General features: G+C 45.3%; 1 protein-coding gene and 1 long non-coding RNA gene across 2 annotated transcripts; one reads left to right on the top strand and one right to left on the bottom strand.

The window, feature by feature from the left end:
* Window positions 1–83,712: 83,712 nt before the first annotated feature.
* pcdh11 (protocadherin 11) lies at window positions 83,713–212,380 on the top strand. The gene is made up of 6 exons (XM_076046338.1): window positions 83,713–84,252; window positions 89,914–92,421; window positions 133,037–133,096; window positions 154,105–154,140; window positions 163,201–163,399; window positions 210,436–212,380. Exons 1-6 carry the CDS (start codon window positions 83,713–83,715, stop codon window positions 210,915–210,917), a joined length of 3,825 nt encoding a protein of 1,274 aa, XP_075902453.1. The 3' UTR covers window positions 210,918–212,380.
* Window positions 212,381–240,563: 28,183 nt separating this feature from the next.
* Window positions 240,564–242,755, bottom strand: LOC142901832 (uncharacterized). The gene is made up of 2 exons (XR_012929003.1): window positions 240,941–242,755; window positions 240,564–240,851 (listed from the first exon to the last, which is right to left on the bottom strand). It is a non-coding gene; the product is annotated as an uncharacterized LOC142901832 (long non-coding RNA).
* Between the last annotated feature and the right edge of the window lie 45,603 nt (window positions 242,756–288,358).

Below are 288,358 nucleotides of genomic sequence, written 5' to 3'. Positions count from 1 at the left end.
TTTTCTTTTGCTTCTTCCCACGTCTGCGCCTTCCAAAAAAAACGTCTCTCTCTTTTGTGGAGGCATTTGTCGTACCTCGTGGTGCAGGGCAGTTCAGGGTGAGCCTGTGTGAATGCTCCACTTGTTTGTGTTCTCTGTCCTGTCCTGTCCTCTGTCTCGGCCTTTCCCCCTCTCTGTTCTTTACGGCCCTGTCCAGGTGTTCCACATCCTCCCTCATCACGAGGCACACGGCCAGGAAGGGTTTAAAGGCTCCCAGCACCAGCAGGCAGAAATGCCTTTCAGACTTTTTCTGCATAATTTTTCTTCCCCCTTCGATCTTTGGGTAATTTTAACTGTTTACTGAATATGAATAATTGTTGTTTGTATAGGAGCTGGCGACTTGTCCAGGGTGTACCCTGCCTTCGCCCTAAGACAGCTGGGATAGGCTCCAGCAGACCCCCGTGACCCTGAATAGGAATAAGCGGGTATAGAAGATGAATGAATGAATGAATGAATGAATGAATGAATGAATGTTGTTTGTATAATGTACGGCATGGTTTGGGGGCATCGTTGGTGCTATTCTTATTTTCCTCGTTTATCCAGTAATGGAAATGTGTTTGTTTTTTTCTGTTATTTGGGGGGTCATCCATTCATTTTCTGATATGTTGATGTCTTTGTCCAGCGTGAAGTTTGTGTAAAGTTCCAAGTTGTATGATCTGAAGTCTTTCGTCTTCTTCTTCCACTGCAGCAGCAGCAGCAGCTTCACCTTCAATCACACATACCCAGAGGAAAGAAACTTTAAAGAAACACATAAAAGTCACTGTCACGCTGACAAGTTTTTTTGAGCACTGTGTGAAATTAAGCTGCCTGTCTGATGAATCAGATGTCTCCTGTGGCTGCTCCATCATCGCACACAATTTACAGCATGTCGGGCGCCGCGTCTTCGTTTAACGTAATAATATGCAAGGGATTAAACTAGACGGCTGTTTTCCAGAGTTGCTTTCAAGATGCCATGCTTTTTATTGCCCATTCAACCTCAAACTTCGGACCTCTCTGCTCTTGACCTCCCAACTGTTGGTTAATAAAATCCAAGTGACTCAAAGGCCCAGCTCTACACCTCCAAGTGCTGGGAAAGTGGACATTTTGACAAACTTTTTTTTTTTGTCTGCCGATAAGGATGATTCAAGGTTACTTTATGACTTCAAAAAAAAAAAAATGAAAAGAGTGAAATTATCCCCAGCAACAGGATCCGACCGATCGAACGAGCCTGAACAAAAGGAGTGAAAGTGTGCAAGGTGGTATTTAGAGTTTCAGTCATGTGTTACATCACACCTGCTGCATTGTGCAAGTAGACGGCACATCTGACTGCGATGATCAGTGTGGGAGTACATTTGTCACCCACGAAACCCGGTTGCATAACTTTTATAACAAGTGAAGACGTCCTTAATAAACTAATCGTTACCTGAAAGTTTTTTTAGAAGTTGCGCAAACGATGCGGTTTGAGGACACGGTTGTGTGGAGAACGTTCTGGCTTTTCAGCTTATTCCGCCTCTATTCACACAGGTAGAATGCATCGGCTCTGTCTCATTTACAGTTTCTCTGCTTTAAAATCACAGTGTCGCAATGTTCTCACAATGTAATGTCTTGTAACAAGGAGAAGGACACGGGGTTTGCAAGGTAAAAATGAGACGGTATGGGAATCAAGGTGAATAAAGCAGAAATTGAAGAATATCTCAGGTTGGCTCTGGACAGGGAGCTTAGGCGTAGTTGGGCTGAAAATACAGTCACATAGTCTCGGCTAAATAAATAGATTCAACGCAAGTGCACTTGAATATCTGCGCCATTCCTCGCATCACATCGCATCACATGCACCCAGCGCACTGCTTGCGGCAGGGCTATTGAGGCCACTCCCTCTACGTGCATTCTTCAGTCACGTGCACGGATGATCTGAAGAAGATCTGGAGCGTCAAGGCCCTGCTTTTGAGACCAAAGAAACACAAGATTGCTGCGGCCACACATCTGATGTGCGGTGTCAATGTTTGACTTGAAGACATTCAATGAGAATGCCTTTATACTATGAAAAGAAGCTAGCTAGCATTGTGTCATGTTTTGATGAGGGCCTTTATTCAACATCCAATGAAATTAAGTATTTGGTCATTTTCTGTCAGTTCTAAGAATTAAACTATAAATGTGTGCGTTTTTTTTATTGTATCATCTTGCATGAAGAAAGAGTTTGTAATTATTTATGCATATGATACAGTGAGTTTAAATCACCTGGCTTCCCAGTAAAATTCCTATAATTCCCATGGAAAGTGTTTCAGTTGGAAATATTTCCAAAACTCTGCAGCCTAACTTCTCATGGAAAGCTTCAAGAATTTTTTTTTTTTAGCTCCTTTACAACCTTGCCCTGAACACCTACATAGTGAGCTGGCAGACCTGATGAAAGACTGTGTAACTGCCGCCGATCCGGAAAGGACAGGTGTGGTCTCACAAGAGGGCGAAGGGCAGGCAACCAAAGACCCAGCCAGGCAACAGTGCCAATGGTCGGGGTGGGGGCGCCAGCGGGGCCTATTCAAGTCATCGAACCGCATGGGTGGTTCTGAAAGCAGCACCTTAAGGTAGAAAACCGACATATAGCGTTGCTTTAATGTCGCACAACCGCAGAATCTCTCACCGCCAAACACGAGTCGTGATGCAAATCTAAACAAATTCAGCTCGGGATATACATTACCCAGAGTCCCCGGCGAGAGCAAGCCTGGCAGCTTCTGAAGTGGGAAGCGAATCTTTGAGGAGAACACAGCCTCCCGTATTCATTCCGCTCCGGGGCACAACGGCGAGCCGGTGCGGCCTCGCATCTGAAGTGACAATCCTGACAGAATAAAAAGTAACGGCAAAACCCTAAACAGTGCGCAGCCGATCTGACAAACATTTAGATGCTATCTCCCAGTTACAGCGGTGCTGGTGGTGGGAGGGGAAGAAAGAAGGAGAAGAAGGAGGAGGAGGGGAAAAAAAAACGCTTCCGCTCCCACCGCACCAGTGTAGCCAGTGGCAACACCAGCCAGACATGTAATCCCTTTGGACAAGAGAACACCTCATCAAACACGGGCTCGGAATCAAAGTAATTGACAAAAAAAATAATGAATAGGGCAGCGAGGAGAAGCGGGCACGTTTAGAATCGGGGTAAAGGCCTCAACCGCTTGTGCCGCCCAAGTCAACAACAAAGTTAGGGTGGTCAAAGTAAAAAAACAAAACAAAACAAAAAAAACACACACATATATATATATATATATATATATATATATATATATATATATATATATATATACATATATATATACATATATATATATATATATCCATTCGCACATTTTCCAATAAAAGTATCGAAACAATGTTGTTGCTGCCTTGGTCGACGTGTTTGTTCACAGACTCGTTTTATGGTGTTTATTGGTGTAAACAACCAAGAGCTGGGGCTGAAACAGCTTCACACATACATCCCTTATTTATACTCGGCTTGTTAGCCGTCTCCTAGCGTGCACTTCGAAGAGACAATTGGCTAAACTGCTTTTCCTTTGTCTCCCTTCCGTCCCCTCTGGGCGAGACACGGTTTCCGGCAGTGGACTTCATCATATCGACGGCCCAGTTTTGCCGATGCGATGATGTCCAGGACGTTGCGGAGATCATTCTTGTGCTGCGGCCTTGATCCTGGTTGCATATCCATTTTCATGTCTGAACCCCCCCCCGGCCCCTCAAACCACGGCAGTGTGTCAGAAAGGATGAACCAAAACTTTAATGAGGTCAAGCACGCAGCCAAGACAGGGATTCTAAGGGGGCTCACCCCCCTGGAGACATTCCGCCTATTTAAAAGCAATTTTCTGCCATTTTTACAATAGATTTGCATATTTTAAGCTCGCCACCGCCTCAGAAATTGAGTTATTGTGCAAAAAAACCTTTTTTTCTCTCCCATCACACCGGTGGTTGGAGGTTCTGTTGGTGGCTTAAAAAATTCCCCTAATTCCTGTTGGCACCTCTCTCTGCGTATGTTCTCATCGTGGATTCAGGCACTTCACAAGGTGTGCGCCAGGTTTCTGACAAAAATATGCTACATTGGCAGGCTAAATACAGTTTGCTACGCCCAACACCAGGAAGTGGAATCCTCCTGGGAGCCGAGTGAAAGAACATGAAGATAGTCCCCGGGAGGAAAAACCCCTTGAAGCGGTATTTCTTCAGCAGAGTGACATTTCCAGCTAATGGTTTCCTTCAGACTTAATTCGATCAACATAAACGGCAGCTTTAAATACAAATCAAACTTGAATTCAACCTTTGTCTTACCAGGAAACTGGATTAAAAGACACTCTTATAAAAGAAATAGTGGTGACCTGGCAAAAGGGAAATGCAGACAGTATTTTTCGCAATAGTGGGACAACCAGTGCGAGATCAACATCTTGCGGCTTCAATGGAAGTTATGCACCTGACTGGCAGAAGAAGAATTGTCATTTTCTGATGTAGATAAATGATATTAAATGATATAACTTCTGTTTGCAACAAGAGCAAATGTGCAAAGAAAACTGATTTATTATGAGTGTTATTTGGCTTCATGGCAAACGGCTTACGACCACAGCAATAACCACACTTCACCAACTTTTTTGAAATATATATATTTTTTTCTGCTTTAAAACTACGTTATCCACATTTGTATGGCTTCTCTATTGTGTAAATTGACGGTGGTAATTGCACAGCAAATACACTTGTCTGTCTTCACAAGGTTCACAGGTGGTATAACTCTGGTTAAACCACAAAACACAGAGACGTCCTCGTGTGCTTAATTAGCAGTGGGTGAACTTTTTCCACTGGGTCTCGAGGAGATGCGATGTCACGCTACTTGATCCAAACACATGACAAACTCCCTGACAACCGCCTTGTCAGGGAGCCAGAAAGTTTAGGTGCAAAATCTGTTAGGCCCATTTTAAAAAGGTCTGATAATGACCAAACCAATCAGCGCCCTAAGAGCATAGCAAGCAGCACTTATGGGCAGGGCAAAGACAGAAGGAAGCCTCAGCAGTTTTAATGTGGATCCCAGAGCCATCCTTTGAGTTCCACCTCATCAACGCGTCACCTGGAGCTGCGGCACTCAACAAAACACGGCAAGGTTCATTGTGGTTGGATGTGCAGACGGCACGATTCAGGGACGTTCCACTTGTTTGTGGTGAAAAGCACTGTGGAGTCTGACAAGGTCTGCCGCTACCGCCAGCCCGTGTCTGCCTCCCTCTGTGGCACAGCGGAGTTGATGCCGACTCTCCGAGAAATGCTCGGCCAACACTGTCGCCTCATTTGCCTCAATTTACCCCGGAAACGGGTAGATGGGCTCCGATCAATGAGAGGTGTGCAGGAAAAACATAAGTAATAGTGTTTTCCACATCAAAAAAGAGGCCAAATGAAAGCCGTCAAGCAGCCATTGGTCAAATCAGGTTGGCAGAAGTAGAATAGCTCATCAATATTGCGCGGCCTCATCTTGTTCCCATAATACGATATTAATTCCAAAGTGGACAGATGGCGCCATTCGCATGTCTCGCAGCACTCTTAGGGATCAGGCAACAATTTTGCACTTCACTGCAACCGTCTCATAAGAAGGTCAGCCATTAATTTATGCGCCACTTTAAAAGCCTTTTCATGTATTATGAAATTAATTTTAGAAAAGGGAGGCTCGCACGGGCTCCACACTCGTCACCCCCGACCAGCCACGGCCAAATTACCATATTTACCAGTTTCACACCGGGAAACAGGGGGAAACAATCGGGCCGTTTAGCATCAGGATCCGACTTCATTCTCCTCGGCACACAAGGCGGCCGTGCCTGGGAATTAAAGGAAGAAAAAAAAAAAAAACACCACATTGACCTTGACTTGTCCTTTCAGCTCCGTGTGGCAGCACCTATGTGGGAGAAATGATGAGGACTTGAGCTCATTGTCATCAGAGGGAAATGTTTAGGGGATCGTTCACATCTCTGACTTAATGACCCGTACTGAAATCTTATGAGAGTCACTTTTGTGGCATAAAAATTGCTGGACAAAGCCGTAAAACCAATGACCTGTTTTGTTACTTAATGAGCAGCTCGGCTGTGAAAAAAAGGTTGAAGCGCTCTAATTTCTTGGCCCCGCCCCTGGAGTATAAACTTTTGTTGTGTGGCAAAAAAAAAAAAAAAAACGTAAATACGTAGCCCTGTTATTTAGTATTTTTTTTTTTCCCCCCCGTTTAATTGCAAGCCACTTAATTGGCGTTTAAGGCCGGACAATTGCACAAATCTTCAAGTAATACGGCCGACAGTCCCATTATCAATTCCCCTGTTATAAAAGCCATATGCAAGGTGGGATATTGTGCCGGTCATTGTGGTCCGGCGCTGCGAGTGTCTTCCATAATATTGTACCTGCTAATCTCAGCGGGGTATTAAAAATGGGAATGATTGGTATGCAGCCTTAATGTGGGAGAGTTAAGAGTTAGGGGTGAGGGGGAGAGGAGGCAGGAAGGAGAAGAGAAGAGAAGAGGAAGATATAAAACCAACCAGGGGAAAAATTAATATGAGGCAAGGTAGTGGAACTGATAGTGTTCTATAATGTGCCGTCCGCGAGATTGGAGGGAGAAGAGAGAGCGGCAAATATTAGGCGATGAAAGTTGGTAGATTGTTTGGAAGCTTTTCTTTGAGCACAACAGAAGACTTGGCCCAGGGAATCCTATATTCTGGGGAGGCTTTGCAGATATTCGCCGTGCTGTTTTCTGAAAACACCATAAACACAATGAATTAGTTTTTCCTCCCACCATTTCTTGCTCAGTTTCCACACTTAAAAAAAGGAAAAAAAAAAAAAAAGAAGAGGAATAGATTAAGGCCCACAATGAAGCCGTACGTCCAGGTGAGAAGTAATTACGCATTCCGCCCCATCCCTGCAAATCCATAATCGTTAACATCTGCGCTGGCTTACTTTATCGAACTATTTCGCCCATGTATTGTCCACTTATCCTCGTTAACTCCACTTTGGCCAGCTCAGCACGGATCGAAGGAGAGACGGAAATAATAAAATGAGGCAGAGGCGCGGAGCGAGAGGAGCCGCGTCGCCAAACATTTGCAAAGTGAAACAATTCAATCCTGTTGCTGGGTTTCAGGCGCCGTGACGCCGCAGCGGCAACTTACCTGCATTTTTATTTTTTTTACTCCTCTCAGGTAAGTCTTTATTTGTTTTTGAATGTTTAATTTCTATCAATAGATTTGCTGTCCACTTGCGTAACGTCTTGAAATAATATCTATAATTGCTCCTTTATTGATCGGACGAGGACAAGATAGCAGCTGCACACGTGGGTGCTGGGAATAGTTGATAGCTGATATTAAAAGCTCATTAGGAGTCACATTGACCTTGTCCCTGTTACAATGCTAAAGCTCCTGGACTGATGTGCATGTACGCCTGTGCCGATTTATGAGTATTTGTGCTGGCTGCATAAACAAACCCAGCGAGTTCCTCGACATTGGTGTCAGCTACGCAGTGTGAAATGCAACCGGAGGGCAGGCGAGACATCTTTTTTTTTTTTTTTTCTTTCTTTGTTTTGACTGAAGAAGTAGTTTAAAGAACTCAGCGTGTTTAGTTTTGGGATTTTTCCATTTGGGGCTGCCGTGCACTTTTAATTATCCCCCCAAATCCTCAGCAGACCTTCAGATAACAGCGTTTCTAGCTCCTGTGTTTGAAGCCTCCTGCAGAAACACTCTAGCTTCCAGCTAAAACTGATACAGTGAGGGACCCTCCACACAAGACTAAAACACACTGATCTGTGTGTTCTCCACTCCTCCGTGACATCACAACGTGCTGCCCTCCATATTGATGCAGTCTAGTGCAACAATTCTGAAAAAAAAAAAAAAGAAGTAAAGAACGAACTTTCCTCAATTCAGGCCCGAGCCTCCCATTGCTGTTCGAAACACAGGTGAAGGGAATTGTGCATTAACTCGAACGTGACTTGAAAGTCGACGTCCGCTCTTCCTGTAAATGTGACGGCGAGCACTTTGTGTGTGTGTGTTTTTTTTTATTGAAAAGGTAGGACGAGAAAAAAAAAAATCACCTTGCACGCTTGTATTTACCTTGAAACACGTTTATTTTTTTCCCGCACAAAGCAGCTGCAGCGACGGCGCGAAGGTCACAGCACCGCCGAGTGCTGCACATACACGTGTTAGCGTGTCTGTATTTGTTTCCGAGGCTGCTCTGCGTCACGCCAACAGTCAGCATTGGCAGCCCTCTTTGTTTGCCTGTGACCTTGACCGGCCAGTTTGATTGTCTCATCCTTTAAAGGCGCAGTTGCACAACGGGAAAGTAAACGTGGGGGCAGGCGGGGGGTAAGTGACCGTAACTTCGTCACAACAAATCAAAAGCGCAGAACGCATTCATCTCCTTTCGCCGCCTGATCTCAAATCAAATGATCTCGGCTGCGCTCACAAATAATTCAGAGGTGTTTTGTTTGTCTTTTTTTTCCCCCTTGTGTTTCCTTGGTATCGCGCCTCGGAATAGCAATCTAGTAATAAAACTTTAAAAATACAGGGATCTGACCTTTGGGAAGTACAGAGTACAGAGATACTTTGATGTTACACTACTTTGATGTGGGTGCAACGATGAGCGTCAGAACGCACAAACAAACGGCTGTAGCTCGGCCTGCTGTTCTGTTAATGTTCCGCCATGACAGCTGCTCCTTCTCTCAAAGATATATTTTTTTTCCAGGTTATCGAGGTTAACATTGCACCTATACTTTCACCTGCCATTTTTTAGTTAATAGCCAATCCACGTTGTGTGTTGGTGTTTCACAAACTGCTGCTCGTCTTTGGGGGATGTTCCACAACGTCACCGACATCCCCGGGGTTCAAAGAAAATGACCTGAAAACGAAGAAAATATCCAAGGAGCAGCAGCAGCTCAAGGGTCAGAGGTCAGAATGTTCAACGGGAACTTTTGCATTTACTTTGTTCACTCTTCAAATTGTCTCTGTTCTGCTTCAGCTTTTCTCATCTCGGACACGCCAGGGCTATTTTATTTTTTTGGGGAGCTGTGCTGGGCTCCACTTGGAGAAATTGATCTCTTCTCATGTGGAAACTCGGGAATCCAGTGGTCGTCCCTTTGTGGGTCACAAACCTGACATGCATTGTGGGAGATGAAGTTTGTGGTCAATGCGGCATAGGCTTTTATTTCGAGACAACGATTCCACTTTCCAGCACTCTGACTTTGACGTGAGTGGCGTAATACACTTTTTCTCTGCCAGGCAAAAGTTCACCTCGGTTCATCTCGGAAGATATTTTTTAGCCGGCGTGCACCTCCGCGCTTCTCAAATTACCTCTCGAAATACAGACAAACAGGCTTTGACATAAACAAGTGCATGCATTCACATTTCAGGGACCGTCAACGACCCCCACTTCTCCCTCCTCCTCTGGCAGGTGACCACAGCCATAACTGGAATATTATTTACCGGGTGGCAATGCCGGAGTTAATGTTGCAAAAATTTCCTTTCTCCACTCGGATTCCGGCTCTAATGAGGCTTTGCTGATACAGCGCTGATGGCTCAGCGCCTCTGGAAGAATGTCAGACACCGTCCTCTACATTCCGGTGTGCCGTCATCGCCGTCATTTAGCATTTCCGTCACATTGCGCCGGAGAAAGCGGCGACCGTGGCGAAGAGGGAGCGAAAGGAGCCGATGAGAAATGGGCCTCGCAATGCGGAAATTGGCTCAAAGTGCGCTCGGCCGGCCTGAGAGCCAGAGTGCGGGCCGGAATCGGCCCCTTCCGAGCTCTCTGCACCGGCCAGTCCATTGATTTTAATGTCACTTCAGTGATCAGAGTGGCCGCTAGCCGCTAGCCGCATTGCATACCATCAAAAGCCATGTTGAAATACCGCTGTGGCTGAGAAAGTCGCTTCCCTGTTTTTTACGTGCTTTTAAGGAGCTTCTGATCCACCGTCCACTTTCAGACACATGGCAGGAAGTGGCAGAGTAAAAGCAAAGACACAATCTCAGGTCGCCTAACTCAGTGTTTTTCAACTACTGTGCCAGGTCACACTAGCGTAAAAAATATCATTCCATTGTGGAGTGACTGTGCTTAAAAATGAATGTGAGCCTATTTTCCTGCCTCGATTCTTCCCATGACATCAGCTATGTGAGCATCTAAATAGGCCCAGATTTCACACTGAAGAGACTATATAGTCACTATTAGGCTAAAACGTGTCATTTTATAATATTTTCGGTTGGTAGTTTGTCATGATTTACATTTTTTCAATGTAAGAAATCTGCCGTGGCTCAAAAGACGGTTGAAAAACACTGGCATAACTCATGGAAATGCCTCTACTTGTTCAGCTGGGTCCGTCGTCATCGTCAGCGACAACCTCCGAGTCCGTCGGGAGGGTCGGCGAAGACGCAGAGTGACATCGCAAATGAATGAGGAAAAAATAAATAAATAAGGACGTTTCCTGGCGAGAAGTTCGATCGGGAGAGAGTTTTTCTCTTCCCGCTGCACATTTAGGCGCGCTCTCCATCGCGCCTTCCTCGTCCCTGATTAACTGTGACATTTCATTTTTCTATTCGCCCGCCTCTCATCAAATCCTTCTGAGGACGGCAGGCGTCTCTGTGCTTAAATCCTAATCCTGCCTGCGCGTGTGGCGCAGGAAGTTCAAAGACAGACGGCTCCCGTCGCCGCGTGTGAGATTTTTTTTTCTTCCAACAGTGAATTGTCATTTTTGAGCAAGGGGAAGGGGTAGGGGGGCTGTTTTTCAAACTATGTTACAAAATAAAACTAGAATCAAGTGTTTACAGAATTCATCCAATCCCCCGGCCAGTGATTGATGGAAACAATTATATGAAAGAAAGAAAAAAATCCTGCCTGTATATCCCAGTTTAAAAATGATAAGTTTGCAAATCTATTAGAGCCATATTGAATTCAAAAAGTCATGAAATTTGCACAGGATTTAATTATGAAGAGGTCTGATCCGCCACTGATAAAAAAACGGCCCGATTACGTGCTCTATTAATCTGGATTTTTTTTCTCTCCCCTCCAGAACATCCCAGATTGTGCCGCTGCCTCTCCTCTCGCCGCCTTTGATGGCTGTTTGCGCCGCGACGCAGACAGGAAGCGTTCAAATAAAGCAACTTAACGCCATTTCCCCGAGGCTCCGGCAACTTTTACCTGCTGGGATCTGTCAGAAGCATTTAAGATGTTAGCTTTAGCGCTTCATAGAGAATTATGCATGGGAGTTTTTTATTTTATTTTATTTTTCCCCCCCTCTCCAACAGCGCGGGCTTAACATCACACGGACCCTAAAACATCCATGTTAAATAGTCGTCAAGATTAACACTGCCAAACATGTTTACATATATCGCCCGAGGAGCGTCGGCGTTATTGGGTCCATGCGACTTGATGTTGCTCTGATGAAAAAAAAAACGGTCAAATCTTTCATCTTTCCTCAAAAAAATCCCTTCTTTTTCATGTTGTCCTGATGGAGGGGGCATGGATGGGGGGATGCTTGTTGCCAACGAGAGCGGTTTCTGCCTTGAGACGACTTCTCGTGTTGAAGTTTGGGAGGTTTTATACTCGGAGATCATTTTTTTTCTCCCTTCCTTCAGACAGGTTTAATTTATATTCTTGTAATAAAGTTTAAAACCCATAAAAAACCATAACTGTCAGCAAGGATGTGTGTGTGTGTGTGCATGCATGTGTGTGTGTGTGTGTGTGTGTGTGTGTTTGTGTGATGTTCACACATCCCCCTGAAAACGACCCCCCCCCCCGCCTCATATCCCCAAAAGCCATCATCAGAACTGTTTGTGAGCTGCATTGTCTTTGTCATTAGTCATAGATTTCTATAAATATTCAATCAGCTTGACAAGCAGCCAAACAACAAGTTAAAAAGAAATAAATAATAACTAAAAATTCTCACCAGAGAAGCTCCATTATTTATTCCTCTGGCCTCTTATAATTTTATATTTATTTTTTTAGTTATTATTATTATTCGGAAATCACTCCTCTCTCATTTTGTTTCATGTCGTGCCTGCCTGAAACCTCCCCCGACCTCCCCTCCAACACCCCCCCTAGCCCCCTTCCCCCTTTGCAAAACAGCAGCAACCGCTCATGAATTTAGTCATAATCGGCTGCATTGTGCTGCGCTTCTGAACGCCGATGCTGCAGCCGCAAAGCTGACGGCAACCATCAGATGTATACAGAGAGATATTTGGTTTACTGGGACGCTGGAAACAGCGGCTCTCTATTAATATTTGACATGCAGATGGGGGAAAAAAACAAGTAAAAGAAGAAAATCACAAGGGCTCGGTTGAAATTTTCTATCACAACAGATTTCTTTCTTTCTTTTTTTTTTGCGTTGGAAAGTGGATCTCGACGTGTCTTTCAGGAATGACGGGCTGGCAGGCGCCGGTTGGGCTCCTGGATTTGGTGTTTGCGGCCTGTGAGACCGCAGGTTGGCGCCCTTGGATTTGTCAACAGACGTTCAAGCGCTGCAATCTTAACATTTGACGGATGCAATGTTAAGATTCTCATTTTTAACTTGTGCTGTAAACTGGGACTGAACAACAAGTGCCGCGGCTGGTCAAGGGCAACTTAAAAGTGCAGACACGCTGACTGCTGTTTTTTTTTTTTTAACCAAGCAAGAAAATACATAAACACTCGAACGAAAGTAAGTGTATGAAAAGTGTTTGTTTTTTTTTCCTCGGCTGAACAGCTGACAACGAGGAACGAGGAAAACTGATTCACATTTCACCAACGTTAAACATTTTCTTCTAGCAGTGCGAGTCCCTGAAACACGGCCGCAGTTTGACGTACGTCTTTTGTCCTCTGCGGGAAACAGCGACCGTGCCAGTATTTGCCCTTGTGTCCCGTGTGAGATCTGTTCCGGAATCAGCCGGGTACAAACCACAGCCCATTGTGTCAGCGTGATGTGCAGCCTCGCAGGTCATTAGTTCCTGACCGTGTCGTCGCTCTTATTCAAAAAACCATGTTCCTTCCATCACTCAGCCCATTTAAGCTCCATTTTCAAGAGTAATTTTTTTTTTTCTTTTTCTTTTTTTTTTGGGGGGGAGGAGGGTGATGAATTGGCGCCAATAGTGGCACTTCAATCAGGGCTGGTTTTCTGTAATACGTCGGGAAATGAAAAGGGGGACAAAATGATATGGAAATAAATCACATTTTTCTACTTGATCAAAACCACAGTCCGAGCCACGGCTCTCTGCCTTGAGTCAATTACTCATTACACACAGCTATTGACCTTTCTTCTAACAGGAAGTTCAGTGAATATCTGCGCGCGGATTGTAATTGACAAGATGTCTCTTTTAATAGAAAAATGCCCACGTTTCCTCACAAGTTAATTATAAATTCAATGGCGCGCCCAACAGCCTCAACCGCTGGGAAAGGTTAGCCAAGACATTTGTACCTGCCAGGCTGCACATACATGAGCACTTAATTCATTTCTGACGGGGTGGCCCATTAACACGGGCACCTCGATGCCATTTAATACTTGGCGGTGTCACAATTTGAAAATCCCAGAGTCAAATACAAAAGATAATTCTGCGCAGGTGGCACGGAAATAGACACACTCAAGTGATTTGGACGCGCCGGGGCTAAGTGAGCCCGTCAGCTGAGATCGTGCCGTACAGGAAGTGAGGGAGGTGTAATCACGGAGCTGTAAGTTCTTTTCTTTTTTTTTTTTTTTCTTTTGATTTGAACGCAGTCTCGTGTTACGGGGCAGTTCAGAGGAGGCAGCGCATCAATCAGCAGCCGGAGGGAGGGAAAAAAAGGAAACATGACAAGTTCCCGCAATCACGCATATACACCACACACGCAAATCTGCCCTTTTGTTTGCCCTCCTCTGAACTCTGCTCATCATCTACGGAGCTCCGCAGCAGGTTCAATTGTGTGCAAACTCCCTGGAAAGAAGCTCATTTTTTATTATCTGTCAGAAGCCTTTCGCACATCCTGACACCTAAACTCCAGGGGTGTCTGGATATTTCTTAGAAACACCCCCCTGCACCCCACCACCCCATCCCCATCGCATCAGACAGCTGTAAAGTGAGGCTGATGGGAAAGACAAGGAGGTGATGGTTCGGGCATGGCTGCGTCAAAACACACACACATACACACACAGCGGACAAAGGCAGTGGCGAAGAACAGTTACGCACCCCGGTATGGATTTAACGATTCTGACAGGCAAATAACTATTGTCTGGCCTTGTTTCCATCCGTCTGTTTTCTCTCAGCGTATATCCTGGTGCACTCATGGTCGCCGTGCTGCTGCAGCCAATCCCGGCTGTCTCGGGACGGAGGCGGAGTTACATCCTGGACAGGTGTGTAACTGTGCCTGTCTCTGTGGAACTGTAGGAGGAAGCCTGGAGAGAAGAAAATCCCTCCACCCGGGAATCGAACCCGCAACCTTCTAGCTGTGGGGCGAAATCAGTGCGAAATCACTGCTTCGCTTTGTTGACACAGCTTCCATCATAACTACATATAAGAGATGTTTTGGTTTTTTTTAAGTTTGTCAGAAGTACAAATGAAAGTGACGCATGAACACAATGTGAACAGAGAAATCAAATCAGGCGGTGGCCGGGGCTAAATTATTCTGACCTTGTCAGTAGGTGGCGCGGTGAGTAACAATGTCGCAACTCGGCTGGAGTACAATGTAGACGAGGTAGTGGTTACAAAGTGGGCAGGAGACAGGCGGTCGCCATGGCGACATCCAATTTGGCAAATTGAAGTTGGCGTTGGTGAGACTCTTTCATGAATGAGTCCATGGAATGTTTTGGTCTCCGCCGCTGCTGCCGCCACTGCTGCTGCTGCTGCTGCTGTTGCTGTTGTTGCTGTTGTTGTTGTTGCCAGCAGAGTTCTGGCGCGTGGGACTGAGGAAATGACGAGACTCTTCACATCACATTCAGTAGGTCACAACTTCATCAACAAATGCGATTCTGCCTCCCACTTTTGCGCATTTGCTCTTTTCTTTGCTTCAGCAACAGCCAAATCAAGCGTGAAAACAAACAACAAAGTAAAAAAAAAAAAAAATTTCCCCCCCAAAAATCTGATGAAACACAAAAAGTGTATAGAAATGAGAAATTAACAAATCAATCAAAAGCAGTGTCCCAAAACTCCTTCTCTGTGTAGCGAAAAGTGAAAAAATGTTTCCTGACCCTGGTTGGTTACATTCAGCATGGACGACAGATACATACAAGCCACATTAGGAAATGAAAACATGAACCATCTGTTTTCTTTTTCTTTTTTTGAACCTCTTCAACAGGAGCGGTGCTGTCATTCTTCATCATTTTTCTTCGGGGGACCTGCTTTGACGCGGCGGAGCCTTTATGGCAAATGCTCCAGCAGACGTGAATTGGCCTGTAAAAGCGTTGGGCCGCCTTTTGCTTTCCACACTGTAAAATCCCATTCTGCCTTATCAGAAATCCCGCTGATAGATATCCTTGTCAACCTGCAGCTATAATTCATCCATGCGATGTGAGCAGTGCTCCCGTCGCTTTTTTTTTTTTTCTTTTCCTTTTTCTTTCTTTTTTTTCCCCACGTCACGGCACAATGTGGTGGTTTACCTTTCAGGCGATAATTTTGATATCTGGAGAAAATTCTGGCTGCCACATGAATCAAAGGGAGAGGGAAAAGTGTAATTCATTTTGGTTTTGATAGCTGCATTTGTGACACAGATAGAGGCGAGACAGCGCGGGCCAGCGGCTATCTCTGTTTGTATATATATATATATATATATATATATATATATGTACATATATATATATATATATATATATATATATATGTTTTATATATGGGGGAAAAAAAACACCTTTTATGACATATTAACACACTTCAACCCTCCCACTAAACCTATAGACCTGGATAAAAATAACCCATGATGCAACGCTGCACTTAGAACCGCGGCTTTCATAGCGAGGTCAAGCAGACCCGTGGGACTCTGCAGGGTTCCAGGTGGTCTAAAACAAACCAATGGGAACCAAATTAATCTTCGCTTTAACGCCGGTTTGACTCACCGCTTTGGTCCGGGGTGTTTTTATTGCACAATTTTTTTATGTCCGAAAAAAACATCCCGGCCCCAGACCGTCAACATCGAATTCAGGAGCAGAGTCTAATTTCGACGGGAGATGTGAAAACGTTTCAAGTCCACGACCACCCTGAGTTCTGCTTCTCCTGGTCCAAAAGGTTACGGGGGCTCGACGGAGGAACAAAAACATTCGGCTGATTGGAAATGCGAATCCTGAACCCCGCTGTTCTGCACTGATGAAAAGACTGGAGTTCAGAAGAGGGGGAGGAAAAAAAAAAAACCCACAGGAGTTCATGCATCAATCATGCCACGCATCAGGCCATGGCACGGAGATGTGTGGTCTGCTTTGTGCCCACCCCTCCACCCCCGTGGCACATATTTGGACACTTGATAAAAGAGAAGCCGTGACTCTGTGCCACAGTATTGCAAACACCTCTGCCTGTGAGGAGCGTCCATGGGAAGAAGTTTGTTTTTGTGTTTTTTTTAAGAAAAAGAAAATACCAGGATTGGGCTTCTCTTTGGCAGCGACCAGGTTGGCCGTCGTCAGGAACGAGCAGATCATCAGAGTGTGTCAGATGTTTTAGAGATAAAGCCAGAGGGGCCAGGCTGAGATGCTTTAGACACGTCCACTGGAGGGACAGTGAATATATCGGTAGAAGGACGTCAAGGTTGGAGGGTCGGCAGGCAGGAGGTCTAGAAGGGGACCAAAGAAAGAGGAGATTTCAGGAACGAGGCCGTGAAGTTAGTAGGTGTGAGAAGAAGAAGAAGAAGAAGAAGAAGAAGAAGAAGAAGAAGAAAAAGAAGAAGAAGACGACTCGAGCAATAGAGAGGCTTGTATTAGCACCCTCAACCAACAGGGATGTCCAGGTCTTTAGCACAGCAGATGGTGGATGTTTGCGTCAAAGTAAAATTATTTGAGAGTTTTGACAAGAAAAGTCAGAGTCGTTGTCACCCACTTCAACTGCACAGCAGCTGGTTCGGCATCTATTTTAGGATGCCTGACTGATCCAAAGGGTTTGCTTCCCGATCCTTGTTCATGTCATCTAATTTCATATAATGTGACTGGCCATGCAAATAATTCACTGATGTCGGTGTATGCCGCTGTGCTCCATGATTAAAAGTATGGAAAAAGATAATTTGCCAAGTTTCAACGTTAATTACCAAGTTGTTATTCATTAGTGGACCTATAGGGGGCGTGGCAGAGAGCTAATCCAACGTTTCATAGTCCACTTCAGCAATAATTGAATCTTAATTGTCTGCTTACGAGGCGACACCACAGCCTGTTACGAAAGCGCAAGAACAACCGATCCTCTCTCACTGTGCCACGTTTTTCTTCCTTGTCAATTACCACCAATCACACATATATTAGTTTTGAATTGAAAAATGTAGAAAATACAAAATGCATCCATTCTATTTTTCAGCGCTCAACTTGAGATTAAAAAAACAACCCCGTGGGTCCTCCAAAATAATTTAGCCAAGCACAGCACGAGGTAGCTTCCCATGTAACTATTAATATTCTGAAAGTGAAGATTGGCTTGTTTGGCGGCAGGTCTTGTCCGCTCGTGAGTGAAGTTGGCACTGGCAGTGATCGACCGAGAGAATAATAAAAGCATGTAAATGTACACTGTCTTGTAAACGCGTGCGCCATGTGTAGTTCCGGTGACGGAGACGCAAGCAAAAGGATTTTACATCCCGGGGAAAATGTTTTTCTCGGGACGTTTGATGAGTTTCAGCGGGCGGCTACCTGTCGGCAGAGCGAGGAGCTGGCCGACAGGTTTAAAACGACGCACACCTGCCAAGTAAACTCGACAACAGCCAGGTTTGGAGCAGATTGGGGAGACAACGCGGCATTTTTTGGTTTTCAAGTTTTTTTTTTAGTTTTCCTCTTTTTTTTTGTTTTTTGTTTTAGGTCTCGCCAGAGAAATCAAACTTTTGTTTTGCTCCGCGCTCAGGGAAAACTCTGGAACGGCATCTCCGGGGAAGTTGCGGAAACCTCCCCGCACACTTTTCCCTCTTCATTACCCGACCAGCTGCTGTTCCTAATGAGCCCGAAGCCAGTCCCTCACTTGCTTATTTCCACGAGTGTCGAGCAACTACTGACACACATTATCAGCCGGCCATCAAATTAGCCGCTGTTGCATGTTCCCCTTCTTCTTTTTTTTTTTTCCTCCTTCCTGATGCCCCATTACAACTCTTTTACTCGATTTCAATTTTTTTACGGTTCGAGGGTATTTCACCTGTTGTTGTCGCTCCGTCTTCTCGTTGCCGCTCTCTGCGGTTGCGAGGGGCGAACTCTCGAAGGGCGGATAAAGGTTGGAGCGATACATCTGAACTATCTGTCATATCGCGCCGAGATGGAAATCGCAGGCAGTCGGCGGGTCTGCGGCGACACAAAGGGCACGTCCTCATCTGTACGACTTGGAAGTTTGCAGCGGGAGCGCCGACAGCCGAGCCCATTTATCCCCGGAGTCGTCGCCGCCGCCGCCGCCCTCACCGTCACTGGAGTCTTGGAAATAATCAGCGTCGGCCTCTGACAAGGTGCTGCAGGTGTAGATTAGCTCCCACTCAGATTAGTGTCTCATGAATCCTCGCAGATAAAGTGCGCGTCGCGACGCCAAGCGAGTGGAACTGCTCGTGGCGCGGCAGCGGAGAATTACTCCCCTGATGTATCGCATTAATATGTGATAAACAACCTTGCATTAGATTACAATAAATAATTCACTGCCCTTCAGAGGATGTGATATGTGCCTTCGCAGATTATTTACAGCTTTGAAATTATTCTTTTAATCTCGTGCAGCAGGGCTGCCAAGGTGAACCTGGAGTAAATAATGCATGGCAAAAAGTTTATTTCCTCCGTATATTCTCTTTTTTGTGTCGGGCTGTGATTTCTGTTGTTTTTCTCTTAAAAAGAGAGACTGGAGAATGTTGGATGGAGCGCACTTCTTTCTGTTTTTACTTGTCTGCATGTGTGTGTTTGTGGGCTTTGTTTTCTGGTTTCTTCTTGTTGTTTTTTTTTCTCCCAATCAAGTTTGTGATAATTTGAGGGCTATTTAGTATTCTTCGGAGGAACGCTGCCAGGTTCACGCCTGGTCCAAATGTAAGCAGCAGAGAGTAGAAAGCAGAATACAGAAGACTCCCTCAAAGGGAAACTTTTGACAGCATATACTAGAAGGTGATAGCTGAGCTTCCTGCTGCGCCGCGTTGCAACACAGGAACAAAAGCAAAAAAATATCACCAAAATATTCCACTACCCCCAATGTCGGTGCACGAATTGCAATCAGAAGATAATCGCAGTAAAACAGGAGAAGAATGAAGTTTGGAGAAAAGAAATGCGATTGCTACCAGTTGGGTTTTAATTCATTAATTTAATTTGAATAAATTCATTTATTTGTAAATTCATATTTATACAGGGCACAGGATATTGTAATTTTCCCATTAAGAGCACCGTCTCTCTCACAACAAGGTCTTTTATCCCCCTGCTGTTTCAGCAGTGCCTCCATCAATTCATCAATGTTTTGTAAAACTGAAAGTAATGTTGATAACAATGATGGAACTAATGATATCGATGCCGTTGTCTTCCTGATTACAGGGGGCCCGGTGAAAAAAACAAAACAAAAAAACAGCTGCTGCTTAGCAACATCTCCTCATCTCACGGCTCCCCCTGCAGATATCATGAGCCGCGTTTTTCATCGTTATCTGAGAGCGTGTTAGCGAAACTCAGCTAATTGAGTCATTATTGTCATTTGCATTTGTAGGTCAGGCTCAGCAACCTGAGCAGAGAGTGCCACGTGGGGGGAAGAGAGAGAGAGAGAAAAAAAAAAAAAAGACCCTGACTGCACAGCCGCGTAATGAAAGACAGTCAGTCAGTCGATTAAATGTGTGACACCATGTTCAAATGTCCCCATTGCAGTCTAAATGGAAACGATAAAGACTCGACTTTCAGAAAGAAAAAAAGCGTCAGGAGGTCAACAGATCATTTCACGCCAAGTGTTTTTGTTGCGGCTGGTTGTGACTCTCGGATCGCTGTTGACAACAAATAACAAAATCTAATTAAGCTAGTAATCGATGTGCTCACGTTAAATCAAATCCCTGACGCAAGAGAAATTGTTTACCGCCCGAGACGGCGGCGTTTTCCTTCCCAGCCATGATCATCAGGGGCCGACTGGTCTCCCGTGTTTTGACAACAACCCAAATGTTTACCACCACGCTGTGTTAACCCTCAACATGTATTGAGCTGCAGCAATTTCACGTTTTTTTTTTACATGCATGCACGGTGTGAACGTTTCTGCCTGGACTTCCTCCAGGAAATGTTTTAATGTGTTCAAGTGCCCTTTGAGCACACAATCACGCGCTGCTTAAAATGTCCAGTTGCTCGTGAACACAAACAGCCAATCAGCCAACCGCAGTGCAGCAACTCAGTGCATTTAGGTACGTGGTGAAAAGGACTTGGTGCGAGCATCAGAGAGCAAAAAGGGGACTAAAGTGACTTCACGACATCGGTCCCAAATAGAGAAAACATCCAGTGTGCGGCAGCAATTGTGTGGAGGAAAACGCCTTGTCGGTGTCCGGAGTCAGAGGTCAGAATGGGGAGACTGATTGGAAACCGTAGAGAGTCAATGGGAAGGTATGCAACCACTGGTCTCTGATCGAGTGAGGAGTTCCTAATAAAGTGGCCTGAGAGTGTTTTTGAACCTCTCGCCTGCTTTACCTTCTGCACCTGCTGCCTGCAGTCATTTCCCCGCTACGGCCATATGTTGCTAGATTGGCATGTTACCTTAATCATTGTAATTTTTCACCATGACTGCAGCCTCAAACTATACAAATAAATAGATCATGGATTCCAGTTATATTTGTACATTTCTATCATTTCTTTCTGGTAGCTGAGAGCAAAACAGCCAATGAAAACAATTTCCGTGTGTCAGTCAGAATCATTTTTGTAACCGCTGAAGCTAATAACCCAATGCAAACGGTAAATACAAACAATGGATCATTGAATTTTTTTTTTCTTCCTGCACCAGACTTTTGACGTTCATCATAAAACCAACAGCCTCCAATTTGACTGACAGCTAATATCAAGCTGAGGCTCCAGGGCCGCCGCAGCCTTGGGCCAGCCCGCAGTTCCCACATCACCCGCCCCTTGAATCTGAAAGGCAAAGCACCTTTACTGTCGTCACTTTTGTCTGTTTTTTTTTTTCTTCCTGTTGTCGCGCAGCCACCGCGGTTGTTTGGCGCCTTAAGCTACTGGATTTTAACTTGAGGAAACAGTGCTGCCACGTTTCAACCCTTTTCAGATGGAGGGATTAGAGTGTTAACGCCTGAGGATTACAGCCGATGCTCCGTCAGCACTTCCCTGTGTGTAGTCGTTTTGCGTGCGCATTACGAGTGTCGCCTCCCTCCTTCCAGGAATCAACACGGCGGCAACAGAGGTTTTTATTGTTTTATTTCCTTAGATTTGCGAAGGCAAAGAACGACGGAGCCTTGCTTCCAGGGCAGCGTTCTGTTGCTCCTGCGAGACATCAAGTGTGCGATTGTCATTTCAAATCATCTTTTTAGAGGTTTATTATTATGTGTGTGTATATATATATATATATATATATATATATATATATATATATATATATATATGTATATATATTTTTTTTTTTATACAGTTTCAGTTACAGTTTTAGGCATGTTTTTTCTCTTTGGAATAAAAAATAAGAAGCGATTGTAGTGTCAAACTTTGTTTCCATACTTCCACTTTCTAGGCTCCTCTTAACTTTTGCTTATTGAATAATTCTTTTTCACTCAGTCACTCATCACTCTCTCATTGGCCTTGGAGCCACGTGCTTCTTATTGGGCTACATTCACTCCTCAAACGGTGTCACTGGTCTCACAGTGGAGCGGGAATGTGGACCTTCACCCTCCTCATCCTCCACCCTGATGCACCTCAAGTTAGCTGAGCAGGACTTGGACACCTGCAACCGTGTGCGTCTGCCAGTGCACAGTCTGCTGATTATGTTAAAAAAAAAAAAAAAAAAAAAAAAAAGTGATGACAAAACATGCACTTGATTAATAGCCGATAAGTGGATTGACTCCAGGGTAATGAGGAGAGTAGCTACTGCAGGACTGCACATCATGATTTATTTCTTCATCCTCCCTTCTGCTGTGTTTACCAAGTTCACAGCCTGATCCCGCCCATCCCGTCATGTTACGGAAGGCAAGGAACTGAAGTCATCCTCTGGAAGGACCCATTCACACCAGCGCTGATTTGAACCGCATGAGTTTTAATGCAGTCTGTTGGTTTGAATGCAGGTGCGAGTCTTCATGCATCTTTTGTTGTTTTTTTTCCTGTGTTGCCGAGTGGAGGAGTTAGAAACGTCAGCGTAACGTGTCACTGGAGACAAAGGTGGATTTACGATCTACAGGGATGCCTCCTATGTTGTTCAGCTAACATTGTTTGACCGTACAGATCACGCACAGGCCACTAGCGTCTAGCGGCAAGATGTACGGAAACTATCAGTAGGCGTTATGCACACTGTAGGAGAAATTGCAGGGGATTCGCCTGCATCGTTCAACCGACGGACTGACCTAGAAGTGAACAAGGTTCTGTGCACACAACTTTTGCTTACAATTCAAGGATTCAAGGAAACTTTATTGTCATACCATTTTGCAACAGCGCGAAATTAGGACTCCCAGAGTAGGCCTGGATAAATTAAAAATAAAAGTACAGTACAGAAAGGCCGACTATCAGGTGCATGTTTTGCAGCGATGCAAGTTATGCAGTGGCTCCCACACTGCAAAACTTGCTCTGAGTTTGTGCAGCGTTAAGTGTTTCCATTTGCACCTCACACAGTCATGCAGATTTAAAATGCATGAAGAACACAGTGCCTTTGAATGAGGTCCAGGTTTTTGCCGCCCTGTGGTGCCGTCACTTTCTCGTTGTTTCAAGTCAGCAGAGTGCCACCAACGCCGACTGACAGCGCATCATTAGGACCAACCGTGGACGTGAATGCATTTGCGGACAAAGGTTATAAATGCTTTTGGAAAACAGGAATTAACGTCCTGGCTTTGCACCAGACATCTTTGCTGATTGGTTAAGTTTGTGTGACTTTTTTTCTTCTTCTCTTTTTTTTTCGACGCCAAACCATTACAATTAAGCACCGCTCAGTCTGACAAACGATCAATAAAACAACAACATGGTGCTCCGCAGCTATATCGCTGACAATCCAATCACGATGACCAATGGAAGCAACACAACCCTCAAATTTTGTTTTGGTGGTTTTAACGGACCTTGTGGAGCCATTTTGTGCGTGTGTGTGTGTTTGTGCGTGCGCGTAGACCTATTTCTCCCACTTGGAGGGGAAACAGGAAACACAATATCCCAGCGGATCAGTTTTTGTGCAGCCAGCACACACTTTGAATTTGCAAATAGAAAATGACGTAAAAGCTAACAAACGTTTGCAACTTGTAGATGATTTACTTTGCTATTCTACTTTTGCTAGTGTGGCTACTCGCCTATTCACCTATAAAATAATTGATGGACGTCCACATGAAGCTTCTACCGTGATACCAAGAGACCAAATTGCTTCTGTTTCAGTCAATCGCCATACATCTGATCGCCCTAACACAGGAAAAATAAACACACAAACCATTTGTAAATCTTAAATATCATCAATATTGGTAGAATTGATATATAGATGAAAACTGGTTGGGAAGTTTGAAGTTACGGTTTTGATTAACAACAAGTAAGACTCGTGACTACAGTCATTTAACCACACAATACATCATGATTCTGAGAATCTGGGACAAACTGAGAACTGGGTTTTTTATTTGAAAAATAAAAAGTGTGAGTGGATAAGTGAAAAAACACAACAACCTAGAAACCTCAGACAAAACTGTTGCAGAGAGCAGCAGCAACACCTGGGACAAAAATAAATAAATAAATAAACTCTTAGAATAAAATGGAAGATAATCTTCCCTTTGTAGTCCTCGCTTATTAAATGTTATAGTTAACCAATGTATGGTTTTTCTTTGGTTTGACTAGGAAATAAGCAGAAGCTTTAGCTATGAACAGTCACATTTGGACTTTGACACAAACATACGCATGTACATGCTGCAGCCTGTTAGCCTAGTCTGCTATTGATGGAACAATTACGCACACCCGGCTTTGATATGTCATTCATTAACCACTGTTGTCAAGCATACACATCCTTTGGCAACACTAATTAATTACTAACCTCTCGTATTCACCCCTGCGTAGTCGCGTGTCTCGTTCATCCACTCATATATATTTTTTTTTTTCCTGAACGTAACGGCGTACACATTCCCAATGAGGGGATCATGTTGCCACTGTGAGCCGGTGGGAAGCTTATATGAATGTTAATTCGGTGCTCGGCGCATAATGGAAGGTTATTCTCTCAAGTCAAAGGTTGCACGTACGATGAGGCTCAGACAAGAGGGGGAATATTCAGCCTGAAACGCGCTGCGTTCTCCAGCAGATTGTGGATTTTTTTTGTTCTTGCTGTTGTGTTTTTCCGCGAGCTGCGAGGCGCGTCTCCTTTGCGGTAAAGTTGCCTTTGACTCGGAGGAATGGGGTTTGACAATTTTGTGAACTGACTCGCGCAATGCAGCAGCAGCAGCCGCCGCCAGACAAGGCCTCGAAATCTCCACAAGACAATTTGCTTGCCTTATAAAGAGTAGAATGGTCACATCTCCAAGGGCTTGACTCTTCACCGTAACCCCTCCCACCAGTGCCAAAAAACTGATGACACAGTAATCTACGGGGAAACTCCGGAGCTCAGCATTTTTCGCTGCGCCGCTGGAATTTGACGGTAGCTTTTCACGGCGTGACAATGCAGCGCTGAGGCGTCAAGGATCCGTAGAGGCGGCAGAGAGGGTCTATCTCATCCATCCTGGTTGCATGAGGGCGTCTTTTGTCATTCGAGCTCCTCTTTCAAATGTCATTTCAAGACAGAGCGACCAATCAATTACCTACTGTGGTCTTCAATTATCGAATCATTTTGTTGCTGTTTATTAACATTTCATCAGTGTTTTCCTCAATAAGTCAGAGGTCTTTCAGTAAAAAGTAAACTTATTGTGATTGTATTTTTTCATAGAAGGGGGGGTCTTGACTTTATTACTTCTCACATAAAAAAGATTTAAAGTTAGATTAAATCATTAGCGTTGGCAGTAACAGTTATATTCTCTACAATATTATTTGCTTGTGTCGGTATTTTTTTATCGTCTACCGATTTCTTCCCCCTGGAGGATTTGGTCCATGGCCATACTTAGTTGGAATACTTAGTTGAACTCTGACTTAAACGATTCTTAAATTTGTTCCTCCTTGTCTTTTTCAGCATTTATAGATTTCATTTTTCTCTCTCTTACAGAGCTTCCACTCTGGCCCTTATTCTTTTTCAATCCGTGCCGACATTGAGCCGCTGCTACTGATTTAAATCACAGAATTTCCCTGCTGAATTACACAAAGGAGGATCAATGTTTGACGCATGCTAAAGTGAAATTTTCCCGTCTCTCCTTCACAGTTGCTGCCAGGATAAGACGACTGACGGCAATATTCATACAATTTCCAAGTACAAACACGGCTAAGCTGCTAAGCTGATGATTGGTGTGGGAACACAGTATGTAAGCAAATGACTTTGAGGGGCAGGGGAAGGGGTCCCGCTGATTTCTCAATTATACTTTCTCCTCGGGCTGGGAAAAGTCAAAAAGATAAATAAATAAATAAAATAAACTGCGTCATTTATAGTCAGCTGGGCGGGACCAAACGCCTACCCCGAGGTATCGTCTAGGGAAAGGGTGAAGTCGAAGCGACTTGGAGGAAAACCGAGGTCACGCAAAATAATTAAGGTGGCGACAACTGAACACAACGGCAATTCGCTGTAGAGGAGACGGTGAAGCTTTAGTGGTGCACAGACAGCATGACATGCAGATCTGATGCTGATGACCTTGACATCAACGTTGGTATTAGTATCATACCGGCAGGAACGGATCAATGCTCGATATAAAGAGAATAACCATGTATTGCAGCCTCTTGACTCAGCAGATGGGGGCAACATTGAGGGTTTTGCTCTGCAGGTGATAGCAGAGGAAGAAAAAAGTCTGGAATTATCATTAAAATGACTGAAAACACACAGAAGTGTTACTTTTACAGGTCTCAAGTATCGGTATTGATATCAGAATCCACTTGTTTGATAATTAGGCGTACTTGGTATTGAATAAAAAATGTGACACACTACTGTCACACGTGCACACTGTGTTTTCAGTAGCTTCTGCAATGCACGTCGTGGGACTAGATCCATAAATCAGATGCCTCCAAACGCCACGTAGGCGCGAGCGAGCAGCTGTTAAAAACTAAAACAACACACTTTAAACTTGTCCCGCTTTTCTCTTCTTTCTTTTTTTTCTCTTTCCCTTTTTCATTGCTGTTGTTTTCATCAGGCTTCTCAAGCGGCGCCGCCATATGTGCTGGGAGCAGACCTGCGAAAATTTGAACTAATGTTTTAAACATGCTACGCACACTGTAATAAACATCGGCATTTGCATTCACACCGCAGTGATAAGTAGGTTACCCCGGAATAGGAATGCATCCTCTGCGGCGCACCATTGTTGTTAAATACTTAATGGTGCTGCCAGTATCTTCAAGGAGCACCTGTCCCGTTGTTTTGTTAGGCTGATTAGAGTGTGGAAGAGCTGCGGGGAGAGGGAATCAATAGGGAGCGGCGCGTTAAGTCAACTCCGCGTGAGCGCACTTCCGCGCGCCATATTTGTTTCTGCGCGGGGAAAAAATGGCCCCGTGAGTGCGTTTTCAGCCATTATCTCATCAGGAGCCTAAGACAAAGAAAGACGCTATCTGGCTGAGTGATTATGCAGCCCGCGGATCTCCATCCACGGCAATATTAACTCAATCCCAGCGCCTTACCTGCATGGAGATTTTTTTTTGTTTGTTTGTTTTAAAAAAAGGCTGTTCTGCCTGTGTCCTGTGACACTCGCCGCTGTGTCGAACCTGCACGCCACCCAGCTGAGTTATTATCGCGACTGCAAGGAAGCGCTCGCGCTCTCAGCGGTGCATTTGCGTGGACGGAGCCAACCGCTGAGCCCGTTGACTCACTCCACTGAACTCACTCAGACAGTCATCACGTCACGATGTCTGGATATGCACGGACTGAATTGCGAACGTTGGGAACGTATCATTATTAATAGTATTATTATTTTTGCTGCGATTGCATTAATGGGGAACGTTACTCAAAAATGTTTCATCATGTTCTAATTGTCACGTCCGTTTTTTTTGTAAATCAGCTTCGGTTTTTGTCGTCTTTTACATGCACAATTTCCACACTCCTTGGGTCATTTGCCACGTAAACAAGATTTCCCTAATCAGGACATTAAATGCAAACAGTTCCAGTACAACACATTACCACACAGTGCATGAGCTTTGGTGTGAAAATAAATAGTCATACATTTTTCAGGACTTATAACATATCCACTTCACTAGTTACGCTAGCAGGCCATTAAATACGCTTAATTCCGAGAAAACACACAGAGAAATGTTCAGGACCTTATGTACTTAGTCACAGTAGAGGTTAAAAAACAAACGTGGGCAGAAAATCCAGCCTGTTGTTCATGGTTTTTGTCACAGTAAGAGGTAGTTCTGCTGTCATGTGAAAAGGTCTGGTGCCGTTCAGCGGCTGCACAGACTGCGGGACATGTCAAAGAATAACCATATAAAGTAAAAAAGATAAAGGAAACAAGAACCTTCCTCTTGTTGCTGGAATTAGATGGTTGTGGTGACTTCCGAGACGGATGCTACATCTGCGAGATGGACACTCCCATTATTTTCAATTTGTTGGAGAGAAGGAGAAGAAGCGTAATAGTCAAGTGCAATCTAACGCGAGGTGCGGCGGAAACTCGGCGGTGAGAAATAGCACTTTAGGTTTTTCATTATATTGCCGTCTAACTCTACTTTGTTTTCTACGAAAGAATGGCGAGATTTTCACTGATATTCGCTGTATCGCTCTCATAACCAACCACATATTCATACTTTCAGTTTTCTGCTTCAGTCAATGTGACGCCTTTTGTTATGTATTGAGCTGCAGCATGAGCCCAGACTGTACCTATTACTGCATTAAACTGTGAGCAGCCTCAAGGACTGCTGAAGCACGACACCTTCCACCGCATAAATAATGACTGAGGTGCAATAAACTGCATTTTGGAATGACACGTCAAACTTCCACAGTTATTTTTGTGGAAAGAAAACACGTAATTGCCTAGGGTTTTCATTCCGACGTAGTGATCTGATATACAGATCCCCACCACTTTATTAGGTACACTGTTGTCATGCCTGGTGAATGCATGTTTTGATCGTAAGCACTGGGTTTTTTTTGCACTGTTGGGCAAGACACTGAACCCTAAATTGCTGCCAATGGAGCTGGCAGTGCCTTGCATGGCAGCAGCCACCCATTGCTGAATGAGTGTGTCAGTGAATGAGAGGCCATTGTAAAGCACTTTGGGGGACTGTGAAGGTGCTGGAAAGCACTATATAAGTGCAGTCCATTTACCATTTACCATTGTGATAGATTTGTTTTTTTTATTAAGATCTAACTTGTAAGTGAGACAGTTTTCAAGAATATTGAAGCCAGATTGAAAAGTGGCTTGAACTTCAAATAGGTCATATTGTGACGTATAGATGAGAGTATCATCTGCGTACAGTTAAGACATTAACATCACCTTCCTGATACTCACTTTGAACTTTCAGCCAGTCAAGTTCCTCATATCTTAATGCCTACTTGCGTACATATTTGTGTTACTGAGTATACAGCTCACTTGCTACTATTAAGGTATAACCCACAATTAATGTTCTTAATTTATTCATACGTAAGGTGTCTGTATAGAAAATACACAGAACCAAGGCAAAGCCCAGCGGCGTCCACAACAAAAAACCTTTGCGTCTTTGTAATTGTTGTGTTTTAACAGCCGCCGCAAAAGTTTGGACGTCACATGCACAAAGTCGCCCAAACGGAATCTTTTTCCTTACATGTCGCCTCGCATTAATCCCCCCCCCCCAAAAAAAAGGCTTTCATCTCAACTCCAGCCATGTGTAGAGACACATGTTTGTAGCATCGTTAACAGATCAAAATATCAGTCAAGTGTACGAGACGTGCCGAGCGCGGCGACGCACAAATCAAAGACTTGGCGGAAAGTACCTGTCATTCTCCCCCTGTGAAGGGTGTGGGAGTTCTCTCCTTCCCCGCCGAGCCCTCGTCTATTTTCAGTGATGTCGTTTCCAAGCCAGCAATCACATAATTAAGGCCCTTCATCATATTTATTCATCCTCAAAGGTTCCTGACAGCCTACAACTGTTTCCCACCCCCACTGCTAAACCTTAGACAAATACGTGCACCCTCGGCAGTATTGTGATGATTTGATGCATGCTGTTTGCGGCTGGATTCTCATTAGAACAAAATAACTCGCTTCAGCCGCATTTTGACATCCTAATGAAGAGATGAATGGTGTTTTTTTTTTTTGTTGTTGTTTTCTTTATTATTAATTACTTGTGTTATTTCAAGCGACGCCCTATAAAATTGAGCAGGTTGCTGGGCCAGGTTGTCAGAGTTCAACCTCAGCAGTCAAAACCTGTTTCAGTGTTTTCAGCCCCGCACTCGACGAGCTGGAAAAAGGGCCTCAAAAGGAAACGAAGAAGTCATCATTAATGTATAATTCCTGCATCCCAACAGAGTAATACGCTATCATTGTGCCTGTTATTAAAAGTTTATAAGTCTGCATCTCTGGCCACTTTAAGAGCTTTAATGAATTATTTAGGGGGCTCGGAGGAGAAATGTAAAGCCAAGCGGATCATCTTCGCTCCTCACTGTTGTATGGTGTCCATCTGAGGCCCTTCTGCATGTGAAATATTAAACCTAGTTTATGATAAATTCTGAGAGGGTCCCCCGCAGTAGCAGCAGCAGCAGCAGCAGCAGCCTGCTGAAATCTGTGCATCTTTTATGTCTGAGTGCTGTGAAAACCAAAGGATGGCAGTATGTGAGAATGTCTTTCCATTTCAGGGTCAAGCTCAGGAAGTTTTATTGAAGTGAAATGACAGCATGAAATTTTCTTTTATATATAAGTTGAATGTGTTTAGAATTATTTTCTTTTTATGGTGCATATGGATATGAAATACGTGAACACTCACTGCCATTTCTTTCACACACACCACTCACTATATAGTGAGGAGCTGCGCATGGTTGATTTTTCTGCAAGATCCATATCGGCCTTTTTACATGCCGCCGCTTAAGTGGCAACAGAACAGAACAATAACACGGTCGTAGATGTTGGATCGAAGCCGCGAAAGCCGCCTCAGCTCTGTTTCAGTGCGGCACTTCAATCATCTGTGAAGCCATCAGAGGGAAGGCCTCATTTATACAAGCAAATGTAAACAAATTAAAACCCAAAGAGCAAGTTTGATATAATTAATCTGCACAGATCAGAGGGAAAAGAAAAAGCTGCAGAGGCGGCGCTAATGACTGCTGGCTAAGTGACGAGATAGATATGCAAAGTTTAAGAATGGGAGCGGGTTCACTTCCAGTTTTCCAGTCCAGTGTGCCGCCGCTCTGGCAGCTAGGCAGGCTGCCAGTGCAAATTCATGAGGGTTGTTGTGTCATTAACAAACAAGCCCCACACAGCTCCATTCTTTGCCTCCTACAATTTAAAACACAAGACGGGGGCGCGTGCCAATGGCAGCAGAGGGATTCCTGCCAGATGCAGCACAATGAGGGAAGTGCTAGTGATGAACTTCAAAGAAACAGCTGGGATCATCTGTCTATATATCTATCTATCTATCTATCTATCTATCTATCTCTATCTGGTATTTTTGTCTCAGGCTTTGGTCATCATACTTTTTTATTTCTCAAGCTTTTCACAACGCAAAGCAGAAGTACAGGAAGCCGTAATGGGTCACGTGACCATCGGTTGACCCACTGGACTGGAGTTCATTAAGTTGTCATCTAGACTGGGTCTCCAAATTGATTGAGTGCTTTATTTGTTTCTTGCTTTTTTTTTTACTATGAAAGGAACAAACCAGAGATTTGTACACAAATAGTTTCTCATGAAAAGTTTCTGAGTCGTCAAGATCATTCTAGAAGCAAAGATTTGAGATTGTCTTCTAGTCTACTGAGGTTGTCTTTATTACAGATAGTAAAAAAAAAAAAAAATGTTATCTGTGCGTAAATCAATTGAGTGTAATTAAATGTCACCTAAGTTGGTGCTGAGCTGTCTCCTGAAACTGCATTTTGAAAAGTCAATAGGGAAACTTTGGTATATATATATATATATATATTTTGAAAACTCAATAGGAAAACTTTGGTATATATATATATATATATATATATATATATATATATATATATATATATACATATGTATATATATACACACACACAATTTTCAATTTTATCAAATAAGCAAAAACAGCCACACAAAAGACTTAAAACTCGAAAGAAACAACAAACAAAACAAAGTCTGCTGTCTGAAATAAGTTGTGCTCACCTCGTGTGCCGGCTCAGTGTTAGCCGTGATGATGACTGACATTCACATAAGCGCACAAGTCAGGCCCCTTCCTGAGCATCAGGCTTAATTAGATGTGTGCACTCGAGGTGAGGAATGAAGTTGTGTTTAAGAGTGAGACTGTTAGCGGGTGGCTCCGGGATCCCCGGCCCCCTCGGCCATTACCTGAGGGACTCCCCTCCTAAGACACAGGAGGTGAAAAAGTCTATTGATTGTCCTCAGGAGGATCATAGCAGGCTGCCTGCTGCACTGGACATCTTGTTGAGGCTCAGTGGCTCACGGTGAAAATGAATTGGCCAACCCTGCACTTGAGTGGGAATTTCAGAATAGGACCACGGCAACCTAACAAGCCAATCACAAGAGCCAATTAGGGCCGAGGCTTTGCTTTGGGGATACAGAGATTTCTGGGCTCGGGGAAGTGATTCCAGCCATGGCCCTGGCGCATAACCTGGAGGAGAAATCCACTGTTGTATTGCAGGAGAGCAAACTGGCTGGAGATCAATCTCACCAGCGGACCGAATCAGATTTCCCCCTTGGTCCAGTGTGCATGGGCTGAATGCAACATTACTTTTCCTAACGTAGTGTTTTGACAACTTTCCAAGGCTCGTCAATTGGGTGTTCACCATGCGTGTTCTTGGATTCATAGTTGGTGTGCTTCCCTTTTTTTATTTTTATTTTTTTCAGAGTGTTGTATGGAAGGGTATGGAAAAAAAAACAAAGAGACAAAACCTAAAGCTGCGTGGCTTTTCAAGCCGCGATTTCAATTCATGCTGGTCTCATGTTTATTTTTATCCCACTAATTTTCCACTCACCGCATCATAACATTTGGCCAAATTCTGTGAGGTTTTGTGCATTTTCCCTCAAGCACCGAGTTATATATTTTGAACAGTTTCTCAAGGGTTTTAACCAGTCACTTCTGCAAGCGCCTGGCCTTGTGAATATATGTGACATCTTCTCAGGGACCTTGCATCTCTTCACCTTGGATGCCTGAAGCAAAAAAAGTGAGGAGACTGAAAGAGTAGTTTTGCAAGTGTTTGTGTGTGTGCGCGCGTGTGTGTGTGTGTGTGCGTGCGTGCGTGCATGTGATTGTATCAGGGCATTGTGGGGACCTTTGCAAGTTTTTAACATTTTTGAAAAATGATGATTTGGCCTCTCCTCACACCTCTATCAGTAACTCTTAGGTTGAAGGCTTAAATGCTGAGGCAAGTTATGAATGACAGTTTGACAAAAAAAAGAAAAAAAAAGAAAATTAATTGGTACAACTGTCCTCTTGTGTTTACGTGTCCGCAAGTGTTGGATAAATATAATGAAGAGTCTTAAAGTGCAATAAACTCCGAAAGAGACCACAATAAATTAAAAAATCCATAATTGAAAAATGTCAATATCTGAATTACAGCTAAAAATAATACAGATTGAAAGGGAAAGCTGTAAACCTCAACACCTACATGTCAGCAAGGTAAAATGTACAACCTTACTTCAATTAACTTATTTTGCCGTTAATAGAGGTGTGTGTATAAATCTGTACTTAAACTGTGCTCACAAGTGTGTTGCGATTTGAAATTCAGCAAAACTCTTATACTTGCACTTGGTTTACAAACTTAAAAGGCCCCAACGTTTTTGTTTTGCTTTGCTTTTTGTTTTTTTCTTGTTGCTGTCTGGCTGAATGTCCTCCAAATATCTCAAAGACTGTTGCAGTCTGTTGTATCTTGTTGGCTGCATTACTGGGAACCTGCTGTGAAGGTTTCATTGCTGAGTTGCTGCAATTTGTTTCAGTCTCTCGCTAGATAGGCAACTGAAGCCCATTTTGTGCAGAAGCAGCGGAGTGGTTTCTCCACTGTTACTTGAGTCCGAGCAAACAATGCTATTTAAACAGATTTCCCCCCACCTCACTTTTACATTACAGGACAGTGCATTGTGAATACAACTTTATAACTATGTAACTTTAGTAAAGCCAACAACAATTCGGTCCACTTCCAAATTTCAACATCTTGCGGAGGCAGCCATGTTTTTTTTGTTTTGTTTTGTTTTTTTAAGTAGTCAAAATTCACACTTCATGAGTATCACAGATAACCGTGCCAGGCTGGGCTCCTGGACCAGGCCACAGTGTTGCATATCTGCTCACTAATTTATTTATTTTTTAAATCATTTTTTATTGCTGTTCCCATCTGAATAAATCCCAAATTAAAATGTGAGAGAACCACAGTATAGGGCCAAGACAACACATGCAGCCTAAAGCAAAGTAGAATAAGACCCTTGTTTGATGGAGCCAGTTCAGACGGATCCAGGCTAACCTCACAGCCCACCTACTCTCTAATCCCAGATACAGGTGGAGGCAAGTGCTCACCTACTCTGCAGAAATTCCACAAGGCCAGCTAAACCTACCTAGAAGTGAGCACCCAGTCAACGCAAACATTTCTCTCGACAAAACCACAAGCAATTTTTCTGCATCAGCAAATCCAAATATTGGTTTCTCTACACCAACACCAAAGCTTTTTTCTTTCTTTTTTTCTGTTTTTGCCTGCAGATGTTATTGGCTTTGGAGCAGCAGTTTGAGTTTCAAGGGGGAGGGAGGCTTTTCACGAGTGTTGCATTGCTAGCATGTGATACTCCTCTTTAGTGGCTGCTTAATTGAGTGCCATCACAGCAATTGAGCTGCAAAACTCTTTGGTTGCTTCAACTGTGATGAATGGGCTTAATTAATCTTAATCTTAATCAACCTGGTTGCTGCACGGAGAAATATCAAGAGCATCAAGATGACATGCTCTTTGTTAACCATAATTTGGAATATTTAATCATCATCACTTTCATGTTCCTAAAAGCCACTTTCGTTTTTCATTCTGGGAAGGTGAGATAAATTTGCTTGGCCCCTTGCAGACGTTTTATTTGAAACTAGGATGAGATATTTGCCGTTTAATAATCTAAGGTCTACCTGGAAACGGCCCTAGGACAACAGATGCCAAACTGTGATAAGAAGCCCCCTCCAATGAAAAAAACAAAAAGAAGAAACAAACAAAAAAAAAAAAGAAAAAGCCCAAACCAAATCTGATTCACAAGCCAATACGCTTTGAAAAAAATTGCAGGGAGGATGAAAGAAGCATATGAGGACAGAAAGCAAACACGGAGCAGCAGGTAGGACAGCAAGACAAAAACCTCCACAATGCTCAAGTGACAGCTAAATTACAGCGTGAGAGAGAAAGAGAGAGAGAGAGAGCAGGAGGAGGGAGAGGGGGCACTTTTAAAGTTTTGACAGCTCACAAGTGAGTGGCTAAAGGAGAGTGTGACAGCTATGTGAATTGATGAAGTGGAGATTGAGCCATGATGGGAAGCTCCACTTGACTTAGAGGTCAGGCGTGTAGAGATAATCCTCCCTACAATATAAATGAACTCCTTACTATGAAATTGTGAGACTAAATTCTGCAAAAGAAGGATGTACTGAATACATATATATATATATATATATATATATATATATATATATATATATATATATATATATATATATATACATATATATATATATATGTATATATATATATATATATATATATATATATATACACACATATTTATATGTGTGTGTGTGTGTGTGTGTGTGTGTGTGTGTGAGGAGAGAGAGAGAGAGAGACAGCGAGAGAGAGAGAAGCCAAATTATGACTAATTAAAACTTCAAAGTTCCAGTTTGCATTGTGCATTGTTTTATGGAAAATATTAATCGTCACTCTGTGCTTCCCCTATTAAAAGTCAATATATTTCCAGATTTCAGAACTGAGGGTAAGGCGGCTTCAGAGCTGGGATTTAGAAATGACTTTTCCCATCAAACGCCAACACTTCACTCTGTGTGAGAAAAAAGAGAGCAAACCTTCGTAAGGAGTGTACACCAAAAGGAATGCATTCGTGCAAGTGTAATAAGTTTCAATGTCAGACGAAAGTGAAATAAAATCATCAGCATCAAGAAGAAGTCAATGAGGATATTCATTACCATTTTATTTGTTGAACCTTTTGTCTTGGAAGTTCACTTTTGGTGTACTGGTGTACTGATTCTAATTGGATCAGTGGAATTCCTGTGATCCCATTAGGAACCTCAGTCAGGTTTGAATATTCTTTTCGGGTGGCCCTCTGCAGTGTGGAAAGGATGGCTTTTACCTCCCACACTGTAAGACACGAGCCTTAGTGGTGACACTCCACTTGTGACTCATCCAGCTTATTAACTCTGCATATATACTTCACGTCAAAGCAAATCCCCAGAATTGGTGACGGCACAAATCAAAAGGACAGATTACAGCGTTCAGCACGACCCGTGCGGCCCAGTTACAATGTGGCCTCAGTTAATCTGCCAAAGGTCCACCAAATATCCATCCATCCCCAACACAAGCAAGGGAATTGTGAGGTGTATGGATTCCTACATAAATCTTTCTTCCCAAAAGCTTCCTTCAGAAGACATGTTTGTTTCTTGGACTACGATGCCAGATTTAACGCCCACGGATACAGATACAGGTGACTCCATCGACTCTTGAGTATGATTTGGCTCTGCTCAGCAAGTTATTGGGGCAATCAAAGTAGGGGTTCAGTGGACTGGACTGCTCGTGACCTTGTTCATTATGGCTTTATTGTAATCTGTTGTATTGGAAGTCCAGGTTGGGAGCACTTTGGATTTCCTTTGATTCAAAAACTATCTATCCAAGTTATTGAACATATGAAGTGGAGAAAAAGGTCACATATTCTCCTCTCAGAGTTAAGAGCCTGTTCTATCTGAAAGTCTTACCCTTGTGAGTTTTCAAAAAGGCACCAACTCTAAGATTATTCAAAGTTATCTATTTTTTTTTTTTCTTCCTGAGATCAACTTGGGCTTTGCGGTGTTCCAAATTCACCTGTTAAAGTTTCAAGGATTTATTTTCACACAATATAAAGAACTATAAAGACTGCTCTGAAGAGTTTTTGCAAGTCCGCCGAAATGATGCAAACCTGAACGCCCCCACAAAACATTAGAGTGCACATTTTCTAAAAGAATCGGGTTTTCCACTCCTCTTCACTGACCAGCTTTCAGGATACGGTGAAGAGCTGCAGCCCACAGGGTACATGAGCTGAATTATCGTCATTTGTGAAGCATTTGCTAAATTTCAGCAGCAATGCGTACACACGGTGCGTCCTGGGTAGACAGTGTGACCCGCCGAGCCCCATTTAACCAGTTTATCTCAAAACATTGGAAATGTTGACGCTGCAGCTCCCCTCCATCTTCACCGGTCCTCTGCAAGTTCGCCCTTTGATTCCCCAATGAGATATTTTTTACGTAACTCTATTTATTTTGCTAGACGTTCCATTCCTCATTGGTCAAGCTGCCTCCCTCTGAGTTTCCCCGTGTCCTGCAGATGTTCATTAGTCAAGAGAGTTGAACCGGTCCCTCCAACCCACCCACCTCCCACCGCTCCTGATCTCCAATTAGTGTCTGTAAGAGCAGTTTCGCTGGCGTTGTATCACACTGGCTGTCAGCGTGCTGCATAAGTGTTCAAGCTATTGTTTAGGGATGCCTGGAAGCTCAACCGCGCGGGTGCCGAGCGTAACAAAGTTAAGTTCTCGACGCAGCGGGTCGGATCACAGCCTGAGTCGGTTGCCGCGTGTCGTCTGCGCCCGCTACACTTTTTCCTGTGTTGCTGAAGATGTAGCTGTGTGAGGGCGAAAAGCCCTCCCACCTTGAGGAAACCAAGAAGAAGAAAATCCAATCTTCCTGTCCTGGTGGGCCTGCACTTTCTGCTAATGTTTAAATGCCCCTGCCTATTTACTGCTGATGCAAAAACAGCACACAGATTTACCATGTAAAAAAGAGAAATTGGTGGTAAATATTGTTTTCAGCTGACTGGCGCCTTCATGTTCGCAAAGAAAACCGTCAAACTGCAGGGCCAGTCCCATCCACTCTGGTCATAGTTCAGTCACAGCAGAAAAGCAGCATCCACTGCTCCAATCCATGTAGATTAAATCACCCCAAGAAGAAAAAAGAGAAAATTCAATATTGCTTATCATATATATATATATATATATATATATATATCCATGGACAAACAAAATTAAACGATAAATGCGCTCTTTTCACTGCGCCGATCCTCAACTGGGGTACAACATAGGGAGTAAAACTGACGCGAGTCGTTTCCATGCCAGAATATCATTCCACTGGTGGTGGTTGTCGAATATTGAGTAGCTGCTGGCTGAGCTTGCACCGCAGCTCTCCTGTGATCATGTGACTCCAGCTGCTCCGTTCTCCGTGGGGCCTCGTGGCTGGCGCTTCAGAAATGTGCGCGAGGGCGACGGCCCCTACCGTCGATTGGCCCAGAGTCACTCTGCAGCCGTTTTGTGGCGCTTTATATGGAAAACGAGGCCAAAAGCTACCAACTAAATATCTAGTTAAGAGGGGAGAAAAATGAAAAGAAAAAAAGAAAACGACACAGAGCAAAGAGGGTTTCTTTTAATGGTCCACTACACTGTACTACAACTACACCCACTAATTTACCCTACTAAGTAACTTCAAACGGTGTGCACCCCCCCGTCAAGTGTCATCCCAATTGCCAATTATTCTTGAGTGCAAGTGTCTTCTGACACTTCCTCACACCCGATGACTGCGCCGAGGTGACACGCTGACCACACGCCACACTGTGTGACTGCGCATCTTCTCCTCTGATCTGGCTTCAACGCCCGCCGCAGTACTGCGAGAGCGGCGAAGCGCGAGCGCCTCCGAAAACATTTCTCCTTCTGCGCCACCATTTATTAAACTGTTTTTGTCTGGGGGGGTACACGGGAGAGGGGTTTTTTTTTTGCTTTTTGTCCACATATAAGATAGCAATTATAAAGGAGTCTGGGTCGTCTGGCTCCACGTGAGGCGTCTGTTTAGCGAGCGCTCGCTGTGCACCCTGCTTGTCGGCCCTCGGTACAAAGCAATAACCAACCGCAATTAATAAGCCACAGCGCCGCCAGTGCAAACGGAGCATTTTTGTTGGCTTAAGAGGTTCTCCAGAAGAGCAGCGTCACACTTAGTCATTTTTGAAACAACGCCGACGTGATAAAATCACGACTCCCACCTTTCGCTGTGCCAGGCCAGAAAGTTCCTTAACTACCACCTGATTCTGGCGAGTCGAGGACTTGCCAGCCTGCAGGCTAACAGTTTGGAACTGACCACGTGTTGTCAGACTCGTCCAGTTTATTGCACGGGGGGGGGGGGGGGTTGGTGGAGGCTCATGTGGAAGAGAGATATCCCCGCACTGCCCATGCCTGCTGGGAGACTCGCCTCCATCGCCTAAGCAAAGGTAAGCACACCTTTGGCCGAGACGTTCAATAAACCCGCAGAAAAACACAGCAGCCTCAGAAATGAATCAGCCCCAGGTGCTCCCCTGGCGTCGGCAGCTCCGGGTACCACAGCCGCGGACGGAACCGTTAGAGGAGAAAGCAGGTAGATTTAATGTGCGCCGACACACTGAAGCGGCGTTTTGCTGCTTTCATGCGTCGCACATCGACAGATTGTTTCAAACACTAACTCATCAGGATGCACACTAAAGACAAGATGGTTGCAAAAATAGCGCGTGTAGGTGCAAAAGTGCTCCACTGAAAATAAAATCTCCTCAGGCACAACTGTCATGCACCTTCTTGTGTGTCTTCACAATGCACTCGGCTGACTACAGTATGTCTTTTAAACACTGTCTTCCAACAGTGTAAAGACAGGCCCCCGTCATTGGCATATAGGAGGCAGGGATGCTGGTTACACAAACACTTCGGCAGCATCAATACCTGCATTCCGCATTCAACATTTCTTGGTGCCGCACGTTTATTTTCCTTTTTTTTTTTTTTTCTTTTCTCCATCCTCCGGGATGCTGTCTCAAATCTTCTTAACTTAAAAATAGAATTCGGCATGGGTCATCTGGGAGACGGAAATGTGTGAAGTGCTGCTGTCAGAGGCACGTTACACTGACAATTTGCCACAGACTGACAGTTGAAATAGCCAGCTGAAGGAACGAACCATGACACGGAACAACTGTGGTGGAGGGCGTTTGTTTTTCGAGCATCACACAGATTGTGCCAGGACGTAGCTGGGCTTGCTTTGTCCCCATTTGTTACACAACTCCACTTGACAGCAGTTGCTCAGCGGAGGTTTTTGTCGGAACGTATACACATCCCAACATGGGAGAAGCAATGACAAACATTATCTGGTACCATAAAGGGAATCTTGCAACATAACACTGAGGACATCACTAGCAGAAGGGGATATTTGCCAATTCCTCCAGAGAGTCTAGGACGATGTTACTGCAGTAAAAAGCAAAGGAAGGGGTTTAATATTGCCATAGTTTTCCAACAACTATTTCAATGGAGGTGGGAAACTTCGAAATCCAGACCAAAACTAAGGCAAACTGCAGTTTCTTTCACTATTATGGCTGCTATGTATGTTATAATTCCTCAGACTCCAGTTTTCCAGGCAGACATAAAGAATCATACTTGTTTATGCACGTATGCAGCAGAGGATGGGATGAAGTTGCATTGAAATAACTACCTTAGAAAGTATGAGAGGACACTTTCACATGATATGGATGTAGAGTTTAGTGAGAACAGGGTGGAGGACAAAATCCACTCTGCGACCCGAGGACTCCGTCACGCTAACCCCAGTACATTTTTCTTGATTAGGGCATTTGTCTGAGGGGGCGGGACCCGACTCTCACCTAATTAGCCGGCTGCTAGCCAAAGTGATAAAGCTCACTCACAGCTCATATGAGTGGGACAGTGAGCAGGGGAGTAAAGTGCAAGCACAGTCTCATATTTCTTTCCGGGTCCTTCGGAGTCAGAGATAGTGGTAGCACAGCCCGGCCCGTATACGGCAGCCTTTCACTGTTTCGAGCTCTTAACTGAAAACGAGAATGAAGCACTGAGTTTGCGTCACGCTATTGTCACTGCAGTTGGTGCATTGTGTTGGACAATTGCAATGTTTAGAGCAAAATGTAAATGAAAGTCCAAAGAGTTTTACACTGGCTTGCTGTAGCTAACGCGCTTACATAGACTTAATCAGCTGGAAAACGTCTGCCAAAAATAGACAGTATTTGTGTGAATTGTGTTTGGGTTTGTCACAAATCACAGACAATGAAGTGCACAACAAATGTTTTTGATTCACTTTGCTTGCATGTAAAGGTGTGAATAGTTTCTAAATTAAGAAGAAAAAAAAAAAATGTTTTTAAAATGCTTGTTTGAACCCCAGATACCCTAGCTTCCTCGTATAGTCCAAAGTCATGCACATTAGGACTAAATGGCAACTCTACGTTTCCAAGGTGTGGGTGGTTGTTTCTCTCTCTGTTTTCCCCCCCGCAATAAACTGTCTACTTGTCCAGGGTGTGCGCCACCTTCACCCCACAATAGGACAGCTGGGATAGACTCCACCCACCCCTGAAACCCCGGAGGCAGAGCAAGTGTTTCACTGAACCCAGGTCAGACGTTCACTCTCTGCAGGGACTCACCTTCAACACCTCATGCAGCAAAAACTTCAAACATCGCTCAGTCCTCCCCTACTTACCTGTCAAATTTTCCCATCTCTGATACCTCCATGCAGTCCCGCCTCCCGTTTCCACCAGGTACTTGGGAGGACACCTAATTGAGTTTCCAGGACGGCCGGCGCAGCTGCTCCCACCCCACACTGTATAACTCTGTATAACTAGCTGCGGTTATTCTACCACTCTGTCCTTTTGCTGGGCTCCCTCCAGCGCCTCCCTCCACAGCGCTCGCAGTCGAATCAGCAGAACTGATTCGGGGAGCTGTGGTCCTCGACGTCAAGTCAAGGCTTTCCAGAGGGGAAACGTTGCTGTGTCCCGCTGTCCCTCCTCAACCCTGACTTTAAAAGCCGAGGTTCTGGTCTCTTGTTTTGAGCTTCAGCAGCAGCCGTCCGGCCTCCTGCCATACAAGTTGATCTTTTTTTTTTTTTTTTTGTGTGTGTGATTTTTCTTTTTTTTCAAAGTTTTGTTTATTTTCATGGTTCTTGTGTCCCTCTTGCTTTATTTTCCTGACTACGTCTGCAAGCTTCCACAGCCGTGTCAGCACCTTCACAGACCTTGTGCCACTGGAGTTCTGCAGCCTGACAAAACATGCTGGAGGTGTTACCGCCTCTGGGACCGTGCACAACTGCGGCCGCTGTACATAAGTAGTCTCGGCAGGCTTCCTCCCCCTCCAGAAATGGCACATACTAAATCAATTAATGGGGTATTCCGGTGTGTTTTTTTTTTTTTTTTTAAGTAGTACTCATCGATACTAAGTATGTTATCCACTTGAGGTTGCAGTCAGGTTTGCAGCTGATGCATGGCTGCAGATTTGCAAAATGTTCTCTCTAATTTAAAACAACAACAACAACAACAACAACAACAACAGCAGCCCTAACACAAGTGTTTCCTCCGAACTGTCATTTTTTTTTTGCAGTATTCTATGATGCAACGTTGGAAGAAAAAAAAAAAGAAAAAAAGAAAGAAAGAAAGAAAGAAGCATTTTGTTATTTCGCCCGAGGCGCACTGATCATCACTTTGTCCGGAATGGAGGCTGTCTAAGGATAAAACAACATGCTGTATTTTTCACATATGGTGTACTTTCAAACCGGCATCAGTGCTTTCCGCGCTCAACGAGCCCCTCTCAACTCAGGTAAATGCCTGTTGTACGCAATTTCACCACCTCGCTGGAGCTGTGAGTGACTCCACCGTGAGAAAAGGAAGGTAGCCAACAGAGCTATCTTCAACTTCACACAGTCATCAGAGAGATTGTGTGTGCTGAGAATAAGTCAGTGTTTATATTGACAGCAGGTTGTTTTGCATGGAGGCCACCACATTGCTCAGAAAGGACAGACAACAATACCAAACCCACCTCATGTGTAGTGTAAATCAGCTTTTTACATCTTTCTTTTTTCTTCCCATTGTGATTTTGGAATGGAATTTCTGACTCTGGTGTCTTATTGAAATTCTAAATACACACATAATGCATGTAAATGGTAAATGGACTGCACTTATATAGCACTTTCCAGCACCTTCACTGTACCTCAAAGTGCTATACAATGGCCTCTCATTCACCCATTCACTCACACACCCCTAATACACCAATGGGTGGCTGTTGCCATGCAAGGTACTGCCAGCCTCATTGGGAGAAATGTGGACAGTCAGAGCCGGGAATTGAACCGCCAACCATTCGGCCAGCTCAACCAACTGAGCCACAGCTGCCCCACAAAACATCTGGACTAGGTGCATTTTAGTCACATCTACAGTAGAATGTAATTTTTTTTTAGCATCTGTCTTTCAGAGGGAAGTGAATTCAAGGACTGCCTCAAGTTATTGCTTCTCCATGTTTACAAATCTATATGCTGTTATTTACACACTTGCTAGGTTTTACATTTCTCAACCCCTCACCACTCCCTCCTCCCATAACCCCCACCCACTCGCACAAAACTTTAATCAAGGGATTAGTGATAACTGTGCATCTGCTGAAGGCGTTTTTTTTTTTTTTTTTTCTTCTTCTTTTTCTTTCTTTCTTTTCAGATCAGGTTCAAGCGAGTGCAAAATTTTCTTTGAGGAGATTCGCTGAAGCAAGAGCACCAAGCTCTGCGCCCTTCCTGCCCGGTGAAGAGGCACCACATACAATTTACCCTGTGTGAGTCTGTGTGTGTGTGCACGCGTGTGTGTGTGTGGATTATCCAAACTTTGTTGTTGACCACGAAGGCAAGTCAATCTTGTTATCGCGTTCACACCAACATCTCGCCCAACAAAAGACTTTTCCTGGAGCTTTTTGCCACGGTTCAATCCTAATAGTCTTAGCCGCATTAGACTGTGAACAGACACAAAAGGAAGATTGCTCTTCCCACTCCCACAATTACAAAAAGATTAGGGGCATACCACAAATCCACTGCATGACTACAACAGGTGAGGCAAGCTGAGTGCGCCTCCTCTGCAGAACAAAGGAGTCGCAGACAAAGATGTCGAGAGCGTTCGTTCCTCCCTCTCTGAGAGAGATGTCACAACACACTGATTTGTGTTCCTATTTTTATCACATAAAATGGCAAAAAACTAAAAATGACAAAGACCAGTACTTTAAAATAAAGGAAAGAAAAACACCTGAAAACATGTTATGCAGGAGGGTATGAACACCGGCTTCAGAAAGATCATTACGCTACAGATTGTTAATTCATTTGCTCCTCGGGGATTTGCCTTGATTTATTCACAGCCGTGTCCCTTGTGTGCGTCTTCATCCGCACCTTTCTGCATCCTGAATATGGGCCAGCGAAGACACGTTCCTTATTGATGGTGTTTTCTTCTCGGGTTCACGCTTTATTGCTAAAGTTTTGCAACTTTGCTCCAATTAGGTTCTGTAATTCCTATATTATCATGTTTAATGCCTAATAATTAAGCTGTCAATGTGATCAATATGACTTGTGACAGAGATCAGCATTAGCGGGACAGAAGCCTCTGCACATTAAAATGCTGGTCTGGGTCTTACAGTTGTAACCATAGTAACAGGACTGAAGTGATGGGATGGGATCTTTTAATAGTATCATTGAGGTGACATGGCATATACCTAATTTCATTAGTATACACGGTGATTACTTTTTTTTTGCAACTGAAGTGCTATGCAGAGACACTTGCAGCCTAACGTTTTAGCTTTGCCACATAGGATTTTGAAATGCAGCCATCCTACAAACTGTGTTCCCATGCCAACATTTAGGTGTATAATATTCAAAAGGTTTGCAACATATCAGTCTGTGAATTCTGCATCCATTCATCCATGCTCATTCACCACTTATCCATCACACTGGAGGTGGATGAGGAAGCACATTCCCAGCTACAATGGTACCAAGGCTGGGTGCATGGGGACACGTTGGCGGTTCATCACAGGGTTATCGTACAGTATGGAGACAAACAAACTCTTGTGCAGTCCAACCATCTACAGTTAGAGTTGCTAATGAGGCTGGGTACACACCAAATCTGGCTCTGCTCTGAAAACTGGCCTTTCATTTGGCCTGTCGCATTCCAGCTTTCCTATGACCAAAAAAGAGAAGCAAAGCAAATTGGGAGACTTACCAGCGTCCTGGTCTTCCAGTGATCTGACACGAGCATTAATATAGTAGACCACCATGTCACACTGCAGCAGCCGTTAAGTCTTCCAACTATCTACCCACAAATAGGAATACAGGGGACCATGCAACTAAGTTCTTGGCCTCTGTGCTGCAGCCAGTCTGCTTTCAAGGCAGTGCCAGATTTGGGTTGAATGCAGCCTTCAGGGGAACCCTCAATACCTGGCGAGGAACCCAGACACTGGGAGAACATACAAACACCACCAAATTGGATCCAAAACCTTCTTCCTTTCTGGCTACACTGCACCAAAGGGATCTACAATTGTACCTTTTTTCATATATAACCGTTTATGGATTAAATTGGAACTATTGAAACTGTGAGTTTTCATGTTGGAACTCCAACTCCAGCATTTTAAGTACATTTACACTTCAATTTCTATTCTACTTTCTATTTAAGTCGGATGAAAGGATCTTTATTTAAAGAACGTTACCTCAGTTACCGTAATAAAAACTTGTTTTTCATCACTGGTAAATTTTCAGAACAATCACAATTCTCTAACAAGTTACAAATATGGCCCTTTGTCTAATGTTGTACAGCAACAAAGAAATAATGAGCATGATGACTTTCAGCTCAAAAATAGAGGATTTTCATTATTTATTTGCTGAAAAGAAATCAAGAAAATCAAATTAAGAAAAGTGAGGGTTTTACTTGGAGGTTTTGCTAAAGGCATGAAAGTGCGATCATTAGAGTTTGTGCAGCTGGGAGTGTGTGAAAGGAGGATCAAACTCATGCAGCATGTTGCCGCTTGAAACCGTCACAGAGCAGAGACGTGCTCTAATTCAATAGAGGGAACTGGCATAGCCCAGGTAGCAGGGTTTGCGATGCACAGAATCATATCGTCAACATATGGTACATTGAAGCCAAAAACTGCAACTTGTCACAGTGTGCATAGACGCATGCGAGTGGAAATAAAACATGTTGCTTGCTATACTGAACCGGTGTTGCGTTGGAGTTCATGTTTTGTTTCAACAGTGTCAGTCCACGGCCGTGGCTGTGTGTGTGCACGTGTGTGCGCGTGTGTGTGTGTGTGTGTGTGTGTGGAGGGGGGGAGTGGTGCACTCCGGCAGAATAGTCTGAGTGGAGATGAATTGACACATTAGTGCCGGGGCTCTTTAACGATTTGTCAAAGGAAATTAGAGCGACTGCTCCTCGTGATGGCGCCGCATTGGAAAGTAACTGGGGAGAATAATTCAGTCTCAATTCATTTTGCGCTGAAGGCAGGTCAGAGTTGAATTGCACCATTTGGCTTTGGAAACTAATGCCCATGCATATCTTGATTGCCTCAACAAAAGCGCGGGGTGGCCTTTATGGGTCCTTCAGGATGTGTGTGTGTGTGTGTGTGTGTGTGGGTACTCAGCCACTAATGCTCATTGCTGAATATGATCACTGACAGCTATAACCTTAAGGCACTTTTAGCACCAGCAGCAACCATTATTTGGTTATTACGTTCAACAATGTTGTCTAATGGCTAGCCTGTCGTAGCTGCCTCAGTGTGTCGCCTCACTCGGGGAGGCAGTTGCTGACAACTTTGTTTCACCGCGCTGAATATTTTATAAATAAATAATGTGGAATTGGTGAAAAGCTCACGATTGGCTTCCCCATCTCTCTCCAGCTCCAGCTCGGGGGCCTTTGCCTCGCTCTGTGGATAACTTTCTAACTGCACACACACACACACACACACACACACACACACACGCACATATTTTAGCTCTAATGATTGTAGCTGTAGATGGGATAGACTCACCGTAATGCTGTGACGACGTCCTGACATGCAAGGCTGTTGAACTCTTGAGGACCCTTCTTCTTATGCTGCTCCCTCCTGGAGCCGCACCAAAAGACCAGTGGTGGTCAAATCCTGCATACCGAGATGATGCCCAATCCCACAACTGGTGGCAGCGCGGCTTAAAACTGCGTTACACGCTCCGACCTGTGCAACCTCCGAACCACGTATCCCAGTTTAAAATAACCATTACTGTGCATGCCTCCCTGTTGCTGTTTTCTCAGCTAAAGTGTGAGGTCGGAAGTCAGCTTCCTGCTAGTTTGATGGAGAGCCAATCCAGAACCTTGACAAGTATAAGGAATTATCTAGAATGACTAAATAATTCGGTCAACCTCGATCAGCCTCCTCCTGTCCACCCACAAGTCTGTAGTGCAGGTGGTGGAAGGCTGCCACCTGTCCCTCAAAATACAGATTCAGAAATTGGGCCATGAATGTCGGCAACAGTGGGATTGGTACTCACTGTAAGTGACACTATGGATTCACGTTTTCCATTTTCTTCTGTGGTTTTACATCCACCAGAGATTGCGTGGGAGTCGACAGTAAACAGCAACACAGGCTTGATTTTAATGCAAATTAGGACAATTCGAAATACGGGACAAACCTTGTCCTGTATTGATTCAAATTGAGCCTTATTTAATCTTGCATCAAGAATTTGAGGGACGGGTAAGTCAGCATCTTGTATCTCTACTCTGAGGTGGCGAGTGGTCGCACTTACCTAATACCGACTCAAAGGCCCCACGTGATCCAGATGTGTATAGCTATCGACCCGGAGAATCACTTTGGCGACCTATAAATCATCACCACTTCACGCGTCTGTTATAATCAACATTCAGCGGGCAATCAAATTGCTTTGCTCAGAGTCTGAAAATGGGCCCGTGCGTGCAACTCGAAATGAACATCAAATCACTGTGAGCCGCCCTCACTTAACAGTCAGAACTCGCTGGTGGTCGCGCTAACTGGCCCAGTAATTGGTCATTTTATGATCTGTTTAGTTTTTGCTCCATGCATTATTGACCAGCTTCAGTAGAAGTAAACAGCCCCCCACCCACCCACGCACCCACCTCCAACGCTGCGTGGAAGTCTCTCTAACTATCTGCAGTACAGACACTGAGAAGGAATTCATATCTATCCGCACCACAAAACCTCAAAAATCAGATAATTCCTGCCAGCAACTGTAAAATGTGCTCAATTTGTGAGTAACAAACACGACAAATAAACACATGACAAAAATGTTGTTATTTCTGACTGTATCCACAGCCCATGACAATAAAACACCTATTACCTCTGATTAGTTGTTTTGTCTGCTTATTTATTATTCTTTATTATTTAATTTGTCGCGGCAGAAAACACAAAATTTTGTCGCGAGCGCAGATGAAACACAAAAGACTTCCATCACGGTGATGTTGAACTATTGGCTCTCCTGCTGTGAAGAGGTAAAATACCCTCCATTATGTCTGAATGATGCTTGACTTAACGGCGAGCTTGCAGAGATCATTGTCTAGTTCCCTTTATGATTTAGAGGATAAACATTTTATATTAGTCATAATTTTGGACAAGCCATGTAACACATCTCGTTAAAGGTTTAGTCGCTTCGACTGATCCTTTGTGGAAAATGAACCAATGAACCCTTTATAGGGCACTCACTGAAATATTGAAAAAGTTTCCTGCTGTGTTAACAGGAGATATAAGAAGATAATTTCACTTTAGGGACTTTTAAAAGTTTTTTCAGTTTTAGGCTAAATAAGAGCCAAAGGAGTTGCGGTGTACTCGTGCTTGCCCATTTTCTCGTGGATATTTTAAAAAAAATGATAAGAGAAGGAGCATAAAGATCAGTTGTTATTAAGTAATTAATTTCCATTCAAACATTTGGACATTACGAGTGGGGAAATATCATAGTGTGAAAACAGCTTCAGCAAGTCAATGAGTGAAACCAATGACGCAAAACTCAAAGAAGGAAGTGCAGATGATGCAGATGATGCAGATGATGCAGGTGCTTACATTGCTAATTGGCCGGAACTTTCTAATGCGGTGTTGCTGGATTTTACAGCTTGCTTCCAATTTGTAGCAGACCAGTTTTGTTTTGCTTGCCTAAATTGAGATCCTCTGTGTCACATTATGTTTTTGTTGTTTTTTGGGTTTTTTTTTTTCCCCTGAGCCATTGGATACACACAACACAAAAATATGCCTGTTTGCAGGCCCAGCGGAGAAGGAAAATAGAGGTAAATAAAGAATCTCAGAAATGGGTGCAGGGGTTGGACACAGCGCCTTTGCAGCCCACATCAAGGTTATCGTCTTCTGAGAACCGGCGGAGAGACAGCTGGATGTCGGCGGCAGGCAGGCGCTGCGTGCCGAGGAGGCAGGGAGCCATCACCGCCGTCATCGCCGCTGCTATACCGTGAGATCCCCAGATCGGCTGCGGACGATGCGCTTGTACGGCAGCATGCCACATTCCACAGGGACGGGCTCTCAAGGCGAGCCTGCAGATCCTGTTGGTGGAAGACACCTCAGTGGAAGGAAACTAATAGAAGCGCGTCACCGGCTGCGATGAGGCACATCTGGGCTCCAGCAGAGCAACTGCCTGACGTTCACCTTCAAAATCTCACGGCCTGAATGCAGCAGCGCCGCCTCCATTACCTCCAATTGTGAGCCACGGTTGAATTAAAAGCGGCATGGTCCAAGATCATTGTTTTATCCTGGCAATTTTGAATTGGGTTGACGGGATTTTTTTTTTTTAAGAACCCTTCATACAACTTTCAGTGTATTTGTGTGCTGTGGTGGCCGATCTACTCTGTTCTGCGAGGCACAAATCAGATCTCTCACACATCGCTTCCAGCTGTTATCACAGCCACCAAATGTAAAATTTGCTCAAAGGTGAGGAACTGAAAAACACAACAAGAATGTTGTGTTATCTCTCATTGTATTCACAGCAGCGCGGTGCCAGTGGCAGTGAAAAGCTTGTTTGTGTTTGGTGTAGATCTTATTGGTATTATATTGTATTATCCGCCGTACACATTGATTTATGATATTTGTATTTTATATGTCTCACAGTAAATTGTTAAATGTTTGGGGACTGGTTTTCTTCCTGGGCCTCGCAGATGTTTTCCGCAACTGCACATGGGAAACACGTCTTGCAGGCTGGAGCCATTTTAAAAGGTGCTTTGGCATCTGTTCATTAAAAGTCCAGATAATAGAAATTCCAATCATTCAGTGAACGGTCCCGAAAAGAGAAATGTCAGAGTGGTTTGGACTTGGGAACTTGGGAATAAGAATGACTAGAATGGAGTAGGTGCCAACCAAAGCTGTTCTGTTTGGATGGTCTTTGTTTATTTAATTATTTTTCCAATGTGCTGGGCTAATTTAACATTATAAATAATTAATTTCCTAAAGATAATAAATAAATAAATGTTTAATTGATCAGACGTCCATTACACCTGGGGGTGGAAATAGCTGTTTTCCGTGCTTATTTATTATGCTTCATTACTTAATTTGTCGCGGCAGAAAATGCAAAGTGCCTTCGCGAGCAGTGAGGAAATACAAAAGAGTTAATTGGTGCGAACATGCACCAATGGCTCATTTTCACCCCAACTTGAAAGCGATAGCCCGGACCCTCCCCGAGACTCCGCACACTCTGCCTTGGAGGGGATACCGTTTTAATTTCGGTGAGAGCTCAATTATGCCAAACTGAGAAACACAAAATGTCTTTGTGGAATTTATACATATTTTGCAAGTTGTGATTAAAAACCCGTCCAGGGCAAAGATAGAATAACTTTCATGCTATTTTTTGCTGGTTGTTTCATCTCAGGCTCAGCCAATGTTTGGTCAGACGACTTGACGTTCAGCCCAACATCAATTTTTTTGTTGTTTGTTTTTTGGTAAAAGATTCCCATAAATAATCAATTCATTGAGCAGATTAAGGGATTTGCGGTTGCGTGGTATTAGATGTGCACAAATCCCAAAAAAGCGGAACACCGCTAGGCGCCAGGCAGGGTGTTTAGGTGTAAAATGCTTCTTTTTTTAAACTTCAGTCAGCTGCAAACAGCTAAAAATATAAATGAGCGTTTATATTACCTGTCATTCTCATATTTATAGCCTGGAGGCATTTCAAGGCATTTTTGGGAGACTTTGCTCTCGTTTTTGCCCTCTTCCTTAATTTCTTGACCCCGGGAAAAGAAAGCGTTGAGATTATTTCCTTCCACCGCCTGTTCCCCTTGTCAGCGTTGTCTCCACTGCCGCCGCTGCCATCGCCCGCGGCTGCAGCGTGGTCCGTGATTTCACGGGTGCATCACGCAGCCCTCTCTGTTTATTGGCAGTTCTTTTAAATTAAAAGCCCCATATCTGGCTGTCAAGCGCTCGTCTCTCCCTCGTGGCAAGAAAGTCATCAACTATTTTAAGTGACGACGCAGCTTCTTCCTGCAAACGTCTGCCAATGACAAATCTGCATTAAAAATTTCAAAGCGGCGACGGGTTTTGTTTGGTGAGACATATTTGCCCAACCCGGGTGCAACTTTTGCCTTGTGCATGCACGCCGAGCATTATAATCTCTGGGATAAGTGCTTTGTTTTGGTTTTTCTAAATAATTCTTCCATATACTAGACTATCGCACAAAAAGTTGCTTTGACTTTGGGAGATTAAACTTTTTTTTTTGTCTGTGATCTTTCTGCGCAGTTTTAAGCCCCTATTATTCCACACAGTCTAGCCTACAGTACACTGAGATTACACTGGCAGACTCTCACAGTGGGGCTAAAGCCTACAGGAAAGTCATAACGCCGTTCGGATTCATCGGCAGACCCTCTTTTCTGACGCTATCTGCTTAACGGCACCCTTTTTGTTTTGGTGCATTAAAAACCTCGGGAATAAAACGAACACCTTGTCGTTTCCTTCCTCACTCTAACAGCAATAAAACAGACGGCGTGTGAGGAAAAGGCGGGGCGGAGGAGAGTGCACGCTTATTTGTTCATTTACTCCATTATGGGGAGACATAAAAATTAGATAGAAGAATTTTCGTGTCGGCGAAACATTTTATGCCCAGTGGCAGAATTGATGAGCAGAAGAGGAATTTAATAGAGAGGTTTTCTAAACACTGTTGGTGTCCTTATTATGTTGCCATTTCATCGCGCAATCAAAACGTGCCTTTAATAAAACGCGAAAGCCAGAGTGCGGCAGCATCCTTGGAGAAGCATCGCTGTGGCGTCGGCGCCCTTTGGGCCAAATGTCTGATTTTTCAGCCCAACGTGTTTCTGCAGAGAGCTTTTCAATGTCGAGCCAGCGGAAGAGGAGAAGGCGGACATTTCTGTGGACTTTTTCTAATAGGCGGGCCACTCCGGTTATTGCTTAAAGAGATTTAAAAAAAAAAAAAAAAAAAAAGAATTTGACACACAATGTGGGACCTTCACAGTTGAATGACTTCCGTTCTTTAAGGTTAAATGAAGAGGACGCTGTGGAAAACAAGATATTAATGTATAATTGTCCCTCGGTGCCTCCGCTCGGGCAGCGCGCTCAAAGCAACGCGCTGCCATGGAAACAACTCAATCAGAAGACACAATAAGGACACGGGAGGGAACACGGTAAAGTCGTGTAATTTATCTTCGCACAAATCAAGGTGGCTCGCTGCACGCCGGTGTGCACAGGTCAAAAATAGACTTTTTTTTTTTTTCATAATGTGCAGCCCTCCTTTGACCGGTACACGGAGCTTCTCGCGCTACTAATTTAGCTTTGCGCGTGCGTCTCTGGCCTTACATATCAAACACATCGCACAACCGAGGGACTAACAACCTGCTGCCAGACCGCAGATAGCAATTATCGGGTCCCGTGATCGCCGCTCACAGTAACACACAGACACCGCAGTCCTCCGCCGTTTTATTAGCGAGACAAAGAGGGACGCGTCGTTTTGCCGTGTTTTGTGCAGCATTAAACGCACGCTGGGAGATAAAAACCGGCGTGCATATTAACAATGGGGACTTTGGAAGGATCGCCGTGCAATCGGGAATCTCTCTGCACCAGAGGCTTTATTTTTTATTTTATTTTTTTTTCCCAGCACACACGCGCTTTCAATTCCCCCCAGAATGTACAGCCGACTTACCATATTAATGCACAAATTGGGTTATCCTTCTTTCAAGGTCTCCGGCCCTAAATTAATATGACATTTTTGGCAAGCAAACCGAAATGGCTTTTAAAAGAATTTAATAAAAAGCATAGCTGATGAAATTAGCTAATGCCCATTGACATTTTATCCTAAGCATTATAAGACACACCGGATCCACTGGTCATATTCCCCTTGATTTTCCCCGACGCCGGCGTCTAATAGATTTGCAATTTGATTTGCAGGTGAAAAGTTGATCCCACGGTCAGGTGCGGCGGCAATGTTCGCTCGGAGGCGGGTGATGATGCACACGGCCCTGCCTGCGAGCCATAGAAATTAGAAGGGATTAAATGGCAAGTGCATTTGGAGATCCGCGGCAGGGGAACGAGATCCCCGGGTGAGTCTGGCCTTGACGGGGTGACGGGCTGCGTTCACACCGCCAACCGTTTCAGCCAAATCCTGTTCATTTGCTCGCAAAACTCCACTTCACGTGATGAACTTTGGTTCAAAGAGGCAAATCTTGGTACTCTGGAAAATATTAAAGTGAACTGAGCGCAGGAAGCAGTGTCCTGGCATTGACAAAAACGCGAGTGAGGTCTCTCGTTCACGTCATTGTCCGCAATTTCTGGTGCAGCGCCACTACAGGCGAGGGGGAGGAACACATGAATTATCCTCACAAAAGCAGATCTGGGACTTGCTGCTGAAAGGCCGCAGCGCGACCTGAAGGGACGTCATGGAACGGTCGGTCGCGGAGGACGATTAAGAAAAAATAAAAAATAAATAAAAAAGCGGTCTACTCTCGTCTTCGTTTGTGCGCGACGGCAATTACCGAAACGTCTGTTAATCTCCACGCACAAGAAAAAAAATATAAAAAAAACAACAACTGCAACAAAAAGTGGTACAAATCGTCTTGGTTGCTTTATACCGCACGTCAACTATAATGATGGGGGCGCGAACACACACACGCACGCACACACACACACACACACACACACACACACACACACACACACACACACAGACAGACAGAAGATTCCAACAGACAAGAGACCGTACGTCTCGGTAAACCCACGAGAGCGGCAGCCTGTGGAACAGAGCGGCTTCCACTTTCATGTGCCTCTCTGTGTTCTCTCTGCGGCTGTTGGGTAACATCGCCAGTAAATTTGCCATTAAAATGGCAGCAAGAGCCGCAGCTTTAGCTTCGGCTCATCGGCCCCATTTGTAGAGTCGTCACGACGGTTTTTTGCGTGACGGCAAAAAAAAAAAGGCTCGGCTTTGGTTTTTTTTTTTCCTTTGAGCAGCGTTGTTGTTGCTCAAACAGGGATGAAAGGTTCATCAAAAAAGAAAAAAAGATGACACTCGGTGGCTTGTTTACTGTTGTTTTAACGTGATTAGATGGCTGAAATCTATATGCAGAAGGATTCCCACTGATGAAGGGCAGCGGCTTGTTGGTTCATTATTGCAGAGATCTGGCACCAGTGTTTGTCTCATGTTGCATGCGTTCTGCTTTTCTGGCGTTCAAAAGGGTTTCTTTTGGTTCTCGGCAGTTAGAAGCCGAGTGACGCGACGTGTCAATGTGATCCTACTAGGCCAACGCGTTTTTGACAGTATTTAAAGCAACTTTAACATTAATCTTGTCATCTCGTCCTAAGAGGAGGACATTTCTCCCTTTTCTTCCCACACAGAGAGCTTATTAAAGTTCAGTTGTATGGTTTGCTGACTTCAAGCCTTCAAAGGTTTTGACAACTCTTCCCCAAAAACCTGATTCCCGTCAACGCCTCACCGAGGTCCAATTAGCGAGACGGGGAAGGCTGCTCCTTCATACAGTGCAAAAAAAAAAAAAAGGCTTTATTAAAACACACACACACAAATGTACGTATCCGTCTTGAGTATGTCCAAGGGGAAACATTAAAAAAGAATAATAATTTCAGGAGAATTGGGCAGAGTCAAAAACACCAAATACATTTAAGGAGAGTCTGTGAGAAGAGAGATCAGCTGCCAGTTTGGCTGTGAACTGAGTGTTCCAAGGATTTTGTTTTGCCGACCTGCTGAGTTTAATTATGAATAAACGATTATTCAGGTTTACAAAAAAAAAAATAGTTCTGGCATAAAAATGCAGCTAAAGAGCTTTTGGCAGACGCCATCAAAATATTTTGACAAAACAACTTTATTTTTTTGAGGATAGTTCACATCTTTCACACCTTTTTTTATGTATCATTTTTTGTTGGTTTGATGTTCAAACAAAATCACTTTAAATCATGTTTTGTTTTGTGTTTTCCTAAATGAAACATTGATGGTGTTTCTGGCCTGGACCTCATAAAGGTACAAAGTGCCAAAAGTGTAAACAGCAAAGCCCCTGAATTGCTGCAAAGCGTCATTGGTAAACTTATTTTGAAACGCTGAGCTACAATCTGACGTTTATTACTGGCAAAGGCTGCGTGTGCTTTAGTCAGAAGTCACTTAGCGAGCTGCTGTACTTAACAAGTTCAAGCTAAAAGCACTGCCATTTGAAGACCTGGTGAAAACACACTGTTGACAGTCTTTTTATTTAACAGGCACATTTCCCAGCTTGTGATGTGGTTCTGGCTCCCCTTTCCCATGGATATCAGCAAGGTGCATCATCCTGTAACATTAATTATTCACAAAGTAAGTCTTTGGCTGAACGGCGGCGCATCGTTAAATATCACAACCAGTTTGTTTTCATGTGTCAAACGTAAGCAAGGTCTCACTCGGCAACTCAGGCAAGATACATATTGTTCACTGCTCACTGCTCACTTAAGTATGTATGTCGACGACCTGTTGTGCACTGTGTGTGGAAGTAGCCTCAGCATCTGAGCTGGAAAAAACCTCCTAATGTAGAAGAAGCAACTGGAAATAAGTGGCGGTCACATGTAGAATTAAAATGTTTTCCCCACATTGTTTGTTTGACGATATTATCTTAAGAATTTTAGGATTATCCAAAAAAACACACCAGATCTCCAGTAAATGGCATTTTTAGCCCTGTGCTTGCAGCCGCTTGCAATGTAGCATTCTTCGCCGGGCCGTACATGTGTTTGGAAGGGGGACTAAGACAAAACAAGGCAACCAGCATTCAGAAGTGGGTGAGCAAGTGAAACAATAGAGAACAAAAAGCATGAGTTATTGTTATGAAACAGCCATCCATCCTCCTCTGCCTTCCTGAGGTCGGGTGCTGCAGGACAGCAGGCCTGTCAGCCTGAGCCAAGCCTCCATTCTTAGCAGCAGCATCCTCCAGCTCCTCCTGTGAGACCCTGAGAGGCTCCCAGGCGAGTCGGAGGGTGTTGCGCGTCCACCCCGGGGCCTGCGCCAGGACGGACGTGCCTGCAACACCTTTCAGGAGAGGCGTCCTGATCTGATGCCAGAACCACCTACAGCCAAGTCCAAGGGGGCACATACAGAGAATGTCAATATTAGAGAGGGACTATCACCTACAGACAGTGATTCCTTTCCCTTTGTTCTGTGTTCCGTCAGATAGAATAGATAGTAATAGCTGCTGCTTTAACCTGCAGTTACTTTTAGAGACATGGTTAAATGTCCCTTAATTGCAAAGACAGACGGGGCTGTAGACACACGTGCGCTCGGATGAGCCAGTAACCAGCCAATCGTGCTGGAGCTCTGTGCGACTCTTGTAGAACAAGACAACACATAATTAACAGCAGTCGTGGAAACCGAGGCGCCCTAAGAACTGCTATTATGGCCCGTGTTCGCTCATGCATCCCCAATGAGGTGGAGTGTCACCAGGGAGGCAATAAGCGGCGGAAATAAGTGACGTAAAGAACGAATCTCGACCTGTGAAGACTCCAGCGCAGGCAGCCGCTTCCTTTCAAGTGCCATAAAACACCTTATTTAAAATACAGGCATTTTTTTAAAAGGCGAATAAGAAGAAAAATCTCAGCATGTCATTTTTTGTTTGTTCTTTTACCTGAAACACTGCGTGATGAGGTTCTGATACCAGTGCAAAATTCACTACTGACTTGCTTCAGTTGAGTGTTAGTTTTTAATATTGTATTATTTAATACATAGTACGCATCTGCATAGAAAAGCAGATCCCGTGGCCACAAGCAGTCAATCCAAATTGTTTCACAAATATGTAAATGTCCAACCTGGAAGGCAAAAACAAAACTCAACACAACATTGAAAAAATGAGAATGAAAACGGTCAAAAACTGGGAGTGAACTTTAAACAGCGTTGCTTTGTACCACTACAAATGGGCAAACAGATTTAGGCAGGTTTGCTACATTGGACCAACGTCATGATAGAATTTTATCAGCTGAAGTTGACTTTCACTCACGGATCTTGAATATATTATATTAAACTATTACACAGGTATGTAAAACCACACCACCATCCGTCCGTCCTCCCAGTGCAAAACAAGCTGCAGTCAATCCACATTTTTGTAAAAATTACACTGGAACGTGATTAGCCAACACTGGCTGCCATAGGAGCAGGAGCCCGGAAAACCCTTATGGAGCCTGCAGTTTCTCACAGTCGCGATGCCACTGGTGCGAACAAAGTACAACACAAAGAAAAATGTATAGAGAGACGGGAGGGAACAAACACAGAAGATAAAGGGCCCTGGGCAAACGTCTGTTTTACAGCGCCTGAGCCTGTGGGTGGTTGCTGGCAAGATGCTCGACAAATGACAGCGCACGCTTGATTGTTCCGAGGCTCCGAGGGCACGAGCCTCGGAAACGTGCGCGGCCGTCGCGCGCCACATTTCTTCGCCCGTCCGCGGCTGACCGGCCGAGAGCCGCCTCAATCAGAGCAGAGAGCGGATCCCATTTCCATAAATACACTCGAGTTAGCTCGGGGTCAGCCGTGGGTCAATAAAAGGTGTGTTTGTTTGCCGGGCTGTCTGGGGGGCGCGAGGGATGAGGGATTTTCACAGTTTGTAACAAGACAGGTCGGCCATCTCCGCCTCGACCTACGGGGGATCACGTTCCTCAGCCTCGGCGAGACAAGAGGGGGGCGGAAAAATATTTAAATTCTTCCAACATCTGGTGAAAAAGAAAAAAAAAAAAAGCCATAACGGGGAATTTTTGTATTAAGACTCCGGTGTGCTTCAAAGAGAACGTGCCTTTGACAAATCCACTCCCTCAAGGCCTGATTTTTGATTGCCAGTCGAACAAAAGAGCGGAGGAGACGTCTGCGCCAACCAAAAATATCAGATTGCATATTTCCAGCGAGCTAGCCCGCCGCCAACGCCAGTCGCAGAAATGGTGTAAAGCCACCAAAAAAAAAAAAAAAAAAAAAATCAAGTGCATGGAGATGAAGCTTTGTAAAACCCCTTTTGTGCAAAGGCTCACTAGGAAAAAAAATACATTGCACCAAATCATTTAATGCTGTACAGCAGCGGAAAGATTCAACCAGCTCGCCATGGTTTCCCCGAACTTTGCTGCTCCTGCGCCTTTTCTTTTATGACCTGGCAAAGGTTCTGCATACATTCTCCCTCCAGTGGCTCATTTACACCCATGTTGTTGCAATATACACACACAAAAAAAGAAAATACTGCAGAAAAGCTCTGAGGCATTTGGCAACGACATATGGAGAGAAGGGCTCAGTGTGCACAATTCCAAAAGTAGAATCTTTTGCAACTGTATCCGAGTGCAGATTGGCGGTCGGGTCCAATCAAACTGCATCGTTTTCCGGGGGGTTAAAAAAGTTGATGCTCTTTTATTTCATTTACATTAGTTAACATCTTGCCAGTCTTGCTAGCAACTGAAAGGCTGCAATCTAGGTCACACGCTGATGTGCTAACGAACCTCCAATGACCAGCCAGGCTTCTTCAACCAATTCAATAGGGGTTTCTATTGATTCTTTAATCAGCCAGTTTCTTTTATTGATAAAGATGCTGGCAGTGTGAGGGTGAGACGGGTTCTGACTGAAGAAGAAGCAGTCATGAGTCGTCAACAGTGGTTGCTGCTCCGGAGCTGCTTCAAACGTACGTGAATAAACTCCACACTGGAATGAGATTCAGCTGATGGTTCAGCACGCTGCCTTCCAGCTCTTCAAATGCTGTCGTTGGGCTCTTCACTGGGTGGATGGTGTCATATATCCAAAGGTCTTATGGAAGTCTACCCGTCCATCCGTCCACTCATCAGTCACTCGGCTGCACCGTCTCACAATATTCCGCTCACATTTCCCAAAAGCTGGCTTCGAATCTTCGATTCCATACAACACAAATTGGAAAAAAAAAAATATCCAGGGCGAGAGGCTTTGATGCCGTACTGACCGGATTAATATTATTCGGCCTGTGTCTATCAGTGTCTCCGGTGGTGTGTCGGCATATCGCCTGCAGTGGCCTGAGGTGGAGAATTACCCATCGAGCGGCCAGGTTGCTCGCCGCCGCCTCGCCCTGAATCATTCGCTCTCCCTTATTGGACACGCTCCTCAAAATTGTTATCCTCCCCCCTACGTCTGTATGATAGTCACACAGGGCAAGATACATGCATGAGTGCACCAGCCCGGCTCCTCTGCCACATCTGTATGTTCACCAGTGGTGGTGGTGGTAGTGGTGGGGGTGGGGGAGGGGCTCAGATGTGTAGATGAAGCAGACGCTGCAGCCCCTGTCAGAGTTCCCTCGGGGAAAGCTCCGGCAGCCACCCTGTGGAAAAAAAAAGAAAAAAAAAAAGTGCCAGAGCACATCTGTGTCCCAGCAGGTGCTCGGCGCTCCCATGATAGATTGTTGCGCCGGCTTTTATTTATTTATTTATTTATTTGTTTGTTTGGTTGTTTATTTATTTCCCCCCACCCCCCTCGCGCACACCCTGGAATGCCGTCTTTGCGCATTACAATGCGGCCCAAGCGTTGAATAGAGGCCAGGCCAGAAAGAGAAATCAAGAAACAAAAGCATCTTGTGTGTGAGTCTGGGGGATCCAGTCCAGGGCAAAAGTAGGGGGTAAAAAAAAGAGGAAATCCCAGTTGGTGATCATGATCGATTCTCTGTCCTGGTTTCCCCCGTTAAGAATGAAATAAGCAAATATGTCCCGCCCTCCTCTTTGATACATCTGAATCATATGACGGTGCTGCGTCAGGATTTTTTTTTTTTCTTCAGACTCTCAGGACAAAGTGTAAACACTCTTTAGATTCCCTCCCCCCCACTGGAAAAGGACAAAACAAGGATAGCCAAATGTCATCCCGCCTCTCATCAATATTCTGTGCCGCCATGCGCCAATATCATCAGAGATAAGCCAGCGCGGAGTAATTGCAAAGATAACTTTCATTTAAGCGAGCTCTAATACTTGTATGTGTCCCTTAATTGTGGATGCGCTCTGCAGAACGTGGCCGACCTTCGCCTGCCCTGCTGCCTATCAGATCAGAGTCGTGTTTGACAGTATCTGTCCGGAGAAGTGATGATGACGGTGTCTGAACTTTTATCGTCGTTATTATTATCACTCAATCAACATTAACAAAATATCTATAACAATAAAAAAAAAAAACACATAGAACTTGATTTGAAGGGCCCAACGGCAGTTTATTTTATGTTTAGCAAACGCTGGTGAAACTTTTTCCTTACTGTCTAAATTTGAAGCCTTCTGAAATAACACATTTACCTGGGAAAAAAAAAAAATGACAGTCAGACACCAACAGATTTCATTAACAATTAACAGCACAAGTTCTGAGGGCAAGAATAGCAGCTGTGCGTCGAGTCACATAAAATGTGAAATATGAATTAATCAAATGGCTTGAAAGGATGGCAGTGGACTTCGATAATGCAACTGCAACTAGCTATATATATATATATGAGTGTTTGTGTGTGTGTATTTTTTTTTCCTTTTTTAGGAAGGCATGTGCTTCATGCACAAGACAAAAAAAAAGACAAAAATGCTCCAAATTAGAGAAACAAAGCGCTGGATAGTCTCGAGTGGAGATCTCAGAAAGAGCCCCTGAAAAACAGAATATCAAGAGAAAAAAAGAGAAAAAAAAACAGATTTGCAAACGATGCATTTCTGTCACAGAAAAAGAGCGAGCGCACAACAATGCAGATGTTTGCTCTCAATAATTCAAATGTCTATGCATAATTTCAGCCGGAGCCCTGGTGCCAAGTAGACTCCCCCCTGGGGAGGCGGAGCCCAGGGCTTTGCCGCGCTGCCGCAGAGAGGGGGGTGGGGCCTCAGCGGCAGCAGATGTGCTGCAGCAGGCGGCGAGGTGCTTTAAATTAGCGGCGGAGACCGGAGTGACCGTTAAACGCGTCGTCGGGACCTCACGGCCAAAATGCGGCTCGCTGGCGGGAGGGAAAAGTAAAGCTGGAAATTTGCAATTTGGCTTTATTGCCATAAATGACTTTTGAAAACGTATCCGGCAGCTGCTCCTTCAATTCATTTGAGATATAATTTTCCTTTATTGATCGCCGCGGGGCGAGCGATCCGGTGCAGGTGCTAAGTGACAGACAAAATACAGCAGATAGTTTTGGGTGAAGAAGGAAAAAAAAAAAATAAGACTGAGCGGCACCGCCGTCTACAGACAAACACGACAACATGGGTGAGCGTCAGTGAACGCACAATTAAGAACTTGCACAAAACAGCCACGGAACACACAGATTACAACATGAATCTCTCTGGGTTTTTTTCTTTCTTTTTAAAAGGATTCACTTAGATAATACGTTTTCCATGTCCCGTCTCATTCAGATGGTCCGGCGCTGTGAGTCCTCTCATCAAATATAAATGGTGCTGCGCAAAAGCATAAAAAAGCTGTTTTGACTCTCTGCGGTCTCAACGAAACGAAACAAGAGGTATTTTGCAAAGCGGGGGAAAAAAAAAAGGAAATGTCGACACGGAAAGGTTGATGCTTAAATCAGTGGTAATAACTACTTGTAAGTTAGGTTCTTGAAACACTGACCTGAGACTTTGTTTGTCTGTCATCTGAAACCACTGTGCTCGGCCCAGCACAAGTACAAGTTGTTTCAGGAAGCAGCAAACTATGAGCGTTCCTGCACGAGTTTGTAAACAGAGGGCTGAAAACGAAAAAAAAGAAATACATAAAATGTGTAGCTGGCAAAACTGTGCGGCTGGTAAAACGAAATGCATTAGACTTCAGCTCGCAGGTCGATGCAAGTGTGTCGTTTACGAGCTCGGCCGTCCCACTTTGAAGCCTTTTGGCTTTGCGAGGCGGCCCGGCTTCGCTCCACTCCACCTCCAGGTCTGAGGAGAAACACGGCGCGTGTTTGCGCGTCTGAATCCTCCCCTCCCTCCCCCGGCCTTCTGCCATCCCCCCCACCCTCACCCCCACCCCCACCCCCACTCCCTCCTTTAACTTGTCTGGGCTTTGATTTCTTGACATATTCCCTCGCTGCTTTTTTGCTTCAGTGCTCGGCGCTCCGCGTGTTGTCTCCCGTCTCCTTGTGTTCGTCTCCCCATCTCATCCCACGTGTGCTTCCAGGCAGCGCGCTGGCTCACAGCCTGTTTTCCATAAAGATAACACCGCCGCGGTTAACAGATGGTGTATAAACGCTCTCGCCGCGAAGCGCTATTGACTCGTACTGCGGGAGATGGCGAGAGATTGCTCGTGGCGCTGAGTTTTAACGTTAGAAAGCCTGACTCGTCGCGCAGCCTACGTGGGATGTGTCCCGCTTCACAGCGAAGTTTGCCTTCCTGAAAACGATCAATCAATAGATTGATCATTTTATCCAGTGCCAACCTTCACTGACGGAGAGACTTCCACTCCGTGGACGCCCACGGTTGCCATGGATTCCAGTGTGAAATGCGGAAGAACAGAAGAAAAACACAACATCGCATTGTCGTTTGGCCTCCGTGACACTCGCCGGCCACGTTATTCGGTTCACCTCGCAGGCGCCAGGTACTGGTTTGGTTTTCTGATTTCCAGTTGCCTTTCCATGGTCTCCAGTCAATTTGCCCTTTTTTGACCTCTGACCCCCGACATCAACCAGGCATTTTCCTCCACACCGCCGCCGCTGCGGCTCACTCAGTATTTTTCTCTCTTTGAGATCATTCTCTGTAAACCCTGCGGACGGTTGCGATGATGTGAAAATCCCAGAAGATCAGCGGTGAAACCCTCGGACCGAAAACCATCTTAGCCACATTCAGAGTCACTTCAGTCCCCTTTCTTCTCTTTTCCGGAGCTCACTTTGAACCGCAAGCCGTCTTCACCACGTCTGCATCCCAACATGCTGCCATTCGATCGACTGATTGGCTACATTTGTTACCAAACACATGAGCATTGCCCCTAATAGAGTAGCCAACAAACATCATGTTAGAAATCATGTGTTTGTACGTCTTTCACCCGCCAAAACTGTTGTTTTATTGCACACGTCACCACAGCCGCGGCGGAGGTTCGCGACTTCTGACGGAAACTGGACTGAATCTACGACTCGGCTGCGACATTTTGACTCGGCTCAAGTTGTTGCGAGTTAATTCAAAGTGTTGCTGAGCTGCCTGTCAGAGATTCTGTCTTGATAAATCTCCCGGTTATTCCTAAATCAATATGGAGGCCGGGGTTGCGGCGGAGAAACCTTTATAATCCTCGCCCTCAGCGCTTCTGTTGCGCTCGGGCCAATTTCACTGGGGTTTTATCATTTGAACCTGACAGTTTGCAGTATGTTTTTGGTGGACCCAATCCATTTTGTTTGATACCGCTCTTAGCCCGCATCCGGGAAGTATCATAAAGTAGAAGAATCTGAGTTAGGTGTCAAAAGGAAACATTTTTGTGTTTCCTCCCATTTTTTCTGCGTTGAATGATCTCTGCAACTCTAATCTGGAAGACGAAATGTCAAATGGACGAAGCCGCTATAGGGAAACTCCTGATTTCCATTCAGAGCTCCTTTTACTCACATAAATGGAAGGTTGTGAGTTTCTGCGGGGGCCGTCATTTCAATCAATTTCCTCTCTGCGCTTTACTCTTATGTAGAAGGGAAAAAAAGAAAGAACGCTATCTTGCTAAATGTCAGCATCCGACAACCCTCCATCTCCTCCGTGTCATATAGATTATTTGCAATCTGCCGTAGCAGGTTTGCATGTCTTTAAGGGCCGGCAGAGTGAATACCAGCGAGACGCGTTGTTAGCGGCGGCGGCCTGTCTTGTCGGGCTGCCGCAGACAGAAGCAATTCGAGGGAGGCTTCCGCTCGGCTGGCGGAGGGGTGGACGTGTGGTATGGGAGGGGTTGTGGTGGTGGGGGGTGCGGGCAGGCTGGCGGGGCGGCGCCAAATGAGTGAAGGATCAGCCCGGCAACAGTTAAGGCGAGGCCTCGGGGACGCGTGTAAAATTGGATCTGCCATTTTCTGAAAAATGTGCTGTTGATTTGATACTTTTCAAGTCCGGGCTTTGTTCCTGAGGATGTCCGTAATGGTTGATGAAGACAAATTACCGCCGCTTCCGTCTAAGGAGGAGAGGAGAAGGAGGAGGGGGAGGAGGTAGAGGAGGAGGAGGAGGAGGAGTGAGTTGAGGAGGCAGAGGAAGGAAACAGTTCTCGGGGGAGTCCCATCATCCTATACGTTCAGGGAAGACGGTGGCGCAGCACAACAGAAGGCGTGTGAAAAGGCCAGCGTTGGGTTTATTCGGACGTCCTCCGGGGCCGAACTCTCGGTGCGGTCCGCCGTCTTCTAAACGGAGAGAATTTAGCTCCATGATGAGAACGGCACGAGAACTTCGATTAATGAAAGGGGAAAAAAAATAAATAAATACAAGCTTTCCACCCTTGCACAGGCTCAGCAGCTCAGCCCCGTTCAAGCTGCTTTATTAGCTATGCAAGGGCAAACAAACACATTTGGCAACACTTTGAAAAACACCCGAGCTGCACCCGGTCATACCACTAGAAGTAGTTTTTTTTTTTTGACTGCTTTGACTCCGAAATTAACCGCATCGCGCTGTTGAAAAGGATTCAGCTCCCTTTAAAGAAGCCCAGTGAGCCTGTTGGGGCTGAAGGGCCGACAATATTCAGCGGCCGGCCGCTCAGAAGAAGCTCACGCAAACAAGAGTATTTTTAGGCTCTGTTGCTGTTTCCGGCGGCGCTGGTTGCTGGTTGCTGCTAGTGCCGGTGTCTGCATTGCCGCTCGTACTGGTGGCTGACAGCCCTATTGACATTTTCTATGGTGATTTCCGCGAGCTCACTGTATTAGAGCCGCGCGGGGCTTCCGACCGAGTCGGCGGGCGGGCTGCATGTGCGAGAAGAGAGAGTCCCCGGAGCTTCTGTTTACCAACCAAGTCGGATTTGCCGCTCTCATACGCAGCCAGGCTGGAGCTGAGCTACCCAGCAACCCCCTCCAGTGTCCCTCCCTAGCCACCACCAACATACACACACACACGCATTCACACCCTTTAGGCTTTCATTTGGTTGCTCCTCCTCAGTCTACTTTTTTTTTTCCCTTTCGCCAGAATCTGTTCAGAAACTTTCCACACTGCAGGCTTTTTATGTAAATTGTATGCTACATAAAAGGGTTGTACACAGTTACAAGCCAAACCTTAAAAAAAAAAAAAAATGAAAAAAAATGAAAAACAGCAGAGAGGCACTTCAAACGGAATTAGTTTAGTCCCAAAATAATAAAATTGATGGGGGATGGTGGGTGGGTGGGACTGGTGCTCTCACAAATTGAAGGTGCTGATGTTGAGAGGTAGTTTTTTTTTTTTTTTTTTTTTAAACAACGACAGATCAGAACCGTTTTATTTGCTGAGCAAAAGTGAAATTTCTTTGCATCAAAATGTAATAAATGTGGGTTTTTTTTGTGCATCAATATGATTGAAGAGCTGAAGCACAAGACAAGGTTTTGTTGTGCAGATTATGTTTATATTTACACCATTTTTTGGCAACTTTGAAATTGCCAAAGGATTTTTTTTATTCCTCAGCATTCACAAATAAATGTGTTTTTGGATGTTGTTTTTGGATGATGATTATGATTATAAAGAAAACAATCCAAAGAATAGACTAAAAATGGAACGCAGCTCCTCAGGGAAGCAACTTCTCACGGCTGATTACGTTTGTCAATAATTTCAGTCAGTGGCTGATGGAAAGATGCAACGTTGTACTCATGCATTTTTTAATGATCTACTGAAGGGCTCACATGAGACAGTTTAAAGTAAATTATTATTACTTTTTAACAAATATGGCGGGCCCTGCGGAACAATTCCTAAATACTTTGGATCCATATTGTCAATAGCTGACAGAAATACTCCTTATAGACCGCATTCTAACTTGACCAATCAGATTTGTTGCTGCTAGTTTGGAGCCAGTGGCAACGCTGGCTGTGTGCTGCCACCTGGTCGCTAGCCGCTAGGCACCGTGGTGATGAATGCTCTTTGAAAAACAAGTTTTTCAAAGAGAGAAAGCTTTTAGTGATTCTTTCATTTCAAGTGTCATCAGGTCATTTTTTTTTTTTTTTTAAAGCAAATCTCTGTCACGGCCATTGATCAGGCCCCGTGGCAGCCTCTTCTTCTTTGGTGGCAGTCACTTCCTGGTGGTGTATCAACTTGTCAGCAACGCTTCTCTCACCTCTTTCTCAAAGGGAATCTGATTATAGCTGGTTTAAAATTAAAGCCGATTCAAAACGTTTTTGACGGGAGGTTGGCAAGATGGATCAGCAAGATCCCCGAGTTGAAACGTGAGCGAGCCAACAATGTCAGTTCTAGATGTGTTTTGAAAAGACGATTATTGCCGTGACGACATGCCCATTTGAGATCCGAGACTTGGCCTCTGCTGTGATTGTGAGAAATAAACGCGTTCCCTGTAACGGAAGCAAACGGCACAATGCCGCAAATCAATCCCGCACGCAGCCGGCTTTGTTTGTCGCTTGGCAGCCAATATTTTAGCATTTAACTCGGCAACACAAAACTTGGCTGCGTGTTTACACGTCCCGGCCTCCCTATTTGCCCTCATTATAAGAGGTCTGACCTGCCAACACCTACAAAGCGAAAACGAAAAAAAAAACATCAAGTCAACATCAACAATCAGCGCAACACATCGACGGTGGCAGCACACCAAACACGGAAACAGGACGAAAACCGATAGCATCTTCCCCATTATCCTCATTCCAGTTATAATTGTGATGCCTTGGCGAGAAGATCCTGAATCTACAGCGAGCGGCGGTCTTGGCGCGCATGTCTGGCAGGTGGCCACAGACCTGGCGGTCCGACATACGACTTCCCACATCGCTACAACACTGTGGAGAATAAATTACTCCCCGTCTTTTCGCAGCAGAAAGGTGCGCTTGATGGCGTGCTGGCTCTCTTTCCAAAAATCCGCTTCCTCTCTCTCTCTCTCTTTCTCTCTGTCTCCCTCTCTCTCTCTGATGCTGACGCTCTCAGCTGATGAGTCACTGGTTGTCACTTCCAGCTGCAGTCAGGCTCTCCAGACATGAAATCAATACTCCACATTTTTCCCTCTGATGGACACATACTGGGGAGGATGTGTGTGTGTGCGTGTGCGTGTGCGGGGGTGTGTGTGTGGGGGTGGCGGGGGGGGGTGCTCCCTCCATCCCTCACCCATCCACCTTTTTCTTATCCGGAATGCACTTGATCGAGTTCCATTTAGATTGCTAATGTGACTGATGGGTCGTCGCGGGCGGCGAGCTCCACAGGGGGGCGACGTCCATGATCTTTGCGGCGAAGACCTCCTCCTGACGGACACCGTTTTTTTTTCTCCCCCGCCAGCGTGTTTTAAAAGCCTCTTCCTCCTCACGCTTCCTCCCCCATTAGCTCCTCTTCCCTGAGGTCTGACTCGGCGCCTCCCCGCCACATTCCACCTCTGCTGCGCGTTTAATAGGCTGTGGCGTTAAAACAAAAGGGGACAATTTGAGCAATCTCTCATTGGTAATGAGCGCGGCGACGTCAGGCGGCATGCAGCGGTACGAGTCTTAAGTCTCAGCCAGATAAACTGCAAAAAGAAGTCTCATTGTCTCAGGCAGGTATTCACCGCAGCAGCCGGCACTGTGGGATGAAACTGTCATTTCTTTTTTGTGTCGGTAGTTCGTTTTCAGGGTTTTTTTGTGTTGTTGTTTTTTGACAAATGTGCTAATCAAGGCGCATGTTTGGCTTGTTTCTAAGACCACTCTTTTTTTTTCTTTAATGACAATACACACAAATCAAATGTAGCTCTAAAAACTGACTAACTTGTGGTCACAGCTGAAGCAACAGCCTGCAGTTCTTCTACCTCACAGTTGCTGTTTTAAAATTATTTCTAAAAAAAAACCTGATGTTAGTTTTTTTTGTTTTCACTGTAAAGTATTAAAACGTGTGTGGGCCTCACACAGTAACCATGACAATGCATTGTGTGTGTGTGTGTGTGTGTGCGTGCGTGTGTGTGTTTGTTGTTTGGGGTGGGTGGGGACATCTACATGGGCGGGGTGGGCTTTGTTTTTAACTGTAAAGCACTTTGCGCTGCATTTTATTGTATGAAAAGTGCTCTCTAAATAAAGGTTTGATTGATTGATTGATTGATTGATTGATTTAGTATAACTCTCATAGAATTATAATGTATTTCAGAAACATCTAGAGAACCCAGCCAACCCTGCCATTGACACAGCTCCCCCACAGGCCTGCTGTGGGACTGTGCAACTGTGTTCGCCTGCCCTCTCCACGGCCTCTTCTCTTTACTGGTCGCACTGGTCTGTGTGTGTTGGTATTGATCGGGGCAGACACGAGGAAGTTGGGAAATTGAGAAAAAGAATATTTTAAAAGTATAATTTTCAAGCAGAAAAAACAACACTATAACTACAAGGAAGAAATATCTTCATCTAAACTCATCTGGCTGTCCTTTCACTTTATTAGCAATGAAATAATACACATTTTATTTCTGGTCATAATGCATTTCCTCATGCACCAACCAGCCCGGATGTTAAAACCAGCCATGATGAAAGTCAGGTCATATTGATCCTTCTTTCTGCTAAAGTGCAGTGTTCTGCTCGGGAATCTGATGAACGGCGTTTGGCCTTTTCACACTAACCACCGGCACAAAAGAGCCGAGCAGCTCGGAGACACGGTGCTGGAGCTGGAGCCGGCCTGGGTGAGACTCCGTACCCCAGTTAAAGCCTCTAATGTCACAAAGTGGTGTCATCGGTCGCCATAAACAGAGCAGGTCGCCATAAAAGAGCAGGAACGTCAACTCTGTTGTTATATCACACTTATTTATAGCTTATTGCAAAGTTATTTGAGCTTTTTAAAGCTGGGCTATTCATCACGTTTTCCACTTTTGAACAGTCTGGTACTTTCTGCTGACGCAGACGTTGGTGAAAATGTAAGCATACATTAAAATCACACTTATAGACTCTTTAAAACAAGCAAACAAACAAACAAAAACAAACAAAAACAAACAAAAACAAATCTGTATGCACTATTAACATAACTACAACTTCACCAAAAATCAGGTCACATCTTTTATGTGTTGTTTTACAACAATGGCACTTTTTACGCACATAATGACCAAGCTCTTAATTAAACCAAATAAATGAACGTGCATATTATAGTGCACTGTTCGTCCCAGCATGCTTTAAAAACAAACTGCAGAAGAAAAATGTGTTTGAGTGTGATTATCCTATCTGCAACGTATTAAGATGCGTGGCCGAATGCAGCTAATGCCTATTGGGGGGGCTCAGTTGTTGCGTGTGGAATGTTTTGTGCGACTCCCACTCTGCGATTCGCTTCGCTCGAGTCAACTTACGTCGAGAGCGCAAAAAAAAAAAATGCACAGTGTGAGAGAAAAGCGGCCCTTCAATTTCCTCTTAGAGTTTTAATTACATGCGCACATGCGTACCATTAATTCCCGCGAATGAAATGCACAGCACAACAGCAGCCTCGAGTTCTGGCATAACAACATTCTGCAGATTTCATTGATGAAAAATGTGCTCATTTGTTCAGCGATGTCCTGACTGTGGAATCAGACCTGCTGCTGCTGCTGCTGCTGCCGCTGCTGCTGCTGTGTCTGTTGTGTTCCTGTTTGTGTCCCACTTCATTCCTGTCATCCTCACGTCTGTTAGATAAAGTCACATTTATGTGACTCATTAATCTCTGGTTGTTTGTATCGTTTTATGGAATAACGGCTTAGGGTTAGGAAAAGGTTTGGGTTGGGCACAAGAGAAAACAAAATAATAAAACATAATTCTTCAATAAATTGAACATGTAGGAACAGGCTTGTTCCACTGGAATAGAGGCATTTTTTTTTGTTCATTTAACTTGTTTTCTGACAAATAAATATTGTCAGAAAACAATGTAGGGCTGCATCGGAAAATTCAGACAATTGCACTGCATTGCGTAACTGAAACTGTGATATAAGAACTACAATAAAGACGCTGATTTGATCACACCAGCACAGATGATAAGAACGTATGGAAAAGAAAAGAAAAATCGGACGCTATATAAAGTGTTTGAAATTTAGAGGAGGCATGACTCAGGCATCAATTCTTCATTTTAAAATCCAGCGCATCCTTCTTGCCAAACTCCAACAAAAAGTGTTTATTTGATGCTGATGCTGCTAACGAGATTAGTGCAGTTTCGTCAGAACAATATGGAGCTTTCGAAAGAGCTCTGGGCTTTTTGGCTGACTTTGGCAATGTTTTTTTTTTTTCATTTCTTTTTTTTATTGTTTTTTTTTTTGGTTTAACACCATGCGGCTGAAATCGCCCCCAGCTGTGGATATGTGGCCTCTGGCTTAGAGCAGCAGATCTGCAGATCAGTGCACTCCAGACACTAGACAGACTACTCGTCGGTGTTTAGAGGCTAAAAAATACCAACTTTGTTTGAACTTGAACAAAATCAGGGCCGGGTTTGTCCGACATCATCAGCGTAGTTAGTGTGTGTTTGAATGTAATGTTTGAATGGAAATGTTTGAATCCAACAGCAGATCTGTGTGCTGCAGCCGTCACCTGCGGTGACGCTATTATTCTGGGAGCAAATTGCTGCCTCTTAAATGATAACATTTTCAAGGATGTTCCCTCTATTTGCGCTGGAACAAAGCCACCCTGTAATCTGCATGCCTCACAACAGCGTGACTTTATTTTACCCTCCTGAAAAATGTATAATCTATTATACATTCGGGTCAACGAGAGGCCTTCAAAGTCATTGCTTTCCGCTGTTTTTGAAATTCACCTAATGTTCCAGCTTTTACAAAACGTGTATTGCAGCAATGCCGAACACAGGCTGATTTAAAAGTAAATAAATAAATGAATAAAAATTGTAAATGCACCATACAAGAAACCTCCAGAAGCAAAGCTTGAGCAGCAACATCAGATAAAACCTATTTGGGATTTATTTATTTATTTTTTAAACCTCATTTCCAGACGAATTTCCCCAAAACGTTATTATATTTTTCTCAGTAGATTCTCCATTTGTTCACTCGGTTAAATCCCCTTTGGACATCCTGATCCTTCATTTTGCACAGATGAGATAAAGTTGTTTGTCTTGCGTCTCAATGTTCAGAAAGTCAGCCAGTGGTGCCTTGTCCCTGTATCGCCTTCCTACGATTTCTTACGAAAGAGTCACAAAAACACGCTATTAGCTTAAAAAATAATCAATTGTTTCAAATTGTGTCATTACTGTGCACAGCCATTCACATGACCAACCTCTTTGGTTTCCCCTTCAAATGGACACATTCATTCAAGATGAGCGAACGCGCGTGCGGACGCTTGAATTTCTCGCACGGGAAAAGGAAAAAAAAAAAGTTTTGCACTTGGCCTGTCCCTTTTTATTCAGCCTCCTTTCCCTCTTAAGCTGTCGGTGGCGGAGGAACATGAAGTCTCAGGAGTGCCGGGGAGATGTCTACACACATTGTCTTCGCCGTGCGGTGTCTTTGGCAAAGGAGGGGCGGCCACAGTTTACAAGGCCTGCCTTCAATTTTGCTCATCAAACAATGGCTGTGTACACAGCCCCATTCAAGGCAGGGAAAATGCAACACAACGTGACAAGAAAATCAAGCATTGGGCCATCTGGGGGAGGAAGAGTGCCAAATAATGACTCCTTAGTGATTATGGAGCCATTATTCTTTCTTCTCGCGTGCTGCAGCAATACAAGATGAAGGGGGGAAGGCGGCTGATGTATTGGTGTCACCTTATTTTACACTGACATTGGTTTGATTCTCCTCTGCTTGTGTCAATTGGACCAAAAAAATAAATATTTCCTTTTTCGATAAAAAAAAGAGACACGGATTGAAGGACAATGACTGACACACACACACACACACACACACACACACGCAGTAAAACGCACACCCTTAGCACGTTTCTGTAGCATTTATTTTCTGCTTGCTTTTGTTGTCACTGCGCCAGTCTTTCTCCTGACCTTACAAAGACTCGTCATTAAGATTGAAATCTCCGCCACATAAAATTTTATTTGAAATCAATTCAGTGACCTTCACCATCCTAATGGCACAGGCAGTTATCAAACATCTCCTGAGTTAAGGTATAGCTTTGAAAAAGAAAAAGAAACTTAAAGACTTTTGCATATTTATGTTGGGGTAATGAATCATTATACTGACTCATGAGTTATGATTTCTTGTCTCTAATACCTTGTTTACTCACCCATCCCGGCTACTGCTAGCTAAAGCTAGCGGCAAAGAAAGGAAAGAAATTAACCAATCGGAGTGGGTGGGGCTTGTGTGCGCATATAGATTTCTGCTCACTCGGGGTGATCCACTCCGTGACTCAGATGAATCCGAGAGCCGATTCTCTCAAGTGAGTGACTCGTATAAACGCAAGTCAGAGTTTCCCATAACTACTATTTCGTTTTAAATCTTGATTTAAATTGGCAATTACTTTTTTTAAAAGATCTTCAGCTCGTGTTCGTTTAACAAGACCTGCTTAATTGTTAAGGCAAGCATGAGTGGCAGGTGGGAATTGATTTCACTGAATGAACAATAAAAGGGGTGGGGGGGGGGGACAGAAAGAAAAATTGTTGTTGATGGCGTCGCCACAGGCTCCGTTTCCGAGCAGACAGATGGAAAGACACATCAGCACAGCAGGCGCTGCCGCTTTTATCAAACAAGCCACAAAGGCTGTTTTAGCAGTCACCTACTTCTAAGCCCAAAGAGTCTGAATTGGTGGAGTTCAGTCATCCGTCCTAAAAAGGAAATGTTGTCATGTCGCTATCAGTTGATACGCGCCAGACGCGTTTTTGGAGCCTCTTGTAATATTTTGTTTATTTTGAGCAGGATGTGACAGATAAAAGTGAGCCAGTGAAGCATTTGTTCCTTCCTGGCAAGTACAAATTGATCTAAAGTTGTTTCATTATGAGAAGCAGATGTGCGACGTTCGAGAAACGCAACGGAGGCTGAACAACCCCGACGAATGTGTCGCCGTTTTATGCAAAAGTCAACGTTGCGCTCACACGGTGCGCGCCGCCATTAATTGGCAATTCTCGTACAATGATCACATTTTCGGTTTGAGATATTTATGACAGCTGTTTTAACAACTGCTCGCAGCAGCTGTCGGATTGAAATAAACATTTGATTAATAAATTATTGTGACTGTTGATTCCCTGCAAAAAAAAAAACAAACAACTAAATAAATAAAGAGAAGCCCACGTTCTCGTGACTCCTGAAGAGAAAGCACGTGTGCGCTTGGAAACAAGCGGCCATCAGTGTGTCACGACCAGTTAGCAGCAGCACAGCACCTGTTAGCGGGTGAACAGGAGGCCGCAATACCAGAGTCAATCAACTCTGCGTCGTGTTTTGCACAATTAGTAGTTTTGTGCCAGGCAGGAACACAGATTCCAGCCGGTGCAACACTTTGTCCATCTATCGCTGATACAACACACACACACACACACACACACACACACACACACACACACACACACACACACACACACACACAACCAACAACGAGCATTAATTTGTGGCTGGGGATGTGTGAACTGACAATAAAAGTGGCTAATAGCGCTGGCTGCATTCTAATTGGATTGCCGCGAATGCACGTCAGTCAGTGTCGGCGGCTTCGTTAGCCTGGAAAATGTGGACGGATCCTCCCTGATCCAGCCTGTTTTCAGCCACACCGAGCACAATGTCAAGCAGGGGAAATAAACAAATCAGCAAATAAATGATAGTTTCCATTGGACTCGGGGTGGGTCAGCACAGATCGTGGGTCACAATTAGTGCATTTCCATGAAATGTCAAGTGAAATTTCCGCAAAACTTTTGAGAAGTAACTTGGAAAATGAAAAAAATACAATAAAATAAAATGCTAGTTTGCATTAAATTACCTGATGCGATCTAACGTGGACAAACTCAAACTCATACAGATCAGGTCACATGAGTTGATTGATTAGTTAATGTTAAGTCGATTCAGCCAACCGGTTTCTTTAAAACATTTGCAAGAGTTGAAACAGAAGAAAACCTTCTTAAAAAGGACTTTTGTACAACTTTGTCAGTCACCTTCGCTTTTACGGCGATACAAAGTCATTTTGGAATAGTTGATGTGAAGTAGTAGAGAGTCAGTCAGTTTATACCATATGAAGTAGATGAGGGTATATTTAGAGGGGGGGTGCTGGAGACTTGGTGTTAGACTTTGTTCTCGACTAGAAGCAGCCATTAGTTGGACACAATCACAAGTACAAAAGTGATTCTCGACTCTATTGCAGCGGTGTGAAAATGGGCTGTAATTGCAGCCAAAGGTCATTGTACAAGGAAATCCCATTTAATGGTCAAGTTACTTTCTACCTTTAAAACTTGATTCCATTAATTGAAAGGAACCCCCCACACACACACACACACACACACACACTCAGCCACTCACCCAAACATGTGGTTTGCGAGATGAAACAGAGACACAAAGGCAAGAATCTGGTGTTCCTGTGGAAAAATATCACATCAATGTCTTGCCACATTATTAAAAGCAACCGTTTTTCATCAAGTACTTACCTCTTGCTTTTGCCCATTACCATATTGTGTTCTGTGTTTGCTTTAACCTTAACCTGCAAAATAAACGCAATGTGCAGAATCTATAGAATGAAAAGCTCTTATGAAAGCCGTTGGTCCTCTCGGCAATTCATCATTCAGGTCCGAGTGGCAGCCGGCCGAGCTCCATATTCACACGCTGTAAAATGTACCAATGTCTTGCATTCATGCCGTGGTGAGTCCACTGTAGAGGGACAACAGATGCTGGGCTGTTCTCGCCTCTGCCCGGCTCTCCTTGAAATTGTCTCCTTTCACAGATTGATCCTTGAGGGAGGTGGAGAAAGAAAAGAGGAAAAGTTGAAAAAGACAGACAAGAAGACAAGGGACTACAGAGGATGCCTTAACTCATCGTGTTCTATCTCAGCGGTTGCCATGGATACAAATCCAGCCTGAATACATATAATGGAATGGTTTATCACCGTGTCTGCAGGTGTATGCTGATGTTTCCTTCACGGCAGAGGCTTCAGGGTTGAAGTTTCCTCTTGGTCGTCCGAGGGCTTCGCATGTTCCGACTCGGTCCTTCACCCCGCTCCCGAGACCACCGTTTCGTTGGTGATTACCAGCAGGTGTGAAATTGAGCATGAAGAGGAATGCAGGCCAGAGTTCACGCCGCCTCATGAATTCGCCGTGATCTTCAACAAACCTGACAGTTCTTGAGTCCTTCAGGCAGCAGATCTTGCGAAAGAACGTCTTCTCGCCTGACTTTGCCCCAGTTATTCATTTTTATACCCACCACGGAATAATTGTCTCATACTAGACACTTTTAAAATTGCGGGCAAGAAATCCTCTAAGTTTGAATTTGGACAGAGGAGTGAAAAAAAAAAATGCTTAGTTCCATTCACAGAATAACAAGATTATACTTTTGTCTTTATTTTAGGGATTTTGCAGAGCTTGCGTGCATCCAAAAGTGCTTTCGCTGCTGCACAATTCGAAAAATTACTATTCCAGTCCTACACACTGCTGGAACTATGTAAAATAACTTTCCACATAAATAAACAGAGGTCAAGAAAACTCCCTACCGGTGTCGCGAGAGTTCACCATACAAAAATATGGATCTGTTTTAGAACAAAACAACAACATCTTGATGCCAGAGAAGCTTTGTTGGAATTTCAGAGTTTCCCCCTCATTTGTTATGAAGATATTTATCCACACCAGTTACTTCATGGCTTCAGTTGTTCTCTTGTTTCTTTCTGTTATGAAGGGCTAAAAAAAAAAACGTTCAAAATTTTCATTTTGAAATGGATCCCGTTTGAGCTGGAGACGAAAAACAGTGTGTGAATTGAAGGCGTCATGTGGACGACATTGTTGTGGCAGGTCAGGCTGAAATCACAGCGGCCCAGGTTAGGATTGCCAGCGATTAATCTCAACCAGCGGCCAAACTTATTACATCGCCATTTGTTGTCGACGCCGATCAGACAGAGTGTAATCAGCCGCGACTCTGCGGCGGTAATCGTTTGACCTTTTTGCGTGACCATAACCCTTTACGACTTCCCGTTAGCCAGAATCTACTCGGGGCCATTTAGTGTCGAAACGCCCGTTCAATTCCCCCACAAAGCGGAAGGAAAAAGTGACAGTTTGATGGCCGGTGATCAGTAATTTTTTCGGCGCAGGTCAATGTGTGGCATCGATGTCCTTTAACTGCAGCCAGATTTATTTGTTCCCCCTCGATGGCTTGCGCGCTGATGAATGCGCGGCGACATGCAACTTTTTGGCACTTGGCAGATAATTGATGTCTGTTTTTATACCCCAGTCTCTTCAGAGAGGTATTTGACCTTTTTATGCAATGTCTTCTCTTACACTCAATTTGTTCTGGTCTCCTTCTAAAAGCGGCCTGTTGTCGTTTTTCTATCTTAAAATTATGATTTTAAAATTTGATGTTGTTGCTTCCCCCCCCAAAAAAAAAATCCTTAACTTGTAAATGGGAGAATGTCACCTCTTTCACTGAACACAGTGCCAAGATGACCTGCTAAAGGACCATGTAACTATGGTTGCCTACCCAGCATGCTTTGCTAGAGCATGCCAGTCTCTGCCTTGGCTGCACTGCTTTCTTCTCCTCCTCTTGAATGTCCACTTTGGCACCACTGAGGAACCTTCCTCCTGCCAGCAAAGACGTGTTGATGTTGGTGTGTGAAAAGGAGGAGTTCTGGGCAGGCAACCACGCAACACAGCCCTCCACTGGGCCATTTGGGGGCGCTGTGTAAATGTCTGGGTCGTCCTTCTTCATGTTAAAAGTCAATAACTACTTGCTACTACTACTACTACTATTACTACTACTACTATTACTACTACTAACTACTACTACTACTACTACTACTACTAATAATAATAATAATAATAATAATAATAATAATAATAATAATAATAAATGGTGCTGTGCTAATGCAGAGGCGTCATCATCTGTGTCAGAAGTCAGTAAACTTCAAATATGTGATTATATGTGATTTCTGAGGTACAGATAAACGTCCAGCACGCCTGCATGTGACATCATTGTACAGTACATATGTGAAGGCATGATCAAAGCTAAAGCTGTGATCTGCCCTTCAGGACCGGAACTACGTCTGTGTTTCTCTCTACAGGAAGTGGAATTTGTGATAATCCAATATATGTCATTGTACACGTTTTGTGATGGCTGAGCACTGTGACTCTGTCTCTGTCTGGTTGCAGGCAGCAGGAGAGGCGGCCGCGCGCAGCCCACCGTCACTCCTCCATCCCGGCGGCGCGTGAGAGCATCTCTTCAACGCAGTGCGGCTTTAAGAGCACCGGGGCTCTTAAATCTGCTGCTGGCTCCTCCCCCCGCCATGATGTCAGTCGGAGGGGAGAGCGAGAGAGGGAGAGAGAGAGAGAGAGAGAGAGGGAGAGAGCGAGGGGAGAGAGGTGGGCAGTGTTGAGGAACTGAGTTCATACAATACTACTGAGACATCCACAGCTTAGCAGACAGATACGCTGAACCGCCTCTCTCCCCGCTGCTGTAAGTGATGCCGCACCGAGGCGCACTTTGATCCAACTCCGTTGGGGGGCAATGCGCTCTTTGCATTCCTCCTTTAAGAACATTGCATTTTAGGCAGGGGGGGCGCGGTGGGGGCCACGCGTGCACAACAGTGATTCTGAGGAAACAAGTAGTGGTGAAATAAATCAACTGCGAGCTTCTAGTTTTTCCCCACCACCGCCACAACCACATTCTCCTCGCGCTCTTGGATTGAAGTTTTTTTTTTTGTTTTGTTTTTTTTTTTTGTGCCTTTTCCCCCCCCCTTCCTCTCCTTTTTCTTTACGCGCGAGTCAGGATGCACAGATCAGATGTGGCATCGGTGGGTTCTTTTTGTCCCCTTTTGCTGCGTGTAAAGTAAAGTGTGGATTTTAAAGCAAATGGTATAGGTTAGGGATTCAAAGTTCAAGAAAAAAAAAAAAAAAACACAAGCCTGGATCGAGCCGTATCTCCGCCGGTGGGATTTGGAGCCGAGGAATTACAGCGTCCGTTTCCAAGAAAGTTGAATCGCTGTGCTTCATTTTCTGCTTTTTTTTTCTCTCTCCTACTTTTCTCGTGAGGACCACGCGTCATTTTTTTTTTTTTTTTTTGTTAAAGCACATGGATAAGTTCTTGTAGTGGATGACCATTTTTTTCCCTGGTCTGCTCCTGATGAGGATCCTCGCGCTCCTGTTTCCCCGCCACACTTGTGCAGTTTGATGCGCGCGGCACTTCTTCCTCCTCATCCAAACCCGCGATGACTCTACGCGGAGGAAGCCAAGGTTGATTCTTTTTTTCCCCCTCTCCCTCCCTCCCCTTATCGGACTGCCAGAGCTCTAAAAACAGGTAAGATTTTGCCGCTGATCCGCGACTTTACTCTTGACACCCTTTGCTCAGTGGATGTTTAAATTAAAAATTTAAAAAAAAAATCGTGCTGGTGCGCGTTCGGAAAAAAATGCACGGCGCCGGGGCGAAATCAGTGCGGACCACATGCAAGCGCAGTCGCATCCCCAGAAATAACGGCGGGGATGAGCCGTGCCGGAGCCGCAGAGCGGCACTTTTTTAAGCACGACGTTGACTCGTTTCGATGCTCCGCACAGTCGTCAGACGAAAGAAAGACATAAAGAAACAGGCGCGTTCGTCAGTGTCTCCGGCAACGGTGCTTCTTGAACATCGGCTTCTTGGAGCTGTCGCTTCTTAAATGTGCAACGCGCAGCCGGTCACGACTCCGGGCGTTGTAATTATCATCCTTGTTTTCTGCTGCGCTTTTCTTTTTCGTTTTTCCTTGCTCCAAAGTGCTCTCTAGACAGATGGGCCTGTACTTTCCAGGCAGCAGTCGGTGAGGGGTTCCTGGGCAGCTTGTCCGCTCGGCTCGCTCGGTGCGTAGGTGCGCGGCGGCAGCGGCAGCAGCAGCAGCAGCAGCAGCGACAGCGGCTCCTGGTCAGTCAGAGAGCAGAACCTCGGGGCTGTTAAGTCAGTGAGCATTTCAAACACGCAACTCTGTCTAAATGAGTTAAATCCGCAATGGATGTGAGGTTAACATGCGCTGATTTCATTTCAACAGCCCCCTAATCAGATCCATATTTATTTATTTATTTATTTATTTATTTTTTATTCCACACTGCTTTTTTCCATCAGTCTATAAATGCAGAATCAACTCAGGCTACCTGAAGTCCATGTGGAATAAAACAAGACTGCACCTTTTCGCCCACACTTGCTTTTGAGATGCACCAGAGGCGAGATGAAGGCGATAATCCTGCTATTTGAGTGAGCCCAGTTTGAGCCCAGTAAGCAGCAACTGGCTTTATCTTGTCAGGAGACTGTGGCCACAAAGAGTTCTCACAAGAACCTGTAGTCTTAGAGATATACGCTTCCCGAGGTGCCACCGAGGGCCGTTCACTTGCTCCAAAAGTTTTCTCTTTCAGGTGCCGGGCAGCCACTACTGAAACGGCCAATCGAAATGCCGACATGCTGCCTGTGCACCATGTGAGAACACTGGTAAAAAAAAAAAATCACTAGAAGCCAATCTGGAGACATGTTGAGAAACTCTGAAGTGATCTGACCGCCAGCTTCACATGAAACGCTGAGCTAACTGGTGTGGAAACACATCTAACAGGACTAAAACATCGACACTTCAATCATATGATTAACTCTTATAATCTCTTATAACGACTTTACACAATTTTTAGGTTGGAAGCCTGCATTTTTTGGGGCAATTTGTGTGTTATCTGTGACCTGGCTGTTCGACCCGGCAAACTATAGTTATCATAATACAAACAATATTAATACCTGAAATAATGGCTTTCATTTTCACAAAGTGCTTGCACCGACTTGCGTGGACCGCCCTCTTGAGGTTTGTGAACACGGCCATGTGAATTAATCAGTTCGCTAATAGAAAGAGAAGCAGGCGACTAGCTACCACGTTAATGCACAAGTGCTGTACTGCGGAAATCAAGTCTGATTGAAAATGAACCTGTGGGAGAGCCGTGCGCCATTTCTAGGTTTTTCGCGCAAAGAAAAAACAAAACGTAAACAAAAAGCAAACGCGTTCCTTTCAGCGGGCAGGTGCACATTCACCTCCGATGAAATGCGCAGAAGCACCGACACGTGTGGAGCGCTTGCTGTCAGTTTCGCTCTCCCACATCGGCCGCAGTCTCAGTTAAAAGTTTCCCAGAGGAAACAACTTTTATTCCTCCCTTTCCGATTCAAGAGAATTTTGTCGCTGCAGCTTCAAAAAAAATAAAATAAAAAAAGGGAGTCGACTGATCCCCACAGAAACCTGGTCTGTCAGGCTGTCAGCGATCCTTACCGGGAAAAAGACTATCAAAAAGTGCAAGCAGTGTCGTCCTTTGAACAGCTCCCTTGGATCCGTGGGGCAATATTGACAGACGCAAGAAGCAGCCAGAGACTGGCTTTAAAGTTCGAGGGCTCCAATTGTCTCGGGTCCCAGCCTTTTGACCAACGGCTGCAGAGTTTTCAGCTGGTGGTACGCCGGGGGTGGGCGAAGGTGGGAGGAGGAGGAGCGGGGGGGTGGCAGACTCTCTCGCCGTTGCCTCCAGCGGCGGGTACAAACATGGGAAAAGGCCTTGTCCATCACGTCGTGTGTGTAAAGTGATCCAGGAGGCGGCCTGCTCCTCCCGGCTCCTCAGCCTCCCCGGGGTGGGGTGAGGTGGTGAGGGTGGTGAGGTGGGTGGGCTGGTGGGGGAGGCCGTGCTCCAGAGTTGTGCCTGCTGGATTCAGCGCCGCTGTCTGGGGCTCAAAATAGCATTTCAGGAGACGAGTGAAATGTAAGCAAAGGAGACACGCCGGCTGACACCCAGGATTTCTTTCTCCCTCTTTTCTTCTATATTCCCTCACCTGAGGCTTTCTCCCACCTCGCCGATTTCCTCGCGGACGGCTTTACTGTATAAAGAGCTGTAGCGAGCGAGAAGCCGCGCAGGTGTCAGCGGTCACGGCGAAGGAAGTCAGATGAGCACCGGGGGTGGGGAGGCGGCGGGTGGGGGAGTGATGGAAGTGAACGAGGCCCCACCAGGGCATCTTGCTCATGAAAAGATCCAATTTGTTAGTATTGGTAGAATTAGTCAAGGTGCACGTCCGCATTGTTAGCAACATTTTGCTCCCCAGTGCAACCTCCTGCATGGTCCACACTGCCCCCCCACCCCCACCCCCTTCACCCTCTTCACTCCCACAGTGGCACCTGTGCAAGTACAAATGCACTTTCATCCCTTATGTCCCGCCGCACGCCGCCGCCACTCACAGCGGAGCGGGGGAAAAAAAATCTAGATCAGGCTTTGATCTTTTCTTTTTTTTTTACCCCCCCCCCCAAACCCCACGTTGACGAATCGCATCCCATTTAAAGACGCAATTTAAACTTCATTATCCGACGAGCGGCGCTCAGCTCTGGCGATCATCGCTGCGCGGCAGCACGCACTCAGCGCGGGGGGGGGACAGGGACAAGGCGCTTCAAAGTGAAATGCGTCACTGTCACTAATGGGATATATCTCGTCAATATTTTGACAAGTTTGGCGCCGCCTCCTCGCCTTCACGTGGCACGCGACGGGGCCCTCGCGCTGATCAATGTCAGCCGTGTTGCCCCTCCGTCCAAGCGCTCCTTAATGAGTCTCGTGTGGCTGCTTTGTGGAAAGAAAAGAGAGGGGAGAAAAGAAAGGGAAAAAAGTCCTTCACGTGCCGCATTGCTGCCGTGCATTTGTTGCTCGCAGCTTAATTAAATTCTTATTTTTAATCAATTCCCTTTTGTCAGTGACGGGGGGTTCGGGAGGCGAGGGGGGGGGGGCGTTGCCGTTTCCAATTTGGAGAACCCCCGCAGTGCAGTTTAGGAGCCGTACCTTTGCCTGGATACTGTTGGGCTCATGCAAATGGATGGATGGCAAATTTCATGAAACAGAGGTAATGGAGCAGCTCCCGCCGAGGCACTCGCGCTCCCCTGTTACCCGAGGTAGGCGGCAGCAGCGGCAGGCAGCAGCCAGCAGCAGCAGCAAGCGGCCGCCTGTGTGATGGCTGTCACACACCTCTCGCCGCACCTCCAGTCCAATTGAACGCAGCCGCATTATAGATACGACTCAATATCTGGGAAGGAAAAAAGGGGGGGAAAAAAGAAGCGCGGCAGGTTGATAGACACTCGATGGGGCCGGATGGCATCAACACACGGGGGGGCAAAGCAAGCCATGGAATTATATTAGCCCTTTAATATTTTGTGGACAGAATTATTATGAGAAGTAAACATAACTGTGCAGCCTCACCCTGAAACATTCCTGCCCCCCCTCAACCCTCACCCCCACCCCCACCCTCCACCCGCCCCCTCTTAGAAAACAATCAGGACGCGAGGAATGAAAGGTCATTGTTCTGCCGGAAGTGAAACTTCATCTATTAAAGATCTGCAAGAGCGAAATAAATCAACAAATCTGTCCAAAAAAAAAAACTAAAAAAAAGAAACCCTCCAAAGCTCGGCCCTCATTGTGCCTCATGGAGTCACTTCCCTAATAACTTGCTAATTAACTGCAGGCAAGCGGTCAATATTTCATGTCTGCCTTTACCAGTGAGTGGAGTCACTTCAGGAAGAAAGAAAGAAAGAAAGAAAAAAAAAAAAAAAGACCCCTCGCCGTGTTCGCTGACCTAAATTGAGTTTTTCGGGCGATCGGGGCGTCAAGCCCTCTGGCGAGCCAGTCGCATATTAAACAAGTGAAGGGGATTTTTTTTTTTTTTTTTTCAGTTTTTTTTTTTTTGTGGAACAGCAACAACAACAACAACATTTAATGAAATAGGAGCCAAACGCAAGATGATCTTATTAATGATTAATGATTACGGTCGGTGGAACCATCTGCACTGCATTTCATGCAGGGTGGTGAGGGAGGTGTGTGTGTGTGTGTGTGTGTGTGTGTGTGTGTGTGTGTGTGTGTGTGTGTGTGGGGGGGGGGGGTTATTGCACGGATCACGCCATAAAACAGAGACAACTGCACGTCGTTTGAAGACTGACGTCGGAGCGAAGAGCACGCACGCACACGCACCTCGGGATGTAATGAAGTTCTGATTATATTTTGCTAATTTGTTGATGGCGGCCCCCGTGATGAATAATTCCGCCGGGTTGTCTCTTTACGCCGCACTTAGCCCCCCAAATGGCGCTCTTATCAGACCGCGCGTGTTTACACACATGGGCGTTCATGAAATATTTGCCAGCCCCCCGATTGTTTACATTCAAAGCAAATGAATTTGTCCATTAATAGCCGCCAAATAGCGCCGAGCGCCGCGGCTGCCGTGCCGGTGTGTGCGAGTGTGTTCAGCCATGTAAGCACCAAACGCTTCTGGGCTCCGAGCTGCCGGCCTGCATGCGAAGCTGCAGTTAATGAAGACGCTGCTCCCTCCGAGTCTGATATGATTTAAGTTGCTATCTGCGCCGCCTCCTCCTCCTTTTTTTTTTTTTTTTTAATGTACCTGGTTTTTTTGCTTTCAGACCAAAACTGCCTTCAAGTGCTCCCAATAAATATTTATAGGGGTGCATGAGGGTGATAAAATAGATTGATGGGATACTTGAACTAGCAGCCTTTGCATGTCCCCTTGCTCTGTTGATGTCATTGTAGGTTAATTGCCTAAAACAGCCATTAATTTGCCCTGAAAGACACACGGGGAAGGGATGCGGGCCCGTGAACTAGACGAGCACTTACTTAAAATGATTAGGTCAAGTTGAAAACCTTCCGTTCGGGCAGGTATGACGGAATGCAAGCAGCAAGCTGGAAGCCCGACGTGGGTTTTTTTTTATTAACTGACGCACTTTGCTCTTCTCTGTGGCAGTTTGCTCCCCGCAGAAGTGAGTCTCCCGCCCAGACTCGAGTATGGACTTGGCAAGTCGGGCCCATGCGCTGGTGGTGTTGCTCACCTGCGCGGCCTTGCTGTGCCGGGCCCAGGAAAGGGACTACACGGTGAAGGAGGAGCAGCCGGAGAACGTACGCATCGGCAACCTGCGCAAGGACCTCGACCTCAACCTGGACCCCGGCGTCAGGCTGTCCTCGCCGCTGCAGTTCAAGCCCGTGTACAAGACGGGCGACGTGCCTTTGGTGCGGGTGGAGGCCAACACCGGCGAGATCTTCACCACCAACCACCGAATCGACAGGGAGAAGCTGTGCTCCGGGGTCTTCGCCGAGAAACGCTGCTACTACGAGATCGAGGTGGCCGTGCTGCCCGACGAGATCTTCCGACTGGTCAAGATCCGCTTCCTGATCGAGGATGTAAATGACAATGCGCCCCTCTTCCAGTCCACTGTAATAAACATCTCCATCCCGGAGAACACGGCCATCAACACCCGGTATCCGGTGCCCTCAGCGTTTGACCCTGATGTGGGAATCAATGGGATCCAGCATTATGAGCTGGTCAAGGTGAGGACCACTGTTGTTTTTTCTATCTATACCACTCGCCTCCCTTCATGGGATTCATTCAAGGTTTTCCAATAAGATATCGATTGGGCAAAGCGACTTTTGGTAAAATTGGCTGTTTGGACTCGCAGATGGATTAGCTGTTTAGCAGTGAGAGCGATCAAAGCTCCTTTTCTATAGGTGTTCAGTTCGTATTGTCTAGTTAGTTCCACTGAAACTGAGGCTGACAGAAGATGTCACAGTAATCTCATGTCCAGAGTGTTCATCTCATATAAAGTACTGTTGTTATTCTTGAGATACTCATATAATATAATGATAATAATAATAATGATGATAATAAGACATTATTTTTATCCCTAAACTTTACACTTACTTTTACATATTTAATGAACCAGCAAAAACGGTATCTTTTAGGTTGATGGAATTGGAAATATCTGATGGAAACTATTAACACATTTGCCCTGTGATATAATCTAATGAGTTCCTGAAATGCAAACATCATTAGTCAGTGCCACACCACATATCGGCACCCACTGATTAAAAGCACACTTGGAAAATGTATTTTTTTTCAAAAGCATTTCCCTTACCAGTGATTCCATTCCAAGTGATTTCAGCACGGCGTTCAGATTTGCACCATTTCCTCTCCAGTGAGCCTGCCGTATCTCTTTGAAACTATAGCACCTTGGCAAAAAATTAATTAAATTAGTTTGGACTAATTGAAAATATGACCTACTTTCTCATAAAATAGAATATGTTATGCGGGCCCACACCGCCGGCTCTGTGCGGTGTTTAATTATGAGAGTGGGAAAGGTTGAGAACACGCATGTTTCCACCGCGTGCAGCTGCGTCGGAGGGCACGCAGCGGAAGGTGCATACGCGGCAGAAGGCACACGTGAAAATGACAAGCAACAGGTAACACGTGTTGGTGGATCCACGACAGCGAGTAGGAATTAACAGCCGACAGACATCCCTCACACAGGGATGGGGTGTAACGCGTTCCTCGTTTTTACAGTCTATAGACGTCGCTGCCTTGCGAATAGATCAGCATCGGGGATGACGCAAGCCCTCACCAACGGAACGTAATTAAAAAAAAAAAAAAAAAAGAGATGCGTGCACTGCGGGGGGGGTGAAGCCTCAACTCGGAGGAGGGAGAGGTTAGACCGAGCGAGGCAGGAAGGAGACGTCGGTCCCGCAGCCTCGCATGGAGTTAACGCCGAGTTCAAATGAACAGACTCGTTGCTGTCCGTGTCTGTCTTGAATACCAATTTGCATTTTAAAAGAGTCTTGCTGGCAGGGCCTCCGCAGTGCAATACCCTGCATTGTTTATGGCTGGAAAGGCACCAAGCGAATGTTCGACTCATTATGACGATCATCTGCAGTAATTCACTTGCCCTTTTCGGAGCATAAAACTTCGCGAGAGCCCATTGGCCCGGGCTCTGGCGCTAGTGTCTTTTGCAGGAGATTCAAAGAGAATCATTGGGATTGGCTCACATCTACTGCTGCCCCCCTTTGTTCTCTCATTTCCCAGCGCTCCTTGTCCGCTGTAAGTGAAACAGATTGATGCAGTGAAGGGCCGAACACTGTTTACAGTTTGCCGGTGGTATGTTCTTCCTCCCATTACGAGAGCAGCACCAAGTGCAGGTTTTAGTGGGGTAGGAATGTTCAAGCACTTCCTAGAATAGCTCTTGGCCGCCGAGCCACCCTTGGACTATCTTTGTATGGTCCTCTGAGATTTGTTTTAGAAGCTCCCTTTGGAAGCATCCTAGGCCCATTTTTTTTCCCTCTCGGTTTTTTTTTTCCCAGTGTGCTAAAATTCCTGCCATTGTGTGGCACAGCCAGACACCCTCAGTGTTCTGCCACTCAACCTGTAGCGTGGTTGAGCGACACAGAACCGGGCGATGGAAGCACTCAAGCCAATTTTGAAAGAGCGAAAAGGAAATGGGGAAAAAAAAGGGTTCCCTCTTAAAAGGTACTGATAATTTCTGCCTGTGGAGTGTGTCAGACCTGTGCGTATTAGCCGGTAGACGCACTTAAAGTAGAACTCTGTCATCAGTGCTGTGCAGTGGGGCGTTACATCACCTGAGGTGCAGACAAGGAGTCCTGAGGAACGGACAAGGTCAGAGTGAAGCAATCACATGCGCAGACGGCTCGTGAAAGACAATTTTAACGTATTAAACATCATCATGATAACTCCATTCCGAAAAAAAAAAAAGCTTTTTTTCTTTCGGAATTGATTGCGGCTGTCTGCAAACAGGCTAACCCCCCCTACCCCCATCCTGGTGCTGGTGATGCATGTTTCTGTGGCATGGCGCACCACATTAATCCGAGTTAAATCTACGTCAGCATCTTCCGACAGCCTGAAAGCGGGCGCCTCTCGCACGGCATTTCATGTAGATCAATGTTCTACTGCAATGTCTGACAAAGAGGGTGATGAAGTAGGTGTCCGTGCGTTTTGTTAGGGGCGGTCTCGGAGCGCTCTTCAGTGAGACCTTTGGCCACCTGTGAGGGGATTCTCCCCGAGCCACCACACAAGTCACCCGGTTGAAAGCTTCTCATGTGGAGAAAAGTGCATCGGGAAGTTATTTATAGTTCCGCTATTTACATGTTCTCTTTATTCTGATAAAGCAGGGACAGCTTGTCACAATGTATTCTTTGATCTGCTCCAAGTTATTTTCCATGAAGGAAGAATTGTTCCAAAAAAAATATCTCTGTGTGGTCCCAAGTGCCTTCCTGAGAACTTTCCTTTTATAGCGATCATGCATTACAACCGCAACCACCAAACATGGAGCTTGCCTAATGTGATTCTAATACTCCAGCACAAAAATAACAGAATGTTTTTTTAAAGGAAAGAAAGATGGGGAGGAATATGTCAAGTAGAACTTTGTCCATGTATATTTTCATTTCATTTCCTCATTATTATTCTGATTATTATCATTATGATGTGCAACCACATAGTAGTTTGTTAATCATTTGTAAAATATATTTCCAAGGAACATGAAATCCAGTTTAAAACAATGGTCAGATATGCTCTGACTAGATTGTGGATCTCTTTCCAATTAAATTCACTGGACTTTTCCCAAAAATATGGAATTGAGTAATGGCAAAAAAAAACAAAAATTCCAGTAGGCATCACCTTCACCTTGATGTTGTTTCATAGTTGGTAAAACACCCCAAAAATCGTTATATTTCACATTTTCTATTTATACTTTAAATAATGTTCCCCTCAAACTGTTTCCACTTTGCTTTTTTAAGAGGCAACACAATGATTTTTATATGTGTGCCATTCTGATGCCCAGGGCCAGTAAATAGGACTTTAGTGCAGACAACTCGCTGTCAAGCGACCCAGATTTAATTAGCATTCTTATTTGACAGGAAACCCTTTTCTAGGGGGCTCACAAAAAAAGAGACAATTCCCAGTTCCTTTTGTTTTAATTATATGCATGGAATCGTTGCCTTCGGCGAAAGTGCACAAGGTATGGGAAAGAACAAATTAGTCAAGAATGGAGGGTTGAGAGAATGGGAGTTTCAATCAGAAGTGCCGCGGCGTGTGATGTAAAGCCCTCCTCTGTTAGTCCCCTCAATGGGTATTACTGCGTCTGGAGCCATCCTGATATATTCACAGCCCAATCTCAGTCTCCTCTTAGTTTTAATAAGGTCATCAACTTGACTGAAAGATGCATTTACTGACGATCTCGGGCTCTGTCTGCAAATTGAGGTTCGGAGTTATTCCTCCCCCCCATCATCAGCCGCGTCCGCTTTTGTCAGTGTTCCTCAATCATTTTCTTTCAAATTAGTCGACTCTGATTAGATTGTGCTCAGCGCACGTCCCACATACAGATGGCTCTGATCCTTTCTCCGTCATTACTCGCGGGCGGCTTTTTGCAGAGCCGAGTGAATGGAGAGCCAGAGCGGGTTTTTGAGATATGCTACCTGTGCAGCGTGCGGTGAAAGAGCCTGGTGTAATGTGCACTTAGCCGTTTAGACAGCTTTGTCCTTCTCCTCACAGCCTTAGGGTTCCCAGTGAGTGATTCATGCTACTATTTGGCCTTTTCTTAGCCTGCCCCAGATCTTATCACAATACGCCAGACTAATTTTGCATTCAGCAGGATGCACAGCCTGAGAGATAGCTCTCTTCAACTTATTGAAATGCGGCGAGTGCCGCCTTGTCAGTTGTAAAATTGTGTGAAACCAAGACAAAAGCAGAGAGGAAATGCTGCCTCATAAATCACGGTGCTGCATTCCCTTTGACACATCCAAACTCAACATCCCACTATTAACACCGGGCTCTGCCAAGCGTCCTTGTGCGCACGCTCGGCCACTGTGCAGGATGATGCAAGCAATTCAAGCAGCCAGGGACCCGAGGAACTGACGTGTGGACGAGGTTCTATTGCTTTTCAGAATGTTGTTGTGGACTCTTCACTCCTGCCACAAAAAAAAAAAAAAAAAAAAAAAACCTCTGCAGTGTTGCATTAAGATTCAGGACAGTTCATCCAAAAAGCAGCTTCTCTGTGTATCCGCGTATGTTTTTTTTATGGCCCCTCCGTCCAGCCCTCTGTGACTTCAGCTTGCGAGAGAAATGCCAGAAAATAATTTACGAAAGATCATTGCTGTAGCTCTGGATGGCGTAAGTGGTTCTGTCAATCACTGGCGAGTCCGCCACTTTCACTCTGCAAGCATTTTTTTTTTTTTTTTTTTTTTTTTACTGTACACAATAATTTACACGCTTCAGCTCTGCAAGCTTTTCACTCTTTGGCTGCAGCTCTGTATTGGCATACGGAGGCTTCTTCATAAATCTACTCACACACAATTTTGTCGAAGTGTTTCCTAACATGGGGAATGCATGTATCTTAATCTCATTTGAAAGCTGTGCCTAGACGGAGTAATCTCTGCCGAAATTATGTGCAGCGTGAAGCTTATCTCCTTAAAGAGGATGCTTTTTCTTGTTTTACCATGAAACTGCTTCTGACCGGAGGAGCTTCAAAGGGCTTCTTTGTTTCATAATGTGCATGCAGCTCATTCATGGGCCTGATCTTCCTCTTATTTCCTCCCCCTACTCTCTCGTTTTTCAGCACCCCTCCCCTCTTTTCATCATCTTTTCTCCACTTTTGGATATACGCACAGAAACCTTACTATTCCCCACCTAATATTGTATGTTTTTAGTGCTAACTTCCTCGGAGGAGGGCGATAACGCTCAGAAACCCGTGCCAGACGCTCTAACACATCCTCGGGCAGTGTCTCATGCATTTGTTTTGTATTTATTCTGGCTTAGACATAGTATACTTGGGATATATATATATAATTTTTACTTTACCGTGTTTCAGTCCCAGCGTCACGAGCGTCATAAACAAAGACGTCAGGCTGAAGCAACACAATGAATGTTGCAAGGTTGCCTGATCAAATGTGAAATAAATGTGAAATATTGCAGTAGGCAGAAGCAGTACAGATGGCAAACCGGTAAACAAATCTGCACAAGAAGAAGTGACTAGAAGGAGAAAAAGCATTTGATTAGACTGTAAAATTATAGTACATTTATCCGCAATGATATGCATTTTTTTTCTTGTGAGATTTTGAAACAACTTAGGGATTTGCATTTGTAGTATTTTAACAAATATGACGATAATAGTGAATGCCAAATGACTCAAAATACCGCTCCGTGTTTTTCAGAGTGTTGGTGAATTCGGCTTAGACATCATTGAGACACCGGAAGGTGACAAGTGGCCGCAGCTGATCGTTCAGCAGAACCTGGATCGCGAGCAAAGGGACACCTTTGTTATGAAGATCAAGGTGGAGGACGGCGGCAACCCTCCCAAGTCCAGCACCGCCATTCTCCAGGTCACCATCTCTGACGTCAATGACAACCGCCCCGTCTTCAAAGACAGCGAGCTGGAGGTGTCCGTGCCGGAGAACGCCCCCATGGGGATGTCGGTGGCTCAGCTCCACGCCACGGACGCCGACCTGGGCTCCAACGCGCAGATCCATTTCAGCTTCAGTAACCAGATCTCTGCCTCGACCAGACGTCACTTTGCCATCGAAGGCTCCACAGGGCTGATCACCGTCAAGCAGCCGCTGGACCGGGAGGTGACTCCTGTCCACAAACTCATCGTGCTCGCCAGCGACGGCAGCTCCACGCCCTCCAGAGCCACAGTGATCGTCAACGTCACGGACGTCAACGACAACGTTCCCACCATCGACACGCGCTACATCATCAACCTGGTCAACGGGACAGTGCTGCTGTCCGAGAATTCACCTCTCAACACCAAAATTGCTCTTATTACTGTGACGGACAAGGACGCAGATCTTTATGGAAAGGTGGCCTGCTACACTGACCACGATGTTCCCTTTCGGTTGAAGCCTGTCTTCAACGATCAGTTCCTCCTCGAGACAGCTGCGCCCCTCGACTACGAGATGATTCGAGAATATGCAATTAAGATTGTGGCCTCGGATAGAGGAACGCCTCCTTTGAACACTTCAGCGATGGTTTTAATTAAAATCAAAGACGAGAACGACAACGCGCCCGTCTTCCCCCAGCCAGAAATTCAGCTCTCCATACCGGAGAACAACGATCCCTCCACACAGTTAATAAAAATCAGCGCCACTGACGCAGACAGCGGCCATAACGCCGAGATTATTTACACCCTTGGCCCTGACGCGCCCGACGGCTTCAACGTGGACAGACGGACAGGGATCCTCTCTGTTGGCAAACGGCTGGACAGAGAGAAGCGGGAGAGGTACTCGTTCACCGTCATAGCGCGAGACAACGGCTCCACATTCCTGCAGAGCAATGTCACCGTCAGGCTGATCGTCCAGGACCTTAATGACAACAGCCCGGCGTTCACGCACCCCGAGTACAACTTCTACGTGCCCGAGAACCTGCCCCTCTACGGAACCGTGGGGTTGATTACAGTGACGGACGCCGACGCCGGAGACAACGCCGTGGTGACGCTGTCCATACTGAACGGGAAGGACAACTTCATCATCGACCCCCAAACCGGCGTGATCAAGCCCAACATCACCTTCGACAGGGAGCAGCAGAGCTCGTACACTTTCATGGTTAAGGCGGTGGATGCAGGGTCGCCCCCCAGCTCGTCCTACGCCAAGGTCACCATCAACGTGGTCGACGTGAATGACAATCGCCCTGTGTTCGTCGTCCCCTCCTCCAATTACTCCTACGACCTCGTGAGGACCACCACCACGCCCGGCGCCGTGGTCACCAGGGTGTTCGCGATCGACAATGACACGGGCATGAACGCCGAGCTGCAGTACAGCATTCTGAGCAACATCATCATCACGTCCAGGGTGTCCCCGCGGGGCCTCTTCAATATCGACAAGTCAACGGGCAACATCACACTGCAGGAGAAAATAGTGGCGGCCGATCAGGGGCTGCATCGGCTGGTGGTCAAGGTCAAGGATCTGGGTCAGCCCGAGTCACTGCACGCCATTGCACTTGTCCACCTGTTTGTCAACGACACAGTGTCAAATGCCACCTTCATCCAGGAGCAGCTGCGGAAGAGCATGGAGACACCCTTGGACCGTAACATTGGTGAGAGCGAGGTAACCCCTCAAGCCAACGGATACGTGATTGTTGTCATTGCCATCATAGCGGGCACCATGACTGTCATCTTGGTGATATTTGTGACCGCCTTGGTGCGCTGCCGGCAGACGCCCAGGCACAAAGTGGTGCAGAAGGGCAAGCAGAGTGGGGAGTGGGTGTCGCCCAACCAAGAGAACCGTCAGATCAAGAAGAAGAAGAAGAGGAAGAAGCGATCCCCCAAGAGCCTCCTGCTGAACTTTGTGACTATAGATGAGTCCAAGCCTGACGACCCCACCCACGAGCACGTTAACGGCAAACTGGATCTCCCCGTGGAGCTGGAGGAGCAAACCATGGGGAAATACAACTGGGCCACGACGCCCACCACCTTCAAGCCCGACAGCCCCGATTTAGCCAAGCATTACAAGTCGGCGTCGCCCCAGCCCACATTTCAAATCAAGCCAGAGACGCCAGTGGCCCCAAAGAAACACCACGTGATCCAGGAGCTCCCGCTGGACAACACATTTGTGGTGGGCTGTGACTCACTCTCCAAGTGCTCATCGACTAGCTCCGACCCGTACAGTGTCTCAGAGTGCGGCTGTCAGGGGGGATTCAAGACTGCAGGGCAAATCGCCACCCGACAGGTAATTCATGACTTTCTTTTTCAACCCACCCACGCGAGTTCCCGTTCACTGCCGTGCTCACGCTGCTGTCCCATAGCGAGTGATTTTAGAGGGCTTTTAGAGGGGAGGGGGCAGCACGAAGGCAGGGGGTTTTCCCACGCGGACCGTGACCATGTCTACATGAATGTCATCTGCACTTGAGAAAATGTTTTTGTTTTTTTTGATGGTTAAAAAAACTAAACACACAAATCGTACATACAACTATTTAAACGCTTGACTGATGCCAGTAATGCAAGAACGCGGGAGGCTATTTTAAAATTCAGCGTGAGTCGTCGGTGGAAGCGTAACCTAATTAACAGAGCCTTCGTTTAGCGGCGATGAGTCAACCACGCACTTGTGTACCTGCGATCAGGGCCAACCGTTGCTTTGTGCTCGCTCATTTTCAACCCAAGTCTGAAAAAGAAATTTCCCGCAGTTCAATCCGGTTTACGTTGTAGATGAAATCGGCAGTTTGCTGCAATGTAACAACGCAACAAAGCGCTGTCCCTCTAACCATGGCGGCGAGGCTTCTGCGGGAGCAAGAAGCTCGTCCAAATGCCAGGGTGCCGCAAAAGGCCTTATGATTCCCAAAGAGATGTGTGCCAAATGCGAAGTGCCCTAATAAATAAAGGCTGGCAGGGGAAATAAATGTAAATCAGAGGTAAGGAGAGGTGGCCTTGCTCGCCAGCCAGAGCTAAGCACTACGGGGGAAGACTGAATGCCGCTTGGGGGTGGAGCTGAGGGAAGGTGGTCACAGGGATCAAGGTGACGCAGAGCCTTGAGACCAATATACTTAAACACCAAGGGAGCAGTAGTCCATAAAAATAAAAAGAAGAAGGAGGAGAAGGAAGGAAAAAAAAAAAGCCCTGCGGGAACGATGTTGCACTTGGCCTGTAAATGCTCCACTTTAATGACCTCAATTATTGTTATAAATGGCGTATGTAGATGCTCAATTCTTTTCAACAAGCTCACGTAGCAGAGGGCCTGTCGACATCGCAGCGAGTGTTTGTGGCTGTAACAACGTGCCGCGTTGTGCGTGTGTGGTGTGTTTGTGTGAGTGTTAAAGAGGACATTAGCGTTCGCCACCTGTGCATTCCTCAACACGCGGCAGAGAATAGCGTACCTGTCCGTGTTTGACCTGCTACGACTCACGCGGTGGAACTAATCTGAGGCTGATTAGTCAGCGCGAGGAGTAGCAGTTTGATTCATTTGATTATTCTTCAACCATTTTTTCTCGTCTCGTTTTGTTTTGTTTTTTTTTGTTTTTTTTGTTCTGTTTTGTTGTCTGTGTGTTGTTGCACATCTGGTTGGATTTGCTGTTTCTTCAACCATTTTTTTTTTCTTGTTGCTTTTTTATGTCGTTCCTTTCAGATTTCTTTTGTGGATGGCCGTGGTGTGTGTGCGTGCGCGTGTGCAGTCGTTGTTGTTGCTTGGCTACACCAGCTTTCATTTTTGTCGCTGTTTTGATCATAATTATCACAACTGCCATTCACCCATTTCTGGGTCAGTTTCATGATATTGCATCAATAATTGATTTTTGTTTGATGAGGTGCCTGCCTTTGTTTGTGTCTACCCTCTCGCCGCACACATTTTCTGTTGTTGTTTTTATACGTCTTTGGTTTACTCATGCACATCCCCCCTTTTTTTTCTTTTTTTTATTTGCTCCATTTGCTCTTTCGTGCATCATTTTAGCAAGGCTTAAAATTCCTTGTGGCATAGTTCTGGTAAATGACTGTTGATCCGGCGAAACGTTGTGATTAGGATAATTTATGAAGACACCCACACAGATATGAGAGTCATTCCCTTCAACCAGGCCTTTATTTAAACTCCTATGCTGTGCCACGGTACATTATACGTAAGCCCTGCGCGTGCCCCTGAGTAGCAAAAAAAATTAATTCATCACGTGTTGGTGTGACGCACTGACAGGTTGTCAGAATCGTTTTTTCCCTGTGTTACTAGTAAGGACTGCGTGGATTTATGCAGTTATTCCAACTGTGTTCAGCACCTCTGAATTATTATCCATTGTGAATAATGCGCACCAAGGTTTTTCCTATTGATTTTAATTTATATTACCGATAACACTGTAATGTTGTTCTAAATAAATCACTCAATAGCCGATGTTCATCCAAATATCTCCAGTCTGATTTTGTCTCTCGGGTTTACTGGATCAAAAGGGGGTTCAGGATGATGAAGAATACTTTTTCAAGTAGCATTCAAGTAGTGTTGATAAAAATCTGCTCTTTTGTGCTCACTGTGCCTTCAGTGATGCTAATCTGATAATACATCAGCATTTCTTTTTTTGAGCCCCCTTGAGCGACTGACAAGCGACGCCTCCCACTTTAGACACTAGATCTCCCACCAGTTTAAAGTGTGCTTATTTAAAGCCCGTTTCATGGAAAAATAGCGTGGAGCCTCGCCTGATGAGAATCGTTGGCAGCAAAAGGTTAATTAAATGCACTAAAGGGTTAATCACTCATATACAGTATGATTAAAATCACAGTAATTAGGTTTGGAATGAGGCTGATAAGAGTCGGGGGGCGAAAGAAGAGGAAGAAAAAAGAGGCAGCCGTCCTTCCAGATTATCATTGATGTCACGTACCGTCGTTAGGATGCAGAGTGATGGGACAACAGATGACCAGCTGTCTGTTTGTCGAGGCCCTATTATAATTCCATCTCTGCCTGATTCCGTCTCGCCGCTCCTTTAAAGAAAAGCTATTTTGCAAGTATAAAGAGAAATTCCCCGAGACGTTGTTGTTGTTGCTTTTATCTGACGAGTTAGTGGGGATGAAATGAAAGGTGTTGGGGGGTGGGGATAGTGGAGGTGGTTGCAGCCAGTGGCACCAAATCTGCCTCTTGTCTTCTGCTGCTCATCTTCAGCCTCCATCAGGGCCTAATCCTCATATTCCTAAAGGAAAGATTACATTTGGGTGGCCTTGTTCTCTTTCTGGTCATCAGTGCGACAGATGGTGCTTTACGGTGATCTTTGATCGTGCCCTATTCTTCAACACACCTAAAGCAGCTAAAAAAAAAAATGAATAAATAAATAATAGCCCACCCGTCGTATTAGGGTTTAAGGTCACCGGAATGTTTTCAGGGACTTTACAGATGTAGCTGATAAAGAGCGAAGCTTGTAAAAAGACTTCAGAGACTACAGATTTGTGCCACCATATGGCTTCATTATACAGCGCGAGCCGTCTTTGCAAATCGCTCCGGCCCCTCCCCTCCCGGCTTTTTACGCATCTCATCATTTTCCTTTAACCCCCCCCCCCCACCCCGGCATATTAAAGGTCAACATGCCCCCAGTGAGGACGAGCTCTTTGGAGAGTGCGCTTATGTGCTTTTTTTCGGCAGAGGTAGATCAAATGAGGTCCACCTTGCTTGAGTGATCGCAGACATCACCATGAATATGCAGGGAGATAAAAAAAAAGGGGGGGGGCTAATGCGTGTTGTTTTTATTCGGCCCTATAACTCTCGAGCCGCCGAGCGTGCAGGGCTCCTCCTTAGAAAAAAGTTCACCTTGACTGACTCCAACACTCCAAAAGTATGTTTCAGTGCTCTCTGAGCTTCGCGCATGCATACATTAACGGTGCAAAAGTGTTGATTTTATGCCATTTTCCATCACGCAATATAGAGCATTATTATTCACCAACAGGAAAAAAAAAAAATGTATTTTATACATTCATTGCAGTCAAGGGGCAGCAGCAAACTAAATGTGTGCATATCATTATTTGTGTGGGTGATGGCATTTTTTTTTTCCCACCAGCCACCCTGTGGTCTTATGACAAAGTGCTTGTGCTGACTCATAGCGGGTGCATCGCCAGCAGCAGACGCCGTAGTTTTAAAAGGCTAACAAGGCTTTTTTATATTTAAATCCCATGCTTGCCTTGAATCTGTGCAACTGATTTTACTTATTTATCTTTCTTTTTTAGGGAGGGTCTTTAACTAGAATTAAAAGCATCATTATTATGATTATTTATTGCATCTGTGACACATTTTCCATTGCAAGCGTGACGCCATCCGAACAGTTTTATTTTTTACCTAAAATATGTTGCTTAATCTTCCAACAACGTAGAAAGAAAAATATATAAAGGTAAAGAAAAACATGTTACATTCTGTACATATCAGAGGACCGCCTACCTGGCAAAGGCTCAGCAAAGAAAGAGTGGGCCTAAATTGACTCAAATGGCTTTTGGAGGGGGAATGAAGAGTGCTGCACTAGTGTGGTGGGAGACCAAAAAAAAAAAAAGAAAAAGAAAATTTGCTATGATAATTGGATTTGATTGCATGCTCTGATAAGTACAGGAGAGAAAAAAAATGCACAAGCATGTGACACTTGTAGCATTCTTCAAGGAAAACCTGACAAGATAATGTGACTTGATTGCCAGCTGTCCCTTGAAGAATGCTTTATATAATCTTCTACACTCTCTTCAGAGTTGTTCCTTTTATTATTATTTTTATTTTTTTATTTTTTTAAACTTGGCGCCGGGTTCAGCCTGGCGCTGATAAGGGTGCAGCAGAGGCTGCTCAGAGCTCGATGATATTGTAACTCCAATCTCCCTATATCTGTCTGTCTCTCTATATTTCAGGAGACGGCACTGAAACCACCACACTATGGCACACTCTGTGGCACAGGTACAACTCGCTCCCACAGGATTAAAATCAATCTCTAGCTCCCACTACTAAAGAGAGGAGAGAGCGAAAAAAAAGAAAGAAGGGAAAACAGAGAGAGGGCAGAGGGAGGAAAGGAGGAAGGCGAGAGCTGAAGAGGTGAAACAAGTACTTTACTGTCTCCGCAGCCTCCGACCCCCAGCCTCTTCACAAAAACCCAGAGAAAAGATGAACTTGGAGGCGAGGAAGTCGGGGGGGGGAGTGGGGGTGGTGGGCGGTTGGTGGGTGGTGACGGGGGGTGGGGGGGTGGGGGGATGCATCATGTTGCCTGCCCGAAAAACTTGACAAAGCTCCTCCTGTGAGCTCAGACGCTTGGAAATGCTTTATTGAGTCACACACTACTTACTTACCTGTGTCTGCGAGGAGGCGTTTCCTGAACACCACCACCAGTAAGAAAAAAAAAACAACAAAAAAAAAAGGCCCACTCCAGCACACACTCTGTAAAATAGGTGTTGAATCCAGTCAGTAGATCTGTAAAGTATGTTTATATGTATGTATGTATATCTATCACAGAGCTGACGGTGTTTATATTCATGGGTTCTATTTCTTTGCCTTATTTCCACTAAAAGGAAAAAAAAACAAAACCTGCCGGGTGGCCATCTTCTTATTTTCTTATGTAGTAGTATTTTTCTTTTTCTTGTTTTTTTTTTCCTCTCTGATTTAAGGACGCTCTATCTGGGCTCGCCCATGGAACTAATCACTTACAATGTATTTATGCTGCAAGGTCCAGAACCTGCTGGCTCACAGCAGTAGCTGAGTCAAAAAACACACACTGTCACACTGTACCTTTTTTTTTCTTTTTTACCTTGAAACGTTTGCCTTTTTTCTCCCACTTGTGATGCCACTGATTGCATTGTTACCGAAGAGGGCGGCTGGAAAAAAAAGAAAAAAGAGAGACAGAAAAATAAAACAAAACACCGTGCATGGCCCCCCTCTCCTCCTCCTCCCACTCCCCCCATGATTCCGCCACATCTGTAGCGCTTTGCAACTGATTGCCGTGCAGTTATTACACTGGGAGGAATGGTAAAGACAAGTTTAATACGCTGGCGCTTAAGCCACAATCACAGCCGGACAGTAATGCCAAAGTTATAATCAAAAGCTGTTTATGTGGGGCAGATTTGAGGGGCACCGCTAAGCTTAACCTTGCGAGTGTCGCTTCCGACCCGATTTAACCTGCCAGATCCACTTTAAAAAAAAAAAAAAAAAAAGGAAAAGGAAAAAAAGCGACGGCCCGGATGATAGAAGTGTGTAACAGTGAAAAATGACAATAGATAATCCGCAGGCAGGACTTTAAAGATGAGTTTGGCGGGCTTAAGCCAGAACAAATACATGAAGTTAAAGATTTAACTCTCTGCACACGTTTCACTCACAAAAGAAGCGTCCTAGTTGAGCAGGGCAGGGAGCGCCAACAAAGGCGAGCAGGACTGCAGAGTGAAAACAGCAATATGTCGACGATTTGATTTTTTTTTTTTCAGAGAAAAAAAACAACAAAAAATCCACAATAGTGCTCTTAATATTTAAACATTTTCGACAGAGCTCTTTTTTTTTTATTGTGTTTAATTTGCTTCTTCTACTTCTGCACCTATAGAATCATCACGGTACAGTTTCCAGACTAGAATTATTTATACAGTATACAGTACACAGCAGTAACTGGCTTGATGGTTTAGCAGCGTTGTTGTTCAGTAGTCCTGTTAATTGGTGAACTCCAGACTGCTTTGATAGGTAAAGCCTGTAAGCACCTACAGTACATACATAGAAGCGTAGAATTACAGTCATTAAAATGAATGTAGCCTGTGTATTTAATTGGAAATGCACAGATGGACAGGTCCAGGGGCATTCCCTCCCCCCTCCTTTCTTCCTCCTTCCTCTCTCATGGGGAAAAACGACTATGTATAGTCAAATGAAATCAAAGGATGAAAAGATGAAATGATCACGGACCGGACGCGAGTCCAGCCTTCACAAGTCAGGTTTAGACAGGCTACGTCTATTTTAAAAAGTTTAATTCTACGTCTGTTGCCTATTTGTGAGACAGGTTGTTCATATTGAAGGAGGTATATTCATGTAATTATGGTATCAAATGTATTCACTACTGCGTAGGAGCCACAGTATGAAATATACATAGCATCCTAGCACTGTGTTATGATTAGATTTTGCCTGATCTTTGGGAGAGAAGAGAGAAAAAAAAAAAAAACAACACTGCTCATACACAGGGAGCGCTTATGTCCTTCTGAAGAGAGACAGATAACCTCATTTTTATTCAATGTGAAGTACAATATGCACCATACATGATCTTTGTAATTGACTTTGATTCGCCGGATGTGGAGAAAACTGTAAATGTTTTGTTTATGTATGTGTGCGCTTCTGAAATTTATTAAAGTCTTTTGCATTGTATTGTATATTCTGATGGCTCTTCTTGTTCATTGTGTTTATCGAGCGTCCTGGTGCAGCCAGCGATCGTCGCCATGGCGGCTCTGTGCGCCGACGGACCGGCCAGATTATTGTTGGCGTGGACGACGGCGGCGACAGCGACGGCAGCAAAATGTCATCAGTTGAACTCCAAATGCAAAAACAAAAAAAAAGAAAAAGGAAAAACATGTCTTTAGTTTCTTCCCTTCTGCAACTCATAAGGAGGAGAAAAAGACGAAGCGGTTGCGATCTATATCGCCCATTAGGAACAGATTACAGATAAAGTTATGAAAATTCAGCGGAAGCGTAGCCTTTGAAGTGCGCAGACAGAAAACAGAGGAGAGGCTTTTTTTGGAACATTACTATTTATTTGCCCCCTTCCTCTCATTTCTGTTTGTTTTTTCTTCATTTTCCTAATAAGGATCGTAATGATGATTTGATAATGATAACCTTGCCATTATGATGTGCACAAACACTTCCTTTCACACACATCTGAGGCAAAGATTGATGCTAGAGGGTACAATAACCGCCGCGCACAAGACCCTGTTATGTAGGGCTGTTGTTGTTGTTGTTTTGTTTTTTTTTTCTTTTTATGCTGATTTGGTCCAAAAATACTGACTTGAAAGGCATAAAACAAAGGCAGGAGTGGAGACAAGAGGAAAAAAAAAAAATGGTTTAATTGCTTATCAAAGATGGTTCAAATTATAAATCGGAGAAAGAGATAATCAGTTCCCTCGGGGAATGTGTCCTTTGTGATTTCAGAAAAATGGCTCGACGAGAACGTTCTCGTATAGACGGTGTGGAGATGTCAGACTTCTAATAATAGTCACGTAAACCTGCTGCTTTCCACACAAGTCCTGGATAGATGGATAGATAGATAGATAGATAGATAGATAGATAGATAGATAGAGACAGATAGATAGACACCTGTCTTTCTTAGAATTTTCCAAACTCTGCCACTGCGAAGAAACCCGTCATCCCAGCACAAGTGCTGTGACATCACGTCCGTCTCCCACAAACAACAGTGACTGACTGACAGACTCATTATCTGTCTCTCCCAGCGCTGACAGTTGTTGACAAACAGAACGCAAATTATCAAAACCTATCAAGGTCCTTAAGAAAACGAAGGGGGAACAAAAAATACTGGGTGGGTTGGGTTGACACCGCTGGGCTGCCACACTGTAAAGATTTTCCAGTGGGCGCAGCTTCTACCCGTCCACGCGCTTGCGAAACGTCTCTCTCGCTACTTTGTTGGAGTTGCTTCAGTCAGAACCTTCAGAATGGCTCCACAAAACTTTTGGGTTTTTTTTGGTGTGTGTGTGTGTGTGTGTGTGTGTGTGTGTGTGTGTGTGTGTGTGTGTGTGTGTGTAAATCCCTTTCTGTTGATTTCCCTGCCGCAAATTGGTGCGACCCTCTGGAGCGGATGGCGGATCTGACCGTCACTGAGCTCGGCCGTCGCACATTCCAGTGTTTAACTGGCCGTTTACACCGCATGATCAAAGATGACAAACGGAGTGGCTGAAGGTCTGAAGGCGGCGCGGCGGCGCAGCCTTTCTACATATGTCACTTACAGCGTCTGCACTTTTGCTAATCAAAGATTTTACATGCCGGATATTTTTAAAACCAATTAGTTCCTCGGCCTTCAGTTTGCCCTACAAAGAAAGAGGGGAGAAGAAGAAAAATCAAAACGCGTTGATTATTGCGGCAAAGGCTCTTGTCATTTTGTGACTTTTCCCTTGAACTTGGGGTTGATCAGATGAAAGATTGTATGGGAGTGTGTGTGTGGATGTTTGAACCTCTACCTCAAGCTGTGAACAAAAGACTTACATCTACATGATTCTGAAGTGAGGACGTCTCAAATCCGCCCGCATGATTGACTTCTAACGCCAGGGCGCTTTGTGCCGCCGCTAAAATCCACAACTTCTTATCGCTGTTTTTCATATTTACATAATTAATGTGTGTTTATGTGCAGATCTGCGTGTGCATGCGCGTCTATATGTAAATGTATAATTCATCAACGTCTTCGAGGGGATACAGGTCAATTAGGGAAGCAGCCAGCATGCTGAAGGTATATTGTGGAGCTCTCCCGGAGCGCTGCCGAGCGACTGTCTAAGCAGCGGCTATTTATGCATGTGTGCTGTGCACTGGTGCAGGAAACAAGAATATGCTGTCTTTCTCTTGCACTCCACTCAAGGCAACACTCCGCACAATTGCTGCCAAATCTCTGCCAAACTGAATAATTCAATCATCCCCCCATAGCGGCGCTGGCCGAGCTACCTTTGTGCGCGACAATCAAATCAGCGTGGAGGCCCGCCGAGTGGTTTCTTTCTGAGACACTGAGTGGCTCTATAGCCCGGAGATTGTTTTCATTGAAAACAATTCTGTTGATTAAACGAGGTGTGACTGTGGCGCGGGGATCCGAGGAACATCGATTGCTTGTACAATTGTTTGTTCCTTGTTAAAGGTGTGATCTAAAACAGTGGTCGCTGACGGCGGCGGCGCGCCAAGCCGCTCCGTTAGGAAGCGACCCCGCCTGCAAAAAAAAACCCTTTCAAAGTGCTCCAGGTGCTCAATCTGCCGTCATTGTCCATGCAGGATTAATAATGTCCTCATGAAGAAAACATCGATGATAAAAAAAAAAAAGAGAAAAGGTTTTCAAACGAACTCGCCTGAGCTTTCGCGAAAATTCTCTTCTTTTTTTATTACTTGTAATTCCTACTGCCAGAATGGGGATGAGCATGTATTACAAGTCTCCTTTTTATGAGACGCCCGACATTCCCGATTGCATTAGCCCGCCCCTCCTTGAAGCAATCACAAGGTTACAACCTCAGCTGTGTGGCTTTAATACTAATATCCTCTAAAAAAAACAAACAAAAAAAACAAACAAGGAAAAACAACGACGACAGCAGCGAAAATTAGAGAAGGCAAAGTTTATTCTGTGTTTGAGCAATTGAGTCACTGGAGTTACATCTGCATTCCGCGGACGGCCGACTGCTCCAGCGGGCCGCGCAAAGGCGGCTGTTTGCATGAAAATTTGTTCCTCATTTTAGCCCCTTTTGAGGCAAACAGTAGAGGACCTGTCCAGCAATCTGTCATGCTACTGGAGCTAACAAATGTGTTTTTTCAAAGCTAGCCGCGTCCCACTGTGGGTCATGGTTCCCCACTATGTGAGTCAGCCAAAGCAACGGGTAGTGTAGAAAAAATATTTATAGAAAAAAAATTCTTCCCTTTTCTTTCTTTCTTTCTTTTTTTTTACGGGGAACAGAGTGACGCGGACAAACAAATTTGTTCCTGCGCAGTCTCACGCGACTTCAAGCGAAAGCGGCCGCTTGATGTTGGACCGCGCGCAATCGCGGAACCGCCCGGCCCTCAAAGCCTTTGCGGCGGACAATGTCACAACAGGATGCGGCCGTCGCATGGCTGTCGTGGAAAAAAAGCGGAGGAGGGGGAGGGGGCGGGAGGAGGGGCTAAGGTAGCCAGACTGAACGGCAACGAGTTAAGACGCCGTCCAAGGAGGGCCATGTCTGTGTCCGCCTTAATCCTGGTAATCCCCATTCACAATTCTTGATTTGTCTTTGTAAAAGAGATTGGGAGGAGATAAGATGCTCGTCCGCCTCCTTAGAATAGCTGATAATCTGGTTTGAACAGAGGACTCAGGGGGTATTTAGCCTGCCTTAACATTTGCCCAAGCAGATGGCGCTGACGGGGGAAGCCACAACCTCAGCCTTCCACCCCTGCACCGTCTCAAACCCGGGGAAGGAGGAAGGAGGAATGAGGAGGAGGAGGAGGAGGGAAAAAAAGAACAGTGGGATGATAATCAATGTTGTTTATGTTGCTGCTTGACTCTTTAAGTACTTTCAGACAGCTTATAGGCTTTCGTAGGGGATAATCGGGAAACCGCAGACAATTGCCTCTTTTTTTTTTCTTTTCCTCCACCCTGACGGTATCCCCTCACGAATGCGTAAAGAAGGCGGTTTAAAGTAGATGCCGACTCCTAATTCCTGATTATTCCCATTGCAAACCTTGTAAAAACGAACCGGACACCGTATTAAATTGCTGCTTTTTTTCCCCTCTCTCTCTCTCTCTCTCTCTCTAAACACCCACTGTTCCGGCAGACAGTGGACGCAGCGATTTACCTGCTGCGAGAGGTGACTGGACCGCTGCTCTTTCCCAGAGTTTCCTCTTCCTCGTCGCGTCGGGGAGAAATTGCTGTGAAGCCAAAACTCTTATCTGTGGCAGCTTTAAGAATAGGAGGAGGGCTTTATGTGAAAACATTCCTTTCTTTTTTTGGTGCACGTGAGGCTGAATTTGCCAGAGCAGTGCAGCATTTTTGCTCCGCTTTTCCTCAATTTCTGACATCATGTGAGTAGAATTTGCAGCGGTCGTTGGGCAACCTCTGTATTTTCAGGAGGGTATTTTTTTTTTTTTTTTCAACCAACATTTCCGGCTTCTCCGCCGTGCCTGCATTGTTTGGCTGGAGAACAACAAGGTTCCCATCTTACCCGGAAACTGCATTTCAGCCGAATAACGACATTTTCACGTTTAACAATAGATCCGATTCCACGGTTCTGTCTCCAACAGCGTGGTGACAGTAATGGTGCAGGCTCTCTCGGCGTTACGGACCGGCCTCTGGAAAAACAGGCAGCAGCGCAGTTGTTTGCCTCTTGTTCCGGAAAGAGGAAAGCCAGACAGAAAGTGACGCAGACTCTTTACTGCATCACGGGAAAATGATTGTTTGCTGGAGGTGACAGCATATCATTTGACTGAATCATGTGGGCCTGCAACAGCGGCCAACAGCCAGAACCTCCGGTAACACGCTGCGCGAGTGGGCATGACTAAATATAAGCCAGTAAGTCGTTTATGTCGGTTTTCCTAAGCCCATCTCGCTAACCTTATGCCTCTGGCAATCTTCTCAACCCGGACTGGACACCTGCAACAAAGGCATTTCTCTAATGAGATCAGCCCCATTAACTAATTAGAGCGTCGTATGACATAAAGTAGGATGACGGTGGGAAGGTTTTCCGCACGTATCGGAGTGCCGCTTCCGCACACACGCACACACACACACACACACACACAAAAAAAAAAATCGTTTGACGCACGTTGTCTTTTGCCTTTTCTGTTCGCTTGTTGCTCCATAACAGGATATTGCACACGGCTGTCAGCCTCGATCTGGGACAGAAGCACAAAAGACAAGCAGAGGTCCCCCGATGCACCCCACCCCCCCACTCCCCCTCCCGCTCAAACATGTGCACAGAGCAAAGTTAATCCACACATTCGGGAAAAACATGGTGATTTTCTGTCTGCGCTCCCTCTTCATCCAGTGACAAGCAAAAAGCCCTCCAAAGTAAACGCTTGGAAAAAATGTTCCGCTGCAAAGCGTTTTGAGGGAAATGGCTGATTACTTTCGGAGCCGTTTTGGATAAGAGCTACCGGAGCAACAAACACAGCTTACCGTCTCTGTGTCCTACTTGCCATTATTAATGAAATCTTTTCATTTTTTTCTCCCACCCCTCCTTCAGCCCTTTGCCGTCTGAGTGCTTTTCCCAGATAGAGCCGCGCGTCGTGTCATGCGATTGGGATCAAACCGGTTGCATGCTAGTAAAGAGGTGTGTTGAGGACCATTATGCCGGAATGATAGATGGCGAACCACAGAGAACTAATGCCTGTCAGTGAGACCCACATTATGCTGCTCCGTTTTAATGGCTGCCATCCTCACCTAGATCTGCGAGGACATCGTTAGCTCCTCCACTTGGAAGTATTTACTTGCAGATCAAACAAAGGTGACATCTCGGAGTCTCGTGGCAAAGTTCTAACCGCATCTCTTTGCGGCTCTCAGGAGATGCCTTGCTTTTTCTTTAAAAAAAAAAAACACCTCCTGCCTGAATAACACGTTACTTTTACGGCACAGGAGTAGGCGAAGCGAAATACAGGCCCGGCATAAAACAGTCGCCGGCTGCCCGCGATCGTTTTCAACAGTAAAGTGGGAAAACTTCAGCTCGGAACATGAAAGGGTGATAGAATCAGGGGTATTTTGCGGAGTCTTCTTAAATAATGCGTGTGATATTCACTGATGGTCATAAAGAATTTATGTGCATGCAGTCTTCAAAAAGGAGCTGCAACTCATTCCCGAGATCACTCAGACAGATTATTACAAGTCATTTTTGACCCCCCCCCCCCCATTCCTCTTCACCCATCCTCCTACACACACACACACACCTCCGCCTCTCTGTTACAGAGGTCTTTGTTGCCCGACTGGTCAGAGAGTAATTACGAAGTGATATGGTTTTCACGCCATGCTGTACAATGACTTCTGAGTGAAATCGGCGCCTTTCACATACCCTTTGAGACACCACCATCTTTTCCACCCCTATGCAGTTAAGTGTTGGTTGTAACAGAAGCCTTTTCATCCCTCTCTCCTTTTTTTATTTTTTTTTATTTTTTTTGGAACGTCATTTATAGTCTCTCCAGATAGGATATTGCGGCTTCGGCTCCGTGTTTTACAAGTGGAACCCATCAGACAGAAATCTTACAGCCTTCACAGTCATTTTGGTTTTAAGTCCTCCCTTTTTCACTATAAAAGAATGAAGCCAATCAAATGTGATTAAAATAGTTCAGGGGATAAGTACGCCTCAATCCCATTTGCCCATAATCACATAGTTTTCTTTCTTTCCCCTCTACTTCTTCATCAGCACTTATTTCCAAGGGTGCACGGGTACAGCCAATCCCAGAATTTCTCTGAATCGGTTCCCTTCTCTGCCTGTTGTCGAGTGATTGGGGTTACTAGTAGCAATCCCTCTGTTTTCAGCCAAATAGAGGGAGCCGGGCATGCAGGAGAATGCATTACCTATGCTTCACACTTCCAGAAAGGCTCCGCTCGGAGCACATGTGCTCGCAGCCCAGAGGTAATGGACAGTACTTTGGCGAATTGCGCCGACCTTATTGTATTGTGTGGATGATTGTGTTATGCTCCCTCAGACAATGACTGTGCCCTACTTTGACTTTGAGGCAGTGACCTGAAATAAGGCGCACAAGTGAAATCTGAGCCTGGATGGACCTGGAAGTGATTAAGGTCACCCAGACGCACCACATTTGTTGACTGCCCCCGGTGACTCCCATCGACTAATGTCGGCAAATCCTTTGGGAGTCTTTTGTGGGATTCGTCTTCAATGCAAACATTGGACATTGCTAACATGTTTGGGAGGATTGTCCGAATGATTAAATACAGCTGTGAAAACAGACCCTTGGCACACTATTCCCTAGCACTCTGCAGAGAGAATATATTGGTACCGCCTTGAGGTCTTTCTGCCGGCAGAACATCACAAATTGTCTAACAAAAAAATAAATAAATAAAAAATAAAAAAATTCTTGCTAGAATATACTTTATTTTGACTTGCACTTCACCTGTGAGCACCTGGATGTATTATTAGAAATTCTATTCAAATAATGCTCATTATTAAAAAGATGGAGCCTTTGCAGAGACCCTTTTTACCTGATCTGGGTTCCACTCGCAGTAAGATGGCAAATAAACCGAGGTTCACTTGAGTGATTCAATAAAGATCATAGAGAGCATGTGTTAGTCAGTGGGAAAAAAAAAAAAAGGGGGGAGAAAAATGAGCTGAGAATTATGCATAGCTTCTTCGGGGCAATATGCTGCTACATCATATGCATGACATGTATGGAAAATAAATACAAAGTGAACGATCCTGAGTGTATCGGGGCCCGTTTGATGCAACGCCAAATCCGAGATTTGTCCCAAATTATCAATTCAGTCCTCGATACATTATTAAGAGCGGTGGCGGAGTTTCCTCACCCAGGTCTGCATCAAACATAAAGCACACACGCCTGGATGCTTCAGGCAGAACAGGGATAACATGAGATCATGTCTTCCTCTCGAGGGTTAAGATGCAGCGAGTGGATCCCTGGCTTGTTTTGTGTCTCGCTGTTCTGCTGGGGGATCAGTACGCAGCCTCTATCTGCAGCCATGACGCTCAGATAAAAATGACTCCTCCTCTGGTGTGCATGTAAATCAGAGTGGGGAGATATAATGAAATAATGAAGCGTGCCTCCTGCTTTTTTTTTTTTTTTCTTTTTTTCCAAGAGAGGGAGAGAGAGGGACCGTTGGGACGCACTATTTTTAGACACAACAAAGCGATTGCCAGGGGTGTCCAGTCTCTCTGGTTAAGTTATGGAGTTTTATCCACTCGTCAAGCTGCAGCCCAACTGTCTGTGGGAAGGAAGTGGAGGCCGGCGCATAGCCAATTAGGTCTCGGTGGCGTTTGATGGATGGACGCGTCTGAGCACGAGCGTTACTTTCACCGTAATGAATGTTGGACACTCAAGTCAAGAGAGTTGATTGAAGGCCATTAAACACCAAATGTGTCAAATGAAAAACGTTTTTTTTTTTTTTTTTTTGCTAATAATGCTAATTGGGTATGTTGCGTGTTTTTGCATAAGCTCTAAACGTCACTTATTATTTTGGTCATTATGGATTTGTTGACTTTTGCAAACCTTCATTGCTGCAAACAGACACATTGACGGATTGTGAGTGCACGCTTGTGGCAAGCAAAAGTCGTGTCTGCCCTCCACGACAACAACAACAACAACTTTCATCACCTCAGGCGGACTGTAAGACATTGCTCGGGGTCAAAAGCCTCCCAGTAGTTGCTGCTCTGTCTTCTCAGATGGAGCGCGAGCATCTGTGCCTGGAAAAGTGCCTCGAACTGTCCCACTGACATCCTAAAATACGAGTGGAACTGGCTGTGATACAATTTCGAATCTCCTATGAGGAGGCCAAAGTCGGTATTTCTGTTCACCAAGAAATAATATTGGACCCACGTCCTCATGTTTAGCTTGGAAAGCACAACAAGGACACAATCTTACTGGATAATGAGTCTTTTTGGATCGTTTCAAATGTTGCTAAAAATATGTTTTCTAAATTTGTGCTGCAGCAAGTGTGAAGACTTCTTGAACCAAACATTTGGCATTTTCATTTGCTTTTCTTCCTCCTTTGTTACGTATCCAATGTCCAAAGGCCTTTAGAGCGGTATATGATTCATCCACTGGCCACAGACATGGCAACCTTGTAAGATGATCCCACCTGGCGGCAGGAAATGCTTTGTCACACAGACAAATGTGGCAGATGAATGCTCAGCATGATCCCAGGGTGTTTGTCATCTGGTGTTCTCTTTCTAATAGGTTTACTGCTGATGATTCAGGTCAGGGAAGGACAAAGTGCTTCACATGAAAAGTTAAGAGCACATTGTGAGGGGGGGATGCCATCGCAGTCCTGAAGCTCACTGCACCCCATGTGTGTGTTCCTCTGTTTTTAATCCTCCCTTAGGAAAATAGGTGCTCCCTGTTTGCACCCGTTAAAGCTCATTCTACGTTCAGGAGATGAATCCCCGTCATTTATTTTAATGGCATCATCTTCCGTATTCATGAAGCAACAGTTCACCTTGAAACTGTGAATTTGCAGATGTAGCGAGACTGGATCTTTGCAAAGTCAGATTTTTTTTTTCCCCTACCTCCCCGTCATCCTTGGCAAGTGGGCGGCGGGGGGGAAGGGGGCAGTAATGCTGCCATGTTTGCCTTTTGCAGATAACACCTCAGAGGTCACTTGAATGACTCGGTTTAATGCGGGTCATGCGGCTATATAGCCTCAAAATGCACTGAGCTACCAACTTTCTGGCAGGTGAGATATTTCTTCTTCAGCAGGATTTTATTGGGCCACTGTGCACGCTCCCTTACCTATGTATGATCACTCCGAAGACCATTACTAGAGTGCACGGCCACACATATGGGGACGGGCGATAACACAAAGCCAGCCAGTGAGCGCCGCGTCGGTTTAATACGGAAATCATTGCAATGTACCTCCTCCTCCTGCAAGATTACAAAAAATATAAAGTCACGGAAATGTAAATCTGTAAACATATCTAAGATTCAGTATTCAAATGCCTCTGAATCTGTCCTTGACGAGTCTTATAGGGGGGGAAAAAAAAAAACATGAAAGGCGGCGCATGTCGGGATACAACGTACCCCGGCAAAAGTGAAAATTCCTGCCTCTTATCTGTTTGATTTTGCACTTAGGGATTTATTTTCATCTTCCGCTGTTTTTTTTCCTCTTCAAACATCAAGTACCAAAGTCATTTACATGTGCTGGGGGCAAGCAGAGTTAAAACACAGACACATAACTTACTGCTGTCTAGAGGCAGTGTCTGGGAAAAATAAGGAAGTTGTAAGGGGTGGGTAAAATTAGGAAGCACAGGAAGAGCGGAATGAAAGGGAAGGGGAAGGCGGAGGGGGATGATAGAGACGAGGGTGGGGAAGAGACCACAGGAATGGGTGTGTGCGTGCAAGGGGGGGCGGGGGGAGGTAATTCAATTGGACTGTGTCGCCTCATACAACTAGGGGATTGGGCTTACCAGCACCATGAATTCAAATTCATGAACTATTGAAGAGTGACCTGCTGGCAGGAATTCAATAGCGTGGTAGACTTTCAAAGAAGGATGTCTTCCTTCTCGTCGTCCCCTCCTCCTTCTTTTTTCACTTAATCACAAATAAATGACACGTATTATTTTACCTTAAATTAAAAGCAGAAGTGTTCCCACAGAGACACCCGATCCCGTGTGTAACTCGTTCCAGACTCGATTCGGGGCCAGCCAAAGTGAAATCAGGATAGTGGAGCATCTCAGCCGTGCGGCTCCCGCTGGCTCAGTGCCCTCTTGCTTCTGGCTCGGGGAAAATACCTTTGTAATAAGTTTCACTCGAAAGCGAGGTACGATTTTCGTAGTAAAACAGAGCTGAAATATCCGCCGTGCCAAACTTTCCGAGTCCCCGTGTTGTAAATCTCCCGGAGACTCGCCGGAGAGACGCGCCGAGCCGACTGTTTTCCGCCGCTTTGCGGAATACGCGCGACTCAAAAGGCAAATCCACCGTTCGACTTTCATCCATCCACAATACAAATAACTAATTTATCAATTGTGCTTAAAGAGGCATACAATGGGCAGAACAGAGAACATTGTGTAGCTTGGATAATCCCTCAGAAGATTTATCCTGACTTTGCCTTGAGGGGAATACTGGGAGCAAGAAGCTACTCTCTCTCTCTCTCTCTCTCTCTCTCTCACACACTCTCTCTCTCTCACTCTCATTCTCTCTCTCTCTCTCTCTCCCTCCCGCTCTTCCCCCTCGTCTCTCTATCTCTATTTTCTGTGGATGTGGATTCGCTATCTCGGCTCCTGATCAGCCTGTTTAGTTATATTGCATTGTGTCCTTTGATATTCCAGTTAATCCGCCAAGTGAAGAGATTTAGTCTAAGATTACGTTGATTTAATGAACTTTAGATGATACATGACTTGTGTCTGTAGCCCTCAGGCTTTCCTTTTCCCCTCTTATTTTTCGGCATGCACATTATGCTTATTTATATTTATGAGGCCCGAGCACATTTCGTATTAACATCCATCACAGGCATTTCAATCACTTGCGGACAGCTATGGGTTCGCCGGTGCATACCTGCAGTTAAAATGCGTCTCTGGCTCTGTCGCTGTCGAACGTTCCCTCGCTCTATTCTCAAACACACGTCTCAGGACATATGGAAGCAATGTGTTTCACTGAATAGTTACAATAAGGTTGGGTTTTGAGTTTTTTTTTGAATGGAAGATTTTAATAAGGTTTATGCAACCAAATTTCAAATGCCTTCCACAGATCTTCAGAGCTTTTTACTTATGATAGGATCACTGCCGGCGTCCAGATAGACTTTAGTGTCTTGGTTATGGTCTGATTTGTTTGGGGCTTGGCCTGTCCTGGTTTGCCAGTTGTGCTGTTTGGAAAACTCTGATTCAATTATATAAAAACACTGGCATACATTTGTAAGTATGACACAAACAAATATCCGTTAACCTCCACGATGACACTTGTAGCTCGAAATGTGTCGGATAAGTCACATCTGCAGCGCAATGCTTGCATTCGTAAGCTGCAGTGCTTCCTGGGTTTTATTAGCCTTCAAAATCTACACAGAACAAACGTCAAAAAAATACGATTTAGCTGTCAGAAGCCAGGACGCTAATATTTATAATGGACACAGGGAAACAAGTAGCCAGGATACTCTGTGTGCATGCAAATGCCACTTCAGAGACTATGATCAAAGCCGAGGCAGGGCGGCGGACACTGAGGTAAATGCAAACGCGGTTGTCCAGGATGGATGACAGTGCCAGGTCTGAACAAGCTACACGGGTGTTGCGCAAGGTGGCCGTCTTTGCCTTTCATGTGGGCGACTTTGACTGATAGCAGGAGCGCTGCCATCGATGTTCTGACAGCCCCTTTAGCTTCCCTCGAGCTAGTGTGGGCGGCGTGCATTCTAAAAGTGAATAGCAGGGCAATGAAATCAGTCGTTCGGCATTGATTTTTCGTTAACAGTTTTTTAATATATATACAAGCAAGTGGTGGAATAATGATAATAATAATAATATAATAATAATCATCATCGTCATCATCATCAGGGAGTGTGTTTGAAGATACCTCACACCGTGAAATGAAGCGGAGCCCTAATTACGGGCTTCAGGTCCGAGCCAAATTGTGACCGCCGAGTCACGAGTGGATTTGTTTGTCTGTGGTCTGGTTAGCGAGTTGCGAGCTGGTGACTCAATCTAGAGGCGCGGGTCCAACGAGCGGAGCGCGCGAGCGTAATTGCATCTTAGGGGTGCCAAAGCCTGTTGTACAAATTCACTATGCATGTTTTAACAAAGGGTGAGGTGTGTTGCTTGGCAACAAAACAAACAAGCCAGCCCTGATTTGGATAACATCTGTTTTCAGTTCATGAATTTTATCAGTGGGAGCTCGCCTCCATTTGCAGTTACTTGAACCAATCACATGCAAAAGCTCTTTCAATCTGGCTCCTTGAGTGCTGTCACTAGTTATTACGGCGGCTGCTGTTTAGCAAAAGTGCATTTGCAGTTTGAAGAGCATCCCAAGATATTAGTGGCATCTAATTGCATTACCTGGAGGAGACTGATGGCGCCAGTTAAAACGGCCGGCCCCTGAACGGCCTGTGTTGAAGGCAAGTGCTTCTTTACAGGTCATACGTCATGTTTCTGACTGGAATCTTTTGTCGACTAAGTGATTTTCTGACAGCTTTAAGCCTCCAGCCGCCAGTCGCCTCAACAAACACCCCCACATACCCCCCCGGGCAGCTGTACATCTCACCATTAATCCACTCTCGTCCATGTGAAACACAATGACAGAGTGATAATGTCGGCTAATGCAGCCAAATTTTGATGGCGCGGGACAGATTCAATCCCATTAACTTTATTTTTTTCTCCCCCCCCCCTCCCTCAGTGCAAATTGATTCATGCCTCCGCACTAGTTTACGAAGCAATCGTAAAATGCCAATACCAATCTATAGTCAAAGCGGGCCAACTGGAGGGCACACTGCTGAACTTGTACGTTTTGGTCTTTAAATGCTCCGTCAATCTAAATTGGCACCACAGACCTGCTGTTGTAGCTAGTTTACACTGCTGTTAACCTGCATTTGTATGGGACATATCTGTTGTCTATTTACAGCTCTGGATGTGAGCGGCATGATGTCTCGAACGGATACAGAATCTATCTATCTATCTATCTATCTATCTATCTATCTATATATCTATCCATCTATCTATCTATCTATCTATCTATCTATCCATCTATCTATCTACCTTGATCTACAAGTGACCAGTACAAACGAGGAAGTGAGAATGTTAATTTCCCATCGCTGTGGAGAAATTCAAGGAGCAGTGTGATGGGCAGTTGAACTAATTTTTTTTCAAAAGCCACCGGCGAATCTTGGTGACTGATGACACAATGAGGTGGAAAGTGCTAAGTGACCCTCACGGAAAGTGTCCCCGGCACCTTTTTTTTTTCTCTCCCTCTTCCTTCTAGATTTAGTGGAGTTTTTTTTTCTTTTTTTCTTTCTTCTTCTTTTTTTTCCCTTTCTGCTACCTCGCAGCCCTAGCGCAGTCCAGTGGGATTCTCATCTTGGGAATTGCATGCCAGTTTTATTGAGCAGGGAGTGGCAGCAGAGAGAGACGAGGGCCCTCAGAGACGCCTCAGTGTTTTCCATATTAAACTGCAAAGAGAGAGAGAGAGAGAGAGAGAGAGAGAGAGAGAGAGAGAGAGAGAGAAAGAGTTTAGGGGGCTCCAGATCGCACTGGTGAAATAACTTTTGATTTTTTAAAATGCCACTTAAAGCAGCATAATTACGGAAAATGACATGTCTGAGGATGCTGCTGGCCTGCGACTGCCTCCCGTCTTTCCATTTCAGCGCCTCCCCACCTACACACGCCTGTCCTCCCTCTCCTCTCCCCTCACTCCCTCCTTCGCCTTCCTCTCCTTCCCTCCCTGGTGCCTGTGCCCTTCTCACTAATTCCCCAATCTCTAACTCCTCTTTTCTGCCTCACTTCCTATGGAGAGTAAAAAAAAAAAAAAAGGAAAGAAATTCTATGGGCATTTATAGTCACATTAATATGAGGAAAAGGACGCGGGGTAATAAATTGCTTACTTTCTCCCAGTGAGCCAGAAGACGTGGTGTTGTAAAAAAAAAAAAAACTTTTTCCCCACTTTCTCCACTGTTGTTGTGCATTTCCGCCTTGTGAAGGGAAAATAAAAGAGCTGTGTTTGAAGTTGAGATTAGTCTTCGGGGAGTCCCACCTATCGGGACTGTTAACCTTTAGCCACTCAGCTATAAAGCATGGGACTTCCATTAAAATACATAATGCATGAAGTGCAGAGATTGCGTGCCATTGATCAGCACTTGAATAAATTGAGTTGAAATCCTATTAACATAACCAGTGAGGAATTAACCGACGCCAGTAAGGTGTGGCATAGCACCTGCAGAAAAAAATAAGAATAAAAATAAAAAATAATAATAATGAATTGCCACCATAAAGTCAGGTTTCGCTCCGGCTGTGGTGACAAGGCTAACCGGAGGCAATTTAGCTAATTCGTTGTCGGCGGCAGTTTGTCATCCTGTTGGCCGCGTATGACAGCTCACCACCAGACGTAGCGGCTTAGTGCAGGGTTGGGGGAGGCTGGTGAGGGTGGTGGTGGTGGGGGGGGGGCTTCAGAGGCAGCATCTTGAGTCATGGCGCCTGTCTGCGTGCAATGGATGCCTGTCTGGCTGTGGAAACAGCGATGACCCTCCCTGCGAGCAGCAGCAGCAGCAGCAGCAGCAGCAGCAGCAGCAGCAGCAGCAGCAGCAGCAGCAGCAGCAGCCTCTTCATCTTTACCCCCTTTTAAGAGCAATTAATGGCCGACCTCCCATCTTGACAGGTGCCCTCCATTCCCCTCCAGCCCACCCCGCCCAAATACCGCCGTGGCCCACCACATCATTTTTTAAAATCCTTGTATCGGGGAATAATTGGGCCAATTAATTCCGCTGGATCCCCAGAACAACATGTGTGTGTTTTTTCAGACGGGGGTGCTCCGTCACCCAGGCCCCGGCGCCGGCTGGGAGTTGACCCAAATTAAAGCTTGTTTTCACCCCCTCGCCCAAACCCGCCCCAACGCCCCACCCTTCTTGCTCAGACCCCCCCCGAACCCCTTAGTCTTTCTTTTTCCTCCTGAGTCAGAGCTGACGGAAACAGGTTCTGTCGAATTCACTCCGACGTCGCCAACATTCAGCTCGCATGTTCCAGACTTTTTTTTTTCCCCAATAAAAAATCCTTCATTCTTCTGCTGTTTTTTCTTATGTCGGCATCTGGCAGCAGCAATGTTGAATCACTCTATGACATGACGATGCTTTTATGTAACCTAGTTAATTAAAGCTAATTTAAAAGCAAATTTTCAAAGGTTTGCTCAATGCCCACCCCACCCCATCCGCCCTCTCCCTACACGCACAAACACGCACAAATACACACTGTGCTTTGACTTATTTTTTGAGCCTTTGCATCTGAAGAAGCGTTATTTAAAGCAAACCACACACTCCAACGGGATGGGAGTTGTATCCGGTCATTAAAATGCATGAAGTGCATTGAATATTCCCCAAAGTAGATGCGTAAAAGGATTTTTTTTTTTCGTGTGTGTGTGTGTGTGTGTGTGTGTGTGTGTGTGTGTGTGTGTGTGTGTGTGGTCGCTGTAACAGCTGCTCAGTGAGGCACCAAAGCGTGGAATATTTGCGATCAATATATCATTTATTTCCCTTTGAGTCTATAATGGGGTTGCGATCGCATGCTCCATTACTGGACACGAGGGCCCAGACTGCTGACCAATTCCGTCCTAATGAAAACAAATGTACTGGCAGGCCGGGGCGAAGGAACACACTGCGGCGCAGTTCGGCTCCCACTGTCTGTTCGGCTTTGAGCGCCGCGCCGGGCCCATATGTAGAGCGGCGGGCCCGCTCGAGCGTGTCGTTTCGAGCGGGCAAAGCTGAGCAAAAGGCCAAAAAGTGCACTCGCTAAAGACCCCGCATCCGTCCCCCGACGGGGCGCGGCCGCGATCTTTCCACGGTCGTCTACCCGCAGTAAATAACACATTTGCTTTATAGATCCTTCCCTCGGAATCCTCATCCGACGCGGCATTAAAAATTCCGGGTATCATGTTGAGATGTTCCGGCGCTCGTCTCCTTTATGGCTCCTTTATCAGAGCACAAATGAGCGTGGGGCTATTACTCGCAAAAGTGCCCATGCTGATCTAACATCACTTTTAGCTTTAGATCATTTTGAAAATGGAGGAAAAACAAGGGCGTATTTAGTGATCCCCGATCAGCGGCGCGTCCTCCGAGGGATGGCTTGATGAGCGCGGCTACAGATTATATTAGCGGCCTCACGCTGATGAATGTAATCCATCATCTTGTAAGCAGCGCCGCTTTATGACAATTTAGTCCCCCGCCTACTCCGTCGCTGTACTCCGGGCCCATGCTCTTAGCTTTCAAAACTCGTGCGACGTCGAGCGAGGAGACAGGAGTGCAAACGAGGGCTCGCGGCAGGTCTCGCCACATTCGAGACGTTGCTGTTTTTTCCCCCTGCGCTGAAAGCGTATGAAGATTTCCACTCTCACATTTCCTGTTTTCTGTCTCTCTGTGCCACCTTTGCCTTTTCACTGCCAACAAAACAAAACAACGCGGCGGTTGCATTTCATCAACTCGCGTCCGAGACCAAAACGGGAAGGAGAAATGTTCCGTTTTTGCGAGGCGACAACTTCTTTGAACTGGATTTTTCTTTTTCTTTTTTTTTTTTCTCTCGCTTTTTCTTCTACCCGCACACGGTTTCGCTACCGCGCAGCCCACAAAGTACCTCACTGACTGGGCACAGAGGGAAGGCGCTGATCAGCCTCTCAACACAGATCCTCTGTGTTTGTTATTCGTGTCACATTTCTGTCAGGTGTGGCAGCCCATCAGGCTGAAATAATGAGGCCACGTTGCACAACTCGTGTCAGAAATCTTTGGATGTGGTTAACCGTTCGTCAAACAGTGGGTCCCTGTTGAGTTTTTTGGGGGGTTCTCATAATTGTAAACTGTAGTTGATGTAGATTGCTGTCTACGTGTTGAGCCACCGTTTTGTGTTTTTATTGTAGGCTTTTTTTTTTTACTGATCTCTATAGAACAATTTTAAAAATCCTGAAAAGATGATGGAATAATCAAGATCAAATAAACCCATGAAATATTTGTGCATGGTGCCAAGGGTTGTAAAGTAAAAGATGTGTTATTCTGGGATGGAGTTTCTGCTACAGATCTTGAAATGTTAGAGTTGTGTATTCCTTCGGTTCAAACAGTCCTTATATAACAACCTGACTTGACATAAGAATGAAAGTGTTTCATTCGTCTCTATTGGTAATAATGCACAACTAATGGCGTCATCTCCCTGTTTCATCCGACTTTGAGTAACACGAGCTCGGGCGAAAAAGTTGACAAAGTCTCATCTTCTTGCTAAATGTATTGTTTAAAAGAAAAAGTAAAAAAAATAAATAAAATAAAATGTTGAATAGGAACATCTGAGCCTGATCTCCACTGAAGCGCTTCGTGAAATAAAGTGCAGCTGCGGGATGAACTCTTTGCACGGCGCCTGCACAGACAACAGCCCGACAGTCAGTTTCAAAGGAACATCTCGGCACCTGAAGGGAGGCGTACGAGTGGGAAGGAGGTGTGTGTGCGTGTGTGTGTGTGTGTGGAAAGAGGGGCATCATCACAAAAGCGTTTCAGTCAAGCACATCACAACGTCCTTGTTTTTCATTAATCCCTCCATGTACGACTCCGCCGCACTTAAAACAGACTTTGGCTCGTCCCCCTCCAACCACATCAAAGTCGGCGCGTGTTTGTTGTGTCAGTCTCAGAAACAGACATTTGCCCAAACCAGTGACAGTAATACTCCTTTAAATGCAAATGTGCAGCCAAAGTTTTTTTTTCCTGCCTTCCTTCCGTCCTTCATTCCTTCCGTCCTTCCTCTCAGAGGGACGAGTGCTGCTGGTTCCATGTTGGTTTACAGGTGTAGGAGAAGCTGGCTGAGCGCTGGCCGAGAAACTGAAGGGCCGGCCTTCGACGGGAGGTGGTGGCCTTGCGCCGGTGACTGGACCCCCTCCTGTCCCCACCCACACCCCACCCTGGTGGCGACTGATTTGAAACAGCTAAACCTGGATTACATCAGGGCCGCATTGAATCAGCCGGTTTTCAAGCGGGCACGTTCCCTCGGAATCCGCCGGCGACGTCCCAACGATTTAGCGTCACGTTTGCCAATCGCCTTATGTACGTCGAAATTGAATTTGCGAGCGGCCGCCTCACTGTACGCGTCTCCCCCGATGCAGCTGATTTGCGTCACATCCTGTTCAGTTTGGTGCGCGTTGAAACTCAATTAACTTTCCATCCTCAATTACTCGGGGAGGGGCGGGGGGGGGGGAGTTGAGTTGATGTGAGTCGAATGCTGATGACCTGACCCAGAGTGGCGGAGGGGAGCCTTAACCAAAAAGGAAAAAAAAAAATAATAAAAGAAGACCTCCCCCCCCCAAAAAAAATTACTCGCACTAATTTAAATAATTGACATTATACATGCTGCGTTGAATAAATAATGAAATAATTAAATAACACCTCCGGTTCGTGGTTGGGGTTTCTCATTAGGAGGCAAGCTGCGCAACTCGCTGCTCTGCGCTGAAAGTCAACTGAAGCAATTGCAATAATTACAGCATCAAGCGGCAGCGAGTGCGCACACGTCGGGGGTGGGGTTGGGCGAGGAGGGAGGGTCGGGGGTGGGGGGTCGGGCGGAGGCCGATGGGAAGGGAGGGAGGCAGAGAGGCGTGGACCATCTACAGGTGCCTCTGATTAAGGCTAATCTGGGCGGCCCTCCCCTTTCTTATCGCCACACTGGTCCCTTTTTCTTGCCTTGTGATGCCTGGAGCAGCTCCACGGCTCCTTGGCATAATGAGCTCTGCAGCCACACTCTGAATGCCCTGCAGGACCGTCTCTACAGAGCCATAATGAGCACTCCAGCGCACCCATTCGCCTCCCCGCAGACACCGAGTGGGCAGCACGGCTTGTCCGCCAAAAAAAGAAAAAAAAAACCTTCCCTGGCGCCACCCCTCCGGTCGGTGGGACCCCCTCCCTACCCCGTACTTCGTGCTCGGGTAGCTGGCGGCCCCTCCGGCTTCATTGTGATGTTGCTGCTCGTGTGCGGCGGTGGAGGGGATGGCCCACAGCCCGGGCGCCAGCATCAATCACTTCACACGGAGGCCCGGGTGAAAGGCAGAGGCGGCGATAGGGATCGAGTTGCGGCAAAAGATAGCAGGGAGGCACGGGACACCGCGGAGGGCACGGCGGGTGAAGACGGAGGACTGGCTGGATCGTTCAGGGAGGGGCGGGTAAAAAAAAAGAAAAGAGAGAGAGAGAGAGAAAGAGGAAATAATGGTATGGAGTGAAGTGAAAGATAAATTGTACGGGAAAGCTGAGAAGAGGGAGAGTGTGAGGATCTGGGTGTAATGAGGTCTATGGAGGGAGGGTGGCGTAATGAAGTGGTGGTGGTGGGAGTGAGGGTGTCAAAGTCCAAGGTGAGGAGGAGAGAGGCGGGGGTGGGGGGCTTCGCCAAACAGCGGCCCCTCTGTTGGCGCGCGGGCGCGAGTCTGTGTGTTTAAGAAACTGCACCGCCGCGCTTTTGCTCTCTTAAACAACCAGGAGGTGGGTGAGAGCATCGACAGGCCGGGCCACGGAGCGGGCGCTTTGAAGCCGCCACATGCTGAGAGAAACTGTATTGAATTTAGAGAGAGACTGCCTTTCAAAAAGGGGGGGGGGAGGGAATAAATGAAAGACAAAAAAAGAAGCTGAAAACACAGGAGAGGAGATGGAAATCAAAGAGGCAGAGGACGGTCGGAGCCGCGCGGACGTGACTGATACGTGTTGTTTTGCTCGTCTCTATTTATGGCCGCTTAAAAGATTAGCATAACAATTAACATTCTCCGCCAGCCTGTGCGCGGGGAGCAAGATGGCAATCATGAAAATGGTGTAGCATTCATTAGGATTATTCACAATCATTAATTGTGGCCATGAGCAATTGTCATGGTTAGAAACGATTCCATCTGTTTCTCCGATCTTTTGCATTAGAAAGGGAGCGGCGGCGGATGGAGCGGGGGTGGGGGGGTGGGGGGTTGGAGAAAAAAACGTTTTGCACGGCAGCGTCCTCAAACGAACGCCTGCCCGCGATTTTTTTGGCGTGTTTTTTTCAGTTCCAGTGGTTAAAAAGGCACTCATCGTCTTTCATCAGTGCTGCATGCGCTCCGCTGCTAGCGCCGCAGCAGCTGTTGCTCCCATAGTTTCTTCTTTTTGTCTTTTCCCAGCCAAAAGAAGAAGAAAAGAGCGTTTGAATCGCGGCATTTTGAAGCTAAAATCTCGTGCTGCTTCGGTGGCAGGTGTGATGACTCGTGGGTGTTGTGAGGAAGAGAATACACTTTCCTTTTTTGTTTCAGGGTTGGGAAAAAAAAAACACTTTGGCATAGAATAGGGGGGGGGGGAATAAAAAGTGTCGCATCATATATTGATACACAACAGTTACATGAAAATGAGAAAGTTTGCAGCACAATGCAACATCTGTATGAGAGGATTAGCTCGGCGGGGTGGGGGGTGGTGAGGGGGGGGGGCAGTGTATCCCATTTTAATTGCCGCGTTTTAAATGACTTCCCACTGCTCTTCTTCTTAAACAGAACCTTTGTACACACACACACACACACACACACACACGCACAGGCGCGTATACACACACACAACCCAACCCAAACCATCTTTTCAGAAAACGGTTCCATCTGGGAATAGGGATTACATTATTATTATTATTATCTTGTGAGGGATTATGGATTTGTCTCAACCAGTAGAGTGTTGCCCTGAAAAACAGTAAATCACAACACAGTGTCACATTAGTCTTTTGTTCAGATCCTGGAAGTATTAAAGTAGATAAATAAAAAAATAATAAAAAGAAGAATAAATGAAATAAAATAAACATCAAATCCCGCCGGGGAGAAGTTTGCATCCAGGGGGCGCCGCGCGACTTCCACTGTCACACCTCCTCGCAGACGTGTCAGAGTGACGTTTGGCATCGGGCTTTGGCTTCGGCTGCGCTAACAGCTCTCGAAAACAACTGCGCCTCCCCTCTTTAATTCCCATCGACAGAGAAGATAAATGAAGCAGTCAGTGTTTTGTTTTTTCCCCCCCTTGGTTTCCGCCTGACACGTTATCCCTTATTCTCATCTGCTGTGCTAAGAAGGAGACGCGAACTGGACGGGTGGCGCACGCAACCCGACTCTATAGATCCGCCAGGACGCCGCAGCGGTCCGTTTCCGTTTCAGCTTTTGGCTTTACATTGGAAAAGAGCGTGTCGGAAAAAGGAAAAAAAAAAAAAAAAACGTTAGGCAAATTTGCTATCATTACACGTCTCCACATCTGTCAGTTGGCTTCGGCGCAGCGCAAACAGAGGGGACACCGTGACAAAGGGTTGCCCGCAGCCACAATTGACCTTTGGGGTTCTGATCCCTTAATGTGTTTCTCTGTGTTGCTGCTGATAAAGCTTTCCGCTCGCCTCTGTCCAAATCTATAAAGCCTTTTTTTTTTTTTTCCCAGGGATGCTGCTAAATGTGGAGCGAGAGACACAAATATCCTCCCCGTTCTGTGGTCATAACCTCTGCCTCCGCCATCGATAGCTCTAATAAGTGTTTAGAAGGCCACCGAACGCGCCCGTGTTTGATGGGCTGCTGATGGATTTGGCACATCGAGGTTGGGGTGGGGGGGTGTGGCAGCCGGGATGGTGGTGGTGTTGAAATCATATTGTTTTTCTGCAGAGGTTTGGGCTGTGAAACTGGTATATTTATTCAAAGCCAATCTCTTGTAAATTTGCAACGCCCCGGATTTGCATAATTCATGTATGTCCACCTGAGGAGAGGAGAAGCGTGGATTTGCAAGTCTATTGGCGATCATCGCAGCCCAGTTATTGTGCGCGGTGATTGACAGGGCGGCTCAAGGAGCTGCTCGCTTTCAGATTGATCCGCGCTCGACTCCCGCTATTGACCGTGTGTCTTCAAGACACTATTCTGCTTAAAATGAGTGTGCTCCGAGTTTACTCACCCAGATTCTAAGTACATTAGTGCTGGACAGTGTTCAGTAAGTCAACGTGCTCCGCACTGCAGCCGGGTGCTAATTAACACTGGCGAACGCCAACCTTTTGTCCAAATACTGTTTTGGAGTGCCTGGCGTAGATGCAATTATTTTTCACTCCCCACTGTCTCACAGGCGATTTTGAAGATTTTATGACTGCCTCAAGTAGAAGCCCGACATAAAATCAAATAGGGGTGCCAGTACAGTCCTTTGCAGTTTGGGTCTTTTCTAGTCACTGCACCGTCTTAGCCACTCAGCCAATCATCCTCCATGTTCACTTTTCAACCAGGTTGATATTTGGTCACATGAGTGTCTCTGTGAAATATAACCGGCAGCCATTGGGTCTTGTGTTTGTCAAAAGCGACATCACTTTATCTTGCCATGTACAAATTTGACGCTCAGAAGTCAGACAGCTCAAAAGTCCTACAATTTGCCTGAAGATGAACTGTCCATCCACTGAACATAGATACAAGCATACAGTGGGGCAACCGCATTCAAGTACAGAAACGCTACTGTATCGGTTAGGCAGCGGTCGGAGACGCACGTTCACAATTGGGATGTAGACAGATAAAAAGAAAAAGAGAAGAAACACATAATCCTAAAGAGAATTAATCTCTCTGAGTTATTATGTTAATTATCACTGACAGGGAAACTGGGTTCCGTTACGGTTTGTCGAGAGGAAAAAAAAATGTTAACCCAACATATAAATTGCATATAGCCTGAGGGCCTCCTGCCCTCGGTAGAGCTGCTCTTTGAGATTTTATTGTCTAATTTCCACATCCAAGGCAAACTTCCCGACTTGAGCCATACAATAAAAACTTCTATTAATATACAACCTTGGCATCATAGCTTGTCTTAACCGCATTATTTTCCCCAGGAGCGGCATTAACATCCATAATATTAGTTCTCTACTCCCCTGCCTTCCACGTCGGGATGCTCAGCAGCCGGCTGCCACTTGGCCAGAGAAGAGGGGGAAAGGGGGGGGGGAACCAAATCCCCACTGAGGTTTAAAGAAACCAATGAGATTATTTCTGCTTGCGTAGCAGCTCTGTCTCTGAAAAATGTTTGTATAGCTAAAGCCCCAGTATGCCTACATGTCTCTGTTCATGTGTGGCCATAAGTCCCCAGTCTGGTGGTTTGAACGTGTGGGGGGTGGGAGGGGGTGGGAGGTGGGAGCTGGGGGCTGGGGGTCTCTCCCTGCCAGCCAGCAGCGTGGAACACATGCCTGGCACAATCAGCGCCACAGGGGAATGACACACAGCTGGTTTGATTGGGCTGTGGCCTTAATCGCCCACGTCTCTGCCATCAGTGCTGAAGGAGCAGCCGCACACATGTTAACAATGCTCATACAAGGGAAACTGATTGGGACCTTCCAGATTCATTCCCAATCAAACGCGGAATCACACTGTTCCCTTTGTGAGATGGGCATGGATGTTCTAACGAGAATAGCTTAGATTCAAGTAGACGCACTTATTTGCAATTTACATGCGGACAAATGTGTTGATTGTTAGCCGCGGCACGCAAAGTAGTTTTCTTTTTTCTTCTTCCCCGCCTATTTTTTTTTTCCCAGAGATAAATATTCCTAGGCAATTGCATTAGGTATGCACACTTTAATACCTCATATGGTAGCTGCAACGTAAAGCGTGCATTCTTGGAGGAATACACAAAGGACCTCGGAGAGAAGAGCAAACATAAAAGAGCATTTTTTTTTTTTTTTTTGCAACGCATTATGGAGTCTTTTTAAAAGAATAAAGTTTTGCTATGTCACACCCATTGGTTTGCATCGCCTTGATGAAGCCCAGCAATGCACCCCCCCCACCTCCCGCCAACCTCGCAGTAAAAGACGAAGGGGAGGCGCTAAAACATGGTGCACAGCTGCGGACGACACAAGCTGCTAACGCCGCGCGTGTTTTCACTCATCAAAACTACGCTTCGCATCACTGTCAGCGGCAGTCAATAACGCCGTCGAGTTAATGTTATTCCGAATACCCTCATGCCGCGTTCACCCGACCGAAGTGAGAAGCGCAGGGGTAAAAAAAAAAAAAAAGAGAGAGAGGAGGAAAAAATTGGCTGACAGTTACTGATAAGCTCAACGGCGAAGCGGCATCCAAAAGCATTTGAATGAAAGCCTTAATAGTTGTTCAGATCAGGAATAATGAAGTGACGACGGCGTCGTTGTCTCGCCTCTTGCTCTTGAGAGGAGCGTCTGCCAACAGAGGGGAATTGTGCCTTACAGAGGGGCTCAGTGCAGAAAGCGTCAGCATTCAGAAGTCGGGGAATTTGACAAATGCGGGAAAGAAAAAAAGGAAAAAAGCAAAAAGTCTGGTTCATTTTGGGATAATTGCATCCTTATTTTTTTTTTTTAAAAAAGAGGGGGGTAGGGTAGGGTTAGGGTAGGGTGGGGGATTTCACACACAGGCTTGCGCATGCACGGACTGATATGATGGGTCACGCGCAAACACTTCAATACGAGACGCCTCTAATCTTTCGCACACAAACACAAACGCACACACACACGCGCGCGCGCGCGCGAGCACAGCGGCAAGCGCAGCGGCGAGCGAACACAAAGCGCGGTAGATGAGCCCCATTCTGTGTCGAATTGAAAGCGGCCCCGCAAAGCCAGTTTCCCCACGCCGCCCCCCCACCCTCCACCCTCCTCGGCCGCCGCCGCCGCCGCAGGCGTGCATCAGCCGAGCACGAGCGTCCGCTCGGTCTCCCGGAGTGGCTCGCGTAACACTTGGCCTGCTCCCTCGCCACCGCCTGGATCAGAGAGGCCCCGGCGCTATCATCTCGGCGCTGGCAGCGTCCACGCCGGGCTTAGAATGACAAATTGGTTCGAGGGGGGAGCGAGTGACGAGCGCGCGCCAAGAAATATACTTTGAAGAGGAGGAGTGCGTTTCGGGGGTCCGTGACAAGCGTGCCACATTTTATGTGGTCAACTGTACGAGGGCGACTCGAGCCACGCGCATTGATCCCCGTCCCAAAGACACTCGAACAAGGCGGGAGGCTCTCTCTGGTCGCCACAATGCCAGAGCGTTTATCTCCCAAAGTCACCCGAAATATGACTGGATTAGAGGGCTTTTCGCCGGTCTCTCGTCTCGTGGCCTCAATTTGTGTCCCGCTGCCCCCCACCCCACTTCCTCTCTGAACTAAGCGATGCCACGGTGGTTGTGGTTGATCGTCGGAGCGGTTCGCTGAGGTTGTAGGCACCGGCGACAGTTTAGGAGGCCATCACACACTTCCAAAGCAATTCCTTAAAGCCTAATGTGTGAAAGGATCTTTTGGCATGAAATAGGGGTCAGTGAGAAGTCACAGAGGGAGCAGCGCTGTTGTTTTCACACGGCGATTAAAAGCGTCGACGTCTAAATAAAGAGCAGATCCACGTCTACAAGTTGCCCCCAGAACTGCTCATGGTTCCACCATTTTACCCCCGAGCTCACAGCTGGTATGAGAAAGATTGCAAAATCAAGTGGGATGTCAAACAAACAAAAAAACAGGGATTAACAGTGAGCATCTTTACATGCGCAGCTATTCTCCAGTATTAACTCGGTTAAGATTATATTCCGAGTAAGACACTGTCATGTAAACAGCAGATTACCCAAACCTTTTTTCAGAATAGGCTCGTGTTCTGAGAAAGAAAAAAGGCACATTATGACCACACAGAGGTTTTACCCGCCTCTTCATCCTTCATCCTTCCCCATTTCCACACTGTTCCAATGACCGACTACGAGAGCAAATGCTGACCAAACTGAGAGATACAAAAAACAAGAAGACAAGATATCAAGGTGACGCTGCCAATAGGGGTCCACTTATCTAGCTTTTTCCAGATTGATCAAGTTAAAATAAAAAAAATAAATAAATAACAGAACAGGAATGATCACACAACTGCTGTGTGTTCAACCACACACATAATTTGGTGGTTTGCTGTAATCAGAATTTGGATCACAATGATTGTAAGTTGTGTAGTTTGTGGGACATTTTCTCACTGATAAGAATATTTCACACAATGGGACTTTTAGAGAGATTTTGTTTTTAAGAATCACAAAAAAATATTTTAAAGCACGGAAAAGGCAGCACATAGTTGCATTTCTATTCAAATATCTTGTGTCTTGTAGTTCTATTGGTTTGGAATTTTGTGCTTGTTCACTTTCTTTGACAAAGTGATTTCACATCCTCCCATCGTGATCTGTGACTGCAAGGGTCTTTTGTTTTCTGTTAATAGTCTGACAGCTGAAAAGTATTTTGTTTGGTAAGTCGTGTTAGTTTTCAGTGTTGCTGTGCACGCAGGGTGCAGTGGCGCACCTTTTGTCGGAAGTCAAATATAAAGAAGCACAATAAAATCAGGTCGGCTCCTTCCTCACTTGAAGGCACTGCAGCTGACAGCATTGATTCTAAGTATAAAAGCTGGGAATTGAAAGAACGCAGAAGGTGCTTGACCTGAGGTTTTTGTTTCCTCAGACACTGGGAGCATGTGAGTATGAAAGCAAGTAACATTTTTCTTTAGTTAAATAGAAAAAAAAACAAAAAAATCAGATCAGGTTTGCGACAACACATTTTCCTAATATGAAGTCAGAGCTGTTTAATTGGCAATAAACGCAGAGCTTCGTCAACATTTTCCAAACTATCAAACCCACACAGTGTGAAATCCTGGTCTAGTTAATCTACTACATTATCACACAATTCACAGTACAGTGGGCTGACAAAACCACAGAGGCACAAGAGAAAAGAGTAAGAGATATTTTTTTTCCAGGAAACGACGAAGGCTGCTCATTGATTGAGATGCAAATTAAAGAATTAATCTGTTTATATATTCGTGGAAGTCATCACAGGTATGCTCATGAGCGGTTTTAATGCAAGGTTTTCATTTTATTTCAGTTAAGTTGCATGTGGGCCAACAGTTATCAGTGTTGTTGAAACAGGTGAGCCTGTTATAGTTCAAGGCTGCTTAGATATGAAGGTTGTTGGAAAAAAAATGACATGACACAAGTACTCGACTGCATTTGGAAGTACTTGGCATTTATTCCAGTTTGGAGCAGAATTGGTTTTGAAGCACTTAGTGGGTTTGCGTCAAACCAAATGTTGAAAGTCCTGAGGTCAAGGTGCAGATATTGGCCTTTTTTTATTATTACCTATGCATACCTTAAGAAGCTCTATTGATTTTGTTGTAAAACACTTTGAATAACTTTTGGTTGTTGTAAAGGGCTCAAAACATGTTGATTGAGCATTTGATTAAAATCATTTATTTTAGCAACGAATGGTGTCACGACAGGAGGCACAATCGTTTTCGACAAGAGAGGAACGAAGCAAAGATCTTTGCATGCCATCTTTGAAAAGGTAGCTTCCTGTAAGATGATTTCTTTCACCGACTTACCATTTAAGTTGCATTGAGATAACACATTCATGAAGGTGAGGAGGGACTGGTGACTGTCAGCCTTTCAAAACACAGTCCTTGGTCATTTGTACAATGCCTCAGCATCTGGGAGACTTAAAGAACATTGCATTCCCACCACATTTTGTGCTTTTGGAAACTAATCTACTTTAATGTGGTCTCGCTGTATTAGGAGGGAATTTTGTGGTAAACACAGCAACTTTGGAGGTAGTAATTACAGTGTTTACTGCAGGGTTGTTGGCACCTTGGTCAAAGGCAAGCTGTGTGCATCTCCAGGACTCTCTCATGTAAATTGGTAGCTCCTTTCATTGCCAAAGCAATCGTGACATTGCACCGGTGCAATGCTCGGCCAGCAAATAAGCCATGTCACGAGCTCAGACACAAGGTACGGGGCGTAACCCTCTTCAACTGCCTCTCGAAGGAAACTGGCGAGCCGTGGCGGCTGGCGTCGCCAGAATTTGGTTTGAAGTTGTAGAGCGTTTTACTTTTGTTGTCAAATTGCTTTGCAAATGAGGCCCACCCTGGCACCATTTCAAAGAGCGTGTGCTATATGTGCAGCTTCCTCCAGGCATGAGTTTCTGAACCTCCATCGTTCGGTATGCATATGCAGAGCGCTGCACTAAGCTCACATAGAGGACTGGATAAACATGCCACGCTGCGAGGAAGATGGAAAGCAGCATGCTTGTGTCTTGTCAGCCTGTCTGTATTTTGTTTCTTCACTCCTCAGTTGGACTGACATGGTCTATCTAATAACATGGCAGGTAGACAGTACGAAAGCCTCCCAGGATTTTACCCATTAAAATGATTTTCAGTCACTTTTTTGATTTTTTTTAAAGGGCTTTTTTCCATTTCTTTTTTTATGTATTTATTTTTTCTTTTGCTCCAAGCCACACCTCGTAATGATTTTGAAAGGCGAATGCTATTCACATTGAAATGCTGTGTTGCTTGAAGCCAGATCAAAATAATTGTTTTGATATGTCCTTTCTTTTCTCCTTGGCAGTGACATTAATGGGGGTTGATTTCACAATGAGAATAAAGGATGTTTCAGAGGTTTGCTGATTAAATTGAGCCAGGGATCCCCTGGCTGCCAGTTATAGGAGGTTCGAGTTTGGACATCATGGAAAAGGCTGCACTGAGCAGTACAAGTGTTGCACATATTGCATGCCCCTTTTGATTGCATGTCCACGGCAGCTACTAAATAATGATAATGTGGGACTGAAGCGCTGCATAATAGCCCAAGGCTCAGAAATCACTAATGAATAGCAGCGGGGTGCAGTTTACGCTGTATGCGCCGGGTCTTCTGCAACCTAACTTCCTGCTAACAAAGGCATAAAACAATTGTTTTATGCTCTCATTTTTTTTTTTTTTTTGAATCCTCGATGTCCGTGTCCTGAAAAACATTCACGTTTTGCACATCACAAACAAAAACAGTCGTAGCTTTCAATTAAAATGCATACCAACATGCAATATTAAGTTAATGTCATGTCCCCACTTACTTTTACCATGACGTTTTCTCCCTGTCCAAAGGCCATTATACACTGCACACTGCAGTCATACCGTGGAGGAATCCACAGAGAGCAACAGAGACAGAAAGTGGAAAAGAGAATATATTCGGGGCCACGCATGTACTGCAGATCAAAAACATGGCAGTCACATGATCAAAGGCATGTGATAATCCTTGAACTGCATTGCTCCTTTAATCCCAGTGAGAGAACTATATTTTATAGGGAGGAAGAGGAGGGGGTGTGTGATGATGCTGCTGGGGGAGGGAACAGAAGAGGAATGGCAGTAACTAGCTGCTGGAAAGGCATTTTACTAAATGTAGCTGGCGCTTTGAAGGGAGTCGATGGAGTCGACAGAATAAAGCTTCCTTGTGTGAGTGGAGCATGGGGGCCGCAAGCCCCTGTCCACTCAGCACTGAATAGTGGGCTTGTTTTATTTTTTAATGTCTCTCCCCACCCTACCCCCTTTCCTCGTAGGGCTTGGGGAAGTTGGTTTGTTGAATGTGACCTGACTACAGTATTCTGCATCTGCCATATAGAAACAGAGAACTCAAGCACGGGTTGGGTCAAACAGTCAGTGTACGAATGTTAATTAAAATTGTAGAAGGCAAAGTCGTTTTCGGCAGGGAGATGGTTTGTGTACTGCCATGCAAGTCTATGGGGTCAAAAGTCAACTTTGTCCTAGAGACATGGGGCCACTTGCAGGTTCATTGGGATCCCTCAAGACACAGCCACGTCAAATTTGGGGCTTCTAGCCCATGAGGAACCCCGAAACCCTAACCCTATTCCAGCAGTAACCCTAACCCTAACCCTAATTCCAGCCTTATTACTAACCCTAATGCCATGCAAGTCTATGGGGTCAAAAGTCAACTTTGTCCTCGAGACATGGGGCCACTTGCAGGTTCATCGGGATCCCTCAAGACACAGCCACGTCAAATTTGGGGCTTCTAGCCCATGAGGAACCCCAAAACCCTAACCCTATTCCAGCAGTAACCCTAACCCTAACCCTAATTCCAGCCTTATTGCTAACCCTAATGCCATGCAAGTCTATTGGGTCAAAAGTCAACTTTGTCCTAGAGACATGGGGCCACTTGCAGGTTCATTGGGATCCCTCAAGACACAGCCACGTCAAATTTGGGGCTTCTAGCCCCAATTTTTTTTTTTTTTTTTGGGGGGGGGGGGGGCATGAACAACTTTCTTCCTCCTTCATTCCAGTTGCAGGGTTCAAATCAGTATCTAAGTTTGTTATGTATCGCCGATTGTTATTGGTCAGCGGGCATCTCTCTGGCACGTAAAAACCCGGCGTTGCGTCACCTGACAGTGCTGTGCCAGTGCGAGGGGATTGTGCCGCACCGAGGTCTGCATTACATTGACATAGTTTGTAAAAAAAAATGACACGCTTATTTTAATATCGAGCTAGACTGGATGGCAGGATGTGGCGGACGCATAGCAGCTGCGCAAAATATTTACCTATTTTTCTGAGACGATTCAAAGTTAGCGTCGGTTAAGCTAACAGGCTAATCTACTCTACGTAGTTGTGTCCACGAGCTGCGCATAAAAGAGACTTCCGTGACTGACCAACTGGTTTTCACGCCTGACCACGTACACATTTTTGTTCACAGACACGTTTATTAGTTTGTTCATTAATGTATTGTAAGATGGTTGTGCCCACGAGCTGTGCCTAAAGATAGACTTCCGTGGCTGACCAATTGGTTTTCGCGTCTGACCAGGAGAAATGTGATTTCCTGCCGCTTCTCAACACAACACAGAGCAGACTGAAGAGTTACTGTTGTTATGTGCACTATATCCGGATGTACCCAAGTCAAAAAAGACGAAAATCATAATAACAATAATAAACATTGGGTTTGTCATTGTCTCTATCCTTAGAAAAAAAAAAAAAGATTATTTTTCTCTCTGGGTCTCATCAAATTACAATAACCACCCTGAGCGCTGTGAAAAAAACTATAAAACATCAATATGTGGTGTAATCCAAGGCCCTCTGCTGCAAAATCTGTCAATAGTGCTTTCCTGTGAGATGCAAAATCTTCCTTAACCTGATGTGAACTGGAAAATATATATCTTCCCTTTTCTTTTTAAGCAGTTCTTCTTCAGCCAATTACGTGATCAGCGTTACATTCTTTGGGGTGGTTTCTCGCTCAAAGGGCAAGATGAGATTTTAATTAAAATGATTTAGAAAAACAAATTAAAGCAAAAATGCTTAGAGCCTGTGTGTTAGTGTGTGTGTGTGTGTGGGCACGCGTGCGCGCAATGCAACAAGTCAACCAAAAAACAATCTTTATATTCTCTTTAGCTGGTACCTGGTGTCAAAAATGTTAAATTATGTAGCGACCACATTGTTGTGGAGACTATTCAAACAATGATTTACCTTCATAAATGCATACATGATCATTTTTGTAACACTACCCGTTTGAGGAGAATCTTATCATCGTTATTGTTTAACACACAATTCTAACTCTTCTGTAGCACCTTGGAAGAATCCGGGACATTTTCATGCAAGCTACTGCCTTCACTAGTTTTCAACATGGTTGCAGCTGGTTAATCATGAGTCTCATCACTCTAACAGGACTCAGCCCGCTTCTCATCAATCACATAAATCACCAGTCAACATTGTGTAATTGATGCAAATGTTGATGTCATGCCTGGAGATCTGGGTCATTCTTCCCTCCCCCCACCTGAATTTGTTAACCGTCTTTGCAACGTAGACGGGAGGCAAATTCAATTTCCTGCCTTTATCCCCGAAGAAAATGGCTCAAGTTTATTTGTCACATCAATTACGACACGGTGGTTATATAGCCCTCTCAATCTGTTGGGAATATTTTGTCTGCTAATTCCACCGTCCCAGCAAGGCCCATATATTCATTTATATTTCATGACGTGGTGTTTATACAGTGAAAGCCTGGCTGTTTTGCTCCGAGTTCTCTTGGCTAGTAAGGTGTTCTGCTGTGCTGCAATAAAATATAGATGCTAAGAGTCTGGAGAGTTGAGTGTCTCATCTGTCCTGGTGATACCATAAGGCAGCCATTAATAGTGTCAGGGAGCATCAGACGTACCACAGGCACATAATTGGATATGAGGGCATAAGTGAATGCACCTGCTTCGAAATCAACAGTGTCCTCCCAGGAGGGCGGCCCCTCGGTAGATTCCCATAGAAGTTTGCAGAGGCCATTGCCTTTCCCACTAGATTTTCCTCAGCCACTGCTGTTTACATTTGTTACTGAGGTCATGTCATGGCTTTTTCCTCCTTTCTCTTAAGAAAAAAAAAAGTATATATCTTATCTTATATATATATATATATGTATATATATATATATATATATATATATATATATATATATATATATATATATATATATATATATACATATATATATATATATATATATATATATACATATATATATATATACATATATATATATATATACATATATATATATATATATATATGTGTGTGTGTGTCTGTGTTTGTGTTCATAATGCCTGAATGAAAATAGCAGCCTCAAGATTTCTGCATAATCACAATCACCGTGACCATCTGTTGTTGGCTTGTTGACTTACCTTTTTAATGGCTGTTTTCCTGTATCAAAGCGACGTACTGGTGTATTAACAACGTGATAATCATTTAACCTAAAAGGAAAATGGGAGCATACGTAAAAAGAGGGAGCATATGCTCGGTGAAATCTTTTGACAAAGACGGATTTATCGTCTGCGCTGTGCCAGGGGTGGCAGGAGGAGGGGAAAAACAAAACAGAGTACACCGCGCTGAGCCCTGATGCACGATAAGATGATATTGTCAAGATAAAGATTTAAAACATGACTGCCAGCAAAAGCCGTGGTCTTGGATTATAGCAGGCAGCACAGAGCCACTTGGTGATTGCGGCTCGCTTAGCGCCCTCAAAATACGTTTGCAAAAAATGCTAATGGAGGAAGCGGGGAAATAAGCTGGGACTTGTGTCGCTGAAGATTTGCCGGTAGATGCCCTCTCCTTGAAAACATGCCTCTCATAATGTGTTTTTCTTGTAGAGCGCGGGCCAAACACCGGAGAAGTCTTTCAACTCGCCGCCTCCCATTTGTCCTCATAAGGTAAGCCTCGGCTTTGCATTTGCCAGGAAAGACACCGATTTCTTTGGTTTGGGACAGTTTTGTATGTTTTAAGCATGTACCTCTTTTTTGGAATCAGTTAAAATATCAGCCATCCTGTAGGGCAGCGCCGAAAGAGAACAGGGAGCCCCTGCAGCTTTTATTTTCTGCTCTTTTGTTCCCCCCTGTTAGTGATTCGTTACAGTTCAACATTTTTTTGACATGAATTTAGTGGGACAGATTTATTCAATGCTAATTAGTCCTGTGCATGCACAGTCAAAGTCATCACTTCACTTGGCTGATCTCAAGTCCTCTTCACACACATGCACGCACACACGCACACACACACACACACACACACACACACACACACACACACACACACACACACACACACACACGCACAGTGACTCCAGTAACTTCACCCTTCTTACTTCCTGCTCCCGCTGCATGACTCTCGCGGACGTGATAATGTGCTATGCAGTGAAATTCACACAATTTCAGTTCGCTTAGCACCAAATGTGTCAAAAAAAGAGCCTCTGTCCTTTTCTGGATGAATGACCAGTATGACGGAGAGTGCCTTGCAAGAGTGGACCTTGGTAAAAGGACCCCAATGGAGGGAAGCCGTCTGACAGTCTGTCATCAACTGTTCAAAGCCGTACATGACTCTCCAGCACTGAGGCGCACCTAGCTGTCTGAAATGCTTTGGTGGCGGAGAAGGCTGCAGACAATCCTGCATGTCCACGTGCCTGTCATTTGGAAATCACAGGAGGGACGACTGACTTTTGTCTGTCAGCGCTGAAAGGCGGCGCCTGTCACTCACGTACGGCCTAATCTGCTCGGTTCCTGCTTTTGCTCTTGATGACAAATTACAGTCTGGAGACTTGTAGGACGAGCTGTTGCTGAAAGCAAAAGCACTCAACGTACTCCCCCGCCAGGTGTCAGAGATCACGTGTCTTTGTCCCCCTGTCTTCCCGCCTCGTCCTCATGCTCATCATAATGGACCAACGCGGCGGCTGTGCAAGTGTTTGCAACTTTCAAGATTTTTTTTTTTTTTTTTAGCTGTTAGCAGCAGAACATAATATCCCTCTAGTCAGCTAACAGTAGTCTCCATGATCCGCATCTCAATATGTGCTGCGCATGCAATAGGCCAGCTGAGCTAATTTAGTATGTCAGTCAGCTCGTGAGGCTGCTACAATGAGTAAATGGCAGGATGTGATTTATAAGGGAAAGAATATTCAGAATGTAATAGCTCTCTGAATGAAATAACCCCTCATTCTTACACCTCTCTTCGTCTGCATTGTGCATCCAGTGAAGGTGGGGGCCTTAAAATTTGCTGCTCTGTGATAATACTAAGAGTTTGAGAGGCACACAGTGAGGGAAGCGAGGGAGTCGGGTGCCCTGGCACTAAGTACATATAATTGCTTCTTGACACGTTGGCCGAATTCTGCGGTGCCAGGATCAGAGCAGAGATGATTAACGGCTGTCCGAGTGGGCGGGCACTGCGGGTCATTCAGGGCCTTTGGTTTCCATAGCGATCCTGGTGCGAAGGCCATATATTGCATACTGCTAATCCCAGGGGTATGCACATTGTTAAACCACAATTATAACTCACGCTGAGAGCTTTGTCTGTCTACCGCGAACCCTCCCCTTATTCATTTGCAAGTGGCTCGCTGCTTTCTTCTCCCTTTATTTTTATCCTCAATTTTTCTTAGAGGGTCTCCTCTAGCCTCTAAGATATGAAGTAAAAATCTTGCATTTGGTGAATAATTGATGAGTGGGCTCACCTTGGAGCATCATTACAGTACGGCAGTCGGGCTAAAAGGTGAGGGTAGGATCATATTTCTGACACCAGGCTCCAGGGGCCTGTGGAAAATTGTTTCAGTTTTTCACCAAGGCTCTGCTCCAAATGAACGGCGTGAGTAACAGCTTCTCATTATTAAACAAAGGATAGCAATGAAAAGGGGAACAGTGATGCGTGCGTTCTTCTTTATCCGCGCAAATATTTGCAACGCTGTTGTATAAAGGGAGGGGTGAATGGTTAAAAATTCAACGTCCTGCCTTTGGCGCGGTTGAAGAACCACACCATGTACTCGGTTCGGAATAAACCGCAACCCTGCTCCCGCTCGAAAGGACAGCAGAAAGTGTCCATATTCTTTTAATTTGGATTTGCCCGTAATAAGCATTTCAGCTGCAGGAACGGTGAGAAATCAAGTTTATATTTTGTGTCTTCTTGGTAAGCTCTTTTTTTAAATTTATTTTTTGTCCGACATAATGCTGTTTGTGTCTTATCTGCTCGCATATGCGTAAGAATGTGTGCGCATGCATGCGTAAGTACATGCTATGTGTTCATGTGAACAGTGCGGTCTGCTTAGGTGACAGATGGAGAGGGCATTGATGGGGGGTTGGGGATCAAGAACCTCTGACAGTGCGGGGCCTTCACTGCACCCTGTTTCTGCCAGCTCAGAAATGATGGTGACCAACTAAAGCTGTGCGACTCCGGGACGCCGTTCCACACGTTTTATTTTCCACACAGAATGACGGAACTCCCCTGCTAAATGTCCCTGAACAATGGAAATGATGGCTCACGATCACAGAGATAGACAAGTTGGTGGGCACATTATGATGTCTTTATTTGTGTGTATTTTTTATTTTTTTTCATGTAATTGTAACAGACCGATAAAGCGCTGTGAAGATCTCGTGTGCGGCAGCATTTGGAAGCCAAGGAGAGGCAACCAAACAAGCACATCTTAATGATGATACACTCTGTATAATAAAAGAAAGTCCCCGAGGCAGCCAAACAAAAGGGTAGTCATGCAGCAATTAAGCCGATTTAAAGGCATCAAGCGGTATATGGGTGGTTAGCGAGGCATCTTCCTGGACGTGGATGTCCGAATGCGAGCCCACAGACAACGCGCACACATACACGCGCCTGCGCGCGCATACACACCCACTCGTTTCAAACCCTCTCGCGCACACACGCAGACACAATTCATTTGAGGTAAATGTGATCTCAGAAGACAAGCGGCAACAACCTCCTGGTCCATCAGGGCGGCCCCGGGTTGCATTGGTGGCCATCGTCAAACAAATAATTCTTTGTGACTGGAAAAAAAAGGAAAAAGACAATCCAAAAGGTCATTTGTGACCCCTGGGACCACTGCTGTGCAGCATCTGTCACAAGCAAGCACCGCATGTCTGTGTCAAATGGCAAAAGGTACGGCAGTGCAGCCAGCCTCCCGTGTAATAAAGGGCCACCGCGAAACGTGGCATCACTGCCGCTGCTGCGCCAGCGGAGCTCGCAGGTCTCCTGGTTTATCTGCAGAGGGTCCACTATGTCATAGTGTACCTATTACCGCTCCGGCGCCTCGGGTGGCTGCCCACCTCATGTGCTGCATGCTTAAATATTCTAGAGCCATCATTTTTAGAAAAGGGCACTCGTATTGAGGGAACGCGCACGTTGGTTATTTATTTCACAAAACCCCAACTCCTTTTTTTTTTTTCCAGTGCTCAAGATGGTGTTTGTCACGTGTTGCCGCGCCTTTAATTGTTCATGGAGGATGAGGCAATCCTCGGCTGGGAACAACTGGAAATGACTGGAAATGTTTGACGCTATCTCGCAGCGTTTCCACGACAAGGGGTTAATAGCTTTAAAAATCCGTGGGAAATTGATAAAAGGAATGTAGAACGCACGGCCCCCTCCCAAACGCGCCGCTTGCGTATCTGCATCAGGCCACACCTCTGCGTGGAACAAATCAATACGTTTCCATTTCTAACCAAATTCCACCTTTTGAATGGTGAAATCCAATCTTCACGGACACACCAAGCAGATTGGATATCCCGAGAGTTGCATGAAGAGAAAAACCCACAGGGATAACATTGTTGCCTCGGCAAACAAACAAACAAAAAAAGAGGGTATATACGATGCATATCATCATCCGTGTCAGAGCCGCATGCCGCCATCAAAAATAATTTTGAATTCTTTTAAAGTCGACGAGGCACACGGTGCTGCGCACCAGTCAGCCTGCCAGCTGTCCCCTTTTCCCCTTACTCGCCGCAGCTTATTTCCCTGTGACATCCAACTAAACCAATCAGGGATTTGAGTGCCTCGATTCCAATCAATTACCACCCAAATCAGTGCCGAGCCCTTTGATATAGAATAATTTGTCAAATCAGTGCAGATGGCTTGGGGCAGGTACCCCCTGTGTCATAGGCCGCATCCACATGGAAATCTCTGCCAGGGGGTCTGGGCTGTCTCCATGCTCCCAGACCTATTAATGGCGAGCCATTGTGTGGCTCCAGGATTGCGAACCGGCTGCCTGGTTCCCTAGATTGCTCATGTATAAGCATCTTAGCCCGGCCCGGTGGATAATACCCAGGTCCCAAGGTCCACGGTAATGACTTGGACTATTTTTCGAGGCGAGCGAAATATGACTTTCACCAGGCCTACTTCAGGCGCCCGGTATTGCACAGAGGAGAGCAGAGCAGGGCTCTGAAAATGTATCGCCAGCCAGCGTCCAGATGTTGGGCACCAGATAACGGCCGGTGGAAATGTGCGATCATGCCGCGCGCGTCACACGCTCACAGTGTACGACGTTCAGAGAGTGTCGACGGAGCGTTTTGATTTTTGACATTCCGCGAGTGCTGATAAAGAGGCCGCAGGCAGTGGGGCTTCTAACTTGCGGCTTCGCAGGTGTTCCAATCACTTGTTCACACCAAACCTGATGCTGCATGGGAACCCGTCGGGGTTGCAAGGCGGGGAGTCCCGTGTAATTAGCAGGACCCGCCGCGTGACGTTGAGTTGAGCAGTTTGCTGCGTTCGCTTTGGTTACTGATCGCTGGCAGACATGACCGGCGGTTCGATGCAGACTTTGGAGAGGTTCTTTGCACTGAAGCCTTTAATGTGGTGTTTCAAAAAGGAACAGAACAGATTAGAAGTCCGCCACCGGCTACAATCAATTCGGTCTAGCCGTGGAACTATTTGTGTTAGCCGAGGCAAGTAAATGATTACGTGAATAAACCAATTATAACATCACATGAGGTTGTTTGGAAGTAACACCACACTGGAGTTGGGAACATCGTCTCTGGCACTTGGCCTACGACCTCGTGGCTATGAGCCCGGCACACCCGTGATGATATTCAGTGTGACAGTACTTCCTCTCGGTTCTCAAACACATCATTGTGCCATTTATACTTTTTTTTTTTATGTAGAAATCAGTGCAATTTACTGGAATTTATATGAGCCATACCTCATCTACTCAGATTTCTGGGTTTCTTTTTTTACACTGCGTGGAGAAAGTTTCCAAACATTAAGCACTCATCCACAGTTCGCGGCACTAATGTGTGAATGGTTCGTTTGTTAAAACAACAAAAAAAAGACTTGAGACAAGCCACACACGGTTTTGGTGTGCTTTCAAATAGTAGGTGGATTATTAGATGAGATCTCTGTTTGTTTTATTGGACTCTCTCCACGAAAGAGAGAAATAACAGTAGAGTTAAAGTCAAGGTCTGCATATCTAATTCATACAGTGTGGACATGTGCACAAGGAAATTCTAGATAGCACTAACTAACATCCCACTGGATCACAAATTGTGTGGCGCCTGTTGTTTTCTTCTTGGAGCTGCATCTCAGACGTTTCGCTGCGGCGTGTGTGAAGCTCGGCAAAGTGCTGCTCCTGCCGTAGAGCTTTTTATGGATCCTGACGTCCCACTACACATAACTGAAGGAATGCACAGAATTTCTCTGACGAAAGTGGCCCTGACTGAAACTCACTATTGATTTTTTTTTTTTTTTTTTTTTTCCCCAGTCACGCATTTCTAGTACTGGGACAACCATACAAAAAAAATGCTGGCTTTAAAATATACAAATAAAAACAGAAAACTGTACAGGATTTGTCTCGCATTAGATTCCTTGTCTAGGTTGATGTTTTGTAATTGTATTCGGCATTAGGCTGCGCCGTTAGGTTTCCATGTTTAATGACTTAACAAAGCTTGTGAGGCTTCATTAGCCTGCACAATGGTCTGGGCCAAAGCAGATTGTCTGTAGAATAGAACTCAAAAGTACATCAGACAAAACTTTTGTCCTCAGGTGATCTTGTGCGTCAAAACACAAAATTAATAATAACTAACGGCATACATAAATATGTATGTATAGCTTAAGAAATATTTGACATCTAAATCTTTTGATTCATAGATGAACCATTTATCATGAAACTTCACCGGTTGGCTCTGGGTTATAAAATAGTTTATTTTAATGATTTTTCTTTTTCCGCAAACTAAGTACTCTTCAATACTGCTGCATTTCAGCAATGTATCAGGGCCTTTTATTTTTTCCTCCCTCTCGTCATAAATCAGCCCCGTGCTGTGTTGGGTGACATGGACACCGAGCCTTAATTCTTTGTGCTGGACAAAGTTCCCTCCCGTGTTCGATATGTGTTCCGGAAGACTCTCTCTCTTGATCACGAGGCACAAGTGTCCCTGTCTCAGAAGACAAATTGGAAAAGAAAAACAAATCTTCAGAATGCTACAAAAGTACTCAATGACCCCAGGAACGCTATCTGAAACTGCTCCAGCATTAAAACTTTTGTTCGTTCAAGGCACAAGCAGGGCCAAGAGGTCAAGCAACAGCGGGGCAAAGATTAACTGCTTCACTAATGTGTTTGCTCCCACGTTTCCTATGTTGTGCTTTTGTCACTGGCAGGCCACCGTGTTTGAACATCGATCTTCGGGAAGTGTCCCAATGCTCCTCTCTTCATCAGCTCACAGTTCGCAGGCGCTCATACAAGCAACGCTTTCACTGCTCCAGCTTTCGATACAGCTGTATTTCTAATTCATACTTAAAGGAATATGCCAATCTAAAAACTATAATTTCACTCCCTTTGAAACTCACTAACTGAACTACTTCTCTCTGTAGAGACCCTGACATTTTCTAATCCATGTGACTGTTCTGGGGTTTCGCAGATAGAAAGAATTCCATGTTTTCCATGGTAGATGAACATTCAGAAGACGAACATAAAATCTATCCATCATGCTTCTGTGGTGTTTTTCCAGTTCGCCAGGAGGGTGTTCATCTCCTCTCTGCTTAAGTCCTCAGACATGTTAACATTTCTAGTATTCTGGAGTGTTTGAAGTAACTTTAAACAAGTGAGCCTCTTTTCAGCTTGCGTCGGGGCATGTAAAGACTGGCAGCTGTCTTCTTCTTTTCTTGTGCATCTCTTATTTTCACTGAAACTCTGCAACATGAGTCTATTGGTTGCAAATATTTCCATTTGTGAAACTCTAGAAGTGTTACATGGTTGAAGAAATGTTGCGAAAATGTCAATAAATTATTGAAGAGCAAATGGAGAGAATTTTGTTTTGGTGTAAATGTTCCCTTTAAAAACGGTCTCATACCTGTTTGGAAGCTGGGAGGAGTGCACATTTTGGTTTTTAATCAAACCTAAAGACTGTGTGACTAGAAAACGGTCAAATTAAGCAGAACAGATGTCAGGAATCTTCTTCGGAGAGGAGTCTCTTGACGTGTCTGTTTATTATCTCTGCACTTAGTTTGCGTAAATCATTCCACTCACCTTTTTTTGTCTGTGCCAAAAGGTTGTTTTTCAAATAGTCAGTAGCGAATCCTGATTTTACACCCAGAACTGAAAAAAAGACCCCTCAAATTTTATTTATTTTATTATTTTATTTATTTACTCGGCGACACAGATTTCATGATCTCTGAAATGTCTGGTGTGACTTTAGACAGCGGAGAGGAAATGAGGCAGCGGAATAACGAGAAGAAAAGAGGGAAATTGTAGCCCGGAAATGATTACAAGCGTGTAAGCTCTTCAGGCAGGAACAAGCTGCATTGCTCGGGATATTTTTCTCACCCTTCGCCTTTTAATATTTCACAGTGGCATCGTCTTTGGAGACGTAAGTCATACTGAGTGAATGTGACCCGCCATGCTGAAAAGGCAGAAATATGGGGAAGTGGAGGTGGTGGGGGGTTTGAAAAATAAAATGAAAAAAATAACCAGCCGATGACCTTATTACACTCGGTACGTACCGTGCCGTAGTGATATTGCCCTTATTTGTCATTATTACCACCCACTATTACTGCGAGTGGGAGGAATATCAATTTGACAAAGAGGGACTCTGACTAAATGTTAAGCCCCTCTCCCCATCACGGGTGACACATCCCCACTGTTTTGTGGTGGGGCGCAGAGCCGCTTGTGCCGTAATAAGGCATTTACCAATGCAGAGTAGCACTGTGCACGGTGAGAACATATGTTAATGCGCTTGGCTGTGGCCAGAGAAACAGCAAGAGGTTTGGAGAGGCGGGTGAGCGGAAAAAAAAAACAAAAAAAAAAAAACAAACTGTGGCCTCCTGGTGCATACATTTTCCTTTTTGTAGAAAGATATTAATACTCGGAGCTTGTGATTGGTGCTCAGAGGTGGAAGGGGGGCAAAATTAACCCGGCAGCAAGAGGAAGTTTGTTTTGGCGGCGGTGACGGACCCCTGATTGGGCGACGCTGACGGAAAAGGCAGCTCTGCTCCTTTGAGTTGCATCAGTGGCACACTTCTAACTGACTGGGCTGACAGGGAAATCTGACATCAACATATTTGAGGGAGAGACGAGCGGAGCAAATGGGGGATACGACTGTGAGCCTTGTCTCTGCGCTTTATCAATGTTTTATCAAGACTGCGCCACTGGTGTGGCACCAAGGATTGTGTCTGTGTTCCATGTCAGGAGTTGACACTCGCGCTGCATATTTAAAGCAAGTTGTCAGCCGGAGGAGAATGCTTAATAGAATGCACGCCTTATATACAACGAAAGATCAGGACGTGCGATGGATGAACCAAATCCCGATCTGGGATTTAATCTTTTTGTCTTGAGATTGAAGGGAAGACTCCAGCAAAAGTCTGTTGATTCTTGACAAGGGTTTGCGGCAAGCTCAAAAGATAAGTGAGTAACCAACGCTCTTGGCTGTTCAATTTCTTTATGAACTTTGCCTGTCTCGGAGAAAATAGCATTAAGAGACTCTAAACTATATACAGCTAAATATTGAATTATCTTATTTTCTTCAGTGGTCAGAATGGCCATTGGCCACTTTTTTATTTTATTTTTTCTGTACTATCAAAAATGAAATAAAAATCATGTTCTTATTATAAGGCATGGTGATAGCTAGACTCCTATTTGATTGCAAATGTATCAGACCACAATCAACAACAACAAAAAAAGCAAACATGCTTTGGAGTAAATTAGATGAGATCTGAGGATGAGATTGCTCCTAGATCCACTGAAGTCTTGCTTTCAAAGTGTGGAGGTGTATCTCTGTTAGTTTGAGCAGGTGTGAACATAATAATCACACTGTGATCATGAAGAAGAGTCAGTTCCATTCCATTTCAACTCAACAGCATCACGTCTGAGATGTTTTTGTTAAGTCGTACTGCTTAGCTTTTGTATTTTGACTTCCAGCTTTATTGTGAAAAGTTAACCTTCCTCTCAGGTCAGGTTACTTGGTCTTTCTTCTCACGTGTTTGCCGCTGGTCTGATTGCTTCCACCTGTTCCCATTAGTTTGTATAGATGTGGTCTGCATTTCCCTTTGTCCTGTGCCAGTTCCTCTTGTCCTCTGTGTCAGTGAAATTGTCGCTACTGCATTCCTTTTGTCCTATAACGCTTTGTACTTTTTCTGTCTTACCCATGGTTTGTTATTTTGGACTTTTTCCTTTATTATGTGATACTTTTTTTTTTATGGTCTTGTAGCGCCGCTTGCTGCCGTCTTCATTTAAACCTGTTCAGCAGCTGCTCACTGTCTATTGTCACAATTTCTAGCATCCAGTAAACTTATCCCGCTTATCCCCAAATGTCAGTGAGGAGTTTCATCTCCCCTCTGCACCAGTCTCAACAAACTCCATCCAGTTTGTTCTTGTTGTCGTCATGATACCATCCCTTAATGCAAAGCGCTGGTGGCACATTGTCTTAAGTGTGAGGGAATCCCTGTGAGGGCGCACACCCGCGTTTTGTTTTCCAGAAATTACATTTTCTGCGTCTTCCTCTGTATCCACTCATGTCTTAGCCTGTTTTTTGTGTTGGGTCAACCGTTATTCCAGAAAGACATTTATCCCACTGGGGTCTTTGAACTTCTTTGTGTCTACTTATCTTTGTGCGTGGCATTGCACAAAAAAATGATTTCCACCATTAAAAGAAATACTGCTAATGATCACACCTTTTTCACTTAATAGCAATATCCGAACTCTACAGAGGGGCTTGGATGTGTAATAAATTTAAAAAAAATGATAATTGTAGCTGCGGAAATTAGTCCAGTTAGCTTATTATTGTGAAGTTTCCCCATTTCATAAAATAACTGTGCTGCTTTGCGTCTGAACAATGTTACCCATAATTAAAACAGATTGAAATGGCTGCTGCCGCTGCGACTTGAAGTGGTCAAATTAGCAAGTATTTACTCCTTTATTTTTCCTCTGTTTGTATGTGTTTCAAGACAAATAAGTAAATAATAATAATAATAATAATAATAATAATAATAATAATAATAATAATCTACTGATTCTTTAATATTCAATACACGTCTGCAGCGTTGTACATTACAAGGTAATTTCTCCATTCATTTACAAAACGCGGTGTAGGTTAGCCATTAACGAAAAATAAAACGTATTTTTGCAACCATTGACACCTGGCTGTCTCAAGAAAGAGCGCAAGTAAATAAGTTAGTGGGGAAAACAGCAGATTGTGTTATTTGCTTGAAGGTACACACCTTCAGCTCACCGGCGTCCTAAATAATCCAGATCCGGCATCGCGCAAGTCCTGGCAACTTGCCGCGCAAAAAGTCACATGCAAAACAACAGGGTTAAAAATGCTAATTTAATGCCTAAAAGAAACTGCAGTCCAGGTAATAGACCTGCATCATTTTAATTTGTTAGCATGCAAAGTAGTGCTTTTATCGACAGACCTAGCTGCGGTGGTCAATTGCAATTCCACTTCATGTTAATCAATATATTCCTCAAGTTGTGGCCAAATCCAGCGGGAGGTTGAAAATCCAAACATGTCAAAAACATACATGTGCAATGAGACAAACCATGCAGAGCTCCTAGGCCCAGGTATAGAACCCACAACCTTCTTGCTGTGACGCACCAGTTTAACCACTCTACCACAAAAAACCAAACAAAACAAGCTTTATTTGCAGTGAATGACTGCACAATCACCCCACCAATATCTGCCTCCGTTGCCACACTGCAACAACAGCTGCAGGGCTCCCGCACTTGCAATTTCAGGCTGCAAGTATCCCATTACTTTGGCTGACAATATTCTGTTATTTTCAGGTATTTCACCCAAATAGTAACCACTATTATGGTTCAGATTTGATTTCAAAGTAAAAGATTAATGCGAACACTGAAACCCGACAGCGAATCACCAGCTTTCGGCCGCGTTCAGTCAGGTTCTCAGTGCTGCAGAGTATCAGTAAACAGTAACGCCGCGTTTGATATTTTAATGCACTCTACTGTTTCTCAGACGCTCACTTTATCCCATCCCCTTCTCTTGGTTTGTCTCAGAGCCGGCAACATGAGCTGTCTGTTTCTCGTACATAGATGCTTATAAATAGGACAGCATAGGAAACGTGCAAACCATATCGGAGGATGCCGAGTGAATGCGCTGTGTACCCATTTAAAAGGGATATATATATATATTTTTTTTTTTTTTCCTTTCTGTTGTTTCACTTGATTTCTCTGCCCCGGCTATGGCTGAACGGGGAAAACGTCAAGTTGTTTTCAGACAGGAGACATTGCTGCTCATGAGAGCTGGATATTGTTACGCATCAACAGGGCTCCCATCATCCTCTGTGACAGCTACAGCTGGAGCGTTATTGTACACAAAAATGAAAAAATGACGATTCCAGTCAAGCAATGGTAGAGTAGGTGGGATGCGTCGCTCGAGTGAAAACGAGAACAGAAGAATGTTTTTAGTCTGTCAGACGGCATCAATAATAATGAATGCAAAAAAAAAAAGGACAGGACAGTGGCATTTTCTCAAAAGTAGAGTGGCTGTTTGAGGGCTTTTTTTGAAAGACAGTTGTTTCACTTATGGAAAATATGTATGTGGGTACTTTTACAAACAGAGTTTTATTCTGATGTGGTTTGGCCTTTAATCCACATCTCAAACGAAACCGGAGCTGTGTGCAAAAGATTTCTTCCAGGTGAAGATTTTCTGCTTTACTGTCACCGTGCGTACAGAAAACTTGGGTTTTGACTTGTCCTTTGATGCCGTCTTTTATGTGTGACGCTCATAGGCCACTTTTACCCTTCCGTGTCTCCTGGATACAATGTAAATCCATTCTCCCGCTACTCTAAGAGTCAAAGGCCTACATTGGCATTTTACAGCATCCAATTCTCCGTACATTACAGCATGATATTCTATTTTTCCACAGACTTCTGAGTGGCCAGCATGTCCTTGAGTTTTGTTTTGTTTTTCTTTTTGTGCGTGTGTGTGTGTGCGTCACTCCACATTAATCCGATTGCCTGAGATGGGAAATCAAAGGCTCACAGCATCTGGTAAACTTTGAAATACAACAAAAAGCACATGCCATCATTAGTAACCCCACCAAGAAAAATGATTTTCTTTTTCTTTTTCTTTTTCTTTTTCTTCCCCCTTCCCCTTTGGTCCTTTTGCTCACCAACTAATACCAATTACTTGTTTTTCCCCCCAACAGACCAAAACAAATTGACATGTACCATATGAAGACAGGAAAAAGAAAGACATACAGAGCTGATCCACATCATAGTTCACTTTTAACCACTTACTCAAACTGGGTTCTGACAAAGAGCCTAACACAACTAGAACATACGTCAGGGAAACAAACAAACAAACAAACAAACAAAAAAAATAGAATCATTTCAGAGAGACACTATACATGAACAGAAAAGCAAACTTTGATTCGACTGTGTTATGTCCGGGTGCGATCTATCACTTGATTCACGGTTACTGTGGCACAACATGTAGCTGGTGTGTGAGCTTGTGATCTCACCGCCCCAGCTGCCCTGCGTGCTGGTGGAATTTGTTTGCGGCCGCTTTCGCAGGCGCAAACGCGTGGATACAGAGGTTAGCGCGGTTAGAGGTCATATTGCCGCCCCCTGGTGTCTTGTGCGCTCCACGTGTCCGGGTGTATATGGGATTAAATTAAAGTGGTGTCAACGTGTCAGTGTGGATTATTGTTGTTATCATTATTTTAGCCAGGCGCCAGTAAGAAGACCTGAAAAACAGCAGACGAGGTCGCTGTTTCTGAAACTTGGTCCCCGGCAGCCATAAGTTGGCGAGTGTTGCTGATGAGGGTGAGGCGGTTTATCCTGCACTCCGACTAATGAAATAAACGTGGCTTGACTGAGAGCGGTAAATTGCCTCTTGCCTGCAGAGACCTGTTGTTTCCCGATATGCCGGCGTCTCCAAACACGGCCCGCACGCACGTCGCTGACCAGGTGCAACCCTTCATACTGACTTTTCCTTTTGTGTGACAACAGAATGAGTCATTGTCTCGAGATGTGGCCAAAGAAAAGTGCTTTGCTGTTTGCTGTTGCCACCCCTCCGCCCCCACCACCACCTCGCCTTCCTTCCTGCCCCTCTACATGGAGCGGCGAAGTGGAATCTTTACAGCTTTTTGCAGCGGCTGAGAAATTGCAAAATGCACACGGCCAAGTCAGTATAGATCAAAGTCCCTACGGAACGTTTCTGGCACCTTGTTGAATCAATGACTCGATAAAAGATTCTTGCTACAGTGCGGGTCAAAGAGCGGCCTGCTCAGTAATGCCTAGGTGTGTAATAAAATTGTCATTGAGTGTATTTACAATTCTGGTAAAGGACTACACTTCAGTCAGACCTCGGGGCTGAAATATATCTTTGCTTCTCTGGGCTTCTTGGCAAAGACACCATGACATCCTGAATTTGCATAGAAGTGGAGATCAGTGTAGCTCTTGGAGGCTGGTGTGACACTCAAAACAGCTCAGCCTCCTCTCCTCAGTGTAGTCTGGAGCAAAAACGGGGGTGAGCTGAAGCGAGTGATGTGGGTAAAAGAACTGCGACTTCCTTCTCAACTGTAGTCAACCTCAAAGGGCATTTTGTCACGTATTTCAACGCGCACTTTTTGACTTGGTAAAATACCTGCAACCCTCTTCGCAGCAATGCAGAGTCGAGGACTGTTTTGTGCTATTTGATGCCGTTTGATGTCAGTTGAGATGTGCAAAGAACAGGAGCAAAAAAGATACAAAAGTGCATCTCTAAAAATGACAACCCCCCCCACGCCCCTCAAAACACACACAAACACACACCCACACACCCTCTCACCCGCTTCCCATCTTTATCTTTTAGCACAAGTGATTTTTCACAAGAGATAATTATTAAGTTAGATGTCACCACTGTATGAAGGATGTCCTTCAAGCCGCGCCTGATTTCAAGGGACAGCTTGACAAAACTCACTTTGAATTTGGTTGAAAGCATGTCTAATTGAATTTTGATACGTAATTAAATCAAGCAATAAATCAGCCCAGATCCCACTGCAACCGACAATTCAACACTCCCGAGCACCAGCAGCTAATTATGATGAAGTTATTATCTCAGCCAAAGGGAGTACTCTGAATGGCTCCTCCTGCAGCATGTAGTTTCTCTCCAGCTCGAATGTGCTCAACCTTGAGGAAAGGGCATCCCGGAATGCCGAGAGATCCTGCGGATGCCGCTCGGCCGCTTGCTCATCGTCAACGTTTTCGCTGGCGCGCCGCCTTCGAGTGCTTCGCGCTGCGGTGTTTTCCTATACGTGGCGACGCGTTCCACATCGAGCACTAAAAAAAAAATGTGCGTGTCTAAAGTCTGCCGTGACCACTGGCACAAATGTTCAACTATAATCCCCCAACGTGTAGGAAGTGGCTGTATTGATTCAACATGGATTAAGAGCACCGTCCCCATCATCTGTTGCCGAGCCTCATATGGCTAATCAATTATGTTCCCCCGCGCATTAAGTGCTGCTTTACATGCCATGCGCCGCATGCGTAATCGCGTGACATAAGCTATTAAATGAGGTCTAATTATAACTTTGTAGCCATGTGTCATATTGTGCTCTAATGCCTCAGCTAAGAGACACATTTGTGTCAGCGGCGCGGCATGTAAAACAAAATTGGGAAGTTAGTACATGATCCGTGTAAATAAATGTGCATAAATGAATAAAATGTGTCCTAATGGCAAACCTGCTCACGAAAGAAACACACACACACACACACACACACACAAGTGCGCACAAACCATTTTGTGAAACATATTACAGAGTTAAAAAAAAAAAGTGGAGAGAAAATTCTCCAACTCCCCAGATAACCTCACTAGATCTGGCTGGTATGGTTTTTCATAAACGAATCCTCTGCAATAATTACTGGAGTAGCCTCCTTCTGCATAATTTGATGAGCAAAGAGAACATTGATGAACTTTTTTAATTATTACGCCACTTGGGATTCTAACACGAACGCGACATAAAGGGGGTGGCGGCTGGGGAGCTTTTTTTTTTATTATTCACCCTCCCTGCTCTCCCTTTTCTTTCCTTCTACCTACCCCCCCCCCCCCACCTCCCTTCTTTTAATTCACCCAATTTGTCGGTCCAAATGAAACAGCAAAAGGTTAGAGTGTGGAGTAATTAACAGCAGCTAGCCTAATGAAATCAGGAGAGGCCGGTACAGCGGGGGGATCAATACCTCAGTAAGAGCCGGGCACCAAGTGGGATTGTCCGGGGGGGGAACACACACATAGAGACCACTTAATAACAATGAGCTGATGAAAAGGCAACATGTTGTCCACTTGTAAATCAAAATTGGTTCGAACACTCCGTGACATTATTGCAGTCCAGTAATTGTGTTAAGGGAAAGTTGCTCGGCAGCGGCGCGCAGGATTTACACCGGCCGGCTTTGCTGAGAGGGCCTCCCTTTATTGAATGTCAATAAGTACGTCAATGCACTTTGGATGGCCGAACACCGGCGCAAAAAGGGAACTGGGGGGGATTCTGTTTATCTAAGGCTTGCCTTAAGTATATTGAAGACTTTATTAGCCCCCTTTGATGAGGAGGTGTTCCGTTTGCAGCGGCTTTAACGGGTCCACTAATGCACGCCGCATCCGTCGGTAAACACAGAGGACGTAAAACTTGAAACCCCCCCCCCCCCCCCCCCCCCGGGACGCTGACATCTCTCGTGGCTCAGTGGGTGAGCAGATGGCCGCCGCTGCCAAATTTTCAACTGTGAATGTTTTGTATGATATGGGTGTATGTCAGCTTGTGTGCGATACAGCCAACATAGCAGCTTTTCCCCCACCGTATCTTGTTTTGCATCCACGAGGAAAGATATTTGATTGCAGGCTGCATGTGAGTTCTCCAACAATCTATGAAACCTGATCCAGCAACATTGCCTGACCTTTGTTTTATTCTCTTTTTTCGATACTTTGGTTTTCTACTATTGGAAATGGAGGAAGTGATGAGCTCAACTTAGACATATGTCACTGTCACCGTCTCACCGCTTGATTGTTGTAGGTTGAGAGGTCCAAATTCTTGTGGATGCACATTAAGTATTGGGATCATCTGAGTCAAGAGAGGCAGGATCTACAGCTGGGCAGGGACCATAGTTTCAGCACATAAGTCGGGACCCACTCGAGGTTTCTGCCAGTTTTTCTTTATCTCAGCACTCGCCCTCGCTTGGAACAGATGGCTATAAGAGCCTGTTCCATTTAACAGACAACATGTCCTGTTTGAAAGATAATTAAGCAGAACTCCGCTCCTGACTGCCTTTGGCAAGACTTTATTCTAACACTGGAGTGCATTGCGGTTCCTCAGTCAGCAGTCATGGGATCTGATTCGGCGGATCGAACATGATTGGCAGAAGCTTTTTCAATCGCTCATCCCTCTGCAAACACTTGATATCGCCTTTTTCCCACTTACGTGAGACAAACGCAGTCGTTTCGGGGAAACATTCAGTCAGTCACTGCGTCTGCAAATACCTGCATATTTCCTCTCTGCTTTGCCTTGTGCACACACACACACACACTCAAAGGTATTTATACCATGAACTAAACTACAGTATGTGGAGGCTGTTAAGATGTGAGCTGCAGATCTCATTAGTGTTAAACTCTTAGGGGCACTGACACCAGAGGGATCAGAGGGTTTTAGGGCTTTGTAGCTTGATGTTATCAGATCATACACTCTTTAAATTATTTTCACCATCTAAAACAAGATGTTTGGACTCAGCCTTTTTTTGTACACTTTGAAACTTAGCGTATGACGATTTATTTAGTTATTTATTCATTTTATTCTTACTCAGATTTACAGAAAATGGCCCTTAGGATCATTCATTCATTCATTCATTCATTCATCTTCTATACCCGCTTATTCCTATTCAGGGTCACGGGGGTCTGGAGCCTATCCCAGCTGTCTTAGGGCGAAGGCAGGGTGACACCCTGGACAAGTCGCCAGTTCATCGCAGGGCCACATAGAAACATACAACCTTTCACACTCACATGCACACCTACGGACAATTTAGAGTGTTCAATTGACCTCACATGCATGTTTTTGGACTGTGGGAGGAAGCCGGAGAACCCGGAGAGAACCCACGACCTTCTTGCTGTGAGGCGGCAGCGCTAATCACTGCGCCACCGTGTCCCCCCCCCCCCTTAGGATCAATCAATCTTTATTTTTTTTATTTCCTTTTTCATGGGGATGTGAGTCAGACTGTTTTGGTGATGCTCACTACAGAGGACTTCTCCGCTCTCGCGCACCGGTGTGGCCTGACTTGTTTTGACAGCGCGGCAGCCTTCATGGCAGAAGAAACGGCGTTCCACGAGGACAGGGCTACCTGCGCGAGCCATCAGCGAATAGTTTGACCTCCATTCGCAGCGTCCGTGGGCAGGAGTTGGCTGATAAATGATGGATCAAGCAGTCGTTTTGTTGCAGTGTTTCCTCATCACACACCTAATTAAAAAAAAAAAAAAAAACGTGTTGATCACCTGTTAGAGCTTGAAGTGTCATAAAAGAAGTGGTTGCCAACCAGCTCTTCGCATCTTTATTTTTTTTTTCTCCTTCCCCCTGCACAGAAAAAGAAAATCCCCACCCCCAGAGCTTTGGTGATCATGAGAATATTCCTCACGAGGAAGGCCTCCCTGTTTTTAGCTTCTCCAAACACTCAGAAAATTAGAGAATTTTGTCCTTGTAAGGAACGACTGAACAAGAGGCAACTCTGGAAGTCAAAACGGGGACCTCAGAGAGAAACAGTAATCACCCACTGATGTCTGCAGTCATCACAAGAAGTCACCAGTTTTTTTCTGTTCCCTGGTAAGCAATGTGGAACGAAGAGACTCTCCAATATTTAACCCACGTGCTGGGTGCTCGCTACAGTCTCAGTGGCTGCCACAGATGTAATATGAACCACCTAAGCACAGTGAGAATTCACTCTCACTCGCTGTCTCCCTTCCCTAGATGCCTTTTTGATTATTGCCAGGTCCCTCTACCTCTATGCCAACCTGCTGCGACAAGTAGCTCAGATCCTTGACAGACAATTTTTTTTTTTTTTTTTTTTTTTGCGTGGCAGGGTCTGTGGAACCACTTCAACCTATCTTCAGTTCATACTGTAACTCCAAGAGTGCAGCAGTCCGTGTACTTTACCTGCTATGACAATATCCCATTTAATCACTGCCATATGTTGTGTTGACAGCTATTGGACTATGTTTGCTTTGTCTTCTGTCTTGCCCACTTCCATTTCCATTTTATTCACTGTGCAGCCAGAGAGTCTCCAAATTGGGGTGCGTCTTTTTGAAATAGGAGCCGAACACAATAAGGTCTGGTGTTTATAATCAATTATTTATCCAATATTTTAATGATCAGAGTGCCTGGGGTGATCAAAGGCTTGGCTCAAGCTCCACTGCTTTTGCTCACTAAGACAGCGCTCTGCACTTTGATGTGGTGCAGCAACAAATGCATTTATCTTCAGCATAACTCTCTTCCATGGCTTTTACATGCTGAAGCTTAGAAAACCGCCAGTCTGCGAGACACGCCGCCGGGGGGGAGGTGAGGTGGAGGGGTGGTGATCAGAAACAGCCGAGCATTAAAAGTACTTTTTTTTTTTTTTTTTCTGAACGTCATCTCAATCAGAGACGACCACGGGTCACCTTCACACTGTTCTCATGTACATTACAGCATCCTGTGTTTTAATTGGCTGGCACGGTCACTAACTTGAAGATGGAGTCACGAGATGTTGAATAAAACATGACTTGGAGAAGAAACAGGCCTTCCAAAGGCAGCCCGAAGTGAAACATGCCTTAAGTGACCAATCGGTCGATGCAAATGCGCTATGCTTAAGCAGGCCTGTCACATGTTTGGCGGCTGCGATGTGTAACACAATCGGTCAGTGCATTTAATTACATTCTTAAAAAAGATCCTGATATAACCTTTACCGTTATTTTCTATTTATATAATTCTATTTCCATGCTTTTGACATGTGACGTAGCCATACAGACTGCCTACAAGCTTCAGAGAAATGTTGGATTATGCATCACTGCATATTTTGATTTGGTTATTATTTAATCGTTACGACTTAGAAAGTTTGTATTGCACTGTTTTAAAAGTTTGTCTTGTACAAGCTCAAAGAGCATTGTACCTTCTCAGATGTATTTTATAAGACGTCTCGATGAAGTTAAATCAATAAACACAGCGCTCTCATTTCTGTAGATGTGAATAAAAACTACTGCCGACCTTCCAGCACTTTTCCAGTGGTCGTCAGTTTTCAAAACGTCCTCAATCAATTTTTGTCAAAGGACTGGCACAAAACTAGTTTTTAATTTTCATTTCTTAGTTTTTTTTTTTCTTTATCGACATAAAGTTTGATTAGTCCAGTCTAATAGGTAAGCAGAACTCAATTATGCCTCGCAAGTTTTGCCTCACATAAAAAAAGCGTATATATACATATATATATATATATTAGCAACAGAAAAATACAATCCCTCTCATCAGGCGTAATAGCCCAATTTAATCATTGTCGAGCTCACGACAAATTACTAACGCATTAAACTCAACAAAGGACATAATTGCCACGGTGTCACCTCTGTTGGAGTAAACGCCCTGCAAAGTGCAAAACTCCACTCTTAAACAGTTTGACTCGGGCAGGTATTTAGTCATCACAGAGATTGCACATATTAATTGACTTGAGCTGTTGCCCATAAAGATCCGGCTCGTTGTTGATGAACAGCTCGAGCTGCACAGCTCTATTGCTCAGCGGCAACCTCGGCAGCAGAATAATAATGGTGGGATAATCTGTTGACACATTCTTGTTTTCTTTCCATTGTTTTATCGTTCCACCCCACTACTCCTCCCTTCTTCCCTCCTGTCTAAGATCCTCCTTGCTGCCAGATTCCCCCTATTTTCTTTGCAAATCAAGTCATGTATTCAGATTATTATACGCAGTACAAAGGAAACAAAATTACCGATTAAAAATTAAACACTCTTATCTCCCTGTGAGTTATCTTGGTCCCCGGAGAGAGGATGCTATTTTGCGGGCTTGCGGGTGTCTTTTGTTCCTAATTTAGAAGCTTGTCACTGTTTATTGTTAATTTTTGATGCTCCATTTGATATTCTGTTCACTTTCCTCCTTGACACGCCAGGAAAACATCTTTATCAAAGTGTCAGTCGTGTGGCTCGTCTTGTCGACGTGTCAGGTTTGCCCCGTTCTTTACATTCCTGGCCAGAGTGTGTACTCTGCTGCCCTGTTTAGGTGCCGAAAATGTGCTGTACAACCTGTGTGCGGGCGGGAAATCAATACACATTCAAATCTCACTCCCGGCTCAAAAGTACTTAAAAGCCTCAAACCCATTGTCAATTGTGAACTCTGACTGACTTGCGGGAGATTGGAAAGTTCCTGGTGCAATTTACTTTGCTGTGTGTTCCAAATCCATTTCCATAGTAAAGTCTCTGTAGAGTTACAGTTGGATCAGAGTGTAAAATGAATATTCCTCTGTCTTCGCAGGAGGCCTGTCAACTTGGCAAGATAACGTCCATGAATGTAAGTCTAATACTGCCTGCCCTTTTCTTGCATGTCTCTTTCCACACAGTCAGAGCAAGAGTCAATACTGGGAATTGTGGTGTTCATTAGTTTGTCGAAATATATTTTATATTACAAGTAGTGATCAGTTGTGCAACGAGTAGTAGTTGTAGAGAAAATCTGCTTTGGGGGAATTTTTTAAAATGCATTTAAAATATAGTTTATTTAGTATTATCTGTTTGATATTAACACAAATATTACAGCTCTAAGTGAAACAGCTGTAATATTCACTCTGCCTCTGCATCACTTAAACAAAATTAATTAATAAACACATATGAAAGCAAAACATGCCTAACAAAAATTATACTTAAGGGCCAAAGTTGCAAAAGGGAAAACATTCAGTGATCTAATGCCAGTCGATGTTAATGCAGTTGCTTAGTATAATGGATTTAATTGCATGTCTAAATATGATGTTTGATTTAGACCGTTTGGCTTCGTCACTCAGACTTTTCCACAATCTGATTGCTTTCACTGAAATGCAGCACTCCTTCTATATAGTTCTAAATCTTGGCTTTTAAAACCTAATGTCCCTATAAAATTATATCAAATTTCTCTCTTTGAAAGATCACAAATCAAAAGATACTTCTAAGGTGGATTTAATTTGACCTTCTTCAGATTTTTTAAAGCACATCTGTCTGTACTTGAAACACATTAATGTTGTATAACAAGGTGATTAACTTAATACCAAGGAATTCCAAATAAAGAATCCAGCAGGTGAGTCTAAAGGTGAATTATCATCCTGGCTGAGAAGTCAAATTTGGCTTCAGACTCCAGTGAGCGTAGTCTACTGTTCTGTGATAGAGATGCATGGTTGATCTGTAGAAAGTTGTACAAATGTGCCAAAATTATGCCAAGTTAAAAAGCTTAACTCGAGGCTAGATATCTTAATTTCTAAAAGATTGATTTGTAGCGTTAACCTTTTATAATCCACATCTGTTGTACTCATCTGCCCTACAGATCTGAGGGAAGGTAGCCAATTTTGCAGAATTTGCCAAATGACCCTTACGCTGTTTTCATATTTATACGCTTGAATTGAAGAAAATAAAAAAAGAAAATCCCCAACCCTGAAGGGCAAATTCTTCATATGCACTGAGTTGTTTTCTGCATTCACTTCTCCCTGTCGGGAGGTGTAGGTGGTGGAGGTAGTTGTAGGTGTAAATGTGAAAGGGGAATTCATCTCAATTCGCAGCGGCCGCATCCCTAACAAGCTGCAGTTTACTACAAATCTGCAACCTGCGGCAGGGAAAATGCCGCCCTTTCTTGTAGACTTTTTCATTAGCGGCTATAAAATGCACCGCTCGGTTCCCAGGTTGCAAAAGATCCATCCCGTTTCATCCGTGCGCACACTTAAGGAAGCCTCGGCCGCTACCGCAGGAGGAGTGGATTTAAAATTTAAATATGTTTCAATTAACTTGAACAAACCTCAGATACATAATTCACTGCAATGGGCGATTGTGGATGTAGGTATCCTGAATGAGGGGAGGCTGTGCAAGTTTGAGTTCCCCTGCTGCACCCTGGTTTGTCACCATGGAGGAGGTGCAGGGACAGAGGCATTCCACCACCTACCCTGTGGTAATTGCCTCCATCCCTAAGGCCACACCAGAGCCAAGTGCATCAGAGGGTGACAAGAGAGCAGACGATGAGTATGAGAATGGTGAGGAAAGCTAGATGGAGCCAAGACGGCAGGAAGAGAAAAGACAGAGACAGAAAGAGTCAGGCAGAGCTTCTGGATTGTCTCAAAGAACAAACGGCAAATAAAAGGAAGGGGGTAGAACAAAGAGCCATACAGGGAGAAGATACTGGCTCTTTTCTCTGCTGGAGAAGCTCAATAAAAAAATAAAATAAATAATTTATAGTCTTTTAAACTCATTAAAATCCCTAAAAGTGTCCTACAAAGATTTGTGTCAGTGGGATACCGGGTGGGCTGCTGTCCCACAGTCTTGGCCATCGACTGCATCTTCTATTGAATGTTTTGTTATCATGTCTTCAGAAAATAGGGAGAGTAACACATCAAATGCACTTATAACAATATAAACAATATTTATGTGAGCAAAACGGTTCCGTAAAGCATCTTGAGATAAAAAAAAAATGAATTTATTGTCATTTTCCCTCCCTTACTTGCCCATAGTCACTGACACGGGGCGCTTCCTTTTAAAGCGAGCAAGCACCTCTGTCGACAGCTGGTCACGCCAGGAAGCACCACTGACTGTTGGCCAATCCACCTCGCGCAGTTTCCTCCTCGGGCTCATCCCGCAGAGCTGTAGCACCACAAGGCAAATGCTACCGAGGGCGGAACGCGCTGCTAATCCTCAAATGGTTGTAGCCAAACCCAGTTAGGTACCAGAGAATAGTAGCTAAAAAAAAAAATACATATATGAAAAAAAAAAAAAGTACCATATATTCATCCAATCTTATACCAGGGTGTGCTGCTCTTGCATCACGAACAGTCCCAGTCCCAGTAAGCCAAAGAAACTGGCCTGCTGGTCACAAATGGCCTGCAGGAAAATGGATTGCAACAGTTTCGCCGTTGCCCGAAGCGCCGGCCGTCAGAGGTGTGTGGCGGCATTAATTCAGACATGGCTGGTGTCAATTCCTCCAGCTGCTTCCATGAAAAGGCCCCGCCGTCCTGCCAGCCCTGCACACCCACAGGACACTTCCAATAGGTCTTCCTGGGTTCTCATTCAGCGGATCGCCTTGTGGCGAGCGGCCACCGCCTCCTCAGCGGCTGTCGAGATGATGTGGCGGACCGTGAAACGAGTCATTCCAAACTCTCTGGGGGCCACCCAGTGTGTATATGTGTGTGTGTCTGTGTGTATGTATGTCTACGTGTGGGGGGCCCCGGCGCGTTCCAGCCAGAACAAAAACACTGGGGCCTCAGGTGCCGCGCCATCCCATCAGCGTGTCCGTCCTCCGCTGAGGAGATCCAGGAGCTGAGCCAGGATGTTGCTGCGGCACAGCCAAAAATCGGCCTGTGTGTGTGTCGTGGATTCTGGCCAGCGCCAGAACACCCATGTCGACGCCGCGTGGCTGTTGCCGAGATTATTAAGATGAGAGGGAGACAAAGTCTTTTATGATTGGAGAGAAATTTTGCATAGCCTGAGTTGAAGAGGAAAACAGGAGGGAGTGCCGTCATACTGGATATCAGGACGGTGGGATGCGTCTGCAGCCACAAAGTAGGATAATGCTAACACTTTCCTAACTTTACTTAGTTCATTGATTCCCTTTCCATTTTCTTTTTTCTCGCTCTCATAAATTATTTAGATCAAGCAAGCCAAATGTTAAAATCCAGCCGTGCAGCAACAATGCAGCTTTTTTTTTTCCACCGCTGTTTGTTGATTGCATTTCCATACACAGCACTGGTTTTGAGGCCATTCAGGCACACCTTTAACCTCAAGACCCAATACTGCACCCAAAATGGAATTTGCCACTACAGTACATTTGGCTTTTGTTTTACAAAAGTCCTTTTTGCAAGTGGACGGAGACAAATTGTATTTCATAGAGCAGAAGTTGCAACTTCAAGCCGTTGGATGGATAGGCTAGACCAGGTGTGGGCAAACTATGGCTCGGGGGCCTATGCAGCCAATTAAACTTTTTAATTCGACCTGCTGAACTTGAAGAAATGATATTAATAGTAAGTAAGTATTAAAATAGCTGTATTTCATAAATTATTTTAGTGATTTAAAAGTAATTTCAATGAAGAGCTAAATACTGTGGGGCTTCCAAGACACGTATTTTGTTGAAACGCTTGTGTTAATTTTCAATAGACATTAAAGCACGTTTACAAATATGTAATATTTTCTCCTCCGAGGTGGGTCACCAAAATACTCCATCCACCTGCTCCTGGTCCGGCCCCTCTGTCATTATGGCCCACAGGTCAAAAAGTTTGCCCACGCCAGGTCTCGACAATCAGAGGGATGTATCAAGTGACGTAGGCAAAGTAGACACCTGCCTGAAAGATTGGCCCCACACAAGACACATGGCTTCTATTGGCCCGGATGGCTTCTAGTCCTGTAAAACACATCCTGATTGGATTCCACATCAGACCCAGATACAAAGCAAATGCTGAACATTGGCAAAATAAATTATGGGCCTTGAACAGCAGCGTGCATGTTGTTCAGATTTACTGCCCACTTGCATTTGCACACTAGTAGCTGCGATGTGAGCCAGCAATCAACTAATGAAGCTCTTAAAATTTAAACTTGTTGTTTTACACTTAATGAAATGTTTGTTTGGCTTGCCAGGCTTCCCTCGTTGGCAGCGCAGCGCTCTCTGTTCGGTCCCAGCCGTCATGTTCTTGTAGTTGTATCTCACTGTAGGGTATTTGTGCAGCGCATGCTTACTGTAATATATACTTTTTTTTGTTTTTTTTTCCCAGAAATGGTATGCATTACCAGAATGTTCCCAACCGCACCTTGTCTGATAAGGGCGACTTGTATTTCATGCAAAAACACTCGATTCAACACGACATGAGGTCACAGATGCAATAAATTGTTCACCTGCAATCCAAAACCAGAGGCCACAGAGAAGGTGGAAAAACACACTGTGTAACATTGTTTCCAAAAGCCAGAAAGGGCACAGAGGTGTGGAGGTCTGACTCCTATTCAGTTTACTGGAAGAACAACAACAAAGAAGAACTGCATTTCATCATGAGGCCCACGAAACATACCAAAAAAATAAAGACATTCAAGGGTAGAAATCTGTAAAATTATGACTTTAAGGCTTCAGCTCCAGCAGTGTTCACCAATCTAGTATTCTTTTTTTAATGTAAGCTCTGATATTTTCTTGCCCACTTAACTGCTATTGAGGTTCACTGACAAAAAATAATTGCCCACAGTGCAGCCCACAGTGCAATCCAACAAAGGAAAAACACAACATGCCTCCAAAATCTGTAAGAGTCAACACTCAAGACACGACATGTCATCATCAGAACAATTGACAAATAGGAGAAATGAGAATTGTCGGTGTACTTTTATGACAGGCCGTCAAACTACTCAGTCCTCAGTGTCCTTCTCTCTCTCAGTGAGGGGGTGGGGGGAACTAACGGACACTGTGAAGGATCACGTCTCAGCTCGTCGGGTGACTCAACAAGGGACAGAAGACATTTGTAAAAGTGCATCTGATTAGCAGAAATCGCCCAGTCATCGCGCTAGAATCACCTCCTCCTTCCATGTTCCCGCTAATTCATCATCTCACACGCAGTCGCGATGAAGCCTCTCGCTTAATAGACATTGGTGGAACGGTATGTACAGACGGAGTGGAAATGCAAGGAGAAAAAATGAAAGTGGATGTTTCGAAATCACAGAGCCCTTCTCCACACCCCCTCCTTTTGTTGTTGTTGTTTTTGTTGTTGTTCTGTCCTTTTTCTGTTGTAGTTGCCGGACATAAAAATTGCCATCCTGCTGCAGATGGACCCGTGTATCCAGGTGTAGGTTTGCCCACAGGCCGATCCTTAAAGTCACAGTCAATCTCACTGTGATTCACTCCTAAGTGGTTCCTGTTTGTCACTCAGAACGAGGCGCTTGTCAGCCAAGTCCTTCCCTCACTGCTATTTTCAAGAGAGTGTGAGGTGCAAAAGGGATGGGAGGCGCGTGGAGGAGGGAGGATGGGGGGGGGGGTAAACAGAACAACTAGAAGGACAGTGTTTTTCAGCAGCTCGCCTGCTGCCTCTGCCCAAATAAAAGTGAATAAAAGAAAAAGGAAAAAAGGGAGAGGGAGAGAGAGAGGGAAAAAAAAAAACATCCAGTAAACCCACAATTCCGGCTCGATCTGCACGTTGCCTGGGCCGTTACCAGAGGGAGCGATTTAGATTGGCTGGCTCGTTTCATGGCGGGACTTGGCGCGCATCTCTCCTGTTCATTTTATCTCTGTGTACATACTTCTCAAGGCAGTGTTTTATCTGGCTGAACGGGCTTTGTTTGGTCTTGATATCTCTTACGGCAGCTTGTCTTTGCTTTACGGATTGCTGGCAGCGTCTTTAAATGAGCGATAATGCCTAGCAAAACACTCACCTTGACTCCCGCGCCGTCGCTGGGTTTTCGCCGCGCCTCACGTGCGTCTTTTCACACTCGCCATTACCAAAATGCCGGCGTTTCCCATCCAGCGGCTAATTAATGGGGCCGGAATTTGTGATTAATTGCCAGAGCTCCAAACAACTTTTGCCGCGAGTGCGTTTTCAAATCAAATTAGTCTCCCCCCCCACCCTCCCCCCAGCCCCCACCCCACCCTCCTCTTCTACTTCTTAGAGTCTGGCAGCAAATTGAGCAGGCTTATATAAACATCATTCGGATGAAAAAGCAAAAAAAAAAAAAAACAGAATGCAATCCCTCATGTGAAATGACTGGGTCCTAATTGTCATGGACAGCTGTTTGTTGTAATAGATTCTGGCTGCCATTGTTGGAGCAAGTTCTCAATAATTAGAGTCATGTGGAGAGGAGGCGGGGTATCTGTAGAGCTGCCAGCCACATTATAAGTGGGCTCTTCCTCTTTTTTTTTCCCTTTCGTTTGCTGCTGGAACCTGGACTATGCTCATGTGCACATTCCCCTCTGCAAGTGGGAAAATAAAAAAATAAAGAGGCTGCCAACAGTGTTTCAGAACAAGCAGATATTTAGGCTAGTGGAAAAAAAAACACAACGTGGGCAAACACGGCAGGCAGAAGAAGTGTGTGTGGATTAGCCAGTGAGCTATTTGTTTCGTCCAGGTTGAATAAAACAGTTTTTTTTTTTTTGTGGGGTTTGGAGGGAGGTATCTGTGCGTGGAAGTGGAGTTCTTTATGGCAGCAGGAGATGCAGAAAACGTGCGCGGAGGGGGGAAAAAACAGGATTAGTTTGGAGAAGAGCATTGTGTAATCATTGCATATTGACAGCATCGCATAATCGTACGTGGTGGAAGAATTAGAGCAGAGACGGCTCTTCAGCTTCTCCTGCTTCATACGTCTTTTACAGATGCCACACCGGAAGACAGCTTTTCTATCACACTCAAATGCAGGAGGTTGAGTGTGTGTGTGTGTATGTGTGTGTATGTTTGTGTGCGTCCGTGCGTGTGTTCTCGCTGACTGCAAGCTCCCTTCTCCTCTGATTTTCTCCTTATTTTTCTATGTTTTTTCCTCCCCACCGGCGCACACTACCGCTAACGCTCTCACACTGATGTGTGGCCTTGGGATCTGGATGAGTCAAGTAAATAGAACATTTAGCTAGCCGTTTCCAACATTTGCGGTGTTGAAAAGCACTCAGTCGTGCTTTCAGGATACTAATTGTGTGGATTTAGCTTGGTCAACCTCCTCCGCAGGTCTTTTTCTTGCCCTTCCTCTGTTTTTTTTTTTTTTTTTTTTACTTTTTTTGGAAGTATTTCTTCCATTAGCACCAGGGGCCCGGTTTGCCCTCGCCCTCTATATGTTAGATTTACAAACAATGGTCACACCATACAGCGGTACATACAGATAAGTGAGTAAATTAATATATATTTTTTTTTAAAGTACAAGGTCCCACAAAATAGATTTTCAGATCTTTATTTAGCCATTTGTTTGTTCACAGCCTTGCTTTAATAATCCTTGCTTCATACTTCCTGCTTAAACTGTTGCTCAGGTGTAGCTTTAACATTTAGAAGGCAACAAAAGCAAGGCGAGCACGATGCATACTCTGAGTGAGGTGCAGAAACCTGGCTGTAGGTGTTGTCACTAACCTGGTGGGAATAATAGTGCAATGTGTGACATCACACAGGGTCGTTTCACAGAGCGGCGAGTTTAAAAACAGGCTTGTGAAGTAAAGGATGGACTTTTCTCCTTTCTGGGAAGGTCTCTGACAGGCCGGAGACAGTGGGGAGGGCGGAATTTGCATGAAATGGGACCTCTTAAACTGAGCGAGAAGAGGGACCATCAAAAGTCGTACACATCCAATTTATTAGGGCACGCAAGTCCCAATTATAGATCTTGTGTCAGTTTATTATCTGATAAGTAATTCATTATAGTCTAGAAACAAAACAGATTTCGGGAGGGTTTGAGGTCACGGTTTGAATTAGTCTCCTTGGGAAAGGGCACCGTTTTTTGTTTTTTTTTGGCATATTTTTCCGAAATAAAGAAGGTAAAGAGGAAGCAGCTCTGGGAACAAAACAATCAGTCCTGATGCAATTAGAGTAAATGCCATCTCACGGCGCTAGTCCACACATAAATGAGCATCATTATAGCGTCCGTGTTGACGCTAATCCTTTTTATTCCACGGCGCTGCGGTGAATATCTGAGAGTCTTTTTTTCAACCTTACATGGTTCACAGCTACAGAATATTTTAGCCGGAACGACAAAACTTTTCAAAGGTGGGCTTTTAAATAATTCAGTGAGTCAGTGTTTTTAAGGAGAGGGGAAAACAAAGACGAGGTATCAGCAATTAAGGCCAAGAGTCAAACTCTCAATCGATGATTACAACGGTTTAGTGAGTCAGTGAGGCTTCGCGCAAGGATTTTCCTCGCTCCGTGTCTCGCTTTTCAAGATGCCCGCTGAGATTCTGTTCTCACCGTAACACAATCCAGGTGAAAGAGGTTTTGGTCGTGGGCCGCTCCAAGCATTAAGAGCTGTACAATTCCACAGTATTTTGTCACTTCAAGAGGACTGTCCTTGTTCCTGCCCCTCCTGACGTCTCACCGTGAGCACTGCTGCAGCGAGAGAAAAACCCTTTTCAGCTCTCTTGTATTGGAGGTGAATCAAAACTCTCCAAGGGGTTGGGGGTAATGTGGAAGTTATATTTCTTTCAGTGGTGTTGCCAGAAAAAAATGCTCTGTTTTTGTTATTGTTTTACTCCAAGTTAACTTAAAGTTCCAGCGGACAAAGAAACAAAGTTTGCTGGCGTCTTCTCGCTTTCTCCTCATTCGAAGCAAGAAATTCTCCGACACCTACAGCTCAGTTTTCTTTGTCACTCTTGCATTCCCCCCCCCCACCAACCATCCATCTATTTATTCGCCATTGGCCGGCCTTCTTCTCAAATCGCATTCAGGACTTCCTGACTAAACTTTCCTTGTTTGTTGCTGTGCTCCAGACCCAGCGCCGCGTGACTTTCCATCTTCCCGACGGTTCCCAGGAGAGCTGCAGCGACAGCGGGCTGGGAGACCCCGAGCCCAGCAGTACGGCTAGCACCAGCCAACCTCTTCCCCTCAGCTTCCCCCAGGAGGAGTACTACGAACAAACATCCCCGAACAGCCGCACCGAGGGAGATGGAAACTCAGACCCCGAATCCAGTGAGTTTCACTTTCAGTTTTTTTCTTTTCTTTTTTTGACAGCAGGCAAATGTAGTAATCTGCATTTTTTTGGGGGGAATTTAGTTGATTTTGTGGCTGACTTTCCGGAATACAGAAAAGGGGGCGGCCATCTGTGGGCTTTTTCAGACAGTCACAGTCATTAGCTGGGATCGCATTCGTTACTGTCACGGAGAGGACGCAGCCTCGCAGATGTGTCTTCTAGTCCGTTGCACCAAAGTTTTGCTTCTTTCTTTTTTTTCTTCCCCTCTCTTTTATTGCACCTTGCGTTTTTAGATGTCCATTCCTCAAGTACGTCTCAAAGTAGGACAACCGTGCCGAGGTGCTGCTGTCCCGGAATAAAAAGTGCTCGGCGTACTGCGCATCTATTGTCCCTCGTGTCGGAGATTTAAGAGCGAAATCGCTCCCACCCGTATCGGAAATATGCAATTAAATTGGCTGTATTCCAAACAAGCATTTAATCATGAGCACAGGGGCGGAAAAAAACAAAAAAACATAAAGAATGGAACTTGCACACTTATTGTTGCCAATGATTTTTTTTTTTTTTCTTAGTCTTGTCCGACGCTGCTGTGTGCGTTTTTTACCTCTGTAGTGGAAAACTCTGCAGCTAAAATGTATTCAAATGATCCATGAGACAGCTGTCACTGCATGGCTTGGTGCCCAACAGCGCCTGTCGAGCGCTGGTGATGCACAAATCCCATCATCGTGCATTTACAAGAGAATGAAGCTGATGATCATCACTGAAATAAGTGGCTGAGTGGAATGTATGGTTTGCCGAAGACACACCGCAGAGGTCCCTGGGTTGTTGTTTTTTTTTTTTTTTCTAGTCTTGAACCTCCGTCTTGTACATCAGCAGCATGTCAATGATGTTTCCGCTGCACTTTAACTTGCATGCGGGCGCGTCTCTCCTATCAGCGTACCCTTGTCACATACCGACCCCTCCACTTCAACTTTGATTTTTGTAGCAGACAAGCAGCGCCAGATTTGACTTATTTTCATTTTATTTATTTATTTTCATATTTGTATTTTAGAGAGTAGACCCGCATCGGACGCTTGAGCCGGGGTCGGTGCTCTGGCTGGTACAGCTCTTCGCAGCTCCTCTTGTCTGCATCTCTCACAGTAGAACAACAGTCCCTTGGAAAAAAAAAAAATAATAAAATAAAATTTAAAAAAAAGACAAACATCCACGGGCCAGAAACGCATTGCTTTGCATACTCCTACATACCATACAGCCACTGTGTCAGAGCTGTAAGTGAGACAACAGTCCCCCTCCGAGGCCTCCTCCCCCTAGCAGCTGCGCTGACAGGTCCGGGACCGGGTGTCGATGTAAGTGCGATTGTGAATGCGTTTGTTAGGCTCCGGACACGACGGCTGACGGGCTGGCGAAGGCCTCCTGTTCATTTACATACCAGGTTGTCCGTCCCTCTTGTGATTGTTCTATTTTTGATGGCAGGGTACCGCGAGGTACAGAAAATAATTTAAAAAAATATATATTTGGACCTCACCAGCTGATCTGCACACACACACGCCCACGCTCATATATCCTTTCATCAACACACCAGGCACGTGAATAATCTTGCGTCCCCACACATTCATCTCGTGATCAAACCTCCTCCCTGCCCAGCTGTTTCCTTTAATGTATTCGCCACGGCGACAGCGGCCATCCATTTGTTTGATTCATTCACGCACGGAAGCGATAGCTCATCGTCTCATTAATATTCAGCGACACAAACATCCCATACTTCATAAACTCAGTCAAATAGTGCACTTATTACCCGCCATTTCTCCCCCTGGGGTAATATTTGTTTAAGTACATTAGTTTTTTGGTCAGTGGGCCATGCTAATGCAGGGTTGGGGAAAAAAAATGTGTGTTTGCGCAGGTAAATTGCTAAAAATCAGTGGGAATTATCAACCGAGCAGCTGACAATGTACATATTGAAGCTTAATGTAAAATAAAAAAGTGACTTTTTATTATCTGGCCACGTCAGCAACTGGCGTCGTTCACATCACACAAGTTTTAAATTTGCAACGCGAATCCATTAGTGTGAAAACAAACACGACGGTATCAGGGACCTCGGCGTGTTTGTTAACCGCCCACCTGAAGAACCACGATTGTGTCTTACACACATGTAACGTGTCCCTCCCTGCCAACACAACAAATAAATATGTAGACTTCACGTTCATTTTGATCGAGCCTTTTTCATTTCGCAAAGGTAATCCAGGGAGCCAATGAATAAAATTTGTATAATTTGATTAAAAATCCACCTCCTCCCCAACGGCTCCGTCAGTGTGAAAGCGCAGAACTTTACTTTACTTTTTCTTCCACCAGCTGCTGACTTGACAGAGACTCGCGCCGACGCTCCCTCATATCATTTGCCGACGACTCATCTGCTTCCCGCCCTCCGCCTTTCAGGAAGTCTGCAGATAAACTCTGTGACTCGGTTTAAAAAAAAAAAAAAAAAAAAAAAAAAAAAAGATGGCTCCCGTGCATATTGACCATCTCGGAGATGAGCGCCGCAGTGACAGAGCAGGGTGGGCCGCCCCAGATGGATTAGATATCGTTTTATCAATGAGCAGCAGGCCGGCGCGGCGGCGGCAGCCAAATCTCTTATCGGGGGCCCGTCTCAATTTGTAAAGCAGGAAGAACAAGGACGAGTTTTAGGGGAGTGGAAAGAAAGAGGAGAGAGGAGGAAGAAAAACAGCCGCGAGATGGGGACATGGAAACGTTTGCGAGCAAAGCGCGCCATTGTTTTGAAAAGCCGCTTCCACTCGAACCAGGATGTCAACTCGCATCTCTCAATAGTCGCAGCGCCAACGGCGAGCTGTGTGCCCGGCCGTGCCAACGAGTTTCCTCGACTCCTCTTTTAACCCGCGTCTTTATTAGACCACCCACTCTTGAAATAAAGTTCACACGGCATTTTATGTTTCTATTATTTATGAGCTCGACGGCTGCTCATTTTATGGGCTTTTGCCTCCCCCTCCAGGCTCACTTCCGCAGCCCGCCATCCGTCTTGCGCTGTCACCTCCTTTTGTCGTGCGTCCTGCCAAAGTTTTTTTTTTCTTTTTTTTTTTTTGATGTTTCTTCCTCCTGCTCCTGCTCCACCTCCTCCTTCTCCGCTTCACTGTTGTCGCAAATAGATAAAAAGCCCTCGAATTTGCATGATTAGCATGTGTGTTTTTAGGTCCAACCCTCGTACATCTGACAGATGGCTGACACAAGTACGCATCCAGAACAATTAGCCGTGATGAATTGTACCTGTCCCTTTTGGCCAGATTTCAACACTTCATCAAAGCATCAAAAAGACGAATGCGTAATGAAATACGACGCTCCTCTCCCCATGAATAAGAGAGACGCGCACCACTCTCCCACTTGACATTCGCTCCTGAAGTGACGTCCCGCTTGCAAAGCTTCACCTTCCGGGCTTGGCAAGTGACTGACATGTCCCGCAATCATTTGAAGGACTTTTTTGTTTGTTTGTTTGTTTGTTTGAATACTCAATTTATACAATCAATATTTAGACAAGCACAATCATGACCCATCACCGTTATTTTATTCTTCACCCTCTTAACTGTTGAATTTAAAAAAAAAATAATAATAATAATAAAAAAACATTAATGGAGCTTGAAAAGGGCTTTTTTTTAACGGTACTTTTAGAAAGCCTGTCTTATAATCACTGGAAATCAGCCAGTCCTTCCAAAAGCACCTTTGCAGTAGGATGTAAACAGGGTGCTAAATATGCTACCAGGATATACATTTTCATTTTCATCCAATTTTTATGGCCTGTCCCAGCTGTCATCAGTTGAAAGCAGGGTGACACCCCCTGGACAAGTCAGCAGTTTATTGTGCGGCTAAAACACAACACAACACACACACACACAAAAAAAACAAAAAACAAAAACACTCATACTTCATTTACTTCTATGGCCAATGTAGAGTTCCCAATTCACATTTATTCATTCATTCTTCCAGGGTAAAAACAAAACATCTAAAGCTGGGTAGTATAATGCGGGACCTTTTAAAATTGGAAGAAGTCCAGCTACACGTTTTCTATTCAATTTCCCACCGTTTGGCACAGCTTGTCCTGCTAAGTTCCTGTTGTGTTGTAATGACGTCCTGAAAGGCTTTTACTGAATGATGGCGGTCATCACGTCACAGACGGCACAAGCAGCCAGACACAGAGTAGACGAGCGGGGGCAAATCCCCGAGTCTAAATCCTGCGCATTTCTCAAACAATACACAATTTTGTTCCCTGGGTGATTTGTAAAATACTTATTTCTCCCTCCTCTTGTTGCAGTCGAGGGATTTATGACCCTGCCGTTTTTGCCCAGTTACAGGCTGCCCGCTGAAGGCAACATGAAGGAGAGGCTGTACAGTATAGGGCGGGATTTTAATCTGTGGCATATGGCTTTCAAATGACCGGCTTACACCTTGTCTGTCTAAGATCTAAATCTAGTATTAAGATAAGCCAGTTCTTTTTAAACACTGCAAGTATAATAAGATTATAGTTTTATACGTGCGGCACGGCAAATAGCAAAACCAGGCTCATTCTCTCTTAAATGTCTTGCTTTTTTAAATTGCAGATCTAAAATGGTGTTGTTGTGGTATGACATAATATTTGCAGTTATTTTTCTTTTTTTTTTTTTTTCCTTTTTCTGTTTTTTTTGCATTGTATTTTATGGGTTCCTCTCTGTGTCCAAGGCTCTTACACTACATTTTATAATCCCCCTCGCCAGTCAAATAATCTGATTAAAGGCTTGCTAGGTTCATGCTTTTTGTAAGAAGGGCAGATTCCAAACTCTTTGATTTCTTTTTTTTTTTGTTGATCCAAAATATTCAAAATCACATCGCAGTTGAGTTTTCTACTTATTACCCACTGTTTTTTTCCCTCTAAATTCCAAAAAAGGCGACTAGCCTTCCAGTCTGTTGAACACATCACATATCTTTAGTCTGCAGCAAATTCCATGGTCAGATTTTTGACTGTCTAGACAGACTCTGCCCAGGAACACATGGCTTCCATGAGCAGGCGTGTAAAGGAGAAACATATATATATCGTATCATACTGAAGTTGTTGTAGTCAGTCCTTCACACAACTGAACCCAGTTGCATCCTGTTCAACTGCGTGACAGGAGTTAAAGAAAAACCATGTGCCAGTCTACTGGGTTTTCCATTGAAACAGTACAGGAAGTAAATATTTTCTTTAATTTTAACCAAACTATATTGATACATACTTTGCTTTCTAAAAAGTGTAATTCTGGTATGCACTGCAAATCGGTACCCAATTAGTTGCCAGTACACAAACCTCTATATTTCAACAAACATTAGTTGATACGGCCCATGACAGCTCTTGTTCTTTGACCTTACACTGAAGAGTGAACAGATGAACACATCTTAAAAAGGAGACGATTGTTTTACAATCATACAAAATACAATAAATGCATATATAAATCCAACTGTGCAAGATTAAAATAAATGTGATTCCAACGGTCCAATATTACAATAAAAATGTGATGAAATGCAGTTGTGCAAACTTAACCCTCTCCCCTCAAAATTAAACCTCTTTATGAATACAAAATCAATCTAAAAAGGCTTAACCACAACAGCAGTGGGAGAATACAATACTAACAGAGCAGCATTAAAATAAAATAGCTGTGGGCAAAACAAATCCTCTCTTCTTCTAAATGAATCACAAATTGCCAGGGGACGAGTCAGTGAACGAGTTAATAGAGAGACGAGGAATCATGAGTCACAGGTCAGCAAGATGGCTCTTGAGTTTTGAGAGTTTGTTCAGGACTCAATCGTCAGTGCTGAGTGTTATATGCAGCTACATCTAACATGCTGGATTTTCAATCTATTCCAGGTTCGTTGACAAGTGGAGCTAAATTCAGCTGAAAACTCATTTAAAACACATTGTTTTCACTGAAACTGGCCATTCCGACGAGTCTTGGTGCAGCAAGCAACGTTGCTTTTTTGTCAGTCAAGCCGACACAGTCGCACCTCACTATGTGACGCCGCCACACCACGGCGCTCGGTACAGTTGGCCACATTGATTATTCATATGAGCCCAATCTCGGTTTCACTTTGAGGGTTCTCATATGCAATTAGGAGTAATGAATGTGCTTCTTAATTACATTCATTTGTGCAAATTTCCAGTCCCCGTTGAATTTTTCTGTGGAAACATTGTGACACTGACCAATGGCGTATCATTTGCCATGTGACTAAATCCATTCAGCGTAGAACAATTAGCCGTAATTAGCGCTACAATGTCACCAGCGACCGGAGGGAAAGACTGCACTGACATGCCGGAGAGGAGCGGACCTGCCTTTCGCAGAGTTAAGAGTCCGACGTCGGAGCACGATGTGGATAATTGACTGACCGCGGCGCAGAGATGATGAACTGGGCCGCTGGTGGCCTTGATGTCCTGCTCCCGACCCTGCAAAGTTGGCCGAGCGGGCATCTGGCTTTGATAGAATTGTGCCCGATCCTCACATCCTGCGCACTTAAGGCCTGCCGGCGCAACCTTTCACTTCTGCCAACCCATCTTATCATCAGCTGGTGACAAATTAGCAACTTCGCTACAGTAATTAGGAATGAGGGTGCCCGGCTTTAAGGATACATTGCCCGCGGTTAACTGGAAGATGACAGGAGACATTCATCATTCATCCCACGTCATAACCTTACATAGTGTCAAGTAGATATTCCAGCTGCAGCGTGTATATTTAATTCATGTCGCACATGAATTGGTAATGCTGGCGCATTCCTGCTCTTGCGTTCATCTCACCATCGACGTGTCTCGAAACTCTGCTTCTTTTTATTTCCTCACATAATTTGCACCAGTTTGCTCGGCGCTATATTCTCTCGATCATATAAATAAATAACAGCCTTTGTGCCTCCTGGCTCCCAGAACTTTCCACAGCTGCCCCCAGTGGGCCTGCAACTGAGCCAAATGAAGCACTGTAAGTATTAACCTAAATAGATTGGACCTTTCCCTTTTAAGATGATTTAATTTTTTTTTTTTTTCAGTTTTCTTCTTTTTTGACTGCCGAGGGTCTGTAGCTGAGTCAGATGTGGGATTTAGACAGACTCGTCTCCTTCTATACCGATTGGGATTTTATGGAAGTGCTCAGTTTTCAGAGGTGAAGAGGAGGGGAACCCGTGTTTTATCTGGTTCAAATGCCACACCAGTTGCCTCTGACGGAGACGAGCTATTGATCTGGAGGAGTCAACTCAGCTTGCAGAAATCTCTCCTCGCCCTCCTTCAAACGACTGAAAAGTGTCATGTTAGAAACCTCCTTTTGCAGAGTATTAGACTCCGTCTTTTCCTGCGTGCCAATGTCTTCTATGAAGGGATTGTACGCTTTCTAGGATAGTCACCCAAAGTGCAATAGAAAAAGATAGTAATTCTTAGGAGAACAGCGCCTTGGCCTTTACTGTGGAGTATTTCGTGGCATTAGAAGTGCTTATGTGTCATGCCCAGAGGAAGCAGAATCTAAACACAGTCTTTGTAGTCAACACACTCAAATTAAACCAGAGATGCAGAGTCTGATTGGAGAGAAACCGATGTCCCTTAAATCACAATAGGAGTGTATACTTTAATTTTAAGTTCATATTCTGACTAGTGCTATTCTATTTCAGCTATCAATACATGATGTCTAGAAAGAGTCTAGTTATAGTTATCCCTTCTAAAGGTCCTATGTTGTACCAATTTTCTTGGTCCGAACTCCTGCAGCTAATGCTTGCTTCTTTGCTCCATTCAATGAATGTATAGCTCTCCTGAGAAAAACTGCAGTGCTTTTTTTGACCTTCCACATTTTCCACATTTAGAGGTTGACAAGGCAGCTGTGCAGCCGAACACCTGACTGGTGACGTTGTCACAAACCTGTGAGAAGCAATGACATCACAAGTGGTTGATTTCCAGAACAAATGTGTTTCAGCACAAGCTTTCTGGAAAGTGCAGAAAGCCACAAATGTAAACCAGAACTCCCCTGAGCTTCAGTCACAAGCTAGCCACACATAACTGATGCAAAACAAAACAAAACAACAGCCAGGAGAAGTTTTCACATTATGACCACTTGTAAAATATCTTTGTTTTATTTTCCTCTGCAAACAAACAGAAGAGGTTTAAGCTATATCTACCCTGTGTAGCTCTCCCGAAACCGCTGCTTGAAAGACTCGAAAAGATATGTGCAATTAAATTACCCGCTCAGAAGTTGTTAACATGTTCAGCAAGTCTTGTGTCTTGGTTTGGGAAAGGATCAATAGCTGCCAAGTGTGATTGTGTCTCAGGACAATGTATTCCGAAGTCTGCACGGATGGCGACTGAGACTTCAAACAAGGACAGAGGCTCACAGGCCCCGGCGAGAGATTCGTTTTGTTCCAATCGACTGGCTCTGTGATTTCCAAACTAGAATATGGCTCGAGTTGCATATCAAACCCTCTGAAACGCGTGGCTCCAGAGAGGCCTGCTCCTTGATCCCATCAAGCTGATATGATCTGGGTAGCTTCAAATGCCAAACATTAAAAGCAAAAAAGAAAGAAAAAAAACACACACACACTTAAAAAATAAAGTCAAGCTTTTTAATGGAATCCAAAGAGGTTTGACATGTTGGTGAATCTACCCTGGCACAAATGTGCATCCAATCCTTTTAGAGTAAATGTAGCAAAAAAATCAAGCAGCTAGTTAACCAGTCCAAAAGTCAGAGCTTTCGATTCGTGACCGGGCCAAACTTTGTAATAAATCCCCTCACCAGCTCTGGCCAAAACCTTCCCAACGTTTCCCAAGAATCCCGCTGTCCTTTCAGCACGATGAGGCGAGGTTATACCCGCCTGAAAGGGCAGAGACTTTCACTCCCGTCAGAAGCGAGAGGAAAACATGGGAAGCCATAAAATATAGATGTGCTAATGTTTTATTCAAGACCATTTGTTATAGATAGCTTTTTACAGAAATCCCACTCCATTTTTAGTTGGAGAGCCTGTGTTAGCATTAGCATTTTTTGCCTGCAATTTAACTGCTCCTTGCCCACCGGCAGAGCTGCAGCCAATTGACGCACCTGAACAGTGTTTTGGAAGTCTGGTTTAATTGCCAGAAATCCGATTAACATTTTCTGAAATGTGCACAGTCACGTTTGAAACCTGTCTTGTTCGACGTCTTTACATAGAAAATGCCCCCCTGAATGTAAGATTTCATGTTTCCCTGTTAAGCTGGCCATGAAGGCTGCACACTCACTCCATCTCCAAAGCTGATACACTGCGGCTTGAAACCACACCGTCTTTCCCCCGCTAACCAATATTGTGGTTTATTGCTAACAAGAGCGTTTCTGAGGCTGACACGGGGTTAAAAAATGCGCCTCTGCCTCTCCAAAGATCACCTTCTCCTGCTCTCATCTCCTCGCCCGCCCTCCAAGACGTAGTGCCAGAGACAGATTAAAATGCACGCTCTCTTCCCTTCCTCATTTTTCACATGCACCCGGTCTCAAGGATAAGGATGGCCTCTGCTCAGAAGGACTTATTGACCAAAATAACTGTGCATCAATATGTCTCCTGAAGGCTGAGCAGACCACAGCATCACAGAGGTTATGTTTTCACACACAGCCTCAGCCTTTAATGTTATTGACCTGGGCTGGTTCTTGATAGCGGCCAAACGTCATCGCAGGACAGCAACATACGGCCTTTGCCGCCTCAGAATAGTTTATTTACGTGCTCGGGTAACGTGCGCAAGATGTATTCGACAGCCGAGAGGGAGGAACAAAAAAACAAATAAAAAAACGAGACATTTGCATTTTACAAACCGCACCCTGTGACCGATGCAAAGAATATAGCCCCGCGACTCTCCCCGGCTCGTTGTGCGACAAGAAATCACCCCGAGATGAAGTGCAGTTTTAATGATATTCAATTTACAGTGATCGCTGCAGCATTGCCGCAATGACATCAATGATATGATGACAGACGGCCACAGCGATGATGCCATCTGTCTATACTCCAGGTATTAGCATATCTCAGCCCAAACGTGTTATTCATGAGGAACGCAATATTTCCCTGTGAAATCATCAATTTCACAAGCGCAGGCATAAAATCGTAATAAATCTCAGGAGCAACAGTTCTCATCTGCCCATACACACACGTGGACACAAGGACACACACACACACACACACACACACACACACACACACATTCACACACATTCAGCTAATCTAATTTGCTGGAAATAATAACAACAAAGAATATAATAATAAATCCAGGTTACAGTATGTCTTTAATCTCCACCCCGAGCCATTGCTGTGATTTAATCCAGGTGTGGAATGTGCTGAGGTGAACAGGATTAGTCGCCACACTGCTGTGTACCTAACCTCACCCCATCGGCGCATTCACTGGCTGGCTGATAAATTGGTATTCACTGACAAATGGATGACTTCAGAGGCCACTCACAGCCTGGTAACGCTGACAAATGAAGTGAAAGTGGAAGGAGGGAAGGGAAGAGGAAGAGCAGAGCGAGAGAGATGGAGTGGAGGGAGGGAGAGAGAGGACCGGGGAGGTTTCTATACATGGAGAAGAGAGTCCGAAGAGGCCCTGCAGGACATGTTTGGCCTAACAGAAAATGACAGGGGCCACCGCGAGGTCCTGACAGGGAGCACTTAAACCCTGTTACAGCACAGCCTCCTCGGCCAGTGAGCCGAGGCGTTCTTCACACTCGCCGCGGTCAAGTTTTCCGCCCGCACGGCCTCCTCGCCACGCATCCGCGAACGACCTCGAGGCAAAGTAGCACTTGCCGGGGTCGGCCCTGCTGTCTGTCTGTCTGTCTGTCTGTCTGCCATCCCGCGCGGAAGCGGACACGGCCGCCGCCGTCTTGCCAGGAGCTCTGGCGAGCGTGCAGACAGCCAACGTCCCTTTTTGTCCCCGTTTTCTTCCGACACCTGCGTGATTGCATCGATTCATCCCGGATCCCCGCCGCCAGGCGTCCGACCTCATTTCCACCGTCAAACATCTGTCAGTCAGGGCAGCGAGAACGTGAGTGATGCACGGCGGTGAGCACATGACGATGCTCAAAAGCCGAAAATTAAGATAATGCGCATTCTGTGTGTGCAAGTGGCTGATGCAACATTAGACAGAATTTTAATATCCTGGACAGGAGGGAAAGCAAAAGCACATTTTTGCCTCAACTCGGAATACTGGACATGTTCAGAATTGAATGTATTGTCTACAGTGCCCTTATATCTTCACAGGAGGCCTGTATATGTATCTAGGTTCCTCGGATGCATCCCTCGGCATTCACTTTTTAAATGGGATGGAAGGGGAGTAAGAGAAAGACGGCGTTCGAGGGAGCGAGTTCAAAGTGTGAGCAAAAAATAGAGTGGAACGTCTCCTGAAGCCAGTTGCAGGCAGGCAGGCGGCAGAAAAAAGTCTTTGTTAGGATAAAAATCAGGACCTCTCCGAGCGTGCCCTTGATTCTCTAGTTGGCTTAACTCGGCAGGTCACCAAGGGGGTGGCAGATGTTGTCTCGAGGCATGTCCCACCGCCTTGGCTCGGGTCCCCGGCTGGTGTCTCCGGGCTCACGGCAGCGGAGGGGCTGAAAAGGATTTGAAGGTGCACTAAGCCGTCGCCGCCGCTCAGCCGCCACAGGCCGGCACCGGGGGACGCCAGGGGAAGAGCAGATATGCTCATTTTGATCCACTGAGGTATAATAATTGATGATCAGGCCTGCTGTCACATCTGGGAGCCACTGGTCCGTGCCATAATGCACCCCTAATGCAACACATGGTGGTGTGGGAAGAGGTGCCATGAGGCATCACGCTGGTGTCTGCAACTTATGGCAAAAAAGGGATGAGAAAGGAAAGAAGTGAAGAAAAAACATGTTGAGATTTTATGCATGCTGAGCAAAGAAATTAATAGTTGCTTTTTTATTGTCCAAATTCACTGGCAAATTATTTCTTGGTAGTTCAAAAGGGGTCAATAGGTACTCTGTAATTTTTGTTTTTTCTTCTATAGCAGACATGATTTTGAGCATCGCCCTTTCATCTCCCTGTGACGATTGTCTTGTTTGGAAGAAAAGTTAAAATTAATAAACGAAGCCGCCCAAGCCTTTTGTTATCACGCTTGCGTAAACACGGGGAATTGATGGAAGCCACCGACATCTGTTCAGATGCAGAACGAGATAAAGCGTAAACATTTTTTTTTTCATGTGGCCACTAAAAATGCATGAAAATGTAAATTCCGGGGCCGAGAAAAACAAACATGCTTCTTTTTCCCACATGAAACGACTAAATAGCAGTGGGCCGTACTTGTCCTGGGAGCCATTGTTCCCTTATTGTTGGTTACAAAACAGTCTGCTGGAAGTGAAGAAGACACGGAAGCAAGGAATGTTCCTTTTAGAAGTCCAACTTTATCACATTTGAAGCCTAAAGCCTGACCTACTTTCCCTCAACTCGTCTGTGTGCCTTCCCTTGTTCTATGAAAAGAAAAAAAAAAAAATTACAGATCCTTTTTTTGGGGAAAGGGTTGTCGGGGGGGGGGGGGGTTGGTTGCCTGATTAATCACCGCTGTTTTCACAGACACACGGCGTGCACGCCGGAGCTTCACACGCCGGGCAAACAAAGAAAACAAGCATGCATAAGTGCATACATGCTAGCTGAACAAACCTCCCACGTCGAGCAGTTAAGATCAAATATGTGCAGCACAAAACGCTGCCACTGACAACCCAAGACTCTTTGAAAGCCTCCACTTGCTGATCTTTCTCCACTGTGGTTCTGCTGCTGCAAAGAGATGAAACACCAACACGTTCAGCCCAAGGTGGGTACACAACACCAAAAATATATATATATAAATAAAGAAATCTGCCTGCATGGCTTCGGTGCCTCTTTCTCAAAATTAATGTGAAGGGCTCCAAAAAAAACAAACAAAAAAACTGGAATGAATTGTAAAAGGATCGATAAGCCGCCATTATTTCGACCACAGAGTTCGACCACGCATTTAAACTGCGTAGGGGCTTTGTCTGCGGCGCCAAAGAAACTGCGTTTCTGCTCAGTGTTTGTTGTCATTGTGGGCCCTCTGTGATTCGATCAAATTTTAATACGACATTCAGCCTCATTGATTTCAGTTTACCACAGATTGTGTTGAATGAATCTTTTTTTTTTATTTTGCTCTCTTTACTTTTTGCCTCCATCACTGGCAATTACCCAACAATGAGAATTTGTCGGTTGCGGGGCTCGTGTGTGTGTATGTGTCAGTGAGACATGGGTTTGCGGTACTTTTTTTTTCTTTTGCGCTCTTTATTTTTGCCTCCATCACTGGCAATTACCCAACAACGAGAGTTTGGCGGTTGCAGGGCGTGTGTGTGCGTGTGTGTCAGTGAGACATGGGTTTGTGCTACTTGTAAGCAGCTGCGTAGAACAGTCATGCGAGCTCGCTGCAGCCGCGCAGGCCGTCGCTCATTTACTTTAATATACTTACACACCCACTCGGCCGGCGCTGCCGCTGCAGACAGCTGGGAACAGAGTTATAATCATGAACGTTGTTTTGCCTTTGTCTTATATTGTTTCCCATGGTTCAGAGCTGCCGCAGACCTTTTTTTTTTTCCTTGGCTGTGCTTTATCTTCATGGTTCATGGCTAAAAGGAAAAAAACAAAAATCATTGTGGTTAGAAGCCAGAGTCTCTGTCTATGCTGCTGCAGTTTTCCCCAAACTGTCCTCAGTGTTGAGTAATACGTTTTGCCATCAAGGTCAAGAAGGCAAATAAGTCCCGCTGACTGGTTATTCCAAAAATTTATGCCCACATAAACCTTTAAAAAATATAGACTTGTTTTCAGGCTCTATAATTTCGTACTTGCAGTCCTAAGAACCCCCGAAGCAGGGCAAGAAGTTTTTCTTCTTTAATAACTTCCCGTGTTCGGTTGCACAGTCATCGGAGTTCTGATGTTAATGATGAATATTCATTTTCGTGCAGAGTGGAAGGGGGGAAATGTGCATACTTGCAGTGTGAGTCCCAGCAAAAAAAAAAAAGAAAAAAAAAGAAAAAAAAGAAAGGGGGAGGCAAAGAAGAAAGACGGGAAAAAAAATAATCCATCTGTCTTACCTTTCGGAGCATCTGCCATCGCTTACAGGCCCGTCCAGCTCGCGAGTCACAGGGACTTTGGGGGACATCTGTCCTAACAGATAGAGAATCAGGACCGGGCCATCCATTCAGTTAACGCTCGGCTGAACCCTGCGTTATGCTCACCATAATTTGCTTTCGCTTGTGCTGCAGCATCCTGGAATATTGCTTTGTTGCGGCGCAGACAAGAGTCGGCTGGTTGTAATGTGTCCCTCCTCGGCCATTGTGCAAGCAGATAATTTGATAAACCCTCAGATGTAATGGGCTGCGCCGCATCCTGATAAATGTGGCTAATATGACAGGGGACGGAGGATTTCCCTAACAATTTCTGAAGAGAACTTGGGCTATTAGGGTGATTTGATATTTTTTTTTTAGAGAGCGAGAGAGACTACATTCGATCTGCAGGGAATTTGTGCCGTTGTTGTTGTTGCTTTTGTCGCCGTTCGGTGTAACACTGCGCTTCTTCCTCTCACTTTTTTTTTTTTATTACAAGTGCATATATTGTCCATTTTCTTACTAAGCTTGTTTGTGGAGGTGATGTTGCATTAGGATTTGTTCAGGCTGTATTTCCTGTCAAGCAGGTTTCTTTTTTTTGTTTTTTTTGTTTTGCACTCAGATACATATTCCAGTGGGAAAGACGCACACTCAAACACACACACACACACACGCGCGCGCACAAAGTAGGATTACAAATACAAAGTGTTTCCCTTCTCTATCTCCTTTTACAGCACCATATGTTCCCCCACTGCTCCCAAGGAGGAACACTCTTCGCTGCACGCATATTATGCATAATACCCCTCTTATACATTCTTGAAAACACAAATCAGAATAAAGTTGGCGAGGATGACCACGCGCTGACCCAAAAAGCCACTGAGCCGTCCCTCCGTCTCTCATCTTTCCTCTTTTTTTTTTTTTCCCTCTCTGAGATCTTCTGAGGGTAAACGCGTCAGCTATTCCTCATACGCAGTAAAATATGCAATCTGTGCCTCCCAGTCTATGAGTGAGTTTTGGGTTAATCCTCATGAATATGTGACTTTGTCTGCATGAATAAATAAAACCTGCTCACTGGGTAATTGAGGTGCCGCACCACTAACAAATGAGGACACAATTTGTAAATGGGATTTTTTTTTTTTTGGCCTCCCCTCCTTCCCCTCTCCTCCTCATCTGGCCTTACGCAGGCTTTTTTTTATTACATTACCAAAATCATATTGATACTTTATATTAAGTGGATTCGACATTGAAATGTTGGACTGTCCCTTGAGGACTGTGGGGGAAGCGTTGCTGTGTTGCTCTCCCTGTGAATGCAAAAAGCCCCTGTAGACCTCGTATTAAACCCATTTTCAGACCTTTATGTTTTGTTTTTTTTATCCTGGCCTCCAGTGGAGCAGCCTCAGATGTTTCATTCGTTTCATTATCACAAAAATCTTTTGACAAATTTCCAGGAAAGTATACAATATGTATCCCTCTGTTTGAGGCCTGGCTTAAACTTCCAAAACCAATGCTTTCTCTGACCCTCCACAAGCTTTGAATGGGGGGTAACAAAGTGTGGAACCATCCATCTGGGGGATGTTGCCACTAACCTAGACATGTATCTGTGGCCCTCTGTGACATTACAAAGTTTCAACAACTGAATATGTTGGGGTTTTTTTTTACAAAAAGGGAAAGAGGAAGAAGAAATTGAGTCAACCAAAGAAGTAAAGGGTTATTGTTCCTTGGGAGTTCATTGGCAGGCTGGATACACATTATTTTTTATTATGATTAGGCTGCATTGGTGAAGTGAATTTTATTTTTTAATTTATGTGACCTTTAAAAGGCGCTTTTGGCTTTATACTACGGCTGCTGACAAAATATATCTATATCACCGTTTTTTAGGATTTATTTTCCTACAGAAAGGACTCTTAATAAAGAAACTCTTGGCTGTAATATTTTCCGTGTCGGTTCTAAAATCTCACTATGTAACACAGAAAGGCACAATCTTGGCATAAAAACCCAGCACAGCTCAAACAAGATGTAAAATCAAGTGGGATGTCAAAACATGACCATTGTTTGCAGTATGGTTACCTATACCAGGCCTTCAAACTAGATTACATTTATTATTCTCGTGATGACATATGATAAATACATGATGTATTGCCAAAAGCAAGTTGGAGAGTAAGAATGGGAAGGCGGGAGATGAAGCGGACACAGAGGCACAGTCAAGGGCACAGATGATTCCATCATGGCTGGTTGCTCTTCAGAGTGTTCCATTTTGTATTTAAAGTGGCCTCAATTATGGTCAATTTCATCCTGTGTGCATAAGGGATTCCATATGTTGATCCCTTTCGTCGGAGACAAAAAGCCTGTCTGTCTGAAGGACTTTGCACTTCTGCCGTTGCCCTCAGCAGCACGCCCAGTAATTGAGGCGAAAAAAACCCGAAAAGGTTTCAATCTGTCACGAAGAACATCACAAGCCGGTTATGTAAACATTTAGGGAAGAGAGCGGTGTTGGGTTGGCGCACAGGAAGGTTTTTTTGTTTTTTTTTATGATTATTATTTCCTTCTGGTGCTCAGAACCTTTCGAGGACAGACTAAAAGGAGGACATTCAGAAAACAATTCTGCAACGACGTCTTGGCAAAACCGCGCAACACAACGGTTGCAGTCGCGTTGCAAATAGACAGAGAACATTACAAAAATTGCCACCGGCACTTCAACCTCAATGGGAGTTTTTTTCTTCTTCTTCTTTCTTTCCGGGGGACGGTAGTGCCGAACATGGTTTGGACCCTCCTGGGACCCTCCTCTCACTTTGCAGTGTTGTGCCTCCTCGTCTCGTCTCGTCTCTCCTCCGCCCTCCTGCCTGTGACCTGGGAATTGATCTGAGCTCACTGTCTTCAAGCATGTCTCAATTCCTGAAATGCATCTGGAGGAGAGGGGAACGGGGACAGGAGAGGAGAGGCTGCCGCAGGCGCCGCAAGCGGAGAGGCACAGATGTGCCTTGTGTTGTAGTCCTCTCCCCGTACCGTCTGACGTATCAGAAGAGTGACATGCGGCAGGAGCGAGCAAACCGTGGAACAGACAGATCCCCCTCTTTGTCTTGCACTTCCCTGACTTGTGTCTATTGTCTCTTTTGTGTTCATGTTCGGAGCTAGAGCGGCGCCGTCTCTCAAAGTGACCCGCTGCTTTCTTCGTTTATCCTACACGACGATGACAGGGCTGCTGCTAAGGTCCAGCGTGTGAAAAATAGCTAGTGGCAGGAAAATGCATTGCAAACAATGCAAGTATGAATCTGTTTTCTGACGTCACGCTTGATCCCACATCGATTTTCCATCAGTTGAGATCCAGAATAATGAAAGTGTAATGCAGACTACATAAGCTGATGATGGTTGAGTTTACTCAACAAGCCCGTTTCCACCGAACATTTTGCACATCAGCTTTGATTCAAAACAAAGTAAAACCACTCTTAGCGAGCATACAAACCCGACTGCAGACAAGATTAAGTTGTTTTCTGCTGTTTCCGTATGTTTACCAATGTGATATCCTTCCTAATGTGCTTCTAAAGGCTTTATGGAAGCGCGGAAAGCGACTGGCTGCCATGGTAGCCCTGCTTGCAAATGAACACAAACTGTCGACACTTTCATTAACAGCCCATAACTGTCTGTGAAAGATGTTCAACCCTAAAAAGCCACAAGGACTCAGTTGAAATGTTTCTTGTTTTGTTTTTTAAGACTTGGTCTTAATTGTTAAACTAAGTCTCCACTGTTGTTCTTTCAGATTAAGATGAAGATGTTTAATTTCGCTGCAGTTCGAGTTGAATCGTTCTTAACTTGAATATCTGCTCTCATCAGCCTAAGTAATGGGCTAAAGGAAGAGGGGAAACACATAAATTAGATGGATGACTTACTTGAGATGTACCATATTAGACCACTGTGGATCGCTTAGAAGGGATCATGCGACTTATGAGGAAATTAGTGAAATGTGCTGCTTGTAATCTGAGGCCATCAATTATAACAGGGAACACTTTCAGTTTTATTCTGCTTTTAATCAAAACCAGCCAAGCCGAGGGTTCCTCTTATGGGTCAAGTCTTTCTTTTCTTTCTTTTTTTTAAACAAATGGTATTCAATTTTGCAAATAAGTCTAAAGGCTAAAAAAAAAAAAAAAAGGTAAATAGATGAGGCTTTCTTTATTGGTCTTATGTTGCCTTCAATATTTAATTATGGCAGGTAATTGATATGAAGGTTGCCAAGCATTTGCTGAGAGACTGACGACGCAAACACCAGAGCCGGTCTGTTGAATTTTTGGAAAGCGTTACATATACAGACACACACACAGACATGTGTACACAGTAAAACACCTCGGCAATGAAAAAGAATCCCAGCCCAATGGGGGAAAGGCGTGACGTGGTTGCCTTCTGGCCGTCATTTACCACCAGCACACTTTGCACGGTGTTCGATATCACACACCGATGTGAGAGGCACAGGAGCGCATTGATTCAAACGGGGTCCTCTTCGCCGGCCTCGCGCTTGACCCACTTATTTTCTCATCTTTCCTTTTTTTCCCCTCCTCCAGAGACTTTGCACTCTGCTTTCCCCATTACAGTGGGAGTGGATGCAGGCCAAGTATGATTGCCTTGCATCGCCCGCCTCTCCCTCTCTCTCTCTCTCTCTCTCTCTCTCTCGCTCTCTCAATCTCTGCACGCATTGTCTTTGAACACGACTCTCTCACGGGCACACACACACACGTGCGCGCGTGCCCTGGCTATGTGAATGAGTTAGGCGAAAGCAGCTCAGTTAGCCAACAAATAAATCAGCGGACAAATTGACGTATACGCCGCCGGAGAGCCCCGTCTTTAAAGGAGTCGTTGAGCACTGCGAGGCCCATAAGAATTTCTGCCCTGATGGATATTGACAAAGCACTAAGTTTTAAAACAAGGTCACTAGATTCCATAAAATATCGCTGACTGTACGCCGTCGGTTGGTGCTGAGAATCCACAGTTACGGTTCTCCTGATTTGTCCCCCATACCTGCTACTAAAAAAAAGGAGAAAAAAAAAGAAGAATATTAAAATCGTAAAAATCTTAATAACAAACCTCAAGGTAGTGGAAGCGCTCATAAACTGGCGGTTCAGCCTCTGAGCGGTTTTTATTGTCTGCCTTCACCCGCTTATAAGGTTGCATGCTGGGTAAACAAGGCCACCCGATGGGTCTAATGATGCCGTAACATCTATTTATATTTTGGAATCTTTACATAACTTATCCTAATGACACACTGAGGGCAGAAATAGCAGGAAGCATAGAGAAGTAAGGGGGAATAAGAATGAAAATACTGCCAAGAAGTGAAGGAGGACTTTATGATGCATGGGACAAGTGCTTGGAAATGTGCGAAAGACAAATTATTTATTATCTGTTGCTGTGGGAGCTTCACACTCATGGCGCTCTCGGAGGGGATGAGGTTACGGGAAGACATGTAGACAGCCTAGTTTAAATCTGGGGGGTTTTTGGTTTTCTTCGCCAGGCTGCGTGATATTTCTTAATAAGGTTGGAAGTGGGCTCCAGGCCGGTCTGCGGAGATTCTCCTTGCCTCTCCAGGATTATCATTTTTAAACAGCTTCCTTGGGAGCTTCCCCGGACGGATGAGCGTTAAAATTGCGGCAGCTGAACAAAAGAATTTATTTCTTTTTTAGCGATTTAGTAATTTTGCCTGTTTTCTTCCTGGTGTGCCTGACTCCATCGGTACAAATTCCAAGCAGTTTCTGCCTTTCTTGTCTTTCGATTACTTACTTACAACTAATCTTAATCTTCATCTGTTTTTGGTTGTTTATAGTCTGGTAGACTCCATGTTGCGACGTTCAGCTGGTCCCAGTTTGCTTTCAAACCAAAAGAGCCTTTTTGTGTAGTGGAGCTGCATCAAGAATGACCCAATATACTGAGTCATCTACTTAATGCAGGGCAATTTGCTAGAGGCTTGTTTGTTTGGGTTGTGTGGTAGTCCACTTCCTGCACTCACTTGCATAGAGTCCAGACCCACCTTTTTATACAGGCTAGAGTTAAGTTCTTCTAGTTTGACTGCACATTCGCATTCATTTCCGAGGGAACAAACCAGACTTGGATTACAGAGGGCTGGTGCTGCGACACTTCTTTGGCACATTTGGTTTCTCGGCGACGTTTTTTATTTTTCCTTTCCACTCACACCCCGGCTCGAGCTGCGGCATGCAACCTGTCAACTCGTCCTAGATGGAGCGATCTCTCCACAGGCTTTATTGTTTATGGAGTTGTCATATGCTCTGATACATATTCAGCGTGTAAAATCCTCCAGAGCCAGTCGCAACTTTTCATTAAAAAATGACACGTTGACGCTCAAGGAAAGCGGCACCGCGGAGGATAAGGCGCATCTCGGTCCAGCTCTGACTGACATGTAGGTCGAGCTCCAAATACATTAAGTCTGGAAAAAAAAAAAAAATCTGGACTTCCTCAGGTACCACTCCCTGATTTCTTTTTCTTTTTTTTTTTTTTTTTTTTTATCTTGCAGCAAGATTTGCATTTTTCAACAGAGCCAGGATTTGAGCAAAGAGTGTGATTGCTCTCTTTGCTAGATTAATGTTTAAAGAAGACATGCAATTTGAATTGCTGCAGAGCTCATCAATATGAAATTGGATGAATGTGGGATGGATTGGGGTGAGTGGGCGGGGGGGGAGCTGAGTTGGGGGCGGCGGTGCCTAAATCCAACAACGTTCCACTTTCCGCCGCCGTGGCAACACAGGGGAAGACTTTCAGGGTGAGAAGAAATCCTGGAGTGCTACCTTCTGAGAGCGCCGCGTGTGTTCAGCCGCATAAATACTTGCACTACACACCGCCGTGTCTGCGGGGCGAAGGGAGCAAAACAGCCATTTTTAAGTAACAGAACGCCTGATTAATTTGTCATACGTTCTCGGAAGAAAAATAAAAAACCTGTGGCGATGATATATTATCCAAAATGTCAGAATGAAGTGCTTTCGAGAATCTGTTGATAATTAATCAGTTTTATCCGCCCCTGTAACCCCTGTGCATGAGGCTGCTTAAGGAGGGAATAAACAGGTCTGGTAATGAGCGTGAAGAATTATATATTCATCTGGAGGGGGAAAACCTTCGTTGGGCCTCCGTGCTTGTTACCTGTCACTCAAAAAGAGATCCAATAGTAATCAGCGAGCTGCTAAAGCCCACCCGTTGTTTTCTCCCTCAAAATCCCGCAGCGGTTGAAAAAATCTTTGAGGCGGCGGACGATTAAATTGTTGATTTTTTTTTTTTTTTTCCTCACGTTCACTGATTCTCTGCTCTGCCACAGATACAGTTTTACTCCCCCAATGTAAATGTGATTACCAGACCCCCAAAAAAGTGGAGTTAAACATCAGAAAAATTGAGACGCTGCCGCCGAACGAGGAGCCATCATGTTATCTCCTCAATTTACTTCCTGCGGTTGCTATCAATGTCAGTGTTCCTATTAAAATGTCACAGCCTTTTAATCCCCACGCGCAAATAATTTGCATGGCAAAAAAAGAAAGAGTTTTCAAGCCGCTGGATGCAGCATTTGAGCACAGAATGCGGATTCGCAAGTTTTATTTTATCCATGCAGACACATTTTTCTCAACTTTCACCCTTTCAGTCTCCAACAACGGTTGCTGCTGAGAAATTTAAATGATAATCTTAACACACTGCGCTTCTGTCGGTTTTTAAACCAAATTAGAAACGACTTTCAGCTGCTGTTCTGTGCTGCCGGACTAGAAGCAACATTTGTGAAAGAACCGTGAACTCTTCTCGCTCGAAACGTTCTGTGAAGCAGTTTTTAGATCGCTCTAGATTTCCATCCTCTTCCGGGCTACTACGGCTAGATAATAAGTTTTTTTTTGTCCAACTGTTCCAACATTCATTTATGTTATTTTAAAAATACACATCTTAAAGACGACATATGGCTGATCAACTGCTGTTCTGCCCTCGCAGACTATAGAAGCAACATTTGTGAAAGAGCCTTGAATTGTCACTCCGACCTAAATATTAATAAGCTGCCTGTTAGCTGATTTGTTTTTCATATTTTTTCAGCACCAACTGTTGTTTGACCAAACAAGACACAAATTACACAAATATAGATCTTAAAGACAACATATGGGCGATCAGCTGCTGTTTCGTCGTCTCACATAAGGCGAAAAGAACGCCTCGAGCCGTCCTGCCGACATCCGGGAGAGGTCAACTCTTCTCCCGAACCAGTTTCCCAGCGTTCTCTGCTTGTTACGTTCATTGCACAATCTCCGTGTTTTTCCCGATGCAAACTTTCCCCGACAGAGGCCGAACATTCCTCTCAGAAAGAGAACCGGGGGGGTTTCGCTCGACTCTGGAAAGCGCCCGTGGTGAGTAGGAGTCATTCACGCGGCTGACAGATTCCATCACGGGCGACTTTAGCATACCTGAGCGCCGCTCTGCCGCCGCCGCCGCCGCCGCCTCCTGCGTGCCCTCTGCCAGCCAACGCGGCGGTAAATCAGTCTTTATGAGCCTCCTGAACACCGCAGAGGTCAATGTGTGTGAATGGCTGTAAAAAATCCAACATTACTTGACCGGGCCTCTTTAACAAGCTCGGAGCCGTCCCCCACCCACACTCCTGGCCGTACGTTTGTGGACTCCGCTGGTACACTTTGCCCTCATAAGCTGCTCCCCGAGACGCCGCGTAACAAACTTGGCCGGTGCTCTAAGTGGCAGCGGAAAAACAAACATGGCTCCTCGCAATTGAGTTTGCGAAGCCGTCTTGACTCGCCCCCTTGACTTCCTCTCCACCGTGCGTAGCGATGGAAGAACAATTGCCTCTGATCTGGCGCTCATTATAGTGGGTTTTCCTAAAACCACCGCTGAGTTCACTGGAAGGCAGCCATTACGCCGTCCGTGCCCTAAAGTCGAAGGAGACTTGGAAAGATTCAGTGGCAAAGAGGGGAGGAGAAAAAAAAAGGAGAAGGCAGAGAGAGAGAAAACACGTGAAATTGTGCCGTTTTTATTCTTTCAGGAGTTTTGAGCTGCAGCTGCGGTGGAAGCTGTGCTGGAGTGTTGTTTCATTATGATCTGAAGGTGATGAGTTAATCACTCTGAGCTTCCTGTTTCATTAATAAAACCCCCCGAGCTCGGCGTGTAAGCAAAAAGCAAGAAGGAAAAAAAAAAGCAAGAAGCTGCACACACTAGCTGAAATGATAACGCAATAAAAGAAATTAATTTCACCACCGCAGCTGAGTGACACAAGTGTCACCAGTTCCTAAGATGGTACGAGAGATGGGCCCAAATTAATATCTGCACTTTTGAAAAATATTAAACAAGTGAGCGGTCCTGATTTTCTTTTTTTTTTTTGCATGTTCCCGGTCATTTTACAAGATGATTGAAGGCTTTTGTTTGTTTCGTTTCTACATGTTTGTATCACCACGTGAATTAGAACTAATCCACAAGTCATGTTGTGCAGTGTGTTCTGTGCTACCCTCGCCGGCCGTTGGCTTATTTTGAAAGGTCGTGCTGAATTATCTTTTTTTTTTTTCCTCCCCATCCCCTCTCTGCTTTCTATCCCCTCTTCCCCGTCCACTGTCCTGGTTTCCAAAGCATCATGTTAAGAAGGAATCTCAAAGCCTCTTAAATTAGATTTTTTTATATATATATATATATATATATATATATATATATATATATATATATATATATATATATATATATATATATATACATACAAATCATATATATATATATATATTTTATTTTATTTTATTTATATGTGTCCAGCTTGTTGCCTTGACAACAGACCTTGTTAATCCAAAGTGCCGGCAGCGCAACCGCTGGGCCATGCGAGGTTGGAGGTGGGGTGGTGGGTGCGAGGAGGGGGTGGGGGACGAGGCAATGGAGGGAGGCGGAAGGGGAACGGAGGGGTTGATGTGTGATGCGCGGTAAATGCTAATATCACCTGGACCAGAGTGTCTGATGTCTCCTCGCTCTGATCTTCTCCCTCTGAATATTTTGTTGATGTTGTGAAGTCACATTTCCACGCTGGGCGCACGTGCATGCCGTAGTGCGATATAGGCGCACGTGTACTCTAAGTGTGACGTGTGTGTGTGTGTGTGTGTGTGTGTGTGTGTGTGTGTGTGTGTGTGTGTGTGTGCGAGCGAGCGTTGCCAGTGGACTGGCAATCATAAGGAACAACACAGCTTCATGATTGCAGACTGCCCTTGAAATAAAAAAAAAAAAAAAAAAAATTCTATTCCCCAGTTGGACTCCAAACAGCTCGGAGGCTTTCTCACCAACTCAGGATTTTCGCCGTATACATTTTGCTGGAGGTGGACACGAAACAAGTGTGTACCGAAATAATTTGAACACGCATGCAGGTCATAAAACAGGTTAAAAAAAAAGTAAAAATAAATAATACATACAACTTGGATTGTTTAAGCGCCGCCATGTATTGACCCCCTCTGATCCTGAACGCAGGAGCTTTAGTGCGTTTGTGCCGTTTCATCCTCATGTCAGCCGTTTCTGTTCTGCCTCTTTATTCTCTGGAAGCCATTTTTCGATCTGACATGCTTGTTTTTTTTTCTTTCCTTTTTTTCTCTCCCCCCCTTCACGATAAATGTCACTGACAGGTTTTGACGTGGAAACTTAAGTTAGCACTATCTAACCTGTCACAGTGTATTTGTAAACAGCTTACGTTTCCTTTCCCCGAGCTTCGGTGTGGGGGGGGGGGAGGGTTGGTGATGGGGGGGGGGGGGGGGGGGAGCCTGACAGCAGACAAGGGGCTTTTTAACAAACATCCTCGCATGCATACATAATGCCCTCGTTCCAGAAAGTAAAAAAAAAAAAAAAAAAAGAGCGGGGTAGGGGGGAGAAAAAGAGGAGGTTTGCCGCTCTATTTAATGCGTAGTATTTCTCTCAGCGCCCAGAGGACACCTTCTGTCCACAGGGCCTCGTGCACTATACTTAGCAACTCCGAATTACACCGTACGGCAAACGCGCTTTTGAGTGATTTAGTGTAATGAGAGTTTGCCTCCTGAGAAAGCCGTCTGCCCGCGCAGAGTCAAAAGTCTCCCGGAGTAAACGCGTCTCGTGATGAATCACCTTGAATTTGTTTTTTTTTTCCTTTTTCTCTCTCCTTATTTAGCAAAATGAACTTTTTCCCCGCTGGTTGGTCTCCGGACGTCACGCGTGCACTACAGCTGCCGCACGCCGCGTCCGGCGCTGCAGCGGTATTGATTGATGCGGCTAAGTAGTGAGAGGCCTGTCCGACACAGCGGCAGACATGACCAATAGAAATCCTGTGGATTTGAATGGCTCAAGCAGGTTTAAGTCATCAGCAGAATAGGGATCTGCCGGGTCCCCTGAGAGTGGGGGGAATACATCAAGGGCAGGTGTGAGGAGACAGGTGAACCATGACCTCCGCCTCCCACCGGCTGACCTTGGAACGAGATTCCTGTCTCCGGGCCCGGGCTTAAATCTTCCTCTCCGGATCAATCTGATGATGTATAGCGGGTGAGACACAAGGCCTGGGATGGAAGCTCGATATCTTAGTATAAGGAGACAAATGGGGCACAAATGGTATCTTTTAAGTCACCTCTGTAGTGCGGCACTCTTTGAGATTCGTGCGAGTCAGCAAAAAAAATAAAAAAGAGGAGAAAGTGGCACGAATTCCTGCGGGAGACGCCGTCAAGTCTCGTATTCGTAAAGAGCAGCGCTCAGAATTGGCAGCTGGAATCAGCCGCATAAGCGTAAACTTGGAAAAAGAAAATAAAGTGAATAAAAGCTGATTATCCGCTCAAGATTTTCAGGCAGCACCTTTAACATTGCCGGACTTCTCCCACTATTCCAGATTTCACATTGCACTGGCAGTGTTCCAGTTAACAGTTTTTGTTTTTTGCACGGTTGTATCAACTCAAATCCCTGAGGTTTTCTTTGTGTCCGTTAGCGCATCTTGCATGCTTACCATCCAAAAAAATAAAGTATGTTTAGCTCTCTTAATAATAAAAAAAAAAAAACTCTCAGTTTCAGCAGGAAGATTTGCTGGACCTTGTCATGACCTTGTATTGACACTGTTTTAGTCGAGTACTTTAACTTCCTGATTTTCAATTTGTTACACATTTTTCTTATTTTTTACTTCATGAACAGGAAGGGACGAACGCTGCTTGTGCAAACACAGAGAGAGAGAGAGAGAGAGAGAGAGAGAGAGAGACTCTCCAGCCAGATCAGATTAGTATATTGTTTAACGCCACAGCTCCTCAGTAACAGGAACACAAAGGAGAGGGAGAGGCTGCTGCTCACAATAACTCAGCAACTGGAAGTGGATTAAAGATGGCCTGCGTGTCAGAAACCTAATCTGTAAAACAGGGGGATGATCCACAAACAGGGAGACGGCGGTTCAGAGCCGGGAGATTCATTTATTTATTTATTTATTTGCGTCTCCATTTGAGTGCTGAGAGGAGGAACGCAATATGAATGAGAGGCCGCGTTATGAATGAGTCTGAGCAGGCAACATTTTATAGGGCCTGAGGTATTTGTCCAAACCTGTTCCACTCTCTTAAACATATAAATAGTTTGCGGGCCGTTAAACACGATTGCGACAACCCTTCCTGCCTAGAAACGACTTACTGTGCATAATAGTGACATAGAAACAATAATTCTGAGAGTCCTTGTATATACAACCGCTTGTTTTCACCCGCTGTGCTCAGGTGCTGGTCGCTAGTTTTGTTGTCACACATGCATGAAACATCAGCCAAGTGGTGGTCCGGAATTTCTCACCTTTGGATGAGGCAAAGTAAGCAGATGGCGGGCCTGTAGGGTCCAAAGCACATTGTCGACAACGAATTACAGTCCAGAGGGGAATGGGACGGCTGATAACCTCCATCCCATGGTTCCATCTGCTGAATTCTAAGCAAGGACGGCGCATGCAGACATGCAAACACGGACAGGAACATCTTGTAAACCTGATGGAGAAATATACGAAAGGTGACCGGGGAAGAACTGTTAATTGTTTCCAGAATGCACAGTGTCACCTTCCTGGGAAGTAGGTACTGAGTAGCAGTGCAACACATCATTAGGCAGCCAAATAATACCAGACTTTGGCCACAAGAGTCTCACTGTAGCAGATTAAAAGTACCATACCTGAACTGTGCAGTAGCGATGTTTTTAAAGTTGCCACTTCTAAGTTCTTTTGGTTACACTTTGTATTACAGTCGTCGTTGTAATAAGCATTAGTCGATAGGTAATAAGTACCCTGTGAGATGCTTATGACCCTAACGCTAATTAATGTTAACAAGCATATTATAGGGTACTTATTACCTATTAATGAATGCTTATTATAAGGACTGTCGTATAAAGCGTTACCATTCTTTAAAGTAGTATCCACCTTCCACCAGGTGTGCGTCAAACAACTCCACTGAATTTTGAGGACTTGGTAGAAACCTTTGAAATGATGCACTCTGGAGGCTGTAAACATGGTTAAATATACTGTGTCCTAGAAATCTATACAATGTGATTTTGTTGGTTATTGGGCAATTAAGCATATCAGAATGCTCCACTGGAGTATGAATGAAAAACAAAGATGTGGTAATGGATATGATAGAAAACTTCTGGAAGTAAGCGCTCTTTTTTTGATCAGTTTCCGCCGTGGGCCGTAAACAATGCAGCAAATGTGTTGTTTTCCCCATAGATTTAGAGTTTTCTGGGAATCTGGGATGAGGAATTAGGAGCTGGAATTGGGTGTAACATGGGATCCTTAACATTGCAAGTCACATGGCCACCCTTCAAGGATTATCCACCTGTGGTGCGTCTCCTGGCTGCTGTTGAGGACACGCAGTCAAAGCGGCTCCGCTCGGCTCTTTGAAGACAATAAAAATAGAAAAGCCTTGAGAAACAGCGAGCAACCCTCCCTGGCTGATTGTGAGGACAAAACGCGTGCCGAGCTGCTCCTTTGTCCTGGTGAGACAAAGTTGTTTATGATGTTCTGTACGTTAACCGGGATTCAGAATAGGCTTTCATCACAATGGGACTATCTGAGTCCCATTGTGGCAGAACAAGACAATGTCCTCAAATAGAAAGGGGAATAATGTTGTGTCTAATTACGGTTCTCTCAGTTATATTCTCCAACCCCGGCTTTATCTGGCTCCATTCATGGCCCCGCTAATCGCGACACAGTCTGAGCCGCACAATAACCAGCAAACACCGTTCGGTCTGCTATAATTACAGTCGCTGCAGCTTTCAAAAGTGGCCAGTATGAACTGCGAGGATACAGCATGTCGTTTTGAGTCGCTTTAAGGGGAGGCGATCGTACGTCGCAAATGACTTCATCCAACTTGGATGAAATTGCAACCAGCCGCTCGCTGCTGCTGCTGCTGCCGCCGCCGCCAAGCCCGCTGCCCACAGTGTTGTTCTGTCTATTTATGTGTGACGGGGAGGTCCGCGCTCCTGCCACGCTTCTGCGAGGAGCAGCTACGGTGAGAAATCAAAGGCTGGGCAGAAAACAACAGCTGTTTCTACTTATGTAATGGCTGCAGGATGACTGTTCATATCCTGGCTGGTTGAAGCTGTCACAAATCATTAATCTCGGGCCTGTCCACGGGGCCGCGTTGTCAGGTTGTGTTTGGGTTTTTTCTTTTTTTCCTTCTTTGGACGGTGGAGTGGGGGGCGGGGGGGGGGGGGGGGGGGGGGGTTTGGTCTGGCGAGGCACCTCACTCACTTTTGCATTCTTCACTCGACGTGATTGCTTGACACACCATACCTCTTTGTCCGCCCCAAATTAAACACGTTCCCTCGACTGCACCCCTGTCGCCTCTTTAGACTCTACGGGAGAGCTGACACCTAATTGAATAGCGAGCGCTGCTATAAAGCATGCACGTGGTTGCTGTTTTTTGGTTTGTTTTTAACTAACAGGCCAGACGTGAGCATGACATCAAGCGGCTCAGCCAGGGAAGGAAGGAAGTCTTGAGTAACTTCTCTAGATTTGATTTCAATGAGATTAATTAAAAAAAGATACATTCTGAGGAAGGCTGTGCACCCTCTACTGGCTAATCGGGGTTAAACGTCAGCAACCTCCCTCTGTGCTCTCTCTGCTCGAAATGAAGATTTCCTCCTTTTTTGATTATTTAATTTTTCATGATTTAACATCGGAGAAATGCAACTGACAAAAGAGAAAAAAAATCAACGTTTGAACTTTGGAAACTTGGAAATGCTGCTACTTAATCAGTCCCATTCACAATACTGGCTACTTTTGTGAGCGTGTGATTGGTTAAGTGCATTCAATTACTGCCGAGTTGAATGATAATAGATCTTTTGAATACAGGGAGTTGTTTTTTGTCTTTTTTTTGTCTTTTTTTACATTGCTGCCTAGATTGGGAGAAAATAAGATAATGATTAGTTTTATCTGCTTTATTGCTGCTGTGCTGTAAAGGACAATAGCTGAACCGGAGGCGTGTCGCAGCACCATGGGGTGAGGTTTACAGTTTAGCTCCCCTCATAATTGCGTTTTAAAGACCAGCCATGCCAGTAATTAAAGGTCACAGCCAAAAAAAAAAGAAGCATGCAGACAATCAGCTGCCATTAACACCATGTAAGCCAGGGCCCGCAGTCTGTTATCAGCCTGACTCCGCCCATCAACTAGCAGCCTGATTATCGCAAGGTTATCCTGCTTTTTTTTTTTTTTTTTTTTGCAGCCTCTTTGTTTCGTGATGTTGCGTTAACCACCATAAACCAGCAAGGCAGGAGGGAATAAATAAATGGGATTAATTCATTAATAATACTAATGTCACTGCTCAACCTTTCCGCTGATAAACTCTTGATTGAATGGGTTTTTCATTACGGGGGCCGGCTCATCCTTTATTGATCAGGCGAAGAGACAGAAGGGTTTGCCAGGTGTGATCTGCTCAGTGTGGCAGCTTGATGGTTGACTTCCATCCAAAATTAAACCTCCTGTTTCCTTTTTTTTTTTTTTTTTTTTGCACGTTCCAAATTAGCAGTGGTTGATCGACGTGCGAACACTGATGTGCACATGTTAACAGTCCTAACGGGTTCGAATGAGCCCTGCCATGTGGAAGATATCGATCGCATTCAGGGGGCAAGCTGTCTAAAAATGTTCTGTCTTGTTGATTAATGCCGTGCACACATTTTTTTTTTTTTGCTTATAAACGCCCAGGGAGCAAATTCAACACATTGTTCACGGAAGACTCGACCTCAGGTTGTTTCCTGACCATATGGTCAATGTTCATTTGGCAAGACAGGTCTGACGTGCAAATAGGTGTGAGCAACACACGGCTGCTCTCACATGATGCACGTGCTGTGGCGCCTTTGAATAAAACAAACAAAAAGAAGCAAACAATGCTTCTGCCTTTTTTTTTATTCCTCCAGGAAGTCATGCAGTTTTATTCATGCTTAATTTAATTTATTTACAGTGTTTGGGCTTCAATGGTTGATGCATCATCCGCGGATCATTCTTTTCCACACGCGGGGAAGACGGCATCCTATTATTTTTGTTATTTTCCCATTAAAACCGCAGGAAAACATCAAAGGCGGAATGATTTAATTAAGAATGTAGCGGGTCTGTGTACCGCTGTCTGCATTTTGCAAATAACTCTTTGCCGAGAAGAAGAGACTTATCAGGCCCATACAGACATCGCTGCACACCTCAAAAGGAAGCGGCGTTGACACGCGGACGGGGAAAATACATGTTTCTCCCAGACAGAATTATCCACTTCACAGGTATTTTTCAGTTTACACGTTACAGCTTGGAAAATTAATACCCTTTCTTCTTCTGCCAGAGGAGTTTACAATTCTTCAGTGTTCCCTGTGAAGTGTTAAAGAGTGAGGAAATAGATGGAGAAGCAGGAGTCGTCAATGGCTTCCTGCTGTTGTTTTAGGGTTTTTTTTTCTTCATAATTTCATTTGCATTGCTGATTTTGTTTCCTTCTCATTTTTTCTTTTTTGTTTTGCCGGAAAAGTGTTAAAAAAGAAAAAAACTGGTTGTTGTTCTCTCCACCATCCCCAATCTCGCCATTCAGACTTTGAAAAATGTTCATCAGCGCTTGTGGCGTGGCAAACACGGCGCTCACCCCTGTGAAAATCATTGTCATATGTCCAACTGGAATATAAGGAGAAGAAGAAGAAGAAGAAGAAGAAGAAGAAGAAGAAGAAGAAAGCCTGCTGGAGCATGCCGGTCACTTTAAATGATAATTGCCTGGCCGTGCAGATGAAAGAGCAAAAAAGGAAATTTCTCTATCAAGCAGCGAGTGATGAAAATAAAGGGGCTGGGAGCCGACACCTTCCTCGCCTCTGTAATCCTGGAGCACTTTATTGAGATTGTTTCAGCCATGCAGACAGTTTGTTTAAGTTACACACACACACACACACACACACACACACACACACACAGATACACATGTCCTGGATGAGACGCCGCATCTGAATATGTTTCTGAGATGGATTATGAATAGAAATGACGGGGGTCAGATGCTTACAAATAAGAAAATTACCTGATTCTCGCTGTTTGTCAGAGACGGACGCTTTTCTTAGCCATCCTTTCCTCTGAGTCTGTTTCCCTTCCTGTAAATAAGTGCGTCTGTAAATACAAGTGGATGTGTAGGCGAGCACTGAAGGAGAGATGATAAAAGGTGGGGGCGGGAAGAAAAAAAAAACCCCGCTACAGCCCTTCTGCAGGAAACTATTAGAGGTTGATGCCCGACATAAAGTCAGTTCTTTAGACCCGCCAGACGCCATAAATGCCTTCTTCCTTGTTGTGTGGACAACTTGCAGAGAAAGTAGTGTGATCCTGCACGAGCTGTGATAATAAAAGTGAAATACACCAAAAATCTGTCCACTTGGAATTATAATGAAAAAGCTAAAAAAAAAAAAAAAAAAAGGGGGTGGGGGGCTGTGGGGGGTGACATGGGAAGCACAGAGGAGAGATGGTAACAAAAGCAACCGGAGGAATAGAAGTGAGAGGAAATAATTACTGTTTTTCCTCCTAGAGGTGGCACTCCCAACCAATTTAATATCACATTTGAGTTTTGTTGCCACACTTCTCCTCTAAGACAACATTTCAGGGGCAGAAAGCTTCTGCTGCTGTGGTCTCAATGCCTTGTTTTCTTTTTTTTTTTTCAATATAGAGAGAAAAACGCTAAAGCAAGAGCCATTCCTCCAAAGATGTTGAAAGACCGGAAAAAGAAAATTTAAATGTGAACATCTTAAGAAAAATGCCTTCATACTGTGACTGATTTTCTGATGTCTTTTGCGGAATACATTGAAAAGGGGGGTTTGGAAATGGTTCATTTTTTCTAATAAGACAACAACGAAATGTTAAGTAACCAGCTGCACCACCAGTAGCTCAACACAACTCTACCAACGGGAACACACTCACCGCGGTGACAAACCTGCCCTCTAAACTACAGCACAGGCGTGATTCACCCAATGTGTGTGTGTGTGTGTGTGTGTGTGTGTGTGTGTTTGTGTTTGTGCCTTTGCGCGTGTTGCCGCACAGCGGTCGCCGCGACGCAGAAATTGTTGTAATAAATTGTTAAATCGCTCTGCGTTCTTTTTTTAAGACATGACAGCCTTCGGCGGGGGTTAATGGCGGCCTTCTTCATCTTCATCTTCTTCAATCAGCATTAGCCGTCGGCTCCGAGCTATCGACTGACGATTCGCCGCGGCGCAATCTCCGCTCCGGCTCTGAAAATAAAAGGCGGCGGCGGCGGCGGCGGCGGCGGCGGGGGGAAAAAAAAGAAGCAGCGGTTGACGACGTGAGGCAGACACTCAGTTGATTGGCACCTCATTGAGTCTGGCAGGGGAGCCTTTGATTGCGCTGGCTGTCAATATCGCGTAATTGTTTTTCTTACATACATGGTGCCCCGCTATTTTTTTATTTGCTTAACCCCCAAACGCCCCCCGCCACTCCTCTGCTGCTTTCTGCTTCCATGTACCCATGTTACATTTTCAGTTATGCACCCTTCACCTCTTATTTATTTATTTTTTCACGCCTTGTGCCACTCCCCCCCCCCCCCCCCCCCCCCCCATGAAGTTATGCGGCTGCACTCGCTCTTTGTCAGCCCTGTGAGCAAACAGCGGCGCTTGCTAACTGCCCTTACACAATGTGTCATCATAACATCGGTGCATTAGAATTCACCGGCCGTCGTTGACAGCCAGATTAGCCGCATATGGCTGTAAATCTGTCCTTCACAGCTACCCGGGGCTGAATCCCAGACGCAAGTTATGCCTCCGTGCTTGAATTGGGCCCTTTCAATTAACACATTAAGCGTGTCACTGAAATTTGTCGTTGCCGGAAAAAAAAAACAAAAAAAAAAACAGAAGGGCCAGCCTGAGTGTGCAGCGAGACTAAAATTGAAGTTTGGAATTATTTTTGAATGGCACTCGTAAACTTTCCAGGGTTGTGAGCGCAACGCTGTTTCTCCTCGACCCCGAGTTCGCGGGAGAAGAGAGGGTTTAATTGGAAATGAAACTGTCTACCTGGTATTTGGGAAATAATTAGCAATATCAATGCAGCGCAAGGACACGGCGGGGATGATGAAAAATAAAAAAAAGGGGGGAAAAAAAATGGGTATCAGCGCTACATAAAAATGGCAGACCAGTGGCATGTCATCAATTCCAGCGAATTGAATGTCACTGTGATTGACTGGGCTTGACTCAGCGTGTCACTCTTGAAACTCAAACAAGTAATGCAAAAAAGAGATACAGAGACGCTCTCGGACATTTCAGGGACCCTCTTTTTATTTGCCTTGATAGCACAAATGTGTCAAGATGACAAGACTTAAAACTCCAATATGATTAAAAACATTCACCTTCGTCTGTATCTTGCTGTCCAACCCCCCCCCAAAAAAAATGTCTATGTCAACAAACTCCATGAGCGTTAGAAAATGCTACTCTTTACCTATGTTCATATCACCTTGTTTCTATCCCTTTACAAGGATGTAGACGGTCCAAGCAAAGCGTTTGATTGGCTTGGCCCAATCCCATGACCTCCCTTGTCCGAACCCATGTCCATTTTGTATAATTGTTAACGTTAATGTAAATGTTTTTGTATAACGTGCCCTTTGTCTAGTAAAGATCAAGCTGTGGAGTGAATTATTTAGCCTCAATCGTTGTTGAAGCAAAGGTTTTCCAGTGGGAAAAAAATCAACTGTTCGATTTTTCCCAGAATCCCTTCCAAATCTGGAGCCACGGCAACAACTGCAAACATTTTTACAACAATTTTATATTTGCAAAGCATTTTGTTGTCTTCACTGAATGTCCTTGCAATGGACGACAGTCCTTTCCTTCACAACAACCACAGAAGCAATTGTGTCGTGGCACTCCATTTGGCTAATGCTAGCTCAGTGTTAACATTATTTGTGCTGTAAATGAGGGACGAGAGCTTCTGGAAGACACGATTGACCTTCTGAAGGTTCAGCGTGAGAAGGAAACGTGAAAAGAGGGTCTAACTCGGGACCTTTAGCCAAGAGGCCAGAAAAGGTTCATAGAAACTGAGTGTGTCGCTCAGACATCCACCATTGCGGATGCATGGCTTCAGGAATCATCTGCTAGCTGCCTGCTCCCGCTACCTGTAAAACAAACCCTGGCAACCTTCAGCCCTAAAAGACTCCACAAGTCACTCCTGTGGAGTGCAACATTTCTGCGCCAGTTAATAAAGGGGAAATGAATTGTATCAGTGTTGCTGTCTTTGCTCATGGTGAATAGGAAATTATCATAGAGATGGGTATTGGGTGCCTTCACACTCTGAATTGCATGGAGAGAGAAGCTCTTTCCCTCCACTGCCGCGCGCCCTCGCTAACATACGTGCACGCACACACACATACACACAGAGTAGTGCGGCAGCTTGAATAAAAAAAAAAAAAAGAACCTGCGGCAGGAGGAAATTGGCTATAGTGATGTCATCGTAGCCACGGTGGCGCTGGTTGGCATTAAGGTGTGTCAAGAAGCCCCTCGCAATTTTCTCCCAAACACTCGGACATGTCCGTGACATTTATTTTTTTAGTGTTTTTCTTAAAAAAAAAAAAAAAATACTCTTTATCTCGATGGTGTCCCTCAGCTCACCTCAGACACGTCGACCACGGAGTCAATACCAGAGGGCAGGCAGAGGAAATGCGGCGTACCTTTGGCTCCGCCGTGTTGGAGGAGGCAGTAACAAGTGACACAGAGAGGACGGCACCGGGGTCACTGTGTACAAGCGTCCTCCAGGGCCTGACAGCCGCGCCAAATCAAACGTGCCGGGTGTGAATATCTGATAGTTGACGCTTTAGGCAAAAAGCAGCATAAAAGGCATAGAGGTCAGCGGGTTGCCGCTCTCTGCCGCAGTGTTTCACCCTCCTCTGTGGACTGTCGCAGCCACTGGAGCATTCTCCTCATCACGAGCGGCGGAACACAATCAGCGGGCCCCACTTTCTGCTTTTTGCCCTTTTATTTTCTTAGATTTCCTTTTATTTATTTCATTTTTTTCATTGTTTCCTCTCGAGAATATCCAGAGGCCAAACTGCAGCGGCTCCATTATGTATTCAGAAAGCAAAGGAAAATGCAAGAAAGTGGAACAGCGAAAGATAGAAAGATACTTGACATAAACGACTGGTATTGCTTTTAGGAAGAAAACATTTGATTATTAGTCTTTGAATGTCAGGTTTAACCAGCCGCTTTTTGATCTGGATAGCGCCATCAAACATGTTGCCACGGCAGCAGCTTTTTTCTTTTAAATCGCGCCACAATGTTATTTGGGTTTGTTATGTGCCAGTGCATGTCTTCCCTCCCCCTGTATTCTGCGCATTCACTTTCAGGTTGTAAAGAGTTGTGATCCCTGTGGAGTTTTAAGCTTAAGGTGAAGTGTTGAGGCTATATGATGAGTTTGCCCAGAGGCACAAATCAAGCTTGAGGGTTTTGAGATTTTTCCCCAAATCCCTTCCAAATCTGTAGCTACGGCCACCAATTGAATGTTGTTTGCCCCCCAGTAACGGACGTGTTTAAATCAGTTGTTCCTAACTTTTTTGGCCCAAGGCACCCTGGTGAAGATTTCTTTTTTTTTTTATCCGTTGTCAACACTTAATTTTCACTCTCCACAGCACGCGTGACATATTTTTACTATTACGCTTAGCCTTTATGTATATCCGTATCCCTATGTATATCATTTGTGGCACATATTTTTTTAATGTTGATCTCCAACCCCCCATTTAATGACACGACGGCGAGCTGCAGCACACTGGCACACACAGAGGAATAAAAACACTGCTTAGTTTGAAACCATCACACGACCGACGACATCACTCGCTACTGAAGAAGCTGCTGCGGAGCCACGGAGCCACTGCACCTGGTGGCTCAGGTCCAAACATTCAACAGAGTTCCATTCAAATTGCACTGGGCCCTTGGAGGCTCCCAGTACAGTGGCACTTATTTGAACTCAAATAAATTCAGCAATAAAGCCACAGCTATTTTGGGCACCAAATCATATTTGGTCCCAAACAGTTCCATTTTGGAATTTCCAACTTGTTCCCCCTTCCTTTTTTTTCCTGCATCATTCATGAGCAGCACTTTGTGCCCATTTTTGTTTTTGTCCCTGCCCGACTGCCATTTCATCCTCTCCGCTGCTCTCTCCCGCTTCCCGTGTCCATCCGGATCCATCGCTCCCACTATCGCCAGTGTTGTCTGACAATGTCTGCACTCACAACAGCCCAAATGAAGTACGCCGGTGACAGAAACATTAACGTGAGCCACTGAGTGCCGCCGGGATTTCGGCGAGAGCTTTCCTGGCGGCGGGGCCCGGAGGAGTAAAAAAGGCATATCTGAACTTTCAGCTGCCGGTGGAGGATTGTGACAGTCGTCATCAAAACACCCAAAGTAAAGCTGTGATTTATTGAATGTGCTGCGCTTCCCCGTTTGCCCGGCGCTGCATTAGGATATATGACTTCCCCCTTTTTGCTCTCAAGAACACGGCCATGCAAATGAATTAAACATGTTAAGCAGGGACAGGTCTTTCTCTGAAAGCCTTACCCTTTTCATGATAACCCCTTTTTAGACATTCAGTGGACTTATCACAGCGTATAAATAGGACAGAATTCATTATTCAGGGGAGGTTTCGGTGAAAAATTAATAGTTGTCCCCGGAGGAGGTTCTGTGGCATTCCGTAAAAGGAAAACCTTTAAAGTGTACATGCGCCGGGGTGGGATCTGCAGACAGTCTGGCCCTCATCCCAAACCCTCAGCGTGCAATTCCGTGAATTGATATTCCAAATATATGTTTGCGGAGCCCTAACAGCTGTGACTAATACTTCACCCTGTCTGCATTCATGCCTGAGCTGCCCTCAAAATATTTTGCAGGGAGGACGAATAAAAAGGAAGGGGCAGCGGGGGAGGGAAAGCATTAATGTGTCTGCTCCCAACACCTCTTATAGATTACTGCCAACAAAACATTGCTACTTGACTTCGCTTTTCTCTCCGACTAAACTCAAGCGATTTCACTTAAAGGTCTACTGTGTAACATCTCAAGATTTTTAAGAATAAATAGTGACATCAAGTGGTCACATATTAGACTGCAGCGTCTTTCACTCTCTCTCCCCCTCCTGAGTTTGCCAGTGAGCTACGGTGGCCTGCGCACCCAAACCTCGATACCACATCCACCTTCTTCTTTGTTGGTTTATTTTAAGTATATTCTTATTATTATATATATATAATATATATATATGTATATACATATGTGTATGAGAACCATTCTAAGGGTAGGAAAACCAAATTCTACCCTTTTATTTATGTATTTATATGCATTATATTAAGGTTTTACCAATGTAAAAATCATAAATCAAGCCAAATATTACACACTGGGCCTTTAATAATGGAATCGTCCCCTCTGGAAATTAGGAGCCAACCAGAGGATGGCGTGGCAGGTCCTCCCCCTTCAGCCCGCCGACGTGGGAGATGACAGTTTTCCAGCGTGCTAACATCGCTCGGGCGCTGAAATCCGGCCGCCGCCGAGTAGCTTTCAGTCTGCCAGTTATCTGGTGAAAGATGGGGCCTCGCCGTGCCTTTTGTATCGGCGCCCTATCTGGCGGGCCACAGAGGCAATAACTGTAATGTATGGCGAAGGGAAAACAGAGCTAATCATCAATGACCGGGAGATATATAGCCCACGCAGCGGCACCTTGTTTATTACCCTCCGCTCCCCTCCTGCCGCCCCAACACGTCGCCGCCGCATCCGAGCGCTTCCTCAATGTTAATTTGATTCACTCTTGTTTCCCATAATAATTGGGGCCACGGGTCATCGTGATGGATTCGCCTCGAGCGTGACATCAGGATGTAGCGCGACGCCGACAGCTGGCTCGCATGGTTGACGACGCCGGCACAGCACCGGCCGTTTGTTTTGTTTTTTTTTTATTCTATCACCCACGTCCCAAAAAACATCCAGCGGTTGCAGGCAACAGGTTTTTAATACTTCTAGCATCAGCATCAGCGGCGGCGGGTAGCGCTCTTGCTTTCACATCATCCTCTGATGTGATTTAAAAAGGGAAGCTAAGAATGTAATAAGTGACATTTTATATTTTTAGATCAAAGTCATTTCCTCAAAACTCGCAGTTATTTGGATACTATTCCTCCCGGAACACTCCAATCTTCTCGCAAATATCAGACGGCTTTGTCATGTCCCAGGTAATCACTCTCCTTCCTTCTCTCTTTAAGCCCTCTCAAAGATTTCTCACTTCTTTTCCTGTTTTGTATTCTGCTTTTTTTTGGTTTCTCTTTTGTTTTTTCCCCTCCACCCACTCCACCCCCCCCCCAACCCTCCATTTCTCACACCCAACGTTATCCGCGCAGTATGGACATACTTCCATGTGTCTTGTAAATATGCATTTATGTATTGCTTCCCCGCCTCGTCTGTGAATGCTCACCTGCAGTAAATAAACAGTGTGGTGGAGTGTTTTCTCGCAAAGGGACACAAAAGGGGGAAAGAATGAATGACTGGCGACGTGTCAGATTTTTGAAAGTGAGAGCACCGCTTTTTGTCTGTGTGTGTGTGTGTGTGTGTGTGTGTGTGTGTGTGTGTGTGTGTGTGTGTGCGTGTTCTGCCTCTCCCACCCATTGGAACCCATTGCCCCCTGTTCTGCGGTGATGAGCGCTGATTGCAGATTGTTTTGGAGTTTGCACCTCTCATCTATCTGGCCCCTGCTGCCAATTTGGCCGGGCCTGATTGTGTTGATGGTGACACTAGCCTCCTCGGGGGGAGGGAACTGGTGTGGGGTGGGGGGGGGGAGGAGTGGCCCACACATAATGAAGAGAGATGTAATCAACCAATGTCGCACACCTAGAGGAAAGGGAAGAAAGAAAAAAGGAAAGAAGAGCACAACAAGAAGAGTGGAGCGCGGCCGGTGGAAATGAGCCTCGCGTTTGGCGGAGCGACGCGGAAATTTGTGTTTTCTCCACTCTTGTCCTTTTTTGTGCACAAAGGTAATTTTCGGCATAAAGGATTTTACATTAACCAAAGTTGGTCCGCCCGTCTTCTCTTCTCAATGGCCGCCCGGAGCCGCGACACGCTTTCAAGGAACAATGGCGGCGGAGGAGGAGAGTGGCTCCGCCTCTGCCGCACGGCGCACTTTGTCCCCTCTGTGCGCTCTGTCATTTGTTTTGGTGTTCTAATCTCAGCCAAGTCAATAATATTCTTTGTTGTCTGAAATTGTGTGTCGGGAACAAAAAAGAAAAAAAAAAAGGCGGGAGGTTGGGGGGTGGGGTGGGGGTGGGGGGCGCTCCCCTTTTGTTGGAAGTACCTGCTGTCTGTGACTTTTCACTCTCTTTCTCTTGCTCTCTAAGGCTCCCAGATAAAGTAATCATTAGATGTTGTTTTCTGCCTGCAATTACTTTCAGTTACAATGGGTCAAGCACTGAGAAAGCAAGAAAAGGGGTCGGGAGAGAAGACAAGGCTAGATGGATTACAGACGAGGAGCCCTATAGGTCCCACGAGTGCTGATAAATACGTATGTGGCCGGCGTGCGGCTGGACTCTCAGTAAATGCGTCAAAAGTAATTAGCGTGGCGTGTGCGTGTGTGTGCGTGCGTGCGTGCGTGCGTGCGTGTGTGTGTGCGTGTGTGTGTGTGCGTGCGTGCGTGCGTGCGTGTTTGAGAGACAGAGACGAGCGAGCCAGCTGCTGTCTTATCGGGATCACAGTCTTTTTTTTTAAAGACGGGAGGGGGGAAAAAAAGCCATTCATCGCATTTCAAATGATTAGAGGGACGAGTAGCGATAGCGTTAGCATGTCCCGCTTCTTCCTGCCTCCAGTTGAACAATGATTCTTTTCTTGGATGTGCGTTTTTTATAAAGTGTTCTGACTGTTTTTCGAGTCACATGAGTCACGGAGTCAGTCCCCCTCACGGTGTGTGGAAATCCTTTGGCGCCCGCTAGCTCCGCCCTCCCCACGAGCCGCCGGCCGAGTCGCCGTCTCTTTCGTGAGTGGCGCCGCGCCGCAGTTTAGCCACTGAGTGATTCGCTCGTTTGCAGCTCAGCTCAAACAAGAAACTGTAGCTGTTGCTTTTCACACTTATGTCCCACGTCCCCCCCCCCCACCCACTCTCCCCCCATTAGTGACATTTTGTCTCCATCTCGTCTTTGCGGTGAGTCAGCTCGAGGTGGCGGAGACGAGGCAGCGGATGAGTTAACGGGGACGAGAAACTCGTGACTCACGAGTCGGCGAAGTGACTCACGATTCGTTCGCGTTCCTCCGCCTTTTGTCCCGAGCACGTGCCCGACGGGACGGACAGCTGCTTGCAGGTCTTTCCGTCGCTCATTACGGCGGACAGTTTGATCGCAATGTTTCACAGTGAAAAATCTCTCGGAATTCAACAGACGGCGGCCGGCTGCTCCGGAACCGACCCGATTCATGTCAGTCAACGCGGCACCGCCGACCTCTGCCGCACGCTTGACCGCTGCCGTTCAAAAAAAAGCAAGGTTTTTTTTTTTCCTTATTTTTATTATAGCTTTAATGGAATATCCACTTCCTGCTCCACGCCCTTGTCAGCCCGTGACAATGACACTTCTTATTGCCTGCCGCCAGAGGGATTAGAAACGCCGCTGATAAAAGCAAAGAAGAATTTTGACGCGACGGGGAGACAAGTTCATTTTCACACACGTTGTCACAGAGACGAGGAGATGGGGGGGGGCGTCGGCCAAGATGCTCTTTGAGCTCGCGCGTTCCTGTTAACCACGGGAATAACAAAGCTTTCAAGATCTTTCCCGAGCACGGCCGGATCCGGTTTTTCGTCGTCCGCCTCGGCGAGACGACTTTCATAAACTTCCATCTCGCCGGCGAATGTGAATTCGCGTACGATTCGGTATTATTAAAGCTATAAATCAAGCCGGGGATGTGAGGCGGCGTCACAAACGCCAGACGGGCAGAGGGGGGAGGGGGGGTGGGGGGTGGAGGCAACAAAGCACTTAAGCTCGCCGCATCGTGTTTGTAATTGTGTGAAAGTGAGACATCGGCTGCGTCTTCGGATGACGGCGGCGGCCGGCTCTCCTCTCTGGGCAACACTAAGGGGCTTTTAATAGCGCCATTATTATTAATGGCCGTCCATTTGCTTATCCAGATTGCAGGTTTTGGATGGAGCGCGAGGCCCGAGTGAAGTGATAAAGCCTCGGTAATTACAAACCCAATTATTCCAGCAGAGATTCTATTTGTTTGAAAGGATCGTCCACATTCTCAACCTCTCTGGGGTTTTTTTTTTTTTTTTTTGCTCTCGCTCCAGAAACGAGGGACGGGCTCGACATTCCCTTTTTTTTTTTTTTCCGCTTTTATATTTTCTGTCCGGCCCTTTGCATCAGCGGCGCCTGCACAGTTTTACATGAGGCCCCCTCCTTTACACCGCGCCGTCTCTTTCTCGCCGCCAGTGTTCGATACTGTCGGGTTCAAATTGCTTGACACCGACAGGAGCAGGAGTGCAACGGTTGCCCAAAGTGTTGTTTTCTCTCGCCGCGAACTTCTGCACTGTCGTCGCAGTCGTGTTGTTTAGAAGCCAAACAACATTTTGTGGGGAACGTGGAAAAAAAAAAAAAAAAAAAAAAAAAGGAAAGCGACGTTGTGTGCTGACGTTCAAAACATTCTTGCTCCCGTACACTTACACAACGCCAGTTTACATCTGCACAAAAATGTTTTAGCTTATATGCACACTATTGACTGTAAGCATATGATATGTTGACTTTCCAATGAAATTTCACAACTAATATGACCTCCTGCTAATTATCAAATGGACGTGTCCATCTGTTCAGCATTCCAGTGCTTGCTCTCCTCCGACTCTTTGTGGGTAGTGTGAGCAGTATAGTGGCACTACTGCTTGTATTAATGCAGCGCTTTCTGACTAACACAACATTGTTCTCACCATGATTGAGCTTCACTTCAAAAAATAATTCGTTTGATGCACTCTACTGCGTTTCCAGCTTTCTGACATCACTGCTAATCCACTGTGTATTTTTTTTTTTCTTCAAATGTTTATCCCAGTTTCGGGAGAAAGGGGAATATTATCAACACATGAAGGAACACTTAATCCTTCTGTTTATCACTGGCAGCCACGGGGAGACACAACCATTTCACCGCAGAGGGAAAGTGTGAAGATTGCAGTCTTTGAAAGGAAAAAAAAAAAAAGCAATTAATAATTAAAGCAGCTTTATTGTATTCAAATTAATGTCCAATTAAAAATACCTGTTTTCCATTGGAAATGCGTTTTCCATTGGAAATGATAAACAATCTAAGCCAGATACGCTAAAGCAAAAGACAAGACGGCACAGAAGTAAATGTCTTTTCATAAAGAACTGTGACCCTGAATAGTCTAATTTGGATTCAGATGGCAGGAAATTATATTGAGCCGAAAGCCGGTGGTGGAATACAAACAAATTCACAGTGAGCATGTGCGAAGCATGCGCACCACAACCCTTGAATCTAGGATGGAAAAAAAAAAAAAAAAAAAAAACCTTCTCAACACAAATTAAAATAATCAGCAGGAGTGAAGCCGCGCTGACCTTACTTTAGTCACACTCTGCATTTTCAACCCCGCTAATTTGTGACAGTCGTGAGCCACAAACAAGTTTGGGTTTGATGAGGGGCATCGTGGCACAAAACTACGTAAAACTTCAATTCGCAACTTGGACGAATGCGCACGGAAGGGAGCGACGTGCTAATTAACGCTGTAGGACGAGCGTGAGGCCCGGATCCACCTTCCTGATGGATGCTTGAGGAATTTATTGTCCTAGATGCATGCAATTCCTCCCGTTAATTAGCAATAACGTGCGGGGAAACAATGAGCTGCGTGGGGATGGTTTGCGAGACCCTGACGTGAGGCTCATCGTGATGCAACCGTCGCTGTCAGTTAAATCATCATTTTTCATGTTGCGTATCTCGTGGCACCGTGCAGAAAAGCCAGTGCGTGTGTGTGCGTGTGTGTGCATCAATGCGTGCGTTTGCATTCTCTCGTTAGCGTGAAAACCGGGGAGGGGGGGGGGGCTGAACGCAAGCTAGCAGCCATATAAAAGTTGAAGTATAACGCAGACAAGAAAACATTTGGTCCGTAATGCTCCTCTTCTCTCCGCTTCCCTCCCTCTTTATCGTCCACCAATTCCCGTATGACTCGGATGCTGATATGCAACCGGTTAGCCTCTTATTACCTCGTTTGAAGATTGAGGCGCGGCATTAGCATGCATCAGCGTCGTGCCCACCCCCCCCACCCCCCCACGTGTAAATTATAGCTCATTTTGCAGCGTGATAATGTCATTAGCATTCACCACAAGAACAAACCAGGACAGTAAATCTCCCGGTTGCACCGCTCGAGGTGCGTTGGAGCGGCGACGCCGACACGAGTGTGAGGCGCGTGCGTGCTCAGGACGGCTGGTATTGACGGCGCCTCCGGAGAGGCTTTTCTCCTTTTTTTTCTTCATGTTTGTGATGCTGTGCCGGACCGCATCAAAGCGAGAGATGCCGCTGCGATACGGCGGCGCCGGGCGCTCTCCTCCTCGCAGATCGCTGTGAAAGGATAGCGGGGACATTATTACCTCTGCTAGGTTATTAAAACCGCGCCGGCAAAATGTCAAGATATCATGTAAAACATCCTCCTTCATAACTGCGAATTGCGAAACGTTCTCACGCGTCACACTGTCGAAATGTCTCGCCGCCGCCACCGCCGCGCCGGTACAAAAACGCACTTCCATTCCGTATGGATGTCGCAATGCATTTTTTTTTTTTTTCTTAAGCGAGGCCCTGCGCGCGACTCTTTATTGTCTCGAGTGCAACATCCCTCGCCTGCACAATGTTTGACCGCGTCGACGGGAAGGTCAGCGATTTCGATCCGCTCCGGCCGCCCCGAGGATGTGTCGATGCTGCAGAAGCAGATTGCTGTAGGCTAGCGCCGGTATTGACCTTGCCTGCGACCAGCGCTTCAAGCGGGAATCTTGGAAGCGCGCGGCACCGCGGGGCGCCCGAGAAAGGCGCAACAAGGCGGCCGGATAATAAATTGCCTTCTGACGGCGCGGTGGAATTAGCCCCAGGGCTGTTCTGAATCATGAATGGAGTATCGTGAGTTTTTTTTTTTTTTTTTTCTTACTTTTTAATTTCTCCCGTCTGTTAAATCAGGTTTCGGAGCAAACTGGAATCAGTGGCTCAGGAAAATAGAGCGTTTCCCATCACGTCAGGAGGAGCCTCAAAAAGAGCAGCAGCAGGCCTGATCCCAGCCGCCGCGCCTATTAAAGTCTGTTGTTTGACGTTATCCCCGCTCGTCTGCCACTCAAATTTCCTTGAAGGAAAGTAGAAATGAGCGCTCCCTGCGACGGGGGGGGGGCGGTCCGTGGCAGTCGGCGATGTTTGATTCCTCCCCGAAACCTCCGCAGGGTTCCACTGTTTTCCCCCGGAATACAAAAGAGGGCGGCAGTCACGAGCTGGCTGCACCGCACCTCTGGCTGACTGTCGGTGACATCACTCCCTCACTCACTCCCTCCCTCAGACGCCTCTTATCCAAACTGTCCCGTCGGAGCGGAAAACGGTCGGAGTCTTTTCCGAAGGGGCCAGGTGTGAAATATAGCAACGCGGAATTTCCGGAAGGGTTTTTTTTTTTCTCCCTTTTTCCCCATTTGAAGTTCTGCAAACCCTAATTACCTTTCATTTTGCAGCACCCGCTACCTTAGCAACAGCTTCACCTTTTGCCTCCGCCGATGCTTTGAAGTTAACGGGGAGGAGAGAGGCGAACTTCTCTGAATGTGTTGTGTGCAAGAAAAAAAAAACATTTATTTGTCCAGTTGTGCTTGGGAAGTCCATGCTTAGAAGTTCATACAGGCTAATCAAAAAAAGAAAAACGAGGGGGGAAAAAACAGGTTAGCGCCTATGATAAGGCAGCAGCAGCAGCAGCAGCAGGAAGGAAGAGTCCTCGCAGAGTCGAGGCCGCGACCGGGACTCGGCTCGGCGCTATTGTGCCAGCTCGTGTGAATGAAGAAGCAGCATCCAGTTTTGCCTTAATGAAGTTAGTGACCCTCTGAAAGTGACACATTTACCGCCCAGGGGGATTTATGCACTCCTGCTCCAAGGCTCCAGTTCAATATGGAGGGGACAGATTTGACTCCGCATGAGCTCGCCTAAATATATCCTCACAATTTACACCGCGCCGCGCGGTTCATTCCCGCGCGGCGCTCTCAATTAAAGTGGATGCCGCGCCATTCAGTCTGCAGCGGCACGGAGATATAGCTATATATATATATATGAAAAGGGGCACATCTGGAGGTTATGAAGACCTAGGCACTTTTGGCCCGGGCCGCCGTGTGGTTCGTGCCAATAACGGATGTTTAAAAAAGTTTGACTTCTCATTGGAAACAAAGTGGCACGAAGACTCGCGGTTCTCTGAAATCCAAAGTGCGCAGACCGGGCGGAACCCTGTGCAAAAAAAAAAAAAAAAGAATCTGACGAGTCCCCATCACTGCGACTGCGGTCTAAAAACGGCTTAATTATTTACAGCACTCTTACTTATGCAAATATGCTGAATTATTTGTACGTGACAGCTTGAAGCCGAGGCCTGCAGGAGTGGTGCGAGGTCTGAGCGAGGACCCATCCCTTCGCGTGGCCTAGGAAATATAACACCGCCGGCTCCCGGTTGCCTTGGTGCTGCGCACTGTTTTACATTCTAATTATCCGGCTTGACAGGCTTTATTGCCGAGGCTCGATGCTGAGGCCTCATCCCCGGACTTATCCCACATGTGATGTCAGTTCCAGGATAATGAGATAAGATAGTTGGAGTGCTCGGCCTTGCCTACCCTCCCCACACACACACACACACACACACACACACACACACACACAGCATCCCTTTTTCCTTTTTATCCTCATTCAGTTCCCCCTCCCCTCCCTCGCATGCAACCTGAATACTGCAGTAATTAACAGCATTTATTTTTTCTCCCCCCCATGTTAAGATGGTAATAGCAGTGTTGTCAGCAGTATTCAGCTCTAATGTCGACGTCGTTTCTTCCCACCTCTCAGTCTGACTTCACTTGTTTGACCAGATTTGCTTTGGATTGGGAACGATCAGAGGGATTTAAAGGTGCGCCGCGGTGGCAGTGATTAAAATAAACAATACTGTGTTCAAATGTTCATTAAATATTTAATACGCAAAAGCCGGTCGGTGACACAAACAGCCAGGCTTTTTTTTCTTTCTTTCTTCCCCCCCCCCCCCCCCCCCCCCCTTGCTCTAATTAAGCTACAGGGAATTTGTTGCATATTGTAGGTAAACAGACGGAGCCGTGGGAATAGCGGTGGAAATTAAATGCTCGGCCGGTGTTTTTCCTCACGGTGAGGGTAAAGTGAAACATTTTTCAGCCACTTCCTGTTCGGCGAGAGTGTCCGACGCTGTGCGGGGTCCTTCCTGGAGGAGGCCACGACAGGAAGTGGCACCGAGAAGTTCTCTCTCCGTCTTCTGGTTGCTTTCATTAACTTGCTTTCCTTCCTTTCCTCCGCAGCCATCGAGGTGAACCTGCAGAAAGCTCTGGCCGAGGCCTCCGAGACCTGCACCCAGGAGTGCCTGATCCTGGGCCACTCCGACAGCTGCTGGATGCCCCCGGCCCTGGCCCAGTTCCAGGACCCCGGCGCCCACAGCCCCATCACCACCCCCACCTCCGCTTCCGCCGCCGCCGCCGCCATCAGCGGCATCAACGCCATGCCCTCCTTCGGCGGCCTGCAGCACAGCTTCACCCGGGCGGCCAAATCCAACATGATGGGCATGGGGGTCCTGGACGGGCGCCACACGCTGGGCAGGTCCGTGCCCAAAAAGAACGAACTGGACAAGGGATGCAGCCGGCCGCAGTTCTACAACACCCTGGACAGACACTGCGGCAGCAAGAAGGAGGAGCCGGTCAAGGTCATCCCGCTGGCCAGCTTCTCCTGCCCCGAGCAGACCATCGGTGGAGGCAGCGGCTCCTTCCTGCACGAGCACCAGCTGTAGGCCGGACTCTGCTCAGAGACAAAGGCTCCAATGGCGGCGGCGGCGGCTTTCCCATCGCGCGGAACTGCTACGAGCGTCGGCTCTTGTTTTGCTCCGCCGAGAAAACAACTACAGCTACAGCAACGACACGATTAAGAAAAGAATGGGAAAAAAAAAAAACAACACCGTCCACTGGAGCGAAGGTAGTTCCACGCCCAGGTAGTTCCGTCGCGGTAGGACGAAAAAAACAAGGCTTTTTTTTTTTGGTTTTTGTTTTTTTTTGCTTTCAGTTGGGTGGTGTTTGCTTAGTGAGGGCCAGTGTGTTTGCTTTAAGCTCCGTGGAACTAGAAGACTTTTTTTCATGCTGCAGAAAAAAAAAAGAAAAAGGAAAAAAAAAAAAAAAAACGTAAACAATCTGCTAGGTTATTGTTGTCGAGTGAGCTAAACTGGGATAAATGTTCATTATGAGCCCTGGCTGGCTGCTGTTTATCTTCGAGTTCCGGTGAAGTTTTGCTCTTTAACGCGCTCTGCGAGCTCCTTTGATGGTGGTGGATTCTTCCTCCTCCTCCTCCTCCTCCCCCTCCTCTTCCTCTTTCCCCTCTTCCTCCTCTTCTTCTTTTGTCTTGCCTGAGTTTGTTTGAGTCTATTTCGGTCACGGGACCGTGGAGCGATGAAAGAAACGTCTGGGCCATATGTAGGCCATCGCTTTGGGTTCCTTTTTGGCTTGCGTGATTTCTGGTCCATTTTCATCCCCGACCTGTAAAGATTTTGTAAGAAAAAAAAAGCTGAAAATAATTTAAAAAAAAATACAAAAAAAACTCATGCATACACACCACCGCGGGGACGCGATGCTTTACATCCATCTGGTGGCAGGTTCATTTTTTTGTCCCGCTTCTCCAGCCGACCAGCTCGGCTGCAAAGACACAGACAGATGCGCTGCAAAAAAAAATCCCAACCTTTTTTTTTTTTTTTTTTTCTGTCCTTTGTCTCAGTTTCTCTCAATTTGCTGCTCAGACTTTGCATGCGAGCGGCTCCGCAGCCAATCAGTAGGTTTCCAGTCTAATTACTTTGATATGTGATCTCGGCAGCGATCCCCCGTCCGCGCTGTAAAGCGCTTCGCCGCGGCTCTCTTGGCCGGCGCGGAACACAAGCCCCTGCATGTGCGGAGCAAATGAAAAGGTGGCGCCGAAATAAAAAGCTTTACACTCTGCTCGTATGCCCGGTCATAACGTTGAAAGCACTTAATTACTCGGTGCAACTCCTCCTAGGTGCAAAGTTTCAGTGCCTAAGCGGCGAGGAAAGGATTGGTGATTAGAGTGCAAGGAACTCGTTGGGCCCCCGAGTGGTTCTAAATAATTGATCTTTATGTTATTTTTATATCAAGGCGCTGGCATAAATTGGGGATGGCGATAACTACTTCATACCAACTCGCTGCTTTAACAAATTAGATTATTTGTATAATCTACGGCTGCGGGAAAAGGAGGGCGAAAAAAAAAATAAAAGTGACTTTGCTGATATTCATTTTTCTTCTTTCTCAATGGCGCCCGAGCAGAGGTCCACGCCATTGGCTGAAAGATGATTCATGCGGCTCATTTCCGTATAGCATCTTGCAAATTAAGAACGGGCCCTAAATCCATAATGTGGCATTTCCAGGGAAAGGTGCGAGGCGAATTATGTTTGCACGCCCCTCCGCCTCCGCACTCACTCTCTCTCTCGGAAAACTTTGGGGGTCGGGACTCTTAATATCACACGGCAGATTTATCTCAGCGTTCCGGCGAAACAATCACTTAGACAAACAGTTTGTCAAGGACACGGGAAAGGGCAATTCAATTTAATTTTAGTCAATTATAGAAATGAAATCCGTTTAAAGCGGGCAACATAAATAAATACACCAATAAACAGGAGAATGCCGCCGGCGGGGGAATCGAATTCCCGCCGTCAGCTGTCATCTCGTTTGCGTCGTCGCAGACGGAGTGCATCGCATCTCCGATACTTATCAAATCAAAGGGGGCCGCTATCATAGGGAACATGCATCACGGCAGCGCGCAAACGTGAATTCAACACCAACAAAGTTTTCCCAAAAAAAACACAGCTCAGAAAAATAAACAAGAATGGTTTTCGTTTTTATTTTAGCTTCCTATTTCCAATTAGTCTGGAACAAGTAGGGCGAAGCAACTTTTCCCTCCAACCAAGACTACTTTCATTGCCGTTCGTTAGCTATAAGGAGAAGATGTTACCCGCCGTCGGACCGCTCACACATGTGAAAGAGGGATCTGCGCCCTTCCTCGCGCCACCGGGGGAGAGAACTTCCGTCAAGTCTCTGCTCAAAGAAGAAGCAATTGTTCCGAAATTATTTATCCAAACACGTGTACAGTAAGCACAATGTTAGCCGCCTATAACTCTCACTGTGTTTGAACTGAAGCTGCCAGCGTATAGCTCCCACTGTCATGCTGCCGCAGCTTTATTTAAAGGAGTAGCCAGTTTAAAGTTCAGAGGTTAAATCAGTATAAGAAAACCTGCTCGATGTACACGCCTGTCTCCAGAAAGCAACCTTTGTTTTATTCATTGTCTCCACGGCAGTTTTTCGGTGGCGTTCCGTCTCCTCACTCCTCCAGTAGCTAACCGTTTGAATGTCCGTAGCTCTTCCGGTAAGATAGTATCCATGTCAAAGGTCGTCGACCCCTCAAAAAAAATTGTTTTAAAAAAATCGCAGCCCCTTGAAACAGAGTCGGGTTACAAGTTTTCACTCTGCATGAATCTGCACTGTCATTTTCATATGTAACCAAAACCCTAAAAGTCAAGACAGTAGGCAAATAAAAAAAAAAAAGATTTATTTTTTCAGACTTTTCAGATTTTTTTAGAGTTTATTTTTGTTTGTTTTTTTTCTAATTTTCATTTAAATTTAGTGCAATGATGATGATGATGATGATGATGATGGTTACCATGTCAACCCATGTCTGACTTTGCATGAAGCTCCTCCGGGCATCCGCACAACATTCTGACACCAGTTGTCCACACATCCGTCATTAGACTGTCGGTGTTTCACTGCTCTGCCTGTCTGTCCGTCTCATGGAGCAGAACAACCATCACACACACACACACATACCCCCACACACACACACACACACACACGCTTGCTTACTGTAACCCGTTCAATCTCTGTGAAGTTGCGCCGACCTACACACACTTATCTCTACTGGATTTTTGTATTTTTCTTTTCGAAGCTGTACATAACACAGTACCCCTGGAGAATTATAGTGTAATAGCTGCATACTTAAGTGACACGTAAAGTTATAAACAAAAAAAAAATAATACGCAATGATTTTAAAAGTGGAGTTTGCGAAGAGGAAAAGTGATGGGATGACAATCTGTCTCTGCTGTAATGTAATGGATGCATATTAACGACAAGAACCTGTTTGAATGTGTTTGTAGGTGATCCCATGTGTGCGTGTGATGAATGCGATTGTGCAGAGAGAGAATGTGCACGTGTGCTTGCGTGCGTGCTTGCCAGCCTCTTTTTATGTACACAAAAAATGTATCATGTACAAACAAACAAAAAAATACTATATGGAGATATGAATCTTAATTATATGCTTGTAAATGAGTCATCGGTTCGTCGGGTGGGTTTTGCTTTGAGAAGAAGGCTTTCGTGCTTGCCAGCGAAAAAAAAATTTGTATTGGTCAGTTTAAAGCTATACAGTCTGTGTTGTCATGCCTTTGTAAGATATCCTATTTAAATCTATGAAGAAGGAGAAAAAAAACAAAAAAAAAAACAAGAACCTTCGATATGGTGAAATGATTTTTTTTTTTCTCTCTTGTCATTGAATTTTACTTGAGCCATTAAATATTGAGTCCTCAAAGTGTGCGCGCGTGCCGCCTTGTCCTTCCACTTCCTGCCGCGTCACGTCGCGCCGCGCCACGGATGTCGACACGAGAGTACACAGTCACTTTATTCCAATTATTGCAATTACGACCTAATGACATAAAACCCCTCATATTGGACATGGCATTTCACCTTCATCACGTCTGGAAATCAATATCCCCGGAGATGCAGCTCCAACCTGCGACAGAGTGTGTGAATATTAATGGCAAAGGGAAATAATATCTCTATTATTACAGGAGGGAGAGGAGAGGCAGCTAATGAAACAATTTTACTCTCCATCACCGCTGGTGTCTAAGAGGCCTCCGAGTCTCTGAGTGACACTTTGCTGTAATTGCACAGGAGAAAATAGAAGCGAGCCTCTCTGGAATGTGTATACAGTTTGTGTGGGGGGAAATACTGACTAAATACTGTGATGTTTTCCTAAATGTAATAATTGGAAGTGAAAGATTCCAAAACTCAAAGTCAGCATTTCTAAATTTAACAGTCTTTCTTTGTTGGTTTTAGTATTTCCATGCCGAGTTTCACTTTGAAAGTGAATCTGAAATGTATATTTCTGCATCTGGATGCATAAATAGTTACAAGCAAAAACTTTACATGCTGCTTAAAAAAAAAAAAAAACTCCAGACATTTTCTCTTTTCTGTCTGTTTTTCCAGACATGAAATATTAGGTTGGATTAAAAGAAGAAGAAGAAGAAGACAGTCGGAGCCACTTGCTGTGACACAGCAGCGACATGATTCTTTAAGAAGAAGAATTCCTGCAACCATCAAACACTCCACAGAGAGTGAGTCACTGACACTTCAGGCGTCTCAGACTTAAAGGCCACAACAATTTCTTTTTTTATATAAGTTAAAGAGAACATCTGCAGACAAGACTTTGTTTTATTATTATCAAGAAATGTGTTTGTCCACGCAAAACCAGTGAAAATCATGTAGTGTGTATGCCGGGCCTGTAAGTGGCAATGTGATGACAACTTCAAATCTAACGTAGCTGTGTAGAGTTGAACGAGGTGGCGCGGCAACATTGTTACAAAGAAGACGTGTTTGGGTTGTTAACACGGAAACATAAAGGTGGCGTTTAGAGATCTGGGACTGGGTTTAAAAACTTGGCCTCTCAAAACTCTTTCAGATGCACTGGAGTCAAATCCCTTATTTGCATGTAAAAACTTGGCCAAGAAATACGACTGTGATTGGAATCTCCGTGCGGACGAAGCTGCAAGAATGAGAGTCCACAGCAGCAGGCGACTGGAAGCACCTGTTTCCCCTCCTCGAGGTGGACTTGGTGTTGCAGCGTCGCTCAGACTGAATTAATCAGCCGAGTGTTTGGCTGCGTGAAGCCTTAAAGGCGGCGGCGACGCTCCGCAAGCTCCAAACTCCTCCATCTTATCGCTCTTATTTACCTCGGGGGGAGATTTCTCTCCGCCATTTGCACTTAAAAGCCCCAATAAAATAAGTCAGTTCAAATTGAACATTCACAACAACCGAGGCCTTTAAATGCAGCCAGTGGTAAACAGTATTTTTTTTTTTTCCACCAGCAAAAGGAAAACTGATTAAGATTTGTTGAAGAGATGCAACGATGCAGATTAAGCAGCTGTAAAACATTTTTCTATTTTTTTTTTAATCAGACAAAGCAAGTCTTGATCTTTGCCAGCCATATGTTAAGTGCAGAAACTGAAGGGGGGAGAGGGTTTGGGGAGGTAGAGGGGGGGGAGGGGTCGTTTATCATGTGCCGCAGCTCACGGAGATGACAACTTTGATTTATTTTGGACCGGCGGTGGATGATCGTCTTCAGCGACGCCCGGGGGCCGTCTGTCTGCGCCGCCCGTGGCCATCTGGCCGCGTCCTGCACTGAAGAGGCAGGACCATATCATAAGCTGCGGGCCGTATAAGTAAATAGTTACATCTGTTTGTGCATTTATGTCTTCGCCCGGCCACCGTGCCGTAAATCCATCAGCCCGCCTGGCCTCCGTCCATTAACTTTGACGCCCGGGAGGCAAAACAGGTTCGGTCGGTTCAATCCCCCCGGGGGCAGCGAGTCCTTCCTCAGAAGAGAATACAATAGGTGTGCTTTTCGGATCCCAAATTAGGAAACTACACCATTGCGGCACTAACAACAATACAGGAACTATACCATTAATTACAGTAATTACAAGAAACATTCAGATCAATCGATATACAAACAACAAGAGCAGATGTGCAAAGACAAGCAAGGTTTTACAGACCACGAGTGCAATCATTGCCAGTGTGTCCAGAAAAAGTCCAGAATCTTATCTATCACGCAGCAGGGAAGCGTTCTAGAGCAGGGGTCACCAACGTGGTGCCCGTGGGCACCATGAGTAGCCCGCAGACCCGTTGTGTCTGAAATTCAATTTTATCCAACCTTGTTAAGTCATTTTTGATCATTATTGAGAACTCATGAGCTTGAGAAGTGTCTTCACATAGAAGAGTATCATTAATAATAATATATAACTCAGAGAGTTTGTTAATTCAGGAGAATCTGGCAAACTGGTAGCCCTTCATACAGCTCAGGACCCATGAAGTAGCTCTCAGTGCCAAAAAGGTTGGTGACCCCTGATCTAGAGGGTGATGAGGCTCCGGAAACGTCTTTTGGAGAAGACGCTCCACTGTCCGTCCAGTGTGTGATGGAAGAGGGCGGTTCTGGTTGTCCATGATGGTTTGAACAGTTTGTTAAACCGGGCCTTCTTTCTTGTTCAACCGGGCCTCAATACTTTATCCACTTTTCTCTTATGAAACCTAAGGCAGCAGTTGGGGGGAAGATTTAAAAAAAAAAAAAAAAAACTTGCAGTGCAGGGGCTGATGTTAGTGACAACCGGACATGACAGGATCTTTCGGTGGTCCGAGTCCAAACTCGGGCGGCGGTGGTGAAAACACACATAGCGCCATGTCATGTACGCCCGGCGAACGCCTGCCGGACTATGACACCCGGCGGCCTCATCCCCGGCATATTTTAAATCCCTCGCCTCCCTACGAGAGCCCACTGTGACCTGGCCCATTTGTTTTTCCATGCTAATTGGCTAATAACGAGACAGCGACGGTGGCGAGGGTGTCAAAAACACGCGTGTAGCCAGCCATACCAATCTGCTTTTCTTTTCTTTTTTTTTTTCCTTTTGAGTAATTACAGCATATTTGAGCGGAAAAGGCGGAAACGAGCTCTTCCTCGTGGTATGCCATCATGCACACACACGCACTCACACGCTCTCCCTCCCACATGCCCGCATGCTAACAAGCCAAACTTGTTGTCGGCCCGCTTCGCTTCTCAAGGTGTCGTCTGCTCAAGTGTCAGGAGAACATATAGAGATTGTCAAACAGCGCGCTCATTTCAAATTGTAATTAAACTGGCCATCAGGTACCTTGAGGCTGTTTAGTCAACAGCAGGGTACTAATTACTATAAGATGACCTTTTGAATAATATCTGGTGAATTATTCATAGTTGAGGAAATTGCTTCGGAGACATGCCAACGACGTCCAGGGGACGAAGGAATGTACACAGTAGGAAGAAAAAAAAATACACTTTCTTTCTTTCTTTTTTTTTGAGAAGGAAGGACCATGAAAACGATAAGAGCAGATGGATAAACTGCACCGCCTTATGGGAGGAAGTGGCATGATTGGGACAAGCCATGAAATACTGTATATAAAAGAAAACAACAAATCATCTAACCAAGCAGGCAAAAGTAGAGGAACTTGCTATTTTTCCACTCAATATAAACGGATGGTGGAGAGAGACTGGAAGAGGCTGGCCGGGTTCTCAAAGTATCTCTCTGCAGTAAGCAGAGTCCTTTAGACATTTTTTTTATCCTTCAGTTGCACAGTGGGATTCTGTCCAGGCGTCTCATCGAAGTGCGAGCAGAAGCAGCTTGGACGGGGAACACGAGGTCTTGCAGACAGTGCAGCCGAGCGAATGTAGCAGGAAGTGGGAGTCTGGAGAAACTGGCTGCACAAATGTTTGCGTTTGTTGCGAGTCGTCGGACATACTAGGAACGTGGGTCCACTCTGAACGTCACAAAACAGGGATCAACATCAATGTTCCAATATGATTCTGGCCCTTGGATGTCACTCTACGTCTCTCTCTCTCTCTCTCTCTCTCTCTCTCTCTCTCTCTCTCTCACACACACACACACACACACACACACACACACTTGGCAATTAGAAGTTTATCTGCATGCTTTGCATTTCGTGCAAAAGAGGTGCGAGCAGACCCAGCTTAGAAAATTCAACCTGGAGAAATGGTGCTCCAATGCTGTTCATTCAAACCTGTTTGCCCCACTATCTGGACGGCACCCAATGTGGAGAGAAAATTAAATGGGGATAAAAAGAAACAGGATAAAGTCTCCTCAGTTAGACGAGACTCCCGGCCTGATTTGCTGAGATTATAACCAAGTATGAAGTTCGTCTTAGACTAATAGACTGATAGAGGGCAATGTTCTCAATGTTACAGTCCTTCTGCAGAAAGTGATGACATATTCTTCAAATTTGGCTCAAGAAGAAAAGAAAATGCTCCTTAACGCTGACGGACACCGCCCGACTCAGAGTGGCTTAAGGACTAATAATATCTTTATATGCAAGTTAACACTTCTTAGCCGCCGCTCAGCTGTGCTGACTGTCTAATAAGTCAGCGGTTGCAACCTTCGCAATATTGAATTATATTCGGGTCCAACGGCAGTGTTGGCGGGGAAATGGACAACCTGAGAAACAGAAGGCATAGCTTGGTGTTTCTTTATTATCCTTGACCAAAAACAGTCCTTGAGAAGAGCTGAAGGGCGAGAGGGTCGAGAGAAGTGCTCGCAGCAGCAGATACAATGCGGAGAGACGGAGCAGCGGCATATGTCGACACTCTAGTCCTCCTGCGGTGACTTTCACGACCACAATCTGCGGCGACTCCCTCAAGCCTTTAAATGTTTCTGTGGGGTATTAGAGCAGATGTCCCGAAGAGTTTCCCTCCCCGTGTCCGCTCAACCTTTTGGGACACTTTACGTAAAGTGACTCCAGAGACCTGCTGGCACACAAAGGAAAAAGACTCGGGATGCACCGAAGCCGATACCAGTATTGGGTATCGGTACAGACACCAGGGTCCAGTACTGTACTTGTACTTGTACAATACGTGCCAATACCACTTTTATATGTATGTATATATATGTACAAATGTGTTCAATTTGTGTTTGTACTGCTGTGAAGCTAGTGACAGTCAGCCCATGTTCGAGAAAAACGGCCACATCCAGTATCGTCTCCGCAAACGTTCACGGGAGGTTTTCAGGCACCTCAGTCCAGCTCCTGACTGCCATCGCCGGGCTCCCTAATGATTAGTCAAAATTTGGCGTAATTGGCAGTAATTAACATTGACCTCGTCCTCTCGGACGTTGGAGGGAAGGAAGCCGCGCCAGACATCTCCCTCCGCCCTCCGCGAGAGAGCAGTCGCTGGCAGACAACACGGACGCTGCTGCGCGTCTTCATTTCGAAGTCGGCATGCGCGGACGAGACGACCTGGCGTTCGGATCGAACCCTGAAGGAAAAAGTTCTTGTTGGGTTATGCAGCAAAATCCCTGAGACCTCTGTGTGTCCTTGTCAGCAGTGAGCTGTTTATTCGGTTCGCAGTCTGAACAGCGTGACAGCCTGTGCTTTGCATGTTTTTGACCATGGTTTACTTTACATTTATTTTCAACATGCATGAATGTTGGTCACATATTACATCACGCTTGCAATATCCCGATGTACATGTTTGAAAAGGAGAAGGACGAGGCCGAGCTTATTCATTCCCACCTCTGCCGTTCTTTACAGCAGTTACGTGACGTTGTGTTCTGTTATTTCAGTTATGTATGAATAAAGAATACGAGACGATGCAATAATAGAGTTGACAGGTGGTTCGTAAATTCATTGTTTCAGGTCTTTGTTCAAGTATCTATGGGTCATGTAAAAATTATAAATAAATAAACAGTGAATACACAATGCTTAACACATAAAATGCATCATACATATTAATACACAATTAACATATAAATATGCAGTGCATGATCCATATTGTCTTGAGTAGTCAAAGGCTCCAAGATGTTGTGGTTCTGAATTGCTCTTCCTTATACTTTTTAAGCACTGTAATGCTAAACTCACTCATGCTAGTACAGCGTCGAAAGTCTTTGCTCAATCCATTCTACATTTTAGTCAACACTTTAGTGTTGTACGCACATTCATATGTTTCTTCAAGTTTAATTTATTTGGAAAATCACATTCCTCGTCCTTTTTTTTTTTTTGAGAAGAATTGCTGTTCATTATCAGGTAGCAAAAACTTCCCATTGTCTTTTCTTCTTTTGCTAATAAGCATCTATGATAATAAAAGCCAGGTCCCTTTTGTGTGGAGGCGGCCATGTGACAGCAACAAGTGTGCGTACAGGAGCCCGGAAACGTGGAGCTGCTCGGGGTTTGATGGTTTTTCACCCTGAAATCACAGCGAACATGTGGAAGACGCGAGGTCCAGCGGAGCGTCAGGAAACAGATGTTGCTTTTCTTCCGCGACGGTAAGATGCTATCAAATCTCAGAGAAAATATTTTTCTAAATTATAGTGGTAGGTTTTTTTTGTTTGTTTTCTTCCCCTGCACATTATTTTATTTAAAATATGCGCGACCACAATGTTAATATCGGATGACCCGTGTGCTCTTTTAATAACCAAGGTCAGTTTGTTTGTTTGGACGATGGACTGAAATGTCATGAGAAATATTGTAATGGTGCCGGGCAAAAATATAACCGTGTTCATCTCAGCCGCACTGCTGCCACTGCTTCTGATGTTCTGAAACAAACAAACAAAACAAAACAAAAAAGTGCTGGCATAATATAATAAATAAATAAATTATTAATATGAACCAACAACAAGAACAATCCTCGCTGGTCCTCTCGGGGTTTTCCTGTCGAGTTAAGAAAAAGAGGATGATATACATACGTAATGATGGCTCGCCGCGTAGCTCGCGGAGACGAACCAAAGTTCAAGCCGTGGCCCCTTTTTTCTTCCAGCGGAGGAAGCACAAGAGAGAAACTGCTTTTGCTGCGACTTCTTCTGAAGGCGCCGTGGCGGTGCCGCCGCCGCCGCCGCCGCCTGACAAGTCGGCTGGCAACGCGGCGTGCACGCCAGCTTTTCCTGCAGCATCAGGGTCCCCGAAGCTCTTCCTCCACCGAGTTTATTGTCAGAGTGTCTGCGATGGCGGGACACCGCACCCTCCTCCTCCTCTTCCTCCGCCTCCTCCACCTCCTCCTACTCTTTGAAATCTGCGAGATCAAACAGAACAGCGGCGCCGGCGCAGGGCGCGTTGTGTTTGCCGTTTGAATATATGATCAATTTCCGCGCTCGGAGGAATTGCACTTGTGGCTGTGATCGCCGAGTGGATCTTGAACGCCGTAGTCCGGCCTTCCAACGCTTTGGACGTTACCGCCTCCCCCCCCCCCCCCAAAAAAAATAAAAAATAATAATCACATTTTCTTTCCAAAAGTAAACATCAATAACTGTAATTTGGGGCCGGTGGTACGCCAAAGCTAAAATCATTGTCCTTGACCCCCCCCACCCCCTCTTTTTTTATTCTTTTCTTCGGAGCGCTATTATTTTTCGCCAATCAACCTTTGCTTTCGAGAACATCAAGTGAACAATGGCTCGCGCCACGCCGGCGTGAAAAGAAAAAAGCAACGTGCGGGCAGAATCAATACGGCAATTATGTTTGCAGATAATAGGCGTCAAGGTGTTATTCGGCAGAAGTGTGTGTGGGGGGGGGGTTGCTACCGAAAAAAAACAGGAGGCGACACAAAGCCGATTCAAATTGGCCAACAAACATTTTATTGCCGCACATCTGGCGCGTTGCTGCCATGGATTTAGTGTCACCCGAGTTTTTTTTGTTGCTTCCGGTCGGTCGGTCGCTATCTAATCACCAGCTTCTTTGCATGCAGCCGCAGGACCCAGAGTTTCTTTCTCCTTTTTTTTTTTCTTTTTTTTTCAACTTGGCCCGACTATTGTGTTTCTTTCCGCCGCAGTGTCCCTAGAAAGAGAAAAAGAAAGGGGGCAGGGGGGGGGGTTAGGTAGAGCGACAAACACAGCCATTAAATGAAATCTCAGACAACACAATCCACACAATCAGGCACAGGAGAGGAAAAAGTCAGGCGGTGTGAGGGGGGGGGGTGACATTGGGCATGAGGGAGGTAGGAAAAAGGACGGGGAGATGGACAGACGAGCAAACACACACACACACACATGCGCAAGCGCGCTCCGCTCCTACCTGCTCCGGGAAAAGGTCACCTCCAGTCGTGTCAAGCTTCGCGGGCGGGTCAGAGATCTGGATTTGATAACTGGAGGGAGTTTAGAGAGCAGGCGTCTGACAAGCATGACAAAGCTCTGACAGCCCTCATTGGGCCGTGATTAATGACTGACATGTCTGTCGCCCGTCTCCTGCAGAATGCAAATGCAGCGCCGAGGGGAGAAAATTAGCCCGACGTCGACCCTAATTTGATGCGGGAAGTGTCACGTACTGCGACGGGAGTGGTGGTGGTGGGGAGGGGGCGCTGTTTCGCTTTTTTCTTTTTTTTGTTGGCCCCTGAAACGAGGCTTTATTAGAGAACACTACAGCCATGATGAGAGGGATGCTGTGGCGTAATTGAAACTGACCGCCAGCAAATTCTCCTCATTTGTTGCGATAGCATTGACATTTAGCGGTGCGTCGACCAGATGAGCACCGTCGATATCTGCCGTCTCGAGCTGAACGGTCGCCGCGACTCCCCAGCGGGCTCGCTCAGCTTGCTAGCTCTCTTGCCTGCTCTCTCTATCTTAGCCCTCTTAGCTCACTTAGCTATTAGCTCTCTTAGCTCACTTAGCTCGCGTAGCTTGCTAGCTCTCTTCGCTATCTTAGCCGTCTTAGCTCAGTTAGCTATCTTAGCCCTTTTAGCTCGCTTAACTATCTTAGCTCACTTAGCTCACTTAACTCTCTTAGTTCGCTAGCTCTGCGCGCGAGCACAACGAACGCTTTCGCTTCGCCTTGCGTCCAAAAAAGTTTCATTTTGCTTTTGTTTTGTTTCACTTTTTTCAGCAGTTTGTATTTTGATGACGGGCATTCCGTCATGAAACTGGCGGTCATGTCAGAACTTTTTCACGAGTGGGGGACGAGAGTCCAGACCTGTGCGGGGTTTGACTTTGAGGAGGTGGTCCAGGTGCTCTGTGCAAACAGCTGGCATCAGATTTCAATGAATATGCATCACAAATTGAATACACTGACATTTGTCGTTGAGCTGGACCCCCCCACCACCACCACCACATCCACATACCCCTTCCTCTTCATTTTCCCAAGGGCGTACAGAATTTTCCTTTTTTTTGGATGGCCTCGCTTGGTGGCCGCCAGACAAAAGTACGTAAAGTCTGATGAATGGAGGTAATAAGCCGCCGTTTAACAGCCATTTCACTGCCCACCCATCCGTCGGTGGCACAGTGGCGTATTTATTTATTTTTTCTTTTTTTTCCTCCGATGCCCTCCTCGCCGCGCCGTGCTAATGTGTGTGTTTAGCCCCTAATGCGGTTTCATTCAGCTCTTCAGCAACGGCTCGCTGAGCGCCGCACCGACTGAGCAAAGCGCTTTAATGAAAGGCATGAATTAAAAGCGCAGCCACATTTGATGTTGATTGCACCAAGTGTTTGTACTAGAAAGACGCTCGCAGATACACAAACAATGTGGCCGTCAATGCCACCTCGCTCCCTTGCAGGGGGAAAAAAAAGAGAAAGAAATATTTTCCGCCGAGCAGCTAAGTCTGGAGAGTTTTAATTGAATGACTGGGATTTATATGTATAAATATATGCATATACGTATATACATATATGCATATAGATAGATAGATGGATAGATGGATAGATAGAAAATAAAGAATAAAAACAACTTTGATGTAACTTGACGTTCTTTCGTGCAATTTGTCTCGAAAATAATGGCCATCAAAAAAAAATATATATCCAGGCCGGGGGGGAGGAAAACTTGGGCAACAAATACAGAATCTCACCCACGTTGCTATTCACCAGTTTCCGAGAGGAAAAAAAACCCTCCAAATTCCAACATAATAGAAGTTGGAAGTTGAAACTGAGAGAATGCGCTGGATTTTTCCAAGTCAAAAACACTGCGTTAGCGTCACTACGTCGAGTCAAATTGGACCGCGACGCCTTCGGGATACTTGGGTGGCACTGCACGAGTAGTTTGGAGACGCGTCGCATTTCTCGACAGTTCTTTGTTGTCATCTTTGGCTGTGTTTCAACTTGATATGTAGCATTAGCGGCTGCGGCATCTTGGAGACTCACTCAAACTGAAACAGTTACCCGGGTCGGAAAAATGCCACCCCAGCCTTCGTCAACGTGATGGTGGGGGGCGGGGGGGAGACACCTCAATCTCTGGGTGAGCTATCCCTTTAAAAAGCAGGGTTTTCTTTGATCACCCAGTTTAGATTAAAAGGAGCAAACGGTGTCGCGAGGAGGCGACGGGATACGAGGGGAATAGCTGTCGTGGAGCTGCCGGCGACGGTGTTGTTTGGAAAAGACGGCTCACCCTCAGCTGGGAATACGTATCAGATTGTCGGGGAACGCTTCCGAAGACGGCGACAATTACAAACAATTAGGCGGGAGTTTAAAAAATAAAAAAATAAAAAAAACAAAGATAAAAAAAAAAACAAGAGAAAGAAATGAAAAGAAATGACGCGGCCCTAAAGTAATAAGCACGCTTGAGATTCCGGATGTGCAGACGTGCAACGTCCCTCGCCGAGTTCCACATTATCTTGATTGTATAATAGATATAATCAGGCGGCGACGTCCAATTAGGGGCGGGGGGGGGGGGGTGGAGGGGACAGGGTAGTGGGGAGGGGGCCGCATGCTAGCCACCGCTTCCAAAAACGAGACAATAAACAAACAATTGTCACTCTACGTTTATTTTCACAAAGCGCCGAGGGCCGGCTGGCTGTCGCAGAGATAATTGTGAATCCCGGGACTTTAAGAGGTGCGGGGGGGGGCGAAGGTTTGGGGAGGGCGGGGGGTGGAGGGTGGGAGGGGTTGGATGTATATCTGTGATATGATGGAGGCTGTGGGATGTGAACAAACAGTCCTTTCCAGGTGGTTTGAGTGATTTCCTAATCCCCTGCAGCGAGATGATTGCGCAGCAAGGTCAGTTTGAAGGCTCAGACTGATTGAGCGCTGCCTTTGGTCCAGGGTTTTTTTTTTTTTTTCGTGCGCACACCAGCTTCTGATGCCATTAGATGGACAGCGGCTGAAGATTCACTCAGAAGTTTTATATATATATATATATATATACATATATCATTTATTTATTTATTTTTCCAACGGCCAATAATCATGAGAGCAACGTAAACAACAAGCATCAGGGCCGAGTCACCGCTCCAGGAAGCAGGAGCGGGACGGCGGAGCATCCAAACATTTTTTTTTTTTTGGTTTAAGTACACCGTTGTGACCTCGCTGCACTTTCATACGATTTTTTTTCTATGCATTGCTGGTTCAAACCTGCTCACGGGGTTCCAGGTTTCTATTTGCATGAGATCTGCTGCGATTCTTTGTCTCACCCCCGCGGCCTCTCCATGGCCTCAAGCTGTCGTTTTGCTTCTAAACAGAGTTGTTGCTACCAAATCTGAAACTTCCTGCGGCTTGAAATTGGATCAAGCCCCCCCACACACACACACACACACACACACACACACCTCCCCCTGCGCCCCCCCCCCCGCTGCGACGGACACTCAAACAGAGACTACAAGCGTCCACTGTGTGCATCCAAAAACTTTCCCTGTTGGCCAAGCAGCCTGCCTTTCCGTGTGTGTGTGTGTGTGGACATCTCCACAGCGGCTGCCTGGCAACTTGTGCATCTGTGTGCCACACGCTCCCTAAGCTGACTGACTGTCTGGATCAAGTGGGAAGAGGCAGAAATCCCAGAGAGAACAAAATAGCAGATCCCAGCAGCTTTCACAACCGATGCTATGAGATTTATACGACTCCAAGGGTGGGTGTGTGTGTGTGTATGTGTGTGTGAGAGAGAGAGAGAGAGGGAGAGAGAGAGAGAGAGAGAGAGTGTGCACACGGGAGGATGTTCTTTGAAATCCTTTTGAAATGTCAGATAAATAAGAGCCACCAGAGGCAGTTTGGTTCCATAATGACGACGCGGTGAAGCTTCCGAGCGCCGTCAATGTGCAAATGTGTGAGTAAAAATAAAGCCGTGACTGATTATTTTTATTTTATTTGCCCAGGACACGGCCGGAGACGGAATGTCTTCCCCCTCCTGCTGCACTTCAGGGCGATCACCGCTTGAAACCTGCACCTTTTGTGTGGAAAAACTAATAGGACAAACAGTAAATAGGCGCACCACAGATATCATTAATGAAAGATTAATGTAGACAGTTACTTGTTTGTCCTCAAGGTCCCACATTATTCTCATTTTCAGGTCCTTATTTTTCATCCTAGACTCCAGTGGAGCGGCTCTGCAGGATTAATTATGAAAATAAAATAATCCTCGCACAATTAATTATCACCAAAAAAAAACCCAAAGATCTCCAGAAAACAGCGTGTTTAGCCCCCTGTTGCCTCCTGCAAAAAAAAACAAACAGAAAAAAAACAACCTGTCTTAGCCTCCTGCACAATTGATGCTTTGTTGTAGATTTCACATGCCGAGGCCATGAGGCGTCACAGAGGGAGGAACTGACAGCAAATAAAAAAAAAAAAAAGTGGAACAAACTGAAGGAGCAAAAGGACTTTGGAACATTTTGGGAAAGTTGACAGACAGGAGACACTTTTCCAAGGTCGAGTGTGTGACGTTTTTAGTGATGAGATCTGAAGGCTACTTTTATTAGAGTGTAATCACTGTCACGTAGCCCTGGTGGTTGTGTTAGCTTCAAAACTCATTTCTCTACAGACGGTCAGCTTTCATGTTTATCTTGATGATTTTTACACGTTGCACTAAAAATAAAAATTCATTTTCAAAGTCATATTTGTAAGCAATATTTCTAAGCAAAGAAAATCCTATAGATTTGATTGGCTGCGCTGGCCAAGATACGATCTATATTTTCAACATTATACGACATTTTTTCACACCTTAATAGTAACATGAATAAAGTGATTATCTTCACCTGACTGGACCTGCGCTGGCGGTGAGATGATATCCATGCACACGAGTCTATTAAATCTGGGCTTGCTCTACAAATGCACGGTTTGATTGTTCTCCAGATCAATTCTCTGCCTTCACGTTTGTCGACAGACTGGAAAATATCTTTCACCATTCGCCTTTCTTCTGATGCGACAGTTGACACCTCCTGACGTCAGAATCAGAGTGTAAACAGATTTGCGCGCGTGTACATTGTTCTCCTTCTTGTTCTTTGCTCTTTTTTTCCCCCTCCCTGTGCCGCTCATTATCCCCCTCAGCCCTGCTCGTGCACGCTCCCCTCCAGCGCCTCGAGACCCTCGGGCGGCTGCACTCAAAAAAAAAAAAAAAGAAAAGAAAAAAACCCAGCAGAATTGGTTCCAGTCCGGCGGACACTGCACATCATTTCCACGCATTCCGGCCTATTACCATTTTTTGTCCCGACACCTCGTCCTTTCTTAGCGCCGCACTGGTGGGCGGTTCATCCAATAAGTGACACCTCTCGCCGCCGCCGCTGCGTCTGGAGCCGTGAAGCCTGGAGGTTCCAGAGATGGATCTGCCGGCAGGGGCGTCCCATCACTCCTCCTGGGAGGAGGGTTGGTGGGTGGGTGGGGTGGGGGGGGGGTTAAGTCTCTCGCGCAGGAAACGTTGCACCACTGTAGCGGTGCGGCAGCCTTGTCACTTTCATCAGAAGTAATTGATCACGGCAGACAACAGCAGACGTGCGCGAGTCAATTGGCGGGTGGGCGGCGGGGGGGGGGGGGGGGGGTTGGAAGGGTGACGCTGATTTGGATAAAGGATCTCCGGCATCCCACACCACTCACCCGGAGTGACGGCCGATCAGCCGAGCACGCTGTTTACTCCTCGAGAGCCGCTCTTGTTTTCCGATGCAGAAATTAGACAGATTTTTTCCAAAGCTTTTGGGGAAATTTCACACACTCCCCTCGTCTGGCTGCAGGAGGTGGAAGTTCTCGCTGACACCGAGCGGCTGCACTGGGAGGCAGTGGATAAATAAATCACACACACACACAACAATCATAACACCCAGGGACTCCAATGCCACTTAACATTCAAGGGCCCTGTGATTCATTAATGGCCCAACAGACTGGTTTGGACGGAAGCATCTGTTATCTGGTTGCAGTCCTTATGCCGTCACTGTCACTATAATCACACACAACAGGTGGATTTGCAGCTACCGCTCCTCTGGTAGCGGCAGCTCCTCGCGGTGCATCGCCGCCCGGACCTCAGCGTTATCGACAGGCAGACAAATCGCTGCAGTGGCCGCCGCCGACCATGTCGTCCTTGTTGTTTTTGTCGGCGCCCGCTGATGATGCAATACGTTTTAATCGGGGAGGACTTGTCATATTGTCCGTGTCTGCGATTGACAAAGTGCGATCGATGATTCTAAATCATTTCCGCTGGCCGGTGACCTGCCTGTCATTACAGAGGGACGGAGATGAGCGTCACTCCATCATCCGTCATCTAATTACTGAAGGCATCATCATTAACCTCCATAGAGGAATACATTCATATATGGTTATTTATATATACATGCCTCTTGTAATATAGTCCCTTGTATCATTCTTTTTCTTTCTAATGTGAAGCCATGACAGCGCGCTCCGTCCCAGCTGCTGCCTAATCAAGCTTTGCTGAAGAACACATGTTGCTCTCATTTCTTTAAAGTGATATTCTAATTGCACCCATTTCCCTCTCACCGCCTCGTCAGCGGAGGCTCCGCTCTGCTCAGATGTTCTCATCATTCTCAAGTTTCGCAGAAAATGAGAATTACACCCAGGGGGCGCCTGTGGTAACCATGGACTCCAACAAGAAAAGAAAGAGAAGAAAAAAACATGTCACGTCTCCAATGCTGCCCATGTGGTGTCACCAGTGTGTGTGTGTGTGTGTGAAGACAGCAGTCAGCTCGGACTCCAAATGACAATGTTAACAGCGTGGCGTTGTTGTTGTTTTTTGACAAAATATCCACCATGGCCTTCTGGACAGGCCGTGTTCGTGTGGACGTGTCTAATGTCTGGAAGAAGCATTCGTCACGTCAGTCGCGGTGCTGCTGGAAGCTGCTGTGTGTTCGTCAGAGGCAGAGACGGTGAGCTGCTCGGAAAAAGGGTCATTTCAAACGTTGCAGTAGATGAGAAATGAACCATTAGGGGGTAAAAGTCTGATATTAGTGCAGCTTCTCACCAGGAGGCGACAGTGCAACCTGGCCAACAATGGTGGTTTTGAAACTGACAGCTGTGTCCTTTGTTGTGCTTGTAGCGGATTGTTTTGTTTGTTTGTTTGTTTGTTTGTTTGTTTGTTTGCTTGTCTTCTTGTCTGCTTGCTTGCTTGCTTTTGATGGCCAACATAAACTGCTGGTTCCAAATCTTTCAATCCCTGCAGCTCCAGAATGGTGTCAGTCGTTTTTGGCGTGCGCAGTCCCTTTGGGCTCGTACACTCGACTGAAGTCACCTCTTTATTCAAGCAGCCCATTCTTTGGAGTGTCAACGTCATAGATTGATTTCACAATGTTTTGATCCTCTGTCGTTTTAAATCGGAGATAGACCTCAGATTGAAATATAAAATTCAGCAACACGTCACGCTGGTAAAATGTTGGATATGTGAGTCTGCACAGCCCAACCTTGAGGAAACCTTCACGTGTGACCTAAAATGCCACCGGTAGCTTTGTTTTGTTTTGTTTTTGTTGTTTTTGTTAGCACATATTTACACAAAGGGGCCGTATATAAAAGCTGACCCACAGAGTCTCCCTGCTCTAGTTTATGACTCAGTGACACCCAGGACACAACACTTCTGCAGCAGCTGACTATAAATAAAGGTGACCTTTTTTTTCTTCTCCTTCTTCCCCACTTTTCTTCTTCTTCTTCTTCTTTGTGTTATTCGGCTCCTGTGCCGTCCAACCACAATTTCCGCCAACTTCCCCGCTTCTTAAAAGTCCATTCGGAAGAGTGCGACCTTGTTCCTCAACCGACTGCTGTGAAAAGACGTCATTATTATCGGAGGTCGTGATCTTGACACTCGTCTCCTTCAAATGGGGTGGAATGACAGGAGGCAGAATGGACGTGGACGTCTCCCGCCGACATAATGGCGCCGTCTTCACGGGCGAAAAATTATTGTTACAACACACAATGGGGGTCCCTGGCAAGGGACGGAGTGCTCGGCTGAAACAGGAGGTGGGAACCATTTCTGCTCTTTTTTCCTTTCTTTGCTTTTTTTTTTTTCTTTCTTTTGCCCATTTACGTTGATAGACAACACGCACTGTTGAGGGGATTTTCGCACTTCCTGCTCACGAACAAGATGAAAGCTCTCGGTAGTTAAAAAAAAAAAAAAAAAAAAGCAGTCCAAAAAAATCCCCTCTTCTCTTCTCCCTCGCCGGAGCCGTTGTGTATGTGTCTACACGCTCGTCTTTGTCTCCAGCTCCTCTTGACTGGGATCTTTCAGCACCATCCCGATGACAACGTAGACGTCTACATGCTAAGCGCCTTGTCACTCAACAGGCAGTCAAACGCCTCTATTTCGGTCCGCGGCTTTGCCGCACAGATGCGTCTCATCAGTCGGAAGTCATAATATCAGTGTTACACATCTGGTGGTTCCTCACTTCCAAGCTGTTCTTTATTATTTTTCATTTTTTTTCGCCCCTCTGTTTGGAACGGTTCGCTGGGAGTGTCTCCCATCATGGATGTGACGTTCAGCAAACAGCTTGGAGACGCTTTGACAGCCGCGGACGTCATCTTCATTGAGCTCTTTTTACACGAATGCTGTGATACATACATGTTTACACACTCCTGCATCTTAACTTATCATCTTCAATATCACCATCTTCCAGGTACTATTGATATTCATTTTTTTTTTTTTAAAGGGGTCACCAAAGGGGTCACCACTGTACAGTTGAAATGAAAGAAGATCACCAGACATAACCGGCACATCTCGTGGTCAGATTCATATATTTATATACCACCTGGTTGAAGAGCAACAGTGTGTTGAAGATTTATATATCTCTATTCAACTCAACTCAAAACAACAAGGTACAGTCAGTACACGATCCAGTGGGTTGAGCTCCACCTCCTCCTCATTTCCCTGCCAGACATTCAAGGTTTGCGGCAAAAGATCTTGAGAGTTGTGGGGTTTTTAAATTGCCGTGGACACAATAGCAATTTCAGGGTTGTTCAAGTTGAGACGGTTCAAAAGATCTCTCGGGCTTGTCGACCTTTATCTCGGCAAACATCAGAATCCCTATACAAAAAAGCAGAAAATGAGCTATTGATTTTTGTACTTTTTTTCCTCCCTGCACCCCACCACCCTCTCCCGCTCTTCTCTCCCACTTACTTATTCCCCCTTGGTGTTGTCATGCCAAAGTCTAAATGAAGGTCAGCATCGGTTTCCTCGTCGCTGCCACAGAGACGCACAAAAGGAATACGGCAACTGTTATTTTTCTTTTCTCCCTCTCTCCTTCTTTTCAGAGCGAACAGCCTCGAAAACACTCCCCCATCGCCCCCCCCTTACCCCCTCTGTCGGAGCCACGCATTTCCCACCGTGTCGGTTGTGCGCGAGCATAAAGCGCGCAAACACCTTCACTGACATTTAAAGTGGAATTTGACGATGGCGACGCTTCTTGAACCCCCGAGGGGGCCCTGCTGCGTGCATACGTTAGATGAAGGGAGGAGACAGATACCATTGTGCCGTTTAAAACCCGGCACCATCACTTTACACTTCGGCTCGCAAACACTTTTCTCTTTGCACTTTGCAAACTGAGAAGTTTGACGTGGTCCATGATCCATGGTGAAACGGTCACACACAGCTTTCCAAGTGCAACAGGTCCCATATTTTACATGTTTTTTTTAACGACTTTTATATCTTCTGAAACTGATGTGCTGTTGACTCTTCTACATGCTTTTTGGAGGATGAGCACAAGGCAGCCCTCAGGTTGTTTTTTTTTTCATGAGGGAGAAAGAGAGAGAGAGCAGGACAACCACCTGACAGGAGCCTGGCAGTGTTGTTGGTGCCCTTTTGTAATGTCACAAAGGGACGATTTCTCGAGCTAGAGCAAGCAAGAGAGGTAACGGATGGACTTTTCTCATCTCTGTGGAGTTCACTGATAGGCCGGATCGTTGGAGGACATTCAGCTGCTGCCGAGACGTGTTCCCATCGAACGTCCGCGTATTCCCGATTCAGCCATGTGAAGATTCGCGCGCTCGCGTTGTTGAAGAAAATGCTAATATTGAAATATCTTGACACATTTTTACCTCCCGCGAGCCTGCGGTCACCTCCACCGTTGTCGGTCAGAGAGCTGGATTTGTTCTCCATCGGGGTTCAACCCCGACCAATCAAAAGCCGCGAGTTTTCCCCCGTGACCCGCCATCGTTTCCCATGACCGGCGGCGCTAAACCGATACCGCGGCGGCTGCCGTTTCAACTCCCAGCAGGTGTAGCGCAGGCTAGCTAGCTCGCCGGGGTCGAGCTCGGGCGCCTTGTTTGCATATCCCCTCACTCTTGTTTACGGTTTACCGAGCAGGTCACTTCCCCCTGCTTGCTTGAACAGCTGCTTCGGCGATGACCCACCAGCAGCGGCGGCGGCGGCGGCTAACAGGGGCGAGGAGACCACTCGCGCGCTGCTCCCTGTCAAGTTCCCCTCTGCTGGCGAGGCCCAGCCGCTGACCTCGCGCGCTGCCTTTGCTGGGACCATATGAATAATTTATTCTTTGAATTTAGCCCAACCCCTGACATTTCGATGTTTGACGCCCACAGGCTCTGGCTCCAACAATATAGATAGCGCTTCCTTTTACTCTGTGCATCATCAGATAGCGCGTGCGAGCGCAGCCAGTGCACTCCATATCAAAACGGCGGGTATCAGGGGTTGCTGCGCGCTCTCGCAACGCCGCGTCCCTCTATTCTATTAACTCTTAGGGCAGTATCTCTGCACATACAATTGGATTTTATATAGGTTGCCGACATGTGATTTGAAAATATTGTGCGCTGTCAATGGGGAGATAAGATAAGGTGGAAATTTAAGCCGCGGCGCGGGGGGACACACGGCATTTCATAAAAATAAAAAAAAGGGAAATATAGAGACATGTTGGCACTTACGGAGGGCACAAAACAGGTCTGGGGGGGTTTGTGAAGAGTGTCATGCAGCGACGCACAAATAAATGTGAGGAAAATGTCCAAGCGGTTGCACTTGCGCACGCAATAAAACAGCATATGGAAGTAATCGGAGGGGGAATAACACTCACACACACGAACCAAATGGCCGGCCGATGGCCTTCGACAGGGACGCAGACCGCCACCCCCTCACACACCGCCGCTGTTTTGTCACACCCGGTCCCCGTTTGATGATGCGTATGCCAGCGCCATCGTCATATCTTGGGCCCGAACGAGAGGACTCCGTTCACTTTTCCCGCTCTGTCAGAAATCCATCAGCAGCCCCCTTGATCTCACTGACATGTTGCAGCAGATGGTTTCCCTTTGCTCCACCAGATAGCAACCATAACCAAATCATCACAGACCGCCAGAGGTTGCGCGATTCCCGGCTCGAGATCCCTTTAATCATTCGAGATGACAACCGATGTGCGTTTAAAAGTGGCCAACATCTCTTTTTCTTTTTTTTTTCCTGACAAGGCTCACAGCGGAATGCTGTGTTTTGGAAAGAAAATAATATTTTGTGTTTGCTCGCAGGCTGTTCCAATGCATCACTGACAACAAACTAAATATAGAATGTATAATAATGTTTTTAATAATGTTGTTTATAAAGTTTACAGTTAACTGTTATTCAACTTCTCAGCTCCAGTGAGATTAAAAATGTATTTACTATTTTCCAAGTAGCTGTATTTCCTGGCCAATGTTGCAGCCAACCAATGAAAAAGGAAAGCATGCTTAGTAAGTTTCATCGTCCTCGGATACATAGAATCCAGGTAACTTAGCTTAGTTGAAATAGCTAATAACTAATTTAGCTGCTTAATTAATGCATTGAGGATCTGAAGACACCCAGACTGGAAGACTAGACTCCTGCAGTTATTGTCCAACACATGTACTGACCCTCTACATTTGCATGGCCTTCTCATGTTACCACATCACTGCTAATAGTCTATAGTGACTTCCTTTTGTTTTGAAAAAAACAACCTTTAACTAACGCAAACACCAAAATCAAGGCTCAAGGCTATCTGTGTTTTCACTGCCTGCCCCCCGCCCCCCCCCCCTATTTTTTTAAATTCCAATGAATTAATGCAAAAAGATTTTTGTTTAAAAAAAATTGTTTCAAAAGATTTTTTGTCATAGTTACTAACACTTCAAGCAAGGACACAAGAATCTCCGAGCATTGTCACCTTAGCTTCAATACCTGAGTGCCTCCTGCCACAACCTTGAATGTTGTTTTTTTCGCAAGCAATTCCTGTTACATATTCACCAATTCAGCCATTTATAAGAAAACAAAATAGCATTAAATGACTGACATCTCTTTAACTTGCGGGCTAAAACAATGAGGATGTTCCATCAGAAAATAATTTCACATCGATTCCAGGTTCACGCCGGGCTCATATTGACTATTTCCTTTGTTTCGCTGTCGGTCTGTTGAAACGCCTCCACAGTTTTGTGTCTGAAAAGACTTTGAGGGACATTTTCTCAAACGTTGTACTCTGGCATTTTCTCAGATCTGACTTTTTTTCCCCCAAGGACATCTCCCCCTGCTGCCAAGACCTGTCAGGCAGGAGCTTCTCAGAGTAAAGGGGTGAGAGGACACCAATTAGAAAGCCATCCTCGGCCAAGGGAGCCAGCGGCACAGCTTGCCACAGGAAGTGGGATGTCTGACTTCCTGCATGGGGTCACAGCTGTTTGCGTAGAGGTTAGCGCTAGCAGCCAATGCGCGGTACCGTTTAGCGTCTGACGAGGCAGGTCTCATTTGAATAGCAAAGAGCCATCTCAATGTCACCAATAAATTTACATGATTTCTTCCTTGCTACAGCTGGGATCAGAGTCGGGACTTTGCCGGAATTAGGGGAGCGTGACAATGTCGAAAGATCAGGCCCGGCGCCTTTCAAGTTGGCTAGTCTGCAAGTGGGGATTATTAATTCATTCAGGAGCAGGATGTGGCGTTGTAGAACTTGTACACATAAGAAATCTCTAATTACCGGTGTGTGTGAACAAGAATTCCCTACCGCGCCCTTTGGGAAAACAGAGATTTGACGTTGTTCATCGTTGTCGTGCGGACGGAATCACCGGGGAGCGTCTGGGTGTCTTAAAACCAGCTGACATCAGGCGAAGGTAGGATACCTTGCGACCACCTCCGCCACACTATTCAGGTTCCAGCTGTCAGTTGTGGCATTCAGCAGATTTTATATTCGGCTAGCATGAAAGAAGGACCATGATTTGGAATCGTCACGTCGCCCATCCTCAATCACGGGACACATCCAAGACTGTACCTTGAAGCCTTCAATTGAAGAAAAGAACCTCTAATCTAATATGAAAGACATACACCGGTGAAGGCCAACTCAGTTGCCTCGCACAACAAAATATGCAAAATTGTAGGTTCAATTCATTTCATCTCCACACACAAAGTGATATAAAGTCGTCGCCTTCCTGCTGTACGTCGTTTCCATCACCGCTTGTGTTGATAAGAATTCTCCAGCTGGATGAACTCAACTGATTGGTCCGCTCGAATGACACTTGACAGATGGTTCAACCCAATCACATTCAAAGTCAGGCCTGTGTGTCCATGACCTCAACCAGGCTGGCACACAAGACAAGTCCAAGGAAATTTGGAAACATTCCGGCGTGCCAGGTTACAGTGGTAACTCTGCTCAAGAACTTCCTTTTATCTCCTCTCGAGTCATTCATCCGAGTTGTGACAATTATGAAATGCTGGGCAGGGTTTTTTTTTTTTGGCTACTTCTTGGGTCTTTGAAGTAATGTTTCGAATCGCGGAAGGACTTTTAAAAACACCAGATAACTAATCAAGGGCATAAAAATATCAAAGCGGCCTCTCCGCTTCATTAGAGACTGGAGGAGTCCGTCCTGGAGGTGGCCGACAACTGGAAGCGTGGCGTGTGATTGGCTCCTGCTATGAACAGCTGTTTCCAAAGGCCCATATATGGTGCTCAACCCAATTACATCCCCCTCTTCCCGGTCACAGGTCTGATGCAGTCAGAACCATTAATCTCCCCTGGCTGAGGAGCCATGTGTTCGCAGCCAACTCCTCCAGCAGCATCCCGACAGGGCTGGGAGTCACAGCTCTCGCTCTGACTTCTTTTACATCATGATCTGCCATCCCAATCTCCGGCACACACACACACACACACACACACACACACACACACACAAACACATATTCACACACACTGCAGAAAAGCACAGAGTGCTCCTTTCCTTTTTGGAGGCAGCTCGCCCGTTATCCTTGAGAGGAAGTTCAGTGTGTGTTTTCAGGTCTGTGGTAGAGGTGGCCTGCGCTGGAGAGCAGGTGGGAGTTTCGGGGGGGGGATGAGGGAGGGATTCAAAAACATTTACAGATCTGGGATGTTAACAGCAAAATGTCCCTGAGCGAAGTCAGTGACCAATTCCAACAAATCATTTTCAAGAAGGGACAGTTGTAAACAGCAGAGGCGGCCGCCAACAACCTCCTCCCTCCCTCCCTCACTCTCTCTCTCTCTCACTCTCTCTCTCCGTCTGTCTCTTTCTCCTTTTTGTACAACTGCATATTTCAGATAAATGAAAGGCACCTTCAGCTTGTGGTCTACAAATGTCTCTGGTCATGGATAAAGAAAGAACAAAAGAGGCAGACGTGCACACGCATGCACACACACACACACGCATGCACATACACACACACACACACTAGCAACTCCAAATTGTCTTTTTTTACTGCGGAGGGGCGAGGAGAGAGAATTTCGAGGAGCGGCTCATCCTGACTGCTAATCAAAACACGCGGGCCGTCAGATTGTTTTGACCTCTGATTTGCTTGTGTAACCATGATTAATGCTCATAACTGGAGGGGGGACAAGCAGAAAGGCAGTCTAATGTAAAATTAGGAGAAGTGGGTTAATCAAGGGTCTGAATTACACGGACCTTCAGTTCCAGTTTAGTTTTTTTTTTTTTTTTTTTTGTTCTCAAAGATTAAGGGAGGAGTCCGGCAGCCCTCCATTGTTCCCGCCGAGAAAAGAAGCTCATTTGCTTTAAACGATGAATGTCTTCCCAGCTCTCCGGCATAAATCACAGCTCCCATTCCCTTTAGCAGCGACACGCAATGCGAATTGTCTCTCATTTACAGATCACACAAAAGAGACAATGGAAGTGCGCAGACCTCGTACGGCCACATTATTTATTCCTCCCCCCCCAGTCCGATCCCCCCCCCCCCCCCCCCCGAGGAAGAATCGAGACCGCCGTTCGCAGTGGTTTTTGCGTTGTTACCCTGACTCTTAATATTTGGAGGTGAGACGCAGGAAGCGCAAAAACAACAAAGAAAAGGAAATCCGGGCAATAACAATAAAAAGGCCAGCTGTCAACTTTCCACCGAGGTCCGACACACCTCCGTACCTCCCTCCCTCCCTCCATTCCTCCCCCCTTCCGTCTCCCAGCGCCGTGTGAGTCACTCACCCAGGGGAGGCCGCTTGACATTTGTGTGCATGTTCTCCTTTTCCTCTCCCCTGACAATGGCGCCTTTACAAAACATGTTATTCTGGAAAGAAAGGGGACGATGGAAAAGAAAGAAAGAAAGAAAGCGTCGCCTTTGAAAGAATCTCACAAATTTATATTTTTTTTTTCTCACTCCCCCCCACCCGGAGCAAAATTCCCCCTGCCCCTCCCTTTTAATTACGAGCGACAGGAAAACTTTGTTTTAAACAACCCCTCCAGATAAAACAAATTCCCAATCTCCCGTCGTGAGCGAGCGACAGCTTCTGGATCCTCTCCGGGAAGTTTCTGTTCTATAGCAGCGACTGACCTCAGCTTTTGTACTAAAATTAACACGATGGGGTGCTGAGCGGATTTTATCGACAGCCCTTCGCTGTTTGATGTCCTCTCCGTGTTGGCAGCTCAAGGAAAAAAACAAAAACAAACAAAGCTTCGCCACTGTGTGTGTGTGTGTGTGTGTTTCATGCTCCTGCAAGATCCGCTTCCTGTGTTTGTGTGCAGCTGCGTTTGTGCGTCCCCCAGCCGCATATAAAAGCAGCGTGTGCCGCGCCAACACTGCCGACGAGATTCCGCGGCCATGTCGCCGCAATATATTAAGATCAGCGTGAGGCTGGCCGCTGTTTTGTTTTTGTGTCTGTCGCTGTCTGAGCTTTAGTTGGTCCTCCAGGATCACATTGTTGCTCATGGAGGCCCCGTGTGTGTGTGTGTGTGTGTGTGTGTTGCGGTGGCAACATCAGCTCGGAGCGGGTGATCCATCTCCTTGTAGCTGCCAAATAACAAGTCATTAGGGATTTTATTCAATGAATGCCCGACATAGAGGGCCTGTCATAAAATTTACCATCTCACAAGGGCATTGCGGTGGTTGTGCTTTTACAATCCCGCCACCGAATGCTAACGAGAGGCGAAGTCCCTCCCCTTCCGGTGCCCCCGCCAGTGCCGGTTCGGCTGAAAAAGTCAGTTTTTTTTGGTTGAAGGACGCGGGTTCCTCCCTCCCCTGCTCCTCCTCCTCCTCCTCCTCCCTATTTTGAACAAGTGCCATGTGGCTACCTACCTACAAAACAATGCTTCACAATTAAATGTTTTGCCATTAAAAGCCACTCCGCCGTGCCGTAAATGTATAAATGTTTCTTGTAAATCGACCGAGTATGATCGTCATTAAATCACGGCTTTTATTGCACCGCAGCCCCCAACCTGCTGCTGCAAAGTTTATTTATCTGTAAGACGAACAAAAACTATACTTAGGAGTACAGTTGCGAGCACATCACTTCTAATTACCACATAACGGCATCGCATAACCTCAACGTTTCCAATTAAATACCTCAGTGATGATCAATTAAAGGTGTTTGAGCCCCGTCTGAAAGTGATGTGAAACTGCTGCTGGTGGAGCAGGGAAACACTGTGCAAACCGGATGTTCTTTCTTCCTTTCACTGCCCAGCGTCCAGTCCCAGCCCAAGTCTTCTCTCCTCCGAATAAGACCTGAAATTAACCAGCTCGCAACGCAACCCTTCCGTACACGTGCTTCTCGTCTAATTCTGGGGTTTGTATCCGCAGCAAACCTTGTAATTCCAGTCCATATTGTTCCTTCATCAGGCCCCCGACCGGCTAATCAGGAACCTTGGAAAAATTCCCAGCGGCCTCGTCTGGTGTTGTGCCGTGGCACTGAGAAGATCACGGCGGAGCCAGTCCAGTCCCAGTCCCAGGGTGCAGCCTGGCCGACGACACAGCAATGCTTCAGCCCCGGCCAGCGGCATCATCGTGCCCAGCTGTGCACTGAAGTTGGCGGTGTTTTGTTGTTGGAGGCCAAAAGGAAGCAGCAGAACAGACAACGGAGGAAGTAAAGGGGCGAGAAAAAAAAAAGTACGAGGCCGTGGCTGAAGATGGGCAACTTTTCTTTTAGCACTAAGAAACCAGCTGGACGCAGAGGAGTCAAATGCCAAAAGAGGTCGATGCAGAGAAAACACGGCGCCGCTGCAGATTCAGACACTAATTTTGCAGTTACATTATTATAGCAACTTAAAAAAAAAAAAAAGCTGTGAACTCTTTTCTCTCTCACAGTTGTCCATGTCCAGTCCAAGCTGTTTACCGTCAGACAGGGGTGCCAAAAGGGTTTTGTGCTCAGTGTGGTCTGGTGCAGAGCGCCGCATCTTCCACGCCGAGAGAAAGCAGCGGGGCAGGAGATGGCAAACTAAGGGAGAGAAAAAAAGAGCAGAAAAAAAAAACAGGTTCCGCACACGGAAAGAATGGATCGACCTTGAGAGGGAAGTGCAGGGTTGAGAGTTTGAGGCACTGAAGAGAAGGTTTTTGTGCAGCCACTGCAGATACAAAAAAAAAAGAGAAAATAAAGTTTGTGTTCTGTCTGGACATGCCGCTGAAAGCGCACGAGGGAAGAAAAGAAAAAAACCAGCGGTCGTGGCTGAAGCTGACAAGAAATGATTCCGACTGCTTCCGCTTTCAACGGTGGCAACGAGAGCAACTTTCTTTGTTCCTGCCAAATGGCCTCGGACGACTGTTCCCTTTGATAATATGCGGCTCGTTAATGGTCACGTCTTAGCCCAGGCCAACCAAAGAGAGCTGGGGTATGTTTTGTAGAGATGTGTGGGTTTTTTTTTTCTATCACACTGGCAGGGATAAAAGAGTGGACGAGCGGCGTGGACGGTGGTAAATCCGTCCTCGGCCCACTGGAGGATCTTTTCTTCTGCACTCAGTCAGTGTTTTAGCCAGCAGATGCAATAAATAATGATGTCTGCCTCCTGCATCGGCCACTAACAACTTGCGCTCTTGCTTTTCTTTGTTGCTTTGCATTTTTTGTCCTCTTTTTTTTTTTTGCTTACAGTACGACTGTAGCAGCATTTTAAATAAGTAGCGATGTTTTGACTAATAACAAAATATTCCCCGCTGCTTAGTATAATTAATGTTATCTACAGCTGGTGTACATTTCAGCGTGTTTCCACAGAACACAGCAACAGTGTCAGCGGTGCACTTTCAACACTGGCAGCGTAGCAGGAGTTAAAAGTAAGCTTTCATCCCTCCTTTGGCTAGAAGACTGTTTTAAATGCCCCTGGCTTTCTTCCAAGCTCCTAGCCTCGAGCATACGGGTCTAACAAGCATGATGCTTTGAGGATTGACTTGTGATTCAACTCAAATTTACAAGCTGATTACTATGCAGACGCCGAGTCAAGTACAAATATGTGCTCCGTGTTTTGCTTGCAGCCTCTCGGACATCTGCGCCATTCTGCAAAACGACGAGCGCCACCGCCGCGCACCGGCGTGTTTGTGCGTCCGTGCGAGTGCGCGTTTAACGGGCAGCGTCTGAATCTTTGATGTAATTGATAAAGGGAGCTGCTCCCCTAATCCTAATGGCGCAATTCCTTATGATCCTTTATTCGCAGACTTGCTGAGGATCAAAGGAACAGAGTTTTGCCCCGGGCGATGGAGGATGTATTAAAAATGAGTTTGAAGGATATATTAGAAAAAAAATCCCGCAATTTATTCAATTGATAAGTTCAGCAATGCCTGTAGTTCTATTTTTATTCCTGGCAGATGGAAACCTAATAACCACTCAACCAACTGTTCTTTGTTATGGGAGGAGACGCACAGTTCTCCGGCTCTAATGAGCTGTGTTTTTCTAAGTGAAATGCACTATGGGGCATAAAGCTTCTTTGGTTTGTCTTGTACTTCCAACTGGATTGAATGTGGCATTCGCGCCATCCACCACATGATCTGGCAATGGGGTCTTCAAGGTCTTTGATCGCCCGCGCGCACGCGGTGACATCATGCACGGTGACATCACACGCGCGCCTCCCGCGATCAGCGGGGAAGGCCTCACTGAATGTATGGGTCAGGTTTTATCTCTGAAATCAAGCCGCTTCATCTTGCCAACCTCTCAACAGGCAACCTTTTCAATCGATGCTAAAATGTCAGCGGATTCCATCCCCAAACGCCTTCCTTCACGGGAAAGAAAAAGAGGCGAGGCGTGTGAGCGTGAGCGGCTGCTCCGGGACGCTCTTACAAAGACAAAATAATCACAGAAGAAGCGCAGGAAGATTAAGCCACCACGAGTTGTAAACAATGACCGGCGCTAAAGCGATTAGCGTAGCCGCGGCGTTGATGCCATTCCCCGACACACGGACATAAAAGGCTCTGAAGACTTTTGTCAGGCGACGACACGTTTGCGCCGTTTTACAGACTGGCTCGGACATGTGTGCCGTCAAACACCCCAGTGATGTGCTAACGTAAGCAAAGTAATATGTATAATCACCCTGATGATAGATGTAGCCTGTAGCAGCTGTCTTGGGAGTGAAGGCGAAGCGAAGACACGGGGGGGAACTTGCCAGCGTGAAGAAAGGCCCCGGGTTGGAATTCGAACCCAGGACCCTCTAGCTGTGAGGCGGTGGTGCTAACTAACCTAGTAGGTGTCTACATTAGGTAAATACTAAAAAAAAAAAAATCCATCTGGTGTGTCAGGTTAAACATCGGTCCAATGAACCCCTTCGGATCAGCCCCGCTATGAGGACGAAGACAAATTTTACACATAAGGAAAATAAATACTTTTCCTATGAACAAAGGTGTATTATATTATTAATATTTATAACTCATAAATGTCTTGGAACCGGAGGCTTTGGTATAGGGTCAGGGGGTGGGGGGGTTGTCAGCATCGATAATAACGATTCGTGGAGAGAAAAAAAGAAAAATCAACCTCCCGGTCACAGAAAAAAAGGGACCGAGTTGCGGTTTTGTGTCGAGTCGAGTGATTCCAGCGGCTGAGGAAGCGATTGAGACAAGTGCAGCCGAAATGGAGTGCTGCTCCCTCACAGGTGATCTATAGTTTGTCAGCACCAATCAGCCCGGAAATGGGAGAACAGTCCATTCATCTGCTCATGGTTTATTGAAGACGCCGCCACGGCTGCTTTTGAATGCCTCGAGCCCACAGCTCTTTCCAGGGGCCCTATTGGATTGAGCCAATTCATCTTCCTCTTTATCAGATGAGAATGCACTTTTTGATTTATATGTCCATATGACTCTCCTCGCTGCGAAAAAAAAAAAAAAAAAACTCGCCCAACAAGCGTGCGGCCACCGGCGCTTCCCCGAAACTTGAGGGATGGCGGCGGCAGAGAGTACAGTGCGTCTCTCCGACGCTGAGTAAATATCAACAGGAGGTCGCCGCGCAAACAGATGGAGGCCGCGTCTCCTCGCCGCTTTTCCCCCAAAATTTTTGCACAAACACAGAGCAACAGATGATTTCACGCAGAGATGGAACGCGCCCGCTCGTCGGAGGAGAGGAAAATAAATATTGCCCAGATTTGCATTCATTTGCAGAATTTCAAGGTCGAGGAAAGATTTTTTTTTTTTTTTTTTCCCCACGCGGCACCACTGCGTTTTGAGAGTAATACGGATTCTCTCCGGGATGTCTTAGATTACATTAATCCGAGTCGTGATCCCCGAAATCTGGTGGATTCCCCCCTCCGCCTGAATGCGCCCGAGCCGGCAACTTTGCATCTCTCCGCCGCCCCGCCGCCCCCGTCCATCCATCCGACACGCAAATGGGATTTTCAGCGCTAAAAGGAGATACGAAAAGTGGTGGGAGAAAAAGTGGAACATTTTTGGTCTTGCATATAATTTGTGATTAGCGCTCTTTCATGTGGCCCTTCAAAGAAAATATTTCATGTGGAACCATTGCATCAAAGCGGAGAATAATCACTCTTGGTACAGTACGTACAGTCTGGTACTTGTGGTTCTTGTGAGGGAGAGCAGAATGCAGCGGCGGCGGCGGCGGCACAGTGGGGGTATTTTTTAAAGTCGAACGAACCAAAACACCAAAGACAGTGAATTTGGTGGTTTGGCCCAAAGTTGAAGCTGATATTACCAAGCTCTGAATTCCACCACTTTATTTTTTGTACACTACATTTGGATGCAAAGGACCAATATTCATTCGATGGTAGATGCAAAAACAAATGGGCCTGTTTTGTGAATATCTTGAATCCTAAAAATGTTATCTTAAAATATCAAGCAATGTGATGTAGAGCAGACAAGAAATGTGCCTTCCTCCTGTCACCACGCTCACTCATATCTCACTATATCATGCAAAATCATCATCTGCTACTGGCTTTGCCAACTCGCTAGTTGACCAAACATTTCTGACCCTTTATATACAATTATTTTAGTGTCATTTCTTTTTCCAGGAGACCACAGGTTAGGATGCAGTGGTGAGCACTGTGGCTGGGTTCTTTGTATTCTGATGCGTTCTCCCTGTTTCTGCCTGTCTTCACTCTGGGTTCCCACATTTCCTCCCACAGTCCAAAGACATGTACGCTAGGCTAACGCTGGTGACTCTGGATGGATGGATGGATGGATGGATGGATGGAAGAAAAAACTGACTATCATTCTGCACATTTCCTGAAGTGCTACTCGTGTGTGTCGTTGCTTTTTTTTTTTATTATTTTGAATTTTAACTGATTTTCATCGTTCGTGGCCCCTTGAATCTGTGCATCTGCGGACCATGTTTAAATTGCCAGATCACTTGGCTCTCATGCAGACGTGCCTCGCGAGGTGTCACACCTGTGGTTCTGATCGTGCCAGGCTGTCTCACACCCGCAGCCTACGTAATCTTCAGTGCCGGCCGGGTGCATCACGATGAGCTGCGATATCAACAGCCACTGTGAAGGAATCTGTCGTTTTCACCAGAGCCCCTGACTCATTTATGGATTAAATGTAATAAAACGGATTATGGAGAGACTTCAGAAGATATTAATGCACAGACACGGTCCTTTCAGAGGAATCTAAATGCTGCGGTTCATCATTTCAACATATCCGGCTCCTACAGGCTATTTCTTCCTCTGAACCTGAGACCAAAGCGCTTCTTGCCTTTCCAAATTTAGTCCTCTGCTCTCTGTGCAGCATCAACTTTCCCTTTTCCCCCTCTTTTTTAAGTAATTCAAGATTTCATCTTAAAAGAGCGAAATTTACAGCATCGCCATAAAAGCGAGCACGACCAGAGAATCACAATGCCTTTTCAATAAAACAATATGAGATCATAAAGGGTGAGCAATAATGCATCTCGGAGGCAGATTAAATGAAAATCAGGGAACCAATAAGGCTTGTAATAATGTACTCTGACAGGCCGGCTATAAAACGGGGCAGACAGTCTTACATCTCTGCACCGCCTGCAGTATTTTTCTCTTTTTTTCCAGGGAAGTGGAAGGATCAGCAGTTGGCCCAGATACGCTGAGCTGGAAAGGACATTCTCACCAATCAATAACTGCCAGGTAACAGTTCCGACACACCAGGTGTGAAGTTTGGATGGAAACAAGTCCTTCACGAGACTTCTTGCATCGCAGAATTTGAATGATTCTTTTTTTTTTTTTTTCTTTTGTGAGCGCATGTGTGCATCTTAAATGCACACATGCTTACTAAATGGCTGCCTGCATCTGGCAATGGAATGCGTTCTCAACAGAGGCAATACGTCAGTGAATGAAAGAGAACTTTAGACTCAACAGGTGTGAAGGTTCCTTGGCTATCAACAAGTATTTTAATGGTGTGATCCATTCACAAGGTGTGAAGACTGAAACTGAGTGTTCATCACCAGATGCCCTGAGGGATTAAAGCCTCTCTCTTTGTTGCCATGGAAACTTTTTCTCTTCTTACCTTTCACATGCCATGTCAGACATGTCCACCTTCATCAGACGGCCATAGGTTGTATAACCTCATGAAGCACGCATCAAAGTGAGGCGTCAATTAAAGCTCGACTTCAAGTAGAATTGCGGCAAAGTTGGTAAAACAATATATTTTTTAATGGATTACAATGGAGCGGATGTCTTGAGCTGCAGTAGGAGCTTTTGTTGCATTACATGCAGCAGCATTCACTTTTATGACTAGGGCCTGGACTTACTCACGGTTGGGCTGATGAATGCTAAATGGACTGGACACTGGGCACCTTTCTCGTGAACTCAATCGCTCACATGCTCGTCACATGCAACTTGGGGTTCATTGCGTTGCGCCGCAAAAATGAAAACGGATAAGAACTCATTCCAAAGGAAGTGGAGATCAGTTACTTTTTCAGGCCATGGAATATTTATTGCAAGTCATTGCCACGTAGGCAGCAGCTCACCACGATAAAGTTGGACGCAATGACCGTAAATGAACTGGGGTATGCTGTTGTGCGCTTGTGCAGAGAGAAAAAGGTGAAAGGTTATCATTCCTTGGCTAAAGCTCAGACTTTTGGGAGGCTGATGAGACTGAGTTTCTCCTGCGCCGTCTCAAAGACTGACACAAGGAAATGTTGAACTGGTAATTTATTTAAAGCTGTAGCCGATAAATTGACAGACCTTGAGTTTGTCTGGACGTCTGAACCGGTGAGGCAGCGGTGGAGGGGAGAGAGGGAGACTCTGGAGCAGCCGTATCTCTGAAAGCCAGCAGGGCGTCGCCGCCAGTTTTATCTGGCTGGCTGGCTGCATTTCGCTATTGATTACTCATTTGACTCTTCGCCGCATTCAACAACAGACGTCAGTTTCAAGTGTATAAATGCACGCGGCAGACAGATCCGAGAACAAAGGATCAGGGGTTAATACATGACTGGCACGCAAGGTAAATGCCAAATGAAATGGTTGAAAATGCTAAATAAAAAGGAAAACATTTGGTTTCTGGAATGTGACAGAACAAAGTGGCAGGACATCTCTGGTGCACGCAGGTTCAGCAACTGCCGGCTCCCTAAGTACATTTTTCTTTCTTTTGATTTATTTCAGTCAATGATTGGCGGTGACCTCTGCTAATGCAGCAGGAGAAATAAATGTAATTTCTATATTTAAAAAAAAAAAAAAAAAAAAACAGAGCAGTAAGTCAGGAGCAGATTGCAAGTGGGGTAAAACATTGAATTGGCAAAACAGACATGTTGCTGGGAATTTGCATCATCAGTGCAGCACAGTTGTGCACACACTTTTTGTGTGGCTGTCAAATCATTTATCATGCATGTTGTACTGTTTAGTTTTTGACATGTGACACAGTTTAAAGACAATCTGCATTTTGCTTCAGCTGTTTTGGTGTTTTTGGTTTATGTGTTCGAGCTTTGCAGTCTGTAGACCATGTGGTGAGATCCACCAATCAGTGCACACACAGAGGGGATATCAGGTGGCGGCATCGGCCAATCACTTGCCCGCAGTGGAAATCCAGGAAGAGGAAGGAGTTGGAGAGTCGCAGTCTGGGAACAACACAGCCTTCCATGTGAGTTGATTTAAGTTTGACTTTTCTGTCTCTTTCTAGCCCTGCGATGAACTGGCGACTTGTCCAGGGTGTCCCCTGCCTTCGCCCTATGACAGCTGGGATAGGCACCAGCAGACCCCCGTGACCCTGAGCTCGGGACTAACCGGGTATGGAAAATGAATGAATGAATGAATGAATGTCTCTTTCTAAAATATGTCTCGTATCGCACTTTGTCCAGCCTGAGATTTATTTTAACAGAAGATACATTTTAGCTCAAGTCAACAAAATCAAAATAGAAGAAAACAAAAAAACAATAAACAGCCATGCGGTGGTCCCAGATTTCATTCTACACTCTCCTGTTCTTTACGGGGCTTTGCTGAATTTGTCCGGAAAACCAATAAAGGCAATTAGACTCAACAAATTAATGTTTTGCGTTCGTGTTGTTTTGTTTGTTTTTCTGCAGCAAGGTTGTCAATAGAGAAAACAAAGCTCGGGTAGCTGGTTTTAAAACGCCGCCTCACGTGGACGCTGCGCCGAGCGGCCTCGCATGTCGCCGCAGCCGCCCGCAGCTTCACCGCGAAATAGAGGAATGAACACGTGTCGTTCGCTCTAATAATGAATGTTTGATTTCCATTTCAGATAAAAGCAGTCATGGCCCCGCTATTGTGCGTGTTTGCCAAGTGGAGATGATCCGCAACGCTAATTGGAAGACAATTTATAATCTGTTTAAAATAATTAGCTGTGGTTACCTGTTTTTAGACTGCAGCAAAAACACCCCAGTAAAAAGTTCGGCGGCTCTTTTTTCCAGTTTTTCTTCGAGTTTTCCTCTTCCGTTAAATAACACTCTTGCACGCAGACATGCCTGATCATCAAGAGAGAAAAAAATCTGGCATGCCCGCTGTTGTGCTGAAGCCTAAGTGGCAGCACAACTCTCGATCATTATACCTCATTATATTTCAGCTAAATTTGGGAATATTTTTCCAAACATCTCATTTTTTGTCAAACCAGACATTTGCACACCGAATGTACATGCATCACTTTGGCAACCTTGGCGGGGATCTCAGTGAAAGACTGGCATTGATTTGCGGGCAGCAGAGAAGTGCAATGTTCAGGGAGCAGGACGGGCAAACGTCTTATAACTACCATCGGAGTTCAATATAATCGCTGCAAAATCCTAGACATATGCACAAAGGAGCAAGTTTTAAAGTACAGCACCTTTGAAAGTTCTACTTTTATGAACAAAAAGAAAGACATCAGAAAAGGTTCACAAAGAAGAGAATTCTCCTTTGACAAAAGCCGCCGGCAAGCAGGGAAACATCTCCTGACAAACAGGTTTTTATTTGTTTGTTTGCTTAAAATAGACCCAAAAATGTCTTAAATCAACCGTTTGATTTGTCACTCGCATTGCAAATGCAGATAGCTGACAACTGCAGGCCAATGAGTTGTGTTAGATTTACAGATTTCCTATTTATATAGAAAACGCACATCTTTAAAATCAGTGAAGATTATTTACAATGTAGCCTAGCCTGCTACCCTACTTGGTTAACATAAGAGTAAGCTGAAGGCCTGACAGATTGACTTAACGCTAATGGAACTTTTGCGCAGCTCCCTGTATTAGCCGAAACGTAACGAAACGTATTTGCGAAGCGATCGTCTTCGGCCATCGCAGGACCAGATGTTGTGGTTGTTGTTTGTCTGTCCATCAGCTGTCCATTTTGCCACTGTCACCGTGACCGCTCACTGTATGCCGAGGCTGCTGACGGTTTTTGTAAATTGTATCGACGGCACACATCCCTTTCAAAGCACGAGATCAGTCAACTCCTCCGTCTCTGATCAGTTGAGACCCTCATGAGAGAGCGTTCGACTGGAATTCTCAGAGCTGAACAATAGCCAGGCTGCTATCACAGCACGCAGGCTTTGAAACGCTGGTGTTGGGGGAAGTTGAAAGTTATCCATTATTGTATTGTTGGTTTTTTTTTTCAAGGCACACTAAAAGTAGTAGGAGTCAAAAACTGTTGGCAGGCGAAAGTGCTTTTAATTTTCCCCACCGCCGGCGTCTTCACTCTAATGAAGTGAACATTTCGCCCTGTTTCTTTTGTGATGTACTGCAACCAGTCGACATGAAAGGGGCTTGTCTCCTTTTAAAGCTCATAACTCGGCTTCCCCGGTGATTGAAAGCCCACCATTAGCTTATATGTACGTGAGTAAATAAATGGCGTCGCAGCAGGAAGCTGCGTTGACAGCGTGTCAAGGACGTCTTTGTACTGTCTTGTGGCAGCGGGGTATAAAAAGAAAAAACAACTGCACCATTTCGCAAACTCTGTTTGCATTTTTAGTTTAAAGAGAAAACAATAGGAGACGACTTGCTCAGTAAACAAAAAAGAAAGTGTTTTCAAATTGAAAAGTAATTGAATTTCTTTTGCCAAACTTTGCTGAAGTTGAATTGCCCTGTAGCTCAACTCAGCGCATTTGAATATAAGCAGGCAAAACTCTTTCTTGTTGGCTCTTCTGGCAAACGCCTCCTGTTGTTGACGTGTATCCTTAATTCACCGACTCGTCAGCGGCGTCCTGGAGCTTGACCTCTCTGCTGCGTCGCTCTGCTGTCCCTGAAGTCATTCCCCCTCAGTGGAGTTGCTGTAAATCGCCGCCGTTCTGCTCGTCTCCTGCCCGCAAACTGGCCTCCGTCGGTCACGGCGGCGACGGCGCCGTCTTTGGTCGAACGTTGGGCCGCGCTGCCAAGGTTTGAGCTGCGGCTGAGCTTAGGTCACGATGCGGAAGGGCGTCGGTCCATGCGTGGAGCATGTAGCTACAATGCTGAACAAGCTAAAGCCCACGTCATGCAACACGTATTGATCTTTGCCACCAGTTCTCCAAATTACACAAAGAAAGGGTCTGCTGCTCTGCTGCGCTGTTTCAGATTTGTCCATGTTCGTTCTCGAATTGAAGCTTTTTTCTCTGCCTTCCATTCCGCTTAATTCAATTCCAACACTTTTGCTCGTCCCTGTCGGGCTCTTTTAAATTTGATCAAACACTCAAGCCTACAGAAGTGACACTTAAATATTCATTAACAGACAGCCCATAAATATTTTTGGAGCCTGTTTAAGCTTCTAACACCCAATGTTGATCTGGACAGAAAAAAAAAAAACAAAGAAAAAAAAACAAAAACAAGATCTACATCAGTGATATAGAGGTCCTGTGAGCAAGGAGAGGAGGACTGGGAGCTGTGCTTCCACGACCAATGAATCTACAAACACTCTGTGGTGATGGACCAGGGGAGACTTAAAGCAACAGGAGGGAATTTCAGTAAAAGACGAAAGAGGCAGGTTTTGAAAGGCAACTGGCTCACGCTAGCTGTTTGATACGGAGGAAATACGACCAGGTGTTTGCAACAGCTGATATCTGGCACAACGACAGCAGGAAATTACAAGTGAACATGTGTAACGGTAACAAGACCAAACATTCTGTGTCATTGTTCATCTTGTTCCACAGTTGCCAGCATGTGCAGTTCGCTTTGTTGGGCATAGTGTTAAAATCTGCAGGAAACTCTTCCTTTGACGCGTTTGACGTACAGTAGCACCGGCAGGTGTTGATCGTCCATCAAAGATTGTATTGAAAACGTCAAGTTTGACGTAATGTGAACTTGTAGATTAGGTTCATGTTTTAACTTGGAGACTTCAAGTCAATCACGTTGACGTCAATGAGGTAAAAAAAACTCTCCTGGAAACTTTCCTCATCGAATATAATCATTATAAGTGTTCGGAACTTTCAGTGGAGCACACACACACACACATACACACACACACACACACACACACACACACACATACACTATGGCAAAGTGTGAAAGTGTGTTTTTTTCCTTCCAATTCTTCAATATTTTCAACAAAAGAGTTTTTAAAAGAAGTTCTTCTGCAGCCCTAAGGCCAAAAGGCTCTCTGTGCGTTGTAGGTCATTATTCCAAATATCCAATGACAGTGACAGTGACGGTGCACAGAACAACCTTTCTCTGTGCTCAAAAACTGCTCAACAAAAGCTTTTGGTCCAACATTCCACGTACTGGAGGGTTAACCTGAAGCATTTCTTCACGGAGACACTTTGGAACGCAAGGTGATTTCAGGCTCGAGAACAACTTACTTCTATCTGTAACCCAGTTGATAACTGGGCTCATGAGTCATTTTTCTGATCATTGTTTCGTGCTATAATTATAGGGGATGGATTTGAATTGGTTTTTAGATTCTGATCATGGTAGTGTTGTTGTTGACTATAGTTGAACAGTGTTGAAATATATTTAGCTGGATACTCAGGAAGGATGGAAGACGGAGGCGTGCCGGAGTTTAGAGTTGAGATGCTGACACTACTGGGTGAGTTAGCGCAAAGCTAAAGGCTGTGGAGTGAAGTAGGCCGTGGTTAAGCACGGGAGGCTACTGTGTGATCTTATCAAAGACGGTCAGTAGGTCGACATGTTGATATTAAACAAGCATTATACCACTAAGACCAGATGAAGGAACACTCCCTGCCCAGTATGCTGATTTTTATTCCTTCACAATTTGAAAGGCATAAAGATGAGCATCATCCTCACTGATGCCGATCAACGAGGACGATGTCAGAAGAAAAGAAAAAAAAAACAGCGGGCAGCAAATAGGGACAGTGGCTGTCACACGACGTGGGGAGGAGAAGGAGATGGAGCCCAAAGTGGTTGTGCATCCCCGAGCTTTGGAGAACTCAGCTGGAGGCTGGATGCTGACCTGGAGATGGTTGCAGGCAGGGGGTCTATTAACGCTTAGGGGAGCCAGACCTGACAGCTCCTTACTCATCCGGGCCCCACAGGGACGCTCGCTCTCGCTCCGGCACTGTTGTGATGGTCAATACTGGAGCTTCCGGGGGACACCTGGGTACGAGCGCGGCGAGCCGCTCGTGGTAACAATGCGGCTCCATCTGGGGTTTGATCTGGTGTAACGCCGGGGCGGACCATTAATTTGTTTCGCTGCCTCGCTCTCTCTTTTTCTCTCTCTCTCTCTCTTTTTACGCTGAGCTCAGACAATCAAGGCGTCGAAATATTAATGGGAAGGAACGCGCACACGGGCGAACGTGCGCTCCAGTGCTGCCGAGGGCGCCGTCGAGCATGTTGCTCTCGTTATGCAGCGACCGCCGGGGGCTATGGGGCCTATCGCGGCAATAATGGCCATTTCGCTCCACATGTTACAGGTGTGAATGAAGAACAATGAGGCAGGTCCTTGTAAATTTCACAACACATTATGCCTCTAAATAAAACGCATTGCTTTTTTTGCCGCGGGTGTAATTTCATACCGGTTAATTCGTGAGGTGTTTTATGCTCTTGTATTCTCCCGGTGGCTCAGTGCCTCGCAAAAGCGACACGCGTGCGATGTTTGCCTTTTTATTTTGCGTCGTAAACACAGCGACGTCTACGCAACGGTTTTGTAAATCAGGGCCGGCAAACTGCAACCACTGCCTGTCGGATTCAGTTAAGACAAACCCAAAGTCTTGTCTTAGCGCGAGTCTGCACCAGTCTGAACCAGTCGGTAACCCCGATAATGCAGGAAAATTAAAGGAGCTGTTTGTAAAATCTTGACTCTTTCCCCCCCACGTCGTCAAATATTGATGCTTTGGTTTTTATGTTCGGCTCGACCCCCCCCCCCCCCCCGACCCAGCGGACCAGGAGAAACTGGTAGCGTCAATATTTGATAGCTTGGGAATGAGATTCAACTATCAATTATGTCACACCGAACACGAAGCACCTGAAAAATGATGGGCAAAAGTGCCATAAATAATTGTATAAACTGCATGGAGACAGTCACGTCACGTCTTTCTATATTTCCTTTGATGCATTATTAAACACTTCCCTTCCTATAGTGTTGCTTGAAGGCTGTGTAGCACAGTGTGTCCTGTTCATAAACTATTTCTTTACTAGTTTTTTGTTTTGTTTTGTTTTGTTTTGTTTTTTAATATATAATTTGTCAAAATTTAAAAAAATACTTTGACTGAAATGTTCCAGGTGTGGTATTGAATCCAGTTCTTTAGGCTAGACATTACAGATCATTAGCCTGCATGTCTTCTTTATTTTATTGTGGGTGTATCTAGTTTAGACCCTGTAGGGCCCGTAATATACTTTTTTTTTTTTTTTTTTTTCCTGAGCAGCCTCAATTAGTTAACTAAGAAATGGTATAAATCTGCAGAAACAGTATTTTAGCCCTCTGTTTACAACTTTCAATGAAATAAATTTAAAATGTGACTTAAATTTAGCTCCGTGCTTAAACTGGTGGCTCGTTGGACAAATATGCTGTGCAGGCCATGAGCTGGTCTCAGATGGTTGAACCAGAACACCTGGCTGAGGGTGTTGCCACTAACCTGGAACACATATAAGTGCTCCTTGTGACATCACAAAAGGCCAATTCCAGAATTGGCCATTTTAGTCAATTACAAGGTAAGCAAAAATGTACAGAATGGACTTTGTCATTTATGGGGAGGTCACTGATGAGATGGGCAAATTGTTATTGTTAGAAAAATACTGGTGAAGTGACTTGTGCAGATTATTGAGTTTGACCAGGACTTGAGGATGCCGTAAGGAAAAAGGTGGTATTCAGAAGCCATAAGAATTTGGTTTTGAAATGCTGACAGAACAGAATGTTTGTTCCTTCAAAATAAGAATGATAATCGCGCTTACTTGTCCCAAATGTAGATATTTTTTCCCTGTCTTACGGGACAACCGGTACCAAGACAAGTGACGAGTCACACCTGGTCGCTGACGTTCCTCTGCAATGGCTGCAGCATTGTAATGAGAAGCGAGCAGGCATTAACACATGCGCATAAGATACCTACAGTACATATAGATAAACATAACACCACACATAAATATATAAGACCAAATTCAGAGAGAGATATGGCTATGAATATACGCTCCCATCTTTATGTAGATGCGTCTTCATGGACTCTGACAGCTCGGCGGCGATTATTGATGTCCCCGCGAGCCATAATGAAAGTGAAATCACTCCTCAACAATAGGGGGGCAGCTAAATGGTGAAAATATTCATCCGCCGTGATAGGTTATCGTGTATCAAAAAAATCACCTTTCCCTACTCCGGCTGGACTCATTAGTTCACCAGGAACGTTGGAGCTGTTTTATCGGAGATGCCTTATGGAGATATCTGTCGAGCGCACGTAACGAGCGGCCGCTCCGCCTTGCTTTGATGGGCTCGCCCCTCGCAGAAGGATTTTTAATTGCACGTTCTCAGACATGCGTTCGGAATTAAACCCGAAGAAAACAATAATTAGAATTTGGTTGCTGAGGTTCCTCAGCCGTAAAAAAAAAAATTCCCTCCCCCCCCTCTTATTTTTTTTTTTTGGTTCAAGCAGGGATGCAGGTGGCAATCATTGAAATTCCAGCCGTCTCCGCGCTGTGGTCATCGTTAATTAAGGCGGCTGTGTTCTGACTTATTGACCCCCGTAGCTCAAGGGATTTTGATGGGTTATGAAAGAGCTCATGGAATCTGGCCCGTGGCCCAGGTCCTTTCCGTTTTGGTCGTCCACAGTGTTTGATGCATGGCAATTTAAATCCTCTCGTCTAATTAAATGTGATCTGCACTTGTGCTAAATGACATTTTTTTTCTCCCCCCCCCCTCTGCTTGCTGAGAGATATCAGCTGCCTCTCACGCAAGGTGACATTCCACTTTTCCATTATGCAGGATTATAACAGGTAGCCGGGACTTGGAGGATATAGTGTATGTGGAGGGGGGTCTGCTACCACCCAGGAAGTCTCTCGCGCTCTCTCCCTCTCTCTATCTCTCTCGCTCTTTTTATTTCTGGTGAATAAGTAATGGTGATGAGCAGACTGCCAGCCAGGGGGAATCGAAGGGATTTGGGGCTTAATTCACAGCTTAGCTATCCCATCTCTGGTGTCAGCACAATGCAAAGTTCAGTGCTAAATCATTAATAAAATAATACCATCAGTCAGGATACAGTCAGCGCAAAAAAAATAAAAATCTGACGTCTTTTGTGGTCAATACTTGAACTCTGAGAGGTGGTGGTATGGAAGGGGGGGGCGGTGTGGGGAGAGGGGGTTAGCTCAGGTGACTATGCAAAATTCATAGTCGAGAAAAAGATGTTTAAGTGTGAAACACCCACATATTGTTTCATTTCCACTGATTTTTTTTTTTTTTTTTTCATGCTGGTCTCCAGCTGAGCAGTCTGGCACCATTAACTGTCTGACAAACTGCAGATCTCCAGAAAACAGCAGTTCTAGAACAAACACCTGTCTGGGGGTGTGGTCACTGACCGACAACAGACTCTGTTTTGTACCCTTTGTGACATCACAGAGGGCACTGCCCCAAAATCATGTCTTTTAACACACATTTTCTGGGAATGCAAGAGAAAGCGGCAATGGGTGGACCTTTGTCATGTCCTTGGGCTTCACTGACAGATGGAGACACAGCCAATGTAAATTTGCTATGCTATGTAGGTGCATGTCTGCGGCAGAGTACCTTATTAAAAGACAAGGGACGCCATAGCAAGGCAGTCGAGCATGCAGTTTGCATTCCTCCAGCAAAATTACAACAAACGTTCCAAATCCTATGAATTCTGTAGGTGTCAATTTCAACGCGACCCAATAAGTCTTAGTTAATGTGAAAACGCTGTTTCTCGTCCGAGCAATTTCAGTGACAATTTCCCCGCAGTTTTCACCTGAATAAATTAAAGATTGTGTTATTACAGCATGTCGTGTGTGATAATTAAGCCTTGACAGAAAGTCTTTGCAGACCCCAGTGGGAGATTTTGTGATTAAGGGGCGTCAACCCTGAGCAGCAGTGAGACAAGAGCCCACAGGGAGGCCCGACACCGATGGTGGTGGTGGTGAAGGCAGATGATTAGACGTGGGCCGAAGTGATGCCGGGGCCTGTGAATCACTGGCAGAGTTGTGTGGAGGTGAAAGAACAAGCACGCACTCACACGCAGAGCAGCTCTGCGGATGACCAAAGGTCACGTTTTCCAAAGAGGCGAGACGACGGTGATGTTTGAAGTAGCTAAAAGGTCTTAATGGGCCTCCACAAACGATCCCAGGAGTAAATTATGAGTGCAAGTGCGCATAAACAGCACAGTGGTTTCTAAAATATATCCACACCAAAGCAAGTGGGAAAATCTCCATGAAAAAGAGTAAACGAGCAATATTTTTCGTCTGAACGTCTGCCAGGGCGTCTGATAGTTTTAGGAAGCAAACTGCAGTTTTTAGGAGAATCAAACACAGAGATTAAATAAAATAGAACACCTTTTAAAATAGTTTGCACTGCTTTCCATCTCATATTATATATTACCATGGGCTGAGGCCAGTTTGACGTTAGAAATATAATAAATTACATCTACTGCTTTATCTCCTGATAGTTGGCAACCACTTTAGCAAACAAGACTGCTGACATAACAGAATGGCTGTAGCAGAGCCGCTGGAAACTGGCCCAAAGGCGTGGATCGTTAAAATCTCAACTCATCCATCTTGCTAAGCTCCACTCCATGGTGTTTTTGCCTGTTGAATTCCACAAAGTTCAGCAGCTTCCTTGTAGTTTGCGAGGGAAGCAGGACAGCAGCCGCAGACCCGCATGGATGCTCTGGCAAGAGTTTAGTTGAGCGCGATGCCACATCCACATCGTGGTTCATTACGAGGTGGTGACACCCATCTAAGCTGTGACTCCACACTGACGGGAAGCCTTGAGCTGTTGGTACTTGGCAGAACTGATGGTCAAAAAAAATAGAATCAGACATCTTCACTTTTCATGACTCCTCAGTCTGTCATGTCCAGACGTTTTTTTTTCACAATCATTGTCTTTTTTTTCCTTTTACAAAAAAAAGACATTGGACTGGAAACCGTTCATTTTGTGAGTCTGGTTTGAAAAATCTGTTCTGTTGAGACTTTTATTCCACTCCAGTGCTTACAGTCCACTTTATTTTATTTTTATTTCCATTTCTTCTTCTGTTTTTCTTTTTATTGCTTGTGAGATTCTGCCATTTACCAGCAACTATTTTTTTTTTTTTCTGCCGTCTGGATTTTGGCATCGCCGCTTGTGCCCCTTTGGATGTGGACCAAACCGTTTGGACCGGTGACATCATTACATCGTGAAATGAGAAAAGTGATCTGAACCCGCTCTGTTGGCTGTGTTTGCACTTTGGTCCAAAGTCGCCGTTTCTTGGCGCAAAATGTGACAGATGGCCGGATAAACAATTTGTCATGCACCATTTTGTACTGAGTGCTCAGGAATTGTCCACTGATCAGCTTTTATGTCCTTTGCTGGAAACTGCCTTTGCCATTGTCTTCACACAAAAGAGCCCGCTGAGATCCTTTGGCATTTTTTTCCCCTGATCACTTGCTCTTGTTACGATTGTGTGAGTGTTTTCGTCAACGAATACACCGAACATACCTTCTGGCATACCTGCGCAACATCTTGTCTTAAAGAGCTTGTAGCTTTTACCGTATCACTCCTTCACACCCAAACATTCCAAGTATTGCGCCTGACTCTGACAATGACGATTGAACCATTCTAGACAATCAACACAATTCCTACAGGTTGACTCAAGCGCTTTTACAAAGTCTTCCCAACAAAAGCCAACAAAACTCCAGCATTCATGGTGATGCACAGCCGGCCGGTGGGGGGTGGAGGGAAATCAGACCCAACTCCATAGATATCTGTCTGACTTTCTTTTGAAACAACCTTTGCAGGCTGTGCGACTGAGTGGGAGGTGTTTTCCTCACCGGGAGACAAAAGAGAAAGCGTTCAGCCCAATGACCTAAAAAAAAAAAAAGAAAAAGAGAGATACACAGCGCTGAGGCTCAAAAGTTCGGGAAGGGAGGGGGACGAGGGACGAAATAAACACTATCCGAGAAATTCAACAGAACCAGGCGGACGCACGCTCTGCCTCGGAACGCTCCCGGCGGGGGAGTGGAGTCATGCGGAGGGCAGACATGCGATTCTACGGGGAGGTGCTCCAGCGAAAATCAAGAGCCGAACGCATCAGCATAATGCGCACAGTCTCGGGCGCGGGGATGACAGGAACGGTGACGGAGAGGTTGCATTATATCTGTCCCGCCGAAGACGCCATTTAAAAATGGAATCCTCTTAGTGCCGCTCACGCCTGTTACCCAAGGTGGGTTTCCGGGCGCCGAGCTTTGTTGGGTGCAACCTGTTTGCGGGGGCGAGCGCGGCGGATTCAGTTGTCCGTTTATAGGATTAATGTGCTGCAGATGTGCCTGTTTCTTTTGGTGTACAACGTCAAGCCTGAAAAAGATGTCGATACGAGCGCAGTTGCGGAAGGCTTTCGGTGGCGGCTGTGAATATAAGGAGTCGTGCCTCAGTGTACGAGGATGGATAGCAAGGGAAATGGATCGACATGGAAGAATCTGCTGGTTTCTCTTTTGGGTGTGCAAAACACTTTGAGACTCCTGATGTAATTCAGCATGTTAGAAATAACTTGGATAACTTCCTGAATGCATTGTGGTGGGTTTTTTGGTCTCAGAAAAAATAGAGAAACAAACTTCCACTGTGATTAAATACTTAGTTTGTGGAGTCAGTGCTTCTCTCAAGGTTGGAGGTTGGCCGAGGACTTAGAACAGCACTAGGGGCAGTGTTTGTGCACATGACTGATCGGTCAGTTTTTCAGACTCTAGAAACTTCACAGGTGTGCCGCCACAATGTGACAGCAGCTGAAGGACTCAGTTTAATATAGTTAATGGCTTAAAGCATTAAAGTGTCGCCCCAAGTGAGTAAGTGCGTACATACTGAGGCAAGTCAACCACGTTTGACCTTAAAGGGAAAACCTCCAGTGACAGTGTGACAAATTCATTAACTTGAGATGAGATGAGAAGATATGTTAATGTTTTGAAGGAAAGTTTGAAGGAAATTAACGGAAAGAACAGGAATTGGAATTCTGGAAGGGTCCAACATTAGTCTGAGGTCAAAATACCTTGATATAAATAAATTAAAAAAGACATATTTGCAGACTCCAAATCAACCAGATATATTGTCCTCAAAGTCACATTTGGATGATGATGGTCTGATGTTGCCATTCCAAAAATGTCCTTAAAGTCAAATCCCATTTACAAACATTGTGTTTCCATCAACATAAAATACGAGCTACACTGAGGAGCGTCAGCTGAATCAAATTATGGAAGTGCATGTATTTTCCTTTTGACTGTGTAACGTGTTCTTATGATGGTACAACAAAGCCTGTAAGAGGCATGAAAAGGTTAGTTTTCTTTCCTTTTTTTGCCTCACGGTACGTGTCAGCTGGCTTTAATCCGCTTGAAAGAATAAAACATCAGAAGACAGTACTTTCAAAAAGAAAATACACTCACAAAGCTTAAGCTGACATTACAAAGTCAGCTTTATGATAATGAAGCAAAGTATTCCTGGAGAGTGAGCCTCCACCTTTCCCTCCCTTTCTTTTTGGATCTCGCAGATTGTCCGGCAAATAAACTTGGTTTATCTTGATCGCTCTCCCTTCTCTTTTGTATTTTCTTTCTCCCCCCTGCGCCGAACTTTTCGGCAACAAAGCCCTTCTTTATTCCTTAAAGAGTATTGAGATGTGCTGTCAGGCGTTCAGGCGCAATAAATCCTTACCTGATGCGCCGGACTTTTGTTCTTGCAGAGTCAATCGCACTTATTTAAAGGGACGGCAGCACCCGCGGTGCGCCAGACACATTGGGCAGAGTAGCGCCGAGTTACTGTTTAACAGCTGTGCGTCTAAATAGTGGCACTCAGGACCTGAAGTGCGCTCGTGGCATTGCTGACGACTCGGGAAATGAAAACCCTCTCTCCGCCAAGCGTCAGACGCCCTCCTCCTCCCCCATTAGCACGCAATTGGTGAGAAAGAGAACGAGCAAAGTGGGCAAAGCATGATCCATCAGTTGATGCAAACATAAGCAGTCCGTTCACATTAAGTGCAGCAACATTTAACATGATTGCAGCGCGTAGTTACAGTCCACCGAATGACTGGAATCACCGCTGTCATTTAGCCTTTGAGTGGCGCCCGCCTCCTGAAACGGTCATTGTAGGGGTAAATAGAAGCAAATTAATATGAGGAATTGTATTAATTGGTTGATTTAAGTGGAGCATGATTTCCTTGAAAATGTACATTTCTAGCCATCTGTCCTTTGGGTCTTATATTGAAGAGTGGCTGCCGGCTTGCATGTTAATGGTTTGGAAATGTGCCAAGCTTGGCATGGCTAGCATCGCTCTCAGGATGTATGGGACGCAGGTGTTAGCCACGACGTGCGTTGTTTATGTGCAATTTGGTGGTAATGCTGCATTTAAAACTGAACTGAGACCACTTTTTGAGAGGCGAAGGATCTGAATCAGCGCCAAGGTGCCCCGGGGAACGGTCCTAATTCAGACAAATTGTGAAATTGCCGCTGGACCGCGTTCTAGTTTGTTTCCCTTTTGATAAACCTTAACCCCAGTTGCAACTAAATCTAAAACACAACCTCAACCCTAACACCAGCCCTAATCATGACATCGCCCCAACCCCAACCCTAAACCCAACCCTTACCCTCAACCCAACCCTAACCCAACCCCAACCCTTACCCTAAACCCAACCCTAGCCCTAACCAAAACCTAACTCCAATGTTAAGGAAGCCTTACCATTTTTTTACCATTACCTTTTTTTCCCAACAAATTGAAAGTCCTAGATCAGCCCAAAACTTGCAGGAATGACTGTTCCATGATAGCTTATTATGAAAAAAGAGTGGAAGAATGCAAAATCTGAACAACAAAAATCAATACTATCACCAACCCCAACTCCAACGCTAACCCAATCCTAACTCCAAACCCTAACCTCAACCCTAAAAGTCCAAAAATTGGAAAATGAAAGCCCCAATTGACTCCAAATGGCCTGAAACATGCTCTAAACACTTTCTGGGAGACACTTTTTTCACAGTGACACTTGGGGCTGCGGGGTGGGTGGGGAGAATGCAGGAGAGGATATAAATGGCCCAGTGCGGCGGCGCTCCCGGTGGACAGATAGTCGTCGTCAAGCAAGTTCAAGGTATAATCTCTGTTGGCCCATGAGGGGGGGACTAATGAGTGAGTGGAGGAAGGGGGAGGAAGATGATTATACTTTACATACTAACCTTGGCAACTGGGCCTGTCCTTTAATGACGGCATAATTCAGCGTTCACCTTGAGAGACTGCCACGGCTTTTGGTTTATGAGGTCGCCGGCGTAACCTCAATCATTCAAGTGCACGCTGTCTTTGCTTCAGTGACTTCCCTCAGCACACACGCGTGCAGAGGCAAACGCACGTGCACGCGCACATGCGCGTACACACACACACACACACACACACACGTGCAGGCCTGTGTTAGAGATAGGCTCCTTGCCGCCATCATCAGCAGTGCCTGAGCAGGTCAGATCCCAATCTCCCTTCCTGCTCGGGGTCCTTGTGCCCGGCTGCCTTGGTAGTTATGCTGAGGTTGATGGATGTGTGTGTGTGTGTGTGTGTGTGTGTGTGTGTGTGTGTGTGTGTGTGTGTGTGTGTGTGTGTGTGTGTGTGTGGGTAACATGGGATTAATCTGTGTTGAGCGACAAGGGAGAGTGTTGACTTAAAGACCCCCTCCCGCCCCTCCTTTTCCACTCAAATAACTACTTTTATGAATTGCAGCCTTCACACAAAAACAAACAAAAACACTGTCCTGCTACTGACCCGAAGTCCAGAGCTATAATTGTTTGGTACATGCACTCAAGAGGCAGATGGGGAAAGTAGCAATTGCTCTTTGATCCTTTAACTGCTTTGACCGAATGTTCAAGTAAAATCTTGACCATTGGCTGGAGGTCAATATTTTTAAAACCACATGCCCCGCTCAAAAAAGAGTTATTGATCAGCAGTTGTAGGTGAGCAGTGATCCAAGGAAAAAAATAGGGGGAGGCAAAATAAATTAATAAATAAAGTTTGTCTTGGCGGGCTGCTAAAGTGTTTTAGAGAGATTATTTCCCCTTGTTACAAAACCAGGTAGAAAAAAAAAATGTCACATCACCTGAAAACAAACTGCTGGGAAAGGAGAAAGTGGGATAGCTAAACTAAAGAAATAAATTATATTCTTAAGCACCCTGCATATTATGAATCCACATTTTTTTTTTTGTCATTTTGATCTATTCATGATATTTTTGCAGATCCATTTTCATCTTTTTTTTCTATTTAATTTTTTTCTGTGATGCTGCTCACTGTCAGTTGCCACCTTCTCTCAGAGTTGTTCTTTTATTCATTTTTCATTTATTTTGCCTGACTCAGAGTTAGCCACATTTCCCTTTTCCTGTTTATGTACTGGGAAAGGAAGCTATTCATAGTTTTATTTTTTTAATAAACGAAGATTCTGAGGTAGGTGAAAATTTTAAAATCTTGAGCACTAAAATCTAACATGGCTCTGCTCCTCGCTGCGGTCAGCATCACTAAACAGAATTAAAGGAGAATAATCTACCTCGTCCAACAAGCAAATTAAACTATTAAGATTTCTGTGCAACAGGAACTCTGCATTTCTTTTATAGGATATGTAAAAACTTGCATGAAGAAACATGAAAAACACTGAGGATTCTCATCCAGTCTTTGTCAGTTCATAGTTATGGCCTTCTTTGTGTGGAGGTGATTTTTCTTTTTTTGACAGAGCTCACCAGATGCACAAACAACTGTGCATTCGAAGCTCCGTGTGATTAAAAAATGAAGCCAATAATTGTAATTGGCAGACTCGTGGCTCCACCAGCAATCATTTTGTCAACTGCTGGCTCACCTTTTCATGAGATCTCTTCGTGCTGATGATAAAGTCTTCATGCAGCAGAGATGGGGGTAGAAACAACAACAACAGGCAGACATGATTCCCTTTGTCAGTCGGCAGCTTATCGCCGAGCTGGAGCGTAATGATGCCATAAATCTGAACGTTTCAATACTCTGCTTTTCCAAATGGTACTTTCATATTGTTACTGCGCGATTTGTTTGCGGCAGCACTTTCAGACTCATTTTTTCTACTTACCTCTACTCTTGCCATTTTATTTATTTGCTCATTTATTTATTTATTTATTGTTTTTGCACTGCGGCATGTCACTAATTGATTCCGGATCTTATTACGTATTGATCATAAACAGGCCGCGCCTCGTCCGAGAACACCGTCTAATTAGATGATGTATATTTCATACGCCGTTTTTTTTGCAACACAATACAACGCGGTGATGTATTAGAATATCCATTATTCATACAGAATGCCAATAAATTTGACATTTATTTTTTTTCCCCACTGTGCTCCAGCAGCCGAGCGTCACAAGATGCACGCGTTTGACACTAATTTTTCAGCGCATTGTGCGACTGGGCCAAAAGTGGCTCTCTTGTCTACATTATTAAAGGCTTCAGATGTGTTTTCCTTGTTTTCAGCCGATGGAAATATATTATCATGGAACTGGAAAGCCGACGCTACAGCGCTCCGGTGCAAAAGTACAGGATGAGTGTGCTTGACTCTACAAATATTGCCTCTGCTCCCCGTGTATAGAGAGGAGGTTGAGGCTGTGCGGTGATCAGAGCAGAGTTTATTTTTCCCGAGTATGAAATCACTATTTGCTCTTGTTATGTTAACTCTGCTAAAAGCACAGAGCTTCACGTGACCAGAGGGTTAAAACAGGCGGGAACGGCTGAAGCTACATCTAATGGGATTGTGGAAACCGAGGGCATTCGACAAATACGTCCGCCGGCTAGCAAAGCATCGGCGGACAGAATGTCCTGCAGCGTGGACGTCAATGCATTATGGATAAGGCACTTTTTTATTTATTTTTTTTTGAAATGTAAAAAGACACCCGCTTTATCCGGCTCATCACAAAGCCGGCCTGCATTAGAGAAGACGGTGCCATCCTCGCTAATTGAAAAAGCATTGATTCGGCCTATATTTGTCCAGATGAAACCCAGACGCTGTTATGAACAGCTCTTAGCGGCCAGAGCTCCCTGTCCGGACAGAGATAACCAGAGGGAAGCTCTTTTTTATCCCGTTTTCTGTAAAGCCACTGGAATTGTGGTGCTGGTGGGGAAGGGGTGGGGTGGGGGTGGGGTGGGGGGGGCGTTAACATGCCGCTCACTGATGTCATCCTTACAGTCTTTAGTAAAGAAAGTTCAAACTGCAGCAGCTGCATGGAAAGACAGAGGAGGAGAGGGTTGGGAGGGGTGGGGGGGGGGGGCAGCTTTTACGCTTCAGGATGGAAATGTGCGGCGATAAATCACGTCCAGTCGAGTGCATCATGGCCCGTCCATAAAGGCCCCTGACAATGAACATACTGTTCGGCGGACAGTAAATTTCAAGAGGAATTACAGTTCTATTCTGTCAGTCAAGCCGCCGCTATCTCAATTACACCCGGCACTTAATCTTGTCAGATTTCCGCCGAGCCCCCCCCACCCCCCCCTCCCTCTTTTACGCCAGCTTCCGCTTCCTCCTTTGGATCTCAGCGAGGAGGAGGCTTTGATGCGAGGCTGCAGACTCGGGTTGCATCGGAGCACCTGTCACTTTTACCCCCCCCCCCCCCTCCCACCACCACCACCACCACTCGATGGAGACGTGCGTGCAGCAGAGAGGGGGTAGCCAGCCAGCGGGCGGGTGCTCGTCATTCCGTTGGGGGCCAGACGCCTAGGCAGACATCCACATCGACAGAGTTGCCTTATATTATCTGTGAGTGCTGCTCTGCGGCCAGACGTCGCACCCCACCCCACCCCCCGCACCCCCCCCCCCCCCCCCCCCCCCTACCCCCAGCTTTTTATTCAGCCGATGTTTGGGCAAAACAGTGGGATTGATCCGGCATCGATGAAAACGCCGCCGCGGCTCTCCGATTGATCTGCCGAAGTCCTTCTTTATAATTGCTTCAGTGAGGTTCCAGGTGGAGCCACAGCTTCAGGTGAAGCGGCTATCGGACAAAAGAGAACACAGGCCGGACAATTTACAGCTGCTTAAAGGAAAAAGACCAACTCGAGTCCCCCCGCCGCCCAGCGCTCCGCGGCAGCATCCCACTCTGCTTCCTCTGCACCTGCATCAACAAGCACATTGATTTATTGTAGGCAGGTTTTAAAAGGAGAACTCTTTTTTTTTTCTTTTTTTTTTTTGCTGCCAGAGGTATCACACTGGTCCAAAACTACTTTTAAAGTTATCTTTTATGAGCAAATGATTCTTACGCAGCTGTAAAATAGCCAAATCCTGTTAATCCATATTATCGGCTCATCTCTGTCTTGATGAAAGCCTCCGCTGCAAGACGAAGGCCGGACACCAGGGTTTGTGTTACGAGACTGCCACCTAGTGAATCATCGCCAACGGTTCTGATCTGGCTGAGGGATGGAAGGGGCCGCGCTGTAGATAGAAACGCAGCTGCTTTTGACAGAGGTTCTGAGCTTTCGCTTTCACGGGGAATTTTTGATGCCATCAAATTAAAGCCTGTCGCCAGCTGCGGCAAAGAGAAACCAAACGTTGCAGTTTTTGTTTTGTTTTTTCCCCCAGATTAGAACTGTTTTTGGTTTCATCAGTTTGACATTTTTGGCCAGTTGTTTGAGGAGAAAGAAGTGGATGAGGGCGAATATGTGTTGCAAAGGAAGGGGGGGTAAAAAAAAAAAAAAAAAAGCAGGCCGAGACTCATTATAACATGCAACGGATGCAGAAATGTGTATTTAATTAACAGGATGCTGCATCAACACCAATTAGAATTGCAGTTCCATCTGTCACGCTCAAACATCTGAGCCAATGGTCCTTCACTATAACCGCCTGCCTTCATTCCAAGCGAAAGGCACAAAAAAAAAAAAAACTTGTCGTCTTCGTTGCTGCCTCGTCTAAAGTGAAACGCGCAGGCTGCTGTCGCTGCTGCTGCTGCTGCTGCTGCTGCTGCTGCTGCTGCTGCTGCTCAGCCCCCAGATAAATTGAAATCACCCTGCGTTGCATTTATTAGCTACATAAACCTCGGCGAGGCGTCTTCCCGCTGCGTCTGACGGCGACTCGTAATGATTGTTAAGGTGCAAAAATAGTGCAGAATTCAACCCTGTAAATAAGCAAGACGGGGGCCTCCAATTGGACGGCTAAGGCGAAAATTACAAGGCAGACGTGGTGGCGGCTTTTCATTTCGCTCTAAATAATTCTTCTGCCGTTGCGAGCCGCTGTTCTGCTACCGCAGCGTGAGCGCTGGGTTTTTTTTTTTTTTTTTGTCTTATATTTCTTTTCGTTGGAGCTCAAATTGACAAGAGAAGGAGGAGAAATAAACAAGATGTAGGTGTGCTGGGCGAGCGGACGAGGAAGACGGAGCGGAACCATTTCCAGCTTTAAATGAGGCCCCTCACATTTAGATCATTTGGCTCAGACTGTATGTTGTGTCTCCTAAATAGAAAAAAAAAAACAGAAGGCATCCCCCTACCTTGCAGCGCTGAGTATATTGTTAAGGGACTGTAGCAGCAAGAATTGCACAGCAGGGGCTAATTGAGAGGGAGAGCCAGAGCGAGGCTGAGGCTCCGCTGTTGCCTTTTCTCTTGCACAGAAGTTTTTTTTTTTTTTTTCGCTCTCTCCCACCCTCTCTCTCTCTCTCCGTGTGTGTCTCTTGAGCCAGGCCGAGCGAGAAGGAGCCTCGCCCTATCTCTGCTCTGATTCCAGGCATCAAAAGCAGATTATGCTCATAAGCATTACTGGGTTGTGGACATTATTTATTGAAAAGCAACAATCTTCAGTAACTGGCCGTCCCTCCCAAGATTAATCATCGCTCCTTGTGAAGCCTCATGCCCGTCATTTTATTCCGGGCTTCAAAAATAATCTGAATAATAAATGAAAAGTAGAACAACAGCAGAGGGTTGGGGGGGGGGGGCGGAGAAAGGAAGTGTTAAATCTTGTTCCCTCCCATAACCTCCCAGTACCATTTTTGGCACTTTATGGGATGAATTAGCCAGGATTTGACTGTAAGCGCGTATTCTGGCACCGTATTAAACAATGGCATTTGTAAAGGCATAATTTAATGAACATCTGGTTTTCTGAAGAAGCATAATGATTTCGCATTCATCTTCCCCTAAATGGCTAAAGTGCACATAATTACGTTTTTAATTAGCCGCGAATATGTTCCTGTCAATTGGGGATGATTCATCTCGCCGCCGTGAAATGTGATCGCGTGATTGCGGCGTCGTCACTTGTGATCCGGGGAGCGAGGGAGCGAGCGAGCGAGCGATCCTCCCCCCCACCCCACCCCGCACGCCTTGTCGGATTAAAAAGGCGGCGCTCGGAAACTTCTCAGCGCCAAGCGGCGTTTAGTATTTCTCCTTCAAAACGAGGATGCAGGGAGGGAGGAAAGAGAAAAAAAAAAAAACTTTTCCCCCGACAGGAATGCAGATCGAGCGATAGGAATGCGAATCAAGAGAGGCTCCGGCTCCCTGATGAATCCAGCTTGGCACATCGGCTGGTCGGCGGAGACCTTTTGGACTCGCCGGCGCAGTGCTGACAGTCATTTCTTCTGGCCTCCATCGCTAATTCCTCATTAGAAATGATGAGCTTCCTCATCACCTCTCTTTGGAAAAGGTTAGGCCCGGGGCCCAGAGGAGGAGCCGGGAGTCCTTCGCTCCGGACCTGACGGAAGCTTCACAGGGCTGCAGCTATTGATCGGGGGGGCTTCAGGTTGCCTCTCCGCCAGTGTAGGGGGTCTGCACTGCAGCATACTAAGCTGATGTGTAATCAATGACTCATACCACAGCTGGCCTCTGCGCACGGACCCGTCAAATTATACAGTCGCCATCCAATATCTGACGCGGTGTGTTTTCCAAACTGCCTTCCGGAAGAATGAAACTCGGCGCGGGTGAAGAAAGAGAGAGGCTCTGGGAGCGCGGCAGCTAAACGGCGTTACAAGGACGCGTGCGCTAAACTCTTGCAAGAAAAACCTCGCAAAGCAGCCCACACACTCCATCTCTCCCCCTTACACACACACACACACACACACACACACACACACACACACACATAGACAGCAAACAGCCGCCGGGGCTCACAGGGTTACTTTGATTTTTTTTCCTCTTTTTCTCGCCACCCTTCTTCTGTCCAGATGACATGTTTACCATCTCGCTTACTCTTTGAAAAAAAGAAATATATATATATTTATATATATGTGTACGTATATACAGTGCGATTGTGCATACATATATATGTATATGTGTATATGCGTCAGTTCTAAAATGCATTCCTCCCTGGAAATGGTTGCCTTTGGAGTCCAGCGTGCGCCAGCTGTGATTCGTGGCCTTTCCACGTACTTGGCCCGGCTGTGGCTCCGCCGTGCCCTCCTCCTCTTCACGGGCCTTAATGAGATGCACAGGCACACTCCAGGGCCAGCTTCCCAGAGCATTTAATCCTCCGAGATATGATAGCAGGCTGAATGTTGTGTCATCCATCTCTCTCTTTCTCTCTCTCTCTCTCTCTCACCCCTCTTTTTCTTTCTTTCCTCCTCCTCCTCCTCGTCCCTCTGCCGCAGTGCCGCCATAAGCACGCCGACGCTGTTTGACTGGCCGCTCTGTTGTCTCGCTGGCCCGACTCGTCTGTCTGTTTAATTTCTCTGAAGTCGTTCCTCCGCTTTGAAAGTTTGAAACCAGAGTAGTTCTTTTTTTCTCTCTCCCTCTCTCTCTCTCTCTCTCTCTGTCTCACTCTCTCTTCAATCCTCGCTCGTCTTCTCCTCGTCCTCCTCCTTTCGTCTAAAGCGCTCCTCGCCGAGCTCCCCGGGGAAACGGCCTCCATCGGCGACTCCAGTTTTCCGTCACGGGATTTACCTTTGATTTCTTTTTAACTTTAAACGTGCCTCCTTGTTTCCCTACATTAGCGGCTCTCGCACTTCGGTTTGTATGGTTTTGTCTTTTTTTCTGAAACAGCAAACACGCGAGCTCGGCGATTTCATCGTCACCTCGCGACGCCAGGACCAGGAAACTGATGTTTTTGCGGAAACCTGTTTTTTTATTTATTTCCTGCATTAATCGATATGGATGCGCCAATCGATGCTGTTAACTCAACACGTGCCCACCAATGCAACCCTTTATCCATTACATGTTCCATTACATGCTCCCCGCGGCTTTGCGACAAGCCATTAGGTAACAAAATCTGGCGCTGGCAACCCAATCTGTCTGCGGCGGTCAGTTTGGAGCTTCCGTCACAATGTGTCGCGCCACCTTCCCAACACCCCCCACCACCACCACCACCACCAGCACCCTCCTTCTTCTGCTGGGCAGCGCCCAGTATGGAAGAAGACAAATGGCCAGCCATTAGTAGTGTATTAATTACATGTAGAGGATAACTTTGTTCATCAATCAGGTAATTTTCCCTCCACCTGTCAAGTGTAATTTGGCGAGGCGGCGAACAGAAACAACCTGCGAGGCATCGGCGCTCTGATCCCTGCCGCTGACAGACGGAAAGCGCCGGGCGCCTCGCCTCGTGTTCCTTCTGCCTGTCGCGCACCGCCGCACCAGACGCCCCTCCCTCCCTTCCCCCTTATTTTTTTTTTTTTTTTTCCACAGCAAAAAGGTTCACAAAAACAGCTACGGAAGAATTGTGGCAAATCGTCACGTCGGGACACGTTAATTGCGACGATCACTCAAAGACCCGTGATTACCGGTGTCAGGATGCACGGGCATGCAGACGCAGCAGTATAAGCGCCTTTCACCGGGTATTTATATTTAATTATCTGTCCTTCTCCGCCAGAATGAATGTCAGAGGAGCAATGCATCTCAATCCAAATACCACGAGTGATTAGGGCTTTGCAAATTTTCGGCTGTCATTACGAAGAAAGGCGAGCGGCGTCGAGGAAAAGTATTTCTGGCCCCATTTTATGTACAATTGAATCACTTGTAACAAGATTTATACACAAGCGCGCTGTCTTGTGTGGCGGATGATGCATTGTGTCGTCTCTCGACGCTCGGCTTTTGGAGAGCGCCTTCGAAAGATAATGCTATTACATAGATGTAAGAACAGGGGATGAAAAAACTAATTAGAATATAGACAGATTTGTACTTGAATGTGATTATGCCACACCGATAAACATCTGTCCCTAGCGGGCATTGATCCAATCGGACCATGTAGACGCAGAGCAGATGTGGAGTGCTTTTAGCTACATGTGCAAAATACTTGAAAAACACACATAGAGGACATCACAGGTTGACCATGCGGTTGTTGTTGCTGTTTTTCTTTCTTTTTTTAGGGATTAAAAGGACCGCGTTTCAATTCGACGCGGCGATAATTTTGTCATCTCTATAAATACGCCGCATTTGAGTCTTTCTGCATGGCCGGGGTCGCGGAGCAGTGAGCAGAATATTGGATTGTCTCCACAGAGGTGTGAGTAACTGTGGTTTTGTGCCCCGAGGCGCGAGTACGACAACAGAGGTAAGAACAAACATTTTTACCTCCTCTGAGCCTCGGCCACTTTATTGCATACGCCCACCCCGCACCCCGCCTCCCCTCCCTTGCAAATACACCGTGTGATACCATTGACACAGATTATGGATTTTTTTTTTTTTTTCCCTTCTCCTCCCCTCCTTAAAAATATTCTATGCAGGAGCGTGGAAATGTCAGGGAAGGCACGCAGGCTCCGAGATTTACTGGGAATTTATAGATCACCAAAAGCTGCTTTCTAAGGCGAAAGGAAGGAGGGAGGAAGGAGAGAAAAGGGAAAAGTCCGCGCGAGCGGCCGGCTCATCGGAATGCAACCGCTGTTTCCCATTTCACCCCCGAGCAAGAACTTATATCAGGCCAAATTTGCATATACGTGTATTTGCACAGATCCAATCAAACGTCAACGGCGGGGCCCGACACAATTCGGGGATTCAAAGCAGAATACCTAGCAGTGTTTCAGCTGTAACTAATACCCACAGCCCAAGGAAGTGCGGCGGATGGGGTGAGGCGGGGGGGGGGGGGGGGGGGGGGGGTCGGGGGTTACGCTTTATCTTTGGAGCAGATAACATTTAAACCACAGAGGACGGAGGAGAAGCCAGGAGGGGTTGGGGGGTGGGGGGGGGGGTTACGCAGGCAGCATGCAGCAGCAGCAGCAGGGTCAGTTGTCGCAGCTGCAGCAGCATCGTGGGTGGCTGGGTGCAGCAGGCGACTCTACGCAGGTCGTCTGCTAGTGCGAGATGTTGATTCATTAGTCGTTGCTCTGAAGGCACCGCGCTACATAGTCAGACATTGAACGGACTGAGCCAATCACTGCATCATCCTGCTATATAGGTAAATAAATAACTCTTGTTATACACGACATGAAGTAAATGATGGAAGACTGAAAGGGTATATATATATATACATATATATACATATATATATATATATATACATACATATATATATACATAGTAAATGGTAACAGGGACTGCTCTTATATAGTGCTTTCCAGCACTTTAACGGTATATATGTATGTATATATATATATACATATATATATACAGATAGAGAAATAGAAACACAAGCAACATCTTGGTGCATTTTCACAGCACATTAGCAGCCAATAGGGGTTTAAATCTTGGTTACCTGTGAAGGCCTGCGTCTTCTTTTTGGCGCCGCCATGTTTCTATGGCGGCACTGAGGGCTCAAGCAGTTTCAGAGACATCTCTCTCTCCCCCCCCACCCACCCCTGCGAGGTTATGTGCAGTCGCGGAAATGCGTTCCTTGTTAAAATCGCATAGAATCAAAGTGAAATGATTCTCTAGAAAGAAAAAAAAATCTCCATGTATGCATATATGTATATATAGAAGAAAAACATCCCCCCAGATTGGAGTTAATGAAAGTGCAGGGTAGGAAATGGATGAGAGGTGCTCGGGAGGGAAATGCAAAAAAATAAAAAATAAATGGAGAGATTTGGGGGGGAAGGAATTATTCCTCATTCGTAGCCTTCAGAATGTGTTATTAGAGAATGATTTCAACAGGCTCTTAGTAGCTCTCATTAGATGGTGTATCAAACCAGAACAAAACTCTCTTCTCCTAACTATGTGGGGGAAGTGGATTGGAAAATTAAATGGGGAGAGCAGAGTGAAGGAGCAGCCTGTGCCACGCTCTCGTCACCGCCGCCCTGCTCCCGTTAACAAGTCCGCTCAGTCAGCTCGCACTGAAAGTCATTCACATGCTCTTTAATTTCACTTCATTGATTGGAATTTAAAGCCCCGGAATATAGCAGAGGAAGACATTAAGATTATCTGTCCCCTAAACCGTGGCCTGACATTTGTTTTTTAATTGTGGGTACAGTACGTTGACCCAGCGTTGAGGGTTTTTTTGTTTTTTTTTTCTCCGCATTGCATCCCAGAAACTTGAGAAACTTTTCTTGCACCCGCCGCGGGGTATTATGCCACTGCCTCCTCCTTTCAAAGGACAATATATTTATATACTGCATGCATAGATCAATAAAAGTAACATTTTATTAATCTTGACAAGCTGTTCCTGCTTGATGCCAGATGCTGGGGACACAAGCTGTCGAGACAATAGACGTGCCTTTTCTGCGCTCACTTCCCTCCTTCTCCTGTTTTGCTTTGTTTGTGCTCCCAATGACGGCATTACATCTGTCAGCGAGCGATGATTTACATAAATATCAAGCTATTCTTTGGAATATCTGTCAGGGAAACTCTTGAGACGAGCAAAGCATTACCATTTCAAGGCTTGCATTTACACCACGCTCATGTTCTGCTTTGCATATACTATTTTTGTGTTTTTAAGTTACACTTGCATTCCCGCCAATGTCTCCACCCACAGCTTAATGTGATGAGATTTTAGGGATTCATTTAGCGGGCCATTAGATAGCTATTAGAGATTCCAGCCTATGGATCAATCAGAGACAAATCAAAAAAAAAAAACACATCACAGGAAGAGGACAAGAGCCGTCTTCAAGCATCTTGTTTTGTAACGGAAAACCTTTCAAATCATGCAAAGGAAGCAACTGATCACAGGCTGAAAGAAAATCCTAGAAAATGAGCAGTTTGCAGTTCACTTCACTGGAGAACTGCATTCAATCACATCTTGGGTTGGAAATTACACCTTGGACAAATGCAAGGCCATTTTATGGATGGCTTTTCCTCCACCCGCTGTTTGTTTTTACCTCTCACATAGACTGACAGCCACTGATGGAACAGCTCCAACGACAACCTTATAGAAATTTCATAATGTTTGCCGACAGGATGTACTTTGGCGTTTCCGTGCGGCGGTTGATTTTGCACGAATCCTCCACCCGCCCGAGCTGCGCGTGGGCAGCTAGTGTTGCCTGTGAAAGGGACAAAAGTGGCTCTCCTCCTGCCATTTGCATGATTAGTTGATTTGCTGAATGAGGCCGAGCACCAGGCCCTGGAATTACTGCACGGTCAGAAGTGGCTTCAATTTTAGCCAACAGCGAGCTAGTTTTTTTTTTATTGCCATGCACGTTGGGCTGATGAGAAATATGGAATGATTACGAGCAGCGTTATTGTATTTTAATATTGAAGATGGAGCAGGGATTAGCTATAGCGACCCCCAAGGTCTTAATGGTGGTAGTCGTGGCAATGGCGTGGCTGGATGAGGATGTGATGAGAAACTGGAAGTGACAAATGGGAAGAAAGCTTGCATCAATTTTCTCCAGAATGTTTAGAATTTGAATTCAAGAGGAAAAAGAAACTTGAAGCCTGGTTGGGAAGTCGTCAGTACTGTTGAAGTGCACCATTGATAGGAACGTAAGATAAGTGATTCTCACACCAGTGAGGTGGTGTGATGCATAAATATAGATGCCTCAGCGCTGCCATACTCTTTATTAGCTAACAGCAACTTTGTGACTGTTTTAAGTTTAAAACCTAATTTCTATATAATGATTTTCTGTTTTAATTATTGGGAGAAAACCTCCACCACCACCAGAGAGTTTTGTTTTTTTTTTCAACCTTGTTACACTGGGAAAATAGTGTTGCGAAGGCCTGCATGTGACATGAGTAATAGCCTAAACTGCAGCAGACCTCCCATTGAAGTCGCAATATGTGGTCTCTTGGAATTATATTTTAAACATTGTACTTCAGGTACTGTATCCATCAATATCAGCTTCATATGTGGTATTTTACTTTGCTGGAGTGCGAGGATCAATACTCTATGAATTTTTAAGCACATCTCAGCTGCGGGCGTAGCCTCTAACCTGCCGCGCTGACATTCTCATTTGTGCCTTCGGTCCTGCTCGGCGCTCTGAAGCCAAGTTTGAAGTGCAGAAACTTATCTTGACGAGGCGCAAGGCAGGTGAGGGTTTTCATGTTCCGGGTAATATCAGAATCGCAATTTCAGAACTGAAGTGTTTAAAATTTATCGTGACATTTGAGATGATTTGCTTATTTCCAACACAACCAGCCGCCGCGCTCACTTCGTATCCGCGCAGAAGCAAATCGCAATCTGTAGCCGCGAACACGTTGACATTTTTACACATGCAGCTCTTGATGTATTTGTTCTTTAAATTCCCTGCAGCACCCGTGGGCCTCTGCTTAGAGCAAGACTGGGGGGAGGCAGTGGCGGCGCCAGTGATGGATCAGTAAAAAGAGGCCCAGCTCCACCGTCACTACTAGAAGAATGGAGAAGCAGTGGGTTTGATTCAGTCATACATTGTTCCATTTTAGTTAAATAAGGAGTGAACAGTGATCGATGGCAGGGTTGTTGTTTTGTTGTTTTTTGTTGTTGTTTTTTTTTTTTTAGCTTTGCAGAGCATCACAGCCTCCCTCTACCCCAGTGCTGACTGCTGCAAAAGTGAATGAAGCAAATAAAGTTTGTGTGTGCTGGAACAGTTCACAGACAGCATCTGGCACGCCTATGATGTATTTTTGACAAACACCAACTTACATAGACTACATAATTGGCTGTTTTGCATATCCTTTGCATGACTCTGAGTATTTTCTATTTTGAGCTGACATGCTCTTCTGGATATTTTTTCCTCCGCTCCCGTTAAAAAAAAAAAAATAAAAAAAAAACATAACACGTGTGAAGACCATTACTTATTAGGCCTTCCAACACTTCTGGGGCATAGGTCATCAACGAGACGTCTCCAGGCAGCTCAGTCCTGGGCTCTTCTCCACAGCTGTTCTCCAGGTCATACTTGATGTCTGGAGACTATTACTATCAACTTAACACGTTGCTCTGGCTTCAGTGAAAGCGTTCAGCCAAGCAGGGTGACCTTCAATTATCATGAACTTACTCCTCTGCACTAATTAAGAGCAGTCTCGCACTTTGGCAGAGAAATATCGTCATCGTGCGCCACAAGTGAGTTCATTATTTAATTTGATTAATTTAAAAATGAAAAATGTAATGACACTCTTTCAGCTAATGGCTGCTGGCGTTTCCGCAGGCACTGGCAGGTGGGTCTAGGTGGCGAAAACCCCCCTTAAAGCCCCCACCTTCTTTTAATTTGAAAGGAAAATTGGACACATGTGACAAAGTCCCAAAGTTGGAAGTCCCAGTATGGTTTCTGAATACCAAAAACTGCCTTTTTATAAATATTGGTGCCATTTTAAACTCAGTGAGTCTGTTTTGCAGCACAGAACTTTGACACCGGCTGAAAGACGGGGATCTTATATCTAATTGGCATAGTTGAAAACATTGACATTTTTATCCCCCCCTTTTAAACTAGGGCTTATCGCACACTGGCTGGAACATCTGATGCCACAACAGCAAGCTATGTTTGGACAAAAAAAGAAAAAAAAAAAGGTGGGCAAACTATTGTGAGTTGTAATTAGTCGACCAAAGCGGACAGATTTTTAATAAAGATGAGAAACTGTATTTCCTTTAGTGAACCCTTCGCCGTTTGCAGTCCAGATCTGATACGATCGGCTGTGTCTGTGAGCATGTGCTGCATTATCAGTCTCGGTATTATCACAGAAAAAAAAGATAGAAAGAAAAAAACTCCAGTCAACTTGTAAAATTTAATTAAAACCTGGACCTTTTAAATGCACAGAATCAGCACAGAGACACGGCGGTGACAGCGTCCAGTCTGCCGTCTGAAGCCTGGCGCTGTCACTCAAACAATAATTCACTTCACTTGTGACATTACAGAGGGGTGGGGGGGGGTGGGACCGCCACCTCTCAGAATTTGATGCAGTCTGAGTTTCCGGTGTCACATGATCCGCAGTCCTTATCATCCGCTCAACCTTTATATAAGTTTCTCCTGACGCAGAAAGGTATTACGCGTTGGGACAGGCTGGACTTTAATCCTGGTGGATACAGTGAATCTACATTGGCAGAAGGACAATAGTAATGATATTCACCTAATCTCCCCTGACAGATTCAGGACATGCTTTTCATTAACACAAAAGTGGATAAGAGAGCAATAAGCAGTGTTTCAGAGTTTACCTAAATCCTTCAAAGCTAGCTAGACCCACACTCCTGGCGCCGCCTGTCTCTGTCTGCTCAGGTTTCAGCTCAGGCAGGTAGCGTGTTTGCAGAGCTCTTGGCCATAATGTTTAGCCGTATTTTCGATAATGTAATTATAAACAGAGGCGGGGAGAAAGCAAACTTTACAACCTCAACAACTAAGAGCACGTCGACGGTCAATTTAGAGTTTTAAAAATAGGTTTTGCATATTTGTGATGTATTGCATTCATTATTTGGTCTTAATTCTCCAAGTGCAGTTTTCTTTCCGCACATTCACTCACGTAGTTCGTTTACCTTATCTTGTTAAGATTTTTGTGGTTTGTTTCTAACTGATGCACCTTTTGAAACAACAAAGAGATGCATCTGCAGATACTTTGTGTTTAAGAGTGTGTAAAACTCAAAGTGGGTCTGGAAACTTCTTTTCACTTCTGAGCATTTTTACAACTGCAAAAATCAAACTTTAACTTTCACAAACTGTGACTTTTTTTGGTTTTTCTTTGTTTTCGAAGAGACGTAATGTTGACAGTGAAAGGGAAAAGACTGTCAACATTTGCACTACTTTACGTTCTCATGCAGTTAAACCAGTTTAACCAGTGCAAGCACAAATTTCAGGGTGACCGTTTTAAAACACGTTTCATTGTTTCCTGTCATTTTAGAAGCAAAGATAAACCAACTCCTCGTCCTTTTTTAGTTGGAGTGAAGCTCTACCAATGTCGGGCCCTCCGTTTAGATTGCCGAGGAGGAAAGAAGAGGGTGGATAGCACTTATTTTTCTTTTTAATTAGCTCCATCTGAGGAATTATCCCGCGCTAATATAATGGCCCGATTCATCTCCCGCGCCATCTGGTGCGAGAGCGGTGCACCTCTGGAGCTGATTGCTTTCCCCCGATGCTGTGTCGGGGTAATAGGCTGTTCAAAGGCTGCTCTGGGCTCGGACAGCTGAGCAGAGGTGGGGCAGCAGCAGCTGGCCTCGGCACCGTCACCTGCTGCTTGTCAGGGAGCTGTCAAACACAGTCCATCCATACTATAAGAGCATGCATTTATGCGTGCGTGCACACGGGCGCCTGCGCGAAACGACGGGCTTCAGAGTGAACTTCAGGCAAAGCGTGAGGGGAAAACCGCAAAGCGAGAGAGAGAGTGAAAGAGAAAGAGAGAGATTGCCATCAATAGGACTGAACATCTGGGCGAGGCGAAACAGATGACAAATAAGCAGTTATGCCTGAAACGACACCCCGTGTCAGCTGGCAGCGTATGATTTGCCGTATATTCCAATCGTTTTTTGGAGGAAATCACTCAGAAACCATTCTGGCCGCAACATTTTAGACACTTGGAATAAATATCAACATCCAGAAGTCGTTTTATTCATAATTACAGCATATCAGGCTTTTAGGGACGTGACTAAATGACATTTTCAGCAGCAATCATCGTCTGGCGGAGCCGCTATTAATGACTCCAGAGAGATACTGCGAAACGGCCATCAGGCGGTGTGCAGCATGGGAACTCATGTTGGTGCACATAGCTGGGCCTTCAGTGACTGGCAAGTTGGCCTTTTGTTTCAGGGGTCAGGTCGGAAAATGCTTGTGCAGTGATTTGCTGTATCTGTCATATTTCAGTCAATAATTTTTAGTAAGCTACAAGATGACTGGAAATAGTAATTCTTGATAATAACAGCAAAATAACATTATATAACCTGTTGCAACTAACTGTAACTAACTGTTGTGTTTCTCTATGAAGAAAACCCATGCAAAAAGTAAGATTAAAAAGTAGTGTGTGTGTGTGTGTGTGTGTGTGTGTGTGTGTGTGTGTGTGTGTGTGTGTGTGTGTGTGTGTGTGTGTGTGTGTGTACGGTGATGGAGGGGGGGCAGGTCTATTTGACGCTGCCTTATCTGCGACTCGAACGGCTTTAGGGCCTCTAATAGGGGTTCTGTTGGACTGCATTGTAAATATGACGCATTATCGCCTGTACATCCTCCGCATCATTTACCAGACGCTAAGTCATGACGGGCCTGCTCATTGCGGCGTGCAATCCACAATTAAAATGAAGAAAGGCCCAACAGCACGAGAACAAAAAGCCATTCCGCCAAAGCCCAAGCTGCGCCGAGACGCCAGACACAAATCTTTTTCTCGCCGCTGCCCGGAGACTCGCCATGCATGGTGCACATTATCGTTTGATTTCCATCCAGAGCTCTCAATTAAAATTATACAGAGGTTGCATTTCATTACCTGGGCTCGGGGCAATTTGTCGGCCATTAAGCCTCCGCTTGTATCAGTGGAGAAGTTTTCCAGGTGAACATCTGGGCTTGAGGAGGCAGAGCATGAAATGAAATGCACTTGGCTCCCTGCTCTGCCTTTTGTCCAAACATGGCCAGGGACGCTGGAGCAAATGTGTCGCTACAGGCTGCAGCAAAGCGGTCAGGGATGTGCCTGAAATAGAGAATCTGCAGTGACGCTTTGTCTTTCAGACAGGCGAGAGAACCGATTTAGAATAATAAAGATCAACAATTTATCGTTAGATTTTAAATTTATTCTAGTTTCTGTAACATGCAGTCATGTCGGGACCTGATGTGATTATTTATACACCAAAACAATCCACTGCAGGAGACGCATCTCTGCTTCTGCTGTACTGTGTCAAGGTAGCGTCTAGTGGTTTCTGTTAGCTGCTGTCTTTCTTTTTTTTTTCGTTGACATTTTTTGCTGTCAACTTATTGATGACAGCAGGTCGCTGCTTCTCTTGGTGACTCCTGTTGCTAGAAGCTTAGTTTGAAGCGCTGAACTAATTTGAAGCTAATCTCTAATCATTTCATTTTTTTATGTGCTGTTTTGTTGTTATGTTTTGTTTTGTTTTGTTCTTTAAATGCCTGAAGCCTGATAAGGCCTAAATTATTGGACTATTTAGCCCTTTTATGACAGCAGCAAACATTTCCACTGTTGCCTTGAGAGATAAACAGTTCCTTGGCAAATCTTAAGAGATGCCTGATCTTCATTAAAGCGCTATCGATTTCAGTTCTGACCTTCTGAGGATTATCTTAAATCAAACATGCTTAATGTGACTGGCTACCGAACAAACTGGTCAATTTATTTCCCCCCCCCAAAAAAATGTATTTTCAGCAATAACAAAAAAAATAATAATTTACAATTATCTCGAATGCATCTGTTACGCTTAATAGTGTTTTTGTGGGATGGCGGAGTAATATGCGCGCAGACAGCTGGGGGGGGTTAGAGGGACAATTAGTACGTCTGCAGTTCCAGTGCTGCAAAAGTCACAGAGTTGTGGCTTTCTTCAGTTTCCTAGGAACAAAAGTCTATTGAATGCATTTCCCTTTGATTTGTAAAGCATATAAACTCATTAACCTGCGGTGACCTTTGAACCCAGTTTCCATGGCGCTGCAGTCGGTTCACTGCAGCAAGGACACATCGGTGGCGCTTTTCTCCATAATGAATTAACTTTCCCTCGATGTGGCATTCACGCCGCGTAGCCGCTCCACGCAATCTGAGTAATTAGCCCCGCACGCCGAGGTTTGATACTCCTATGAAAGAGATCACATGAATGGATTAGGGCAGGCGAGAAACGACGCAATGAGCTTTGTGTTTCGCATCTGATGTCGAGGTTCTCATTACATGTGACAGCGTGCCGTCACATCTAAATAACACTGACTGGTTTATAAGAAGCAATATCTATGCAAAGAGCTGTTTTATCTGGCGTCGCCGTGCTCGCCGTGGAGTGCGCTGCACTTTAATCTTCCGTAGGTACAGGAAGCCAAACGAGAGAAGCCCCCTATCTTCCCGTGGAAAATAATGAACGCCGGGAGAAAGTCAACGCGTCGCAGCGAAGCCCCGACATTTAGCGGCGGCCGCTGCTCTTTGAGCGCGAGCTGCGGACGTAACAATTTCTTCAGACGGGGGTCACAGGTCCTTGCTGTAAAAAGCGCTCCGAGTCATTTCTGCATGTGACAGCCATGGGACGTAAGTCAGAAAGAAACAACAACAACAACAACAACAACAAACGAAAAGAAAACGCAGAGTCGCTGTCTAAGTGGTGCAGGCGAAACACTGGAGGATCACTTTCCTGCACCAGACGGCCGCAACACAAACCAGCCTTTCATTTCTCTTATCATCCTCCAACAGTACGGGCGGAATCTCGCTTGAGATTTGTGTGGTACAAGTTGTATTCTAGATGATACGCAGTAATCAGGCCCTTTGAGTCTCCTTCTGTCTCTGCCTTTTCTTTTCTCTCTCCTCCTCCATTCTCCCTCTCTCTCTCTCTCTCTCTCTCTCTCTCTCTCTCTCTCTCTCTCTCTCTCTCTCTCTGTCTTCCCCTCTCTCCTCCAGCCTCCCTCTCTCTCTCTCCCTCTCTCTCTCTCTGTCTTCCCCTCTCTCTCTCTCTCTCTCTCTCTCTCTCTCTCTCTGTCTTCCCCTCTCTCCTCCATCCTCCCTCTCTCTCTCTCTCTCCCTCTCTCTCTCTCTGTCTTCCCCTCTCTCTCTCTCTCTCTCTCTCTCTCTCTCTCTCTCTGTCTTCCCCTCTCTCCTCCATCCTCAACCCAAGCTGCCGCGCTGCGTTTTTCCAGCGTTACATCACTCCACATGGCACACAAATAAACTTCTTCGGGGGGGAAAACTTGTGCGGATATGCGGCGCACGGCCTTCGCGTTTGTCACCGCGTCCCCCCCCTCTGTTGTCACGCCTGAACGGACGAGTTGCGCATGGACCGAACGGCACACTGGTGCTAATCTAGGAGGAAATAATTCACGCAAAGTCATCCGGCCTCTATTTTTTTTTTTTTTTAAACTCTCCGAGTTTGTAGCAGGACGCTGCAACTGACCGCTTGTAGCAGTGGTCCCCAAGCTTTTCTGCGCCACCGACCGCTTTGATGTCAGACAGTATTTTCAGGGACCGGCCCCTAAGGTGCACAAGGTGGATAATTACAGCATACAACATGATACGACCGGCATGAAAACTGTGGTATTTTCTAAATATAATAATAAACGTGAATCTACTGTGCACTGTGTTTGCAGCTTTATTAGCAGCAACCTCTCGCAGCAATAACATAACAATAATAGCATACGCTTTTTTTTTTTTTTACTTTCAAAGTGCTACAAAGGCTGCTGGTCTTCTAATGCACAGTGTTTGGTCTCAAAGTGGCAAAGCAGTTTTAAAGGCGTTAGAGTGAGTGTTAGGCGGCATTAGAGTGATGGTCACTACATATAATGCAGAGTAGGCTCGGTGCGCGTAGTTTTGCTAGTTCATGGGTTTAATTTTAGTGGTAATAACATATGACCGACACAAGCGCCTTGAAGTTCGTCATATTATTTATTCTTTTTGTGTGGCCCGGTACCAAATGGTCCATGCACTAGTACCGGTACGTGGCCCTGAGGGTTGGTGAGCGCCGGTTTGTGGGATTTTGTCCCTCGTCCCATCGTGACAACGAGGTGAGGGCTTCCGGAGGACAGCAGCCTCCATCCACCGACGCCTCATACCATATGCGGGGCAGGTGCGATGTCGCCGGCGACGCTTCTTTATGCAGTGGAATTTATTGTCTGCACTGCGGCAGATTACCTTTGCTTAACATGCCACGCGGGCGGCTTAAAGAGGCAGCAGCGATCGCTGCGACGCATCCTGCTGGCTCGCTGGTAAAGCCTGAGGCATGCTGGGACGCCCTGGTCTTACAGCATCGGAACCAGCAGCAGCAGCAGCAGCAGCAGCACACTACAGGGGAAGTGAGTTGGAGAGGTCACTTAATCAAACAGGATCTCCTAATTAAACATCGACTCCATGTCGCACGATGTGCATGAGAATGTCAACCTGTGCCGCTATAAGCAAAGAAATTGTTTGAGTGCCAGTGGACACTGGCAATGACTGTCATCACACAGATCATTTAACTTTGACTTCTAATTCAAATCTAAAATGATCTGCAATTATTTAGCAGAGCAGCTGATTTTCATGCTCACTGTTGCTCTAAAAAGGTAAATGTTATTTGTGACGAGCACAAAATGCATCATGAAAATCATCCTGTCATCTGTGTCTTGGCGTGCCTTGCAGATACGCCAAAACAAACCGGTGCAGGGGCCATGTCTCCGCTGAAGGCCTCTGGTTGTTTCTGCGGGTGTTCAAACTGTCGATTACAACTCAGGCAGCCATTTAGCAGCCAGTATCACTAAATAGGACACTGTAGGACACTGTAGGACACCTATAGGACAATGTGTTGAAATGCTGGGCACTCTGAGCCTTTGAAGAAAAAAAACAACACTTTTAAGTCAATGATCAGGTGTTCATTACCACGCAATTAATATTTCTTAACCTTATAACGTTGTCGTATTACTTCCGCCTCCCCTCAGGGGAGAAATTCCACCCTAAATAATTGAACGGCTGTGCGCGACATGTGGCGGTGTGTCTGACATGAGCCCCGGGATGAATTGGAAGGGCAGGTTTTTCACCAAGCTGAAGGCTATGTAACAATAGACTTGGGCTACTCTCTGTACGAGAGATTTCGCTGCAAGAGAAAATGCACGGCAAGATGGGAATTAATCTTGCATCTGCGATGAGATTCGGGCACCAGGCTATAGGAGGATGAAAAAGGTTGAGTTTCTCTGTCCACCGTGGGCAATCCTCCTGGCGATGGAGCTGCCTTGTGGGTTTTTTTTTCTTTTTCTTTTTTTGCCCGTGATGCTGATTGCCTGAGGTTAAAAACCAGAAACAAAATGTTCTAAAAATGATTAAATCTACCCGGGTGCATGTCTCTGTTCATGTCCCATCTGTAGGTAGTTTTAGGCTTTATCGCCTACAGCCGAAACGCTGGAGCAGACGTGTTTGGTTTCACAATGTCACTTCACTGCTCCGCTCGCACGCGGCTTTATGCCGGAGCTCCCATTCATGTGTCACATCGCATCCCGCGCGTCGCCTCCTTCCTGCACGCGACATCTGTATTATCTGCATTATTTAAAGAGGAGTCATCCAAGCCTGACGTCCTCCGTGGGGGTTTTAAAACTTAAGGGCATATCACAGGACTTCGAGTCACTTCAAAATAAATGTAGTGTGTTAAGATTTTACACCCTTTGTATCCTCTGTTGCATGTATCACTCCCGGCTACCTTGAGGAAACTGGAAGCTGCTCAAAAGAAGTGGTGAACTTTATTTTCAATCTAAACAAAATGGAACCAAATTAAAAAGAACAACAAAAGAAAAGCTTCATTTTTTTTATGTATGTATGTGTATATATATATTACAGCTCATCAAGAGGGTTTGGAGTTGCGAAGACCGAAGATACCAAAGATAGAATTTTACACAGTATTATGTTTTTAAATTACCACCTTATACATGTCGCTGATCAAGATGTGTTAATTGAAAGCCTGACACTCCTGTCTGGCTGTCAGCGAGTGGTGCAGTTATCTCACCTATGTTAGATCATGTAGCGGTGTGATAACATTCACTGAGACACTGAGGCTTCCAGTTCTCCTGTGTCCATGCAACGCTTTTGAATAGTTTCCCTTTCACTTGAACATAATTAGTTTATTTGAATACAATTGGCTCAAGGACGTCCTCGTGTTGATTTTGAATTTCAAAGCTTGAGAGCCTGAGCCAAACCTGGAATAACTGGGCCTGGTATTCATTTTTAGCCGCCTCAGCTGTTACATTGGTGCATTTTGAACTGTGTAATGCGACCTCATTTTGAAATCTTGATCATTTTGATTGTCAAGGAACTAAATGCATTGTTTCTGCCATGTGATTATGTGATTGGCAGATTAGTGATACGAATAAAGCAATTGAACACTGAACCTGAGAAGAATGGCCAGTGGATGGGAACCCTCAGTCATAGCTCTCTTTTACCCAATAAACTACTACAGGGAGTTTAGTGAAAGTCAGACCAATTGAGGGAGTCCAGCCTGGTCTTATGAGCACAGCCTTAAAAAAAAAAATAATAATTATAAAATAAAGGTTTTCTTACTTTTATTTTAATTGTCTGCGTCTTTCCTCAGTGTTATGACTATAACTCTTGATTCGGAGGTGAAACGCTTGGAATCGCCTTGTTTTTGCTACGGTCTGCAAATACATCTCGCCTTGCCGTGCCTTTGATACGCTCTTTTATTTTCTACTTCCTTCGCCTTTTTTTTTCTTTTTTTTGGCGGGGGGGGGGGGGTGAATATCTGTGTGTGTGCCTTTAAAGTTGGGAATCCCAAGTTTTGTCTAAAGTGTGACCTTAAAGCCACAGATGAATTGGGGCCACTGCTTTATTGTTAGCCGCAACCCACACAACCCCTCCCAAGCCCTTACACTCTTAAATCATCTCTCAATTGGCCTAGTTTAACAGCTTTGTTGGAAACAGTTTTCTATTTTTTCAAGCTCTACATTGGAAAACTGTGAGGGAGCAAAAACCAAAGATGCCAACTTAGCAATACCTACAATTGCTTTGAGGCTAAAGCTAATTCTAGCTTCTGATACCACAGAACGTCAGACAAAAAACAAAAATCTAATCAAGCAAAAAATGGTCTTTTCAGAGAATCAAATCTTACATGTTCAGGGTTTAGCTGGATTTACATCAGAACTTTAGCTAGCATGCATTCTCTCAAATGAAGGAAGTGGTGGAGACCTTGAGGTGAATTTCTGTGTGGTGCAGAGAAGTTTTATTTGGATGCATCAAAAAATATTGAATACAATTTCACTCTGTTTAAAGTATGCCTTCTCTGTATGGTTAGAATGTATTTTATTCATTATTTGATCACTTAATTAAAATGAAAAAAAAAACAAAAAAAAAAAACAAGGACACTGACCTACAATAAGTTCCTGCTACTAGGAAAAAAAATACCCTAAATTAACAATTTGCCTACTACTTTAAATCTGTCATCATTTAACGCCTTAAACTTTCTAAAGGGTTTCGACAACTCTCTTTAAACACTTTTGCCCAGTTAAAAATAGACGTAAATAATGAGCTTCCGCTAAGTCTTTTCTCTCCGCGAACCTTCCCAGCCGTCTCCCCTATTATTCTGCTAAAATACAGACTTCTGCGCTTGTTTGCGAGCGGTGCAGTGTTTAGGTGTTACAGCTGACTCAGTAACAGGATATAAGCCTCATACAAATAAGCTGAGCTTCTCTTTAATCTTTTTACGTACCCCTTTGGCAAGAGCACAAGTATCCTCTGGGGGGTCCCGGTACCGCTGGCTGGGAATCACTGCCTGAAAGCAGCGCTGCACGTGTCACAGGGAATTGCACCTGAACAAAAATGGGAACAAAAGAGAGTTATAAAAAAAAAAGAAAATGAGCCCAATAAAAAATGTAGTCGCTTCTGTTCTGCGCTTAGCTCACATTAGTTTGACAATATTCCATTGTGGGTAGAGGGGAGGGGGAGAAAATATGCAGCAAAAATTGTATATCTGCCCTCATATATTCATACGTTATGGCAGCTGAGGGGGACTCGATATGAGATGAAGTGATTAAGCAGTGCATGCAGCACAAATAAAGCAAACGCACGAAGAAAAAAATCGAAGTAGGTGAGTGTCCTTATTGTGTTGTACATCCAGAAGCTGTTTGGATTCATTTTGTCTGTGGCCAGCACACATACGTTGTAGATTGTACTGGCCGGCAAACGTTGCACACACCAGCGCACCCTTTTTTTATTATTTTTTTTAACTGTAATAATACCTGCCAGCCAGTTACTGGCCGACCATGAGGTTATGACACACACCGTGTGCTCGACAATCACATTACTTTTTAAGTAACATCTAGCCAACAAGCCCTCTGACCTCTGTTTTCTTTAAACGTTAACCGAGTCCCCACTTAAGGTGAGAATTTCAGAATTTCAAGGTTGAAGTGACAAACATGTTAAAAAATAAATAATTAAATAAATAAATGATATTGCTGAGTTATTGGGAAGCACTTGCAGGGACAAACAACTCATGTTGTAATGATGTGAATTATTTTTCAAACACTCTCGCCCTTGAATAAATATTGATTTCAGTGTTGGGAAAAGTGATGGGAAAACAAATATTGTTGCCCAGAAAAGGAGAAAACGTGCCCCTAACCTCCTCTCAGGGCTGAACAGCAGGTCAGTAGCAATATCCGGTGGACTTCCTTGTTCTGACAGTTTTAATATGCACTTTCAAAACACAAAGAAAACCAAGAAAACATAATTGTCTTTGACCACAGTGATGATCAGTTCTACGTTTCTTTTATTTTTCTTTTATCACATAGAAACACATTAATCACATTTTATCACATTAATTCTAGCTGTTGTTTTGAATTCCCGTGTGGATGTGTGGAAGTGTATTACTTTAATTCTACGTTATGTTCTTTGTACCGTCGTGTTCAAAGTTAAAAATTACATTTGCTAATATCAATAAACTGCTTTCGCCGGTTGTTTTAATTACATTTATAGACCGCTGCAACTCTCAGGAACAACCCACTCAGTGAACTGATTTTCTTGTGGAATTACTCTGCGACACAAAACAGAAGGACGTCTGATTATTTTTAATTGAATATCTTCAATTAAAGATTGATTCAATTTAATTTAAAAAACGAATTTAGTTCGTAAGCATTAAAGAGTTGGAAATAAATGAAGAATAATGTTTTTTTGTTGAGTCCTTTCTCTCCTTGAATGCGTTAAACTCCTGAGTGGTCACCAGGTGGCGGTCAAGCAGAGATTGACCAAAGACAAACAAGTAAAGAGAAAGCAAATGGCAAGGCAGGACGTTGCAACGATGCAAGGTCTCGTGATAGAAATATAGGAAGCCTAGTTTTGAGAGAGCTCATAGCATGTCTTGTTTCATATGAGCCAATAAGAGGCTTAGATATATACTAGCCAATAGGAAGCCCTTCTATTGGCTCTTTCAAAACGGGACCTCCTCCTGGCTAGTATAAAAAGAAGCTTTCTTTTGGCTCTAGCAAAAACGAAGCTTCCCATTGCCTCATATAAAATTAGGCTTCCTATTGGCTTGTGTAAAACAAGGCTTCCAATTGGTTCGCGCAAAACAAGGCTTCTTCTTGTGATGAGCACAGCGTGGGAGCACAAAGAGACAGGACTCCCTCTGTGGTGTGGCAGAGATCTTAATTCATTTCATTGTTGTCTATGAACAAATGAAATAGTTTTTATTAAAAAAAAATATTTAACAAGAACAAGAATACATGAATCGATTCTCTGTTGGAAAAGAACAAACTTCATTGCCAAGGAATTACCAGGAATTTTGATGATTTTAAGTTAATTGAAAACAATTTTCTTTTTTTTAAACAGCTTTTCTCCTCACTTAACAGTGAGGTTATTCTTCCCTTTCCAAACACTTTGTACTCATCGTTTAACTTTGCACCAGTCGTACCAAATGA

This window comes from Nelusetta ayraudi, unplaced genomic scaffold, assembly GCF_046127955.1.
Source record: "Nelusetta ayraudi isolate G7.1 ecotype Tasmania unplaced genomic scaffold, CSIRO-AGI_Nayr_v1 ptg000090l, whole genome shotgun sequence".
In the NCBI taxonomy this organism is placed as follows: domain Eukaryota; kingdom Metazoa; phylum Chordata; class Actinopteri; order Tetraodontiformes; family Monacanthidae; genus Nelusetta; species Nelusetta ayraudi.
Note: the sequence above shows the minus strand (reverse complement) of the source record. Positions and strands in the feature narration are given on the sequence as shown.

Bases quoted from the DNA above. Each gene is read 5' to 3' on its own strand.
- pcdh11 (XM_076046338.1), top strand. From the start codon at position 83,713: ATGGACTTGGCAAGTCGGGCCCATGCGCTGGTGGTGTTGCTCACCTGC. The intron at 92,422-133,036 runs GTAATTCATGAC...TTTTTCTTGTAG, and splicing joins GGCAAATCGCCACCCGACAG to AGCGCGGGCCAAACACCGGA. The intron at 163,400-210,435 runs GTGAGTTTCACT...TTTCCTCCGCAG, and splicing joins AAACTCAGACCCCGAATCCA to CCATCGAGGTGAACCTGCAG.